The sequence below is a fragment of the Hoplias malabaricus genome, chromosome 2 (genome assembly GCF_029633855.1).
Source record: "Hoplias malabaricus isolate fHopMal1 chromosome 2, fHopMal1.hap1, whole genome shotgun sequence".
NCBI classification, from domain to species: Eukaryota; Metazoa; Chordata; class Actinopteri; order Characiformes; family Erythrinidae; genus Hoplias; species Hoplias malabaricus.
Genome location: NC_089801.1, coordinates 56,858,703 through 57,143,843, shown reverse-complemented (window position 1 = coordinate 57,143,843; position 285,141 = coordinate 56,858,703). Strand labels below are relative to the sequence as shown.

The 285,141-nt window shown below is 40.6% G+C and overlaps 19 protein-coding genes and 1 long non-coding RNA gene across 34 annotated transcripts; 5 read left to right on the top strand and 15 right to left on the bottom strand.

The window, feature by feature from the left end:
• Positions 1 to 4,042: 4,042 nt before the first annotated feature.
• Positions 4,043 to 10,887, bottom strand: LOC136686713 (microfibril-associated glycoprotein 4-like). 2 transcript variants are annotated; one of them, XM_066660642.1, is made up of 6 exons: positions 10,784 to 10,887; positions 9,443 to 9,468; positions 8,261 to 8,476; positions 5,428 to 5,524; positions 5,112 to 5,279; positions 4,043 to 4,516 (listed from the first exon to the last, which is right to left on the bottom strand). In XM_066660642.1, the coding sequence occupies exons 2-6, from the start codon at positions 9,443 to 9,445 to the stop codon at positions 4,245 to 4,247; spliced, it is 756 nt and encodes a 251-aa protein (XP_066516739.1). In that variant the 5' UTR covers positions 9,446 to 9,468; positions 10,784 to 10,887; the 3' UTR covers positions 4,043 to 4,244. The 2 variants fall into 2 exon arrangements, with proteins under 2 accessions (XP_066516739.1, XP_066516740.1); XM_066660643.1 differs by having other exon boundaries at positions 9,443 to 9,465; positions 10,784 to 10,830.
• Positions 10,888 to 33,055: 22,168 nt separating this feature from the next.
• On the bottom strand, positions 33,056 to 39,364 carry LOC136687682 (uncharacterized). Its single transcript, XR_010800502.1, has 3 exons — positions 39,244 to 39,364; positions 36,382 to 36,494; positions 33,056 to 33,849 (listed from the first exon to the last, which is right to left on the bottom strand). It is a non-coding gene; the product is annotated as an uncharacterized lncRNA (long non-coding RNA).
• A 3,628-nt stretch (positions 39,365 to 42,992) lies between these two features.
• On the top strand, positions 42,993 to 56,435 carry LOC136686873 (microfibril-associated glycoprotein 4-like). 2 transcript variants are annotated; one of them, XM_066660923.1, is made up of 7 exons: positions 42,993 to 43,057; positions 48,731 to 48,776; positions 49,432 to 49,454; positions 51,575 to 51,775; positions 53,410 to 53,506; positions 53,671 to 53,838; positions 55,288 to 56,435. In XM_066660923.1, exons 3-7 carry the CDS (start codon positions 49,452 to 49,454, stop codon positions 55,548 to 55,550), a joined length of 732 nt encoding a protein of 243 aa, XP_066517020.1. In that variant the 5' UTR covers positions 42,993 to 43,057; positions 48,731 to 48,776; positions 49,432 to 49,451; the 3' UTR covers positions 55,551 to 56,435. The 2 variants fall into 2 exon arrangements, with proteins under 2 accessions (XP_066517020.1, XP_066517021.1); XM_066660924.1 differs by lacking the exon at positions 42,993 to 43,057 and adding an exon at positions 46,708 to 46,745.
• A 4,772-nt stretch (positions 56,436 to 61,207) lies between these two features.
• Positions 61,208 to 74,609, top strand: LOC136686564 (protein GPR108). Its single transcript, XM_066660437.1, has 18 exons — positions 61,208 to 61,663; positions 63,403 to 63,516; positions 64,149 to 64,199; positions 64,668 to 64,753; positions 64,873 to 64,940; positions 65,157 to 65,335; positions 65,412 to 65,477; positions 65,587 to 65,688; positions 67,093 to 67,226; positions 67,532 to 67,607; positions 68,155 to 68,228; positions 68,364 to 68,481; positions 68,556 to 68,686; positions 69,790 to 69,833; positions 70,034 to 70,083; positions 70,232 to 70,315; positions 70,638 to 70,759; positions 71,078 to 74,609. The coding sequence occupies exons 1-18, from the start codon at positions 61,373 to 61,375 to the stop codon at positions 71,157 to 71,159; spliced, it is 1,872 nt and encodes a 623-aa protein (XP_066516534.1). The 5' UTR covers positions 61,208 to 61,372; the 3' UTR covers positions 71,160 to 74,609.
• Positions 74,610 to 75,940: 1,331 nt separating this feature from the next.
• Positions 75,941 to 84,345, top strand: soul5l (heme-binding protein soul5, like). 2 transcript variants are annotated; one of them, XM_066660439.1, is made up of 7 exons: positions 75,941 to 75,986; positions 77,048 to 77,110; positions 77,201 to 77,285; positions 77,428 to 77,548; positions 81,476 to 81,615; positions 81,820 to 81,983; positions 83,157 to 84,345. In XM_066660439.1, coding segments are annotated over exons 1-7 (1,023 nt in total). In that variant the 5' UTR covers positions 75,941 to 75,984; the 3' UTR covers positions 83,605 to 84,345. The 2 variants fall into 2 exon arrangements, with proteins under 2 accessions (XP_066516536.1, XP_066516535.1); XM_066660438.1 differs by lacking the exon at positions 75,941 to 75,986 and having other exon boundaries at positions 76,966 to 77,110.
• A 231-nt stretch (positions 84,346 to 84,576) lies between these two features.
• On the bottom strand, positions 84,577 to 90,112 carry LOC136677158 (keratin, type I cytoskeletal 13-like). Its single transcript, XM_066654599.1, has 9 exons — positions 90,034 to 90,112; positions 89,308 to 89,579; positions 88,300 to 88,382; positions 88,002 to 88,158; positions 87,606 to 87,774; positions 86,307 to 86,425; positions 85,387 to 85,705; positions 84,678 to 84,761; positions 84,577 to 84,596 (listed from the first exon to the last, which is right to left on the bottom strand). The coding sequence occupies exons 1-9, from the start codon at positions 90,110 to 90,112 to the stop codon at positions 84,577 to 84,579; spliced, it is 1,302 nt and encodes a 433-aa protein (XP_066510696.1).
• Positions 90,113 to 95,023: 4,911 nt separating this feature from the next.
• On the bottom strand, positions 95,024 to 100,569 carry LOC136677150 (keratin, type I cytoskeletal 19-like). Its single transcript, XM_066654587.1, has 7 exons — positions 100,434 to 100,569; positions 99,735 to 100,072; positions 98,707 to 98,789; positions 98,409 to 98,565; positions 98,013 to 98,181; positions 96,712 to 96,830; positions 95,024 to 95,419 (listed from the first exon to the last, which is right to left on the bottom strand). Exons 1-7 carry the CDS (start codon positions 100,567 to 100,569, stop codon positions 95,024 to 95,026), a joined length of 1,398 nt encoding a protein of 465 aa, XP_066510684.1.
• A 3,178-nt stretch (positions 100,570 to 103,747) lies between these two features.
• Positions 103,748 to 112,161, bottom strand: LOC136677142 (keratin, type I cytoskeletal 13-like). The gene is made up of 8 exons (XM_066654575.1): positions 111,616 to 112,161; positions 109,574 to 109,656; positions 109,289 to 109,445; positions 107,439 to 107,600; positions 107,216 to 107,341; positions 105,863 to 106,178; positions 104,145 to 104,247; positions 103,748 to 103,881 (listed from the first exon to the last, which is right to left on the bottom strand). The coding sequence occupies exons 1-7, from the start codon at positions 112,159 to 112,161 to the stop codon at positions 104,171 to 104,173; spliced, it is 1,467 nt and encodes a 488-aa protein (XP_066510672.1). The 3' UTR covers positions 103,748 to 103,881; positions 104,145 to 104,170.
• A 1,790-nt stretch (positions 112,162 to 113,951) lies between these two features.
• Positions 113,952 to 138,415, bottom strand: LOC136686562 (calmodulin-regulated spectrin-associated protein 3). Its single transcript, XM_066660434.1, has 20 exons — positions 138,289 to 138,415; positions 132,276 to 132,538; positions 131,169 to 131,309; positions 130,319 to 130,405; positions 130,186 to 130,218; positions 128,965 to 129,012; positions 126,867 to 127,005; positions 126,261 to 126,400; positions 125,307 to 125,400; positions 123,684 to 123,729; positions 123,502 to 123,575; positions 123,354 to 123,384; positions 121,603 to 123,248; positions 120,693 to 120,895; positions 120,493 to 120,602; positions 120,077 to 120,363; positions 119,881 to 119,941; positions 119,126 to 119,244; positions 118,861 to 118,979; positions 113,952 to 118,688 (listed from the first exon to the last, which is right to left on the bottom strand). Exons 1-20 carry the CDS (start codon positions 138,314 to 138,316, stop codon positions 118,383 to 118,385), a joined length of 3,975 nt encoding a protein of 1,324 aa, XP_066516531.1. The 5' UTR covers positions 138,317 to 138,415; the 3' UTR covers positions 113,952 to 118,382.
• A 3,220-nt stretch (positions 138,416 to 141,635) lies between these two features.
• On the top strand, positions 141,636 to 155,249 carry LOC136686558 (NACHT, LRR and PYD domains-containing protein 12-like). 4 transcript variants are annotated; one of them, XM_066660426.1, is made up of 11 exons: positions 141,636 to 141,758; positions 144,334 to 144,579; positions 146,347 to 146,385; positions 146,495 to 148,484; positions 150,274 to 150,534; positions 150,899 to 151,072; positions 151,156 to 151,323; positions 151,944 to 152,114; positions 152,193 to 152,366; positions 153,886 to 153,932; positions 154,397 to 155,249. In XM_066660426.1, exons 2-11 carry the CDS (start codon positions 144,411 to 144,413, stop codon positions 155,113 to 155,115), a joined length of 3,912 nt encoding a protein of 1,303 aa, XP_066516523.1. In that variant the 5' UTR covers positions 141,636 to 141,758; positions 144,334 to 144,410; the 3' UTR covers positions 155,116 to 155,249. The 4 variants fall into 4 exon arrangements, with proteins under 4 accessions (XP_066516523.1, XP_066516520.1, XP_066516522.1 ...); XM_066660423.1 differs by having other exon boundaries at positions 151,944 to 152,366; XM_066660425.1 differs by lacking the exon at positions 141,636 to 141,758 and adding an exon at positions 142,525 to 142,578 and having other exon boundaries at positions 143,977 to 144,579; positions 151,944 to 152,366.
• Positions 155,250 to 155,358: 109 nt separating this feature from the next.
• LOC136686561 (lysophosphatidic acid receptor 1-A-like) lies at positions 155,359 to 163,832 on the bottom strand. 3 transcript variants are annotated; one of them, XM_066660431.1, is made up of 4 exons: positions 163,595 to 163,832; positions 160,658 to 162,104; positions 158,828 to 159,242; positions 155,359 to 157,552 (listed from the first exon to the last, which is right to left on the bottom strand). In XM_066660431.1, exons 2-4 carry the CDS (start codon positions 160,982 to 160,984, stop codon positions 157,326 to 157,328), a joined length of 969 nt encoding a protein of 322 aa, XP_066516528.1. In that variant the 5' UTR covers positions 160,985 to 162,104; positions 163,595 to 163,832; the 3' UTR covers positions 155,359 to 157,325. The 3 variants fall into 3 exon arrangements, with proteins under 3 accessions (XP_066516528.1, XP_066516527.1, XP_066516529.1); XM_066660430.1 differs by having other exon boundaries at positions 160,658 to 160,992; XM_066660432.1 differs by lacking the exon at positions 163,595 to 163,832 and adding an exon at positions 163,428 to 163,469.
• A 2,556-nt stretch (positions 163,833 to 166,388) lies between these two features.
• On the bottom strand, positions 166,389 to 197,597 carry LOC136686559 (lysophosphatidic acid receptor 1-A-like). Of its 3 annotated transcripts, none has more exons than XM_066660429.1 (5): positions 197,484 to 197,597; positions 184,614 to 185,166; positions 181,573 to 181,987; positions 177,273 to 177,529; positions 166,389 to 167,090 (listed from the first exon to the last, which is right to left on the bottom strand). In XM_066660429.1, the coding sequence occupies exons 2-5, from the start codon at positions 184,947 to 184,949 to the stop codon at positions 167,034 to 167,036; spliced, it is 1,065 nt and encodes a 354-aa protein (XP_066516526.1). In that variant the 5' UTR covers positions 184,950 to 185,166; positions 197,484 to 197,597; the 3' UTR covers positions 166,389 to 167,033. The 3 variants fall into 3 exon arrangements, with proteins under 3 accessions (XP_066516526.1, XP_066516524.1, XP_066516525.1); XM_066660427.1 differs by lacking the exon at positions 166,389 to 167,090 and adding an exon at positions 167,734 to 169,142; XM_066660428.1 differs by lacking the exon at positions 166,389 to 167,090 and adding an exon at positions 174,755 to 175,318.
• Positions 197,598 to 199,531: 1,934 nt separating this feature from the next.
• On the top strand, positions 199,532 to 203,965 carry LOC136677134 (putative uncharacterized protein DDB_G0282133). Its single transcript, XM_066654562.1, has 3 exons — positions 199,532 to 200,100; positions 200,224 to 202,089; positions 202,213 to 203,965. The coding sequence occupies exons 1-3, from the start codon at positions 199,532 to 199,534 to the stop codon at positions 203,963 to 203,965; spliced, it is 4,188 nt and encodes a 1,395-aa protein (XP_066510659.1).
• A 2,976-nt stretch (positions 203,966 to 206,941) lies between these two features.
• Positions 206,942 to 233,765, bottom strand: LOC136686514 (bromodomain-containing protein 3-like). Its single transcript, XM_066660340.1, has 20 exons — positions 233,626 to 233,765; positions 232,070 to 232,359; positions 231,757 to 231,894; positions 221,302 to 221,431; positions 220,959 to 221,164; positions 220,040 to 220,372; positions 219,806 to 219,934; positions 219,305 to 219,511; positions 218,594 to 218,841; positions 217,171 to 217,565; positions 216,627 to 216,719; positions 216,241 to 216,543; positions 214,867 to 215,291; positions 214,491 to 214,641; positions 213,552 to 213,640; positions 212,941 to 213,010; positions 212,736 to 212,845; positions 211,984 to 212,204; positions 211,480 to 211,651; positions 206,942 to 210,029 (listed from the first exon to the last, which is right to left on the bottom strand). The coding sequence occupies exons 2-20, from the start codon at positions 232,259 to 232,261 to the stop codon at positions 209,961 to 209,963; spliced, it is 3,681 nt and encodes a 1,226-aa protein (XP_066516437.1). The 5' UTR covers positions 232,262 to 232,359; positions 233,626 to 233,765; the 3' UTR covers positions 206,942 to 209,960.
• An 810-nt stretch (positions 233,766 to 234,575) lies between these two features.
• akap8l (A kinase (PRKA) anchor protein 8-like) lies at positions 234,576 to 248,493 on the bottom strand. The gene is made up of 13 exons (XM_066660362.1): positions 248,416 to 248,493; positions 246,467 to 246,508; positions 245,119 to 245,353; positions 242,593 to 243,094; positions 240,864 to 240,984; positions 240,584 to 240,633; positions 239,969 to 240,002; positions 239,179 to 239,284; positions 238,308 to 238,449; positions 237,373 to 237,478; positions 236,967 to 237,097; positions 236,441 to 236,536; positions 234,576 to 236,186 (listed from the first exon to the last, which is right to left on the bottom strand). The coding sequence occupies exons 1-13, from the start codon at positions 248,438 to 248,440 to the stop codon at positions 235,749 to 235,751; spliced, it is 2,028 nt and encodes a 675-aa protein (XP_066516459.1). The 5' UTR covers positions 248,441 to 248,493; the 3' UTR covers positions 234,576 to 235,748.
• A 3,150-nt stretch (positions 248,494 to 251,643) lies between these two features.
• mvb12a (multivesicular body subunit 12A) lies at positions 251,644 to 260,217 on the bottom strand. Its single transcript, XM_066660417.1, has 10 exons — positions 260,079 to 260,217; positions 258,809 to 258,895; positions 258,101 to 258,184; positions 257,642 to 257,741; positions 257,091 to 257,220; positions 256,053 to 256,193; positions 255,310 to 255,416; positions 254,781 to 254,839; positions 254,471 to 254,530; positions 251,644 to 253,901 (listed from the first exon to the last, which is right to left on the bottom strand). Exons 2-10 carry the CDS (start codon positions 258,893 to 258,895, stop codon positions 253,833 to 253,835), a joined length of 837 nt encoding a protein of 278 aa, XP_066516514.1. The 5' UTR covers positions 260,079 to 260,217; the 3' UTR covers positions 251,644 to 253,832.
• A 1,411-nt stretch (positions 260,218 to 261,628) lies between these two features.
• On the bottom strand, positions 261,629 to 265,692 carry LOC136686540 (gastrula zinc finger protein XlCGF57.1-like). 3 transcript variants are annotated; one of them, XM_066660399.1, is made up of 3 exons: positions 265,583 to 265,692; positions 263,593 to 263,679; positions 261,629 to 263,342 (listed from the first exon to the last, which is right to left on the bottom strand). In XM_066660399.1, the coding sequence occupies exons 1-3, from the start codon at positions 265,665 to 265,667 to the stop codon at positions 262,315 to 262,317; spliced, it is 1,200 nt and encodes a 399-aa protein (XP_066516496.1). In that variant the 5' UTR covers positions 265,668 to 265,692; the 3' UTR covers positions 261,629 to 262,314. The 3 variants fall into 3 exon arrangements, with proteins under 3 accessions (XP_066516496.1, XP_066516497.1, XP_066516498.1); XM_066660400.1 differs by lacking the exon at positions 265,583 to 265,692 and adding an exon at positions 264,859 to 265,108; XM_066660401.1 differs by lacking the exon at positions 265,583 to 265,692 and adding an exon at positions 263,986 to 264,303.
• Positions 265,693 to 266,935: 1,243 nt separating this feature from the next.
• Positions 266,936 to 270,558, bottom strand: LOC136686521 (zinc finger protein 160-like). Of its 2 annotated transcripts, none has more exons than XM_066660359.1 (2): positions 270,447 to 270,558; positions 266,936 to 269,612 (listed from the first exon to the last, which is right to left on the bottom strand). In XM_066660359.1, exons 1-2 carry the CDS (start codon positions 270,538 to 270,540, stop codon positions 267,664 to 267,666), a joined length of 2,043 nt encoding a protein of 680 aa, XP_066516456.1. In that variant the 5' UTR covers positions 270,541 to 270,558; the 3' UTR covers positions 266,936 to 267,663. The 2 variants fall into 2 exon arrangements, with proteins under 2 accessions (XP_066516456.1, XP_066516457.1); XM_066660360.1 differs by lacking the exon at positions 270,447 to 270,558 and adding an exon at positions 269,722 to 269,790.
• A 2,170-nt stretch (positions 270,559 to 272,728) lies between these two features.
• Positions 272,729 to 279,411, bottom strand: LOC136686518 (oocyte zinc finger protein XlCOF6-like). Of its 2 annotated transcripts, none has more exons than XM_066660346.1 (4): positions 279,105 to 279,411; positions 276,884 to 277,053; positions 276,059 to 276,239; positions 272,729 to 275,032 (listed from the first exon to the last, which is right to left on the bottom strand). In XM_066660346.1, the coding sequence occupies exons 1-4, from the start codon at positions 279,409 to 279,411 to the stop codon at positions 273,537 to 273,539; spliced, it is 2,154 nt and encodes a 717-aa protein (XP_066516443.1). In that variant the 3' UTR covers positions 272,729 to 273,536. The 2 variants fall into 2 exon arrangements, with proteins under 2 accessions (XP_066516443.1, XP_066516444.1); XM_066660347.1 differs by having other exon boundaries at positions 272,730 to 275,032; positions 279,134 to 279,269.
• Positions 279,412 to 280,858: 1,447 nt separating this feature from the next.
• LOC136677126 (gastrula zinc finger protein XlCGF57.1-like) lies at positions 280,859 to 282,855 on the bottom strand. The gene is made up of 3 exons (XM_066654549.1): positions 282,762 to 282,855; positions 281,532 to 282,212; positions 280,859 to 281,363 (listed from the first exon to the last, which is right to left on the bottom strand). The coding sequence occupies exons 1-3, from the start codon at positions 282,853 to 282,855 to the stop codon at positions 280,891 to 280,893; spliced, it is 1,248 nt and encodes a 415-aa protein (XP_066510646.1). The 3' UTR covers positions 280,859 to 280,890.
• Between the last annotated feature and the right edge of the window lie 2,286 nt (positions 282,856 to 285,141).

The following is a 285,141-nucleotide window of genomic DNA, read 5'->3' as shown; positions in this document are numbered from 1 at the left end:
ATATTTTATCTATTTTTTTAAATTATAATTATTTATTGTACTTTTATTGCCTGTACTCTTTACACAAACATGAGGATTACTAATGAACGGTTTGAGGGAAATATGGTCTCGTTTTGAAGGCGACAAACTAAGGTAAGCGCTGGTATACTTTTGTGTTAGTCACTTCTGAGTTCTTCAGGCTTCGAGATGCAACGGTTTTGGGGTTTATTTGAGAATGAGACAGCTGACGTTTGGAATAATGATTTCTTTCAGATTTTACCTTTTAGACATCGCATTAGAATATAATCCTCATAATCATGCGAGTCTGCCCATTTGACGGATGTATGTACACATTAATGCAAATGTGGCTCCATGAAAATGTTGAATATCTATACTGTAGCTAGTTAGCTAGTAATAGCGAATAGCTAACTATATTTGTTCATTACAACTGTCCTGGCAAGGTAGCTATCCCTCGAACAAACATACTTATTTATCGAATGGAATTACATATTAGCAAAATCAATGAAAATCAGAGACTTGACGGTTAAATTTGGTACACTGACCGTCGATTTTGGATCTGTAGCTAATACATGAGATATACCTGCGGATATAACTAGTGCGTTTTTTCTTTTTTTATTTATTTATATTTTTAAAATATTTTTAATTATATTTTATTTTTTTGCTATGTGTCTTGTTAGCTAAATGGCAGTGCCACATATAAAATAATTTTTTACCTCATGACTAATACAGAGTTAGCTAGCGAGATAGCTAATGTAAGCTAATGGTAAATAGCCATTAACTAATGTTAGTTAAACACAGCTCCAGGGGCAGGGAGGTTGTGGGTTTGATTCCCGCTCCGGGTGACTGTCTGTGAGGAGTTGGTGTGTTCTGGTGTGGATTGGCGACTCAAAAAAAGTGTCCGTAGGTGTGTGTGTGTGTGTGAGTGAATGTGTGTGTGTGTCTGTGTTGCCCTGTGAAGGACTGGCGCCCCCTCCAGGGTGTATTCCCGTCTTGCGCCCAATGACTCCAGGTAGGCTCTGGACCCACCGCAACCCTGAATTGGATAAGCGGTTACAGATAATGAATGAATGAATGAATAATGTTAGTTAACTAATTTATAACCTCTTAACTAATTTATAACTAATGTTAACTAATTTATAACCTCAAAAAATCTCATAAGATAGGTAATAACCTCAAAAACATTATTTTATTCCTCACTTCTTACCTTGCAATTAGCGGGTCCTCTCTAGAATGAACCGTACGAACTGTATCCATCCAGATAAAACTGTTTCCTCTAACTGCCAAATCTCTGTAACCTTGGTAACAATATGCAAAATGGGCTGCACGGTGGAAAATGTGTTATTTCTCCTAACAGCACTTTTTATTACATTTCAGTTAGGAAAATTTAGGATAAAGTAAAACATAAAAAGTAATAGATTATCTTAAATATATTATTGAATTAAATATAAGACCAAAAATGTAGCTATTTAGTTGAACACAATCACTGGATCCACATTTTCAATGTCTAACTTATCTCAAACATTGATGTAAAACAGGTGACTCTTTCCAAATATGTCTGAAGAATACCATATTGCACCATATACCATTTATATAAAAATGTTTATAGAATGTTCATGTAATGTTCACATGGGACGTTTCAGATTAACGCTGGGAGAACTTTTATCAAGGTCTAATAACATTTATGAAACGTTTCATTGATGTTATTGTAAGAACGTTTGGTCCTAACATTAAGAGAACCTTTAAATAACATTAGCCAAAGTGTTGGGAACATTCCCTGTTAGGTGGGCCTAAGCTGACTGTTCAAAGAGCTCTGTGTCCAAGCACATTAATAGAGAGGTGAATGAAAGGAAAAGATGTGGTAGAAAAAAGTGTACAAGCAATAGGAATAACCGCACCCTGGAGAGGACTGTGAAAGAAAACCCATTTAAAAATGTGGGGTAGATTCACAAAACTGGACTGCAGCTGGAGTCAGTGCTTCAAGGACCACCACGCACAGACGTATGCAAGACATGGGTTTCAGCTGTCACATTCCTTGTGTCAAGCCACTTTTGAACAAGAGACAGCAAATTTGATGAAATTTAATTTTGAAAGAGGCACAGAATCCACGTTGTTTGAGGTCCAGTGTAAAGTTTCCACAGTCAGTGATGGTTTGGGGTGCCATGTTATGTCACACTGCTAGTGTTGGTCTACTGTGTTTTCTGAGGTCCAAGATCAACATAGCTGTCTACCAGGAAATATTAGAGCACTTCATGCTTCCTGCTGTTGACCAACTTTATGGAGATACAGATGTCATTTTTCAACAGGACTTGGCACCTGCACACAGTGCCAAAGCTACCAGTACCTGGTTTAAGGACCATGGTATTCCTGTTCTTAATTGGCCAGCAAACTCGCCTGACCAATTAAGCAAATCTTGGGGGTATTGTTAAGAGGCAGAAGCAATATGCCAGAACCAACAATGAAGAAGAGCTGAAGGCCGCTATCAGAGCAACCTGGGCTATCATAACAACTGAGCAGTGCCACAGACTGATCGACTCCATGCCACACCGCATTTTTGCAAAAAGGAGCCCCAGCTAATTATTGAATGCTGTACTTTTCATGTTCAAATTTTTCAGTTGGCCAGCATTTATAAAAATCATTTTTTGTATTGGTCTCAAGTAATATTCTAATTTTCTGAGATATTGAATTTGGGGTTTTAATTAGTTGTCAGTTATAATCATCAAATTAAAAGAAATAAACACTTGGAATATATCAGTCTGTGTGTAATGGATGAGTGTAATATACAAGTTTCACTTTTTGAATGGAATTACTGAAATCAATTTTTTCATGATATTCTAATTTTATGACCAGCACCTGTATAAAAAAAACTTCAAAATGACTTATTTTCAAAGCAATTCCAAGATTATTCAGCAAGATAATGCCAGGCCTCAATTTGCATATGTACCTTTTATACACACAGAGTGAGTAAGCTTAATTTCATTATGGTCCTGAAAAGTGTATGGTCCAGAAATGATGAAGGTTGTGGTCAAGTTTGTCAGAGCTACTTGAGTTGCCCTGTGGTAAAGCTGATGATGATGATGATGAGAACTGCAGTGATTAGGCTCCTCAGTTCCGAAACTTTTAAAGTGTCATTTAAAGACAACAGATTGCAGCAGGAAACTTGCCTTTGTCCAAAATATTTATACTGTGTGTTGCAGGTGGCAGGTTCTAAAATGTGCTTATATCTACCAAACACAAAGCAACTGCATTAATTAAAGGAGCACTCAGTCTTTCCTTGGATGCATATGCATCCTGACACCTAGTGGCCTGCATTTGTCAGAAATTCTACTAAAGCCAGCACTTTTGCAGTGGACTCGCTCCATGGAACATGAACTGGTTCAATTCTGCTTATAAGTCTCACTTTTGAGAACCGATGTTAATCAGTTCAGTAATAGATTTTGGAGCTAAAACTTCACTTATGTTTAGGGACAGTAAGTAACAAGAGGCCCATTTCCCAAACTCACTGCTATAATAATAAACAGAATAAATATTGTGGGTTATCACACTACAAAACAGAAATCATCTCCACTGAAGTAACTCCCAATCAGGTCAATTCAGTTCATTTTTATTATTTTATTAGCATTGTATCAATATCATGCCCCTGTTAAAAAAAATGTTTTTATTTCTTTGTTTTTACTTCTGTGAAGTGATTTGAACAGATTCTCTGTAGCTGCATTGTGATAACATCAGTTGTAAAAGTGCTATACAAATACATTTAATTGGATTTGTCAAGAGAAATGTAAGATATTTTCTCTATATACTGAGATTATACTGAGATTGTTAACTCGATCCAGTTTGAAATAATGAATATTTTTAATGTTAATGATATGTCTAATTACATTGAGCGGATTGGAACAGAATCTGCAGTTAAGATTGTTTTGGGAGAATGGAACAGTGTTTTAAACTCTTTCATGTGCATTATGAGCTGTAAAAATGTCACAAACAATTTTAGTATATTTTAAACTTTATACTTATTTAATTATCAAAATCAAAACAGATACACTCAGTCATCTGAGTGGAAAAAAATGGATGTTAAGAAACATATACAGCCAATTAAAATTACTGATTATACAAATTATATTCTCTCTCTCTCTCTCTCATTTCAATTTCAGTAGTAGCATGAATATATTATGCAAAATTTTGCTGATTGTCTGGAAAAGGAATATAGTTTGGCTGCAGATTTCAGGGCAGTAACTTCACAGATAGAACTACACCTGAAGTTCGTCCACTGAAACCTGGCGGATCTTCATCACTATGCTCTTCAGAGCAATTTGGCTTCCTTTCCAGGTCTGCCAGTACATCCCTGTGCTTGAGTACACTGGGACCCCAAACTTGTAGAGGCCAGTAGGATTGCAAGACTGCCAATACCAGTAATACCACCAGGAGCATGTGTACCAGAATCCTCCGTAAAATGTGTCTCCACAGGTATAATTATCAAAAGTTGTAAAACCCAGCCCGTTCAAGTTAGACATGGCATCACCTGGAAAACACAATCACGTGTGTCTCTGTGAATATATAATCATCCTGAGTTAATGGTAAAATGGCTAAATAAATATGGGTCTAGAATACATGCAAATTATTGCATTCAGTTTTTTTTTACATTCATGCACATTTTATAGTTTTCTTTTTTATTTACTTTTTAAAATGGAGTTTGTAAAATAAAATGTAGCACAGGATGAGAGTTTCTCCACTTTTCTGCTTGTCACATGCTATTGGTCTGAAGTTTTCTCTCCACATCCAGGGGTCCACCAGCCTGCTCCATTACGCTACATTTCTCATCTTACACTAATTGATTATTTACTATTATAAAAATAAAAGAAGCAAATATTCATGAACCTTATTATGTGCATTTTAAAATCGAAGTTTTCTGTTTAAATATAGTCTTTTACAATCTCAACTCTAACTTGTGCAACCCAAGTAATTTCTAGCCTCACAATTAAAATAACTCTGATCTAAACCTCGTCATTCATGTTTCTCCACGTTTAAACACGGACTTAAGTCACAGTGCTTCTTCAAGATTCATAAAGATATGCACTGTAAACTATTAGAATAAAGAGTGTTGAGTGCATTCCCACCTGCTCCTCCGTTGATGTAGCTGCCGGTGTGGAGCGCGTAACGATTGGCCTCTGAATCCACAGTGAAGTAGGTGTACTTTGCATAGGCAGTACTGCTATCAAAATCCTCCAGGTCCACCCTCAGCTCGTATTTTTCAAGATTAGTTATGATGTAGAGGTTCTGCAGACCTGCAAATACAACAGGCTTCATGTTGATGCTGTCTACACTGCAATAGTCATGTCTTACTGAGCAAGAAGTGTAAGGAAGTGGACCATAGATCTTAGTGTTATCCATTACTCTAACCAGCCTCATTTACACATCTGTACAATGACTCACCCAGCCAGTATTCTCCACTCAGGTTCCCAAAGCCATTCTGGTACTCCTGCCATGTTCTGTAGAAGTTCACACTGCCGTCTATTCTCTTCAGAATCACCTGGTGGAATCAAAAAACATGTTTTTAATTAAACAGCATCTCTATGTTGACCTGCAGAGATTTTGTTCACGACAAAGAAATATATTGCCACATCCAGAAAAATCCTCTCAAATCTACCTAATACCTTTCACATTTATCCTTCTGAGATTGCTTTATGTATATTATTTAGATTTTTCCTATTAGTTCTCAATCTGTAACAGCTTCATTCTAATCATGCAGTCAGTTTTCTGTGTGGTTTCTATTTCAGAAAACATGGGATAAATAAAGACGTTCTGAGTCTGCTCAAGTTCTTACGTCTAGGACAGTGATTATAGAATTGCCGTGACCCCTCATCTGTCTAATCACAGTACTGGACACAACAGACAATGAGCATGGAGAAATAAGAGCACTAAGCAAAAACGAATGAAACAAGAATGGAGAAGAAAGAACAGAGCAAAAACGACTAAAAAACAGAGCTTCTGCTCCTCGCTCCTCACTGCTGTGTGCTCAGGGTCAGGATGAACAGCAAGAGGCTCATTATCATTTAAAGGAACAGGTGCTGAAAGCGGGCGTTCTGAACAGGGCTGTTTAGACAGGGGGAGAATGATGATGCGGGGCTCGTGGGGTTTGGACCAAAGCAGTTCACAGACATTTCATTAACTATTAATGAATATTAACTATGTAGTGGAGTATGGACCAGATAACGAGATGAAAAAATCAAATGAAGAAATAAAGAAATGAAAAGTTTTGAATTAAAACTTTTTCACTCTGACCAGGACCTTCTGTCTGCGACCGAATTAACATTCCACAAACCGCGGGGGGGCAAAGACCCTGCAGCCCCCCACACACACGCACGCACATAAGATCTAACATCAAAAGACGGATCAGGACACCTGGCCCCCGACACCCCTTCCTCCCTTCGGAAATTTAAAGATAACAAACTTTATGATGCTCTTAAGGAAAAGGACATCAAACAGAGAGGGGAGTTATACTGCCTCCTCTTTACAACAGGGGCGCCTAAGGGTCTCGTCATTATCGCTTGCAGGGACCAACAAATGGTTAACAGGAGTGACCTCAGTTTGAACTCCCGTTGACTCATCCACACCGAACCACCGGCATGGACCAACAGCGACCCCAGGTGGACGTTTGCGAAATCACGTCTCGCCTAAGGCCGTCTAAATACATGATGGACTTAATGAAATTTTAATACGTATGTCTATGCAATATGTATAAATGTCACTCTCTGTGTCCTCAGATCATCATTCTAATGAAATGATGTGTATTTCTGTTTCTACCATGAAAGGAAGTTTCTGTCTCTGATTAGAAAAACGAATTAATACCTTCTAAAAACAATGTTGTAAATGGAACGTAAACACAACGTACCCAAGATGAAATCTTATGTAAATGTTTGATATTAATAATCCAGGACGCTCATTGTTGTATATTACTAACATGTATAAGAAATTTCGATACGTGAAATTTCTACTCCTTCTGTGTGAATCTCTGATTCAAACCTTCCCCCTCTTCTCTCTTTTGGGAGAGTCACGTGAGCCTTGGACTCAACCCAATCGAAGAAAGGACACCTCCCAATAGGGCGTGACCACGCTGGCTTTGAAAAGAAGTTCAGCTCGGCACATCAGAGTGCAGCTCAGCAGTTCGCTCGCCCGTGCAGTGCAGCTCAAGAAGATCGGAAGCTCAACTCAGCTCAACTCGCTCTTTCTCTCTGACTCTTAACTTCGTTTCCGCTCTGAACGCCTGCACGCGGTCTCTTTGTTTTATTTCTTCAAGCTCCAACCTCTCCAAGCGAGAAGTTTTCTCCTCTTCACGACGACGAACCAAAGACTTTTGAAGAAATTTCACCAAGCTCCCAGGAGACGTCTTGAGTTAGCTAGTGTGAGAAAGCTACTCTGAAGAAGCCACTCCACTCCGGGGAAAAACCAGCCACGCCTGCAGTTCTCCGAAAAGGGGAACTCTCGATCGACGCCGCCCCGCCTGAGGCCGAGAGTGCCTGACTCAACCGGGAGGGAATCTCCTTCACAAGCGGGCCTGTCTTTCACGACGCGGGAACGACGAGAAACAACCCCCAGAGCACGGAGGTTAAAACAGCAGGACGCGACGGCTCGTGAAACAGCAAACGAGTAAGCCAGCTAAACTCTCACATTCTCCAGAAGCTGATGCCTAATTAAGTCCCTTTATAAATTTATACGTAATCTAACCTCAATTAGCAACATTTTATTCACAAGTCACAGTGCCTAGCTTATTTTTAAAGTTGAATCGGTTTCCCCTGCGTTGATGCCGTGAGATTACAAGATTATGCTATGTTAATTAAATATCTTCTTTTCTTTTATTAATAAAACTCTCATTATTTGAAATCACAGTGTATACAGTTTGTTCATTAAAATCTCTGAACATCCTGAAGAACTCACTTAGCTTGACTATTATTCATTCTCAAACTAATTAGTAACGTTTTAATTGTTTAAGCCATTTATAGACTTTAATTGCTATCATTAGTCGAATAATCAATAATTATAAGAGTCTGAATAAGGTCAACGCTATAAAAACAATATATAAATATATATATTAAATATATATTTACATAGGTATCACGGTGTATGATCAAAAAAAAAACTTACACTACAACTACATTGACTACTAGACTGAAGAGGATTTAACTTGATGTTAGTCATATAATTACACAATTTTCAGCTGCATGTAAATGTAGTTGGTGGTTAAGGAGTGTTTAAGGTTGTTGCTCACAGTCCATATCTCTGTGTCTTCTTTGTTGTTGTCATCACAGCTTTTCTCACAGTAAACCTGGACTGGCTGGTCAGTGCCTGCTGGGTAAATGGTGTACACTCCGCTCTGGAGGGATTCATTAGTGAACACATTGCCACAGTCCACAGGAAATAATGGATCACGGACCGTTTTGGACTCTGCCAGCAGGGGGAGAACTGTTAGCATCAGCAGCTGCAGCTAAAAATAAAAGAGAGTAGATAGCCACCAGTCATTTTGAGATATACGGAATTATATACTGAGCTATACTTACTGAGTTATCTTGAATCATGTACAGTCACTGAGTTATACCAAATCTGAAAATGGGTTGTATTCAGTTGTACAGAGAAAAACTCAATCACATTGTTTTATATTAACTTATACATAGTTATACTGTGTCATACTGAGTAAAGATGAATTAAATCAGGCATCCGCAGTATGTTCTAATTCAACCAAAATCAAACCACCTTTAGAGCCACAAAATTGTCCATTTTGTTGATATAACATTTATGGATATGGATGCAGTTCCAACGTGTTCAGTGTTGTTTTGGTTTATTCAGTTTCTTCATCTAGCCTGTAGGAGTGCAAATTTATTTTAAAGCCAGATTGTTAGCTTTCAGTGTTGAGATGTCTGCAAAAATCATCTGCAAAGGTAAGCTGACCCCAAAATGGAAAGTACTCCTAATGTATTGCGTGTCATATTACAGTATCTGTTTGAAGAAGAAACTTACACCACAATGTTAAGATTTGGTTAAAAATTAAAAGATGAGGTGGTCTGAAAAATATATATTTTCCTGTGCTAAATTTGAGCCAAATCAGATGGACCAAACACAGCCCAAATTTCAGTGTTTGATTTGGGCTAAATCCAATGACATGGACATCAACACCCAAATGATTTCTAGAATTGATAAGCCAGCGATACTTTAATGTTTAGATATAGACGTATGGATCTTATTGATGTTGGAGTGTCTCCAACATCAATAAGGACCATCCTCATAAGCCTCTCCAGAGGTGAATATTTGTAAGATTTTCTGATAAAACTGTAATGAAATCAGCATAGGCAAAAATATGTTTCCTAATTAAAGGTACAGATTATGTACTATTGAGGGTACTACAAAAGTGACAGTTTTTCTGGCATTGTACATTATCATTAAAAATAACACTTACCATGTCTGCAAGGATTCTTCCTTCTGCTGGATAAAAACAGACAATCAACTTCTTAATAAACAGTATTTTCCCCAGGGGTGTCTACATTCATAGTAATCATAGCTTTAATTTATGCTCTGTCTTTATGTTTATGTTTTTGTATGGTTATACAATGATCATAAAGTATATCACTTCTACAGTTATATCTACACCTCAACCTGGATAAAGTTACACACCACACTACAAAACACTTTCCATTCCACACAGGAGGACTGGAGCACAGCCCAGTGACTCCAGATCCATCTTCATCTGAGTTTTAAAAAAGAGCATAGAGGAGGTATTCTGAACAGACTGAGATATAGTTATAAACACAAGCATGTGGGTTACTGCAATGTTGTGGACATGAAAGAATGACATCTTAAAGAATGACCTGATGTGTGAGCAATCACAGATAACTCAGAGATAATGTAAGTGTTAGATTTTTAGTGCTGATTAGAAAGCGCTATATTTTACTAAAATTGTTTTTAAATATCTTCACGCATTCATGACCTGATATAGTGGATGCCATTGATAAAGACGTAGGTGGAGTGCCGAATGTTTACAGAGACATGTATGTCATCTGCATAGAGATGAATATTTAAACTGTTCCAGAGAATTGAGACTAGTTTGCTGTCCCAAATCTGAGGTCTTCAGCACTTGACACTTTAGAGTTTATATTATGTTACATAAAAACATAAAGTGCATTTTATAAATTGTCTTTTAACAAATTAATTCACCCTTAATTTTTTCTGTGGCATTTGCTTAATTTATTTTTAATTTTATTTTATTTATTGTTACACTTATATAGCACCATTCCAGATACCCAAGGATAATCTACAAACACTGCTCAGAACACCATTCGATTCAACACTCAATCCACACACACACTGGTGAGAAGCGGCAGACAAATGCACACAGTGACTCTCGACCAGGAACAGGACCAGGAACTGTCCACCTGAAGGACTACATCAGGCACTGGGGTTTCACCCAGTATAGAGAGCCAATCCATATCTGGACACACACACATTCACTCCCACACATACACACTCATTCACTCACACCAGGACAGTTATTAGAGAAACCAATTCAAAATAATCATAGCATAATGCTAATGTTTTACAAACTCAAATTCTTTACCAGTTGGAAAAATTATAAATACAATATTATTAAAGAAATATTACATAAAGAAATGTAACAGTAGAGGTCTTCTGGATTATAATAAAAAGAAAATATGAATATGTATGTTTATATGATTGAATATAATTTTACGTTTGCATTTAAATTCCACTGCATCAATAAAACGAATGGAGAAAGATTCCTCACCTGTGTTTGGAGTAGACTAGAGATCTGCACTCGATTGGCTACTAAAATGAGCAGTGCAAATGAACGATGTCCACACTCCTTTTTATAGTTCAGTAAGTCTGGCCAAGTGCCAGGGTTTTTGAAATGGACAAAAAATAGTCAGGTGATTTCAGAGAAAACTGTGAAAAGTGGATGGACAGCATATTTCAGCCTTATACCATTAGTTATGTAAAACTGGGAAAGAGGACGTTTAAATGATAATAAGCACAAACACAAATTTATTAAAGATTTATTACATCTCATAGATCTGCTTCAGTTCAAATAAACAAACATCACTCCATAACTCTCTACTAGTTCTTCTCAAAATATATTCAAAAATATGCATTTACTTTTTATCAGTATAATTTATCATCATACATATCATATACGTATCATACACACACAAACACATATATATATATATCTGTTAAAACTGTGTAAATACTGTGAGTCTCTCACTCTAGCTCAATTTGAGACACTGGATTTCAGGTTTTTAAGGGCTGTAAACTGTATTGAATAAATAAAAAACAAAACAAACAAACAGAAAACAAACACTTGAAATATATATATATAAAAATATAACAGCTACATATTTTAAGTTAAATTATGAAAATGCATTAACATTCTCCACATACTTTAATTGTCTTAGATAACTAATAAAGGTGTCATTAACACACATCAAAGAAAAAAACACAGCTCATCTCTGCCCTGTAAAAGCATCATTAACAAAAATGAATTAAATAAAAACAATAGACAATAGCATATGATTTTGAGAACTGTCTGTATCAGATTCTGTACTAAACCCACATTAAATCAGGACTGCACAGTGGTGTCATGTATTGTCCTGACGAGTCAAGCTCTTTTTGGACAGTGTGGATGTTGTGTTCCAAAAGCTGAAGAAGATAATACCATCCATCCATCCATCCATTATCCACCGCTTATCCGGGTCCGGGTCGCGGGGGAAGCAGTCGGAGCAAAGAAACCCAGACCTCCCTCTCCCCAGCCACCGACTCTAGCTCCTCCGGGGGTATACCGAGGCGTTCCCAGGCCAGTCGAGACATATAGTCTCTCCAGCGTGTTCTTGGTCTGCCCCGGGGCCTCCTCCCCGTTGGACATGCCCGGAACACCTCTCCAGGAAGGCGTCCAGGAGGCATCCGAACCAGATGCCCGAACCATCTCAGCTGGCTCCTCTCGACGTGGAGGAGCAGCGGCTCCACTCCGAGTCTCTCCCGGATGTCCGAGCTCCTAACCCTGTCTCTAAGGGAGAGTCCAGACATCCTGCGGAGAAAACTCATTTCAGCCGCTTGTACCCGCGATCTCGTTCTTTCGGTCACTACCCAAAGCTCGTGACCATAGGTGAGGGTTGGGACGTAGATTGAACGGTAAATCGAGAGCTTTGCTTTTCTGCTCAGCTCTCTCTTCACCACAACGGACCGGTACAGAGCCCGCATTACTGCTGACGCTGCACCGATTCGCCTGTCAATCTCACGCTCCATCTTTCCCTCACTCGTGAACAAGACCCCGAGGTATTTAAACTCCTCCACTTGAGGCAGGATCTCACTTCCAACCTGGAGAGAGCACTCCACCCTTTTCCGGCTGAGTACCATGGACTCGGACTTGGAGGTGCTGATCCTCATCCCTACCGCTTCACACTCGGCTGCAAACTGGTCCAGCAAGAGCCGGAGGTCCCGGCTCGATGAAGCCAACAAGACCACATCATCTGCAAAAAGCAGACATGGAATCCTGAGACCACCAAACCGGACACCCTCCGCCACTTGGCTACGCCGAGAAATTCTGTCCATAAAAATTATGAACAGAACCGGTGACAACGGGCAGCCCTGACGGAGTCCAACTCTGACTGGAAACCAGTCAGATTTACTGCCAGCCATACGAACCAGACTCCTGCTCTGTTTGTACAGGGACTGGATAGCTCGTAACAAAGAGCCCAGTACCCCATACTCCCTGAGCACCCCCCACAGAATACCCCGAGGGACACGGTCGAATGCCTTCTCCAGATCCACAAAACACATGTAGACTGGTTGAGCAAACTCCCATGCACCCTCCAGGATCCTAGCGAGGGTAAAGAGCTGGTCCTGTGTTCCACGACCGGGGCGGAATCCGCATTGTTCCTCCTGGATCCGAGGTTCAACTATCAGTCGGACTCTCTTCTCCAGTACCCCCGCATAGACCTTACCGGGGAGGCTGAGGAGTGTGATCCCCCTATAGTTGGAACACACCCTCCGATCCCCCTTTTTGAAAAGGGGAACCACCACCCCAGTCTGCCAGTCTAGAGGCACTGCCCCCGATGTCCACGCGATGTTGCAAAGACGTGTCAACCAGGACAGCCCCACAACATCCAGAGCCTTGAGGAACCCGGGGTGAACCTCATCCACCCCCGGGGCCCTACCGCCAAGGAGTTTCCCTACCACCTTGGCCACTTCAGCCCCAGTGATAGACGAGCCCCCCCCGGGGTCCCCAAGCTCTGCTTCCTCTGCGGAAGACGTGCTGGTGGGATTGAGAAGATCCTCGAAGTACTCCTTCCACCGTCTGATGACGTCCCCAGTCGAGGTCAACAGTTCCCCACCCCCACCATATACAGTGTTGGTGGAAAACTGCTTTCCCCTCCTGAGTCGCCTGACGGTTTGCCAGAAACTTCTTGGAGCCGACCGAAAGTCGTTTTCCATGTTCTCACCGAGCTCCTCCCACACCCGAGTTTTTGCCTCAGCGACTGCCGAGGCCGCAAGCCGCTTGGCTCCCCGGTACCTGTCGGCTGCCTCCGGAGTCCCCTGAGCCAACCAGGCTTGATAGGACTCTTTCTTCAGCTTGATAGCCCCCCTCACCCGGGGTGTCCACCACCGAGTGCGGGGGTTGCCACCCCGACAGGCACCGACAACCTTGCAGCCACAGCTCCGTTCAGCCGCCTCAACAATGGAGGTCCGGAACATGGCCCACTCGGACTCAATGTCACCAGCCTCCCCCGGGATGCAGTCGAAGCTCTGCCGGATGTGGGAGTTGAAGATCTTTCTGACAGGTTCCTCTGCCAAACGTTCCCAGCAAACCCTCAGCACACGTTTGGGCCTGCCAGGTCTGTCCGGCATCCTCCCCCGCCATCTGATCCAACTCACCACAAGGTGGTGATCAGTTGACAGCTCAGCGCCTCTCTTCACCCGAGTGTCCAGAACATATGGCCGCAGGTCAGATGATACGACTATAAAGTCGATCATCGAAATGCGGCCTAGGGTGTCCTGATGCCAGGTGTACTTGTGGACACCCTTATGTTCGAACATGGTGTTCGTAATGGACAAACTGTGACGAGCACAGAAATCCAATAACTGAACACCACTCGGGTTCAGATCAGCTGGGCCGTTCCTCCCAATCACGCCCCTCCAGGTCTCACTGTCATTACCCACGTGAGCGTTGAAGTCCCCCAGCAGAACAATGGAGTCCCCAGAATGAGTGTTCTCCAGCACTCCCTCTAGGGTCCCCAAGAAGGCATGGTACTCTGAACTGCTGTTCGGTGCATAAGCACAAACAACAGTCAGAGCCCTTTCCCCAACCCGAAGGCGCAGGGAAATTACCCTCTCGTCCACTGGGGTAAACCCCAACGTACAGGCGCTAAGCTGGGGGGCTATGAGTAAGCCCACACCTGCCTTACGCCTCTCACCCTGGGCAACTCCAGAGTGAAAGAGCATCCAGCCCCTCTCAAGGAGATTGGTTCCAGAGCCCATACTGTGTGTCGAGGTGAGCCCAACTATATCTAGCTGGTACCTCTCAACCTCGCGCACCAGCTCAGGCTCTTTTCCCACCAGAGAGGTTACGTTCCATGTTCCAAAAGCCAGTTTCAGTAACCGAGGATCAGAACGCCAGGGCCCCCGACCCCGACCGCCACCCGATCCACAATGCACCAGACCCGGATTACTACCTCTCCCACAGGTGGTGGGCCCATGGGAGAGTGGACCCATGTATTTCCTTCGGGCTAAGCCCGGCCGGACCCCATAGGTGAAAGTCCGGCCACCAGGCGCTCGCCAAGGAGCCCCTCCCCCAGGCCTGGCTCCAGGGTGAGGCCCCGGTAACCCTGCTCCGGGCAAGGGAGGCTGTGTCCTCGTTGTTATCTTTTTCATCCTTGTCTTTATGGATCACTCTTTGTCTGGCCCATCACCTAGGACCAATTTGCCTTGGGAGACCCTACCAGGGGCTATTGCCCCCGACAACATAGCTCCTAGGCTCACACAGGCACGCAAACCCCTCCACCACGTTAAGGTGGTGATCCAAGGAGGAGGAAGATAATACCTTTTATTAAAATATAAAAAAGACAGAGTAGGTCATGATGTGGCGTGTGTTAGTGCCTATGGTCTGAAATACTCTGAGGATCTCCACATTGTTGAGCAACACATTGTGTGTGTTATGAGGTCTATATTTGGTCAGCCATTGGGGCAGCCATGGACTAATGTTTAAAGAAATGATTGCTGGTTCAATCTCCTGGTAAATGGTGTAACATTCCATATCAGATTTGATTCAAGGCACATGTGATGTATGTGCAGCTCTCTGACACTTATTGGAAAGTGTTTCAGAAAAGCGTGGAAAGAAAAACATGTTGTAAATCATAAACGGCTGTATTTTTTGTACAATTTCCACTCATTGTATTACAAAAATTGTGTCGCACAAATTTAAAATGATTGTTTTTAGCATTACACAACGCGGGAAATCCAGGAGTTTACTGCTGTGATGTTGCTTTATTAATGCATCTTTATGGTCAAACCTGTCAGGTTACATATTTACAATTGCTATGCTGGTTGCATACACTTAATTGTTTCTCTGCATCAACAAAAAAAAAAAACACAATTGGGAGATGATAATATCTTCACACCTAATGACAATATGCTGCATTCTTTCCTCTGAGTGAAGAGTGACGACTGTTTTGAGATTCACTCCAAGATAAATCCACTTATCTACATTTTGTTTCACTTTCATATGTGACTGAAGTTTTTTTACTTATGTATGTCCTGTAACATGTCTTAACATGAGTGAAAGTTATCTGATATTAAATAAATAAATGAAAAACACACAATGAAATAATTTTAAAATTTGCATCTACCTTAAAAAAAATGAAATCTAACTGTATAACACAAATAAAGTGGCACTAAACTAATAGAAGAAAAACAAAATGTATGTTAAAACGTGACGCTAAAAAATGACTTAATCCAAAACTGCTTTATCTTATATATGTATATATAAAACTTTGTAATGTTATTATCGTAATTTTAAAATCATACCAACATTACAAAAAATTAATAAATCGCCTAATTTGATACAATGAAAAATGACATAGAATTAATGCTGTAGCTCTGGGTCCTGTCAGGACTCCACTGAGATTAATCAGGTCTGGATACGAATATCCAGTAATCAAACTAGATACAGTTGCAGAATACAAGGGGAGTATATTAAGGGAACACAATAAAGTGAATCAATGGAGTATGTGAGAAAGTAAATTAGGGACGAGGTTCTGCAGTAATGTGAATGTGGTCAGTAGCAGGAGCAGGTGAAGACTCTGCAGGAAGGGGGTGATATAGTCTGTTCTCTGGTGTGAGTGAGGACCCTAGCAGCTTCGTTCTGTACACACTGACTGAGGGATCTGATCAGGAGGCTGAACAGAAGAAGTAAAGTAGTGTAACCATGAATACTACAAACACATGTATGAGTGTTTCTGCAGCTACGGTCAAGAGTTGACTGGTGACATGCCACTTTGCGGAGATGGAAGAATGACACCTGAACTGATGATCTGATGTGTTTGGAACAATGAGGTTGGAATTCAAGATAAAACTGAGATATTCTAGAACTTAAGACCTTTAATTCTGAGTAAAAATAGATCTGTTTTATGAGATCTGAGTTTTGAAACATTACTAATCATCTGTGACCTGATATCATGGACGTAATCAGGTAAACATGGTGGTGGAGTGGTTAGATGAGGGTTATTGGTTACAGGGTTCTGTGCATCATCTATGTAGGGATGGACATGCAGAAAAAAAGTCAGCCATGATTGCAGACTATTTTTTGCCAAATATGTCTCACTTTTGTCAATTATGCCACTGACAGTTGTTGCGTGTGTTGGATATGGGCTAAGAGTCAGGAACTGGGCTTTATTAGGTGACTGTAGGTGTTGTTTGAGTCTGAACTGAGGTCGCCAGACTCATTCTGGGAATAATTTTGAGGGAAATTCGGATATAATTAATGGTTGCCTTTGTTTGAGGAAAAAAGTGGAATTGGAAATTGAGGTGTAATTGAAAATTTCACATTAAATATGTAATTTTAATGTTAATTGTAGTAATTTCTTTTAACAAATGAAACTCACACTATCTGACTTCACTTTAAAAATGCCATAGGATAATTAAAAAAGAAATCATGTTAAACAAGTATAACTATCTTGAAAAACTTCAAAAATGATAACTGATTAATTTAATTCTTCATTCATTTTCTGTAACTCTTGTCCAGTTCAGATTGGTGGTGAGTCCAAAGCTTCCCCGGAATCACAGAGCACAAGGCAGGAACACACCCTGGAGGGGGCGCACACTCACACACACACACACACATTTACACAGAGGGAGGAAACTAGAGCACCCGGAGGAAACCCACACGGACACGGGGAAAACACACCAAACTCCTCTCAGACACCCTCACCATCCAGGACCCTAGGGCTGTGACAGAGACACTATCTGCTGCACCACTGTACCGCCCTAAACAATAATAAACCAACAATAAAAATGTCATATGAAAGCAATAATACAACAAACATTTTTAAAATTTGGTATAATTTGGACTAAAATATAAAACATTGTCTGTAAATAAATATTAATTTTTACATAAAAATGAGCTTGAGTTGACTAAAACTTCTGAAATGAACAGGAAAATTAATCAGCATGCCTATGATGAGAAAGAGCATTGCAAGCACCTACAGAAGGCTTAGCTTACTTTACGCAAAGCTGTATGTGTGTTAGAAGAGTTTGAATCAGTGTTTTTACATAAATTTATTCATTGTCTGTGACCAGTTCAACCAATAACTTGACCTGGGTCAGAGGGGGCTGAAATAGGTTTTCTGATCAGAACTCCTCTCTTTGGCCTTTGAGTGAGACTCTGTAGCTCTGCTCATGTCAGGTTTCCACTGATTTTAATCAGATCTGAAAATGTTAAATCTGATTGTGTTTTCTTGTCCATCAAAGAGACAAACCTAAGCACTCAGGGCATGAGGAAACTCAAGTTTGTTCCAGTAAAGGAATTATCTAATGGTGGAGATTTCTTAGAGTCAGCCCCCTGTTTTTACAAAGTCATTGTGCGTTCTGGGTCTGATGAGGTGTGTTAACATCATCTTGCTGAAGTGTGACTTATTCAGAGTTGGCTCAAGATGGCTCTAATGATTAGGTCCCTGTGACATTTTCTTCTGGTTTTTGTCTTTTTTTTAAGCCTCTGTTTAATTAGGTTTATTAATGTGTTGTTCATTGTTTAATAAAGTAAAATACACTAAAAGTGTTATTCACCATTTATTACGTTTTACTCCTGGTGACCAACATTCATTTAAATGTGGAGATCTGTTTTGTGGAAATCAATAATTATTTACACAGTCAATCATTCAATCCATTTACGTTTAAAGAGATTTTCACAAAAATGTCAAATAAAACTGCATTAATAATTTACATAACATTTGGGAGCACTTTGAATGCATATTATTGACCTTTACATTTAATGTATTATAAGAGACTTATATCCTAAATGTTTTGTGTTTAGTCAGAGTTTGTATCCTCATCGGTACAATTAGTCGAGTCTAAACTGCTCTTGTGTAAACTGCTCAGAGCAGGCCAAGGCTGATACCTGTTCGTACCTGTGTTCCCTCCTACAAAAAATATATATGTTTTCACAGAGAGGAATTAAGCCTAGACCTGGACTAAACCACATTGTATATTATGATATTTTATTGAAAGACAGATATAGTGCAGGACTAAACTTAATCCCTGTCTAGGAATCTAAACCAAAGGTTTAGAAAGAACATGATTTATTGCTTAAATTTAAACGTTAGGAAATATTTGTTAGAATTTGAGAGGTTTCAGAATGATCCACAGCCCATATTTTACATGGTTTTACGTGTTACATGTTTGAGGTTGTGGTACTAACTACAAAAGTTCAGCAGAAATAACTGCACCACCCCAGTGCAGGTATCAAAATACTTGGCTTACGGCCATAGATTTGATCAGTTCTTAACTTACTGTAAAAATTCAGAGCATGTGGAAACTGTCAGTTCCCACAAACCTCAGAATAGCTGTCAAATCGATGTCTGCTTCAGATTTTTTCTTTAAAAAAAGTGCTTCTCAACTGGTTTGACCAGGTCCTGAATACCCACTCATCGGAATGGTGCAGATAAATGAATAACAAACTTTTCAAAAGAATGGAAAGTTTTTAAATTATACTGTACATAATTTTAACAGTAAAAATGAAACACACACACACACACACACACACAAACACACAAAATAATGCTGTTCATGAGCATAAGTTCACTCTACCCAGTGATTAGCAGGGAATACAACCCGTAACATGAGGCTGTACAACGGTGTAGAACTGTGTACTCTGGAGGAACTGAGCTCCTTCCAACACTGCTGGGGTTCACTGGGTTAATGTCACTCTGAATATGCCTTCAGATAATTTCACACTCACCCAGTCATTCAAACATTAACGACTGACAACAGCGTCACACACTCACCAGGTCACTCACACACCTGTGGACATTTTAAACAAACAAACTCTCTCTCACACACACAAACACACACCTGTGGACAAATTCACACACTCCCCCTGTCACTCACACACTCATCCTGTCACTCAAACACTCCCACTGGTTGACAGTTCCACACAAACCCACACATTGCCCACTGTAAAACGTTTAATGAATTCGTATCAATAATCAAATATCCAGTCTGAAATTTGTTCCACTAAAACATAATTAATATTTTGAAAAGAGATGTTTATTGATGTTGTACTTCTCATGAGACAAGGAATCATATCAACCCCTGTTTATAATATGTTGTGTATTTATCCACCACTAAGTTCAGGACTGTTTAAGCAGACAACTGGAAGAACACAACTGCAGAATTTAGAAGTAAACCCAGCACAGAAATTTATTGAAGATTTTCGCCAAGGCATGAGCCATCCACTTTCATGGGTGCAGTTCCCGCGAACTCCTCAAAAGCCCACCCCAAAAGACCCCACCACAGATCAACACCAAAGTAAAAGTCTCCTAGCATTTAAACTCTTCCAAATGAATACAATCATTTATCTCTGTGTTTTGGAACACCACAGTTCCTCCCCTATAATTTATAACCTCATTCTTAAAAAACCTTTCAAACCCATAACAAGGGACCTTAGTTCTTGAATTAATAACATACATGCCTTTTTTTAATCCTATTACACAACAATTTTATGTTTCATATAACTTCCTTTGCATTTACAAATTCAGTCTGTCAGGGGGACGTCTGATTCTTACAGAATGGCTATTGCGTTCCACAACCAGCGGTGTTGTTGGTACTCCAGATTGTTCTGCCACAGTCATTGGCACAGACTGTTCCAAATCATTGTCTGCATTGAGCTCCTCAAAATCCAATCCTGTTTCTGCAGAAGAGGCCACATGTTTCAACTGAGCAGGATTTGCCTTGGTACTTGTGATGGGAAAATGCAGATTAACACTAATGAGTAATGGTTAATAATAACTAATGACATAATATATTCAGGGAGTAATGGTTTGATTAATCTTGATTAATTCTTACTAAATTATGTAGCCATAGTGCTTGAAGGGACTTATTGCATTGTGTGGTTACGGTGACCTGTGGGAGGAAGGTGCTGAGCAGATTAGAAGGAAGGCAGTCAACAACTGAAAGACATCTCTCACCATTTTTCCTGGCAGCTATAAAGTTGGAGATAATGAGGCACCAATAAGGGAATGTTTGGGTTGATGGAACGTAATGTAATAATGATGTACGTGACTGGGGTCCTGTATATGGCTTGGATTTGTTCAATAAACTCGAGAGATAAGAGATAATCTTTGACTGTGTGTCTTATTCCTCTCTTCTCCCCAAAGAATTCTTTGAGCATCGATTTCTCCCCTCCCCTGTAATTCTTTAAAACCTCTTGACCCGTAGTAAAAAACTTAACCCGAGGAAGGTTTGGTTCAGTCACATTTTGCATTCTCTGAGAAAACTCAGATTTGTTCAGTGACAATCTGGTTAGTATCTGTCTTCTCAAAAACAGCTCAGCTGGGGTTTTACCAGCTGTAGTGTGTGGTGCGTTTCTGTATCCGAAAAGAAAATTTGCTACACAGTGTTCAAGTGTTATGTCACCAATTGTTCTATTCTTTGCAGTGATTTCTTAAGGTTCTGCACTAATCTTTCTGCTAACCCATTGCTTGCAGGATGAACTACTTTCATGACAGGATCTTTATCTGTCGCTTTGGCAATTTCTCTCACTGTGATAGGCAAATCTTCAAGATAGGCAACTCTGTACACTGGATTTGACACCATATCCCCTCTAGGCTTCACAGGTAATCTCGATAAAGCATCAGCATTGCTATGCTGTTCTGACCTCTTGTATTGGATTTCATATGTATATGCTGCTAAAATTAGAGCTCATCTTTGCATTCTTGCTGCAGCTAGTGTTGGCACCCCAGTTTTAGGCCCTAAGATTTTCAACAATGGCTTATGATCAGTCAATAGCAGAAATTTCCTACAATATAGGTAGTCATGGAATTTCATAACACCAAAAAACAGACCGAGAGCCTCTTTCTCAATTGGTGAATAATTTCTCTCTGCTTTTGTCAGTGTCCTTGAAGCAAATGCAATCGGCCTGCAATCATTTTATGACTAATTACAGCACCAACACCATACGGAGAGGTGTCACAGGCTAAAATGAGAGGTAAATCAGTGTCATAATGTACTAGCAATTCGTCAGACTGTAAAGTTTGCTTTGCATTTTCAAATGCACCTTGACATTTCTCTGACCATTCCCAATCGACATCTTTGTGAAGTAGTGCTGTCATGGGCTGAATCAAGGTAGACAGATTAGGGATAAACTTCCCATAATAGTTTAACAGTGCTAGAAATGACCTGAGTTCAGTCACATTTTTCGAAACTGCAGCTTTCTGGATAGCAACTGTCTTTTCCTTCATTGGGTGAAAATCCACATTATCTATAACATGTCCCAAGTATGACACGCTGCTCTTCATGAATTCACAATTCTCTCATTTTACCCTGAGATTTGAAGCTTCTAGCCTCCTAAGAACTTCTTCCAAGTTAGCTAGGTGACTGTCTGTATCATTTCCAGTTAATATCATCTAAATAGCAGATGACACCATCCATTCCTTGAAGTACTTGATCCATTATTTTTTTTAAATTGCAGGGGCACTGGTGACAACATATGGTAGTCTATTTTAATGTTATAAGCCCTTGTGCATGTTGATAATTAGATAACGTCTTCAGTTTTCCTCTAACTGCACTTGCTGATAAGCTTGTGATAAGTCTAGCTTGGTAAATTGCTGACCCCCAGCTAATTTAGCAAATAGATCCTGTGTTCGGGGTAGTGGATACTGTTCCACATTCAACCAAGGATTTATGGTGACCTTGTAGTCCCCACATATTCGTACACTGTCATCCTTTTAGGTACACAAACTATGGGAGCTACCCATTCACTGTAGTTAGTTGGTGAAGTTACCCCTTCAGCTTCTAACTTTGCTAGTTCTCTCTCTGCAGCTTCTCGAAGTGCATAAGGCACATTTTTAGGCTTACAGAACTTGGGCACAGCATTTGCAGTTATCTGCAACGTTGCTTCAATGGCATGGAACTTTTTAACACAGGTTTGAATACTGACGCATGTCTATCACACACAGTATCCTCTGTGTCAGGAGACTCTCTGTTGACTCTGGACCAGTCTAGTTTCAACTGCTGAATCCAGTCTCGACCCATCAGTGCAGGACCTTTTCCTTTAACTACAAGAAGTTTTAGCTTTTGAGTGACCTCCTTGCATTTCACCTTTACTGTGAATTTACCTACAAGTTGCAATGACTCTTGACTGTACGTTTTCAGGACACAGTTAGCTGGGCTAAGTTTCACTGATTTAAACCTATGCTGGTACAGACCTTCAGATTTCACTGACACAGCTGCGCCAGTATCAACCATTTTTTACTTGGAACCATTTATACTGACATTCACATAATATGGTTTCACAACGTCACCTTTACTTGAGTCCACTGCAAAAAGATAGCCCCATCCACTGTCAAACGGGGCATCAGCCATGCACCCGGATGGCACACAACTGACTTCTTGGTCATCAGAGACCTGCAGCTGTTTAAAACCCACAAGCTGTCTGTAGCGGGTGATCATTTCTGCGCTGGCGAGCGTTGAAATCAGGGTCTCTCTCGCGCTGGGAAGCTTTGCCACTGTAGCCTGCCTGCATGAGAGCGTTGCAATGCATCTTGTTCTCCAAATATGCGGCACTTTTATTGCCTCCCGACTTGCGTGAACAGCAGTCTTTTGCGATGTGTCCTTTTTTTTACACTCGCGACAATCCACGTCCTTGAATCTACACTCATCTGGCCTGTGTCCCTTACTACAGCAACGAAAGCAATGCTTTCCGTTAGCTGTAGGCTTTCCCGTAGCCTCACTCTCTTCATTTTAGCTTTCTTATCAAACACATTAGCTTTGTAGGTTTTCTGTGAAAACTGCTGCACAGTCTTTTGTTACTTCAAATGCATGCACCATTTCGACTGCAAACAGCAACGTTAAGTCTTTAGCGTGAGCTGCACTGAGCAAACGATCTCTCAGTTCAGAGCTCTTAACACCACACACGAACCGATCACGCAGTGCTTCGTCTAAGAATGTCCCAAATTTGCATGTAGCAGCTAACTTTCTCAAACTAGCAATGTACTCACTTATTGTTTCGTTTTCCTTCTGGTTTCTTTCTTGAAACTTGCATCTTTCAGCGATGAAATTGTTTTTCGGAACGTAATGCTTTTGTAGCAGTTCCACCAAATCTTCATAACTTTTCTCAGAAGGCTTTCTGGCGCGCACAAATTCATTAGCAAGCTATGCGCCCTTTTCCCTACCACCGTAAGAAAAACTGCCTTGGTTCAGCTTTCCTTGGTATCCAGGCCTCATTAGCTGCAAAATACTGCTCTAGCCTCTGACTATAACTATCTTCACTTTCCTCGAAGTGAAAATCTTCAGGATTCCCAAATCCCATTTTCTGTTCAACAGTCCTTTCACTCACCGAACGTCTCTCCAACTCTTCTGGATTTTCAAATGCCTCGGAGTTGCTTGACATACTAACACAGTGTCTTCCAACATAAACATCCCATCCTCGTTGCCAAAACTGTCATGTATTTATCCACCACTAAGTTCAGGACTGTTTAAGCAGACAACTGGAAGAACACAACTGCAGAATTTAGAAGTAAACCCCGCACAGAACTTTATTGAACATTTTCGCCAAGGCATGAGCCATCCACTTTCATGGGTGCAGTTCCCGCGAGCTCCTCAAAAGCCCACCCCAAAAGACCCCACCACAGATCAACACCAAAATAAAAGTCTCCTAGCATTTAAACTCTTCCAAATGAATACAATCATTTATCTCTGTGTTTTGGACACCACATAATACATTTAACACATGGTCTCTAAAATATCCAAGCCATTGTTCCTATTTTATTGACCTCTTTGAGAAACATTAGCTGAGTCTCACTGAGATATTGTGTCACACTAAGCTTAATTATGAGGTTCTTCACTCCTCATAACATCTCCTCCACTACATGGTCATACAGGTATAAAGCTGAAGTACATGGGGTCAGATATATCTCACTGATTTGCTGGTGGTTTGAAGCCCTTGCACAGCTGAGGCTTCCTACAAACCCCTAGGATCATTTACAGTTGGTGTAAGTTTATTTTCTTGTATGTGTTCTAAACTCTGCAGCAGCATTTTAGAGACTTTTATAACTGAGATCAATTTAAAGATGTTTGTTTAGGCTATCACATACTGGGACAGAGAACTCTGGCTCATCTTCTACTTTAGTTTGTGATTATTAGTTTCTTTCACAATCTCTCCTTTAGAAGAGTTTGAATCCGTGTTTTTACATTAATTTATTCATTGTCTGTGACCAATTCGACCAATAACCTGACCTGGGTCAGAGGGGGCTGAAATAGGGTTTCTGATCAGAACTCCTCTCTTTGGCCTTTGAGTGAGCCTCTGTAGCTCTGCTCATGTCAGGTTTCCACTGAGTTTAATCAGGTCTGAAAATGTTAAATCTGATTGTGTTTTCTTGTCCATCAAAGAGACAAACCTAAGCACTCAGGGCATGAGGAAACTCAAGTCTGTTCCAGTAAAGGAATTATCTAATGGTGGAGATTTCTTAGAGTCAGCCCCCTGTTTTTACAAAGTCATTGTGCGTTCTGGGTCTGATGAGGTGTGTTAACATCATCTTTCTGAAGTGTGACTTATTCAGAGTTGGCTCAAGATGGCTCTAATGATTAGGTCCCTGTGACATTTTCTTCTGGTTTTTATCTTTTTTTAAGCCTCTGTTTAATTAGGTTTATTAATGTGTTGTTCATTGTTTAATAAAGTAAAATACACTAAAAGTGTTATTCACCATTTATTACGTTTTACTCCTGGTGACCAACATTCATTTAAATGTGGAGATCTGTTTTGTGGAAATCAATAATTATTTACACAGTCAATCATTCAATCCATTTTCGTTTAAAGAGATTTTCACAAAAATGTAAAATAAAACTGCATTAATAATTTACATAACATTTGGGAGCACTTTAAATGCATATTATTGACCTTTTTTTATTATAAGAGACTTATATCCTGAATGTTTTGTGTTTAGTCAGAGTTTGTATCCTCATCGGTACAATTAGTCGAGTCTAAACTGCTCTTGTGTTTAAACACTTCCAGAGCAGGCCAAGGCTGATACCTGTTCGTACCTGTGTTGGCACCTACAAAAAGATTTGTGGCGGATGCTGGTCTTTCAAGGAGGGAAAGCTCAATTTTGGCCTACATCATAAAATGTGTCAGTTTATTTATACATAAATTTTACCCTCCGTTCCTTTTTAAGAAAATTATCTGTGACCCTGTCGTACCAACAAGGCATCTTTTCCAGGGACTTGACTAGTGTCCTCTCAATGGCCAGCAGAGCTAGGCTGCTTAATGTGAAGTGTGTCTGCCTGTGAGTGCTTTGTGACAGTGGAGGGGCTCAGCAGCACCCACTGGACAGAAACTGCGAAAGAAGTCAGAAAGAGTGATAGAAGTCAGTCTCCAAACACAAGCAGCTACAAAAAAACCCACCAGAAATAGAAGCTCGATTTGTTGCTAGTCGTTTTTTACAAAGAGGATTGCAGCACCCGCTGGACAGAAACTGTACCTGTGTCCGTACCTGTGTTCCCTCCTACAAAAAAAAATATATGTTTTCACAGAGAGGAATTAAGCCTAGACCTGGACTAATCCACATTGTGAATTATGAAATTTTATTGAAAGACGGATATAGTGCAGGACTAAACTTAATCCCTGTCTAGGAATATAAACCAAAGATTTAGAAAGAACATGATTTATTGCTTAAATTTAAACATGTTAGGAAATGTTTGTTAGAATTTGATTGAAAGGTAGGCGGCACGGTGGTGCAGCAGGTAGTGTCGCAGTCACACAGCTCCAGGGGCCTGGAGGTTGTGGGTTTGATTCCCACTCCGAGTGACTGTCTGTGAGGAGTTGGTGTGTTCTCCCCATGTCCGCGTGGGTTTCCTCCGGTTTGCCCCGGTTTCCTCCCACAGTCCAAAAACACATGTTGCAGGTGGATTGTCGGCTCAAAAGTGTCCGTAGGTGTGAGTGAATGTGTGTGTGTTGCCCTGTGAAGGACTGGCGCCCCCTCCAGGGTGTATTCCCGCCTTGTGCCCAATGATTCCAGGTAGGCTCTGGACCCACCGTGACCATGAATTGGATAAGCGGATAAGCTTATCCTAAGCGGTTACAGATAATGAATGAATGAATGTTTGAGGTTGTAGTACTAAGTTCAGCAGAAATAACTACACAACCCCAATGCAGATACATGGCCAGATATATGGCTTACAGCCATAGATTTGATCAGTTCTTAACTTACTGTAAAAATTCAGAGCATGTGGAAACTGTCAGTTCCCACAAACCTCAGAATAGCTGTCAAATCAATGACTGCATCAGAATTTTTCTTTAAAAAAAAAGTGCTATTCAACCGGTTTGACTAGGTCCTGAATACCCACTCATCAGAATGGTGCAGATAAATGAATAACAAACTTTTGAAAAGAATGGAAAGATAAGTTTTTTAAATACTATACATATTGTACATCATTTTAACAGTAAAAATGAAACACACACACAAACACACAAAATAATGCTGTTCATGAGCATAAGTTCACTCTACCCAGTGATTAGCGGGGAATACAACCCCTAACATGAGGCTGTACAACGGTGTAGAACTGTGTACTCTGGAGGAACTGAGCTCCTTCCAACACTGCTGGGATTCACTGGCATCCAAACATCCTCCAAACTGTGTCACTTATAAACCCACACCTTCAGATAATTTCACACTCACCCAGTCATTCAAACATAACACCTGACAACAGTGTAACACACTCATCCTGTCACTCAAACACTCCCACTGGTTGACAGTTCCACACAAACCCACACATTGCCCACTGTAAAACGTTTAATGAATTTGTATCAATAATCAAATATCCAGTCTGAAATTTGTTCCACTAAAACATAATTAATATTTTGAAAAGAGATGTTTATTTATTTTGTACTTCTCATGAGACAAGGAATCATATCAACCCCTGTTTATAATACATTTAACACATTGTCTCTAATGTATCCAAGCCATTTTTCTTATTTAATTGAGGTCTTCTGAGAAACATTAGCTGTGTCTCACTGAAGTTGAACTGAGAAATTTTGTCGCACTAAGCTTAATTACAAGGTTTTGACACTTCTTCACTTCTCATAACATCTCCTCCACTACATGGTCATACAAGTATAAAGCTGAAGTACATGGGGTCAGATATATCTCATTGATTTGCTGGTGGTTTGAAGCCCTTGCACAGCTGAGGCTTCCTCCAAACCCCTAGGATCATTTACAGTTGGTGTAAGTTTAATGTATTTTACGTGTTCTAAACTCTGCAGCAGCATTTTAGAGACTTTTATATTCAATTTAAACATGTTTTTGTTTGGGATGCTGGGACAGAGAACTCTGGCTCATCTTCTACTTTAGTTTGTGATTATTAGTTTCTTTCAGATTCTCTATACTTCAAACTGTCATGAAAACCTTCAAGGAGTCTGAGGAAATCTCTATTGCTGAATGTCAAGCAGGAAAATACATAGAAGAAAATTTTGTTGTGAAGCTACGACTTTTTTACTGGAAGAGTCACCCTCGGTAATCAAATGTCTTAGTGCAGTGATTCTCAGACTGTGGTACGTGTAACACTAGTGGTATTAAAGCAGCAAGGAGTGGTATGCCAAATTACCTCAAAAATTGACTACTTTATTAAGGAATTTACTCGTAACTAATAATCTAAAGTGTTCATGTGTAAATTACATAACATTTCACAGTTTTCATAATAATGCCCCAATGAAATTCATTTCTGTAAGGGAACCCAGAGAGTAAACAAATGCTGTGTTGTTTCTAACTTTTGCTTCCTGCTGTAAGAATCTCGATTGGTGCTGGTACGAATAAAGTGTCAAAGGCTGTAGCTATGAACCAGCTTATGTCTAGAAATGATTTTTCACAGGATTTTTAAGAATTCTACCCAATTTTCTTCACAGGGAAAAGTGACAGATCTTTTTAAACTGTTTTTACAACCAAAGTGTAACAATTGTTTTGAATGAGAATAATTGTACTTTTGTCATAACTTTAACATAAAGTGCATTAATGCACTTTAATGTCTCTGATACACCAACCACAGCAGTGTCTACATGTACAAGACAAACAACTTGCTAGCACATCTTGATGACAGCATTGTTTATTCCCTAGTTTTTTAAGACATTTCAACCACTGTGATTTAAAATAATGATCTACTTTTAAAGATTGTTAAAATTGCTGTAAACCCCTAAAAAGAAAAGATTAAATTGATGTGTAATGAGTCTTAGTGGAGGTAAATAAACAAAGAAGTGTGAGGACCATAAAATAGAGCCTAGTGGGACACCATACTGCAGTTCAGAAAACATCATGCAATTGAAAGGCAATATTGTGTTTAAAGCTAATGTGTCCCCTAAAGGAGGTACAGAACACAATTGATCCTAAAGAGAAGAACATTATTGGCCCTAAAATGGAGCCATGTGAAGCACCATTTCCAAACAGAATATATACGTTTTTGACACTGTCAACCAACACCAAAATATATAAGACCAAATATATAAGGTTCACAGGGATTTGCCATCAGAGAATATTAACCATGTGTATGTGTATAATTTTTGCATTTATTTTTCTGAGAAAAATATATTTTCTCACTGTCAAATACACAAATATTATGGGCGTGTAACAGGTAAACAAGGACAGGAGATCTCCCAGCATGATTAGCGGTTCTCACATTTCAGTGTTTTTCATTGTGTTTTGATTGTGTTGTGGGATTATACATGTATTTTTGTGTGGTAGTGAAGTTGGCGTGTAACTAAATTCAAAGTTCATCATCAGCCTGAGTTGAGCACTAAAGTGTGGCACCCCCTAGATCACAAGCCAAAATGTCCTGCTCTTTCTGTCACATCCTGGCCCAGCTAAGTCCACGGAGGCAGGGGGCCCTGCAGCAACCTCTACAGAGGCAGGGGCTTGGGCTGGTCTCAGCGCACGTGCTGTTCGAGGAGCAGGTGCTGGAGCTGTTGAGGGTTTGGGAGGTTCAAGGGGAGCACTCATGAGGGAATCCCCAGGAGGTGTGCACCTGTTAACCTCACCTCTGTCCATAGGTTTGAGACTAACCGCACCAACCCTCAATATGTTGTTTCAAAATTTCATGGTGTCAACAAATCCCAAAAAGGTTGGGACATGGCCATTTTTTACCACCGTGTGGCATCCCCCCTTCTTCTTACAACACTCAACAGACGTCTGGGGACAGAGGAGACCAGTTTCTCAAGTTTAGAAATAGGAATGCACTCCCATTCATGTCTAATACAGGCCTCTAACTGTTTAATCGTCTTGGGCCTTCTTTGTCGTACCTTCCTCTTTATGATGCGCCAAATGTTCTCTATAGGTGAAAGATCTGGACTGCAGGCTGGCCATTTCAGTACCCGGATCCTTCCCCTACGTAGCCCTCACGTTGTGATTGCTGCAGAATGTGGTCTGGCATTATCTTGTTGAAAAATGCAGGGTCTTCCCTGAAAGAGATGACGTCTAGATAGGAGCATATGTTGTTCTAGAACCTGAACATAGTTCACTGCTTTAATGGTGCCTTTCGAGACATGCAAGCTGCCCATGCCACAAGCACTCATGCAACCCCATACCATCAGTGATGCAGGCTTCTGAACGGAGGGTTGATAACAACTTGGGTTATCCTTGTTATCCCAGTGTTCCATAAAAAACTTCAAATCGTGACTCATCTGACCACAGAACCGTCTTCCATTTTGCCACGCTCCATTTTAAAAGACCCCTGGCCCAGTCCAAACGTCTGAGCTTGTGGAGCTTGCTTAGAAATGGCTTCCTATTTGCACTGTAGAGTTTCAGTTGGCAATGGTGGATTGTGTTCACTGACAATGCTTTTTGGAAGTATTCCTGAGCCCATTCTGTTATTTCCTTGACAGTGGCATTCCTGTTTGAGGTGCAGTGACATTTAAGGGCCCGGAGATCACGAGCATCCAGTAGAGTTTTACGGCCTTGACCATTGCACACAGCAATTGTTCCAGATTCTCTGAATCTTTTGATGATGTTAAGCACGGTTGATGATGATAACTTAAAAGTCTTTGCTATTTTACGCTGGGTAACACCATTCTAGTATTGCTGCACCATCTGTCTGTGCAACAGTGATGGAATTGGTGATCCTCTTTCCATCTTGGCTTCAGAGAGACACTGACACTCTGAGAAGCTCTTTTTATACCCAATCATGTTGTCACTTGACTTAATTGGTGTTAATTGGTCTTCCAGCTGTTCGTTATATGCTCAATTTCCTTTTTCCAGCCACTTATTGCTACTTGTCCCAACTTTTTTGGGATTTGTTGACACTGTGAAATTTTGAATCAACATATTTTTCCTTTAAAACATTACATTTACTCAGATTAAACTTTTGATCTGTCATCTATGTTCTATTACAAATAAAATATTGACATTTGCCATCTCCACATCATTGCATTCAGTTTTTATTCACAATTTGTTTAGTGTCCCAACTTTTTTGGAATCCGGTTTGTATAAAGAGATCGGTCATATATGTGATGAATGTTGTAGAACTGTGAAACTGTCCATATGTGAGAGTCTGGGTGTACATGTGAATCTATCCATGGGTGTGAGAGTGATGGGGTGAGGATGTAAAATTGTCCACAGTTATGAGTGAACAGAATTATGTGTTTACAGAAGAGGAATAAATAACTGAGAGAAGGAATGGGTGTTTTAAAATGTGGAAACTTAAGAAGATTTAAGTTCAGCCAAATTTGTATCTACATAATTCCATCGTACTTCTGTGACATTGGTAGCATTTCTTGAAACTGAAGCATTTGTTGTTATTTACAATAAAAGTTGAAACATTTTTGTCAGGATTTAATGACAGAAACATAAAAATCTTTCAGGAGAAGTGCTGATGTTGAATGATAAGTCTAGATCTGGTTTATCGTAAATGTTTGGATGGAGTGTGATCCCTCCAGAGAACACAGTTCTATTGCTCCACAGCCATTTCTCGCTCACACATAGCATTGAGCATGGTGGTCTTAGGCTTATGAGCAGCTGCTCCAGAGTGTCTCTCTTGTGTTTCTTGTTTTACTGTGAGATTATTCACACAATGTGAAGAATTTAAAAACTTTCTATATCTTCTCTTTTGTTCCAGAAATGCATGATATTTATCTGCACCTTTTGGAAGGGTGTGCAGACGGTGGCTTGTCAAACTAGTTATGAAAACACCTTTTCAGATGACTCTGAAACAAAAAGATCATTTGATAGCAGGTCTGAGGTTTAGTCAGTTTCCTCGTGGTCTACCTTATTACAGTATTCATTCATTATCTGTAACCACTTATCCAATTCAGGGTCACGGTGGGTCCAAAGCCTACCTGGAATCATTGGGCGCGAGGCAGGAATACACCCTGGAGGGGGCGCCAGTCCTTCACTGGGCAACACAGACACACAGATACATTCACTCACACCTACGGACACTTTTTGAGTTGCCAATCCACCTGCAACATGTGTTTTTGGACTGTGGGAGGAAACCCACGCGGACACGGGGAGAACACCCCAACTCCTCACAGACAGTCACCCAGAGCAGGAATCGAACCCACAACCTCCAGGTCCCTGGACCTGTGTGACTGCGACACTACCTGCTGCGCCACCATGCCACCCATATATATATATATATATGTGTGTGTGTGTGTGTGTGTGTGTGTGTGTGTGTGTGTGTGTGTGTGTGTGTGTGTGTGTGTGTGTTGGTATTTCCCCCTCTGTGAGGACCACATATTGACATCCCACCTTTCTTGTGAGGACATTTTTGGTTGTGAGGACCTTTTGCCCGGTCCTCACAAAAAATAGCTTCTATAATGTAATTATCTGTGCATAAATGTCACTCTGAGTGAATTTCACTAATTTCTATTTGAGTCCTCACATGAATGTCCGTTACCCATGCAGCAGTGTGTGTGTGTTTTCTCTGAGATTCTGTGCTGTCCTGAAGCTCCTGTACACACCACCCTCTGGTCTCTGCAGGGAATTTTCTGATTGGACGATTCAAATTTTGGAGGGAACCTTGGCTCAAAATCAGAACTTGGATTTAAAAGCAAGAAAAACAAGTACTGAAACATTACACAGGTCCAACACAGGCTAAAAATACAGTTTCTCATGGAATATTAATTTTGGAGGGAAAATAAATTTGTGAAAAAAGGAGTTTAAAATCGGCTGCTGCTGTTATTATTTTAAACAGACGTTTTATTTAGAGGCTTGTGAGACATGTAATTCTTCTTAATATTTATGAAAGTTAATATAAAGTTTTAAATACACTTCAGGATTGAACAGTTGTATTAAATACTCTCTCTGTATCAGGGTCTTGTCTTTGGCTTGATATTAGAAGACACTCAGGCACAATATTAAAATACGGTAGGAGCCGTCCAATCAGCTCTGACTCACCCATCCCCCACAGCTCACTGACTCTCTCTGGGTCTGTTTCTGTAAATTCACTCTCACACCCAACACAGACCTGTGTGACAAAATACTGAGGACATATTAATTGATTTATTTTTCTTTAATTAAATGAGACTTATGACTGTTCTCCTCTATAAACAGGAAAGACAACCTACGATATAAATTACAAATATAACACAAAGTGCACAGTTCTTTTATATAAACTGGGGTCAAATTGACTCGAAGATTATGTTAAATATAAAATATTTTGTTTATAACTCAATCGTGAGTAAGAGGGAAAAAGTTAAGATGCCGACAAAACCGCCCAAACCCTAGATGACTACATGTGCATTTTTAGATTGTGTCTCCTGTTCATTTGGACACAGTTATATTTTCACTAAGACATTGTGCTGCATGACTCCAGTTTACTCCGAATCTGTACTGTGCACTTAGAGTTGGATTCTTACTAAGACAGTGTGCAGTACTTCTATAAAAACTCATGCTACACCATGTCTTAGTGAAAATATAACACAAAGTGCGCAGTACTTTCAAATAAACTGGAGACACAATATAAAAAAGCACATGTAGTCAGCTAGGGTTAGTGCAGTTTTGTTATAAACAACGTTTTTTCAGCTTTAAGACCATGATTCCCATTCTTTTTTGGCTGGTGTCCTTCCAAGTGGAGTCCATGGCCTCTTCATCTGAGACTGATCGGAGATTTACTCTGTGGAGATAATACATATCACTGAGTAGTCATATGACAGTATTCTGGAAATTTAAACAGGATCAAGGTGATCAATATTGTCAGACATTTGGCATGAAACACTGATATCGTCACTGTCCAATTAAAAACACGTATCTTTTTAATAATTATTGTGATTAATTATAGCCACTGCTCTAATATTTCACGTGAGTAAACGTGAGATCAGTCGTTAACTTTAGCACGGACTCTCAGACAGCACCAGGAGAATGGGGGAGGGGGGGAAATGCATGGTTTTGATGGACAGGTCTAGCAGCCAATGAGATACTTGTTAAAGAAACTTTATATTTTGATATTATAATCATACAGGAGATGTAAAATATCCTATACCAATCCATTAGAATTTCACACAGGGCCCAACCCACTCTCTTCTTACCGGCAGCCACATAATTTCTATTGTTCCAATCCTACAGTTATGGCTCTAATCGACTCAACTCTACACGGCTCGGCATGCTTAAAGCTGGGTGCTTTTCCACTGGCAGGGCTCCCCCGTGAAATGGACCCAGTGACGTTGCAAAACCCCCGTCTCTAACAGGAATCACTGGCTTTTCAAAATCCACAACACCTGCAGCAGAAAAGTTAGGCGCTGTTAACTCATCATGTATTTGCGTGTTGTTGTGTGGACTGAACACGGCTCCGCCCCCAGTTCTCACAGATCAGTTTTACTTGTTGCACGTTCGGCTTTATTTGTACATTTTCATCAGCCACCGACCCAAGGAGCATATAAACCTCTTCAAACCTCTGCTGTAATTTAAGAGATTTTACAAGCAGTGTGTTTGTTCTATATTTAAATGAGCTCTGCATTTCGTGGTGATTGACATGGCACTGGTGAATCGGCGCTCTGCAGGGTTTACACGTCACCATTAGTACCTACTCGGCATGACTGGAACCCCAAGGGAGCTGGGACTGAAAACCTATCTAGTTCCAGTAACCAGGTACCTTTTATGATCTGATTAGCAACCAGCTAACATCTACGATTAATCATCAATCCCATCACGAGTACCCAAAACACCCACAGCATCACTAGCTCTTCACAGTGGTCATCAGGTAGGCACCTCCCCCTCATCAATGTTTTGCATAATTAAGCCCACAAAACCTCCACACTGGCCTCCCTGGTGACTAAGGCTGTACCTAGCCCCACTGGCACCGTTAATGCATGCTCAGGGCCACCAGTTCCATGTGATCTTTATGTGCTACATCACCAACCACCACAACAGCATCTGTACAGTCTATGTTCTCCTTATCCACAACCACTGACTAGAACTTTAAGGTGTTTCTGATAACTCCTTCACAACTGCCCTTAATAATAATGTGGCCGACTTGGCTAAAAATCCCCTAACACCCATCTGGAGCGGTGTAAAATGTGACTGCCACCTATGTTCCCTCACCTCAGCCGCCAGGTCTGTGTACTTCAGCTTCTTTCTTTCAAATGCTTCATCTACTGCATCCTCAAATGGAACTGTTAACTCTATGAAATGAACTATCCGTTTACTCTCAGAGCACAGCACTCTATTTGGCCTCAGTGTAGTTAACGCAATGCAAACTTGTGCTTCACCCCATCTACCAATATTTGATAGCCTGTGCACGCTCTCGAATATGTTTACCCTCACACATAAACCCAATAGCTTCATTACTACAGCCACTCGTTAATGCATTTACCTCTAAGTGCTTGCTGTTCACAATTCTTGCCAAGTGACCTTCTGCTTTTCTAGATTCTTCCAGCAAAGCCACTGGCCTTGTTTTGCCTGTGACACTGCTGTTGTACACCATGCCTCCTCTTTCTGATTGCAAATAAGTCTAGTCATCATTTGCTTTCTCTTTGGTGATGTGGCCTTACTAAACGCTTTCCACGACCGAAGGCCCGCTCCTCCGCATTGCACATCCCTTAGCTCTGCTGAGCTCCTGGCTACCTGCACAGTCACTTTTGGATTTCACTTCCTTCCTGCTGTTTTGACTGGCACTGCTGCTTTTACCACTGCATCTTTCAATCCTGACAAAATGATCTCACGACTCACCTTTGCACATTTTAAAATCCTCAACTAAACTTGAGTGGTAACTCTAGTACCCATCTGCCGTACCATGCCACACTACTTAAACACTGTGGCACTAGCCACTTCATTATAGCATATACCATATTGGTAGATATTTGGGACGCCAGACTTCACTGTTGAGCCTTCTGGAGGTGTTGTGGGTTTAATTCAGTGAAACACTGACGAGAGGAGGTGCCTACCTGATAACCCCTGTGAAGAGCTAGTGATGCAGTGGGTGGTTTGGCACTATGTGAAGCTCTAATGGATTGTCATAGGATATTTTAAATCTTATCATGTGTATGATTATTATATATGGCCATACAGTCAACATGTGAAACAACATTTTCTGTCATAACACATATTATAACTGGTCTGTAATATTAAGATGGCTATATTAAACCAAATATGACTAAATACAAAAAAATATTTGTTTAAAACATACACAGTTTCTCTTCTGAGAACTCACTTGTTATCCTTTGATCACTGTCACAGTCATCATTGGACGGGCAATATTCAGAAGCACTTATCTTCTGATGAGTCCTGACTGCTTGCAAACCATTCTTCAGGAGCATTCAAGTCCTACAACATAAAATATTTTAGTAAATCAAGTAAGACAAGCTGCATTTAAGCATGGCTAACACAAACTTTTATTTCTTTTATTGACATGTTAATAATGCACTTTAACAGCATAATTTCTGAAAATTGATTCTGCTAATAAGCAACTCTATTGTGGTTATTAGTTTCGGCCCCTAGTATGACTAGTATTATTCTTTGGTGTATCACTAGTGCTACATATTTCGAAGGCTTTGTATAAGACCTGTGTGCATGAATCCGTTGCTTGAATGTCCTACAACAAATGTTTAGCAACCACTGGTTTAGCTGGCTGACTAAACTGACCAGCAAAAAGCAGATGTATGCCTTGTCCAGTTAACGATTAGCTTTTCCAAAAACTGACTGTCAAAGATCAGCTTAGACTACTTTAGCTATACTTTTAAGTAAAGCAAGAGTGGAAAAGGAAGAAAAAAATCCCTTACAATTCCAATAAGAAAATAAATGAGTTCTTCCTTTACTTTACATACGACACCAACAAAGTATTGAAAAAAGTCTGCATACATTACTTATAAACTTGATTTGCCAAGTACAAAATTACAAATGACGTCAACACTGCAGTTGAAAAACGTGGTATGCATGGCTTGGCTACGTTCACACAGCAGGTAAAAGTGGCCCAAATCCGATCTGTTTCGTCATGTGTGATACAGATGTGTTGTTTTTGTGGCTGTGTGAACAGCAACAAATCGCACTGAATCTGACTATTCAAAATCAGCTTTGGGCCACTTTCATATGTGATATTGAGATCCAATTCATATTGGATCTGTGGCAATGCGACTCTGTCTGAACGGCCAGATCGGAATTCATGTGAAATTACGTCACTCTGGCCATTGAGAATGATCTCGGACTACGGTCCAAAGCACTTTCGTCTTAATTTGAGGTGTTTAGGACATGGACAGGGACTGGTCAGAGCATTTTCATTTTGTAAAATATATTGGCAAATGAAAAATGTCTGAAACTCCTTAATCTAGGCTCCTGTCTCTTATTAATGATAATTTAAAACACATGGACAAAGGGTTTTTTATAAAACAAACAAGAGAATAGCTTCTTTTAGTCATTCTATATCACTTTTACATTGTTCATGTTGTTATGAAGCTCTATAAATAAGGATCATGGACATATTAAACTCATGTCGGCTTTGTATGTAACAGATTAACATTTCCTTTTGGTCAGCGCCTGAAGCCTCGTACTTTGTGGTGCGGGTCAGTTCAGCAGTGTGATCTGTTCAGACTGACGTCAGATATGGGTCACATTATACAGACTGTGTGAACAGCAAAACAAAAAAAAATCAGATTTGGACTTTTACCTGCTGTGTGAACGTAGCCAAAAAGACAAAAAAAATGGTTACTAAATGTTACGCATTTGACCTGCTCCGTGTATATCTCCACTCATATTCCTTAGTGCCCACCTCAGAGAAATAAACAGACTCCCTGTCAGAATCTGTCTCTCCGTCACGTGCACCAGGCAGCAGTGTGGACACGGCTTATGCTTGAGATTTGTGTGATTTCTCTTTATAAATAAAAATACTGAATTTTCCTCCAAAGAAAATAATACAACTTTGCATCAAAAACAACACTCAATAATGATTCTGTCACAACCACTAAAGGCATCTCTTTTCTGACTCCAAATCCTTTAAAAAGAAGTCATTAAACAATACATCAAATATGTTCATGTTCTCTGTAAATAGCTGTAAAATGCACAATACAAAATGCTGGGTTCAAAATAAAAAATACTGATTTTTTTCTGTCAAAAAGGACAGAGTATATGCTTTAGGTTCAGTGGGTAAATGGCGTGGTTAACTGGTCAAATGTCTTTGGATTAAATCCTTAATGAACACTTCCACCACCACAGAAATAGAGCAATGATAAACTTGCAGAAATAAGTTCTTTGTATTCTGAACACTGCTAAACCACACCAGCAAAAACCTACATGCAGCAGGCTTCCCGAGCGAGCACAGAACTCACCAAGGGGCTTGAGGATTTAATCTGAAGACTTCTGACCAGTTAAACCACTGACCCCTGACCCTAAAACACACGTCCTTTCCTTTTACCAGATTCTCGCTTTGTTACTGGTCTGTTACTGCTCAGGTTGTCACCATTATAATGTGTAAATAGCCCAGCTCTGAGAGCAGTGATCTGTATAAGTCTTAAAAAGGTCTGAAAATGTCTAACAATGATGAGAGATGTCAATGTGTTTAAGACAGAATCAAGGCTGAGTGTGTCATGTTTAAAACACGCTCTGATTATACAGCTTTAATCTATTAAATAGACTACAGTCAGTGACTGGTGCGATGTGGCAGTTTTCTGAGGACGAACACTGAAGATAATGTGTTATTTATAAAGATAAATCACAGGAATCCTAAGTCTAACCTGTTGGGCCCAGACTGCTCCCGGAAGCGCGTGCACGCGAAGTATTTTCGGCTCGTTAGCATACACGAGCTATTTTGCTAATACCGCCTTTACAGAGTTAACGGTGCTGTTGGCCCTGCTTACAAACTGCTAAAATCTTATTACAACACTGAAATCCCCGACTGCAGCGGCTTCGTTGTTTTAAAATCTTGAACTTTAATACCACGGACGTTTTGGAGCAGTGCAGCTAGTCACATTTAGCTCGTGCTAACTTCTGCTGCCGAGGCAAATACACGACATTATTTCAGAATCTGAATCACTAACTTGGTACTAACACGAGCCACGGAACGACACGTTAAAATAAACAATACCTCCACGTCCGCGTCCGCGTCTGTCCGTGTTAGTGAAGAGTGTCTCTGAGCAGCTCCTGCCTCGCGCCTGACTCCGGCTCCAAACCTAACGCTCGCGCCCTTGCGCACTTTCACTAATCACTTACTGCTCCGTTTGAATCCTTCACTACGACATTAAAACGAGCTAAAATCAACAATAAAACGAGCTAAAAACAACAATAAAACGAGCTAAAAACAACAATAAAACGACGTTTCTGTCCTCACTGAATGAATATGAAGTAATAAATCGTGTTATTTTTATCCAAATGTCGTGTGTAAGTGAGAAATATCGTGACATAAGTTAATAAATTAATCACTTACCCACAATAGCTTTTTCTTGCTCTTCTTTGTTCATTTTGTTGATATATTCACAGTGTCTTCTTTCAAACTGTCGGTGACGTTGCTTTAGGAACTGCAGCCGCCTTTGTATGTGACTTATTATAAAAACAACAATTATAGTGAACAACCACATGCACTGTACTTTGACCATAGCCCCACTTCTAGAATTAGATAAAAATATATGAAATGATGGGTAAATCTATAGTTCAATCTATAGTTTGATCAGAGGAGGATGGGTCCCCTTTGTGAGTCTTGGTTCCTCCCAAGGTTTCTTCCTCCAGCCTCGAGGGAGTTTTTCCTTGCCACTGTCGCCTTCGGCTGCTCACATTGGGCTTTGATTTAAATGTTCTGTTCTGAAACTGTGAAGCTGCTTTGTGACAACGTCAGTTGTAAAAGGCGCTATACCAATAAATTTGATTTGATGATTTGATGGGTAAACACACTGCAGGACAAGTTTTTCAGTAGGCCCCAAGTTGTACAGTACCATACAAAACATTAAACCTAAAATAAAGCAGTACACACTGCAATTCTAGAGCTAGAGTGATCATAACCCTGACATTCCCCCCAAAAACAGTATGATTATCTTGAATCTGAGCATTGCTCAAATGCTGCTGTGCTAAAGTGGATCAAAACCATAAGACATTCGCTTTGGATCTTTACCACAGGAGCAGTGCTGTGTTAAAGTGGACACAGGAGCAGTTCTGTGTTAAAATGGACACAGGAGCAGTTCTGTGTTAAAATGGACACAGGAGCAGTGCTGTGTTAAAATGGACACAGGAGCAGTTCTGTGTTAAAATGGACACAGGAGCAGTTCTGTGTTAAAATGGACACAGGAGCAGTTCTGTGTTAAAATGGACACAGGAGCAGTTCTGTGTTAAAATGGACACAGGAGCAGTGCTGTGTTAAAATGGACACAGGAGCAGTGTTGTGTTAAAATGGACACAGGAGCAGTGCTGTGTTAAAATGGACACAGGAGCAGTTCTGTGTTAAAATGGACACAGGAGCAGTGCTGTGTTAAAGTGGACACAGGAGCAGTGTTGTGTTAAAATGGACACAGGAGCAGTGCTGTGTTAAAGTGGACACAGGAGCAGTGTTGTGTTAAAATGGACACAGGAGCAGTGCTGTGTTAAAATGGACACAGGAGCAGTTCTGTGTTAAAATGGACACAGGAGCAGTGCTGTGTTAAAATGGACACAGGAGCAGTGTTGTGTTAAAGTGGACACAGGAGCAGTGTTGTGTTAAAATGGACACAGGAGCAGTGCTGTGTTAAAATGGACACAGGAGCAGTGTTGTGTTAAAGTGGACACAGGAGCAGTGTTGTGTTAAAGTGGACACAGGAGCAGTGCTGTGTTAAAGTGGACACAGGAGCAGTGTTGTGTTAAAATGGACACAGGAGCAGTGCTGTGTTAAAGTGGACACAGGAGCAGTGTTGTGTTAAAATGGACACAGGAGCAGTGCTGTGTTAAAATGGACACAGGAGCAGTTCTGTGTTAAAATGGACACAGGAGCAGTGCTGTGTTAAAATGGACACAGGAGCAGTGTTGTGTTAAAGTGGACACAGGAGCAGTGTTGTGTTAAAATGGACACAGGAGCAGTGCTGTGTTAAAATGGACACAGGAGCAGTGTTGTGTTAAAGTGGACACAGGAGCAGTGCTGTGTTAAAGTGGACACAGGAGCAGTGCTGTGTTAAAATGGACACAGGAGCAGTGTTGTGTTAAAGTGGACACAGGAGCAGTGTTGTGTTAAAGTGGACACAGGAGCAGTGCTGTGTTAAAGTGGACACAGGAGCAGTGCTGTGTTAAAATGGACACAGGAGCAGTGCTGTGTTAAAATGGACACAGGAGCAGTGCTGTGTTAAAGTGGACACAGGAGCAGTGTTGTGTTAAAATGGACACAGGAGCAGTGCTGTGTTAAAGTGGACACAGGAGCAGTGTTGTGTTAAAATGGACACAGGAGCAGTGCTGTGTTAAAATGGACACAGGAGCAGTGTTGTGTTAAAATGGACACAGGAGCAGTGCTGTGTTAAAATGGACACAGGAGCAGTGTTGTGTTAAAATGGACACAGGAGCAGTGCTGTGTTAAAGTGGACACAGGAGCAGTGCTGTGTTAAAGTGGACACAGGAGCAGTGCTGTGTTAAAATGGACACAGGAGCAGTGTTGTGTTAAAATGGACACAGGAGCAGTTCTGTGTTAAAGTGGACACAGGAGCAGTGTTGTGTTAAAATGGACACAGGAGCAGTGCTGTGTTAAAATGGACACAGGAGCAGTTCTGTGTTAAAATGGACACAGGAGCAGTGCTGTGTTAAAATGGACACAGGAGCAGTGTTGTGTTAAAGTGGACACAGGAGCAGTGCTGTGTTAAAATGGACACAGGAGCAGTGCTGTGTTAAAATGGACACAGGAGCAGTGTTGTGTTAAAGTGGACACAGGAGCAGTGCTGTGTTAAAGTGGACACAGGAGCAGTGCTGTGTTAAAATGGACACAGGAGCAGTGTTGTGTTAAAGTGGACACAGGAGCAGTGCTGTGTTAAAGTGGACACAGGAGCAGTGTTGTGTTAAAATGGACACAGGAGCAGTGCTGTGTTAAAATGGACACAGGAGCAGTGCTGTGTTAAAGTGGACACAGGAGCAGTGTTGTGTTAAAATGGACACAGGAGCAGTGCTGTGTTAAAGTGGACACAGGAGCAGTGTTGTGTTAAAGTGGACACAGGAGCAGTGTTGTGTTAAAGTGGACACAGGAGCAGTGCTGTGTTAAAGTGGACACAGGAGCAGTGCTGTGTTAAAGTGGACACAGGAGCAGTGCTGTGTTAAAATGGACACAGGAGCAGTGTTGTGTTAAAGTGGACACAGGAGCAGTGCTGTGTTAAAGTGGACACAGGAGCAGTGCTGTGTTAAAGTGGACACAGGAGCAGTGCTGTGTTAAAATGGACACAGGAGCAGTGTTGTGTTAAAATGGACACAGGAGCAGTGCTGTGTTAAAGTGGACACAGGAGCAGTGTTGTGTTAAAATGGACACAGGAGCAGTGCTGTGTTAAAGTGGACACAGGAGCAGTGTTGTGTTAAAATGGACACAGGAGCAGTGCTGTGTTAAAGTGGACACAGGAGCAGTGCTGTGTTAAAGTGGACACAGGAGCAGTGCTGTGTTAAAATGGACACAGGAGCAGTGTTGTGTTAAAATGGACACAGGAGCAGTGCTGTGTTAAAATGGACACAGGAGCAGTGTTGTGTTAAAATGGACACAGGAGCAGTGCTGTGTTAAAATGGACACAGGAGCAGTGTTGTGTTAAAATGGACACAGGAGCAGTGCTGTGTTAAAGTGGACACAGGAGCAGTGCTGTGTTAAAATGGACACAGGAGCAGTGTTGTGTTAAAATGGACACAGGAGCAGTGTTGTGTTAAAATGGACACAGGAGCAGTACTGTAACTCAGGTCAAGGTTCAGGTCACTACAGTCTTAAGGTAAGTCACTGTAACACTACAACATAGTATTAACACGAGGCATATTGTTTCTGGAATGGATTTTATTATCTTCAGATGTCTGTGTTAAGGTGGACTTGCAGTTAGCTTTTAGCTTTAAACATAATATAGGAAAGTGACTGCATATGAGGAGTTAATGGTAGCTAAATTAGCACTAACATCATTGCATCCCTGTCGTATTGATGTTTCTAGTTCATTTACATTGTTGCTTTCTTTTCATCGTGCTTAAATATGTTATGAGATAGCATGGTGTTAAGCTAGCTGGTAAAATTTTTTTATAAAAAATAATATATATATATATAATTTAAAATAATTCGTGTGGTTTTACTGATTTTTTGGGATTCAGTATAGTACTGATATCTTGAAAATGCAGAAAAAAATTTGAATCAAAGTAGAAAATAAATTTATTTATTTATTTTTCATGTATTTATGTGTTTGTTTGTTTGTTTAAAACAAATAATGTTAGTCTTGGACATTGCTTTGTGTTCCTCCGTTTTTTAAATAACATATAAGCGGCCACTGTCAGTAAACTATATCATGTAAGTGCACGGGCGCTGTGTTCGAATTGAATTCAGGAGGGAAGTGAACGATTTTGTACACTACCTCTAAGTAGTGCACTTTTAAACGCGTAGGGCACATCGTCGTACTCTTAAACAGCACTGAACATAACTAAGGCTTCTGACGTAACGAGAGGCGGGGCTGTATTTTGGCGCGACTGTACTGTAGTTTAGCGGGGCTCTGTAACTCCGCCCTCCGACGGTTAAAATCTACCCAGCAACCGATGGTCCTCACAACTGCTTGATCTAATTGGCGAGTTTATTCAGTTCTAAAGTGAGATTAGTGACAGTGGGGACACCTAGTGTCGGATTGTAGTGTTAGTTTTCCTTTAAACCTCCGGGAAAGGGTGGTCCTCACAAGGCTGTCCGATATCATGGTCCTCACATTGGTACCAAAACGTGTGTGTGTGTGTGTGTGTGTGTGTGTGTGTGTGTGTGTGTGTGTGTGTGTGTGTGTGTGTGTGTGTAACATTATCATCCAACATTAGAAAAAAACCAGAGTGGACAGTGAGTAGGCATAATATTTAAAAGCTCCACCAGCATTGATGTGTCATTTACACTCATGAGTGCAACACAACACACCACCACATCAGTGTTGCAATGAGTATGGATAATGAATAAACAAACCAGAAAATGGTCTTCATGATATAATATATTAAATTATATTACTAAAAAGAGCCTACTAAGTTCTAGCCTACCTGGAATCATTGGGCAAAAGGCAGGAATACACCTTGGAGGGGGCGCCAGTCCTTCACAGGGGACCACACACACTCACAAATTCACTCACACCTATGGACACTTTTAAGTCACCAACCAAACCAGAGCACCCGGAGGAAACCCACACAGACATGGGGAGAACACACCAACTCCTCACAGACAGTCACCCAGAGCAAGAATTGAACCCACAACCTCTAGGTCTCTGGAGCTGCGTGACTGCAACACTACCTGCTGCGCCACCGTGCAGCCCGGCTTGAAAGCTAAAAATGTTTGAAAGCTAAAAATTACTCCAGTACAAATGTTTCTGGCTTCACAGTTTTTTTTTTGTTTGTTTTTGTCTTTTTTTTTTTGGAGCTTAACATTATTGTCTGGCATCAGATTCAGGTAGCAAAGAAATCAGATAAGGCTCAACATTTGTTTTATTCTAAATTGTCTTAATGTGTTTAGCTAGATGACCAGACTGATCAAAGCTTATTTTAAATAAAATTAGGGGTTCAAACATACAGTATGTAGATTTTTTTTCTCCTATAGAACTGAATGTGTAATAAGATTATTCAAATTAAATACAAGTTCAGATTGTTGTTCATGACATTATTCTGGGGTAGCATGTCACCTATAGTGGACACTTTCTAGTCAGCTGTTTCTCAGCATTCACAAGAGAGATCAAGCTGAAATATTGCATTCCACTTTTGTGGGAAAGGCTATAAAAGAAAAAATTAAGAACAGCATAAGCAATATTGTAAATATAATTAGTTTTCAGAAGGTATTTTACAGGCTTAACATTGACCTGTAATCATGAAACCTGAATGGTATTTCCAAGGTGGCACTTCCTAAGTACCTACTATATTTCCTATCAAATTCCACTACAGGGTAAAAATTAATGTTTTCCAAACTAAATATATCTAAGTTCAATTTTTAAGACATACGTAGGTCATTACTGTGTAGTGTGGTCTAAAAATGTTCTCATAAAAGATTTGACTTTTGGGACTGTGATCTTCAGAAATTTACCCTGGTCACTATCAGAGATCTTCTTGGTCACTCCTTTCCCCTGAGCGAAGATAGAGATTTCAGATAGCACTCCTAATGTACAGAGGGGACACTTTATGCTTGTTTAAGACAAGGCCTGCTCCTTTAACGGAATTTAGAAAGACAAAGTAATGATCAAAATTGATATCTTCTGACACAGTTTACTCAAAGAGTCTTAAACTGCAATGTGAACCGCTGTGCAATAAAGAGTGCTTTGGTTCAGTTACTCAAAGGATCCAGCAGTTGGGTCAAGGTAATGGAAATCGCCATTTTATGAACAAATAAAAGTTTTATTTCTATATTTGTGTTTATATTGGCAAGTTAGGAAGCTGTAGTTTGTTCCAGCAACACACAATGTCATGCCCTGTGCATGAAAGAAACCTCTGACCTCTGAGCCCAGGAAGTTGTGGAATAAGAGCTTGAGGCCCCACCCTGCAGCCCAGGACAGATGTGCCCATGGTTTGCCAAAGGAGTGTATTTCTGGGATAAACTATAGCTTCCTCTTAGAACTTAGGCTCATTATCATAAAGAAATTCCCTCATTTTCAGGGCCAAGAACCCTTCAGCATATCAATCGTAACAAAATAATTAATAATTTATTATAACTTATCCTGCTAAAACTGTGCAGATCTTAGATTAAAATCCAGATTCTAGTTGTTACGCTGATTTGTGCTTGAACCCTTGGATTGCTCCTTATGCTTATGTTTAGTATTGTTTTAGTATTGGAGAATTTGATATATTCCACAAGCAATTGGAAATGTGTACAATGACATAAATTAGGGCTATAATTGGGTCACAAATGGGGATAGGTAGGACTGCAGGATAGTTCCCAACTTCCTCAAATGAGGGCAAAAATGGACAACACAACATGATATGTACCATGTACTTGCTCGTTGCTTTAGAAGATGCTGCAAAATAATAATCCTAAGTGGGCCATGTTAAAGGTCAAGCATAGCACGTTGAGAAGTTTTTCAGTTGTTATAGGATAGCTTGTAATGATTTTATGGAAGGAGAACTAATACCTTCTATACTCGAAAAATCAGTAAAGAGTTTAGATTTAGTGCGTTGTAGTGTGGTAGTAGTATAGTGCAGTGCCAAATGAAAAAGATTTATTGAACTAAAGACTGAAATTTTTGGAAAGCTATTAATAGCATAGATACATTTTGTTTGCCAGGAAAACAAAGCATTCCACTGCAAGTTGTAGTGTATATAACTATGTATGTGAAAAAATAAACTTTGATTTAGATTTTTTTATTTGAAAAATGAAATTGTGCTGTCTCCAGTTTGGCATGCTGGCTCTTATGACCACTGATGGTTTCTGAGGTCCCAATTACAGAAGCTGTGAAGTTGAAGAGGATAATGTACAAGGCCGTAAGTATGTGGCTAGGGGTGCCATGTGGTTTATGTACTGTGGCATGCTATAGGAGAGGGGTGGATCTTACGAGCTTGGTGGTGATAAGCTGCATGGTGGCAGTGCAGCGTTGTGTGCTATCGTCATAGTGCATAAAGAACATATGAAACTGATGAGTCGTGCATTAATGGTGCTAGCGGTGGATCAGTGATGACCCCTGAGCAGGGCTTGTTATGTTGTGGTTGCTGGTACGAAGAGTGTGCTGGGCCCTATGTGAAATTTTTATGGACTTTAATATATTTTACCTTATCCTTACCTGTAATCCTATCTTTCTAGCAAAATATATGCCAAACATCATGAGAGATGTGTAAAATAGTTAAAAAGAATGTAGATAAAAACATTTTAAATAGTCAGTAAATCACTAAACTCAATAGTGATCATTCAATTGTTTTAAAATTAGTTTCATTTTATTATTTTATGTAATTTTGTTATAGTTTTAAGATGTTTTAAGTGATTTATTTCATGTTATATATTTATTTTATTTATTTATTTGCAGATACGTTTTTTAATGTTAAGACCTATTTGGTGCTAGTCACAAATGAAAATAAAACAAAGTAGATAATGCATTTTATCTTGAAGAGAATCTCAACAAAGACAAAATCTTCATTCAGGTGAATGCATGCAGAAGATTTTCTCAGAACCGTGAGATGTGAGGATTTTATCACAGTACCATCTTAAGTTTTTGTTTTGATGCATTCTTTAAAATAACACCCAGTGATCTACCTGCTGCTCAGGTTTCACCAAAAAAAAAATATTTTTTCTGAATTTTTAAAATCTCATAAATGTCAGTAAACACAGGGATTTCCTGCTGTGTTTTCAATGGTAATAGAAAATTGTGTGATATAAACAGAAAGCAGTGATTTGAAATCACATACACAAATCGCAACATTTGATGATTTAACTCCTGTACCTGATCTTTTATTATTTGATCCTTTTTTAACTCCATCCTATGTTTGTAATACAGTCCATATGCATTTGGATTTGATGCATGTGTTAATGACACCTTTATAGGGCAGCTGTGAGGAATATTGGTCTAATTGATGGTGGTTAAATGTGTACTTTGTTTATTTACTAGATTTTTGTCCTGTTGTATTTTATGTTTGGTTTCTGAATCCTTTAGTCGGTTGTGTTGATCAATGTTTATGTTTGATGTTTGTTGTTGATGCGTTTTGAACGACAGCGGTGAGTGATGCTTATTAATTACATTCATTCATTATCTGTAACCACTTATCCAGTTCAGGGTCACGGTGGGTCCAGAGCCTACCTGGAATCATTTGGCGTAAGGCGGGAATACACCCTGGAGGGGGTGCCAGTCCTTCACAGGGCGACACAGACACACACATTCACATCCACTCACACCTACGGACACTTTGGAGTCGCCACGGGACACGGGGAGAACACACAAACTCCTCACAGACAGTCACCCGGAGGGGGAATTGAACCCACAACCTCCAGGCCCCTGGAGCTGTGTAAATGCGACATTACCTGCTGCGCCACCATGTCACCCTTATTAATTACATGTTAATTGTGAATGCATATAGAGTGGGGCTCAGCGAAGTTTGCTAATTTGATGTTTGTTAGTGATGTAATTAGAGGGAAGTGGTAAGTATTGTTGTTTACTTGCTGTTGGTTAATAGATGACTGTTGTTTGTTTTTTGTTTTTTGTTTTTTTGACTTGAAGCTCTTTAAGGTGATGCTAATCATATTGATTTCTTTAGTTATGCCACTATTTGATTTAACTTTAATATATTGTTTTATAATCAATATCAATATAAACAAATCTGTAATTAATCATTTTTACAATGTGGTATGTTTCAGAAAAATGCAGTTAGTCCACTTCTCTCAGCTCTCCCTGTGAACACCTGACCATTTTTTTTACATACCCTGGACATTTGCCAGAAGTTCTGGATCACATAAATGACAATGATTTCTTGTGCATTCTCAGCTGAGGTGTAAACAAGTGCAGGACCTGTAGACTACACTACACACAGGTAAGTGCTCTACACACATTGGTTTACTTTAAAAATTTAGAAGTTTTTAATCTGTATATTTAAGTTTCATTTTAAATTTTCTTCAGAATGTAGCACAAATATTTCATGATTTATTTTAATATTTAGAACTAATTTGGTGTTAATTTGTCTATAATATAATATATAAAGTTTTCAAATATTTATGCCTTTTTGTCAAATTTTTTAACCACAATTTTCATTTTAACCACAACATTTCATTTTGTGAGGAGATGTATAGTAATATTTAAAAATGAGATCTGGTAAAACGGAGAAGGTTCTGTTAAAATCTAGTTTATCTCAGACTATCTCAGACATATGTGATTCATGCTTTTTATTTTGAGAAGCACAATGTTATTCTTCTATCTCTGCAAATCTGTATTTGTCATCCTGTCATCACTTGAATGTAGAAGCAGTAACCCTCATTTGATATAACCCTCATATGTAACAGAGTAACCTTCAGTAATATTTACTTCTCCACCCTGATCAGATTTCTCAGTCAGTTAGTTTGTACACAACGCAACTGATATGCAACCGATAGGATCATCATTTACAAAAGAAAACTGATCATATCAGCTTCATCATGCAGTTTTTCTAATTTCTTGTAAAACTTTAGAGATTAACTGATTTTCCCCAACAGAAAGAAGAATCCTCAGAGACATGGTGAGTTGGTATCCTTTCATTTTTTTAGAAATCTCATATCAACAATTTCAATGATAATGTATCTAAACAAAAATATATTTAAAAGTTTTATTGTTTAGTGCAAGTGTACTTGAGCTACAGGAGAAGTGTATATGTCAGATTTAATTTGGACACAATTAAAGCATAAACAGAGAATTTAATGAACAGATAATGTTAATAAAGACATTCATCAAGCAAAGTAGATACTGTAGAATTAAGTATCCATGATGAAATGGCTGAATCTTTGCTTAATTCAATTACAATACTAGTACTAGTGCAAATTCAGCCTTAAATTTGGCCTCAGATACATACTACAATTTCATCATAATTCCAGTCAGTTGTAAGTCAGTTTTATCCCTCTATAAATCAAGATAATACAACATAACTCAATATGACACAGTATATCTCAAAATACAATAAAAATAACTCAGTTTATTCCAGTAAATGCATCCATATCTCTCTCTGTTGTCTCCTGACACAGTATAACTCATTATGAATCAACATGAGTCAGCATAACCCTATATGACTCGATAAATCTCAGCATAACTCAGATTCACACAATAAAAACTTCCATATTGATTTCCTGTTTTCTTCTAATGAAAATATAACTGAATACAGTTAATTATCAACCAATATTGCTCAATAATAAATTAACTTTGCATTACTCTGTATAACCCGGTATGACTCAATATAAGTCAATATGATTCTAAATGACTCAGTATTATTCAATATGACTCGGTATAACTCAGTATGTCTCACTAGTATAACTTAGTATGACTCAGTATGGATCTTTATGAATCTATATTATTCAATATGAATTATTCAGTATGACTTGTTGTATTTCAATAAGAATATGACTCAGTATGCAACAGTACAACTCATTATGGCTCTATATGGTCTGTCTCAAGGTGACTGCTTATTTTGAATCAATGTGAAATTATATGACTCCGTATGACTCTATATAAATCATTATCATGTAATATAATGCAGTGTGACATTTTATGACTCAACATAACTCAAAATGACTCAGCACTATAACTCCTTTTGACACAATGTGGTCAAGAAGTTGAGTAAAACTCAGTATGATTCAATATGTATTTGTTTGAGTCAATATCACTAAATATGACTCAGTATGACTCATTATAATTCAGTATGGCTCAGTATGACTCAATTTGGCTCAGTAAAATTTAATATGACTCAGTATGACTCATTACAATTCAATATGACTCAGCATGACTCAGTTTGGCGCCGTAAAACTTGATATGACTGAGTATGACTCATTATAATTCAATATAACTAAGTATGACTCAGTTTGCCTCAATAAAACTTAATATGACTCAGTATGACTCATTTTAATTAAATAAGACTCAGTATGACTCAATATGACTCATTTTAGCTCAAGGTGAAACACTGAGGTGGTTTCCCAGACAGGGATTAAGCCTAGTCCTGGACTATGCAACACTTTGAATTGTGATTTTACATTAAAAGGAGCATATAGTCTAAAGCCTGGCTTAATCATTGTGTGGAAAACCACCCAAGTTTGACTAAGTAGAACCCACTCCCAGAGTCAATATAACTCAATATGATTCAGTACTATAGCTATGACTCACTTATGACTATCTTAAATGACTCAATATGACTCACTGTAACTTAATATGCATTTCATGCATGCATGGAAACATTAAATATTCCAGACAATACCTGAAGGAGCCATATGTGTGAAAGAAAATGTCTAAATTGTATATACTGGACATTTCCTTTAACTTCATGCTGCCCATCCCCTAGTACAAAGCCAGGCTAAAATCAGAGACAGATCATGTGTGAAAAGTGCAGGTAATGTTCCAGAAAATTCGGAATGATATTTTGCCTCCTGACCACCTAATGTCCCACTGAACAGTTCCTGTGGTGAGAACACATCTGGAAAATCTCAGACTGTGTGCTGCATGTCTGAAAAGGCATCTAACCCTAGAAGAGAAACATGTCCAGACATTTTCTGGAATTTATATTAAAACAACCTATGAATCAGTGTATTTCATACTGTACCATGCTGTAGAAGAGTGTCAAAAGTTACTAATGTGGCTATCTGTTGTCTCCTGTTTTAGCTGCTGTTTGTGGTAGTAGTGCTCCCCCTGCTGGTAGAGTCTCGTCCTGTCTCTAAAGATTTTTTTCCGGTGGACTGTGGAGAAGTGTTCACTAATGAATCCCTCCACAGCGGAGTGCGTACCATTTACCCATCAGGTCCTAAACAGCCACTTCAGGTTTACTGTGAGAAAAGCTGTGAAGGCAACAACGAGATATGGACCGTGAGCAACAACTTTAAACTTTCAGCTACATTTACACACAGACTGATCTGACTAACTAAGAGAAATCCTCTAAAATTTAGTCAGTATAGCAAATAGTTATTAATGTGAGATTTGCAGTAAGAATATCAAACAGCCATCAGTATATTAACAGACAATTGGGAGGAAAGTTATTTAATATAGTGAAGTTTGATTGAATGGTGAAGTGGGCATTTCAAAATAATGATTGGGACACATATTCATTACACTTAAAAGACATTTTATGGAATCACATTCTAAATCCATAGGCATTAATATGGAAGTCGTCCTCACTTTGCAGCTAAACTAGCTACAACTCTTCGGGAAAGGATTTCTACAAGATTTGAAGTGTGTTTCTGTGAAGTTTTGCCCATTAATCCAGAGAAGCATTTGCGAGGTTAGACACTGATGGATGAACAGACCTGGCTCACATTCGCCATTCTATTTCATCCCAAAGGTGTTTGACGGAGTCATGGTCAGAGTGCTGTGTGGAACCAGTCAAGTTCTTCCAAACCAGATTCACCCAGCTATGCTTTTATGACTTAGTCTTTATCTTACTTTGTGCAGTGGGGCACAGTCCTGCTGGAAGAGAAAAGGGCATTCCCCAAACTGTTTCCACAAAGTTGGAAGCATGCAATTCTTTATAGTCTCTTCATATTCTGAAGCATTAAGGCAACATTGGAACTAAGCAGCCTATGCCAGCCCCTGAAAAACAACCCCATAGCATTATCTCTATTTACAATTGGCAGAATGCAGTCAGGCAGGTGAAGTTTTCCCAGCATTTGCCAAATCCAGATTTGTCCTTAGACTACCTGACAAGTGTAATTTGTCACTCCCCCCAGAGTCCAGTGGAAGTGTGTTTTACACAACTCCATCTGACATTTTGCATTGTGCATTGTGATGTAAGGCTTGCATCTGGTCAGCCATACAAAACTATGCTATGAAGCCTCTGGCACAGTGTTTGTGTTGAGGTTTGGAATGTACTGTGCAACCCCAGCGCTCAACGATTCTGCACTGTAATTGTATGTAGTCTGCTACTTTGTGGCTGAATTGCTGTGGTTCCTAAATGCTTCCACTTTTTAATAACATCATTCAGAGCTGATAGTGGGACATTTAGGAGGGAAGAAAATTTCATGAACTGTTTCAATAGTGGTATCCGATTCCCGTACCAAACTCTATTTCAGAGAGCTTTTTAGAATGACACATTCTTTCACAAATGTTTGTTGCACACAGCCGGGTTAGGTGTTACACCTGTGACAATAGAACAAAACTTCTTGGGTCTTTGAGGAGTGTTCTCCCTGTGTCTATGTTGGTGAATGGAGTGGATGTGTGTCATTGTCCACTGGTGAGATTGTGTGAACAAGTGGGAGAGTGTGTGAAATTGTGCATGGTTCAGAGTGTGTTCCTGCCTTTTATCCAATGTTTCCACCAATGTTTAGAAAAACATAAATAATATTCTTACATCAATCTCACTAGGGCACATGTTAGCGATATTTACTAGATTTCAGAGGATTTCATGGCATACCACAAAAAAAATATTTGTCATTAACAAAATCCTTGTCTGTCAACATAGAGATGCTTCTTCAACTGACAATAAGACAGTTCTCTGATTTCACCAGGTGATCCAGAAGAGAATAGACGGCAGTGTGAGTTTCTACAGAACATGGCAGGAGTACCAGAATGGCTTTGGGAACTTGAGTGGAGAATACTGGCTGGGTGAGACATTCTACAGATGTGTAAATAAGGCTGGTTAGAGTAGTGGATAACACTACAGTCTCCCATGCAGAAGATCTATGGTGCTGTTCCTTACACTTCTTGCTCAGTAAGACATGATTATTACAGTGTAGACGCCAACAACATGAACCCTGTTGTATTTGCAGGTTTACAGAACCTCTACATCATGACTAACCTTGAAAAATACGAGCTGAGGGTGGACTTGGAGGATTTTGATGGCAGCACTGCCTTTGCAAAATACACCTACTTCACTGTGGATTCAAATGACAAAAATTACGCACTCCGCATTGGTGGCTACATCAATGGAGGAGCAGGTGGGAAAGCACTCAACACTCTTTATTCCAGTTGATTACACTTTGCATTTGCATGGGTGCATTTCCTTATGAAACTCTGGGAAGTACTATATCCTTAGCGCACTTGAGTAGGCTCACAGAAGTCAACACGACTGAAGCAGGAAAGCTTTCTCAGAGCATGAGGAAACACTGAGAAAATAACAAGACAAACAAAGAGTGGTGTTTAAACATAGAGCAACATAAATGAAGAATTATAGAGTTATAATGAGTGTACAGTGGTATAAAAAATATTATCAATTATAATTTCATTTACAATTTGGAGATATGTAATATCAAAATGTTGGGAATAGGACCAAACTTCCCCCCTCAGACCTATATAGAAATAGGAGCAGTGTTTTGCTGCTACCGCACTCTTACATATTTAGCCTCGTGCCTGGTTCCCCTACCCTCCTCTTTCTCACTTTTTCTTCACATGTTACTATGGCATCTTTCTAATGACATACATTTCAACTGATGAATGTCTTGCAAATGACTCCAGTGAGCCAAATGGGTCGCATTTGTGCAACACCCAGTTGCATCATCATCCTCCATACCAATAACGCTTCCATCATCAAAATAATTAATAAAGGATGTTTAATGCTGTTACTCCATCACCTGATGTGGTGCTCAGCCATGCACCAGGTTATTAATACACCAGTTTATTCTTGGACTCACTGACCCCTTTCCGCTCACCTACTCAGGATTCAGGACACCTCAACCCATTTTAAGGTGGCACGGTGGCGCAGCAGGTAATGTCACACAGTTCCAGGGACCTGGAGGTTGTGGGTTCAATTCCCGCTCCGGGTGACTGTCTGTGAGGAGTTGGTTTGTTCTCCCCGTGTCCGTGTGGTTTTCCTCCGGGTGCTCCAGTTTCCTCCCACAGTCCAAAAACACACGTTATGTGGATTGGTGACTCAAAAGTGACCATAGGGGTGAGTGTGTGTGTTGCCCTGTGAAGGACTGGCGCCCCCTGCAGGGTGTATTCTTGCCTTGCGCCCAATGATTCCAGGTAGGCTCTGGACCCACCGTGACCCTGAATTGGATAAGTGGTTACAGATGATGGATGGATAATTATATTTTATTTTGTAACCAGGGACTGATACACAATAAAAGTGCTGGAATTTTGATTATAAATTATTTTCTTTAAATATATACACTGCAGTAGTTTACATAATGACAAGTTCAATTAAGGTGAGCAGTTCTCAAAATACTGGCAAAGGGGTCTCCAGAGGAATCAGTTTAAATGCCTCTGATTTAGATATGAATGGTCTTATATCAACAACTGTGTTGACAGGACGAGCTGGTAAAACTGGTGTGACATTAAGTTGAAGCTGATGGGGATCTCATGGTGAATTATTATGGATTATTATGAACATTAATAAGGAAGATTATATATATATTCAAAGGGACACATGTGGTTGTGTTTTCCAGGAGATGCCATGTCCAGTTTGAACGAGCGGAATTTTTTTACTTTTGATAAGGGCTGTGGAAACGCGTACTTTGCAGGATTCTGGTACTCCTGCTATTGGAATAACTACTGGCAGTCTACTAATCCTAACGGCCTCTACATGTCTGGGGTCCAAGTTAACTCATACATTGGGATGTACTGGCAGCCATGGAAAGGGAACTACAACGCTCTGAAGAGCATAGTGATGAAGATCCGCAGAGTTTCTGTGGATGAACTCAAGGTGTAGTTCTCTATGTGCAGTCACTACTCTGAAATCTACCATCTGCCGCTGAACTATTTTCTTTTTCAGACAATCTACAAGCAAAAATGATTAATCTATATTCATGATACTTTCATGATTGAACCAGCCTATACTCCATAATGTGGGTGCCCTGCATGGGGTGTTTAACAGGGGTTTATAAATAGGGGTTGGTACAGAATCTCTGAAACCTGCAGACCATTAGGTGTCAGTATAACAGCTTTTTAATACCATGAAGAAGGTTCACTGGGAAAAAACAACTAACGGCACCTTTCTAAACAAACACAATGTGGCATTCACAAGAACTGGGTGTAGTAGGAGTAGTATTTCCATATACACAGGTGAGAATGGTAAAAGGGATTTTACATCTCTGCATAAATATGACTTCCAAATTGAACAAATACCTGGATTTTAAGCCTGGAGTGAACTCATGGTTGGTCAGTGTAGCTGATAACTCCACTGGCCTCCACATAGTAAACTAGCATTCAATCACCAGTGTGGGCAGGATTTGTCCATATAGTCATATAATTCTATAATAATAAGTCATAATAATTCTATAAAAATAATAGGAATAAGGGTCCTTGAGCTCTTAACTATGACTCTTAACTATGACACTGTGTTATTGCTGTAGCATACATATGCTATCAGCGCAGCTAGAGGTTGCCACACACTGGACAATCTCATACCACCCCACCCCCGCATGTAATCTGTATAATCAATCATTCTGATTTGCTTTTTTGTTTTAATCTATGTTGATTTCTTTGTTTCAACCAAGTGAGAGTTTCTCAGATGTTTATTTGATCACTTGTGAAAATGATTTAAATATCTTTCATTATCTGGTTGTGAGTAATTCTGTTATGATTTTGAGAATTAAACTGCTAATGAAATAAATTTAAAAAGTGTTCAGACAAAATATGTTTTTTAATTATTTATTTACAAACTCACAATGGTCATAAAAGGAAGGTCACATTCACTGCTGATTCTGTTCATGAGCTCAACACACCTAGAGGAGAACACTAACTGCTGATTCTGTTCATGAGCTCAACACACCTAGAGGAGAACACTAACTGCTGATTCTGTTCATGAGCTCAACACACCTAGAGGAGAACACTAACTGCTGATTCTGTTCATGAGCTCAACACACTCAGAGGAAAACACAAACTGCTGATTCTGTTCATGAGCTCAACACACTCAGAGGAGAACACTAACTGCTGATTCTGTTCATCAGCTCAACACACTCGGAGGAGAACACTAACTGTTGATTCTGTACATCAGCTCAACACACTCAGAGGAAAACACAAACTGCTGATTCTGTTCATCAGCTCAACGCACTCAGAGGAGAACACTAACTGCTGATTCTGTTCATCAGCTCAACACACTCAGAGGAGAACACTAACTGCTGATTCTGTTCATGAGCTCAACACACTCAGAGGAGAACACTAACTGCTGATTCTGTTCATCAGCTCAACACACTCAGAGGAAAACACAAACTGCTGATTCTGTTCATCAGCTCAACGCACTCAGAGGAGAACACTAACTGCTGATTCTGTTCATCAGCTCAACACACTCGGAGGAGAACACTAACTGTTGATTCTGTACATCAGCTCAACACACTCAGAGGAAAACACAAACTGCTGATTCTGTTCATCAGCTCAACGCACTCAGAGGAGAACACTAACTGCTGATTCTGTTCATCAGCTCAACACACTCAGAGGAGAACACTAACTGCTGATTCTGTTCATGAGCTCAACACACTCAGAGGAGAACACTAACTGCTGATTCTGTTCATCAGCTCAACACACTCAGAGGAGAACACAAACTGCTGATTCTGTTCATCAGCTCAACAAACTCAGAGGAGAACACAAACTGCTGATTCTGTTCATCAGCTCAACACACTCAGAGGAGAACACAAACTGCTGATTCTGTTCATCAGCTCAACACACTCAGAGGAGAACACTAACTGCTGATTCTGTTCATCAGCTCAACACACTCAGAGCAGAACACAAACTGCTGATTCTGTTCATCAGCTCAACACACTCAGAGGAGAACACAAACTGCTGATTCTGTTCATGAGCTCAACACACTCAGAGGAGAACACAAACTGCTGATTCTGTTCATCAGCTCAACACACTCAGAGGAGAACACAAACTGCTGATTCTGTTCATGAGCTCAACACACTCAGAGGAGAACACAAACTGCTGATTCTGTTCATCAGCTCAACACACTCAGAGGAGAACACAAACTGCTGATTCTGTTCATGAGCTCAACACACTCAGAGGAGAACACAAACTGCTGATTCTGCTCATCAGCTCAACAAACTCAGAGGAGAACACAAACTGCTGATTCTGTTCATGAGCTCAACACACTCAGAGCAGAACACTAACTGCTGATTCTGTTCAACAGCTCAACACACTCGGAGGAGAACACAAATTGCTGATTCTGTTCATCAGCTCAACACACTCAGAGCAGAACACAAACTGCTGATTCTGTTCATCAGCTCAACACACTCAGAGGAGAACACAAACTGCTGATTCTGTTCATGAGCTCAACACACTCAGAGGAGAACACAAACTGCTGATTCTGTTCATCAGCTCAACACACTCAGAGGAGAACACAAACTGCTGATTCTGTTCATGAGCTCAACACACTCAGAGGAGAACACAAACTGCTGATTCTGTTCATGAGCTCAACACACTCAGAGCAGAACACTAACTGCTGATTCTGTTCAACAGCTCAACACACTCGGAGGAGAACACAAACTGCTGATTCTGTTCATCAGCTCAACACACTCAGAGGAGAACACTAACTGCTGATTCTGTTCATCAGCTCAACACACTCAGAGGAGAACACAAACTGCTGATTCTGTTCATCAGCTCAACACACTCAGATGAGAACACTAACTGCTGATTCTGTTCATGAGCTCAACACACTCAGAGGAGAACACAAACTGCTGATTCTGTTCATCAGCTCAACAAACTCAGAGGAGAACACAAACTGCTGATTCTGTTCATCAGCTCAACACACTCAGAGGAGAACACTAACTGTTAATTCTGTTCATCAGCTCAACACACCTAGAGGAGAACACAAACTGCTGATTCTGTTCATGAGCTCAACACACTCAGAGGAGAACACAAACTGCTCATTCTGCTCATCAGCTCAACAAACTCAGAGGAGAACACAAACTGCTGATTCTGTTCATGAGCTCAACACACTCAGAGCAGAACACTAACTGCTGATTCTGTTCAACAGCTCAACACACTCGGAGGAGAACACAAACTGCTGATTCTGTTCATCAGCTCAACACACTCAGAGGAGAACACTAACTGCTGATTCTGTTCATCAGCTCAACACACTCAGAGGAGAACACAAACTGCTGATTCTGTTCATCAGCTCAACACACTCAGATGAGAACACTAACTGCTGATTCTGTTCATGAGCTCAACACACTCAGAGGAGAACACAAACTGCTGATTCTGTTCATCAGCTCAACAAACTCAGAGGAGAACACAAACTGCTGATTCTGTTCATCAGCTCAACACACTCAGAGGAGAACACAAACTGCTGATTCTGTTCATCAGCTCAACACACTCAGAGGAGAACACTAACTGTTAATTCTGTTCATCAGCTCAACACACCTAGAGGAGAACACAAACTGCTGATTCTGTTCATGAGCTCAACACACTCAGAGGAGAACACAAACTGCTGATTCTGTTCATGAGCTCAACACACTCAGAGCAGAACACTAACTGCTGATTCTGTTCAACAGCTCAACAAACTCAGATGAGAACACAAACTGCTGATTCTGTTCATCAGCTCAACGCACTCAGAGGAGAACACTAACTGCTGATTCTGTTCAACAGCTCAACACACTCAGAGGAGAACACAAACTGCTGATTCTGTTCATCAGCTCAACACACTCAGAGGAGAACACTAACTGCTGATTCTGTTCAACAGCTCAACACACTCAGAGCAGAACACAAACTGCTGATTCTGTTCATCAGCTCAACACACTCAGATGAGAACACAAACTGCTGATTCTGTTCATCAGCTCAACGCACTCAGAGGAGAACACTAACTGCTGATTCTGTTCATCAGCTCAACACACTCAGATGAGAACACAAACTGCTGATTCTGTTCATCAGCTCAACACACTCAGAGGAGAACACAAACTGCTGATTCTGTTCATCAGCTCAACACACTCTGACTATTTGAACACATGGCCAGCTTTGGGCTTATAAAAAATGGACTACTGAGAAGAGTCTAGACAGAAACAGAGGGCTCTTTGACTTTTTCACATAAGCCCCAGCTACATAAACTCACTCCATCTAGATCACAGTATTTTCAGAGATGCTCAAGTGTGTTTAGAGGGAGATAAACCCCACCCCCTACCATCCTTTATCTATGTGTGTGTGTGTGTGTGTGTGTGTGTGTGTGTGTGTGTAAAATAAACAAACTATCAAAACTGTCCTTTCAGTCTTTAAGCTGTTAAAATGCAATAAACCAATCAAACTAGTTCTCCAAAATACAACACATTTCTCCAAATACCAAAAATAAAGCCTCTTTAGTGACTCAACCTTCCGAACAGAATCCCCCAGAAGACCACACATTTGCAAACCAAGTGGCAGAGCAAGGAATTCTTTAGTTGCTCCAGGTTTGTGTGAGATAAAATGATATACCTGGACTGGTTAGGGGTTTATTGACTGTGACATTTGATTGCATTTTAGAAATATGGCTTTGTCAAGAAAGTGGTTCAGAAAGTTCAGAGAAGAGATCATTGGCTTTCACAAGCAAGAAAGACGATACAAACAGAGAGCAAAGGCACTGAATGTTCCTAGAGATTCAGCTGGAAGCATAGTTTGCAAGTTTCATATTGAAAGGATGACTGGCTGCACTTCCTGGGCGTGACAGAAAGAGGTCGCTACCTGAGGAGGCACAACCCTCGAGTGACAGCAAGGCCAGAATATATGAGCATGACTATTACAATAGTTGAAGTTATGTCTATTCAACATCATGTTCGTATTAAAGGGATATTTATTTCTGCTGTTTTGAAGTGGGTATGTATGAGGTACTTATGTCTAGTCAGTGTATTACCTACAGCAGACATCGTTCAACTTTCTTGAAGTCGAAGTGGTCCCTTGGGGTATATTTTCTTCCAGAGCAACTCAGAATTGGACGGGGTTTCTCACTCAGCAGGATCTGCACCGGTGAAGGACTTGTCCATCTCCGCATTTATTGTGATTTTAGCGCTAGCTCTCCAGCCCACCATTTTTTTTTTCTTTTTCTTACATTTTATTTACATTTTTACTCAGTAACGGATGCAATTTAAAATGTAGTGAAGTACAATAATTCAAGCAAAATTTACTTAATTAAAAGTAAAGTTACAGATTTTAAAAAATATACTTTAAAACAAACAAGTACACAAAAAACTACTCAATTACAGTAACGCAAATAAATGTAAGTCATTCAATTAAAATACAAATGTAAAATTCAATTACACTAGGTGCTACATCACACAGGACTGTGACTAAACATAGTCACCAGCTTTTACCACCAGTGTCCTGTGGGTGGCGTGTGACCACTGATCAAGGACTGTCTCTGACTTTACATCTACAAGGTGGACCAACAAGGGAGGAGTGGACACAGGGTTTAAAAACTCCTGCAGCACTGCTGTGTCTGATCCACCCGCACCAGCACAACACACACTAACACACCACCACCACCACCAGCAGCAGCAGCACTGAGAATGATTTCAGTGGGGTTTTGACCATTTCTGAACAGAGGAAGTTGGGGATAAGAAAGTATGCAAGGCAATGGATGAACGGCTGTGGCGGATCCTCCGGCCGCTGGGGGCGGTAGAGGGTGTTCGGGCTGCGGTGACGTGTAAACACTGCACAGTGGATCAGGAAGGTGGTTTAGAAACACCATCAGTCGGCCTGCGGAGTGAAACAGCCGGCGATAAAGTTCAGATCAACAGTTTTACCCCGGGATCTTTCCCAGCGGCGGTGACCAAGAATATGACCGTGTCCTCCGGGCTGGCGGTGCTGCTACTGCCGCTCTTAGTCGCGGTCTCCGAGGCCAGAATACACCGCCTCTTCCTGAAGGTACACTCCCTGTAAACCATCTAAAACCCGTTAATATCACTAAGAACCCCGTTAAAGTCTACTTCTTTCAATTTATGAGCGTCTAAACAAACTTTAAATTACTCCCCCGTCGCCTTGCTCAGCTTCAGAGCAGGTTCAAGGGTCAATATGGTTGAAAACTTAGTTTTTTTTTCCGCGTTCTTTTCAGAGTTTCGCTTTATACAATTTTATACCTCTTCAAAATATTTTTGGACATATTTAAAATGTAGTATATGAAATATTTGTTCAGCTGAAGCTTTAAAATTCGCCTGAACCTTATGCTAATCTGTTAAAACGCCAATAACCTCATTTTAAATTCTTTAAATGCATTTCAAATTACATGACTGACAATTTTATTTCTATTTTAAAGTTACTTTTCGTTTGACTTCCCTACGTTTCTTATGAGTTTAAATATTACATTAAAAAAATACATTAAAACATATTTTTAACGTTTTTTATAACGTGTTTTCATATTCTGAACATTTATGAAAAAACTGTGGAAAAAGTGTGGAAATAAAGCTCTAAAATGTGTCAATAAAAGCTATGTTCAATAATTGCAAAAGTAAACTAAATTTAAATCAAAATGACATTAATAACATGGTAAATATAACTGCAATGTGATATATCCTGCCCCTTCTGGGATGAGTTGGGAGTGGTGAGTGTGATCCAGAACTATTCACCAACACCATGGCCCTCACCGATGTGTATACTGTCAAATACTCACAGCAATGTTCCAGCATCCAATGTAAAACCTCACCAGAAAGTCAGAGACTAATACTGCAGTGAAAAGAAGGGGGACACACTGGTGTCAGGACACAGGACAACTTTGGGACAGTTGTAAAATGGTGCTTGTCCACTGCATGGTCCTGTCTCTACTGGACTCTACTGGTCTCTACTACACTTTTCTGATCTCTACTGGACTCTACTCTGATTAGTCCCTTGTTGGTTTTCCACTCCCACAGCTCCGCCCTGAAATGTATCGGTGCCGTCTGTAACCCCCTTCTCTAAGGGGAACAGCGGGCTTTGGAAACCACAACAATGGTGGCAGTAACGTTCAGCGGTGTTTACTCATTGTGTTGTTGTTTGGGACTGAACACAGCTCCGTCATCAGTTCAGACAGATCAGTAGAGTTCGTTCCTTCCTTGTTGCAGCGTCCAGCTCTCAATGGATTCATTCATCAGCCACAGATCCAAGGAGCGTTTGAACCTCTTCAGAAGACCACGGCGTGATTTTACGAGCTTCTGTCGTAAGTCGGATAAAAACAAATGTGATCTCTGCTGCAGCTGGAGATTTTACAGATGGAGAGTTGGTGCTGGTCATCTGCGTTGCGTGGTGTAGAGTGATGACTCTCTCTGGACAATCAGCGTTCTGCAAGGTTTACACGCCACGTTTTAGTCCCTACTCTGCTCGCTCTGAACCACAAGAGAACAGCGACTAAACAAGAACCCACTTCCAGAACCAGGTCCTAATTTACCTGGTGGAGGAGCAGAACAGATGAATCGAGTCGAGTAGAGTCCCTGCAGTGGGGAAGTACTAATAGTCTGTGGTTTGTGAGTGGACAGTGAACTAATGTCATTTTAATGGAAACTGCTGGGATGAATTATTTAAACAATCTCTCTCTCTCTCCCTTTCTACATTTTACTCATGTTTTTCCTCTCAATTTCTAAACTCCATCCATCTCTCTCTCTCTCTCTCTCTCTCTCTCTCTCTCTCTCTCTCAGAACGAGACCCGTTTTGTGGTTCATCTGAACACGTTTGGATATTTTGAGAAGGGGACTCTGGAGGTGAACCTGACATCTCTGCATATGCCGCAGATAAACAACAACTCTCCTGTGGTGAGTTACAGCCTCCCGCTCTTCCCCCGTTTCCAGCGTGTGGAGGCGTGGTTTCCTCCCCTCACTGGGACAGGTGTGAGGAAGTGTGTAGGGTGTGTGAAACTGGCGCTGTGCAGGTCTCAGTGACCACCCTATCATCGTCTGTGTTGGTAAAAGTGAGAATCAGAAAACACTTCCTCCACAGCTCCCGAGGCTGAAGTGTCGGTGTGTCCTTTATTGAGTGTGAGGAGGTGGACGCTGGTCTTCAGAAGAGGGCGCTATTTTAAAGGCAGTGTGGGAGCAGTAGGCTCTGAGCAGGTTTATATTCAGTTTTATTTTTGGTGTCTGTGCTCATTTGTTACATAGGAATTCTGTTTGACTCTGTGAACAGGTGTTAAATGTGTTCAATGATGTTTTGAGCTAGAAATTAAAAGGTGGTCTCTGACATTTACCCAGTATTTTAGACTTGAAAACCCCAGCGTGATCTTCTCAGGGAGAATCAACAAATAAGATCAATCCAGAATCGCTCCAACAACTCCAGTGCCATGACAAGTTTCAGCTCATATTTTTATATTTTAGTAGGTTTTGTTGAAAGAGTAATGATAGCTGTGATGTGTGTGTGTGTGTGTGTGTGTGTGCGCTTGCTCATGCAGGTGGGCTTCAGTCTGGGTCGGTCTCGTGTGAATGGAGTTTTCTCTTACACGGTGAGTAAGAATCTGGTTGTGTTTATTTATCTGCTGGTCTTAAAGGGATAAAATCATCACATCAAATTCACTGAAGAAATGCGGCTCACTCACTCAGATATTCACCCATTCACTCAATCACATACTCTCTTACTCACTCACTTAAAAATAATACATTACATTTATAAATATTTTGTATATTGGTGGTAAAAATGACTTTCTTGTGATGATAATAATAATAATAATAATCAAGATTAAGATTTAATGTGTAAACACTTGGAAGTTGGAAGTTAAATGCTGTTTTTACCATCTACTGTTTTAAGTTGGATCAGTGATTTTCTCTGAGCCCCTTTTTGTAATGGTCAGTGTTTTCTTCATGGTCATTGTTCCTGGTTTTGGCAGGGTGTGTCCAGGCCATGTCTGGGTGGGGTGTGTCGTGGTGTATGATTGGGTTGTGGTCAGGGATTTCACTGCATTGTTTGTTTTTAGGCTGAAGACAAACAGTCATGCCCTCTGAATAAGAATAGAAGTGATGATACACTCATTCTCTTCATCATCAACACTGCCTCACTCAGGTCTGTGTGCGTGTGTCTTAGGCCAGTAATTTATGGACAGTATATTGGAAATGTTTTTGTCTTTTACACTGAAACAGTATCAGCTCAGTGTGTAAAATGTCTTTTTTGTCTGTCTCCAGTGTCGAGGTGAAATCCTTCCATGAGGAGGATAGCATCCTAACACCTGACCAGAAAAAAGAAGAAAAGGGTGAGGTCACTTCATCCCCAGATTTACTCTTTACATTCAGTTCACTTTCACACTCGTCCCAGAGCCAGGTTCACTTTCACACTCGTCCCAGAGCCAGGTTCACTTTCACGCTCGTCCCAGAGCCAGATTCACTTTCACTACAGCTGTATATTCAGATTCACTTTCACCTTCATGACAGATCCAATTTCACTGTCATAGTAGCTTTTTTCCTTTCAGAATCTCGTAAGAGAAGAGAAAAACCTCCCAAACTTGACCCGGCTCAGAATAAAGGAAAAAAGGACCAAATTGCAGAGAATGAAATCATCATGGATCCGAAGAAGGATAAAGAACAAGTGCTGGAAAAGAAAGAACAGGAAGAGAAGAAGACGGAGAGCAGGACGACTGAACCTGTCATTGTAAGTGTGTGTGTGTGTGTCTGTGTGTGTGTGTGTGTGTGAGCAGTTTTATGTTAACAGTGCTCCTGTTTTTTAGGGGGAGAAGATGAATGGACTGAAGTTGGCTCTGACCAAGTTTAAAGACAAATTCTACAAATTCACAGTGAGTCTCTGAACTACAGCAGCTTTAACAGAGGGAGGACAACACAACAACTGTTTATACATCTCTCTCTCTCTCTCTCTCTCTCTCTCTCTCTCTCTCTCTCTCTCAGTTCCGTATGACTATAGGAGCTAAAGACCAGGGTCTGTATACTCTGAATTTCTACAACTGCCTCAACCTGAGGCCAATCAGAGCCACTCCCTACTCCCTCAACGTGAGTACAGTAGCGTGTAAAGGACATGACTGACACACAAATATCCTGTAAACAGCTTGTAAACAAAGGTGACACTGAGGATTACACTAATGATTATGACTGTGATGGGGATAATTAAGCTATAATAAAGTGACAAAGTCACGTTGGGGCTTTGTCTGTGAACTTCGGAGTGTGAAAACTCATTCCATCTAATGGGTGAATTTTGACCTGTGACGTACACAACTTCCAGATGAGTCACCTTCACCTGCAAAGCTTTGCTTCAAGTTAAACTTTGGTGAATTTTCACATGTGAATTCACGTCTCCAACCAATGGCACCACTGCATTGTGTGTCCTCTGACGCACTCAGTACTGTCTCTGCTCTTTCTGAGCCACGCAAAACTGGAGACAGTACACAACCCTTTCATGAGGATTATAAATACAACACAAGCGAGAGCCTCTGTAAAATAGAGCTTACAAAACTCTTCTGAGAACTGGGGTGTAATGTTGGTGATGACGAGAGTGAAGGCTATGATAATTATTGACTTTGGTGGTGGTGAAAACTTGATGGTGATTGTGTTGACGAGAGTGAAGATAGAAATTAACACAGTGATAATCAGTGATGCATGATATATTGACAGCTGATATGTTATTTGTCGATATGTGGATTTTTTTAGTTATTGTTATTGGTCCAAAATTGGAATTTTAGCCGTTATTACACTGACAGATGTAAATACACAATGATGTCTGCTGTGTAGACGTTTTTCATGGTTTCTGCAGAGAACAGTCTCTGGGATTAAATTACCGTGGTGGAAACTAATTTGGTATATGAGCGACGTTCAGTACACACACACACAAACAGCATTGTAAGTGACAGAAGGATACTCCCAATCACCACGGTCCCAGAGCTCTTCTTATATAAAACATTAGCATCTGAATTTATTACCTAAACAGTTGATAAATGATTACAAACACTCGATCAAACACTCTCTGTCCCTCGCTCGCTTAGAGCCACTTTATGCCACTCTCTCCTTCGCTCCAAACAAGTACTGCGATAATTTGCGCAGTCTGTAAACCATTTATGTGGAACAGCGGTAAATCTATGATAAAAATATAAATAAACAACTAAAAACGTAAAAGATAAAATTAAAAAGTAAAGAAATGTGCAAATACTGGAGAAAAGCCTTGTCCTATGACAATAAGAATTAGTTTTGCTTTAATCCAGTGTGAGTTTGCTTCAATTACAAAAAGATCAAATTATCGGTTATTATCAGTGTTGGCTCCTCCAAGGTTATTATCGTTTAACGTATCAACCCAAAAAAATTTAAATCGGTGCATCCCTAGTTATAATGATGATGGTACTGAAATTTATTCTGATGACCCTAAGCCTAACAGTGATGGTGGCATTAATAATGGTGTGTGTGTAGGTGGAGATTACAGAAAGGAATCCAGATGGTTATCTCTCGGCAACTGAGATTCCTCTCCCTCGGCTCTATGTCTCTATGGCCGTCATGTTTTTGGCTGCAGCCATAGTGTGGACTTACACACTGCTTAAACACAGGTACACACAAAACAAAAGACTTAAATAACCCTGAAGTAAGCTTGAGTTCTCATTACCACAACAGGTTTAATCTCATGTTGTTTATGTTGATGCTGTCAGAGCATTGTTTGTTGTGTTCATTTATAAAAACACAGAAGACCTGCTTTTTGTGTTGTGTGAGATTCTTCTAACTCCTGATTCGGTAAAACGGCTGTAGAACTACACACAGTTAAACAGGCACTAATGCTTATGACTGTGGTTTCTCTTCTCTTCTGAGATATGCGATAACTAATTAGCTGAACTCTTTTGGTGTATGTGTGTTGTAGGTACAGTGTGTTTAAAATCCACTGGTTGATGGCGGCGCTGGTGTACACTAAAGCAATGTCTCTGGTCTTCCACAGTGTGAGTATTAGAGTTTACATTGTACACACACACACACACACACATTTTGGAAGACACCTATTGTTGACCACCTAAGGATGTGTTGTTTACGTTGCCATGGTGATACCACTGGCCATCATTAATTTTTACAGTGTGTGGACACTATTAACCAGTTTACTGTAGAAATATATACTGAATATTCCACAGAAGTCAGCACTGAGTCTGTGGTGTAGATGTTTACTGTATTCACATTGAGGTGGTGGTGTCTTTAAACTTGGGCTGAATTTACAGAGTCTGTGTGGTTTTAAACAACGATACATCTGTGTCTGTTCGGTTTTAACTCTTAGTATTTCTTGTTTGAGCTTGTGAAGGCTTGAACATAAACACTTTCATTTTCAGATGTTTTCGGGAATGTTTAGGCCTACAACGAGAACCAGAAAAACTTTCAGGACTGAAGAGGGACAATATTTATTGTTGCGTTATTATTAGTAGTAGTAGTAGTAGTAGTAGTAGTAGTAATACAAGTATACGTTGTTTATTTATTTTGTTGTCTCTCTCTGTGCTCTAGATTAACTATCACTTCATCAACATGGAGGGTCATCCTATCGAAGGCTGGGCTGTGATGTACTACATTACTCACCTGTAAGTGTACACAGATGTGTTTTTGTAGCTCAAACACAATCTTTATAAATCCATTATTCAAGAGCCAGGTTTATATCCTAATTTAGATTTCCCATTCATTTGTTAAAATGTCTGTGTGTGTGTTTGTGCTCGCAGACTGAAGGGGGCGCTGCTATTCATCACTCTGGCTCTGATTGGAACAGGATTTGCATTTGTGAAATACATTCTCTCAGACAAAGAGAAGAAGATCTTCATGATTGTCATCCCTCTACAGGTGTGTGTGTGTGTGGTGGGCCGGGATTAATGGATTAATAAGTTGAATCATTTATTTCATCGTTTTTAACACAGGTTCTAGCTAACGTGGCATATATAATCATCGAGGAGACGGAGGAGGCGTCCAGTGAGTACGCTCTGTGGAGACAGGTTCTGTTTCTGGTTGATCTGATCTGCTGTGGAGCCATCCTGTTTCCTGTGGTCTGGTGAGCGTCTTGTTTACATTCTCGCAGCATGGGGACATCTTGTCCTCGTGGGGTCAGCAGACTGTGTGCTAAAGTTTTCTAAAGCCACTCCCCCAAACACTCACCCTGAGTCTGAGAGAGAGTGGGAAAGCAGTGAGGAGCAAGCTGCCAAAGGTGTAGTTTTTTAAAACTATCCATTTTCTCTAATGTCGCTGAGAGCTTGTTCCTCTCTTGTTTTCTGAGCACTGTTTATATTTGGTGTGTGATTATGCTTTGGCCAGTTTTTTTGTTCAGTGTCGTCTTAATTATAGTCAAAACACAACACGTCCAAACACATATTTTTCTTTGGTATGAGCTGCTTGAGCCACTCGGTCGGCCTCAGCGTTTAGGTTCTCCTCCATGTGGCAGATAGTGGGCAGAATCATGTGACTACAGTGTGGTAGCGTGGTTTTAAAGAGACAGTACATGAAAGTGGGGACACAACAGAATAAAAAAAAGTTACATTTACATAATTGATGTAAACCTGATTGTGTGGATTAGAAGTTCTGAATTTTGATTTTGATTACTTTTCCGATTATTGGCACATCCCTAGTTGGAAGCCTTTTCTACCTCCATCTTTCTTTCCTTAACTTGTTCGTCAATTCCAGAGGTTGTACCTGTTCTCCATTGTTCTTCCAGCCTTTAGCGCAGCATGTGTGTCTGAGCCGAGCAAATGAATAAATATGCAGCTCATGCATCTTTTCGTCTGAGCATTTCATTTATTGACTGTTATTGGAATGTAAAGGTAATTTAAGAAATATATTAAAAAATAATCTTTGTTAAACAAATCACCTACTCCAGTTTTATTTACTGAGCATATGGCACTGTGAATAAAGTATGGCCTGATGATTTAGATGATTTACTTACAGACTTTATTTTACTTTTCTTTTTTTTTTTTTTTAATTCATTGGCAGAAGTATTGCATAATTTATTTTTTTTAATATATAATGTATTGAAATTATTACTGATTTTGTTGATGTTGTCATCCACTGAAATTTTTTGATATAAATTTCTGATCATACCAATATCAGCCCAGCGTCTCAAAGCAATAGTCACTTACATCTTACTTTTTTAATTTATTGCAGGTCTATTCGACACCTGCAGGAGGCCTCCACTACAGATGGAAAAGGTGTGTGTGTGTGTGTGTGTGTGTGTGTGTGTGTGTGTGTGTGTGTGTGTGTGTGTGTGTGTGTGTGTGTGTGTGTGTGTGTGTGTGTGTGTGTGTGTGTGTGTGTGTGTGTGTGTGTGTGTGTGTGTGTAAAACACCAGTTACCATTGAAGTCTGTGTTCTGATGTGTGTTTAAAACCTGTTTTGTGTGTGTGTTGCAGCTGCAATGAATCTGGAGAAGCTGAAGCTGTTCAGGCATTACTATGTGATGGTAAGGAAAATAAATTCTATTCACATTTATTTTTTAAATAAATCAAAAGCTCTGAGAAGTTTTTATTTGTGATTTCAACATAAGTTTTAATGTTATAAATTATCATATTTATGCTACTTAGTGCTTTTCTCATTTTGTGTGTGTGTAGATTGTGTGTTATATCTACTTTACGAGGATTATCTCCATCCTGCTGAAGGTCCCTGTTCCTTTCCAGTGGCAGTGGTGTCAGGAGGTCAGACTCTTTTTCCCATATCGTTTTTACAAAAAAACAGTGTCCATAGTTGCATATTACTTGTTTCCATGGTTACATTGTGTATATTTTCTTGGCAACCGTTCACTTGTCTCCATTGTGCATATTTCTTAGTTAATTAATTAATTAACAGTTAATTTGTCTCCAATGATATATTGTGCCCATTTCACTGGTAAACAATTAACTTGTTTCCATGGTTAAATTGGGTGTTTGTTTTATTGTGGCAGGGGTTTCGGGGCTAACATAGCCCTTGTTTCCATAGCTATGTTTACACTTGCCCTCTCTGTCTCTGGCTTTCTCTCAGTTTCTGATAGAGGTGTCCACTCTGGTGTTTTTTGTTTTGACGGGTTTTAAGTTCCGTCCAGCCTCGAACAACCCGTACCTTCAGCTCCCTCAGGACGAGGAAGACCTGGAGATGGATGAAGTGTAAGATGAATACAGAAATATAATTTTTTCTATAAAGCCTTTGAAGTGCTACTGCTTTACCTCCTGCACAAAGCTGGACAAATACGTAACAGATCTGGGCAGTTAGCGTTCTCCTCTACACATGCTCTTTGACAATGTGTTTACGGCTGTTCAAAAAGATGTGGTTGGTTCATGTGTCTCAGAGGAGACCTGTGTTCAAAACAGTCATTTATAATAAATAATAGTAGTGATAAAGTGGTAATAAAATAATATAATATTCAAATAAAAATAATTTTACTAAATAATAATATTAATTAATCCTTCTGTCCTACTCTCCAGTGTGACAGAGTCCGGGGCTCTACAGGGCATCTCAAAGGTGAAGAAGATCTCAAATGGCAGAGAGAGAGAGCCCACCTTGTGATTGTGACATCATAGAGGGGTGGGGCCTTGACTGTTGAGCTCCACCCTCTCCCCAAGCCATTCCTCATGTGGTTGCCTAAGTACATAGCAGCCATGGCCTGAGCTATGCAAAACACAGAGATACAGAAAAGTGTGTGTGTGTGGATGGACTATTTCTCTGTACAGATTGTGAAAGCTTCTCTCTCTCTGTCTCTCTCTCTGTCTGTCTGTCATTACCTGAGGGCTGTGGATATCCAAAGAGAGACTTTACTTAATGAAAGGTTTTAGTTTTTAAGTACCTACGTCTGTTCCTTTAATGGGTTGTAGGGCGTGTCTTTTGTTTGTCGTCTTTTGTTTCAGTTTTTGTTTGACGCTTGATGAGGCCGATGCCACCTCTCACAATGGAAGGATTTTCCACATTTTAGGAGTTTGGTTACTGTGTTTTTCCTTACTTACACCCCACCCCCGAGCTGTGACCCACCCGGGCCCCCTAAACCAAAGAGCCCTGGATCAGGCCCTGCTTCACTGCCACATCCACCAATCACAAACAAGATGGTATGTCTGACAGCTGTTAGTCCTGCCCCTCACATCTCTACACTGATTTGATTGGCTGGAAAAATGCTGGACTGCCTTTCCATAGAGAACCTATTTTTGTTAAATGTTTGTTTCTCAGTTTGGAGATCCCCCACATTAAAATAAGCTCAAGAACCTTTAAATCATCTTTACATGATGTTAAAGTTCTACAGGGTTCTTCAGAGGTTCTGCTCAGTTCCCAGATCCTTTCCACAGAGAACCATTCTCATAACCGGCCTGTTGACCATCTATGCAATGGAGAGGTTCTAGAAGGAACCCTAAAATTGGCTTCAAATGAGAAGATGTGAACAGTTGAGAAGTTTCCTTAAATATCTTCAGATCTCTCTATCATTCCCTGAAGAACGTTTTCCACGGAGAATCATTCTCATTAATAGACATCCTTGGAACTTATAAAATGCTATGTGAAGGTTCTGGTTAGAATGATTAAATTGATCCCTGAAGAACCTTTCAGAAATATTTTTGCTAAATCTTTAAATAGAAGTTCTGAAAAGAAACTGTAAACAAGTTTAGCACAATGCTCTTTAAAGCTCCACAGTTCCCTGAGGAATCTTTCCATTGAGAACCATTTGTGTATGTTACCTATTTTTAACATTATATAAGATGGATGTCCTTTAAAAGTTCTGGAAAGAGCCCTTACATTGACTTTAAGATTTGAATGTTCTTCTAGAGCATTTCTTCATAATCAAATAGGATTTTTTCTTTAGGGAACCAATAGTGGTACTTCTCTGGGTGTGAATATAGAGTCCTTCTTTTTTTCTGAGAGTGGACACCATAGAGGAACCATTTTGTTTCCTTGAATAACCTTTAAGGGGAGGTTTCTTTTAGGCTCTTTATGTCCTTAAGGAGCTGGATCTGGTCTATGTTCTGATACCGGCGTCGAAGACTGCTGAGAGTAAATGAAGCGTGTACTGAGCAGGGTTTTGGATGTGTTTCTGAATATATTTTTTCTGAATTAAATTATTTTGGGGATTTGATTTTGGGAAGAGTTTCATTCTAAGGATTGAACGTCAGGGACGCTGAGTGTTCTGTGATTTGCCAAAAGAAAGTGTCCTAAAGGTACCTTAAAGAACCACTCTTAAGTAAAAAATAAAGCACAGCATTCTCCGTCTGATGCTTTAGAGGGTCCACTCTTGGTTTTCCATAGAGAAACATGTTTGCCTTTTTTTAAAAAAAAAAAAAAAAAAAAAAAAGACCCTTCACAAAACATTATGGTTCTAGATAGTGCACTTAAATCGATTTTACATGGTTTGAGGATACTTTAAAGGAGCTTTAAAATGTTCCTTTGAGGGATGTAAAAGTTCTATAAGCTTTGAAACAGTTCTTTAGGTCCTTTAAACAGTTCAGATGATGGTTCTCTGGAGAACAATAGAGATATTTGGAAAATAAGTGAAGAACCCTTTACAAGTTTAAAGAACCACCAGATAAGCTTAAGGCTCTTTATGCTCTCACATTCTGTCAAGCGTGGTTCTTTAAAAAACCAAAAGTGGTTCTTGTAAGGCATCACTCAATAACACTTTGTGGCCACCTTTTTAAGGTGGTATATAGGGCCCTTTAGATAATTACATATGCTTTAAACAGGTTCTTTAGAGCAGGCTATAGAAGAACCACTGATAGTTCCATGAAGAACCATGCAGTGAATGATACTCTAGAGAACCAAAAGTTGAAAAGAACCTACATAATGTGAATGTTTTAGAAAGAACCCATATAATCACTTTTTTATTATTAAATGTTCTTTAAAGTGTTAAAGGTTATATTTACTTTGCATCTCTTAAGTATGGTTCTTCATAGAACCAAAAGCTGTTCTTCAATGCCTTTGTCTCAGAACCAAAGGAAGGACCCTTATATTGTCTTTACAGGATGCGAAGTTCTTTTAAACATCCTGAAAATTCTTCAAAGTTCTCTAAAGGACCTTTCCACAGAGAACCATATTTGTATCCATAATGTAAATGTTCTAGAAGAATCAGTATTTATTCTTTAAGGGGATGGTTATTTGGAGAACCAAAACTGAGTGTTAGAAGAACACTATATTAAGAATAACCTTTAAAGCACCTTTACATGAAGGTTCTTTTTAAACCTGGAGCAATTCTTCTGATTTTCAGACATTGTTCTTTATAGAACCAAAATTGGCTCTCATGTGATACCACTAAAAGAACCCTTTTTACTAAGCATGTACACACTCCCGATAGGGTTCTTTAGAGTGGTTCCATAGAAGGGCCCATATTCTGCTCCTTAAAGAACCTTTAATTGGCCAGAGAGAAGGTGTGTTCTAAAAAACAGAGCAGATGTTACGTGGTTAAAGAATTTTTTTTTAAATGCAGGTACGTTAAGAGCCTCTTAGAAGTTTAGAGAACCTCCACTAATTATGGGTTTGTGTTAGAACCATGTGTCTGACCTAGAACCCTTTATTTATGATCACATTTAGAACCTTATTTATGTTTATGAACATGTGTGTGATTGGAGGAGAACTGGCCAATCACAACAAGGTTCATGAATGTTTCAGCAGGCCATCTTACTGCAATGAAGTGTGTGTAGCCGTACGGTGGCCCAGAGAGTCTAATCACAATTAGAAAGATAAGACTAAACAACAACACCACCACCACAAAAACACTCCTTAAATGTGCAGTCTGTGGTTTCTACCACATAAAGCAAACAGTATTCACTAAACCAGTTTATGCCCCATAGAGTGGGTCCCCCACAAGAGAGTGCTTGTTAAAAATGGGTTTTGTACAGTGTCTCTGACACCTCCAGGCCACTAGGTGTCAGTTTAATAAAGAATCACAAACGCCTGATTGCTAAATGTTGTTGTGCTTGGCCTCTCTGAGCCACCATAGGTTTTGTTGTGAAACTGAGCAGTCTGATTTGATTCTTCAATAACGTCTCTGGCTTTTCAGAGTCGCTGAAATAAAAAAAATATTTAAATGATTCAGTTTTAATTGTTGTATTTTAAACAATTATATTTCCATTAGCTTATATTAATTAACTTAATTACTATTAAGTATTTATATGAAATGTGTCAAGTTTGTGAAAACCCTCTTTTTTCATGACACTTGTTAGCCTTATGGTAAACAAAGATAGCATGGCATAACAGATCTGAGTGTTTAGCATTCTCCTCCAAAAGTGTTAAGCTGCAGTGACTTTATGTTTGCAGAAATTCTTTCACCAGCAGTCACAAAGGAAACACAGGCTCTCCTCAACCCGGTCCAGCACCAACTCTCCATCTGTAAAATGTCCAGCTGCAGCAGGGATCACATTTGTTTTTATCTGAGTCATGATGGCAGCTCATTAAATTATGCTGTGGTCTTTTGAGGAGGTTCAAACGCTCCTTGGATCAGTGGCAGATGACAGAATCCAGCGAGAGCTGGATGCTGCAACAAGGAAGGAACAAACTCTACTAATCTGTCTGAACTGATGACGGAGCTGTGTTCAGTCCCAAACAACAACACCATAAGTAAACACCACTTAATGTTACTGCTGCCGTTGTTGTGGTTACCAAAACCCACTGTTCCCCTTAGAGACCAGTTAAGAGATGACACCCGATACATTTCAGGGGGGAGCTGTGGGAGTGGAAAACCAACCAGGGACCAAGACTGAAAAGCCCATTGAGCCGTGCAGAGTAGGCACCATGCAATGAAAAAGTGCCGTTGGAGAGGTCACTTCAGGTATGAGAGGGAAAACTCAAGACTCCTGATGAAAGCGTAGAGCCATGTAAACATCTGTGTAAGGAATCACGGGTAAGTGAAGCATATAAGCTAGAGGCCTTTATTTTTGTTATTGTTTATGCACAAAGTTATGACAGCTTTTTTGGGTCACTGTTTTGGAAAATATGTTCTTTCTTTTTTTTCTAATGTCAATATTTTTTAGAATAAACTCGTATATATTTTGCTTCAAGTATAAAGGTCAGACACAAACATCTGTAGTGAAAATGGGGGACATCGTAGAGGGTTCATGATGAAACAGTTCTGGCACATCAGGACCTGACTTCAAACAGTGTTTCTTGAAATAATTTTTCTTATTTATTTTCCTCAAGTTTTAGACCTAATTGTCTACTTTTATTATTGTTGTTGTTGTTGTTTCTTCCAATGCAGTGGCCCTAATATTTAGTGGTAGAAGGCTAACCAAAGAGCTAAAAGGTAGAAATATACTGACCAATTGAAACAGAATGGGTGGGGCTTGTTGTGGGGGTGGCCCCGCCCCCTGCCCCCCTCTCCAGCCTCTGCAGTGGATGGTGCAGAGCCACCCCTGGGTCTGCAGACATGTGAGTACAGAGGTTTTAAGCTCGTTTAAAGTGTGTGTTTAACATAAGAGCTGCTGTTTGTGTGTGTGTGTGTGTGAAAGAAAGAGAGAGGTGTGTTAAGTTCTGCAGGTGTGGTCATTGTGCACTGCCCTGCAGAAGGACACTGGGTGGTGTAGCTTCTCTCAGAGTACTGTAGTGTACTGTAAAGAGTCAGCAGTGTTGGAAAGGCTCTAGTAGATGTTGTTTGTTATGTGTTGATGTGTGAGTCAAATTCTAGTGAAGGAATCATTCTGTTTTGCTGATTCTTTTGAATGAATCGGAATTTAATCTGATTTCTGGAGCTTAATGTGCTATAGGGACTTTGTCAAATAAGGCAAGGACAGTATGGCTCTGGAACTCAAGGCTTTTTATTTAACACACACACACTACTACTGAACACTGAACTAGAAATGTCTAGTACATTCTCTCTTAAAGCAACACTACGTAAGATTTGGTATTTTAGCTCCTGGGCTCCCCCTACATTTACAAAGAGTAATTTGCTTTTACAGCAATGTCTTGAAATTAAGGGTTGGGTTGGAGACTGCCCTAAAAGCTTGTGTGTTTTGCTCTCTGTTTCAAAGAGAGTACTCCAGTCTGGAGACTTTGGTTTACACCTCCTTTGGAAGATTCCTCTGTGTGCTGTGAATTGTGGGTATGTGAAAAACACAAAAGATAAAAAAGGCTGCCTTTCCCAGCTGTAGATTCAGAATCAGATGAATCTAAATCAAACTTTCTGCAGCTGGTGTGACTCTGCAGTCCTGTGTCTGAAAATGTGCCCTATTAACTATTCATTGCACTATTTTGGGGGCTCTGCAGTAGTGAAATGGTAGGGAGCTGTTTCAGACATAGCTAAGTGAATTGTTTAATTCAGTGAATCGAAGAGTTCATAAGAACCGATTCATGAAAATGATTCAAATATTCATTCGGTCATGTGTGCTGCTTGCATTAGTTTAAGGTTTCCCTGCACTGCAGCGGGACAGCTGTGGGTGTGACAGCAGGTGAAGTGTGTTGTTAAGGAGCTAGCTTCTCTGAATGTTCTGTAGGTTCCTCCGTCCTTTCTGGTTTGCGCTGGTGCTGGGGATCTCGCTGGCTGATAGAGGAGTGGGGTAAGATCTGACAGAAGGGTCTCTATTTTTAATATTATATGTTAATGTTTGCAGTTTGTGTTAATTTGTGTGTGTGTGTGTTTCTAAAAGTTGGAGTAACTCCAGCAGTAGTTTCTGTACCGAATCCAGAGAGTGTCTTCAGTTTGAGCTGATCTGCAGAACAGACGAGTATGAGGTCAGCTCTCTCTCTCTCTCTCTCTCTCTCTCTCTCTCTCTCTCTTCTCTGAATTGTAAATGATAATGAAATGTCTAAACTACGCCCATATACCCCAAGTGTGTGTGTGTGTGTGTGTGTGTGTGTGTGTGTGTGTGTATAGGTGCGTCACTACTCTCCGACCCGCTGGGTGTCCACGGATGCTGAAGCCTACTTTATGGGCGTTGGAGCAGCCATGGCCTTTAGACGCCTCTACCAGTACATCACCGGAGCGAACGAAGGAGGTGTGTGTGTGTGTGAGAGAGAGAGAGAGAGAGAGAGAGGGAGAGAGGGAGAGAGAGAGAGAGTCTCAGTCAGAGTCTTTGGAATCAGGCTCCTGATAAAAACCAATCCCTGAAAAGCAATGTTTACGATTTTAATCTAAAAATCCTGTGTATAAAGCTCTTGAGTGTGTCTCCTCTCCAACTGGAGTCAAGCTATCCGCACTTTGGAAACTGACGGTCAAGCCATCCGCGCTTCAAATCCGAATGCACGTATAGGCGCATCATTACGGTTTTTCATTGCGGAGAACACCACATCCGCTCTGGGACAGATAGAGAGTCTGAAACCCGCGTTTGAGCAGCGATGTCTCTGTTACTAAATAAATGCACGCAATGCTAAAATGGACTAAAATTAACAAGCCATTAGGAATATATTTCGTTTTAAATCACTTTAAAGAGGCAAAACACGCTTTGATTATTTTATATATTTACGTATTTTTTTTTACTTTTCTATAAACAGGCTTTGAATAGTAATCCTGGTGGACATGTAGAAATACAGATTACATTTTACTGTCATTAAACAGAGGGAGCTCACTGTATAATATTCTCATGAATTTATACTGAATACCTTCCAGAATGGATTTCTCAAAAACTACCCATAATCCCTAAACCATTCCACTGTCATTAAACAGAAGGGCCTCTTGGCTATCAACTGTATGATTTTGGCAAATTTTCACTGTATAATTTTCTCATAACATCATACTGAATACCTTCCAGAATGGATTTCTCAAAAACTACCCATAATGCCTAAACCATTCCACTTTCATTAAACAGAGGGACCTCTTGGCTATCAACTGTATGATTTTGACAGAATTTCACTGTATACATTTCTCATAAAATCGTACTGAATACTTTCCAATATGGATTTCTCAAAAATTACCCATAATGCTTAAACCATTCCACTGTCATTAAACAGAGGGGCATTTTGGCTGTCAACTGTATGATTTTGGTAAGATTTCACTGTATACTTTTCTCATAAAGTCATACTGAATATTTACCGATATGTATTTCTAAGAATTACCCATAATGCCTCAACCATTCTACTCTTATTTAACAGAGGGACCTCTTGGCTATCAACTGTATGATTTTGACAGAATTTCACTGTATATGCTTTGCATAGATAAGAAAGATATTTTCTGAAGCCCATGGGAAAGGACCTTGTGCATTTTCATATCATATGGCAAAAGCATTTGAGTTACAGTTGTTTTTCTGCGATGTTTGGAAGGCAGACTGCACAGCTGTTTTTAAACAGAATCTGGAAATACACCTTCAAGTTGTTAAGATGTTAGAGTTGGGGGGGCGGGAGGGGGGGGGGGGGGGGGTTAGAGGTGGTTCGGTATAGGTTGGAAACTAACCCTAGCTGTCTATGTTTTTGAACATAACCTACATGACAACCAATCAAATGGGAGCATCCGTCCACTACAGAGCAACCCAGAGCACAGCATGCCATGCTTATGTAACTGCAGGGAAGAGACCACTGATGCAACAGCAGAATATATAGTGCCTTGCGAAAGTATTTGGCCCTCTTGAACTTTTCAAACTTTTGCCACATTTCAGGATTCAAACATAAATATATGAAAATAATTTTTTTTATGAAGAATCAACAAGTGGGACACAATCGTGAATAAAATAAAATATTAAATAAAAAACTGAAAAGTGGGGCATGCAATATTATTAACGCAAGGGGGCCGAATAATATTGCTCGCCCCACTTTTCAGTTTTTTATTTGTTAAAAAAGTTTGACACATCCAATAAATTTCATTCCACTTCACGATTGTGTGCCACTTGTTGTTGATTCTTCACAAAAACTTAAAATTTCATATATTTATGTTTGAATCCTGAAATGTGGCAAAAGTTTGAAAAGTTCAAGGGGGCCAAATACTTTCGCAAGGCACTATATATTCTGCTGTTGCATCAGTGGTCTCTTCCCTGCAGTTACATAAGCATGGCATGCTGTACTCTGGGTTGCTCTGTAGCGGATGGATGCTCTCATTTGATTGGTTGTCATGTAGGTTATGTTCAAAAACATAGACAGCTAGGGTTAGTTTCCAACCTATACCGAACCACCTCTAACCCCCCGCCCCGCCGCCCCCCCCCCCAACTCTAACATCTTAACAACTTGAAGGTGTATTTCCAGATTCTGTTTAAAAACAGCTGTGCAGTCTGCCTTCCAAGCATCGCAGAAAAACAACTGTAACTCAAATGCTTTTGCCATACGATATGAAAATGCACAAGGTCCTTTCCCATGGGCTTCAGAAAATATCTTTCTTATCTATGCAAAGCATATACAGTGAAATTCTGTCAAAATCATACAGTTGATAGCCAAGAGGTCCCTCTGTTAAATAAGAGTAGAATGGTTGAGGCATTATGGGTATTTTTTAGAAATACATATCGGTAAATATTCAGTATGACTTTATGAGAAAAGTATACAGTGAAATTCTACCAAAATCATACAGCTGATAGCCAAGAGGTCCCTCTGTTTAATGACAGTCGAATGGTTTAGGCATTATGGGTAATTTTTGAGAAATCCATATTGGAAAGTATTCAGTATGATTTTATGAGAAAAGTATACAGTGAAATTTTGCCAAAATCATACAGTTGATAGCCAAGAGGTCCCTCTGTTTAATGACAGTAAAATGTAATCTGTATTTCTACATGTCCACCAGGATTACTATTCAAACCAGTTAAGTGTTTATAGAAAAGTAAAAAAATACGTAAATGTATGAAATAATCAAAGCGTGTTTTGCCTCTTTAAAGTGATTTAAAACGATATATTCCTAATGGCTTGTTAATTTTAGTCCATTTTAGCATTGTGTGCATTTATTTAGTAACAGAGACATCGCTGCTCAAACGTGGGTTTCAGACTCTCTATCTGTCCCAGAGCGGATGTGGTGTTCTCTGCAATGAAAAACCGTAATGACGCGCCTATACGTGCATTCGGATTTGAAGCGCGGATGGCTTGATGGTCAATTTCCAAAGTGCGAATAGCTTGACTCCAGTCCTCTCCATGTGCTGCTCTGAAGACGGTTTGCTCTGGAAACCGCTCTAATGTGTTTATGAAGCCCCAGTGTCTGTAAATGGCTTAAAAAAAAAAAAACAAAGTGTCTGGTTCTGGTATGCTAGGCTTTCTCTCTCTGTGCTCACGGCAGAGAAACGCCATCTGGAGGTTTTTAGACAACGGAGAGACTCCAAACGCTGAAAAGCATCAACCGATATTTTGCTCTATTCCTGCTCCATTAGGGGGTAACACTGACTTATTTTTGCTGTTACAGTTACATTACTTAAGGTGGAACTGACTCTAAATTCAGGAGAGCGCTAACTGCATGAAAGTAAACACAGAGCTTAAGTGCTACAAAACTAAACAGCTCGAGTTACACATGAGTTACTGTGGGAATTCAAACAGTGAATAAACACTTACAGACAATTTACACTTCAGACACGTACACATTACTGTGGCTTTCCTCTCAAACACACCTTTCCACCTTAAAATACAATGAGTTTAGAACTGTATTTCCCCACAATCACAGTTTAAAAAGCTTAATTTGAATAGATCTGGCAACAGTGCCACACTCCCCCACACTTTTTTTCCCTTCAACTGACGTCCTCAGTTTCCATTTTAACAACAACATTAAATTTATGACTTTTAGAACTCTGAGTGTGATGTTCTGGTGTGTTTTATTGATCTGGTAGTTGTAATGTGTTGTAATCCGTCCAGACCACCGCTCTCAGCAGAGGACCGCTGCAGACCGCTCAGATCACTTCCAGCTCAGTTACTGGACACTCATTGTCTAATACAACGGTTCATCTCTGAAAAAGCACCAAAATAAGCGTCAGGACTCTGAGTACGACCACTCCAAATCCAGTGTGTGTGTGTGTGTGTGTGTTTGGCAGGTGTTGAGATAGAGATGACCGCTCCAGTTCTGGTTAAAGTTCCACAGGAGATGCACATGTGGGAACCAGCTCTTTACACTCTCAGCTTCCTTCTGCCTTCAGCTTTCCAACATCATTCACCAACTCCTAGCAATGATAAGGTTTTACACACACATTATTTCTCTCTCTCTCACACACTCTCTCTCACACACACACAAACCTACAAACATACACATATATTCAGACATTTATGTTTACGGACTTTAAAACACACTAAAAGCAAAGGCATTAGCATTTTTAATTCTGCATTGTTTTTTTTTTTTTTGTTTGCTTTGTTTTTATTTTGTGTTGTTGTTGTTGTGTAGCTGTATTTCATAGATATGCCGGAGATGGATGTGTATGTGAGGAGTTATGGGGGCTGGATGCTGTCAAAATCCTCCAGACTATATGCCCAACTGTTAATCACAGAGCTTAACAGGATTAATGCTAACTACAACCACACACACCACTACGCTGTGGGCTATGACAGGTAAACACACACACACAAACACACACTGTCATGTCAAAGGTAAATTACACCACAGTACACGTCTTTGAGGACACAGTGGATGTGGTCAGTACTGAAAGAGCACTACCACCCCCAGTGTCACAGAGAGAGAATTTGTGATTCTTTAGAACTGAATTTACAGAAAAGTGCCATGTCCTGTTTACCTGGATTTAACTCACAGGAACCCAGACTCAGTTCACTATAAAGCCAAATTATGAGAACTACAAACAAAGAAACAACATGGAACACAAATATCTTTGGGTTAAATTTCCAATGTAACATAAACATCACAACAATTTTGGACAGTGGTCAGAGCGGGTTGTATGTAACACAGAGCAGGTTTCTAAAGCATCTGAGTTGTTAAAAAGTTTGGAACACACCGTTTCGAGAGTAAATATACTTTAAAATAAGCATTCCTATGTTTTGCGTGTCCTCACAGAGCACACCGTCATTCTTAAAGCTGTGTAGGGAACTTTCCAGACCTTAGTAAGGGTTTGTGACACACCTGTCTCCATGGGCTTTTATGGGGTAAAGCAGAATTATTCCTGTTTATCTGGATTTACAGCACAATATGTGTTGTTTTGTTCCTTTGCTCTCATTTTAAAGCAAAATTCTGTTTCATTTAACAACACTGAGAAAAATTCTGTTTCTCCTGAATGGAGCATTTTACACCAAATCACTCTCCAGAAGGCGGAAAGTGTTGCTCCAAAATGTAAATAAATATTCCAGACTTAACATTAACTTCATAAATGCACAACTTACCCATGCCACTTCCACAATGTGATTTTATTCTGGTAAGAATCTGGCTGGTCCTTCTCTACTTTGGGCTGGAGAATGCAGTGCAGCGACAAAATGTGGATATTGAACACGGCTTGTGAAAGTATTCCCAACACCATGTGACAATATTCATCAAAGAGTGTGTTTTTAATTCAGTGGTGTCTGGGGGTTAGAAGGTCACAGATGTTCAGGCGAGGTTTTCAGGTTTGATATTTATGAAACCATTCCTTGTTTAATCCGTTTGATAATGTGATGCTCTGTAATTAAACAATCTGAATCCTTGCAGTTCTGAAACAGTGAGGTTATTAGAAGATAAATGAAAATGTAATGAAATGTAAATGTGTGTGTGTGTGTGTGTGTGTGTGTGTGTGTGTTTAGTCCTCTAAAACTGTTGAACAGACATAATGAGGTGTGGTACGTTGCTGAGGGTGAGCCTGTGTGCAACAAAACTGAGAAATCCACTGCTACTGAGAAAACTACTGATACTGAAACAACTACCAAAACTGCTACTGAGAAAACTGCTACTGAGAAAACTGCTACTACTGAAACAACTACTGAAACTGCTACTGAAAAAACTACTGGTCCTGAGGAATATAATGCTACAGTCAAACTTCTCGCCAATGAAAAACCTACTGATACTAGAACTGAGAAGTCTCCTGATACTAAAATAACTACTGGTTCTGAGAATACAACTACTACTACTGAGGAAACTACTGACACCTACAGTAAGAAACATACTTACACTGACAAAGTTACTGATACTGAAAAAACTACTGATTTATCTACTGCTCCCAGTAACAGTACAACACCTGTGGCTACTGTTTAACCAGGTAACACTCCTGAAGACAGAGTAGTGTAGTTATAACGTGAGAAAACCAATTGTGTCAGCAATCGCTTCCAGTCATGGACTGAATGCATCCTCACAGCTCTGTTTATCAGCCACCTCAGTCAATGATGTTTAATCCTTATTAATCTTGTTGCTGATTTTCTGTGTTCATTGTGGGTCCGTTTGCCCCTGATTAACTTTCAGGTCATCTTACAGCTACCAGAAAGTGCCATTAATATGTTAATTTCTAGCAATAACAATTACATTATCTATCTTAACTAAATAAAAATACACCTCAGGTGTGTGAGGGCTTTCTGCTGTTAGCACCCCCTTCTGGTGACTCAACTTCTGAGTGTTAACACATCAGCCAAGACCCAAAGTTAATGACTGATATTCCAGGTAAAATATGATTTTCGCAAAATAAAACCTATTTAGCCTTTTTCTTTTCTCACATTCTTTGCTTTAAACTGGTCTGAACATGTTTTCACCTCTCTAGAGCGGCATCTCTGTGTACAGAACGTCACTTATCATGTGACTATGCTAACATTTGTATTATTTACCTCACGGACTCTGCTAGTATAAGGGGTATAATCCTTCATAGCCAAGTAATGTTAGTGTGACTGAGTTAATGATTTTTGGCGCTGTTTTGTTTGATGGACCTCTGTAAGTTCAGATGAATTTCAACTTTAATTGTCAATCTGCAGATGACCATGTTGCACTCACTAATAAATCTGTAAAGTATGATGCATTTCTGTTTGTTAATTACAGGGTAGAATGTCATTTTTAATCAAACAAGAGACTGTTAACTTTGCATTTCAATTTTATTGCATTCACGGTTAATCGAAGCTAACCGGGTTCAGCTCATCTAATACAGTTCCAGAAGCAGTGACATCACTTCCTGTTCAACAGTGATTGGTAGAGATGCTGTTCAGGGTCTAGTGACATCACAGCAGAAAGATGCTCACGTAATGTTTAAGTGCTCACAGCTGTTTCTGAAAGGTAAGAGAAATGACAGGTTAATTTTTGTGTATGACTCTGTTAAAATGGACAGATTGAATATTATCATGACTCACCTTTTTTCGTGTCATCACTTCCTGATGAAACAGTTATACCGCCTGAAGAAACATCAGTCGAAGCGCCACCTGCACTAGCACCACCTGTTGATGACACCACATTAGTTCAATCTTATCCTCACTCCAGTTACATTATTGTAAAGTTTAAGACCTAATATTTCATCTTGGGAGGTGAAAGTTATGTATCTGTGGTAGAGAGGTGTGTAATATGCAGAGTACAGGGTGTTTGTTCTGTCACTGAAGAGGTGGGGTCAGGGCAGCCTTTTTTAAAATATGAGGGACCCACTCAGACCATGTTTAGCTAAAGGCTCTGTCTAAAACGTCCTAAATACTGTCTACTGAGGCAGTACTCTGATGAAGGATAGCACAGATTCTTGTCAGCATTGACCATTTGTATACAATGCTGCCTGTGTTTTGCTCTGATATCTCCAAGGCTAGTTTATTGGCATTTTGGCTAGCAAACTTTAGCATGTTCTTGTACTAACTGTTTTGATGTAATACTGCCTTTGACTGGTGTCTCAAAATCACTTCTATTACAGGTTCCTTAAGGTAGAAATACTGCTTTCTAAGGCACTGACTCATAATACAAAGCAGGCAGCAAAGCGTCGAGTTTGCTAATTACTGTTTTAAACCTACTTTCCTAGATGTGTGTCTCCCTTCACTTGTACACCTGATTCAGCTTGAGAGGACCAGAATTTAGACTCCATACCTTCTCCAGAGATGCTGCCAGACAAAGAGACCTTAGTGAATGCAGATTTTCCAACCAGTGATTGGCTCAGAGATGATGAAACACCAGGGAACTTCGTGAGATCTTCACTGAACTCCAGCAGTGATTTGTAGCTGGTGATCTCTTTCTCCAGCTGCACTTTGGTGCTGAGCAGGAGCTGGTAATCATGAGCCTGCTGCAGAGCATTTTCTCGCACTGAGGCCAGCTCCCCCTCCAGATTAGCAGCAAGCCGACTTAAGGTGAGCAACTGGGTCTGTTTCTGCCCCTGAACCTCCACCAGACGCTGCTCCAGCTGGCTCTTCTGCATAGACACAGAACAAAGGGTTTTTTTTTCCTCTTGATTTTGTATTTTTGGGACTTATTATTGTCTGTTGTAATTATTCTTGTGAGTGCAGCAGCATGGGTGTTTGGCTCATGTTAAATAATATTTTTTAATATACATTTTATTAGTTTAGTGTGAAATTAAAGTCTATATGTGTTTTAGTAAAATAATTTCACATAGGGTGGGAGATTGGGATTTTTATTTTAATGCAAACTCGTAGATATCCCTGTGAAAAAACAAAAACATGACCCTCATATATTAAAAGAAATGAGACAAATTTAATAAATGAACAGCGGTGATATTTTATGGAATTCGCATTTGTTTACAAACATAATACATACACAGAGCCCCTGACAGTTTGAGCCGCTGACAGTTTTACCCTCACTTCCCAATCAAAACAATAGACCGTTGGTTTTGGAGAAACGAGAAAACAAGACCATAGACTGAATTCTCGTTTCTCTCTTCGTAAGTTCAAATGAAAAACGAATGAACGACTCGTTTATTTTTTCATTTCTCTCATTCTACATTCAGTCTAAGAATCAAACTAATAAAATGTACACGGACCATGAATCGGTGTTACCTGAAGCAGCAGAGCGTCCAGATCAGTCTGGAGAGTCAGGATCTCACTTCGGCTTGAGGTAATCTCTGCGCTCCCAGACACAGTGACTTCTGTGATCTCCGCAGTCTCCTTTACCCTTGCTTCCAGCTGCAACAAAAAAAGGGAGTGTTTACAGAATGATTTTCCCTCTGCTCTTAGACAGTTAGGGTTTCTGTAGCTGTGTGGTTCAGTACAGTGGGCTGATGTCTGAGGGGATAGGCTTGATTTATACATTTATATTTATGGATTTGGAAAGAAAACTAGAGTGTGGGGTAATTGAATTGTGTCAGAGTTAAAAATTTAAAAAAAATAATTTTGAGTGAATTCTGAGGTCAGCTTGTAGAAGTTAATGGAGACTCATTAATTATGAATTTATGTTTACAATAGTTTTTCCTTTTTTTAAGACAACATATGGTAGTATAGGTAATCAAAATAACTTCACACCTTTGGTTCTTAGAAGATATAGTTTGGGATAATAACAGACCACTCTGCAGAGAATCATTAAAAGTTATTCTGAAGTTTGTGCAAACCCCAGATTGATTTGAGTTTCTGAGGGTCTGAATACATGAGCTGTGGAGAGCTAGAGCATTTAGGGGCAGGTAGGCAACATTGATTCAAGGTGGTGGAGGAGGTCCTGACAATATTAGTCACATGCTGAACATGACCAAGTGTGGAGTGCAACCAGCTAGTGTGTTTTAGGCCTTAGGTCCTGTTCCTCCTCCTCCAGGGCCATATACAGAAAGCCACATGGACCACAGGACTCCAGGTTAGCTCAGTGAGGAGAAGCCAAGGAGCAACAGGCAGGAGCTCACTGCTCCTCGATCTCTGCCCCCTTTGTGCAACTGGAGCCAGGGTCCAAGGGTCTCACTGCATTTGAATTTCTTTCCCCTTCAGAAGAGCTCTCTCATCCTCCTAAAGAGAAATCTCCTACACGGTTAACATCAGGCCTAAATTAGTCACATTTGAATGGAAAAGCACAGCCTAGGCTTGACAAAGCAGTAGTGAATACAGTTACTATGTTGACAAGAGTTTGGGTGTACTTTCAGAATCACTACACAGGGTTTTCAGGGTCTTGGAGAGAAGAAAGCAGCATCTGAGCCATCAACACATATTTATTAATGTCCTACAGTTTCTATAATAAAAACGTACTTATTAATATTGTTCAGGTTTTATTCACTCTATTATAACCTTATTATAATTTGTGGGGTAAGTACATATGGAGTTACTTGTATCTCTGAGTAATAAAGGTTAATAGTAGGCACATGTTTAATGGATCAGAACTTCTTACACTTGAACTGTACCAGGCCTCGATCTCTCCATGGTTTTTCGCCACAATGTTTTCATACTCAGAGCGAAGTTCACTCAGTCTTCGAGAGAGATCCACACTGTTCTCCGCTTGAACATCCACCGTCAGCGTTCCCGCCATTTGACCACGAAGAGTCTGCACCTCCTACAGACAAGGGGTAAGTACTTACTGTTAGCTTTGCAGGTCTCAGATCAACAACATGTGGAAAGCATTGTTTGACATTTCTGTCTGAATGATCTTCAGGACATAGGCGTTTTGGGTGGAGTCTGAGTGTAAATTTATGAAAATAACTGAGTGGAGCTGGCAGTAAGGAGTAGAATAGTGCTCATCAGTTGTGTTCAACAACAAGGCTCTCTCTGTCTCTGTCTCACCTGTTTGTGTGTGGTCTGGAGAACATCTCTGTCTTTCTGCAGTATTTCATATTCCTGGGTTAGAGTAGCAGTGGTCAGTTCATGATCTCTCTTCAGAGCTTTCAGAGCAGCAATTTCTGCCTCCACCGTCTGCCTCACAGTAGCTTCGTTCTCAAACCTACACACGCACATTCATACACTTCTTAAAAATGATCTTGAGTCTGGTGGAAAATGTCAATTTTTGTGTGACTTTCCCAAACATTTCCTGTCTCAGAACAACACCTTAGTTTATGGGAAGGTCGCAGCCTTCTGCACTTACTTGACCCTGTAGTCATCAGCAGCCAGTCCAGCGTTATCAATGGACAGAGTGAGACGTGAGATCTCCTTCAGAAAATCAGCAATCTGTGGAGAGTGGAACCTCACATAAGTAACAAATTAGACATGTTCCAGCAGATCAGAGGTAAACTTTTCAGAATACAGCGAGAGTTGTAATAAAATGTACAGATACTAAAGTGGGGGGATAGTGTGTGTGTAACAAAATCGTAATTAAAAATTCAAACTGTCTCCTACTCCTTTGTAATTTTATGGTAACTATTGTGAAGAATTAAAAATGTTGATTGTCATATTATTCAACAAAAAAGAACCAAAACATGTTGCTCCAAAACAATTTGCTCCATCAGGAAAAAGCTTCAGAAGACTGTGATGGGTTTGTTCTGTTCTTTGGGATAATACTGTTTCCAAAAGTCTGTTATTTTGTGTTTTAATACTTAATTTTATTCAATTATTTTTGTTTGTTTGTTTTAGAATAAAATTACAATTATTATTTTCAACAATACACAACTGTTTCAAACACTTAATACTTGTTTGTACACAGTTATTGTACATAGTACCACTTCTCCCTGGACCCCATGGATCTTTGAAACACTAAAACTCAGGATACCCCTGGTGATGAAAACTCCAGACAGGAGGACTTGCTCTTAAGCGATGGAGTGCCTTGGACCCTGTGGGACTGGAACACACAATCTCAAGAGACAGCCATCTGCTCACCAGAGGGTTATGTGAACCACTTCTGCCCAGTCGGCAGAGAACGTAGTCCGATACGGACTAGAAATGTTTCACCTCCAACCTCTGGTTGAGCTGACGTTTGTCTCTTGAGGTTATGCATTTACCTTCTGCAGAGTGTGAGGTGCTCCCTCTCTTAAGGGCAAGGCTTCCCTCTTCATCCAGGTTGGAGTGTCATGAGGGTACCACACCAGTACCTGTGTTTTTTTTATTATTTATTTATTTATTTATTTTTTTTCCTCTCCTTGAAAGTGTGGGAACCCACCTGGTCTCTCAGAGGTTGAAGTTGACACTGGAAGGCCTGGAAGTCGTAAGTGACTTGCACCTTGTTGGCCGTGAACCCCCGAAGCTTCTCCTCCAGCTCATGGTTGGCGAGCTCCAGTTTCTTCACCTTGTCCAGGTAGGCAGCCAGACGGTCGTTGAGGGTCTGCAGCTCCAGTTTTTCATTGGGAGCGAATGGCTGGAAACCACCATCAGCAAGAGAGCTTGCTGCAGTCCGGAAACCAGCACCACCTCCTCCAGCCCCACCAGCACCACCTGCATAAGGAAATCCACCACCAAAACTAGCAACAACAACACCTCCTCGAGTTCCACCAGCCCCAACTGCATAAGGAAATCTACCACCAAAACTAGAAGCAACAACACCTCCTCGAGCTCCACCAGCCCCAACTGCAGAAGCAAAGCCACCACCAAAACTAGCACATCCAGAACCAAATCCAGTCCGAGCTTTCCTTTGAAAAGCACCACTAACCATACCCAGAGAGCTTCCCTTTTGGGAGCTAGCAAAACTTGACATAGATCCAACTACCCCAGTATTGTGGACTCTCCGGAGCAGTGTCTGTGGCTCAGATATGTTCGAAGCCATGGTCTTAAGGAGCTAGAGCAGGCTAGTTTCTGCTGCAAGTGAAGAGAAATGTACGAAAGCCGTCATTTTATATCCAACCCAACACATTTGCATGACCCTTGAGGGCCTGTACTGACTGTACTGTACTGTACATGATGTTCCCTTCCTCGCCCTCTTTGTACTTCTTCACTGTAGGCCCTTTGGAAAGGATAGATGATCTATCCATCTCTCCAATTAATACTGCTTTTCATGAAGAGGTGATGCCTAAGGGACATATACAGACTCAACTCATAATCCCTGCAATTAAGGGAAAGATGCAAAACATTTATGAGCAGTTACTACATACAAGTTTGAATAGAAAATAATAACGACTTTATTATAACGTACCTTCTTATCATAATCACTGAGTAACCAAGGGAGATTTTTACATATGAAAAAAATGTGTAGTTCAGTTCAGGTCAAATGTTTCTAAAATGCTTCATTTTCAATATTTTGCACAATTTACTGACATTGTATCAATATTTTGAAATGGTGTGATGAGTAGATGAAGTACCAATTTAATGCAAGTTATGTTTATTTCTATTATATTTCATAGGGCTTGTTTAATTTTATTGTTGCCTTTATCTAACCAAATTCCCCTTGTACTGTGCTCAGAATTCAGGTTTCACTTCAATAGAGTATTTCACAAATCTCTCAAAAATGTAAATATATATCTTTCCGACTTAACATTCATTCATTCATTGTCCAGTTCAGGGTCTTGGTGTGTCCGGAGCCTACCAAGAATCACTGGGTGCAAGGCGGGATCATACCTTGTAGGGTGCACCAGTCCTTCACAGAGCAACACACACTCTCACATTCACTAACACACAACTACTCACATACACCTACGGACACATTTGAGTCTTCAATCCACCTACCAACATGTGTGTTGGAGGAAAACGGAGCATCTGGAGGAAATCAACACAGACACAGGGAGGACACACCACACTCCTCAAAGACAGTCACTTGGAGCGGGACTAGAACCCACAACCTCCAGGTCCCTGGAGCTGTGTGACAGAGACACTACCTACTGTGCCTGTGTGTGTGAGTGAATGTGTGAGTACGTGTTGCCTGTGAAGGATTGGCACCCCCTCCAGGGTGTATTCCTGCTGTTCCTGTGATTCCAGGTAGGCTCCAGACCACCGCCCTGAATTTATTATGGATTACAGAAAAGAGATGTAGCCCTTATCAAGTGAAAGGAGTCATTGGTTACTCATTAGAGCTGTTTCGGTGCTGTGATTTGATCAAAATCAAACCGAAAACTTTAAGAATGTCATTGTTTTGTAAGTAAGAGCACAACTGCCATGAAACAACATTTTCCAGAAATTTTAGTAATTAAAGGTTTCATATTAGTCTGTACTTTGCAAGGTCTTAGGCCTTTTTTTTTTTTTTTTTTTGATTACTGCTAATGTCAGAGATTTAGCTACATATCCAATACAGAGGGATGAGTTTATTATTGCAATTATTGATGTGAATCAATACTGAACTATCGATATCTTTATGCTCTAAAATCAAAATATCAATACATTTAATACTTGAGTCATTTGAGGTAATGCATATCATTAACAGGAACACAGTGGAAAGTAACTAAACTATTGATGTCTTGTCTAAATTATACAAAGTTGATGGGAACGATTTTTTCTTCTGCCTGGGTAAGTGCATAATGCATAAGTGCAGCGGTGTGCTGCTCAGTCAGACGGTCTGTAGACAGACTTGGTGTTGCAATTAGGCACTATCCAGGTACAGAGGGAGAAAATTTGGAGCTTAAAGCAGGGCTACACATTATTACTGTTGTTGTTTACATTAATAAATATGGTTATTAAATAAGTAGTGAAAATAAATAAATATATAAAAGTTATAATCTCACATGGGCAAAAAAAAGCCTAGATTTATTCAGGTAAGGTTTCCTAAAGAATTGATCATTTCCGAGTTTAAAATAAACATATAAATACATTTTACACAGTCTCAGATCAGAAAGGAAATCGGTATTGAACATCACTCATTCCACTGGTCTAATAACTTGAGGTAAGATTTGTTTAAATAACTGTTTTTTGTTGAAGTTGATTTAGATGATCTAATTAAACTAATCGAGTACTTTTCATTGACAGGGTTGAAGTAGTCACAGTGCACCTCAGGAGTAGGGAGTTCATCTATGAGAGCCAATGTGACTGTGAATTTTATCATTGGACAATGTCATGAAATCAGAGCATGCAATGGAGTTGATATTTTGTTGTTGCTGCCCATTAATTTTGACCAAGATTTAAAAAGGTATCTAGTTATTTTTGTTTTTTTCTATAAACAACAAAAGAGAGCAATCACTGTACCATGGAGCTAACTTTTTCTCTCTTGATTGTTTGGTCTTGACTGAGCTGTTATGAGCTCCTGATCATTAGGGTGAGCTGGAAAAGAGAAGATGGTAAAATCTGGAAGGTTATCAATAAAAACAATAACGCTTAAAGTTGGTCGCTATAGTGTGCTTTCTAAAAAAGTGTGGCTGTGGACAGATACCATTATTTAGAGTAACTTCATATGATTAGATGGTAATCAGAGATGATCTCATGTAGCGAGAGATGCCCCACTAGGTCCAATGTGTTTGCCTCGATGAGTGTGCCCAGTAAAATTGAGTGAACCCTAGCGCACTCAACATGGATTCAAATGCAATTTTAAACTAATTATGATCCTTTCGATATTCATGATCAGCCTTTGAATTCATTTCATGCTCCCTGAACATTGTAATCATTTATTCATTCATTCATTATCTGTAACCGCTTATCCAGTTCAGGGTCGCGGTGGGGCCAGAGCCTAACTGGAATCATTGGGCGCAAGGCGGGAATACACCCTGGAGGGGGCGCCAGTCCTTCACAGGGCAACACAGACACTCACACCTACGGACAATTTTGACTTGCCAATCCACCTACCAACGTGTGTTTTTGGACTGTGGGAGTAACCGGAGCACCCAGAGGAAACCCACGCGGACACGGGGAGAACACACCAACTCCTCACAGACAGTCACCCGGAGCGGGAATCAAACCCACAACCTCCAGGCCCCTGGAGCTGTGTGACTGCGACACTAACCTGCTGCGCCACCGTGCCGCCCACATTGTAATCACCAACATTTAAATAAACAATAAATAAGCTTGAGAAAATATCAGCAAATTTACCAAGAAAATCTTTATAGGGACTGGGAGGAAGATAGATTGTGATGAGCGTAAAAGTGTGTTGCCTATTCAATGCAGTAACTTTGTGTGTGTGTGTGTGTGTGTGTGTGTGTGTGTGTGTGTGTGTTCCCTTGAACTGTTAAACAGGCATAATGATGTGTTACATGGCTGAGTGCCACATACGTGGCCTGTGTGCAGCAAAGCAACTGACAAAACTATCGACTACTGATACAGAGAAGACCACTGGTACAGAAACTGCTGTTGAGAAAACTACTGGTACTAGGAATACAGAGTAGTGTAGTTATAATGTGAGAAAACCCAGTGTCAGCAATCGATTCCAGTCATGGGCCGAATGCATCCTCACAGCTCTGTTTATCAACCATCTCAGTGAATGATGTTTAATTCTTATTAATCTTGTTGCTGTTTTTCTGTATTTGCTGTGGATCTGTTTACCTCTGATTAATATTCTGAACTCCTGTGTGAGGGCTTTCTGCTGATAGCACCCCCTTCTGGGGTCTCCAATTCACGGTTAAATCTTCAGTCAAGAGCCAAACTTAATCAATGCTGGATATTCCAGGTGAAAGAGGGGATAAGTGGATGGTTTTAGCAAATTAAAATATGTTTAGCCATTTTCTTTTCATGTATTTTTACTTTTGTATTATCTTAGTACGTTCTCACTTTTTTAGAGCTGCCTCTCTGTGAACAGATGATCCTGTATTATACATACATATAAGCAATTTTCCTAACTGGAAATAAATATGTTAAAATTTGATTTTATTTGCCTCAGATGCTTTATAGCAATCCTTCATTCACAATCCTTTGTAGCCAAGTCATGTCAGTGTTACTGCCTTTAGGTGTTGGCCCTGTTGTGTTTGTTGGAGCTCTATAAGTTCACATGTATTTCAGCTTTAATGGTAACACTGCAGATGATGTGTTTCTGTTTATTAATTACAGGGTAGAATGTCATTTTTAATCAAAAAAGAGACCTGTTAACTTTGCATTTCAGTTTTATTGCATTCACAGTTAATCGAAGCTAACCGGGCTCAGCTCATCAAATACAGTTCCAGAAGCAGTGACATCACTTCCTGTTTAACAGTGATTGGTGGAGATGCTGTTCAGGGTCTAGTGACATCACAGCACAAAGATGCTCACTTAATGTTTAAGTGCTCACAGCTGTTTCTGAAAAGTAAGAGAAATGACAGGTTCATTTTTGTGTATGACTCTACATTAAAATGAACAGATCAAATATAATCATGACCCACCTTTATTAGTGGCATCACTTTCTGATGAAACGCTGGCACCTAAAGAAAACTCCAGTAAATCGCCACCTGCAGAAGCGCCACCTGCACTAGCACCACCTGTTGATGACACCACATTAGTTCAATCTCATCCTCACTCCAGTTACATTATTGTAAAGTTTAAGACCTAATATTTCATCTTGGGAGGTGAAAGTTATGTATCTGTGGTAGAGAGGTGTGTAATATGCAGAGTACAGGGTGTTTGTTCTGTCACTGAAGAGGTGGGGTCAGGGCAGCCTTTTTTAAAATATGAGGGACCCACTCAGACCATGTTTTGCTAAAGGCTCTGTCTAAAACATCCTAAATACTGTCTACTGAGGCAGTACTCTGATGAAGGATAGCACAGATTCTTGTCAGCATTGACCATTTGTATACAATGCTGCCTGTGTTTTGCTCTGATATCTCCAAGGCTAGTTTATTAGCATTTTGGCTAGCAAACTTTAGCATGTTCTTGTACTAACTGTTTTGATGTAATACTGCCTTTGACTGGTGTCTCAAAATCACTTCTATTACAGGTTCCTTAAGGTAAAAATACTGCTTTCTAAGGCACTGACTCATAATACAAAGCAGGCAGCAAAGCGTCGAGTTTGCTAATTACTGTTTCAAACCTAGATAATCTATTCTAAATCTTGAACTATAAACCTACTTTCCTAGATGTGTGTCTCCCTTCACTTGTACACCTAATTCAGCTTGAGAGGACCAGAATTTAGACTCCATACCTTCTCCAGAGATGCTGCCAGACAAAGAGACCTTAGTGAATGCAGATTTTCCAACCAGTGATGGGCTCAGAGATGATGAAACACCAGGGAACTTCGAGAGATCTTCACTGAACTCCAGCAGTGATTTGTAGCTGGTGATCTCTTTCTCCAGCTGTACTTTGGTGCTGAGCAGGAGCTGGTAATCATGAGCCTGCTGCAGAGCATTTTCTCGCACTGAGGCCAGCTCCCCCTCCAGATTAGCAGCAAGCCGACTTAAGGTGAGCAACTGGGTCTGTTTCTGCCCCTGAACCTCCACCAGACGCTGCTCCAGCTGGCTCTTCTGCATAGACACAGAGCAAAGGCAACTCAGGTGTGGCAAATGTGACAGGGGTGAGCTAGAGGAATTTGGGTTGTTGATAAATTGACATACCAGTGAGATTCGACTGTGGGTCAAGTGCGACTTCACATAGGTGTAGGTCAGAATGCTCTTAGACCACAGACTGAATGGGTTCAGGTGTTGATCAGGTGATGTCAGGTGTAAATGTAATGTCACTAATAAGTGGATCTGCTGGCATTCTAGTGGGATTTATGTTTTGGTAAACTGAGACTGAAATCAGCATCGATTTACACACACTCTTCACAGACAGTCACCCAGAGCAGGACTCGTACCCACAACCTCCAGGACCCCGGAGCTGTGACAGAGACACTACCTGCTGCTCCACCATGCCGCCCTCAACAGGTTCATTACTTTCATTGGGAAGTGTGGGTGGGTTTAATGTACTACTTTCACTTCACTGGTCCATCTGAGTGATGAGCTGTTCTTTAGGTACTGCAGTTAAATGTCCCAAACACTCAGTCGTCACTGGGTGCTGACTTAGGGGTCAGGGGCTCTGAGCGCAGGCACACATTTATTATGTTTGTAAACATGCAGATTTCATAAAATATTGATTCTAATTATTTAATTTTTTTGTCTTATTGCTTTTTCTTATATGCTTTTTAAATTGAAATCTATTAGAGGGTTTTTTCCTCTTGATTTTGTATTTTTGGGACTTATATTAATGTCTGTTGTAATTATGCTTGTGAGTGCAGCAGCATGGGTGTTTGGCTTATGCTAAATCATATTTTAATGTATTTATATACATAAATAATATATACATTATTTAATATACATTTTATTAGTTTAGTGTGAAATTAAAGTTTATATGTGTTTTAGTAAAATAATTTCACATAGGGTGGGAGATTGGGATTTTTATTTTAATGCAAACTCGTAGATATCACTGTGAAAAAAACAAAAACATGACCCTCATATATTAAAAGAAATGAGACAAATTTAATAAATGAACAGCGGTGATATTTTATGGAATTCGCATTTGTTTACAAACATAATACATACACAGAGCCCCTGACAGTTTGAGCCGCTGACAGTTTTACCCTCACTTCCCAATCAAAACAATAGACCGTTGGTTTTGGAGAAACGAGAAAACAAGACCATAGACTGAATTCTCGTTTCTCTCTTCGTAAGTTCAAATGAAAAACGAATGAACGACTCGTTTATTTTTTCATTTCTCTCATTCTACATTCAGTCTAAGAATCAAACTAATAAAATGTACACGGACCATGAATCGGTGTTACCTGAAGCAGCAGAGCGTCCAGATCAGTCTGGAGAGTCAGGATCTCACTTCGGCTTGAGGTAATCTCTGCGCTCCCAGACACAGTGACTTCTGTGATCTCCGCAGTCTCCTTTACCCTTGCTTCCAGCTGCAACAAAAAAAGGGAGTGTTTACAGAATGATTTTCCCTCTGCTCTTAGACAGTTAGGGTTTCTGTAGCTGTGTGGTTCAGTACAGTGGGCTGATGTCTGAGGGGATAGGCTTGATTTATACATTTATATTTATGGATTTGGAAAGAAAACTAGAGTGTGGGGTAATTGAATTGTGTCAGAGTTAAAAATTAAAAAAAAAAATAATTTTGAGTGAATTCTGAGGTCAGCTTGTAGAAGTTAATGGAGACTCGTTAATTATGAATTTATGTTTACAATAGTTTTTCCTTTTTTTAAGACAACATATGGTAGTATAGGTAATCAAAATAACTTCACACATTTGGTTCTTAGAAGATATAGTTTGGGATAATAACAGACCACTCTGCAGAGAATCATTAAAAGTTATTCTGAAGTTTGTGTAAACCCCAGATTGATTTGAGTTTCTGAGGGTCTGAATACATGAGCTGTGGAGAGCTAGAGCATTTAGGGGCAGGTAGGCAACATTGATTCAAGGTGGTGGAGGAGGTCCTGACAATATTAGTCACATGCTGAACATGACCAAGTGTGGAGTGCAACCAGCTAGTGTGTTTTAGGCCTTAGGTCCTGTTCCTCCTCCTCCAGGGCCATATACAGAAAGCCACATGGACCACAGGACTCCAGGTTAGCTCAGTGAGGAGAAGCCAAGGAGCAACAGGCAGGAGCTCACTGCTCCTCGATCTCTGCCCCCTTTGTGCAACTGGAGCCAGGGTCCAAGGGTCTCACTGCATTTGAATTTCTTCCCCCTTCAGAAGAGCTCTCTCATCCTCCTAAAGAGAAATCTCCTACACGGTTAACATCAGGCCTAAATTAGTCACATTTGAATGGAAAAGCACAGCCTAGGCTTGACAAAGCAGTAGTGAATACAGTTACTATGTTGACAAGAGTTTGGGTGTACTTTCAGAATCACTACACAGGGTTTTCAGGGTCTTGGAGAGAAGAAAGCAGCATCTGAGCCATCAACACATATTTATTAACGTCCTACAGTTTCTATAATAAAAACGTACTTATTAATATTGTTCAGGTTTTATTCACTCTATTATAACCTTCTTATAGCTTGTGGAGTAAGTACATATGGAGTTACTTGTATCTCTGAGTAATAAAGGTTAATATTAGGCACATGTTTAATGGATCAGAACTTCTTACACTTGAACTGTACCAGGCCTCGATCTCTCCACGGTTTTTCGCCACAATGTTTTCATACTCAGAGCGAAGTTCACTCAGTCTTCGAGAGAGATCCACACTGTTCTCCGCTTGAACATCCACCGTCAGCGTTCCCGCCATTTGACCACGAAGAGTCTGCACCTCCTACAGACAAGGGGTAAGTACTTACTGTTAGCTTTGCAGGTCTCAGATCAACAACATGTGGAAAGCATTGTTTGACATTTCTGTCTGAATGATCTTCAGGACATAGGCGTTTTGGGTGGAGTCTGAGTGTAAATTTATGAAAATAACTGAGTGGAGCTGGCAGTAAGGAGTAGAATAGTGCTCATCAGTTGTGTTCAACAACAAGGCTCTCTCTGTCTCTATCTCACCTGTTTGTGTGTGGTCTGGAGAACATCTCTGTCTTTCTGCAGTATTTCATATTCCTGGGTTAGAGTAGCAGTGGTCAGTTCATGATCTCTCTTCAGAGCTTTCAGAGCAGCAATTTCTGCCTCCACCGTCTGCCTCACAGTAGCTTCGTTCTCAAACCTACACACGCACATTCATACACTTCTTAAAAATGATCTTTAGTCTGGTGGAAAATGTCAATTTTTGTGTGACTTTCCCAAACATTTCCTGTCTCAGAACAACACCTTAGTTTATGGGAAGGTCGCAGCCTTCTGCACTTACTTGACCCTGTAGTCATCAGCAGCCAGTCCAGCGTTATCAATGGACAGAGTGAGACGTGAGATCTCCTTCAGAAAATCAGCAATCTGTGGAGAGTGGAACCTCACATAAGTAACAAATTAGACATGTTCCAGCAGATCAGAGGTAAACTTTTCAGAATACAGCGAGAGTTGTAATAAAATGTACAGATACTAAAGTGGGGGGACAGTGTGTGTGTAACAAAATCGTAATTAAAAATTCAAACTGTCTCCTACTCCTTTGTAATTTTATGGTAACTATTGTGAAGAATTAAAAATGTTGATTGTCATATTATTCAACAAAAAATAACCAAAACATGTGAAGTACTGTGAAAAAATTTGCTCCATCAGGAAAAAGCTTCAGAAGACTGTGATGGGTTTGTTCTGTTTTTTTAGGATAATACTGTTTCCAAAAGTCTGTTATTTTGTGTTTTAATACTTAATTTTAGTCAATTATTTTTGTTTGCTTGTTTTAGAATAAAATTACAATTATTATTTTCAACAATACACAACTGTTTCAAATATTCAAGGAGAATATTTGAAACACTTAATACTTGTTTGTACACAGTTATTGTACATAGTACCACTTCTCCCTGGACCCCATGGATCTTTGAAACACTAAAACTCAGGATACCCCTGGTGATGAAAACTCCAGACAGGAGGACTTGCTCTTAAGCGATGGAGTGCCTTGGACCCTGTGGGACTGGAACACACAATCTCAAGAGACAGCCATCTGCTCACCAGAGGGTTATGTGAACCACTTCTGCCCAGTCGGCAGAGAACGTAGTCCGATACGGACTAGAAATGTTTCACCTCCAACCTCTGGTTGAGCTGACGTTTGTCTCTTGAGGTTATGCATTTACCTTCTGCAGAGTGTGAGGTGCTCCCTCTCTTAAGGGCAAGGCTTCCCTCTTCATCCAGGTTGGAGTGTCATGAGGGTACCACACCAGTACCTGTGTTTTTTTTATTATTTATTTTATTTTATTTTTTTTTTCCTCTCCTGTGGGAACCCACCTGGTCTCTCAGAGGTTGAAGTTGACACTGGAAGGCCTGGAAGTCGTAAGTGACTTGCACCTTGTTGGCCGTGAACCCCCGAAGCTTCTCCTCCAGCTCATGGTTGGCGAGCTCCAGTTTCTTCACCTTGTCCAGGTAGGCAGCCAGACGGTCGTTGAGGGTCTGCAGCTCCAGTTTTTCATTGGGAGCAAATGACTGGAAACCACCATCAGCAAGAGAGCTTGCTGCAGTCCGGAAACCAGCACCACCTCCTCCAGCCCCACCAGCACCACCTGCAGAAGAAAAGCCACCACCAAAACTAGCAGCAACAACACCTCCTCGAGTTCCACCAGCCCCAACTGCATAAGGAAATCCACCACCAAAACTAGGAGCAACAAAACCTCCTCGAGCTCCACCAGCCCCAACTGCAGAAGCAAAGCCACCACCAAAACTAGCAGCAACAGCACCAATACGTCCAGAACCTAATCCCATCCGAGCTTTGCCTTGAAAATCACCACCACCAGCACCACTAACCATACCCCGAGGGACTCCATGACTGGAGCTAGAAAACATAGGTTTAACTACCCTGAAATTATAGACTCTCCGGGGCAGTGTCTGTGGGTTAGGTCTGTTTGAAGCCATGGTCTTGTCTTAAAGAGTGAGAGCAGGCTAGTTTCTGCTGCAAGTGAAGAGAAATGTATGCAAGGAGTCATTTTATACCCAACTCAACACATTTGCCTTGAACCTTGAGGGCCTGTACTATGAGGTAAATAATTCTCACGCTGTTCTCTTTCTCACTCTCCTCTTGCTTCTGCACTGTAGTTTCTTTCTTGGAAAGGGTTAATGAGCGGTCCATCTCTGCTCCAATTAATGCTGGTTTTAGTGAAGAGGCAACGCCTAAGGGATTTTTGCAGACTCTTGGCTCATAATCCATGTAATTATGGGGAAGATCCAAATGCAAAATCTGTATAAATGCAAATCTTATAATGTTTTAACTGGTTACAGTAGTGAAGTTTGAATAGCAAACATCTAAGACTACCTAGTACCCAAGGGACCTGATCATAATCACTTAGAAATCAAAGGAATTTTTTTACAAACTGAGAAAGGTTTTAAGTGCCTCTGTTGCACAGCTTCAGGGTCCTGGAGGTTGTGGTTTGAGTCACACTCCGTGTGACTGTGAGGAGTGTGGTGTGTTCTCCCCATGTCCCCATGGGTTTTTTTCCGGGTGCTCCGGTTTCCTCCCACTGTCTAAAACCATGTTGGTAGGTGGATTTGTACAATAATTTTACGAAGACCTTAACTCAGCTTTACTCCAAAACTTGACATGAGGGGACATAGTGTACTCAGGTATCACCATCTGAAGTCTCATGGTGGTAGTCTGAAAATTGACCAAGTTAGAGCAGTTTAAATTTTGGCACAATGCATTGTTATGGGAACAATTCCCAGTTTTGAAACTCAAATTCCAGTTGGATCACTCCAAAAAGCACATGCTACTACAGGTGGCTCTGTAGGGCAGGTTGCAGGTAATGCTTTAGGCCTGTTTTACAATTGCACTCAGGTTTTGAATTTTTGCTTGTGATTTGAATTCTTTTTGTGGTTTGCTGTAGTTTCATGTAACACCACTAATATGAAACAAGCTATAGATTTCCCTTAGTTTTCCCTAAACATTTGCCATAATTCTAAAATGTAACCCTTGATATCCTAATAATGTTTTAGCTTTTTCTTTTTAAGATCTCTGAGAGAAGTTAAGAAGTTGAAGGCAATTCTATAGTGCCTTAGAAGCGAGTTGGTATTCTCTATAAGAGGCTTTAGGAGGAATGCGTCCAGGCGCTGGTGTGCGTAATTAGTTTGTGTAAACCTGTACTATTTATCACAAAATTATCTTGTATTTTTACAGATACATCTATGTCCAGTCTTCCTTCGTATTCTAATATTATCTGTGAGACTTGGAAATCTGTGATGTCAACAATTACATTTGTTTTAGGGCATGCTTCATCCGAACCCTCCCACAAATGGAAGAAGGAAAATACCAAAGGGAAGAAACATAAGAAGCAGAATATAATGTTGTTTAATTGTATTTATGGTTTGTGTGTGTGTGTTTTCTGGTGAGCTAAATATAGAAAAAAGCAGAAAAATCTTTGATTACAGTTATTGTGCAGAGATTGTTTGTGTTAATACGCTGGATACAGAGCCTTTGTTAACCATTTATTCTGTTAAAAGTGTTTAAAAAAATGTTTAAAAAAAGTTATCATTTGTTTCAGTATTAATTTTTTTTATGATAGCTGTATGTTCAGGGGATGTATATGAAATGCTTAAACCAAGTTGTGTGTGTTTAGTACGTATATTACTTAGTTAATATACACTTTATTTTTAGCATATATTAGCTTGTATTTACAGAGTGGGTGCTGAGTTAAATTCAGGTTCCTATAGCTCTATTTTACATTATGCAGGGCACTAAGCTGTACTTACTCCATACTTAGTAGTTAATTAGAGAAAATTACAGTGTACCAAACTTCACTTTAGATTACAGCCCACACTGAGGATACTTAAGAGTAAGTACAGGGTACTAATCAATACTTATACTATACTAAGGGGTTACTTACATTCTTCGCTAACTGTGTTAAGGTCTGCAGAGCACACATTTACTTAATTTCCTGTGTTAAATGCATCTAAAATAAATCAAAGGAATGGTAGGCCTATGACCTATTGTGATAAGATGATCACCCAAGTGTAAAGCTGATGAGCTGAGGAAGCAGGGAGAAGGGATAGCAAAGCAGATGCATATTCCTTATTGTAAAGAGAACCGTTCATTTTGTCATAGCAAAGTATGTATGATTGATACACAGGCTAAAGTCTGTGAAAAGAACTGCATAAATATATTACCATACACTTTACTTGCCCTTTACGTATTCTTTCTTATGCCCAATTTAACTGGCACTTACTCTGTAAATACTCTGTAATTTATTTGTGAAATACCCAGTAAGAAACATGTACATATACAGTCACCCCCTTTACTTACACTGTACATATCTTTTCTTACACCTTATTTAACAAATACTTACTCTGTAAATAGCAAACTGCAATTTAAAGTGTTACCTAGTGACAATTTATATAATAAAACAAATATGTCTCATTCTGAGTGTGGAGGCTGTGTCTAAGCTTGTTTATTTTGATGTATCTTTGAAATACCAGTGACAGGGAACAGTAACTAACGGCTGTTGGACAAATGACCTTATTTTCATCAATGTGACTTACAGATGTCACGGTATGCACTCGGAGAGGCAGAGGTAAACGCAAAGAGGATACAATATATGTGAAAAAGACAGATATTATAATGAAAAAGACAGAAAGGAAACAAAAGAATACTACAACTAGAAACAAGTAATCAACAGACAGAAAAACATAAAGACAAAACACTAAACATTAACCTGAACAGACCTACACAGAAAGACCCAGAAAGCTAAGGCTAAACCTATTCACAGTGCTCATGCTAAACTGACATACTTAAGAGACCTAGACACATAGGGATACATTGAATGCAAATGGACGACAAACACTGAGACTCAAGACAGTGCTTATAACATAGAGGACAATAAAAAACACCTGGGAACAATAATCACAAGAATCGGAGACACTGATGAGGGGTGGAGCTAAGGCGGGAATAGGGCGGAGAAATGTGCTAAGTAAGCACATGGTGGGAAAAAGACAGGACAGTGCCAAGATGGACACAGAATAAAAAAGAGAATAATTTAATTACTAATAAGTTAATAGTTTTAAGATATTGGTCAATTTGTTTTTGTTTTTCTCATTATTTAAAATGTAAAGATACAAGGTTTTATTCCAGTAATTATGAATTAATGAATAAGGAACACATTTGATTTATAAATCTCTGTAAAAATATAAAGATGTGTTAATGTGACAGATCTGAAAAATCATTCGGAAAATGATGATGGGACACTGATTTATTAGAGATTAGTTTTGTTTTTTTTGTTCATGGTTAATGATGTTATAAACCAGGTTTATTTTAAACTACTGGTTTTATTAAGACAGATTAACACTCATTTCACATCTCGGTCTTGAACGATTGATTAAAACTGTTCCTGATGTTTACTGATGTCATGTTGATCCAAAACTCTCAGTTCTGCGGTGATCTCTGGAAAAGAGATATCTGGAAAAATATATGGAAAAAGAAAACATTAAATAGTTGTTATATTTACTCATTCCCATACCACAGGTTTGCCATTGCACATTATTTATTTCCAAAGTTCAAAGTTGGGGAAGACTTTGTTCAGGTTTCTTTTTTAAACAGGTAGTAAATCAGGGTCAAAATCCATTTAATATTTGAAAGTTGAATTCTTCAAATATTAAATGGATTTTGACCCTGATTTACTACCTGTTTAAAAAAGAAACCTGAACATGATGTTCTTGTACCTGTGATGGAGGAGCTCTGGAGAGAATTAATCCAGAAAAGCCTCGTAAGGAGAATGAATGGCCCTCCGCCTCACAGCCTCCACTCCATCCTCCACTATGCCCCCTGCTGAGAACACAGCTGGATTAACACTAACATCACACATCACTTCATCTAGTCAAACTCTTCACTTTCTCAACAGGTCTAGAAATAAGAACCTCCTTTAGAGCAAGAGGAAAATACACTGAGAGGAACCAAGCTTTAAAATTTGAACATCCCTCAGACAGAGATGGAGAACCTCTGAGAAGAACCGAGACTCAAAGGAGACCCTCCCTCCAAGAGAGATGAAGAACCACTGACAAGAACAGAGACTCAAAAAGAGACTTTACTTCAGAGAACCTCTGAGAAGAACCCAGACTCCAAAAGAAACATTCCCTCAGAGAGATGGAGAACCTCTGAGAAGAACCCAGACTCCAAAAGAGAGACTCCCTGAGAGAGATGGAGAACCTCTGAGAAGAACCAAGACTCCAATTGAGACACACCCTCAGAGAGATGGAGAACCTCTGAGAAGAACCGAGACTCCAAAAGAAACATTCCCTCAGAGAGATGGAGAACCTCTGAGAAGAACCCAGGCTCCAAAAGAGACACTCCCTCGGAGAGAGATGGAGAACCTCTGAGAAGAACACAAACTCCAAAAGAGAGTCTTGGTTCCTCTCAGTTATTCATTCATATGCAAATGGTCAATAAAGAACCACAGAGAGAAAGAACCACTCAAAAGTTAATACCTCCTACGAGAGAGAACCACAGAGAGGAACTAAAAACTAAACAAAAGCCTGGAATCATCCAGAGGGAAATGCAGGAGAACGTCTGAGAGGAGAACGTTCTGGAGGAGAACCTGTGTGTGGGACATTAGTCTTGATGCTGACCATCTCCTGCAGTATCACATGGTGGGAAATAACAGATCAGGACCTTGTACCTTCCACTGTGCCACTCCCTGTGGATGAAAGGTAGGGGTCTGCTGAATCTCCAGAGTCTGAAAGTCTTGCAGCGCCACCTGCTGACAAAAAGAATACACCGCAGCCTCAACACTACTTCATCACAACCTCAGATCATCTCTCCAAAGGAGCTCAGAGGGTCAAGCTTGACATACTCACACCATCACCAGTCAAACAGTTTCTACAGCTTAGAATCCTCAACTAACTGTATTGCTGTAGGGTGGAGTAATCATTCATTCATCTTCTGGAAACACTTCATCCTGGTCAGGGTCATGGTTGACCAGTGTCTTACACTTTCTCAGAAAACAGGTATTGTACAGGTGAGTTATTCCCACGAAAGGTACAGCAGTGGTGTTCAAGTCCAGGAATAGCTGGGTACAGTACACAATCACCCTGTCACTCACACCCACACTTACACCTGTGAACAGATACACACACTCACCCTGTCACACACACTCACCTGTGAACAGTTTCACACACACACCTGAACAGTTTCACACACTCACACCTATGGACACTTTCACACACTCACCTAGTCACTCACACATACATGTAGACAAGGCTAAATACCACTCACACACACACGCTACATGTAAAAACTTTATCATACTCAAATGTGAACAAGACTTAACACTTATTTTTCCACTGGAGGGGGCTCTAATTTATTTTCAGTTTTTTTATTTCCAATCTCTCCATTTTCCAAAGTGTCCACAGCTGCACATTTACACCCACCGGTGATGACTTACCCCCTGCGGAGACCTCTGGGGCAGTGCTAACTCTCTCTGACATTTTGGAGGTTTTCACACTCAGTGAAGGTGGCTTGAGGCTGGTGACTATGCTGATCTCTCCAGCGCCCTCTAGCAGGGATTTGTAGCCGGTGATCTCTTTCTCCAGCTGCATTTTGGTGCTGAGCAAGAGCTGATATTCCTGAGCCTGCTGCAGAGCACTTTCTCGCAGTGAGGCCAGCTCCCCCTCCAGACTCGCGGCCAGGCGACTCAAGTTCAAAAGCTGACCCTGCTTCTGTCCCTTAACGTCCCCCAGCCGCTGCTCCTGGTAGGACTTCTGCAGAGAGACGGTACAACAATGGACAAGCATGTGAGGACATCAGGGTAGAGGCTTAGAGAAGTAAATCAGATGAACCTTGGCCAAGCTACATGTGGTGCCTGCACACGATTGGTTGCCAAGATGGATCATGTAGAAAAATACCATACACAGTATGAGTCTGCTGGAAGTCAGGTTTGGGTCAGGTGGTACCCAGATGAGATCTAATGTGATTTAATCTTTACTGTGCAATTATTTGTCATTGTACAACCTACAACGAAATGTGTCTTCCACATTTAACCCATCTTTGGCAGTGAACACACACCCAGAACGGCAGGCAGCCATCCCCAGTGCCCGGGGTGCTGTTGTGGGTTCAGTGCCTTGCTCAAGGGCATTTTAGCCATGGATGTTCCTATTGGTCCAGACGCTCAAACTGGCAACCTTCCTGTCCCAAGCCTGGTCTCTGACCATTAGGCCAAGGCTGCTAATTTACTGTGGGTCAAGGGTAAATATGGTGAGACACAATCCGGATTCAGGAAAAGATCAGGTAGATTCAACTGGGAAATCACGTGGATTTAGATCTAGATGGGGTCAGATTGCCATGTTTGGAAACCACAACAACGGTGGCGGTAACGTTAAGCTAAGTTCACTCATGGTGTATTGGCATGTTGTTGTTGTTGTTGTTTGGGACTGAACACAGTTCCGTCATCAGTTCAGACAGATCAGTAGAGTTTGTTCCTTCTCTCTCACCGGATTCCGTAATTACCGTAATTTTACGAGCTGCCGTCATGAGTCGAATAAAAACTAATGTGATCTCTGCTGCAGTTGGAGATTTTACAGATGGAGAGTTGGTGCTGAACATCTGCGTTGCATGGCATAGCGTGATGACCCTCTCTGGACAATCGGCGCTCTGCAAGGTTTACACGCCACGTTTTAGTCCCTATTCGGCTCACTCTGAACCACAAGAGAACAGCGACTAAACACGAAGCAGGAGAACAGTCGAGTCGAGTAGAGACCCTGCAGTGGGGAAGTGGTGTTAGTGAGGTGAGGTGTGTTACCCGCAGCAGCAGCGCGTCCAGGTCAGTCTTTAGACTCAGGATCTGACTCCGACTCTCTGCAATTTCTGTGCTTCCACTCACCGTCACATCTGTGACTTGGACGATCTCTTTGTCCTTTAGAGTCAACTGGCAACAGAAACATACTTCAGTTGTGTGTGTCAGATGTCCACTCTGTTCTTTATTGGCTGTGTGTGTTTGTGTGTGTCTGTGTGTTTGTGTATACCTTATCAGTGAACCAGTTCTCTATGTCGTTGCGATTTTTCTGCACAATGTGTTCGTACTCAGCTCGGAGGTCACTGAGTGTTTTAGAGAGGTCCGCTGTGTTTTCTGCTTGGACGTCTACGGTCAGAGTTCCTGACACCACGTCCCGCAGAGACAACACCTCCTACAACACGGGGGACAAACATCAAGGGTCTGTTGTTGTAGTAGTGCTTGAAAATGGCAAGTTTGGACTTGGTTATGAATAGTTTTTAACCCCATATTTATAAATGCTCATTGTACAGGCTGAAAACAATAGATGTGAGCAGGGGCTTCTGAACCTGGGTTTATCTTAGAACAGATACGGTGGGTAGGTTGAATAAAGACTGGTAATAGGTACCTGTTTTAAAAGGGGCCTATCTCTTTGGGGCATGGTCCATGTGGTTGAACATGGGTTTCTTCTGACTCAGCTATGCCCCAAATTGTATAGAGCAGTGGTTCTCAAACTTTTTAGACCAAGTACCACTCGCTGTCAACCTAAACCTCAAAGTACCACCTGTGATTTTTACACTTCTTCTTCTTCTGTGCCGGGGGCATACGGCAAAATCCTGCTTGAGTTTTGTATGTTTTTGTTGCTTTTTATTTACTTGAACTTTGCTTAACACAAAATACTCTAAAATACTTACTAAAAATTATAGAGAGAATAGAAATAACTATAGGTCTAAACTTTATACATTTATGAGTATATATATAATTTATGGACAATTAGTGTTCTGAAAGAAATAAAAATGAGAAGAGGTCAGTGTAATATCAGTAATGTGCTTTAACAGGCTACCGGTGAAAACAGCGCGGCACTGGGAGCAGGTCACAGTGGCTCTCGCCGCTTATAGCAGTAGGTGAAGGAGGAGCGGCCCTGTGTTACACAGTGTTTTAGGGCTGTAATAATCCAACGAACGACCATGTTTTCCTTCAGCAGAGTGTTTTCTTCTATGTTGTCTTCATGTGTACAGAATTCTCTCTTAGTTTCTCTCTATTTTTGCCTCTGGATGTAGTCTCTCTGGGCTCCGGAGTATTTCTCGAGCTTGGCCTCGGCTTGTTTTTCTCATTTTTCCTCTGCTCTTTTTATGAAAAATATCAAAATGCTTATGTCACATCTGTCTCTAGCCTTTTCTTACATTCAATAAACAACTGAAACTGGGCTTTCTTTACACAGATTTCTCCAAAACTGGGGGATTGTGTTCCCTCCCTTGAAATAAACACTGCTCCAACCTACCGTTCCCGTAATGAACCATGGTGTATGTGCAGCACATTGTATTTTTCTACAACACAAATCAATTTCATTGAGGCATAATTATGAAAACATTATGTAGTTTACACATGAACACTTTAGATTTTCAGTTATGAATAAATTCCTTAATAAAGTAGTCAATTTTTCAAGGTCATTTGGTTTACCACCTCTTGCTGCTTCGGTCTCAGAACCACTGGGGTATAGGGTTCTGACTGGGCAGTGACTATATTTCATTGTGGCACAAATTTCATACGCCTTCCTGATTAAATATATGCACAGACCTGGAGCAGTGGGTAGCCGACCCTTAGTAATGGGTGTTGGACTCCTCAGCTGTGGATGCTAAGAGAGAAAGAAGTGCTGTTCTTATGATCTCTCTCACACACACACACACCTTTTTTCTTACTGGTCAAGGGGATCAAACCAGCTCCCTTCCAAAAGCTGCTTCTCTGACACGTAAGCCTCGGCTGCTGGCCATCTCTACATGTCTTACGAGGGGTGTTATTCACTACTATTTGACCTTGTTCTTTCATTTCATCTTTCTCTCTGTTTCCCCTCTCTTCCCATGAGACCCTCGCTCCCTCACTCACCTGTTGGTGCGTGGTCTGGAGAGTGTCTCGCTCTTTCTGCAATATTTCATAGTCCTGGGTTAGAGAAGCAATGGTCACTTCATAATCTTTCTTCAGAGCTTTCAGAGTAGCTATATCTCCCTCCACACTCTGCCTCACAGCAGCTTCATTCTCAAACCTACACACACACACACACACAGACAGACAGACACACACACTGTCTTAATATGAAGATAAATATTTGGAGTAAATGACTCTCCTTTAAAAGCACCTTGATCCAGAAATTGCCCATCACTATGCCCTTACTTGACTCTGAAATTGTTGACGGCCAGTGTGGCATTGTCGATGGACGTAGTGAGGTGTGTGCACTCCTTCACAACATCTGCCAGCTGTGGAGAGAGGAGGAAGGCGATTATAGTATCATTAATGTTATAATTTGGGACTTGTCTTACAGAGATGTTAGCTTAGCTCCATTTAAATAAGCCTTATCTGGATTACAAAATATCACAATATTATAAAATATGAAGAGGAGAAAATACAATTAAAACAACACAAATAGACACTCAACATTATTTACAGATAATATAATATTTTTAAAACACTTCTAATTTTTAGTTTATATTTTAAAACCGGTGCCTCTTTAAAATGAGACTGCACTTAAAAAGGTTTATAAAAGCTTTAAAAACAAGTTTATAACAGGTTAATTAATTAGATGGTAACAATCCTTTGTAAAACAGAGACAGAAAGGGCCACAGTGACCTCTGTTGTGTCTAATGCTGAAAGTGTCAGAACTCACTGAAAAGGTGGAGGTAAAGAATGAGCGCAGAGCGGAGGAGGTCAGTTTAGTCATTTCACAGGTTAAAGTCCACACCACATTATCACTGATGTCTAAAAGACACTCTGTCAGTTTATTCATTATATTATTAACAAATCTGTACCTGAGCTGACAAGGTTAATGTCGACAGACAGAGGATACACAGTAAGGTCAATATTTGGTGAGATCTGATGTTTAACTGTAGATGGATGTGGGTTCCTTATTTGGCAAACACCAGGTCACTGTTACCCCTTTTGTCTGTGTCATAACTGATTTTTTAATGTAATAATAACACAATTATTAGCTATTAATAAACAGATTATAAACCCTTCATAAACCATTATCAGTGTAGTCCTATGCTAAAGTGGTACCATAAAATCAAACCAGTACCTGGATTTTGAAAATCAGTTGTCAGACAGTTTCTGATTAGGGTTCATAATGAAGCAAATATGTACATAATCACTTGTTTAGTTTTTTGTTGTTGCTTTCTGCTGAATTTTTACCCAGTCATTTGTCACCTACACTTCCCCTGTGAGCTGTTTGCTAATCTACCTCTATCACACAGTGCTGGGAGGGTGAGGACAAGCCCCTGTGTCCTCTGAGACACACGGTGTACAACACTGCTTTCTGTCGGTGCTGCCGAAATGTCCCGACAGCTGTAGATTTGTGTGTCACTGACTGACTAATTCTAACCACATACTAGAAGACTTTGAGAAGACTGAAGTGTGACACCCTCTCACATCTAAAGATAATGTCACAAACTATGATTTTTGCAAAGACTGAGACTCTTGCAGTGTCACTAATTACAAAACTGCAGCTAGATTCCTCAGTCACTGGAATATATTTAGTACTTCGGGAACATTAGTGTACCATGTTGAATATTAACTGTAGATTTTAAACACTCTTCATCTCCAGGGCTTTTAATTTATTATTTTGTTTTGCACATACTCTAATGAAACCTTACAGATATTGGGGTCTAACTTTAGTGACAATAATGTACCTCTACAATACCGTTTTTTCTAACACGGGTTGGATCTCTGCGCCGAGAGATGGCTGAACCACTTCCTCCACTTATTCGTGACCACTGCTTCACCATCAGTTTTATTAGTGACCCCCACTTCCATATTCTCACTGACACTTGTCAACTACAGCGGCTTGGTCAGGAGCCTCCTGCGTCAGGAATCGACGCAGTGGGGCCACGTGGGTAGATTGTGCCTTTTTTTAATAATCAGCCTCACATGAACATAATTAACTCCAAATAGAAGTGGTTTTCGTGCATTAAATACAGTACTTTGCAGCGTTTATTGGTTATTTACAATGTGCACGAGCAAAGACTAAAGACTCGTGATCATTTTAAACACAGTTGATGTTATCAGAGCCTCAAGATGAGAGAAAGACCGAGATAAAACAGATCTAATGAGCCCCTCGCACCAAACGATCGAGACGACAGGAGCACGATACAAACCCAAGACTCATTTGATTATGAATCGCTTGAAAATTAGTTTGTTGTAAGGTCGGCATAAGATGCACCCACCTGTTCTCTCAGAGGTTGTAGTTTACTCTGGAAGGCCTCGAAGTCGTAAGTGATCTGCACCTTGTTGGCCGTGAACCCCCGAATTTTCTCCTCCAGCTCATGGTTAGCAAGCTCCAGCTTCCTCACCTTGTCCAGGTAGGCAGCCAAACGGTCATTGAGGGTCTGCAGCTCCAGTTTCTCATTGGGAGCAAATGGAGTGAAACCACCACCTAGAGAGGAGCTTCCTCCAGCCCAGAACCCAGCACCAGAACCACCACCTCCACCAGCTCCAGAGGAGAGACCCAACCTTAATCCACCACCATAACTTCCAAAAGCCATGCTAGAACCTCTACCACTTCCAAGTGTAACAGCTGACCCAAGCCTGCCGGCACCACCAGCTAAACCTGAACCAAGGGCAGAGTAGAGCTGAGTACCTTCACCCACCCCCATCCCCAGTGAATGCGCACCACTGGATCTAATACCACCAACTCCACCAGAATAAAATCCCCGAGGCCCAAATGACCCAAAATTGAAGGAGTTTAGGAGTCTAGATTGATTCAAACTCATGGCTTTGTTTTAAGGAGCAAAAGCAAGAGTCAGAATCCTGAGCCTCCTTCAGTTAGAGCCTCCTCCTCGCTGCCAGGTAGAGCTGAAAGAAAAGACTGTTTTATACTCACGCGGCTTTCTCACTGATATGACTTGGCGCAGTCTCCTTCTGCCCAAGGGATGCCTTCATGCCACATGGCTGAACACAATGTTCTCACATTTTCCTGTTTTGTTTTTTTCTTTGGCTCAGTCGTGGAATTCATGTGTCTGCTCCAGTTATCAGTCAACACCCTGATGGAGATAGATCAGCTTATAAATTAAAGAACTGTTGTTGTATATGTGGAATACATCAAGAGTTTTTCTTTACTTTTTTGCCAAATTTGCCCCCAGTTTTTGTCATTTGTCTCCAGTTTCATGTCAGTGAGTGTCCTCAGATGACACAGAGCCTCAGGGGAGTGGGGTTGACACACCTTCCTTCACAGGCTTCTTTCAAGGCACATGAGACTAGACCACTGCTTCCTTTTAAACGGCTGCTGTTGCAAAACCACTGAGCAGCTTGATGTGCCGGAGGAGAAAGTAAACTGCCCAGATCTGTCCTACGAGCTGATAGATAGATCTGACACTTAATGATCATGTCTGAAGTAGGAAAATTCAACCTGCTGTGGATCTTAATTAACAGAAATAATCACAATTTAAATCTCTGTGTTAGTTATTTTATCCCAAAATCTTTCAACCTCCAAGGCATTAGGGCTTATTTTGCCATAACTGCTTTACATTTACTACTACTTAGTATGGGCACTATTAATACTATGAAACTGATAAAACATTGGTAAAAATAAGATATTTAAGAAGCGTATTAACGTTTACATACAGAACCCTGGGCAACAAAGGGTTAAAAAAAACATTAACAACTTCAAAGCTAGCTTTTGGGAGGTAGAGAGAGACTGTAATTTGCTAAAAGCAAATCTGAAACATTTGATCTAAATGAATTTGTGTGAGAACCTTGGAAATGCAAAACCTGTGGCTCAACAAATGTAAAAAAATACAGGGAGCAAACATCACTGGTCCATAGCCACAATTCACAATACACATTCATCAGAAAAACTTCACTCACTCACTCACTCACTTATACACATACTCATCCACAAGCTGGTGCCCATAGAGGAGTGTTATTCAGCGCTCCAAATCCACTAAGACAAAAACAGATGCTGAAATTTCTCAGAGATGTAAACAGTTGGTTGGAGAATCTATCACCTCCAAATATGAAGTAGAAGACTTTATGAATAAAAAGATCCACAGAAGCAATGCAACTTTAGTAATGTTCCCTAATTTGATGTTCATTAATTACACACAGGTCGGCATGGTGGAGCAGCAGGTAGTGTTTTTGTCACAGCTCCAAGGTCCTGTCTGTGACTGTCTGTAAGTAGTGTGGTGTTTTCTCTGTGTCCGTGTGGGTTTCCTCCCACCCTCCAAAAACACACGTTGGTAGGTGGATTGGAGACTCAAAAGTGTCCGTAGGTGTGAGTGAATGTCGCCCTGTGAAGGACTGGCGCCCCCTCCAGGGTGTGTTCCTGCCTTGAACCCAGTGATTCTGGGTAGACTCCGGACCCACCACGACCCTGAACTGGATAAGGGCTACAGACAATGAATGAATTAATGGATGATAATTACACCTTTGAAGGCAGCAAATAGTGATGTTTATTAATGTTGCCTTTACGAGGCAGCGGTGAGCAATGTTTGTTTATTTTAGCTTTTAAGATGGAAATACCCTGGTGATGAAAGCATGATTCAGAAAGACATAACTGTGTTGTGGAAAATGGTTTTATTGATCCTTTTATTGACCAGCAAAAAACCTCAGGAACATTCATTCTCTGATTTTAATTTCATTCATGCAGAGATACAAACACACACACTCCCTCACACACACACAAGACAGAGAGAGAGAAGGCGTAAAATGTCACACTTGGAGAGAGGAGGGGTGTAAAGTCCAGTAAATGCAGGTACAGAAAGTTAAGGTGTTTTCCATCAGTAACCCTCATATTCCTCAAATCTAATATTCCTATCATTAGCAGCAAGTCCAGGACTTCTCTTGGTTAAGCTAAGTGCTATTGTCTATGCCTACCTGCTTCCCTTCGTGGAAAAATGTGCTAACATATAGAAATGTATCTAGCATTTCCTGACAGTAGTATGACCTGCTAACATTCATTCGTAGATCGCTATTTATGCAATTTGAACTCACTTAATGCATTACCACAGTTTGGTGCCATTTTACACTGCAGCTCTCCACATGTTACATATTAAACTTTACATGTGGGACAAAAATTATTAGCAAAAAAAAGTGCTAATTGGTCCCCTGGGTTTAGCTACTGTAAGCTGAATTAGCATTGTCATGATTAAATATTACAGTAATCTAAACTTCATAAGAAAAACACAATAGTAGGGAATTACACCTTTAAATTAGTGTAAGAGGCTAAACTACCTTTCTTCACATGGTGTAGATTCAGAGAGCCTTTAAGATGTGAAAAGTGGTTGAAAGGCTGTGTGCTAATGTATTAGCAGACAGGGGGCACTGTGAGTTAACAGAACTTACAGGTCACACTTTATATACATTTAGCATTTCCAGGACATCAGGTTTAAAGATTAAAACAGGCTTTTCAGTGTGGGTCACAGTTCTTTAGCTAAGGGGGGTTAGAAAGGACAAGGGGAGGATATGATGTTTTACCAGGGTTTTTTTATCCTAGTCGCAAGAAACCGAACATAAAAGACCTCTGACATCACCCCGTAGTCAGCACTGTGCCCAAATAAGGAATTCCAGGTCTAAGCTGATTTGTTCTGTAGGACAAATGAACTGGTTTTAAAAACCCTCAGTTGTGTAAACCACATAGAAGTTGGTATTTTTGCTCCTGGGCTCCCCTTACATTTGCAGAGTGTAATTCACTTTTACAGCACTGTCTTGAAATCGAGGCTGAGTGAAGGCAGAGTTTTCCCACTGTCCTCCAGAAATTACATGGCATGGTTTCTGCAGTGCTGAGCTCGGAGTGACAATGACACTGGCTCTGTTCTCCCTGTTACAGCTCAGTGGAGCATCACAATGATTTTTAAGCTGAAATTCTAAGGTAAAAACCCTACCTAGTGTTCCTTTAAAATCCTTTCCATTTCTGTTCTGTGATCTTTTCTCCACTGAATGCTATGTTCTGTTGCCAGCTCATTAAGGTATTAATAATGCTACAGGCTACAAACTATAGCTAACACTAGTGCGCACTGAAATTAAATCTCAGTTTTACCTTGTTAGCATGTAGCACAACTCCATTATCGACTCCATAATGTGCTCGTCATACAGAGAGTGTCCGTATGTGGGCACAGGGCTAACCACAGGGTCATGACACATCTCAGAGGTCTGCTGGTAAACAGTTTGAAACATACAAGCATTATCTCACACACGCACACACACTCACACCTACAAACAGCTTAGTTTCTTAAGTTCTGCATAAGCATTAAAACAGAATAAACTACACAGTTTCAAACAATAAGGATCTGTCCTTAAGACATTCTAACAGTGTCCTTTTCCTTGTTCTACATCTAGAACAGTGCCATTTCTTAAAATTACTAAATACCTAACTTGGCATGTTACGAATGTTATGTCTGAATGTATAAAGGTTCCAACAAATCCACAGGAGGAGAAATTAAAGGTCCAGTTCTTCAGTACATTTCAGAGTTTAAACTCTTCAGTTTAACTCCAGGAGCTAAAAAAGTGCAATCAAACCATAATAAATAATAAGAAAAAAAGTATTTTTTCAAGAAACATGAAACACCCACCATCCAGGGCTGGAGTTCACAAAGCATTTCAAAACAAAAGTGCTGACTTCAGATCAGGTTGTTTGACTAAAGGAGATTCTCCACTGCACAAACCTAAACACGGAACCAAAGTTTCTATTCCTAGTCCTTCACCGCCTGCTTTTGGTCATTTGATCCATTTTTAAGCATCTGAATTGGCTAAATAGCTAGCTTACATGCTAAGTAGCTTAAATAATTTGCCCTAGCTTTACAGAAATATGGATTTAACCAGACCTTTTATCTTTCTCTGCTGAGAAAATGAGAACATGAGCAAACACTTAGCAAATACACTTAGCATAAACAGAAACAGCACTGATGTTAGCTTCCTGACTAGCTCCTTTCAGTTTAGGAAATTCTTTGCACAATATAAATTGGAAAAGAAAATGTAAATACCTTCTTTATTACTTATAGACCATGTTCACACCTGCCATTATCACATGTCCTGGGTGAGTGGAACATAAGTGGTCAGCAGGAAAAGTACACGTTTGAACAGGGGACAGTGCATCTCATTAATGTTGTAATCCAGTCTCTCAGACCACATTCAGAGGAGGTCTGGGACTCATCAGACCACATCACACCTCATCTTGATACATCCTCAGCAGTGACAGATGTAGTTCTCCGGTGTCTCTTCAAGACAAACCCCAAATAGCAAAGAAATTCTCTACCCGTTTCCTCCGGGTGACTGTCTGTGAGGAGTGTGGTGTGTTCTCCCTGTGCCTGCGTGAGTTTCCTCCAGGTGCTCCGGTTTCCTCCCATGCTCCAAAAACACACGTTGGTAGGTGGATTGGTGACTCAAAAGTGTCCATAGGTGTGAGTGAATGTGTGAGTGCGTGTCGCCCTGTGAAGGACTGGCTCCTCCAGGGTGTGTTCCTGCCTTGCGCCCAGTGATTCTGGGTAGGTTCCGGACCCACCTGAACTGGATAAGGGCTACAGACAATTAATTTATGTATTTAATTAGATACCAACAAAAATCTGCAACATTTGGCCAACCTCTGGCCGACACAACAATGACCAGTGCCAGAACTGAACCAAAAGTGACACAGATTTGGGCCAAATGTGTCTGCTTTCTGGGACCTTAATGCCACACTCTAAAAATAGAGGTACAGTGTTGACTGAGCGATGCCACTTTAAAATTGGTAGAGACTTTATATCAAGAGCAGCTTCTTTAAACATTTTAAAGGTTCTTTAAGGAACCAAAAGAGGCCCGTCTATGGCACTGCTCTAAAAGCTCTTTTTAGCCCCTTTATTTTTAAGACTGCAGGTGTGAACGAGGCTTAAACTATCCTTAACCTAGAACAGTAATCTCACCTGGAATTCACTTAAAACGTTAATATCTTTCTTTTTGACTCCCATTGTAAGCGTGTGCCAAACAATAAATGTAGATCCTTTGGTACTAGATATTGGTCCCGAAGGCTCTGAGACTGTGCAATGGAGAAACACTTAAATTTACCACAAACAACCAATTAATCTTATTCTAAGTTCTTATGATTCAGTCCGATTTCTGCATGCTTTGCCCAATCAGCAGGTGTCAATTGATGTTACCAATTAGAACCTAGAGCTTTAAACATTCAACCAATCAGCAACTTGATCTCAAAAGCCCCTGGCCAATCACCAGCTGGATTAAGGCCAAAGGTGAGTGTCATGAGAAGCAGCAGAGATTTTGGTGAGCGGGGTTTCAGGGAAAGGCCTATCCCTGGAGTGAAGATGCTTGTGTTTGAGAGAGATGTTTGACTGTTTTCCAGTGACACGTCCCATAAAGATAACTAGTACTTTCATTAACACATTTACATGCAGTTACCATAGAAACAGCTGATCCGTTTGGGTGCTGGGGGTTTAGGAGTTTGTCACAGTTTGGTTTAAGTTTGTCTGATGGTTGTGCAGTGCTCTGGGATCACCTCAAACCTGGGACACAGTTGGAAGCATTCATAGCCAGATTAGCATTGTGTGATGAAGCAGACCAGGCACGGGCAAACCTCGAGGTTCCAGAAAGTACTGGGATTATCTTGGGCCCTAGGACACAAAGTCCTCCGTTCCTTTTCTGTGTGTGAGCACACCGGGAGGGTTGAGCTGATTCTTCGGGGTGGGGGGGGGTGATATTTTGGGAAATGTTTTCAGTTCTACATGTGCTTTAACATTTTGGGGAGTAGTCTATTCTCTACAAGGCATAGGGGTGTGGTCTGTTCTATTTGGGTGTGACTGGCTTTGCAGGTGTGGTCTGTTTGTTTAAAGCGTGTCTGACTTTGGGGGTGTGGTCTGTTTGATTTGGGCATGTCCAACTCTGGGGGCGTGGTCTGTTTGATTTGGGTGTGTCAGACTTAAGGGGTGTGGTCAGTTCTATTTTGGCATATCTGTTTGTGGGTGTGGTCTGTTTGATTTGGGCATGACTGCCTTTGGGGGAGTGGTCTGTTCTACTTGGGCGTAGCTGCCTTTTTGGGCGTGGACTGTTTCTTGCCATGCCACAGGTTGGCGGGGATGGTGAAGGCGTCGACGCTCATGCTGACGGTGCGGGACGGCAGGGCACTGAACTGCTTCCTGTCGGAGCTGTATTTGTAGATGGCCTCTATGGCAGCACAGGGGATGACCCGCGGACCCACGCCACAGAGACGCTGCAGCTCGTCAGACTGGACGCTGTCCAGGGTGTAGACTGCTCTGAACTGACAGCTAGAGTCTCGCAGCAGGATCAGAAAATGGTTGGACGAGCTCTTCTCCATCTCCTGAGAAAACAGAGTGGGGAACACAAGCTGTGAGAGTCGCGGAGGGCAGATTTTTTTTTACTGTGTTTGAGTTTGTTTGGTGGTATGTATGATTACTATGTGTTCTTGTTCCTCTTTGTCTGTGTGTGTGTGTGTGTGTGTGTGTGTGTGTGTGTGTGTGTGTGTGTATAACCTCTATAATCTTTTTCTTCTGACTCTCGTTGACTTTCCCCGCGAGGCAGCAGCGTGAGAGTGCATTGTGGATGATGAACTTGTTGGATTTAAAACTCGGCTCCTTGAACAGTTTGGGCCCTACACTCACACACCGCACAAGACACAAGTATAAATTATTTTTTTTGACCAGTGTAATAATACGAGCACAAACACTGGAAGTTTAAACAGATGCTAGCATACAAAATCAGGTAGTAAGGAGTGTTAGCACTAGAAGGTGACTCTACCGGTGTATTCCTGGACTGATGCCGGAGAGGAGGCGTTAGAGCCATTTTCCCAGTCCTTATCTCCATTCTGATTGGATGGGCGCCCTGGTGACATCAGCTTGGACGGCGAATCAGAGGAGCTGAAAGAAAAAGGAAAGGAGAGAAACTATGTTTGTAAATGAGTAAAACTCAGAGCTCCACGGACACCGCTCTGAACCATGGGCCTCACTCCCTCTGTGCTTTCTGTGGTTTCTACTGGGTCCCTAGTGACAACAAGGCACAGTCTGGGACCTTCTTTTTTTTTTACTTCCTCGATGTTAATCCAGCTGTTTCTTCTAACTGTACAATGGCATGGGTAACCTGCTGTGGTCGTGTCTGTTGCACACACCTAACCCCTGTTTATGTGGGTGTACAGACGGAAGCCAACAAGTATGTGACAATAAAGATCCTATCCTAACATGCTCTGTTACTATGGCAACACAGCAGGTAACACTAGCACAGACCTGTAAAAATGGCCTTGGGTCATAAACACAGATTTAAATCCAGTCCTAAATATAGGATAAACCTAGTCCTAAACCCAATCCTAAACTCAGCCCTAAACTCAGCCCTAAACCCAGTCCTATGCCCAGACTTAAACACAGAGACAGAGAGAACAGAGGGGGAGAGCAAGAATGTGAACAGAGAGAGAGTGAGAGAACAGAGAGAGTGAGAACCAGGAGAGAGAGAGAGAGAGAACATAGAGAGTGAGAGTGAGGGAAGAAGGGAAGCAGTGTAACCTGTGTGTTCTGTCCAGGAGCAGGGGTCCGTTACTCTGGGGGGTGATGGTGGTCTGTTCAACTTCATTGAAGAGAGAAAGAAAAACACTCAGGATCATAGAGATTAACCTTTTTGTTTCCAAACTAAACACACTGTGTGTGTGTGTGTGTGTGTGTGTGTGTGTGAGAGAGAGAGAGAGAGAGAGAGACAGATTACCCAGTTTCTCTTTCCGTGGAGAGTGTGTGTTGCTTTTGTTTGTGGAGTGTTGTTTTTTGTTTTTCTGTTTAAGCACTTTCTCAAGGTCGGACATGATCCTCAGCTGCTGTCGTCTCTCGTACTCAGCTCTGGTGAAGGTTCCTCGCCTGAGGGGTGTGCCTGGGGGCGTGGCTTGTGGCTGATGGGGTGCAGCTTGCTGTGGAGGGGGTGTGACACGTGTGTTGGGCAGAGACTGGGAGAGGGGCGGAGTCTCAGAGGGGAACAGGTCATCTGTGGAGCACGGACGACTGGGGGAGGGAAAGAGAAATTTATTAAGCTTCAGCTTGTCCAGGCTCCGCCCACACTGGGGGGTTGGGGGTGGAGTATATTTATGAACCACCCCCACAAAGGTTCACTCTGTAAATCCCTGCTCTGACCTGTTCTCCTGCTCCTGTCTTCGTCTCTTTATCTCTTCGGCTCGTCTCTGCTGTCGCTCCAGAAGAAGAGCTTTCTTTAACGCCATTTGTTCCTCAGAGAGACACCCCTCCTACACTCCCACACACACAGACACACAGACGTTAGCCTCTTGTCCAATTGTCAGGGCCAATCGGTTCTGACTATTCTAGTTCTTTCTGACCTTAACGTAGAACCCGACCCCGTTCCGGCTCTCGGTCTCGGCGTGGTCACTCATGGAGTCGGAGGAGAAGATGTCCAGCTGCTCAGGATCCGTCTCTGCCTCATCTGGCCTCAGGGAGGCGCTCAGGAGGACATCGCTTTCAAACGAGCACTCGGACGGGGGTCCTGAACTACTTCCCCCACACACACTCGTCCGACACACCACTGAGAAGAGACAGAGGGTCAATAACTGCTAAAAGAATAAGTAAAAAAATTTAAAAAATGAGAAAGACTTGAAATATAATTTTTTACTAACAGGGGCCAGCTATTAGGGGAAATATTTGTTTAAATATTTAATAACGGGGTGGTTTGGGTGGCCTCCCCTCTGGATGTGTTCAAAACCTAAGTTGAGACATCCATGGACCCCGGTTATCCGAATTTCATGCCCGAGGAGTGACGCCCTCTGGGCTAAGAGTGGTGGTAAGACCGGCCCCACTCTCTGGAGGTCTAAAATGACTTCCATGGACCCCGGTGATTCAAATTTAAAGCCGTAAATAGTTACAATTATTTTTTAAATATTTACCAGAAGGAGGCTGCATTTAAGGATAATTCAGTAAACATTTACCAACAAGGCAGTAATTAGCAACAATAGTTAAATAGGTAAATATTTATCAACAGGCGGCAGAAATGGGTGTCAATAATTATGTAAGTGTTTACTATCAGGGGGCTGTAATTAGCAATAATAATTGTGTAAATATAAACATATTGGTGCCAATATAATCAACAATATTTACCAGCAGGGGGCAATAATTAATGAAAATAATTATATAATTACTTACAGGTGGCAGTAATTATCTGCTTTAATTACAAAACCAAAACTCTCCAGCAGGGGGCAATATTTACATCTCGTACAGAGTAAGAACAGCAGTTACCAGAAGGGGGCGGTGCAGGGGTAGCGTCCAGCTCTAAGGTGAAGAGGGGCGTGTTGTCAGCGCTGGAGCCCGACTCTGAGCTGCTCCCCTGGGGCAGGGCCAGAGCTGGAGCGGGCTCTGCTTCCGTCATTGGTTCTGGTTGTAGTTCTTTTGTTGCTTGAGGTTCTAGTTCCGTTTCTGGTTCCTGTGGGGTCCGGGGTCCTCCGAGCCTGAGAGAGGATTGGGTCTGGACCTGGCACTGACTGGGAGAGACCTTGCGCAGGTGAGGCAGCGTGTCCACGTTTTGGGGCGGCGTTAGGACCCGGGTCAGCGGCGCGAAGCTCAGGTCACACGGCCGAGGGGGCTGCTGACGTCTGGGGCTTTTGGGGGTGGAGTTATGGGGCTTGCGAAGTGTGGTGGAGGTGGGTGTTTTTTGAGGGGATTTGGGAGATTTGGGGGATTTGAGGTCAGCGGTTTTAGAGGGTGATCCTCCAGGAGACAGATCCCTACCGGACTGAGGTTTCCGGACCTGGGTCAGACTTTTCATCCCTGCCGGAATGACCCAGGCTTTACTGGGAGATGGGGCCTTTGTAGAAGACTTTGTAGTTTTGACTGGAGATGGTGCAGTTCCTTTCTTTCCCATGAGCCTTTGCTGCTGCTCCGTGAGCTTCTGCATGTCCCTCTGTAAGGATTGCAAGGCGGAGCTTAGCTTGGACACAGCTTCATTGTACTCGACCAAAGGCTGCTCCTTTTCCGGAAACTTTTTCGGTTCCACCGAGAACGTGACCTGTTTCTCCAGTTTGGGTGGAGATGACTCTTTTTTCTTCTCTTTTTCCTTCTCCTCCTCATTTTTCTCTCGCTCCTCCTCTTCCTTCAGCTGCTCCTCCATGCGAGTCAGCCTCTCATCCAGGCTGAGAGGCTCTGCCTCTTCTTTGGCTCCGCCCCCTTGGTCCTTCTGTAGCTGGAGGAAGGCACTCTTGCCAAGGCGCTGCCGATGCTTGGCGAAGATCACCTCAATCCGTCTTTTCTGTTCTTCGATGGACCTTCGTTTTTCTTCCAGACGAGCCCCGAGTTCTTGAGCCTCTGCGGCCCCAGCAGGGCTCGTCATCTTCAGATTGGAGGGGTCCTCCAGCCCCAGGAACCTGGAGGATACTGGAGACTCTGGCAGCTTTTTCCGTTGTATAGCAAAGCTGGTCATCTTGGGTCCATTCAAGGGCGTTCCAGGGTTTGACTTTGTGGAGAAATGTTCTGAATCAATGCTTCCATCTCGGAGTGGCGAATCATCTTCTCTGACTCCACCCCCTCGCCTAGTGCCACCTTTGATTGGCCGATACATCATCCCTGACCTGCAGGGAGCAGAGCTGCTGAGCCTGACCTGGTCCTCTTGCTCGTGGCCATGAAGGAAGAAACCCGCCGGTGCCCCCTCTGGTTCGTTACGAACACTGCGGCCCGTGTGGTACACCTGAAACGCCTCCTCGATGGTGGGCAACTCCTCCCCTAGAGCAGCATGGCCAATCAGCTTGCTCAGATCCTCGGGGGGCGTGTATGGAGCCGGGTTTGTCAGGCTGTCGCTGCTGGCCGAGCGGAAGAGTGGGTTACCCATCACAACGTCCACATCACTGTCCAGAGGGAAAGGGATGCTGAAGGTCACCGCTGAGAGTGGACGACTGATATTAAAAGAAATTACATTAAATTAATCAGGATTTATCTTTACATTTTACATCTTTTATTTGCACTAAATTTTAATTCTATAAAAAATTTTAAAAATGTACCCAATCTGTTTCTTACTCCAGGCAGGGCCGTCTGAAAAGAGCAACCAAAAAACACAAAGAATTACTCCAATTCCAAACAACACACTAACTACAAACAGCACTTGTTATTTCTCAGGACTCCAGTTCCCAGCATGCCTTGCTTCCTCACCTGTTTTCCCCCCAGGAGACGAAGGGGAAGTGATGGGTAGGAACGGCTGCTTAAACAGGAATGATGGCGAACTGCTGTAGCAAACCAAAAACAAGTATAAATCCCACAATACAGCTCATCAGTATGACTGTAACTCCTACTGAGGGATGCTGGGTAATGTAGTTTATCCTGAGTGGTGTTACCTGGTGCCGCTAATGGGGCTCGTGCAGTCCTCCATTCCAGAGGCATCTGAAGAAGTGACAGAGCAGAGTCTGTAAGTTCTGGCACTTTGGGATACATGTGTCAGAGGCTACTATGAGAGAAGTATATTATTCCTCGGCTTCTATTTTGACTTTTCCGTTCCACCTTAAATGGTGCTTAGAGGCAACAGTGTAACAGCTGATTTATTTAAGGTGTAGCAGAAAAAATGGAATAAGATGCTGGCCAATAAAACTGAGCTAAAGACTGCAATACAGCCACTGGATTAAAAAAAAACCCTCTAAGGATCTCTTAGCTTGCGCTAACATTACATTAGTTACACTACGACAACAAACCTCACAGTCCTTGACTTGAGAGAACAAAACAGAAAACAACAACCTTGATGTCTTGTGTTTTGACATGAAGGGACCTGTAACCTCACTGAGTTTGAGACATGATTCAAAGGCAGCAGTTACACCGGGATCAGACTACACAAATTTAGACTGATTTTGGCCAGATTTTGTTGTATCAGATACATTTCCAGTGTCTGAACTGAATATGAGCGTCAGGGGCCAGTAACGGTCATGTAGTGCGACATAATCAAAGATCAGCAATGTAAGTCTGAGACGCCCCACGACTCCCCGACCAAAAGTCGAGTGTGTTAAAATTGTTTGGATCTTTTGTCCCAGTCTGACGTTTCCTACACCATGTTCCCGACGATGACCAAAAGAAGGACACACATCTGTAAACACCGAGGAGAGAGAGGGAGGCTCTGCTGCAGCTGTCAGTGGAACAACCAAACTAAGGAAATTTGTGAAAATTTGTTGTGGAAGACAAGAATATCCTGTAGGGACAGACATATGCTCAGAAACATCTCTGCACTACCCTCCCTCAGAGTAGTAGCTTCAGGAGACTAAACACATTTAGGACGTTTCAGACACAGCCTTCATTTCATCGTTTCTAAACAAAGCATGCATCTCCATATGTATGGAGGTGTAGTTACTACATTATTTGAACACTGTCCTTCACACTGTGTGAAAATGTCATGAGGAACGGACCAATAGAAATGCTCACAGACAACTAAAAGATGAATAATATATTTTTACATGTTACGACATATGTCACGACATATTTAAAAATTTCAGTCAAAATTATATAAGTCTGATATCAATGTAAACAACATAAAATCCACTAAAAAAACTGCACAGAACAAACAAGAAACATAATGTCACTGTCAAATATAAACCTACTGGCTTTGTCAATATTAATATTTTTAAACTAAATTTAAAATAAAGTGCTGAACTGATGACAGTGCGCTCTAATGACTAGTCAGTGACAGACGCTGTAAATAATGTGTACTGAAATATTGAAAATGTGTTCATATTGTTATTGAAACGTCTTATATTGTGATGTTGATATTGATATTGAATTATCGTTCAGCCCTACTGTAAAGTTACTATTTTGGAGATACATGTTTTTTTGGACAGTGATGATTTAAGGATAGAGTACGGTGGCCCAGAGAGCCAAAAGACAACAACATTTAAGAATCAAACTAATTACCTCCCCCCCGGATATGTGTCCTCTAGGACACCATTTGAGAGCTACTGCGTGTGTGTGTGTGTGTGTACCTGTAAGGTCCAGTGTGTTTTGTGGTTTGACAAAATCCGGTTTCTGCACCTCAAACACGGCTAGTAGCTCAGAGAGGAAGCACATGAAGTTCACCTAAACATCAACAAACAAATCAGAGAGAACCACTGTACCATGTTTTTATTTCAGCTGATCTGGCTTTCACAATGCAAAGAATCATTTAATCATGTGAAGTGTTCAGGTTTCCCTAAAGAATCATTTTCTTTACTAAAGGACCCTTGAAGAACCATCATTTTAAGAGTGTACACTTAAAATAAGGCACCTGAGGCATTGACAACTTTCTCACAATAGTACAGTATAAGGTGTACTCAGTCTTTAAAGGGGACACCTATGATTGTAGGGAAACGCAATTATCTCTGGTTTGTTTACGTTCAGTATCTTTTAAGGTTGAGTGGTGTGTGTGAGTAAGAAGCGACTGTATCTTTTAATGTGGAGTGGTAAATTGTAAAGTGTGAATTGTCTGTAAGTATTTATTCACCGTTTGAATTCCCACAGAAACTCATGTGTAACTTGAGCTGTTTAGTTTTGTAGCACTTTCGCTGTGTTTACTTTCATGCAGTTAGCCCTCTCCTGAATTTAGAGTCAGTTCCACCTTAAGTAATGTAACTGTAACAGCAAAAATAAGTCAGTGTTACCCCCCTATGGAGCAGGAACAGAGCAACATCCTCATCACGGTTGGAGTCTCTCTGTTGTCTAAAAACCTCCAGATGGCATTCCTCTGCCGTGAGCAGAGAGAGAAAGCCTTGCATACCGGACCCAGACACTTTGTTTTTTTACCCATTTACAGACACTGGGGCTTCGTAAACACATTAGAGTGGTTACTAGAGCAAACCGACTGCAGAGTAGCACATGGAGAGGAGACATACTCATAGCTTTATACACAGGGATTTTGATAAGGTCGCCTTTAAATGGTGCAGAGGTCCTACAGTTCTCACCCGTAACACTTGTGGGGCATAGAGCAGGTCCTCCAGCTGCAGGGGGCAGCAGTCTCTCAGATGACTGGTACAGAACTCTCTGATTAACTGCAGGTTATGGAGACTGTCTGCCACTGACATAGTGTCCTTTAAACACACTTCTGTAAACAGAGAGAGACGCACAGTGTATCAGTGTTAGCGTCTATGTAGCATGTGTAGACAACAATAGGCTTTACACTGGTTGTTGTTAGTGCTTTTATTCATGCTAATGTATTTTTTGTCCATGTTTATATATCAGTGTGTGTGTCACAGTGGCAGGGACAATGTAATAAATATCTTAGAAACTACATCATTTGCTTAGAACTGTGATGATCTGGAAATACAGTTAGCATAATGCTAGTTGATTTCATTAACACTGTAGCTCTAGTTTTAAAACTAAGCAAACAAAGCCTTTTTTAAATATGTCTTGGTTTTGTGCATTCGTGCTAATATATGCTAACAGCATGAATTGCTAATGCCATTAATTTTTCCTGTAGACAAATCCAGTGCACATGGATTTTTTTTATATAGGTATGGCCTACGAGTGTGTGTTTAACTAGCACTGTGTATGTGTGTGTGTTCTCTTACCCCCCAAGGGCAGCAGCTGGGGGCAGTAGAAGTGAATGGCTGCAGCAATGGCACAACCATTGGACAGATCTTTGACTCCGGACACAACTGAAAAGGTGGGAGTCTGTTTAGAGCACACTTTATCTTTCCTGTAACGAATCTGAGAGGAGGGGGAAGAGGGGGGCAGATTATATCAGTGCAGATTCAGAGTCATGTCAGTGAATCAGATTCGTTTTCAGTTTGGTTGAATTTGATTCACTGAATCAGTTCCAAGAGTCGCTCACGGTAATGAGCGACTCCTGTGTTTGGGTTCGTTTTGAGAAGGTCATGGATGTCCAATAGGAATCCAGTGAGATCCAATAAGTGTCCAATAGGATGCAATAGGAATTACTCCTACGACAGATCACTGTTGTAGCAGGTTTACAGTTTTCAGTTATGAAACACATACATACAGTAATATATTAATAATTCACTCACGGATTCACATCACACACTGAAGCAAAACAAGTTCAGAAGCCAGCCAATAGGAGTGTGTTTTCATAGGTTTGTGCACAGGTGAACTCGCAAAAAAAAAAAAGCAAAACACACACACACACACACACTACGCAAATTCATCAACAGCAGCAAGACAGGGCCACAGAGTGTGGGGGAGAGTGAGTGAGGGATGATAAAATGGAGGAAAAGAAAAGCTGGGCAGGCGTGGAAGTGATACTGTGAAGCACAGGCTCAGACAAGGTTGCCATCTGCTGCGCAACACAGGCAGTGGACATGGGTTATGTGAAACGATAAAGCGAACCTAAAACTATAAAGTGATAAATTTACAAAAACTGTAGATTCTCAATTATTACGAACAAAACTAGGGCCAGGACAACAGGTGTTCGCTTGCTTCTAATTGGTCGAAATCATCTGCAGGTACAGAATATAGAGTTTCACAAATTCTTCAGATTTAAATTTTTTTAAACTTCATTTTTGATGAAGGTGTCTGACCAAACAACTGCAGCTCTTGTGACATGACAATCAGACTGTTCCAGATTTCAATATTGAAAATGATAAAGCGTTTAGTCCTAGTGGGGCACAATTTAGAGTTCATTTTACAGCATGTATTCCTTTCTGTTTTATGATTAAAATTGTTCACATCAAGAGTTCCAGTTGGTGAAATGACCTTTTACAGGGGATTAAACTTAAAGAGGATTATTCATAAATGTTCACATTGTTAACGTAGTGTTTTGTTCAGTATTTCACAAAAAACAAGCTTGATATTTTCACTTAATTTCTGATGAAACTCCCAAATGAAACAGGTGAAAAGAATTCCCCAGGGTTTAAAGGCTCTAGTTGTTCTTCTGTGCTGTTGATTAGTCTTTTAAACTCTAAACTTTTGTTTTGAGATGGCCTTGGGCTTTGTCGCCCCCTCTGGTGGAAATGAGATTAAATTCTCAAACTGCTTGTTGCCCTCTTCCCTAACACAAGAAAAATGTGACACAAACTTAACCACAATCAAAGACCTTTCCCATCAGAAAACTGCTAAAAACAAAGAAAAAAAAATTTGCTGAATTAAATTAAAAAAAGTGCTGGAAACCGAACATCAACAAACTGAAATAAATGTGAGGACGCTGTGTTTAATGCACAACACACACAACAGCAGATAAACTGAAATCACACAGGGAGAAAGAGACAATAGAGAAAGAAATTAAAACTATGAAGGAGAAACAAAAAAGAGAAAGAGCAAGAGAAAGGCAGAAAAGGTGGTGAAGAAAAGAACGGCTAAAAGAAATGAGACAAGGAGAATGAAGAGGAAAAAAAGACAGAAAAACAAAGCAAAGACAGAAATGAGAAGAAAGAAAGACTTTCTTTCAAAAGGAATGAAAGAAAAAAGAAAGTAGAATTAAGAAAGAAGAATTAAGAAAGAAAGTAAGGAAAAATGAAAAAAAAGAAAGAATGAAAGGAAGAAAGTTATTGAACAGTGTGAGTCCTTCATCCAGCCGCGAGGTTGGATTGGTGCTGTGGTGTTATTGGGGGTTGTGAGTTGTGTTTGTTTTTGTTTATTTGAGTGTGTTTGTGTGTGTGTGTGTGTGTGTGTGTGTTGGTTGTCATGGAGACAGCAGGCTGGCGGATACATTACCACAGGAGGTTTTTTCCCCGACTCCTTCAAACAAAAAGCGATGGCATGCTGGTGCGGGATGAGGCAGAGAGAGGAGGACAGGCGTAAATGCCATGGCAACAATCGCCACGGCAACCAGAATCTCTCTCTTTCACACACACATACACACATACACACCGTGTCACACACCGGGAAAAACAAAACAGGAAGGAGCGGAGAGACCTTAGGAGAGATTCCGCATGCTGAATTTTACACCGCAGAATTTTTGATAATAAATAGGTGGGGCTACAGCAAAATCCCTTTATTTCATTGGCTGATTGTAAAGAAGTTGATTTCTGATTGGTCGAAGGAGGATTTTTGGTTTTACAGGCTATGAGAAAAGTTTAAAAGAGGTCAGTCATTTTCTAGTGATTCTTAATTTTATAAAAGACGTTATACTGACACCTAGTGGTGATTCACTACTAAACCCTTTTCTTAATATGGCCACATCCATGTGGGGGACCCACTCTATGGAACATAAACTGGTTCATTCAGGGATGACAGAGCAATTTGATTCTTCATGTCATGTGAGTTAGACTTTATAGAGATACTAGTTACTATTAGGCGGTAAAAATGACTGAATGCTCCTTTAAAAACGGACATTAAAAAAATAACAACACCAACAGTGACAAATGTAAACTAGCACTGCTTGCTTTACATGTCCATCAAAAACCCAATTACCAATCAGAAAAGTTGTAATAAGGCACATGTGTGAGGCTCCGCCCTGTTCTGGACAAACAAACGTTAACAAAATTGTTGTTGTTACTATCGATATCAGGGTCAAATACATAAATAAACAAGCAAAGATTTTAAGTACAGTTGCAGCAATGTACAGCATGATTAATGTAGATTATTGTAAAATTACACTGAACAATTAAGGACAAATAGAACATACAGAGAAAGAGAGAAAGAAAAAAGAGAATGCAGTAGAAAGACATGTAAGCATTTGTTGGGTGTTAGTAGGTTTCTAGTGAGTTATTTTTGCCTTGTTTATTTATTTGTTTGTTTGTGCTGGTGTGTGAAGGTCTGTTAGTGTGTGTTGTGCTGGTGAAAGTGGATCAGACACAGCAGTGTTGCTGGAGTTTTAAACCCCTCAGTGTCACTGCTGTTGAACGATTGAGCTCATTATCCTGTATTCAGCATAAAGTCTCTCTTTAATATCTACATCCCAGTGTGTGTGTGTGTGTGTATTTGAGTACTCACTGGGACCAGCTTCCAGTACCAGCGTGTTGGACACTGTTCCACAGAGAGAAGGAAAAGGAGGGTGTTAGTGACGGTGGTGGAAGGAGTTAGTGAAGCAATGTGTGTGTGTGTGTGTGTGTGTGTGTGTACTCACTGATGGTTGGACTGGTTGTAGGTCGGTACAGGGCTGTGATTTCTGGGCAGCATCTGCCTCTGTGCTGTCCCTCAGCTTCAGATTCAACTGTGAAACAGATATTAAACAGATGTTGGGCAGATGGAGACCCTTGTGCAGACTGAAGGAGAAATGATTTCATGTGAAAACAACCGCTGGAACTGGACCTTGTTTGGGTTCAGACAGTTCTGAATTTACACTCATTTCAGTCTGAAATCCTGGTAAAATTCTTGAAATGGAATTTGTCCAATCGGGACTTTGTTCATCAGCTGTGGCCTCAAGTTAATCAAGCCGGAGAAAGGAGTAAAGAAACAGCACTGTCTCCTCCCTCAACATCCACAGCTGAACTGCCTCAGAGACACACGTCTGACCTACAGATGATCCCCTGGGAATTTACATAAGCTATAGAAGAATCAATTCTGGTTCCATAGAGAACCGTGTTTGCTAATAACTTTTACAGGGGGCACATCGAGGGGTGGGCAGTAGAGTACAGTAGAGTCCAGCAGTGTTTAGTAAAGTTGTGTAGCTCCACTTCAGGATAAAACAACAGCAAATAAACAACAACAACCACACTCACAATCAGTGGTATTTTTATTTGTCTGATTCCCTTAGTGAAAGACTATTTTTTACTACGTTATTGTTATTAGGATTAAAGGCCAGAGTTGTGGCGTGCACTGGTATGAAGTTATTACTAACATGCCACTAGAAAGCCCATAGGAGCGCTAGCAGATACGACACAGTTTATTAAATGTTTTAGGATTTGTGACACAGCCTGAAGGCCTAGCTCCTGCAGACACAGTCTACCGCTGCCCTTCAGCCTCTAGAGTTCAACCTTATTGATCCAGAAGAGGAGGGAGTTCTCCCAGCTCGCTCCATCCCCAAACTGTTCCGCCTCCTTCGCCATCTTGACCACACGCACGGTCTCCATGGCAGCCAGCGTCATCAGGGAATCAATCACCGACAAATGGGCATCCTGCAGGCAATGAGAAGAGAGAGAGAGAGACAGAAGGACGGAATGTTACACCATTTCATACACTCCTCCCAAAATTACATAGTGCAATTTCTGCAGTCCAGAGTAGAAACAACAAAGGCTACGTTCTCCCTGTTACAGCTTAGTGAAGCATCACAATGATTTTGAAGCTGTAATTTTAAAGTATTAATGTTACCTTGTGTTGCTTTAATACAGAGTTCAGTACAGAGTCTCTAATACATCCAGCCCACAAGGCATCAGTATAAGAAAATCAATGGAGAAAATGTATTATTATGTTTTAATTAAATAATGAACAAATTTCTAAGAGAAAATTAAATAATGATCTAGAAACTGGAGATAAGAGGATTAGTCCAGAGTTGTAAAGACCTCCATATATATATATATATATATATATATATATATATATATATATATATATATATATATATATATATATATATACATACACACACACACCCTTATCCAAATACTCACACACACTTATCTTCACTCCTCCACACCCACACACGCAAACTCATCCTCATACACACTCATTATTAATCCCAGTCACATTCACAGAGAGCCTGGTGGTGTGATCTGAATAGACAGAGCAGAACAGAGGAGGGAGGGAGGGAGGAAAGCTGAAAGGATGGTGGTCCAGGGGTGTATGAGCAGAGGAAATACAATAAAAGAAGAAAATGAAGGAGAATGTGATAGAACTGAAATCAGAGGGAATAAGTAAATAAAAAACAGATTACTGAAGATCTAGGAGGTGCTATCGCTCAGCTAACATTAGCTAACCAATCTGGAGAGAGTGCTGTTGATACAGGGCATGCTGTTAGCATGCTAATCAGGAGGATCAGTATGATGTAGAGGTTAGGATACCACAAGCTAGCTGGTTTTCTTGGTTAGGAATAGTAGCAATAATTTGTCCAAGTAGTATTAGCCAATCCACACACACACACTCACAGTGTTGATGGGTCGGCTGGTGAGCTGTGTGTGTGTAACTGGTTTGTTTGAACATGTTGGCGCCAAGCCACGGCACTGGAGGAGCTGCAGTACACCAGCATGGTCTTCGGGGGCCACCAGTGAGCTGGAGTGTGTTTGTAAGAGAGAGGTGAGAGCGCAGCAGTACAGCTCACTGGACACCAGGAGGCGCTCCACTGCAGGACTGAATCCATCTACGGGATGATTCTCTGACAGAGCCTCAGAGAGATCTGCTGGGATGTTTTCTGGAGAGAGAGAGAGAGAGAGAGAGAGAGAGAGAGAGAGAGAGAGAGAGTGAGTGTATCACATGGCCTAAACATACAGAGGACATAACTCATGCATTAATTCAATTGATAGCTCATCATCTGTATGGCTTCGTCCTGGTCTGAGTCACAGTAGATCTGGAGCCTACACAGAATCACTGGGTGTGAGTCAGGAATGTAAACATGTTCCTACAGTTTCACAGAAGAAACCAGCACTGCGAATCAAGACATTACAATAAGAGCGAGCAGCTAGCAGGGAACGTTCCCACAATTTTGGCTAACGTTACTCACAATTTCCAATAAAGCTTTAAAGAAAGCATTTTAATCTAATGTTCAAAGAATGATTTATATAAAATTACAAAAAATATTACAATCTTTGCTGAATATTAGACTAAAACATTTTCTTTAGAATATGGACAGAAAATGTATTAGAACAGTTGGGTAAAATTAGTCAAAATTGTCGGGATGTTCCCTGCTAGCTGTAAAATGTCCAGCAATGCCTCTTTCACACATGAGCTCTGGAGAATCTCGAGAGAAACTCTGGAGTGTCGGTTCTGGAGGTGTCCCAGAGTGGTCGTTCACACATGCAATGCAGAGGTTGAGACACGCGCTTGCAGCAGGAAATGAAACGTGTATTAGGCATGGGGGCAGAGCCTGTACATTGCGCAGGAGAAACTCAGGAACATTTCCCACGCCATTCTGACATGCGCTGACTCTGACCTCACCTGGAGTCTTTACCAGTGTCCGTGATGGTGTGGGCGGCATTAGAGGACTGTTATATCTGTGAAGGCACTGTTAATGCTGAAGGATATATACAGGGTTTGTAGCGACACGCCACCATCCAGACGTCTTTTCCAGGGAAGGCCTTGTTTATTTCAGTGAGACGAGGCCAGTCCACATTCTGCGTGGACTACAACAGCATGGCTCCTTAGTAAAAGAGGTCTGGAGCTAAACTCGTCCAGACCTGTTCTCCATTGAGAACACCGGGGGCTTTATGAAACACAAACACTGTAACGGAGCCCCAAGCCGCAGCTGAAATTCTGTAACGAGCAAGAATCAGACAACAGTTCACTTTCAGAACGACAGCTACTGGTCTCCTCAGTTCCCAAACTTCAGTCATTTTGGAGTGTTTCAATTGGTTCATTCATCACAAAATTTACACACATTTACACATTTACACATTGCCTAGGTACTAGATCATTTTGCCAAGATGATTTTAGTGGGGCACAGTAACATTGTACTGGGGCACGTGGCCCAGAAAATAGGGTCTAATGAGACCCCTGGCTAGACCACCGACCATGATCCGAGTGTAAACACGTACTCATTTGTTTGAGGGGGATCTCTCTTTGTGATCTGTAAACTTGTCTTATCTCTGAGAACAAATGGAGCAGCAGAGGCCATAGCTTTTCTCTGAGGTTGGTTTAACTGGAGTTGGATTTGAGGTCAGATCTCATTGCTCAGACCCCACCAGTGTGTGTGAGACGGGGGGAGACAGGGGCGAGAGAGTGTGAGTAAACCCAGGCCTCAGGAGCGAGAGTTTGTCTGATGAAGATGGAAATGTAAAGTGATGGCTCTCCTTCAAGGAAATGGAACTGGGCACTAGCACACTAACGCTAGAGCTAGCATCGCGGAGAGGGATTCCCACACTGACCCACATTTAGAGAAGCAGCAGCAGGGAATGTGGGGAAAGAAAAACCTCCTCCTTCACGGCTTACATAAGCACTTAGGACAGAGAGAGGGTCTTTATGAGCGGGTAATGTGGAACGGGGGACTCTCTGTCGCACACGAACATACAGTCACTGTTCCCAATGCCAGGAGTCAGCCAGAGGGGTATAAAGACCTCCAGCATTGGGGTGTGGAGCAGATGAACTGTGTTCTCTGGGGCGAGTGGGGATCCAGAACTCTGCACCACATCAGTGAGATTTATGTAGGTTTGTGCCATCAAACCCTCACAGCAATGTCCTAACAACTAGTGTAAAATCTAAACACCAGTGTATGCATTGTGTAGGAAACACACCATTGTGTGTGTGTGTGTCCAGATAAGTAAATTAAATATAACACAATAAACAAAGCTTTAGTAAACAGATGGTTTAAACACAACAATGTCAATACACTATACTACAAATACACACACAAACACACTCTCCCATACACACACTCATATATACACCCACACACACATACACGTACACACACACTCCTGATCGATTAATGAGTTCTTTGTGGAAAAATCAATTCTTCTTTCTCCTTTTCTCATGCTGCTATCTCTGTGTGTGTGTGTGTGTGTGTGTGTGTGTGTGTGTGTGTGTGTGTGTGTGAATCATGTAATCAGGAGTGTTCCTTGAACAATTTCCAAATGAAACACACACACTTTAAACCACTATTTACTCTACAGACCTGGCCTTCAACAAATAGGTTCACACACACAACCATTGTCACACATGTCCATTGTCCATCTGTGGCTCTGCATACTTTGTTACCCCCCTTTCCCCCTGTTCTTCAGCGCTCAGGACCCCCACAGAGCAGGTGTGATGTGATGGTGGATCATTCTCAGCGCTGCAGTGACACTGATGTGGTGGTGGTGTGTTAGTGTGTGTTGTGCTGGTGCGAGTGGATCAGACACAGCAGTGCTGCTGGAGTTTTTAAACCCCTCAGTGTCACTGCTGGACTGAGAATAGTCCACTGACCAAAAACGTCCAGCCAACAGCGTCCTGTGTCACTGATGAAGGACTAGTGGACGACCAACACACACTGTGCAGCGACAGATGAGCTACTGTCTATGACTTTACATCTACAAGGTGGACCAACGAGGGAGGAGTGTCTCACAGATTGGACAGTGAGTGGAAACGGGGTTTAAAAACTCCAGCAGCACTGCTGTGGAACCATGAATGTAAATGGTGACACAAAAAGCTTTTATATTTTTAATTAAAAGATTTATGACATTCGACTGAAAATTCAAAGTCAGTCCCAAAACCATATCAGTACTTCAACCCAGTCAATGAAAAAGACTTATGGTACTCTTCCAATTGCAGGTTCCCTACTTCGCTGGATATTTCTGCTGCTCCATCAGGTAAATTTGGTTCTGGTTGTGATTTATGCCGTGGTCTTCTGAAGAGGTTCAAACTCTCCATGGATCGGTAGCCAATGAAAGAATCCAGTGAGAGGTGGACACTACAACAAGGAAGGAACAAACTCTACTGATCTGTAGTCCAGTAGATATCAGTAGAGTCCAGTAGAGACCAGTATAGTTCAGTACTGTCCAGTAGACACCAGTATAGTTCAGCAGTGTCTAGTAGAGACCAGTTCAGCAGTGTCCAGTAGAGACCAGTATAGTTCAGTACTGTCCAGTAGAGACCAGTATAGTTCAGTAGTGTCTAGTAGAGACCAGTTCAGCAGTGTCCAGTAGAGACCAGTATAGTTCAGTACTGTCCAGTAGAGACCAGTATAGTTCAGCAGTGCTCAGTAGAGTCCAGTATAGTTCAGCAGTGTTCAGTAGAGACCAGTATAGTTCAGCAGTGTCCAGTAGTGACCGGTATAGTTCAGCAGTGTCCAGTAGAGACCGGTATAGTTCAGCAGTGTCCAGTAGAGATGAGTATAGTTCAGTAGTGCCCAGTAGAGACTGTTATAGCTCAGTAGTGTCTAGTAGAGGCCCGTAGAGATCAGCAGTGTCCAGTAGTGTCCCGTAGAGACAAGTATAGTTCAGTAGTGTCTAGTAGAGACCAGTTCAGCAGTGTCCAGTAGAGACCAGTATAGTTCAGTACTGTCCAGTAGAGACCAGTATAGTTCAGCAGTGTCTAGTAGAGACCAGTTCAGCAGTGTCCAGTAGAGACCAGTATAGTTCAGTACTGTCCAGTAGAGACCAGTATAGTTCAGTAGTGTCTAGTAGAGACCAGTTCAGCAGTGTCCAGTAGAGACCAGTATAGTTCAGTACTGTCCAGTAGAGACCAGTATAGTTCAGCAGTGCTCAGTAGAGACCAGAATAGTTCAGCAGTGTCCAGTAGTTATCGGGATAGTTCAGCAGTGTCCAGTAGTGACCGGTATAGTTCAGCAGTGTCCAGTAGAGACCGGTATAGTTCAGCAGTGTCCAGTAGAGACGAGTATAGTTCAGTAGTGCCCAGTAGAGACTGTTATAGTTCAGTAGTGTCTAGTAGAGGCCTGTAGAGATCAGCAGTGTCCCGTAGAGACAAGTATAGTTCAGTAGTGTCCAGTAGAATCCAGTAGGGTTGGATTGATGTTGGATTCTGGACCCAAGCTCACCCCAAAGTACTGGACAGAGATTCATCACACCAGAACAGTGCAGAGCTGGGAGTCTTCATCCCCTCTGTGTCAGCTTTAGATGCATCTTAAAGGCACTGTCTATGATTCTGGGGAACTGCTGTTCTCTCATTTTTTTACATTTAGTAGATCTGCATTTTTCAATGTGGAGCGGTGTGTGTGAGTACGAAGCGACTGTATCTTTTAAGGTGGAATGGTGTGTGTGAGTAAGAAGCAACTGTATCTTTTAATGTGGAGCGGTGTGTGTGAGTAAGAAACGACTGTATCTTGTTGGTGTCTGAAGTGTAAATTGTCTGTGTTTATTCACTGTTTGAATTCCCACAGAAACTCACGTGTAACTCGAGCTGTTTAGTTTTGTAGTACTTTCATTCTGTGTTTACTTTCATGCAGTTAGCACTCTCCTGACTTAAAGTCAGTTACACCTTAACTAATGTAACTGCACCAGCAAAAATAAGTCAGTGTTACCCCCCTATGGAGCAGGAATAGAACAACATCCTCATCTCGGTTGGTGCTTTTCAGTGTTTGAGGTCTCTCCAGATGATGTTTCGCTGCTGTGAGCAAAGAGAGAGAAAGCCTAGCATACCCATTTTTTACCCATTTACAGACAGTGGGGCTTGGTAAACACATTAGAGCGGTTTCCAGAGCAAACCGACTGCAGAGCAGCACATGGAGAGGAGACACATTCATAAAATCACTTTTAACGTAGCTGAATACACTCTTTATAAATGGTTTCTACAAACGTTAGGTCATATTGTACCACAGTTAGACTTCCACTACCACTTAAGCAGGGTAATGTCAAAGAGAGAGTGTGTGTGTGTGTGTATTTCTGGGTTAATTCATTCCAGACCTGACCTAAACAAATGCATACTAAAAGTCGTTTAATGTTCTGGCTCGCTCTCTCTCTCTCTCTCTCTCTCTCTCTCTCTCTATATATATATATATATATATATATATATATATATATACAGTGTGTATTTGTTGTCACTTTGGCACAGTAACTCGGATGACGTCACATGTACACGTAACACCCCCCACCCACCACCACCACCACACACACGTCTGCGCTTCGTTATTAATCTGCGACAAAAAAAAAATCACAAAGACACACACACACCACCATAGCCATGTATTCGGGGGTGCGTCCCTCAATGCCGCACCGGTTTAACACCCTGCACGCGCTGCTCTCGAGCCTCATCTGTGATTTTGCACGTTCATCTCTGTTAACACACACACACGCACACGCACACACACACACTGTGAGGCTGAGGCTGCTCTAAAGGCGTGTCTGTCTCGAGGAGGCTCAGCGTGAGGGGACCGGAGCCTGCATCACACACACACACACAAAAGCATAATGCCTCGCGCTCGTTCTCCACCGGAGAGGACACAGGCACCGGGCCCAGACCCTCACGGCCCTCTCAGCGCATCGCGCGCCTTTTGTGTGAGCTCGAGCTCGTTACCTGAGCGCAGGTGCGCCGTCCTAACCATCCAGCGGCTCGCGGCGCGCGTCCTCGCGGCGCGGGGGTCGTACCGGTCCAGCGCCGTGATTTCCGGTACCGGGACCGAGACACAGTCCTGATCCGCCGTGTCCACCATCTCCAGAACCGCGCGCGCGCACACACACACTCACAGCGCAGCTCTGTCCCCCACCGAGCAGCCGCATCTAGCTCAGGCCACGCCCCCTGCGAACTCTGATTTGCCAGCGGCGCGCAATCTCAGACACTCTCTCTCTCTCTCTCTGTAAAAGACTATCACTGACACATAATCACTCACTCAGTCACTCACTTAGTCCATCACTCACACATTATCACTCACTCACTCTGTCCATCATACTCACATAATCACTCACTCACTCTGTCCATCACACTCATATTATCGCTCACTCACCCAGTCCATCACCCTCACATAATCACTCACTCACTCAGTCCATCACCCTCACATAATCACTCACTCACTCTGTCCATCATACTCACATAATCACTTACTCACTCAGTCCATCACCCTCACATAATCGCTCACTCACCCAGTCCATCACCCTCACATAATCACTCACTCACTCAGTCCATCACCCTCACATAATCACTCACTCACTCTGTCCATCATACTCACATAATCACTCACTCACTCTGTCCATCACACTCATATTATCACTCACTCACCCAGTCCATCACCCTCACATAATCACTTACTCACTCAGTCCATCACCCTCACATAATCGCTCACTCACCCAGTCCATCACCCTCACATAATCACTTACTCACTCAGTCCATCACCCTCACATAATCACTCACTCACTCAGTCCATCACACTAACATAATCGCTCACTCACCCAGTCCATCATCCTCACATAATCACTTACTCCCATCACCCTCACATAATCGCTCACTCACCCAGTCCATCACCCTCACATAATCACTTACTCCCATCACCCTCACTTAATCACTCACTCACTCAGTCCATCACCCTCACATAATCACTCACTCACTCAGTCCATCACACTCACATAATCACTCACTCACTCTGTCCATCACTCAATTACTCAGTGCATCACACTCACATAATCACTCACTCACACACAATCACTCACTCTGTCCATCACCCTCACATAATCACTCACTCACTCTGTCCATCACTCACACATAATCACTCACTCACTCAGTCCATCACCCTCACATAATCACTCACTCACTCTGTCCATCACACTCACATAATTACTCACTCAATCTGTCCATCACACTCACATAATCACTCACTCACTCAGTCCATCACACTCACATAATCACTCACTCACTCTGTTCATCACTCACTTACTCAGTGCATCACACTCACATAATCACTCACTCACTCTGTCCATCACACTCACATAATCACCCACTCACTCTGTCCATCACACTCACATAATTACTCACTCACTCTGTCCATCACACTCACATAATCACTCACTCACACACAATCACTCACTAAGTCCATCACCCTCACATAATCACTCACTCACTCTGTCCATCACTCACACATAATCACTCACTCACTCAGTCCATCACACTCACATAATCACTCACTCACTCTGTCCATCACACTCACATAATCACTCACTCACTCTGTCCATCACACTCACATAATCACTCACTCACTCTGTCCATCACACTCACATAATCACTCACTCACTCTGTCCATTACACTCACATAATCACTCACTCACTCTGTCCATCACACTCACATAATCACTCTCACTCTGTCCATCACACTCACATAATCACTCACTCACTCTGTCCATCACACTCACATAATCACTCACTCACTCTGTCCATCACACTCACATAATCACTCACTCACTCTGTCCATCACACTCACATAATCACTCACTCTCTCTGTCCATCACACTCACATAATCACTCACTCACTCTGTCCACCACACTCACGTAATCACTCACTCTCTCTGTCCATCACACTCACATAATCACTCACTCACTCAGTCCATCACACTCACGTAATCACTCACTCTCTCTGTCCATCACACTCACATAATCACTCTCACTCTGTCCATCACACTCACATAATCACTCACTCACTCTGTCCATCACACTCACATAATCACTCACTCTCTCTGTCCATCACACTCACATAATCACTCTCACTCTGTCCATCACACTCACGTAATCACTCACTCACTCTGTCCATCACACTCACGTAATAACTCACTCACTCTGTCCATCACACTCACGTAATCACTCACTCTCTCTGTCCATCACACTCACATAATCACTCACTCACTCTGTCCATCACACTCACGTAATCACTCACTCACTCTGTCCATCACACTCACGTAATCACTCACTCTCTCTGTCCATCACACTCACATAATCACTCACTCACTCTGTCCATCACACTCACGTAATCACTCACTCTCTCTGTCCATCACACTCACATAATCACTCACTCACTCTGTCCATCACACTCACGTAATCACTAACTCACTCAGTCCATCACACTCACATAATCACTCATTCACACACTGTATAAAACCATTACTCTCTATACCCCTTCCTTCAAATATTCACTACCTCATTCAAACATTAATTTATTCTCTTGTTCACATACTCACTCCCTCAGTCATTCACTCTCAGATTCAGTTCATTCAGTTTATTTATTGCTCATTCAATAAATCAATCCATCACTCTCTTATATGCCCATACAGTCTATCACTCACTGACTCTCAATCTCTCACTAAATCAATCAATCACTGTATTACTTACTCACTCATTCACTCACTGAATCCTTCAGTCTGTTTTTCACTTTCTCACTGCCTTTAGAGTCACCCCCTGCACTGTTCACCCTGCCTACAGCTGTCTCCTGCCTAAAAGGGTGGTACAGAATGATCTGGCACTGATGGACCGCAATGGACCTAAAAAGCCGGATGGTTCATATTAACGTGTTCATGTGTCCATGAGTCCACCAACCCACACACAGTGAAACAAGACCACCCAATCAGTTTTCTCTGTGGGAAAACATGGGATAAAATGAGCCATTCTTTGTCTGCTCTGCTTCTGACTTCAAGTGCAGAGACTTCAGAATTGCCTCAGCGAAGGTAACTATGAACAATGAACGACTAATTATCTTTTAAAGGAACAGGCGCTGAAAGTGGGAGAACGCTGCTGTATTTGGAGAAAATGAGGAACATGTCCCCTTTAGAGACAAGGCCAAATCCTTTAATTCATTTTCCCTGGTTTCTGTCTGAGAGAGTTTGTAATGATCCAATTGAATAAAATTGAATCAGATTCGCTTGATTCACAGAGGAGAATCGGTTCAAAATTAACGTTTCGTTCAGGATTCAATACCTCGGTGTACTCGGTGGCAGACACAGCACAGCATCAGAAAAAGACACGATACCCCTTTCATGAAAGACTGTCCCTGTGTGCTTCCAGTGGAGTGGGTATGTATCCTGGTGGGTGAGTGCTTTGACATTAGTCAACAGCTAAAAAACATCTTAAAACAACTGAAAACCAAAGGCTGACTCCCTACTTCCTTAAGAGTGAGCTATAAGAAACTCTCGATACTTTTCTGAACTAAAATCTTGCCATGAATGTTCTCTGGGGATATTTGCAGATTAAAATTGAATATAAACACTATTGTTTTTATACAATGCAGTAATATTATATATTTCGTGATATACACAGTGAGGGGGAAATGAGAAGTCAAAGTGAAACTGAAAAGCTGTTTAGAGAAAAACGAAACTCAAAATAGACCAGAATAGTTAACGTTTTCTTATCAAGTCCCCATAAATCACACCGCGTCCTTATAATGCACAGCCGAAAAGGTCCGTTTGGAACGTTAAACCATGCGTGTGTTCATTTTCTATCGGAAAATATTCGGCCAAAATGTTTTCCTGTTTATTTGCAGAATGGCCTATGTCATTTGTTTTCAGTAAACTATATAATATTTACAGGAGAAATGCCATTTTAATGTTCTTTAATTGGATTTGAGAATAAGCTTTATAAGATGAAGCTTCATGTGTATTTAGTGTGTTATCTGCTATGTATCTGTTAATGTATATGTTTAGCGCAGTTCAAACCGAGAACACTTGATCTGTATAACAAATGATGAGCTTTGAGGGTGAAAATGAGTTACAGATCAGCGGATCGCGCGCCAGAAATTGATCAAATCAAACTCAGGGACATCGCTTTCGAAAAACCGTTAAAGGCGTCGTCTACAATTGTGGGGAACTGTTCTCTGTTTCACTTTTAAGGTGGAATGTAGGTTTGAGGAGGATAATTGCTGTTATACGTGGCTGAAGTTGAACTTGTCTGTAAGATTGAAGTTTGAATTACCACAGAAACTTGTAACTAGAGTTGTTTAGTTTTTTGCTCAGGGATTAGTTCTCTCCTGAAAAAAGTGCCAGCACCATCGACAGCAAAAATAGATCAATATTGCCCACCTTCCCTGATAGCAAGGTGGTCCACAGCAAAGTTAAAGGTCCACTGGCGTTGCGCTCAGTGTTTTCTGGGTGGGTTGTGAGTAAAAAGAATTTTACACATAATACCATTATAAAACATATTTTTTCATTCATAGTCCTATTTACTAAAGTTTACTTCATAATATTATTTTGTTATTCTTTATAAATTAGATTAGTAAATCATTTTAATCCAGCACATTGTCAGCATTTTCAGCATAATCATATGAGGCTTATACTCACTATTATATCTCTCATATTTTTGGTAATATTTGTATTAGTTTATTTTCCAGAATAAAAGTCTCTGTGAATTTAAGAGTGATCCAATGGTGGACCAGCTGTGGTCTACAGTCAGTGGTTTGCCAACATTTTATATATATGCTCGCTGTCTGGGTATAGAGCAGAATAGAGCAACATCACCATTGTTTAAAATCCTCAAAATGTTTTTTTAGAAATAGATTTACACACTGGAGCTTTGTAAGCCCATTATAAACTCAGAATATTATGAAAAAAAATTCCTAAAAATTGTAAACAGTACATTTAAATTCAGCTTTAAACTGCAGTTTTCATAGGTAGTTTTACAAAATAAAAGCATTCCAATACCTTTTTGATTTACATTTAAGTAATTACAATTACTAGTGACCTGTCATTAAAGATGAGTGAATTGACAGTGAGTGTCAGGAGTTGATAATAATGTTATGGGTGATAGGTGAAGATTAAGAAATTCTAATTTTTCTTGCTGAAACATTATGAAAAACATTTATGAAACATGGGTTTTATGCACCTGATTAGCACATTCAAACTCGTCTACCAACTCTAACCAAATTTAGACCACTTGGACCAGCTCAAAATCTAAACTGTTTTAAGCTGTTTTTTTTCCAGTAAATATATACTGTTGCAAATCTCTCAAGTATTAATGAATTAAACTTCTTCCATATGCAAATATATACTATAATTCCAAATATTCCTGGAAATGTGTTAATCCTAAAAGCCTTCTGAAATGAACGCTATCAAGAGGGAGTTTCTTGCCGTTCTGATGCTTCTACCCTTCTGTAAAAGTTTTCATTATATAATATGTACAGTGTGACATAATTTCTGTGTTCAGTGGTATTAGCTCACTTGTAACATTATTGTTTATATTTCCAGTTCTTAATACCCATATAATATTCATTCATTATCTGTAACCGCTTATCCAATTCAGGGTCGCAGTGGGTCCAGAGCCTACCTGGAATCATTGGGCGCAAGGCAGGAATACACCCTGGAGGGGGCGCCAGTTCTTCACAGGGCAACACAGACACACACGTTCACTCACACACTCACACCTACGGACACTTTTGAGTCGCCAATCCACCTACCAACGTGTGTTTTTGGACTGTGGGAGGAAACCAGAGCACCCGGAGGAAACCCACGCGGACACTGGGAGAACACACCAACTCCTCACAGACAGTCAGCCAGCCTGCTGGCCTGCTGCGCCACCGTGCCACCCCCATATAATATTAAAAAGAAAATTATTTATCATTGAAAAAGTTTGACAATCTTTCCAATTTTTCTTTTCCAGTGTGGATTTTACAAAAATGACTCTACATTAGACTTTTGAGCCTACTCTTTTATTTCACATTACTTTTTGGATCTATCATGGAGAATCAAGAAAAATCTGCCAGTCTACCCAAATCTTCAACATCTGATTTTTCTAAGTGTTCTACCATTACGGCTCAGAACTCTGGTATAGCCGTCGTGCCCCAGGTGTCTGACTGTCAAATCGGTTCTCTCAACATCACTTTTGAACAACATATCCCATCAGCAGGTATAAAATGTTCCTTATTATTCGTTATTCATCAGCTGTTTCCAACAGTTTCCAACATTTGTTTCCAAGTTTTCTTACAATCAATAAAAGAATCTGATCAATCTTTCTTATACAGTGCCTTGCAAACGTATTCGCCCCCCTTGAACTTTTCAACCTTTTGCCACATTTCAGGCTTCAAACATAAAGATAAAATTTTAATTTTTTGTGAAGAATCAACAACAAGTGGGACACAATCGTGAAGTGGAATGAAATTTATTGGATGTGTCAAACATTAACAAATAAAAAACTGAAAAGTGGGGCATGCAATATTATTTGGCCCCTTGCATTAATACTTTGTAGTGCCACCTTTTGCTGCAATTACAGCTGCAAGTCGCTTGGGGTATGTCTCTATCAGTTTTGCACATCGAGACACTGAAATTCTTCCTTTCCTTTCTTCCTTGCAAAACAGCTCAAGCTCAGTGAGGTTGGATGGAGAGCGTTTGTGAACAGCAGTCTTCAGCTCTTTCCACAGATTCTCAATTGGATTCAGGTCTGGACTTTGACTTGGCCATTCCAACACCTGGATACATTTATTTGTGAACCATTCCATTGTAGATTTGGCTTTATGTGTTGGATCATTGTCTTGTTGGAAGATAAATCTCCGTCCCAGTCTCAGGTCTCTTGCAGACTCCAACAGGTTTTCTTCCAGAATGGTCCTGTATTTGGCCCCATCCATCTTCCCATCAATTTTGACCATCTTCCCTGTCCCTGCTGACGAAAAGCAGGCCCAAACCATGATGCTGCCACCACCATGTTTGACAGTGGGGATGGTGTGTTCAGGGTGATGAGCTGTGTTGCTTTTATGCCAAACATATCGTTTTGCATTGTGGCCAAAGAGTTCGATTTTGGTTTCATCTGACCAGAGCACCTTCTTCCACATGTTTGGTGTGTCTCCCAGGTGGCTTGTGGCAAACTTTAAATGAGACTTTTTATGGATATCTTTGAGAAATGGCTTTCTTCTTGCCACTTTTCCATAAAGGCCAGATTTGTGCAGTGTACGACTGATTGTTGTCCTATGGACAGACTCTCCCACCTCAGCTGTAGATCTCTGCAGTTCACCCAGAGTGATCATAGGCCTCTTGGCTGCATCTCTGATCAGTCTTCTCGTTGTTCGAGATGAAGGTTTAGAGGGACGGCCGGGTCTTGGTAGATTTGCAGTGGTCTGATACTCCTTCCATTTCTATATGATTGCTTGCACAGTGCTCCTTGGGATGTTTAAAGCTTGGGAAATTTTTTTATCCAAATCCGGCTTTAAACTTCTCCACCACAGTATCTCGGACCTGCCTGGTGTGTTCCTTGGTCTTCATGATGCTCTCTACAAAACCCCGAGACTATCACAGAGCAGGTGCATTAATACAGAGACTTGATTACACACAGGTGGATTCTATTTATCATCATCAGTCATTTCGGACAACATTGGATCATTCAGAGATCCTCAATGAACTTCTGGAGTGAGTTTGCTGCACTAAAGGGGCGTAATAAAATTGCAGGCCCCACTTTTCAGTTTTTTTATTTGTTGAAAAAGTTTGACACATCCAATAAATTTCATTCCACTTCACAAAAAATAAAAAATGTATATCTTTATGTTTGAAGCCTGAAATGTGGCAAAAGGTTGAAAAGTTCAAGGGGGCCGAATACTTTCGCAAGGCACTGTAAATAAGCTGAAGATAATGGAGTAGATATAAATACATTTATATATACATTTACATTTATTTTTTTTTCTACCAGCAAATGCTCAACAGACTAAAAATGGAGCCTCAAATATTGGTAATTTTTAAAAATTTTATCATTCAACAATGCAATTATCACAAAAACACTAATTTCTTTATTTTCACAATATCTTTTTCACACTAATAGTCATCTTTTTATTTTTCAGCCTGCAATATTTCACACAGGGTCACTGAAAAACTTAAATATAACTTGAAAAGGAAATTTGAGATAATCTTTGAGGGAATGGCTAAGAGAGGAAATCCAACTTTACTTAAAGAGATCTACACAGAGCTCTACATCACTGAGGGAGAGAGAGAGGGATTGAATAAAGAGCATGAAGTTTGGCAGATTGACACAATGTTCAAGGTGCCTCATGAACAAGAAATCACAATCAGCTGCAATGACATCTTCAAACCTTTAAGATGCAGAGGTCTTGAAAATAGAGCAAAAGAAAAGGGAAAGACCAAAGACTTAAACCATGAACAGTCTGAGAAAGCTGCAGAGGTACAACCCAGAACTGTTTTGACAAAAGGGATTGCTGGTATTGGTAAAACAGTGTCTGTACAGAAGTTCATTCTTGACTGGGCTGAAGGAAAAGCTAATCAAGACATTGATTTTTTGTTTGTGCTGCCTTTCCGTGAGTTGAACTCTTTCAAAGACGAAAAACAGAGTCTTCATGAACTTCTGCTTAATTTTTATTCAGACCTGGAAGAATTTGAGAATACAAAATATTACCAAGCCTGTAAAATTATGTTTATCTTTGATGGTCTGGATGAAAGCCAACTTTCATTACATTTTGGAATGAGAAGTGTTTCTGTAGTGTCAAAACAGGCCTCACTGGATGAACTGATGGCTAACCTCATTGATGGGACTCTGCTTCCCTCTGCTTTGGTGTGGATAACTTCTCGTCCAGCTGCAATAGACAAGATCCCACCAAATCTGATTCATCGTATGACAGAGGTTCAAGGATTTACAAACTTGCAGAAGGAGGAGTACTTCAGGAAGAGAATCAGAGACCAAAATTTGGCTAATAAAATAATGTCACATGTGAAGAAAACAAGGAGCCTTGAAATCATGTGTCATATACCAGTCTTCTGTTGGATTACAGCTACCGTCCTGGAACAAATGTTGAGGAGAAGCCAGGAGAACTTCCCTTCATCTCTGACTGAATTGTACACGCGATTTTTGCTTACTCAAACAAATGAAAAAAAGAAGAAATATCACAAGATGAATTCAAGTGATCCCCTGAAATTGTCTGACGAAGATGTTCAACTTATTCTTAAACTCGGGAAACTGGCCTTTGACAATCTGCAGAAGAGCAACATTGTGTTTTCAGAAGAAGATTTGATAAAATATGGAATTGATGTCACAGAGGCCTCAGTAAGATCAGGAGTTTTTACTGAGATTCTCAAAGAGGAGGATCCAATGTTTTCAGTGAAGAAGTACAGCTTTGTGCACCTGAGTTTTCAGGAATATCTTGCAGCTTTCTTTGTGTTCCACACTTACGCTGACAAAAGTGTGAATGCAATGCAGTCCAGCCAAAACAAACATGCCAAAAAATTCAGTGCTGACAGTTACTATTATGACGATGACAATGATGATGACTTTTACTATAACTTCAGTGACAGTGATGATGGGCATTTTGGCGTTCCACAAACAGATCCTCAACAACAAGTTACTTTGTATGATTTGCAGAAATGTGCTGTAGACAAAGCCTTGAAGAGTAACAGTGGACATTTGGATCTTTTCCTTCGCTTCCTTCTTGGCCTTTCTGTGGAGTCCAGTCAGAAGCTACTTATTTCAATCCCAATGCATGTAGTGAGGAGTCAGGAGAACATTCAGCAGACTCTCCAGTACCTAAAGAGTAAGCTTAGAGAAGAAGATGAAAGAAAGACTCCCTGCTCAGAAAGATGCATTAATCTTTTTCTTTGTCTTCTGGAGCTTGGTGATCACTCGATGGTTGAGGAGATCCGCAAGTTCTTGACCTCAGACAGACACGGTAATCACAAATTAACAGCAGCACAGTGCTCTGCCCTGGCCTATATCGTTTTGATGTCTGGAGACATCCTAGAAGATTTAGATGTGAGGAACTACAACATATCTGAGGAGGCTTTTAGAAGATTGATCCCAGCTGTGAGGAACTGCAAAAGGGCAATGTAAGTGTATTATGGTGATTCACCCTTGGTGTAACCAAATAAATAATTCTGTGCTTGGGCATCTAAATGTTTTATTCATATGTCTATATGTCTGACTTCCCATTTGCTTATGTGTTGAAGGGCAACAATATTCAGATACATTTATATTTGTCATTTAAAGTCAGTCCAGTGCATCCATTTCAGGTTTTTTCCTACTAAATACATTGCTACGCTCTATTTGAAACTCCACTGCTAAAAATAAGCAAGAGTTAAATACCATAATTTTGTACTTGATCGTAACTAAAATAAATCAGTGTATCATGTTAGGAGAAAGAATTATTGTGCATATATTCCCAAAAGTAATCTTAGTCAAGTGTATAAGTCAAAGTATGATATGGGGCTACTTTTGTAAATGGTACTCAGGCATTACATGCAAAGGTCTTAATCAGTGTATAGTTTCAAGGAGAGTTTGATCTCATTGTTTATAAAACTGCATCTGGGTAGATGAATGTTTCACCATGTCAGCGAACCCAAACATAAAATACAAAATATTAGTTCCTGAAAAACACAGTGAAGGTATGTATATGGCCTTGCTTTTATGCAGGATTTTCAAATTACGATTCCACTTGAGGGACCCTGGTAACCTCGGGAACTGAATTTACTGAGAGATATCAGCCAAACATTAGCAACAACTCATTAATTCTTACTGTTGGCTCAAAATCATAACTGCCAGACAAACATCTTGTGACAAATGTACTTACTGACGAATTATTTATTTATTATATATTTTTTGTGTCTGAATAAATTTTCACTGTTAGGTTTTTTTAAATCTTTCAATCATTTAAATCAAAAACTGAAAGTATATTACTATGTAGAACAAAAAAACATTACTACTATATCACTTATAACTGCTCCCAAAGTTTTTTCTTCTGGTACAGACAAGATCACGCTGTTACTGATGTTTGTCAAGCGCTTATTTATCTTCCATTCCACTTCAAACACCGTGAAAAACTGAAATAAAATAAATATTGCGCTTTATAATAATAAACACGTTACTCATTTTTTCTTACAGTGAAATCCCCTTAATAACTATGACTACTCAATTAGCCACATAGCCTTTTCATTACAACAAGTTATCCATGACCTATTAAACCCCATTAAACAATGAGTCACACGAAGGCATAAGGAATAACAGTCACATACCGTATGAACCTTCTGACCAGAAATTTTGGAGTTGTTACAGTCCTTTAACACTGAATTGTATCTCTTCAGGAACAACGCTTCAGTCCTCATGTAGCTCCTGCCGGTAGCCATAACACAATTTTCTTCCAACCCAACTGATAACATGACCACAGTAAATCTTCCATTCAATGTTAAGTTATTGGTTTGAACAGCAGAGGTCATTATCATTCAAAACAATGCAAATCAAATATCAAAACTGCAAAACATTATTTCAATATAATCACTCAGCACCACTCATCACAAACACTTCTGTGCAAAGGAGTTCTGACTTATTTGAAAAATCACACATTTATCTGCAACAGCTACAATAAGATTATGTTTACTGGTTTATTTAATGGATTTGTTTCGTGTTTAACCCAAGAACCCCTTTAAGTCATTTTTTGCTGTCACTGTAAGTAAAGCAGAAAATCCTTGAAGCATCTTATTTACATTGTTTATTGTAACACAAATTTACAATGTCATTGATGCAAACACAACTGTCACTATGTCACTAATAAAATGATTAAGAGAATTCCGTTGAAGAGATTCACAGCATTGCAGGAAACTGAAACTTTCTGTTATGCGGCAGATTGGTGGATTGTGGACTGACAAAGACATGTGTTGGAAACATAGCCTCTGCCCTTCAGAATCCTGAAGCATATCTAACAGAGCTGGACCTCAGCAAGAATGTCTTGCGTGAGGATGCTTTAACATATCTTCAGACCGGCCTGAAAAGTCCATATTGCAGGCTGGAGACTCTGAACCTTAGCCAAAACAACCTGGAGAAAACAGGAGCAAGTCTCTTGGAAGCAATCCTGATGGGGCCTCATATTCAACCTCATACACTGAAGTGAGCAAGTCTGTTGATATTTATAATGTATATTTGAAATCAAACTGTTGAACTGTTGACCCATGGTCAAATTATTAGGTTTTAATTAGAAAATTACTAGCATATCTTCTACTGAAAACACCATGTTTTTTCAACATATTGGAATAAAAACAAAATGTGTAAATAAAGTTCAACTTTCAATCAGTAGAAATTATGCAGTAAATTGTTATATTCATGTTTGCTCACTGTAATTGTACCTACTATTTCTTAGAAAACCAATGAAACATGTATTTTTACCAAGGTTGGAGTTTCTAATTTTAAGGCATTTGTTTTTTATATACACATGTAGCTGTCAATATAACCCTTGCTAACATTATAATTTCAGGGTCTTTTCATGCGGTCTTAAAGATGACTGTGCTGAAATTTTCCGTTCAGCCCTTTGGTCATCAGATTGTCGGCTGAGAGAGCTGGATCTTGGCTACAATAATCTGAGTTCTAATGGAGTAAAAACTGTCCTTCAGGGTCTTCTGACACCCAACTGTGATTTAGAGATATTAAGGTGAGCTTTGTTTAGCATTTGTTGAAGATAATTATTCGTTTATTAATTTTTTTCACATTTTTTTGTTTTGTCATTTTATTCAGACTTTCAGGCAATTTATTGAATGCTGATTGCTGCAGTTATCTGGCCTCAATTATCAAGCATTCATTTTTGAGAGAGCTGAATCTGGACAGCAGTAACATTGGAGATTTGGGAGCAAAACGACTTTTCAGTGGACTGATGAGTCCACACTGCCAGTTACAGAAGCTGGGGTATGTGATAAGTTATTTTTCATGGACTTATTTTGTTGTGATGCTTCAAATAATAACTGCAGCCCCCCACCCTCCCATTTTTGGCACACCAGTGGTATTTAAATCTAAAGGCACAAATGTTTTTCTCATGGTATATATCTGTGGAGAGTGAAATCCTGGCACAAGGATGTTTCTGCTGAACTGAGTGTAATATATCTCAGAAGAATCTGAGCTTTCTGTGCGTTCCATGTCTCATATCACTGTAGTAATGCTGCAAAATATTTTCTGTAAAGTTGCAGATGCTGTGGTTTTTCTAAGTGAGTGCAAGGGCTTGTTCAGAGCTGAGATTCATCATCTCAGTCAGATATGATCTCTGTTGTGTTAAATCAGAGGAATGATAAACATGATTGATATGCTATTTATATGTGTTCAGTTGTTCCATATTAATGTTTCTTTTGCAACACAATAAACGTCTAGGAGTGTCTGGTTTATTTAGTTTAAGTCAATACAGGTCAAACACACAATATCATTCACAGATCATGCTGGTAACGGAGGACAGTGTGTGAAATGTTTGCCACTCCGGCCACTGCTCTGAGAGGTCTTCACTTCATTTTTTAACTTTTTGTTCTGTTTTATCACAGATTGAGGGACTGTAAACTTTCAAAGACAACGTGCTTCTATCTGACTGTGGCACTGAGCTCTTACTCCGTGATAAGAGTGCTAAACTTGGGAGACAATGACCTACAGGATTTAGGAGTTAAGCGTCTCTCTGCTGGGCTGAAAAATCCAAACTGTGTTCTCCAGAAGTTGGGGTTAGTGAAAGTGTTTACTGATGTATTTATTTGTTTTTGGAGTCCTACATTAACTTTCATATTTTTGTCTCTGGGAAGATTGTCTGGTTGTATGCTCACAGAGGAAGGCTGTTCTTCTCTGGCTTCAGCTCTGAAATCAAACCCCTCTCAACTGAGAGAGCTGGATTTGAGCTATAATCACCCAGGAGAGTCAGGAGAGAGGATGCTCTCTGCTAGACTGAAGGATCCAAACTGCAAGCTGCTAAGGCTCAAGTACACAAAATTATTTTTTCTGTATAGTTGTGATATAATGCACATTTAAAACCACTGTTCACATGTTTTAAAATATAGAAAAATGTCTTATGTGTTAATCTTAGAGTTATTTCACTACTGTTGAGTATAGAAGGTAGACTATGTTTAGCTTGTGCTAAAATATGTATCTCACTCTGACTCTCAATCCCCTTTCTCTCTCTCTCTCTCTCTCTCATATTCACTTACTTTCACACACAGCTCTTCTTAGTCCCTCTATAACTGAGCCATGAGCTACGCTGTAACATTAACTTTCTCCATTAAAGCTTCTGTGTCTGATGCCAAACCTCTCCTTGAAAATCTTTCTTATCACATTAAGAGACTGTAATTTTTTTTAAAAATCACATAAAAAATGAATGGTTTCCTCTTGCTAGTTGGTCATGAATTTGACACTACACATTTATCCCAAACCAAACATACAAGCAGCAGGTAATGTCTCTGTCACAGCTACAGTGACCTGGAGGTTGTGGGTTAGAGTCCCACTCTGGGTGACTGTGACTGAGGGGTGTGGTGTGTTCTCCCCGCTCCAAAAACACACGTTGGTTGGTGGATTGGAGACTCAGAAGTGTCCGTAGGTGTGAATGTGTGAGTGTGTGTCGCCCTGTTAAGAACTGGCGCTCCCTGCAGGGTGTGTTCCCGCCTTTTGCCCAGTGATTCCGGGTAGGCTCCGGACCCACTATTTATTATTAAAAGCTTCAGTCTTAAGAAGGTGCGACTAATCATGAATAATTTCAGAAAATGCAAATAATTACAATTTTTAAATGTATTAGATAGCAATATTATTAATAAAATAAATTTAGCAAAAGAAAATATGCTGTATCATTCAGATCATTTTCATCATTAAACAGAGACAAAAAGGAAGATAAGTGGACAGTGGATGTAAGAAATATCATGTACTCTTATAGATGCAATAGTGTCGCATAACTCTTATCAGTCATGATAAGACATGTCAAATTTTGATATCAGCAGAAAAATGTAGAGCTACAGTGATTTTTATGACTTTTTGATATGCAAAATAGTTTGCTATATCATTATACATTTTCACTTCATTCTGCACTCTATACTTTGCCAGAGGCTGTATAGAGCATGTGTCAGTTTCTCATGTTTAGTCTAGTGAAAAACGCCCCTGCCCTTTGGACCAGCTGATAGTACAGAGGTCAGAACAGCAATATTGCCAGTTAAATATTGAGGTGAAATATGACCTGACTAGGCTAGTAGCTTCAGTTAAGGTAACTAAAGACTATTCCTAGTTTTCAGTATATTTTAAACACTTTTTTAAACAGACAAGGAAGGGGTTGTACTTGAATATCTTATCAATTAAATAATGATTGAAATGCCCATCTGTAATTTCTTTAATGTTCCAGCCTAAGATTTTCAAATTTGATATTTTGTTGGTGTTTTCTGGGGCCAGTTTAAATCAAGGAGTGTTGAAATAAACAAGGGGACAACACAGTAATTGGTTGCTTTCTGCTTTCTTTTGTAGACTGGACCATGGAGGGCCCTCACAGTTAACAGCTGGTCTTTGGAAATGTGAGTATTTTGAGTAATTTTCCTGAAGAGGGAAAATGTAAGGGGACTAGGTTTAACCACTGCCCAAGGACTAGACATCTTAACTTATTCCAATTCATTGTGAACTGTTTCTGTTTACCCATAACTAATGGCATTTGTAAATGGCATGTGTAAAAGACAAATGGTGTACTGTTTTATAATAAGGGCGGCACTGTGGTGCAGCAGGTAGTGTCTCTGTCACAGCTCCAGGGTCCTGGAGGTTGTGGGTTTGAGACCCACTCCGGGTGACTGTCTGTGAAGAGTGTGGTGTGTTCTCCCCGTGTCCACATGGGTTTCCTCCGGACCCACCGCGGCCCTGAACTGGATAAGGGTTACAGACAATGAATGAATGAATTAATTGATGTTTTATAATTATGTGAAATACTGTATTAGAGGAAATATAAGCTGCTGTTTGTGTGTCTCTGTTTGTGTGTATTTTCTTCTAGATCACCAAGAACTCCACATTGGTCATACACATGGCAGTCTTGAATGTTCAAAAGACAGGAAAGGGGTCATTAGGCTTCCGGTTCATGATGTTCATGGCTATAACAGCGATGAGGAGAAAAAAGAACCGGATAAATGGGCAAATGCGCGCTCCAGGGAACAGCTCAATGGAGGTCGCTTTTACTGGGAAGTGGAGTGGACTGGAACGGTCAGTGTTGGTGTTTCTGACCTGGGACCTTTTAAGGGCCACTCTTTGACAATCTTTCTTCACCAGTACCATCAACAGTACCAGCAACCATACTATGTCTTACACAATGAGAAGTACCACACCAAATCTATGTTGGCTGTGAAAGTGGGCCCAGTCCCTCCGCAGAGAATTGGAATGCTTCTGGATTGGCTGGCAGGCACCTTGTCTTTTTACAGCATCTCTCCTCAGGAAGTTTGTCGTCTCTACACTTTTCATACCACGTTCACAAAGCCCATGTATGCAATTTTTGAGCTTACACTCCCAAGCATGTGGGACACAGTACCATGTATTGTCATTGCAAACAAAAAGTCCTGCGATTCCACCCTCCATACGAAAGAAGAGCTACTTGAACACGTCAGGGAATATATACACTACAGTCAAAGACTGAGATGTGGAATGAACTTTTTTTTTTTTGAGACCTCAATTTTGAAAACAATGCTCCAAAAGTTCTCGTACGCTTTGGGTCTGTCTTAAATTCTAGTGAACTCTCCATTAAATGAATGCTCCTGACAGAGTGGCTGCTTTAATGCTTACACCCTTAGAGCTGCTGCCTACTGAGAGCCATATTCTGACAACACAGCTGCATGAGCACAAGCTCAAAATACCCCAAGCCAAGCATGGGCTAGAGGAATGGGCTGTGAAATAATGGGACTGAGTTCTCTGGAGTGATGGGATCAACCTTTCAGACAAGTTGGGATCAACATTTTTTTCCACCTGTTGTTTTTTTTTTTTTTTTTTGTTCTCTGGGTTTTTTTGGGCATTATTTTAACCTTTGTTTACATTTCATTTCTATTGTTTTTCTCTACCGATTGCATTTCTATCCAGTTCGTTAATGTTAGTTTGCGCTGATGTCGGTCTTTTGCAAACTGTGGTGCCATGTTTTGCAGTGAGGAAATATTTGTGAACCAAAATGTTTCGGCTCACAGTGCAGGTGATAAGAATCAAACAGGTGTTAACGATGAAAAACATAATGATGTGCATTGTGAATGTTACCTGGGGCCTGTTAATTTTAATGCTGTTGCACATTATCCTTTGGCGGGTAGAAGAATGGCATTTTATAATCAAGACCTTTGTACGTCCACAGATCAGAACTTAGAAATAACTCTGGAATCTTGACATCATGGTTTGTTTACATTAGCAGCTCACCCTCAGGTTTTACAGTGTTTAAGACTCAGATCCAAGGTATTTCTTCTCTGGTTGTTTATGACACAGTGAAGCAGTTACAACTGGATTTGTTCTGTTCAGTGTTTGGAGAATTTTGTTTTTGGAAATATACCTGAAAATATGCATTGTTTCCAATCATCTTATTTCAGAAAAAAAAGAGTAATTGTTATAATGTTAAATGTCTTTATTAAAAATTAGTTTAAATATTGTGAGGAAAATTATTTATGAACAGAATCATGAATTGAATCATGAGCATATTGAAAGCACGCAGAGCATCCTAAGGTTTACACTAATTTCAATATGAGTACCTGGAGACCTGGAGGTTCGATTCCCGCTCCAGGTGACTGTCTGTGAGGAGTTGGCGTGTTCTCTCCGTGTCTGCATGGGTTTCCTCCAGGTGCTCCAGTTTCCTCCCACAGTCCAAAAACACACGTTTTTAGGTGGATTGGCGACTCAAAAGCGTCCACAGGTGTGAGTGTGAGTGAGTGAATGTGTGAGTGTGTGTGTTGCCCTGTGAAGGACTGGCGTCCCCTCCAGGGTGTATTCCTGCCTTGTGCCCAATGATTCCAGATAGGCTTTGGACCCACCGCGACCCTGAACTGGATAAGTGGTTACAGATAATGAATTAATGAATGAATAAACATTTAAGTGGTGTATAAATTAATTAACCCAATTTTTAATGTAGTTAATACATTTATCTGTTTTCACTTTTTGAGCATAACATATTTCCAAGAACTTCAGCATGGTTTCTATGTAAATAAGCCGTTGCACCGTAAATGGTAAGGCAGTGTCTGCTTTGTGACTGCAGTAGGAAACAAGGTGGAATTGCAAATTCAGAAGAGAAGCCAACTTCAGTTGTAACCTCAGGCCAAAGCCCAAATACAAATGCTCTGTAACACTCTTTCAAATACAACTTTTAAACAAAGAGCTAAAGTCTTCTCATTGTAGTTGATTCCCAGATAGCAGTGAATGTTAATCTTAAATGTGGCACATCTGCAGTTGGCCACATTTGGCCTTGAATAACTGCGTTGACTACGGGTGAGTCTGACTGCCTCAACTCAGCCACAGCACCACCTATGGGCCAGATGTCAGGGGTGTTGTGGACCAAGTCTGGGACAAATCGAGTATTGTCCCATGTCCGACTCATACATAACTGAGCTCTAAGTGCCAACAGTGGCCCAAACTTCTTTGCTATCTGGGCTGTCAGGAACCTTTTGTTTATGGAAACTAATGGAAGGACTTTCCCTTCATGGTTATGAGTTGACGAATGACAAGCCATTGACTTTCTCACTGCAGAATGGGAGAATATTTTTTACAATTTTATAGAAAAGTTTTAGTATTAGAATCACTTTATTGGCCACTGTGTTAACACAGTAAAGTAATTGACTGGGCCTTGAGACAAGACGTTTCTTAATATTTTATCCAATGATAAAATATTTAGCCTTTTCATGGTAGCAGGTTTGATCAGGCCTGAGCCAGGGAGTTCCTATGCCACAGAAGTAAACAGACACACAGCTGTTTCATTTAGCAGCACGCCCTAGTGCCGCACATGGGCAGCAGAAAATGTGTTTAAAGGTGCTGCGAACGTCCTTGTCGCGGTAAGTGTAGATGATGGGATTTAACAAAGAGTTGGAAGCCACCAGAGTTAAGAAGAAGGATTCGACCACCAGTAGTTGCTGAGGAAAATGACAGACACCATCCAGCAACAGCAAAACCAGGGCTGGAGTCCAGCACAAAACAAAACATCCTGAGGGAAAGAGAGGACAGTGAGTGTCAGAGTACCCTGTAAAAATAATAGAGATTTTAAGGAACGGTATATGTACACTGTTAAATAAAAAGGTGCTGTGGACCAGAGCCTTAAAAAGAATCAGTATTTGTTGATTAAACTAATGAATGAAATAGCTCCACCTACGCAGTGTTTTCAAGGCTCCCAAAGGGTTTTACATTCTTTGGGACATTTGGCAGTCGCCTATATGCTTCGGCTATGTGCAGAATCCACATGAATTATGCTCCAGCAGCTAATCTGTGCCAGTGGACTCACCATACATCAACTATTAGTCAGAAAGGAGATGTGAGGGAGTGACTGGGCCAATTTATTGAAAATGGGGATGGTCAGGAGGCCAGAGAGAGTGACCAAAGGGGCACATTTTAGGTCTGTCCCAAAACCTAGTGAGCTGTCTAAGTAGGCACTGACTGTAGGAAGCTGTCGTCTGTGCTCATTAGGCATATTATTGAGACGCTGTAGTTAGAGTGCGATTGCGTCATGGCTTTTTCCCACTCACTGCATGCAACCGGTGTTTACTTCCCTCAGTGGCTAGCATCGCCTCAGAGTTACAGCGCAATTGATTCTGCTCTTCCCATTTTTATCTTAATTTTAATTATTTTTGCTCTGGGAGAAGAATGAAACCAATGGGAGTTATGTGTTCATTGCATCATGGGATTGCCTTCGTGGCTTAGGAAGGGTTCGATGAAGCCTTAAAATTTGGCTAAATGTAGGTACATTAGTAGCCAGCATGTTCAAGATATCAAAGAATTGGGACAGCCTAAGTGTTGGGAGTGCACACCATGACGTAACATGCTCTCTATGTCGACAGCTCACTAGGTTTTGGGACAAACTCTTAGACAGACGTTGGGGTCTGATCCCAGGGTCTTTAATGACCTCAGAGAGTCAGGATCTCATTGGTACGACAGTGCCCTTCATTCAGTACAGTGTCCCTGTCAATGCACTTGAGCATTGAGATTCACACATAACCACAGGAAGAGAGCCCCTTGTTGGCCACCTACACCACTTCAGAGTTTACATGTTCTGTGGCTGCTGGGGGACATTTTTCTGGTTACTTAAAATGTAACCTAACTGAAACACTCTTTAGGGAGTCTGAAAATATGTAGAATTGCAGTGCAAGCCAATGGAATTTAAGTTAGAATAAATACAATAGAATAAAATAACTTCAGCCTCATCTGGAACAATTCAGCACCTTCAGTTTTGAGGAGTATATTAATCTCTCATCTTCTGACCTCTTACCTATAATCAGTAACACCATTTTCATCAGGTTGATGATGGTCTCTTTTTGCTGGCCCTGAGGGGTGTGTTCTCTCATTCTTCTGCTTTTGTTCCACACATAAATAAAGATGCATACGTACAGTATGACCACCCCGATCATTATCAGCAGACTGAGGATCGAGATGCTCAGCACATAGCTGCGTCTGAACAGGGGCAGCGTGTCCGAACACGAGCTCAGGTCACACAGGCAGTTCCAACCCATAAAAGGCGACAGGCCAACGAGCAAGGCCACGAACCACACGGTGGCAATGAGGAAACTAACGCGGCATTTGGTCATTTTACTGTGCAGCTGCATGGTAAAGATGGTCTGCTGTCGTTCCAGAGCAATCGCCATCAGGTTCAAAAGAGACGCCATCAAACTGATGTCAATCAAACCCTGAGAGAAACAGAGAATTCTCTGAATATTTTACTCAAAACTGTTATTTTGTGATTACTGTAAGAATATTATAAAATTGTCCAATTATCCAGTGATTTTTTCATACATCATTAGTGTTATTCAAAAGACATTTTAAAAAACTATTACCTGCTAAAAATACAGTCAAATGCCAATGGAGTATGTCATTTCAACTAGATAAAATAACTTAAAGAGGATATACTCTTCCTCATCTCCACAGTGGAACACAGTTCTGTTTCTTAATGAAACGTATGTGACCTGCTTTGGTCCCAACCCCACGAACCCTACAGCAGTGATCTCCCCCTGTCTAAACAGCCCTGTTCAGAATGCCTGGAAGACCAGGGATATTTACTTTGTTAATCCCCAAAGGGAGGGAAGACAAGTAGTTGTCATCATTCCCCTCAGTGAGGGAAGACTGGTATTTGATAAGAGTTTAGTGTTACCCCTCAGTGAGGGAACAGTATCTCTGTACTTTCCTTTCACTCTTCCTGTAAAGCACTTCAGAGTGCCATTGTGTACTAAACATGCTCTATGAATAAACTCGTCTTGCCTTAAAAGCAGGTAAAACAGAATATCTGAGACTATCCCTACACACAGAATGACATTTAAGTTGTTTTCACTTAATACATTTTAATGCAGTATCTAAAGTAAATAGTCTTCACTGCCATTCCAGCCATATACATTTACACAGTGAAATAAGACAACGTTCCTTCAGGACCAGGGTGGAACACAGCACGAGTGTAGACAACACAATGAGGGCAGAAAAGACAGTGCAGTGCCTTTAAGGATGAACAGTAAATACTGGGTCAATCCACAGAGGACAGACAGTGTGGCTTAGTGCCCAGTGCTGAGAAATGGGGAGTGAAGTAGTGTGTAGAAACGTGTAAGATGCTGTAACTTCGTCAACACGTATTACAAGGGTACAGTCACAGGTATCAGGACAGCAACAGAATGCAAAGTAGTTTAATACAGTTCTCTAGCAGCAGGTAATGTACACTCTCTGAAAAAGATGGCACTGTACATGTACATTACTGTCAAACAGTGTAGTGTATCTTTAAAGGCACTGCAGTGGTATTAAAGTCCAGTTGTGTTCCCTAAAGGTTCATTACATTCTCTTCTCCAGAAGGAGAGGGGGATCTCTGTAATCTTTCATTAGCTGTTGACAATAAAAGAACACATTAAAAGTCCTGGAGATGAAAAATGACATCAACACAACTTTAACATCTACAGTTAATATAGAATAAGTCACAGTTATGATCCCTAATTAAAGGTACTGTAAATGTTCCAGTGAGGGCACCACCACAGTGAGAGTTTTTTTCTGAGAGTGCATCTATTTGTGCAAAAATGCTAGAAGCACAAAGAGACGGAAGTCAAAAGAAAGCAGAAGAGTCCGCTACCTGTCTGAAGAGCCACTCTCCAGCCGTGACAGCTGACGTCCAAACACCGGACTGGCAGGTGATGACGAGGTAGGAGACCCCGACACACAGGTCTGTCACGGCCAAGTTGCCCAGAAGGACGTAGAAGGGGAAATGCAGACGGCGATTTATGATGATGGCGGTGAGCACCAGGCCGTTGAAGAAGATGATGGAGACCCCAGTAAGCAGAACCCCGATGAAGAACCCCACAGAGCTGTAGTGTTCCTCCTCAGTCACTAAGTCCCGCCCACTCAGGTTATAGAAGAACATCGCTGATTGGTTGTAATAACACACAGAAGAATTGGCCATTCTGGGATCTATGTAGAGGTCGGTAAAGCTAGGGGTCAGGGATTAACAGTTTTTATGGAAGTGATTTGATATTTCACACTAATTAAACTAACTAAACCTTGTTTTAAACTCGACCACTGCCTTGTGGGGGACCCACTCTATGGAGCATAAGCTGGTTCAATTAGGCAGTATGTTTCTTTATGTCAGGTGAGCTACATTTCAGGTCATTTATTTAACATATATTGTGACTGGATATTTTGCGAAGCCTTATATTTTAACACCCGCTAAATGTAAACATATGAAGACAAATGTAATTAGTTCAATTTCAGAATCCTCTCCAAAAAATGGAACTGACAGATTATTGAGACTGAAATCTGAATGTTTAAGACAAGGCTGCCATTGTAAATAAGAACTTGTTCTTAACAACCAGCCTGGGCCAATTAAAGGCTAAATAACATAAATAAAAATTACTATGCACTATTTTTAGGAAACCTTTTTAAGCCCAGTTTAAAGATCAAAATATGGCATAAATCTATCTATCAACAAAATATGAGAAAACCATCCTGTAATTTCCCGAATAAACTGGTTTGGAATTAAGACAAATGCTGCTTTTCTAGAAGTTGAGATATTTCATTTATTTTTAATTAATTAGTCTATATATTTGGCTCTGAATTTCTACAAAAGGCTAATTTTGAGAAAGGTGTTTAAGAAGTATTTTGAAGTACATTAGTGGGTGAGATCTAGGGTTATTTCTAGGAAATAGATGTTGATTCTATATCTTTTTACACTCTGCGGTAAATAAGCTTTTCTCTGAGATGTGGGGGTTGTAAGCGCCAGGTGTGGGCTAGAGCTAAAAACTTATGTTTTGTTAAGTGTGAGAATGCAGTGGATGGAGATCAATTAAAAGGAAGATTTAAACTATTATCATAAACATCTGACAAATTAACAAATATATTTGAGATAAATCATGCTATAGGTGAAATTTTAGCAAAAATCAAAACATTTGTTGACAGCCATAGGGTGTAATTTGTGTCTGATGTGTTCAGCCTCGCGCTGGAGGATTAAGTGGTTCAGTGGTCCATTTTAAAGGACAGTGTAATGTTTTGGTGGATATCCTCTGAGAACTTCAAAACTCTGTGACCTGTGAAAACAAAAATAATGCTTTGTTTTCTGTTTGTTTTCGTGACATTCAAGACGCTCATGACTATGACCTCCTCTTCTCAACACGATGACTCTGAAGACCACATTCTCACTCAAAGTTTATGGTTTCTTGAGACACCTTAATTTTAGAAATGTTTTAAGAAATCCAAAGAAACAGTGACAGGGGAGTATGTTAAAATACAATTTAAATTTTCATTAAAACGCTTTTCTCTGTAATTAGTCCCTCCACTGGTCCATGACCACAAGCCACAGCTGAACTGAAGATTTGAATTTGGTACAACTTTAGAGTAAGACTACATTTATAAAGGTAAAATCTATTTATTTATAGCTATTAATTGTATTGATAATCGATAGTATTGTATTGATAGTCATTAATGATCCATTATAACACACAGACAGAAAGGGCAACAGTGATCTGTTGTTTGCCAAATAGTGAACCCACATCCATCCACAGTTAACCCTCAGATCTCTCGGAATACTGCCCTCACTGTATCTCCTCCATCAGTCGACATTAACAGACTGAGAGCAGAGATTTGTTAATGACTTTAACCCTTTCATGAACTACCCACCGACAGAGTGTGTTTTAGACATCAGAGGTAAATATATTCAGTGATTTCTGACTCTTTCAGCATTAGACACACTGTCACGTCCTATCTGTGAGTAACAAATGATTAATAATGACCCTTAAAGTGTTCACAACCTAATTAATAACCATGTAATTTACAGGCTTTTAAACCATTTGTAAACCTTTATGAGGGTGTCTTACTTTAAAGTGGTACCTTCAATATTTATTACGTGTTTAAGTTAAAAACTGTATAAATCATAAATCCCTGGCACTTTTACATGGTTTTGATTATTTTCCAAACACAAGTGAACACAAGCTTTTACACTGAGAAATATCAGGAGGTACAGCAAATGTACAGTTTGTTTTGTACAGCTCTGTCTCTTCCAAAGTTTTGAGTAAAATGGAGCATTTATAGAGACATATATATATAATATTATTATTAACTATAAATATGATAATAATACACTCATAATAACTGATTAAGAACACAATTAATTATAATTAATGCTATTTGTATCATTATAAACATAGAATATTTTAAATAACACATTTAAAAGTTATTTGAAGCAAATAAGTTCAGAAAAATGAGTGATTAAAAGCAGATTTACCAATAAATATTAATAAAATGTACATAAATTTGATGCATGAGCCGCATCAAATGTAAAATGTAGATTAAATAAATAAAAAAATATTATAGAAGTTTCAAAATACAAATGAATTTAATTGGATTTCAAATACCTTCATGTATTTATGCAGCTTTACGTAGTTTATCTTACGTATTTTAATCTTAACAGGTCCAGATCAGAGCACGAGTAACCGCAGACATAAACAGGTTACAAACACTCCCAAAGAAAGTCTAATTAACGCATTATAGTCATCACTAACTCTCTCCCATCACCGCTCACCTCTGCTATGTCGCTCCCGGAGGGGCCCTGTGGAAGAAGACGATCCACTGAAAAGCAAAGTTTTCTTCAGAGGGAAAACACACTTTAAAAAATCCCCAGGAAACATTCCTCAGGCTGGTGTCATCTTTCTGAACGTGCTGAGTCCTGTTCAGTCTGGTTTTCCAACGTATCACACTCTTCACACAATCCAACATAACACACCCTTCACACAAATATCAGCTCCAACGCACACACAGCTTAAACACCACGACATACGACTGTCCCACAGTGTCACTGTGCCGAGCAGCTGATACACACCAGCCTCCATTCCATTACCCTTCAGGGTGCAGCAGCTAAGACCAACTGTGATTAAAACTGTGGAAGTGGTGCTGAGATGAACACCAGCTTAAACATTCCCAGAGGAAAAAAGTATGGCTCATATGTTGCTCTGTAATGGCTCAGGAGAGATAATTGTGATTCTCTTAAAATCCCTTAGGAGAAAAAGAATGAGACCAAAAGGAAACGAGACATGAGATAGAGATAAAAGAGATAAAAGAGGTAAAGGCGAGAGCAGTGTCTGGGTCCACTATACTATGCTTTCTCTCTCTCTGCTCACAGCAGAGAAAGACATCTGGAGTTTTTTTAACAATTCACACACTCACGCAGTCACTCATACTCACCCAGTCACTCACACACTCAGACCTGTAGACAGCTTCACACACTCACCCAGTCACTTACACACTCACATGTTCATCCCAGAGTCCATTCTTTTCAGGAGAGACATTCTGTCTCATTCAGTGATGTTGAGCTCTGGGGTGGTCAGTTAGTTGCTAGGCTTTGTCTATTTTTTATTATTTTTTTTTATTTTATTATTATTTATTTTATTATTATTTTAACAGTGCAATATTGGGCAGGGTGTATGTGTTTTTTATATGTGTACATTGTGTTTTCATTTTTATATTTTACTTCGGATATTTTGTGTTTTACTACTACTACTTTACTTTTATTGTGTTTTTACTGCCATTAAACATGTTACACTTGGGTTGAGGTGATATGACAACAAACCTGACTTAAATTTTATTTGAAATGTGACTTGCACAACAAAACCCAATTTATGCTGCATAGAACAGGACCACCACATGGGATCAGCCTTGTTTAAAATAGGTTTTAGTACAGATCTACAGCCTCCAATGAGCCCTTACCATCATTAAGGACACATCCCACCCCAATCACCATCTGTTCAGACTGTTACAGGCACCCCCTCCAGGGTGTGTTCCTGCAATGTGCCCAGTGATTCCGGGTAGGCTCCGGATCCACCGCCGCCCTGAACTGGATAAGGGCTACAGACAATAAATGAAAGAATGAATGGAAGACTGCACCTAACTTAAATTTTACATGTTACAGTGACAATAAAGAAAATCTGTTCTATTCTGTCACTGACTGCTAGCACAGAGGCTAGCATGCTAGCTATGTTACAGGCAGGGGCACTCCGATTACACACTGTGGGAGGAATGTAGAGGAACTAGCTCAGGGCCGGTTTTTTGAGAGTTTTGGCCCAGTCTTGTGTTTAGACCGAGACTTATTTCCAGAAAAACACAAATCAGATCTCATTACTGTGTCTCTCCCTCAGGTTTCCTCCTGAAGGGTCACTTCCATTAAACCTAGGATTACAACTAATCAACTTCCTATGGGAAACCTCAGCCAACACTGCTGCGCTGCCACCACATCACACCTGCTCTGTGGAGCCCTGAGCGCTGAAGAACAGGGGGAAATGGGGGTTATAAAGTATGCAGAGCCACAGACGGACTACAGTCTGTAAGTGGAGAACTGCAGAGTGCCCGGAGCAGTCAATGGAGATGAGAGAGTGGACAGAGACATTTTAGATCATTAGTAGACAGATTATATTTAAACGGAGGGATCATGTCGCAGCTGGACCTCATCTTGACACTAACAAGGAAATCTAAACAATAAGTTAAAATAAAAATAAAAAAGCAGCAAATACAGATGGAAATATTAGACCACATAGTCAGAACCCATCTGCAGAGCTGGTGTGTGTGTGTGATGTAATTAGTTGTGAAACTTGTTTTTGATCCAGTTCGGTTTTATCTGATTTTCACAACAGAAAGAGGTATAAATTGAGACATTCTCCTGAGAACATACTTCACACAAACACACACACACACACACACTCCAGAGAACAACACACACCTCAGGTAAATATATTTTTATTTACTCTAATTTAACTTTGTCAACAGTTTGTTTGTTTGTTTGAGAGAGAGAGAGAGAGAGAGACAGACAGAGAGACAGAAAGAGAGAGAGTATGGATTTCTTAAGATAATAGCGTTTCTAAATCAATAATTCTGAAAGTAATGGACCTGTATTCAATTGATTATTCAGGATGTACCTTTTTCGGTGTCAGTTCTTCAGTCCCTTCACACTGCTGTCTGACGATTCACTTCATAAACGAATATAAAAATCATAATAACTATTACAAACTAATACAATAACTATTATAAATGAATATAACAATTATTATAAACTGATATAATAACTATTATAAACTAATATAATAACTATCATACACTAATATAACTATTATAAACTAATATAATAACTATCATACACTAATATAACTATTATAAACTAATATAATAACTAACGATAAACACTAAAGTGTACACACAGCTGAGTATGATACACTGAGAAACTAGTGGTTATTGATCTGTGTGTGTGTGTGTGTGTGTTTAAAACTATGCAGATCTGTTGTTTATATAATGTGTGTATAATTCACCTGTATGTGTGTGTTGCAGTAGAATGGGTGTGTCAGGCTCTAAGGAGGAAAGATCTAGAACAGAGTCAGTGCCGTCCTTTACTGACCTGAAGGGGGCGCTGTTCTCCAAGAAAACAAAGAAAAAGAAGAAACCTCTGCACTCTCTGAGGAAACACTTTCCAGGCAACAAGAAGAAAGAAGATACGTTTCTAAGGAAGCTGTCACTAGGCAACAACAAGAAAGAAGATCAGTTTCTAAGGAAACTGTCACTAGGAAACAACAAGAAAGAAGATAATTTTCTACAGAATCTGTTGCAAAGTAGCAAGAAAGATGATCTGTTTCTAAGGAAACTGTCATCAGGAAACAAGAAGAAAGAAGCTCCATCGCTAAGGAAACTGTCGCTAGGCATCAACAAAAAAGAAGCTGCACCACAAAAGAAACCGTCGTTAGGCAACACCAGCACTGTCCTACAGGCACTGAACTTCTCCATCAAATAAGAGACTGTTAAAGCACTGGATTAGAGTTGGAGTTGGAGTTTCTCTTTCCTCTTCTGTGTATCGTCGCTCTCCAAAGACAAACATGTCTCCCAAAACAGTAACTTCACACAAGAAGGAAACACCTTCCTAGATTTCACTGGATGTCAGTGTAAGATGTTATTCAGAGTCTGTCTGGAGCGTTTCTACTGGTCATTCACCGCGAGATTTTCACAGTGTGAAGGACAGCTGCTGTGTTCAGATGATCTAGTAACTACACACACACACACACACACACACACAGAGAGAGAGAGAGATACAGGGTTTTAATTGGACAGTGATGATACGTGAAGTGAATATCAACAGTTTTGGGAAAAGGGAGGGGTGTCGAATTATTCATTATATGAATTACTTACTACCTACTATAGATTATTCAGTATCTACTGTGAACTTTACACTTCTATGTATTATAGTTATTCAGTATCTATTATGAAATATAATATATATAATATTTTAATTTTAATTGCACTATTACAGTTTATTTAAATCTATTATGAGATTTTCAGTATCTATTATGAACTTTTGCCTGAACTGAAACCTGTAATCTCCTGGTGATGTGGATGGTGCAACCCCCAGACCTTCTTCTCCCTTCCGCAATGGATTAATTTATGTCTAATCTCCTCAGAACAGACATTTGGACTGGAAGTGTACAACGTGTACAACAGCATGAATAGGAGAGGATTAAAGGGCAGATAAAGGATTTTATTTTTGCTGCCCGTTCATAGCTAGTTTAAAGTGTTAACAGAAATATGAAGGGAATTATTATTAATAACAAGAGACAGAAATGTATGTGTTATCATTAAAGTATTAATTAATAAAGTCCACATCATCCAACGTTGTCTTTTATTATTGACTTCTTTATTGGAAAAAAATATTAAAAATAACTTTACAGTTTAATGTCAGTGGTTTTTCAGGTCATTCAAGTTACTTAGATTTAAAGCATCTAAATATAACAACAGATACTTCATATCGTTACATCAGTGGCCCCTCTGATTACATAGTGAGTCCATGGTAAATCTATACCTAATGTGACTATAACTGCACTAATGTGACCAATGTTGGTCGGACAGTTCTCACTGCCGTAACTTCATTCATTTAACTTCATTAAAGGCTCAGTAATTACCCGTATAAGTACATTTCAGACAGGAATATAATAAAAATAAACAAACATATGGGGGAAATGTCACAAAAAATTGAAGCCTGTTTTAGCTGTGGGACATTTTTGTCTTAAAGAAAAGGAAAAAGTGAAAAAACAAAGTAGAAGAAGAAGAAAAGGGAAAAATATTATCTTTAAAATGAGCAATCAATCATTTCTTCCACAGATTATTATTCACGCTATGAAACCACTGTTACAGTGACACCTAGAGGCCCGGAAGTGTCCGAGATTCTGTCCTAAACCTATTGTTAAACGTGGTAGACCCCAAGAAGGAGAGAGCAGTTTGATTCTTCATCTGTGAGCTGCACTTTTCAGGAAATATTAAAAAACAATAATAATCATCTCAATAAACACTTTGCTACAGTTTTGTGGTAAAAAATGAATCGTTGCACCTTTAAACCCGTGAATGCGGTATTATTTAGTCAGTAGTATACACATCTAAAGAGTTCAGAGTGTGAGCTGGACGCCACTGAAAGCCACCGCTTTGAATTACCAGCTCATTAAGGAGTTTTCAATAATGCTACATGCTAATGCTAACAATTGTGCAGAATGTAATGACATCACACTGAATGTAAACTGCATCAGAATGATAAACTGGAGCTTCAACCTCAGCTTCAAACTGAACAAAATGAGCTGCAGAGGTTTCCTGTGTTAGTGGTTAGTTAACTTTTAGCTTGTTAGCATGTGACAAAGTTAAGTTTGTGAGTCCTTAATGACCTCGTAATTCAAAGTTTTCCGTGATATTTGGTGAAGAAATCCAGCCTGGATCAAGATCTGCTTACACAAGCACGATGTCTAAGACTAAGTCAGCTTTATAATAAAATACAACGAAATATATATGTCCATAGTCTTTATGTTTCTCTGTCTGTTTGAACTTCTCCAAACACATTCCAGACAAACAGGTCCGTGAACACGGAGCACAAGGTTTATCCACGTTTTCTTCAGCAGAATCATCCAATTTACCACAATCCGATTTTCCTTCATCTGCACCGGTCCTGTAGGTTTTACTCTGTTCGTCTCTCAGGTTTCGCTGCTGTTCTGCAGGTTCTCCACGTCTCTCAGAACCAGCTCGGTTCTGTTCGGCTGACCCATCAGATTATTCCTGCAGCCCTTCACACACAGAAACCAGAAACGGAATCAGGAAAGCTGTACATCTTAAAGAGTGAGGTCATCTTACACCTGGTCACTACTATTCCTCATTCTGAGACTGCTGTGAGAATATTATAAGAGTACAGTTACTCCTCCACATCACGACTTTCCCCGTCACAGTTCTGATATAAAGCGTGAATTGCGTCAGAAAATAAAATGGGAATATTTGGGGAGTTTTCTGAAGCTGCAGACGACACAGAACAAGCTTAGAATCTCAGAAATGCATAGAATATATATTGTCACATAATATCAAAATGTTTTATCTTTTAAAACCTTCAACATACACAAAATCATGTTATGTTTGCTAAAATAACAAAATATTTAGTAATTCATAAAGGCATAAAATATATGCACTGTTATATATTTTACCTTTACTTTTATTATGCATTTTTCCTCAGATACAGGGGGCGCCACATAGGAAGGATAACTATATACATTTTACTTGTTTTAAAGGTGCAGTTGGCAGTTTCAACCAGAGTCTCTGTCTATAATTGTAGTACACCTACTTAACCACCAGATGTCATGCATCCTGAATCCTGACCAATGCATTAGTGTATTATTCAAGGTGCCCTCCACTGGCCATGCAGCTTAACAGTGTGAAATGAATTAAAGTATACATATTCTCCCTGTTCTCCAAAGCGAAACACGGTCTGGGACTTTTAGCCACCGTTCCTTTAAATGATAATGAACCACTCGCTGTTCACCCTGACCCCGAGTGCACAGCAGTGGGGAGTGAGGAGCAGAAGTTCTGGTTTTAGTTGTTTTTGCTCGGTTCTCTTTCTTCTCCGTTGTGTCCGTTTTGCTGTGTTTAACCTCGTCTTAGCATTCTCACATAAATGCGGGTCCTGCGCTGTGATTGGACAGACTCAGATGAGGGGGCAGGGCAATTCTAAAGTCTCTGCAGTTGACGTCACAATCGGAGCAGGATCAGAACGACTCGTTTTTGCCTGTGGTTTCAGACTCAGGCAAAGGGTAGAGGAAAAAAAAAATTAAAAAATTAAAAATCTGACTGGACTCCAGATCCTCACAGTAATGTGAAAACACACTGAAGAGGGTTACTTTATAACTTGTTCTTTGTAAATTAAATGTCACCAAAAGGGTTCTGTGGAGCAGTGCATATGTAGATGTTCTGGTCCTAAAATTTGTAGTCTGTAGTTTGTAATTAATGGAGATATCAGGGTAATAAATTGGTCACGCAGTGTTTCATGAGAGTTTCAGGAGCGACAGCAGGGCCTTGTTTATGAAATATACTTGAGTCTCATCAAATGTTTGTTTTTAAAACATAAACCATCATTTACACAGAACCAGAAACTCAGTGCTGCTGAAGAGTGTGTGGTGTGTTACACACTGCAGCTCTTGCTCGTTCAGACAGGTAAATTGCAGCAGATTCACATTTTATACATCACTACATGCACAGAACCTTCCCCTACACTCCTTTTAAGATCGACTCGTTGTATGTGAATATTTTATCAGTGAAATTCCTGGATGTGAAGAGCTCTGCGTGTGAAGAACTTTTAAAAATATAAATATATATATATTCTTATATTCTTCTTATAGTATGTGACACATTCTGTATCAAACTGAATTGTGTTATAGATCAGTGAATAAAACTATGGTTTCATCACCAGAATATTTTTTTATTTACTTACCTATTTCTTTTTGACTAATATTTATAGTATTTCCTGTTTGCAAACCACTATAAAGTGGTATTATGTTTGTTGTAAATGAGATGCAGATGTTTATATGCATATCTGAGATACCACTTTAAAGTATTAGAAACGTTCACAATGGGATGTAGCACATTTCAGACCACTGCTGCATCCTCTAAACATATCTAGATCAAACCACACCACTGCCCCAGCATCACACATAAAAACATGGCCCAAGGCAGCGCTGCGTTTGTGTTCACAGTAAAACAAGTTAAAGAGTGTGCTGTTCCACATTTTGGAGCTACAGCAGTGCAGAGTGAGAAACGTAGCTGTTTTCTCTCTAGCAAAGCAAACAGGAGTGAGATAACTAATTGACTACAGCGCCACCCCATTACTGACTGGTGCTGCTGGTTAATTCAGGAAAATAAAAGTTTGGGCTTTGGTTATCTTCATAACTGAGACGGCCCTCGCCGTGGAACACCAGCCCAGAACTGTTACATTAACAACAGCACAGAGACACACTGCTGTGGGGGAGGAAGGAGGGCCATCCCACACCCAGAGAGGTTTCTTACAGCCAGCTTACAGATGGCTGTGGCATCCACAGAGGTCATGAACCGAGTGAAAAAGCAGCTGTTGGACATAAAAGTTTTGTTTGGACAATGACAGTAAAAAGCACGGTAACACTTGTCAAAAAGGGTACGTTAATTAATGGCACTTAAGGCAGTAATAAGTAACAATGATTAATTATTCAAACAAGAATTTGCATTTGATAAAAATCTAATGCTAATTGAAGCTAGTTCTTGTCTTTTTGTTTTTTTTAAGCAGTAATTAATGATGGTGACATTACATATTTTTTAAGGTTTATTACTGCCAAGTGTCATGGATTATTATAACCTTATTGTAAATTGCTATTGAAAGCAAATTTTTTGGGATAACCCAATTTGCGCTACAAAGCACAGCAATGTGTTTGAGCAACAAAGATTCAATAAAATCGTCATTATATTCTTGAAATGTCTTCAATAGACTTCCCACTCACTGTGTTGTGACAACCCTTTAGGGTAATTTTAGCATTAGCATTAACAGAAACTGCCCTTGTATGCTAACAAGCTGTGGGTTTAGCTGTGTTTCTGTGATCAGAGATTAATAAATTTGTGACTAATATTAGTTTGTGAAATTTTGTTAATGTGGTTAGAAGAAAAATGTTTAGCATAAAAGGGCTAAAATCAGCATATAAATCTACTGAGTGAGCCTGGGTCAGGCATAACCAATCAATAGTTCCTTTCTCAGGATCAGCTCAGGTTAAAGCAACTGTTCTGTATACATTTGATTTTCTTTTTACTTCAAAAGTAGTCAATCTTGTTAAAATAATTTTGAAGCACAGCTTTGTGCATTTTAACACATCAGCCACATTAGCTTCTTAGCTACAAAGCTAAAGCATGTGCGTGATGCTGAACATTTTGGCAATGGGTAAAAATTTTGTAAGTTTAAATTTTTCAAAGAACTGCTTTAAAGGAGCAGTCAGTCATTTCAAATAGTGTGACATCTAATACATTAAAGATACAACCAGTCATTTATATCATAAGAAATTAGCAAATAATATTTATGAATGTTTCTTCTTATTTTTTTCGCATTAACTAACCATTAACTTAAAATAGTATAATATTAATTTTATAACAAATAATCTGTGAAGAAAATTGATAATGACTGATTGAAGCTTTAATTAAGCATTTACAAGCATTCAGCCACAGAAAGAGACAAGGCGAAGCTGCTTTTTACAAGCGTGTTTATTTTGGATAAAAAAATAATCTAAAGATCCATTTTGTGTATGAAAATAATAAAAACATAAAACTCAAATACATTGCCAATAAACAAAACAAACGGACAAAAAGAACAGAGTTAGCTGGGAGTGTTGAGGCATGGGAAAAAGCTGATGCTAATGGCTAAAACAATCACTAGCCAGAAAATGAATGCTCGCAGTCAAGTTTTCACACAAGCACAGTTTCACAGATGATTCAAACACACAACCACAGTCATAATGAATCACACATGTTCCCACCCCATACCCAACTCTGTCAGTGAGGAGGAACTCACCAATGAGAATTTAGCAGTTACTGAAAGACCATAGCTCTGCAGAGACATAGACCACGGACCTCATGTCACCACGTCCGTGTGAAGACACCTGTGTCTGAGCTGGATCTCTCTCTGAGAAAACTGTTGACTTCTGAATATTGCTACGTACTAAGAAGCTAACCCTGCAGTGAAGACTTGAAATGTCCCCAAGTAATCCCCCTTCACCCCTACACACACTTAATTTTTCCACTGTTGCCAACATCTAACTCTGTGGTACACAACATGTAAATAAGCTAACACTGCTGCAACACCATGTGACTAAATACCCCCACCGTCCCCCCGACACACTCCAGTGCACTGTGTCCAGTTTGGAGTCAAGAGTCAATGTTGGGCTGCAGTTTGAGGAGAAAAACTTTAAGTGAGATCGTTTCAGTGCACAGGAGTGTTAGCTTTAGCTTGTAGCATGTAGCATTATTGGTATGAGACTTCTTAATGAGCTGGTGATTCAGGGTAGTGTTAGCCTGTAGCATGTAGCATTATTGATACTAAACTCTAATGAGCTGATAATCTAGAGCAGTGTTAGCTTGTTGAATGTAGCATTATCGATATTGAACTCTGAGCTGAAAATTTAGAGCAGTTTTAGGTTGTAGCATTACTGACAAGTCCTACTGATTTTTGTCACAAAGAAATCCAGCTTAAGAGTCGTAATTTATCATACAGTTGTAGTAGCCTGAGCAGTAACATCCAATCCAAACTGATGTCACCCGAGTAACACACTTTCCACGGTTTTCTGAGCACACACACAATTCAGACATGTATCAGTGCATTCCTTTGTGTGGACACACATGTGGGGGACAAATAAAACAACAGGGAGATTGTGAGTAAATGATTAGTTGTAACGTAAATACCCCCCCCCCCCCCCCTCACTTACAACGCTGAAATGTTTCTGTCCACAAGCTGCTGTCTCTCTCTAAGGGCGAACGGATGTGTAAATATTTAAGCAATTGCTGTACACACACACACACACATATATACGCTCATAAATGACTCACACAGTGACTATAGCATGGCAATCATGACCCAGTCCCGCAGCTGTACATCTGCAGAGACAGCAAAGACAGAGACAGGGCACTGGTGGAAAACTTGGAATGATAAACAAGGGGTCTTTTCCACAAGGGAAAAATCCCACCCTTTAATGGAGACAGTCAATCAGCTCACAGGAAATCAGCTTTTATATCTCTTTATGGAGTTAAGGCCATAAAGAGCTCAAAAATATTTTTGTTTTTCATAAATCAAGCCAAACTTTACTAAATATTTTACCAATGATTTCAAATTTGCTGTGGGCTTTTATTTTGAAGTTTAAAATCCTGCTGTATTCAACGTGATGCAAGTCTAGTCTTGTACGAGTGGAAATAGCATTAGAGCAAAATATCCACAATGTAAACACCATACGCAAGGTAAACGCAACACAAGAAACCCTGAGAAAATCCCATGCTGAGATGCATCATAACGCTAGTGCTGCATTAGCAAGCTAATCCCTCTCACTCTTGACTGAACACTAAGAAACTTGGCTTCGCTAGAATAGTTGCTAAAGTTATGATGTTTTCCGTAGACAAAAGTTGTGGTACTCTTGGTTCAATTTTAGAGTTTTAAGTGAAAATAAGTGAAAAAATATATTTCTACTCATTTGCTGTGTGTATAAATCATTAGGGGAAAAAAATTAATTTATATATTATAATATTATATAAAAAAAAAAAAAAAAAAAAAAAAAAACCACACACACACACACTAATATATATATATATATATATATATATAATTATAATTTTTGCAATGAACTTTACATTTAGCCAGTAAAAAATAAAATGTGATTTAAAAGAAAATAAAGTGTTCCCTCTATAATCAACAAATTTTTCAGCCAAGTTTAAATATATTAATTTCAGCCAAATTACACTAACTTCTTTTTTTTTTCCATTTTAAATGTGTACTTGTATTTGTCACTTAGAAAATCCACAAAAAAAATCTCTAAGTAATCTGACCCATGGGTGCCACAACATTAGCACACACTCCGATACTAATCTCTGTTCCAAAGTGGGTGTATGCTACATAAGGAACAAAATTAAAAAAAAACAACAACACAATATTACAACCACACTATCGGCTCACAGTGAACTGTAGAAGGTGTAAGAGTGTGTAGGAGTGCTTGTGTGTTAATAAAACAACACTAAAGTGAATGGAAAAAATAGAAAACAAAAATTTTCATCAATAAATCACAGGTTACAAGGGTTTAGCTGACTTGTTGCCAAGGAGGGGGACTGATACCATTTTTGGAGTTTGTTAATTTTCATCCAATCATGAGGATGAAGAGCAAGTTAATTTACAAGCTACCCATGAGTCCTCCAACTCTCGTCTCCTCCTCTGGATAGCAAAACCACAACATAAAGATAAAATAAAAAAAATAAAAAAAAAAACAAGAGAAAGAAGAAGACATTAAAAATACAATACACTTGACACTGAAGTCATTTATAGCACTTTCAGGATCAAGTCATTATTGAAACACTAAACTTAAATACATACACACTACACCTCCAAAAGTGCAGAGGGCACCAGCCAGGAGAGTGCTCCTAACTGCAGCAACAGTCTGAGAACAGGTGCTGATGGTGGATGTTTAGTTCTGGATCAGAAACACCATCCAACTCACACCAAAATAATAGGATGGAGCAGTGACATGGGGCTTTGACTGTTGGGTCATGCGCAGCTGTTCCAAATTGTCAAATATAATTTCAAGATTTCTATGGATTTTATAATATTCCCAAAATAAATGCAGCTGAATTCCCTCAGCTTTTAGAAATGTAGTGTATATTCCTGCTTCCTGGCTGAACTAAATATTTCTACCTCACCCAAATCTGGGGATTTCACCATTTTATTTTCAGAGATATGTGTATATATGCAGTGAAACCTTGACTTATAACTAAAAATTCTAAAGGAAGGAAAAAAAAAAAAAGGTAAAATAAAAATATGGCTATTTTTGATATTTAGATTCATTTTTAGAGATCTGAAATGAAACCTAAAACAAAAATGTAAAAACTTGGAAATTTGAACTGAGTTTAAGTCCAGTTACTAAAAACTCTATTTAACTAAAATTTGCAATAAATAAACTATAACCACACAATTTTAAGTGTACGTTTTTACTATTTACAAATTAAACAGTTCTAAAATTACATATAAAGTTTAATATTCTTGCAATTTAGCCTTATAAACTGCTACAAAGTTATTGTAAAAATATAAAAATTTCCTAAATATAAAATTATGAATTATTACAATCAACTTGGTTTTAGGTTTCTGCTCCCAGGTGTAACAAACAAAGCTGAAATAAACCTTTATAAAAAAGAAAAACAAAAAATCTAAAAATTTAATCTCAAGTTGATTGTCTCCACTTCCCTATTCGGTTTATTAGCTTCTAGATTCTGATCTGGAAGCACTAAGATGCTAATCAGAAACAACCAGGCAGCTACACGAGTCGACATCTACTGACGGAGTTAGCACGATCTTTAATGCTAACAATTACCTTGCATTTATTAAAGTCAACATCGTGAATAACAATAATCTAAGTATATATACCAATTCCACTACACACAACAAAAATTGTGTTTTTCCCCAAAGCTGTAAGACTTTTCCCAGTATGATTTTAAATAACAATAAAAAAATTAAGTGCTAGCTAGCTAACTAGCAAAGGCCAAATATGTTTTCATTTTTGTAAAACCGTACTGTTACTCTTTTTAACTGTTCTTCCCAATGGCTGCAAATCTCTCTGTGCTGAAAATATTAATGTAGAAAACTAAGTGATTAGCTAGTCAATATTAAATCTGTTCCCAATCTGAATGGTGCTCACTCCATTTTGACCTGCTTATACCAACTGCTGCAAATTTGTCTCAGGTCTAAGGCTAGTGTTGTATGTAGCTAGCTGTCTGTGACAGGGACTAACGCTCGCGTTGGCTGTAGCTAGCTGTCTGAGATGTGCACTAATGTACGCTCTTTATGTAGATGTCTGTGGTGGAGGCTAAGCCTAGTTTGTCTCAGTGCTGGTGGAGGTGGAGACTAACACTAGCTCTATCTGAGGTGGGTTCAAGGCTTAGCTGTGTCTGTAGCTAGCAATCTGAGTCTGGGATGGCTCAGTGGTGAGGTGCTAGTAGGTGATCTGCAGCTCTTTTCTGATGGTATTAATGACATAAGGAGACACTAGCTGCTCAAGCGTTTTGTAGCTGTGTAGCTAGCTGACGGAGGGTGTTAGCATTAGTGTGTCTCAGTGCCGCACGGTGGAGCGGCCGTGGGGCTGGTGGGTGATCTGCGTCCCGTTGCTGTCGGAGTGTACCTCTTGTTCGAGTGTGTTGAACGTGACGCCAGAGTGCTGTCCTCTCTGTCTCACGCAAGGGCACAGGCAGCACAAGATCTTCTTAAATGTCCGGCGCATGTCCTCGTCCCGGTAAGAGTAGATGACCGCGTTCATCAAGGAGTTAAACTCTGCCACCACCAGGAAATACTTCTCAAACTTCAGCACCATTATCCCAAAGTTCACACCATCTAGTAGCAGCAGCACCAGCCCCGGAGTCCAGCAGATCACAAAACAGCCTGAGAGAAGGAGAGAAAGTAATATTATATTTTAACCCTGTCTAGGGGAATAAGGGTGAATCCTACCCCCCCCCTTTCCCCACTCCCCTGCCCCTCCCCCTCTAATCCCCCTAGGGCTGGGGGTCTCAGTTCTAGTTAAGATACAGGGATGGGGTGAAGAGTGAGGGCGACATGGCTCTTCAAACTGACATTTTTCAGATACACACTCCAAATGGCATCAGCAGCGAGCTGTGCAGTGCCAAAAGTAACCCACAGTATTTTCTCCTTTAAACTCTTTGATCCCCACTGTATTATCTGATTTTAATGTAGTTTCAGTGGATTATGGCCTTTAATTCAGAACGAGCAGAAATCAGCATGTGGAACAACTGCGGTATTGGGAGTTAGCTGTAAATGTACAATTCCACCTTTAAAAAAAATAAAATAAAAAATCAAGCAATTACATTCTAGTTCCTGTGACTACCGTAAGTACTCTATATTTATGGTGGAACTGTAAGTGTGAACAGAAATCCAGCAGACTTTAGCAAAACTAAAGTCCAGCAGCTCCGCTGATATCACTGCAGACTGGTGCAGAGCTGCTACAGAGCAGCGCTAGTCGCCTGGGAATGAAGCGCTGCTCTGTTTTATTTGTGTTCTGATGACATATCAGGGTCTTGAAGGGTCGTCCCATTTCATAGGGGGAGATTTAACCACGGCACCCTGAAATTTAGAAAGTAAGAAGTGGGATTCAAACTAAGTGTCATAACAAGAAACTGTGTGTTTTAAATGGTTAACCAACTGTATGCAACAGGAAGACTAAGACTGTCCCGTCATACAGCTAGTGCCTGTCTTCAAGGTAGCGATGTGTAACCACTTAAAACTTTTTTCTTTCTTTTTTATTACTGTTACCACTGTATTTCTTTTTTATTTTTAGTAATGCTACATGTATTTTTTTACTAATTTGAGAGTTTTGTAAACATATATCAGTGCAAAAAGGGTGACTTTCGGAGTGGGCTGGAACGCATTAATTGCTTTTCCATTATTTTAATTGGGGAAAAGTGACTCGAGAAACAAACATTTCCACTTACGAACCAGGTCACGGAATGGATGAAGTTCGTAGGTAGAGGTTCCACTGTATTTTTTAAATAGGCAGCAGCCAGTATCCAACTAGCATCCATCCCGATCTTTTCAAAGCCAGCAGGGTCTGAGCGGCGGGAGTGTTGGATGCAACACTGAGCTCTGTAGAGTATTCTGGCACTCCTGTTCAGTAGTGTAAGAGTAAATGTAAATTTCTCTAAAAATATGTAACGGCCACATTAACTCCAGCACTATTCTGGCTGTATACGGCATGGCACATAACCACACCATGTAAACAAAGGAGACAATACCACACACTCTGACAGTGACACTCTTGACATTAAGAACCAAACTCTGTTTATCCTGTCTACACAACAACACTGAAATCTAACCTCACCCTTTTCTCTCGCTAACAATACACGTGAAAAGACAACAAAAAGAAAAACAGCAGCCATTTTTCAACAAACCAGGTACAAGCCAAAGCCAAATACACACAACAGTGTCTAATGGGAGAAGGCTACATTTATACAACACTATAAACAGCCGAGGTCAAACACAGAGCTAGTTAACAAAGAACAGAACCCAGTAATATATATATTCTCTCTCTCATACATGTGCTACATCACATTCTACAATAACAGTGCCACTCATTTTCTGATGTCACATAAATCTCTAAGCTACATTTATACAACACTATAAACAAGTTAAGAAACTTTATTCTCGAACCATTTCTCCATTTGCCCTCTCACTCTTTCAGAGTAATGACCGTATTCCACCTTTTATTCTTAAAGATTCTGCAGATCTGAGACTCCTTTTAGACCCAGTGTTGTTACTGACCTTGTGCCAATTAACCTAATTACCTCTGAGATGTACTACCAGGTGTGTTTTGACATGGCACAACTTTACTCAACACGTGCACCCCTTGAGCAACTTTGTTGATACATGTTCCTGGCATTACATTCAAATTAATTATTTGCACATCTTTGAGTTTTGTTTTTATTTACATTTTGCACAGCTTCCCATTTTTGAAAACATGTTGTACGTCTGATTTACCACTTTTCTTTGTAAGAGCCTGAGTAATAAAAGTAGAATTTCACAAGGATTCAGATATTTACCCGTGTGTGTGTTTTTCTATGCATGAGTGTGAGGCAAGTCGCTCTGTTAGGACATGCATCAAGACACACACACACACAGAGAAAGAGAGAGAGGGAGAGAATGCAGAACGAGGGAGTGTTAAGGACAAGGAATTTAATCAGTAGTGAAATGTAACTCAAGTGAGATAGAGAGAGTGAGTGAGAGAGAGAAAGAGAATGCAGAGAAAAAAAGACGAGGAAAAAAGGGGCAGATGGAAGAATATTTAGTGGCGAGAGAAGGAATGTAGTGAGTAAAAACACAAGAGAATTGCAGAGAAAGTAACAATATGAAAGGTAGAAAATGCAGTACACAGAAAAGACATGTAGCGAGTGAAGAGAAATAAAAGAAATAAGAGAAAGAGAAAGAAAGAGAAGCATCATAGAAAAGAAAGGACGGGGTGAGAGATAGAGCAGAAAAGGAGAAAGGCTGGATAAACAAGTCTGAACACATCTGAGACAGAACAGAATCTAAACCCTCCTCTCTCTCTCTCTCTCTGTGTGTCTGAGCAGGTGAATGAGCAGAACAGAGGGGGGAGTGACCTGAAGACAGATGGAAAGCGGGGAAGAGAAGACTCAAGTGAGTAAGGAGAGAGAGAGAGAGAGAGAGAGAGAGAGAGAGAGAGAGAAAGAATGTGTGCAGGGAGAAGCAGAACTGTGGTCAGTATCACAAGGGAGTCGCCCTGAAACATGAAGAGCATTGGGAAACTGCTCAGTAACGCATAGAAAAACCCCACATCACCGACAGGCCTAGAGGAGAACAGTCTGTCAGGAGACACAGTCCTGACAGAAATAAAATCACATAGCAGTTACTGTAAAAGAAATAATCACCCCAGGACTCAATGGTTACATAATCCCACCCCAGTAGAGCTTAAACTGTGCTGTGTCAGGAAACGCTGTCACTACGGAAATATCTATATCCAGAAATAATCTATACATCAAAAAGAGTTAAGAGATTTCACTGTCCAATAAATAATAATAAATAAATAACCAATAAACACTGCAAAGTACTGTATTTATACACTTATATTTTGGAGTTAGTTATATTGATGTGGCTCCTGACCAAGCCGCTGTAGTTCATAAGTGTCAGTGAGAATATGGAAGTGGGGGTCACTAATAAAACTGACGGTGAAACAGTGGTCACTAATAAGTGGAGGAAGTGGTTCAGCCGTCTCTCAGCGCAGAGATCCAACCCGTGATAGGGGGGAGAGAAGAAAAACAATAAAAATAAAAAATAAAATAAAAACAGTACTGTAGCGGTACATTACTGTCACTAAAGTTAGACCCACTTCAGGAGACATGAATGTCTGTAAGATTTCATTAGAGTATGTGCAAAATAAAATAATAAATTAAAAGTCCTGGAGATTAATGGAGTGTTTAAATTCTACAATTAACCTATAACATGGTACAGTAATGTTCCCGAAGTACTGAATATGTTCCAGTGGCTGAGGAGTCTAGCTGCAGTTTTGTAAATAGTAACACTGCAAGAGTCTCAGTCTTTGTAAAAATCATAGCTTGCAACATTATCTTTAGATGTGAGAGGGTGTCACAGTCTTTCAAATGCCCAATCCTGTTCTTGGATCTACCACCCTGCATTTGGGTCCAGCTCTAATCAAACCTACCTGATCCAGGTAAACAAGGCCTTCAGGGGCATTTGAATATTAGAGCGCGTTTTGTTGGATCTGAAATCTCCAGGGTGTTAGATCCCTAGGACCAGCCCTGATCAAGTGTGTGGTTAGAATAAGGCTGCATGCTGCTTTTAGTCACCCACTGTTGCTGCTTCTACAAGATTCACAAATGAGAGTTTTCTTTTCTAACATCAACACAATCTCAGTGTGTGTTTTAGTGAACGCCTCTTACCGAGAATGACGAAGACGGTCCTCATGAGGCTCTCGACAGTCTCTTTGTGCTTTGTCTGGGTGGTGTGCTGACTCATGCGCTGGCTCTTGTGGCGGACGTAGATGAAAATGCGGGTGTACACCACCACCATGATGGTGAAGCTCACCAGGTTCAGAACGGCCCAGAACACCAGGTAATCGCGGCTGTACAGTGGCGCCATCCTGGAACACTTCTGCAAGTTGCACATGCAGTTCCAGCCCATTGTAGGAATCAGGCCCATCAGGATGGCCACCAGCCAGATGCCCAAGATCAGCAGGGACACGCGCCGTGTCGTCATCTTACTGTGGAGCTGCATGGTGAAGATAGTCTGATGCCTCTCCACAGCAATGGCCATCAGGTTGACCACAGACGCTGTGAGACTGGTGTCGATCAAACCCTGAGGCAAACAAATAGCCAAAGAGTAAATCAGAGAACATACACTGTAAATTTGAAAGACCCACTTCCAGCTTATAGTTAGGGTTTCTCTTGCCAGCTGCCAGTATTCCCAGATGTTTGCTGGGGTAAGAATGGTCAATAAGGGCTTACAGGGATTTAAAACAACATTTTTGTCATGGCACTTGGACTTTTTGTTTGGTCCCTGGTTGATTTTCCACTCCCACAGCTCCTCCCTGAAATGTATTGGTGTCATCTCTAAACCCCATAACTAAAGGGGAACAGCGGGCTTTGGAAACCACAACAATGATGGCGATAACACTAAGCTGTGTTTACTCATGGTGTATTGGTGTGTTGTTGTTGTTGTTTGGGACTGAACACAGCTCCGTCATCAATTCAGGCAGATCAGTCGAGTTTGAGTCGACCATGGCGTAGAGTGACGACTCTCTCTGGACAATCAATGCTCTGCAAGGTTTACACGCCACTGTTTAGTCCCTACTCAGCTCGCTCTGAACCACGAGAGAACAGCGACTAAACAAAACAAGAACCCTGACGGAGAAGCAAAACAGTCCAGTAGAGTAGAGAGAATGTTGTGGAAAAGTGCTGAAACACCACAGAACTGTGTTCCATTGTGGAACAGGGAGAGAATATGTTGTGTTTAATTTCCTACAGAGATAACATAACTCTTTGTAATCTAATGCAACAATGAAGCACAAGGATAAAAAAACATCCAAGCCAACAACCGTTGTGTAAGACATATTAGAGAGAGAGATAGAATGTAATCTGTTGATACAATATTACAAGCAATATCAAAGAGACCATTATGTTTCTTAGGGTGAGGTATGCTATGTACGATCAAAATAAAAAGGTCAACAAAACCCCTTGTGGACATAATGTCGTGTGTGTGTGTGGTGTGTGTCAGGGCTGGACGTAATTTAAGTCACAAATATATTATATCTTTAAATCATAGGTACCAGATCAGAGCCACATCCTCTACACAGCCATGGGACCTTAATGAGAACTGACAGGACAGAACCGGTGTGAGTTCTCCCCCCTACACTCGAAAGCTGCAAGCATCTTTACATGAACCGAAAGTCCAACATCAGCACCTGACCTCAGTTAATCAAACAATCAATCATACTGTGTTTATTTAGTGCATTTCACAACAGAATATTACAAAGCAGATTTATAGAGACCCAGGTCCCAGCCTCCTATAAGCAAGTCAAGGGTAGACTCACTACGGAGTCATTTATCGTGGCTAACTGCAGGAAAAGAAATCTGAATGACCTGCAAAAGGACCAAACGCAAGTCTGCTATTGTAGCATGACGTTTAGGAGGAGGCGATTCATGTCGGACCAATACCAGAGCCCATACAAAAACGATACACGGAAGTGTGTATACACCTGGTTAGTGCCATAAGGCCAAGTTAGTGCACTGAAGTATCAGACTCTCCGTCAGCTTGTGGGTGGAGCGTCTGTGGCTGACGCCAAGTCAAAGTTGACAGTGGCTGACTGCAAACAAAGCCTCAGAGCAATGTTCCAATATCTTTCAAATCAGATGTGTATGTGATATCTGACAGACATATGTTAAACAGTCAGGATGGACAGATTAGATCTGAGCCGAAAACCAGTTTTGAGCAACAAACACTGAAAAAACTGCCATGAATAAATGTTGTGTGTGTGTGTACTAGAAATATATCACATTGTGGGAACTTTTCTTCCTAGAAGGCACGTCAGCTGGTCCCCAAAATGTAATCATTACATTTTAAGGTGAAGACATGTTCTAAGGTAGAATTAGCGTATTGGTTCCCTAACTTTTTAACTGTGCCCCTTATCCCTTTTTGAGATAGAATATATTCAAGCCTCTGACTCTGATGTGCACGTCTGTTTCCAATCTCCCCTGGAATTCATTTTAAATGTAATTCATGCAAAACTAATTACTGATCAAAACAAAAATAAAGGGATAAACAAATCACCTTTAGTGTGGAATTATTGCAAATGACATTGACTATATGTATGAATTAGCTCCTGTGCTCCACCTAGGAGGTGTGCCTCCCGGAGCAGAGGAACCGCTCTAATGTGTTTACGAAGCCCCACTGTCTGTAAATGGGTTTAAAAAAATATATAAAAAATTTCTTGGTCCGGTATGCTAGGCTTTCTCTCTCTCTGCTCACGGCAGAGAAACACCATCTGGAGGTTTTTAGACAAAGGAGAGACTCCAAACGCTGAAAAGAATCAACCGAGATGAGGATGTTGCTCTATTCCTGCTCCATTAAGGGGTAACACTGACTTATTTTTGCTGATACAGTTACATTACTTAAGGTGGAACTGACTATAAATTCAGGAGAAACAGTTCGAGTTACACATGAGTTTCTGTGGGAATTCAAACAGTGATAAACACTTACAGACAATTTACACTTCAACCGCGTACAAAAAATCATTCCACCTTAAAAAGACAAAACAAAGCTTCAGAATATAAATTAACCTGATAGAACAGGGCTTCGCCACAATTGTAGACACTGATTTTAAGTTGGAGGAGGTTAGTTAATAGTAAGTCTTGACAAATTAAATAGGTGTATGTACAGTCCTCACAATTCACATATACAAGTGTGTGTGTGTGTGTGTTTTTACCTGTCGAAGGAACCACTGGTAAATGGTGAGTTTGGCAGTCCAGGGTCCCGTGTGGAACATCAGGTGCATGTACGCGATCCCGGCGAACAGATCCGCCGCCGCCAAGTTCCCCAGCAGGTAATAGATGGGGTAGTGGAACCTGCGGTTCAAGAAAATGGCCGCCATCACCAGGATGTTGGCAAGGATGATGAAGACACAAACCGTGAGCCCAAGACCCACCACGAGGTAGTCCTGTGTGCGCCAGGTCTCTGAGATGTTCTTCCCAGTCATTTCGTAGAAGAACTGCACAGAGTAGTTGTCGTAGCACATTGTCTTGACAGAAGCTGGTGCGGCCATCTTGGAAAAAGCTGAGGAATCAGAGCTCGATCAGAGACGAAAGTGACACAGACTGTTCCGAGGTTCTGAGCTCAGTTTGTTTTAACCCACACTAGGGAGGGGATTCTGGGACAGATTAGGAGAAGGTATAGCTCGCCAACTGGCTAGCACTAGGCACTGAGGTGCAGGTCATGAGTGTCTAGTCCAAGAATGAGGGTCCAAACAAGAGTCTTCTGACCTAGAAGAGAAGTAGATATCTCAGTTAGAACAAAGTAAATACTTCATACAACACTCATCATATGTCTACTGCACTTAACTTTCAAATGCTCAGCCAAAGCCATTGCTGAGGTTTCCCAGGTGGTTGTTAAGCTGTTCTCAATGTGGTTACTAAGATTTTGATTTCTGTAGTATCTCAGATGACTGCTGACGTCTTGTTAGGCTATTTCTATGCTATCCCAGGACATTGCTGAGGTGCTAAGCCATAGCTATATTATCTCAAGTGACTGCTAAAGTCTTGCTACACTATTTCTTTGTTATTCAAATTGCTTGCTAAGCCATTAGGCATTTGCTAAGCTATAACAACTGGGTGCTAAGGTAGTAAAAGGGAGTGTCTGTCAGGAAGCACAGGAGCAGTCTATTCTAGATTTCTGGATCAGCAGATTGTGTTCAGATCCAGCAACACGTTTATTATTCTATTACTTATTAGCAAAAGTAGTCTATTAGCACCAGTGTAAAACAAAAACTTTTGCGATACAAGTGGAAAAACGGGAGAAATTGACTTTTATTTTCACAGAAATTTTAGAGTACAACAATTAACAACAATAAAAACAACAACAAACTGTTGTTGATATTCTAATTTGATCAACCATTTCAAACTGCTTTAAAGTAAACTGTAAAATGTTGAAATGATTTTTGGGATCAGTGTGAATTACAGGTTCATGCTCAGCACATGCTGCAATGAACTCCGGCCTGAAACGATAAACCACAGAAAAACACTGCTATCTTTCACATATTCTCTCTCCCTCTCTCTGCGTTTGTGTGTGTGTGTTGAGATAATGTTACAGTTCCACTCTGAATGATTGTGTTGGAGAGGAAAAGAAGAGAAAGAAAGAGAGAGAGAGAGAGAGAGAGAGAGAGAGAGAGACACAATAGATATATATGGACTGAACTGAAACTATAATTCAGATGTTGATGATTAAGAACCACAAAAAAGTGGGACCCAGACCAACCGCCCAAGACTTGACCCCTTTCACCATAACCACCATCCCTCCCTCTCCCCACACACACACTCCTCCTACAGTATCCATCTCTGAGAGAGAGGATACCATTTTGCTCCACTCTGAGTGAGTGCACTTCAAATCTGAACACATCCGCGTATGTGTCCATTCTTCCACTGGGAGAAAACACAGCTCAATTCTGTGAGTCTGAAAGGACGTGGAGTGGGAGAGAATAAGCATTTGTGCTGAGGAAAGGAAACACAACTGCAACTTGTGTATGACCTTACAGTCTTTTAATGTCTGTATACACACACACACACAAACACGTGTGTGTGTGTGTGTGTGTGTAGATACGAGGGGGCAAGTTTGTGATATGTGTGTGTGGTGTGTGTAACAGAGCTGGGCAGGGCTGAACTTTAAACATCAGTTACCAGTTTCAGCCTGTTATTACAGAAACCAGCTCATTCTCCACCCTCCACACTCGTGTCTCTCTCCCTCTCTCTCATTCATGAAATCTTCACTCCTAATCCTCACACTCAATTCACTTCCATGCTTCAGGCTGTAACCTTTAATCATGGACGAGTGTCCAGCAGTGAAAATACATTCATAAATAAACCTCTGAAAGTTGAGAGAGAGTGAGAAGAGACACACACACGAAACAGTGTCCTACATTTCTACAGTGTCATTTTCTCTTTCTGTAATATTCTCTGTGCTCCAGAGTCTCTCTGTAATACTGTATTCTCTGTGCTCCAGAGTCTCTCTGTAATATTGTATTCTCTGCGCTCCAGAGTCTCCCTGTAATATTCTCTGCGCTCTAGAGTCTCCCTGTAATATTCTCTGCGCTCTAGAGTCTCCCTGTAATATTCTCTGCGCTCTAGAGTCTCCCTGTAATATTCTCTGCACTCCAGAGTCTCCCTGTAATATTCTCTGCGCTCCAGAGTCTCCCTGTAATATTCTCTGCGCTCCAGAGTCTCCCTGTAATATTCTCTGCGCTCTAGAGTCTCCCTGTAATATTCTCCGCACTCCAGAGTCTCCCTGTAATATTCTCTGCGCTCTAGTCTCCCTGTAATATTCTCTGCGCTCTAGAGTCTCCCTGTAATATTCTCTGCGCTCTAGAGTCTCCCTGTAATATTCTCTGCGCTCCAGAGTCTCCCTGTAATATTCTCCGCGCTCCAGAGTCTCCCTGTAATATTCTCCGCGCTCCAGAGTCTCCCTGTAATATTCTCCGCGCTCCAGAGTCTCCCTGTAATATTCTCTGCGCTCTAGAGTCTCCCTGTAATATTCTCTGCGCTCCAGAGTCTCCCTGTAATATTCTCTGCGCTCCAGAGTCTCCCTGTAATATTCTCCGCGCTCCAGAGTCTCCCTGTAATATTCTCCGCGCTCCAGTCTCCCTGTAATATTCTCTGCGCTCCAGTCTCCCTGTAATATTCTCTGCGCTCCAGAGTCTCCCTGTAATATTCTCTGCGCTCCAGAGTCTCCCTGTAATATTCTCTGCGCTCCAGAGTCTCCCTGTAATATTCTCTGCGCTCCAGAGTCTCCCTGTAATATTCTGTCAATTTTTTTTCTCTTAACATCATTTAATTCTTGATGCTGTGCAGTGAGAAATGTGCTTTGTTTCTCTGCACTCTTGACAGAGATGTGAATATGAAAATATCTGAAGGAAAGTCAGGAGTTCCGAGCATGTTCCAGGTTCACAGTTGGATTTGTTTTGTTTAGACTGAACTCTGTTAACCTGAGGGGAAACCAAATCCAAAAGAGTTGCACCCAGAGCAAAGGAGGAAGACCTGAGAATTTGATTAATTGAGCAGATAAAAAAATAAAACCAGCTCTCATCACTCAGTAAACAGTGCTCCACTTTGCATGCTGTCACCGTGGGAACAAAACCCTGTATCTCCAACACTGTGACCATACAGTGTTTAAGACCTGCTTAAAATTATTTTAAATTCCAAACACAGTCCAACATCATATTTTTTTGTTACTTTACCTTTAAGACTGTTATATGTAAATTCACTCTATTTTGATTGGCTGTGCCTGTTTTAGAAAGCTGCCCACACTAAAATACTCCTTACTTCAACAGGCATAAACACAGCTAAACTGCTGAAGATTTAATAGATGATATACAGTATTTACAGATATTCAGGATTGTGACATCACAAAACCAACTTCAAATTTGAACAACTTTCCTTCTTACTTTCCTTTCACGGTCTGTTTTGATGAAGCACTAAATGCTACAGTATGAGACATTTGTAAATAACGTTCACTACTTCAGACGCTTGCTTTAAGAGGAGAGGAAGCTGATGGGAAAATGCTCGGATTCACTTAGGGCCTGAAAGAACAGGGCAATCACAGACCATTGTTTTAAATTCTATACATTCATGCAACCGCAAGTCTCCCTCAGTTCTCCCCAAACAACAAACTGAAACAAAACTTGAACAAATGCCAGGTGTCTGGGTTTTTATGAGGAAATAACGCTGTGGGTGAGTCCGCCTTCGTGTCTGGGGACAATGTCCCTGTAGAGACCTGCCACATAAAAATAAATACTCCTCCTTTTCCACTCGAATTGATGAGATAACTCCTGTTAAAGGAGACACTCAAACTTCTGGTACGTATTTAAACATTATAAAATGAGACTCATTCATTGTTTTGATGAGATTCATTGTTTTTTGATAATTAAATGATACATGTATTAATTATATAGAAGGTATTTTGCAATCCATGGGAACAGCCTTAATATTCATTCATTGCCTGTAAGCTACCACGACCCTGAAATGTATAAGCGGAAAGATGATGATGATGATGATGCCTGTAAACACATCATCCTGTTCAGAGTTCACTGCTGGACTATGTGAGCCTTACGTCTTTGAGAATAAAGTTGAGTGAAAGGTTTTCGGCACTGTGCAGTTCAGCTCAGCATAGCCTAACTTTGAGAGACCAACTTTCAGCAACTATTTCTGGAGGAACAGAAAATTTTGAAATGTGAAATAAGACCGTTCTAGATGGTTTATTCATTCCTTCATAGTCTGTAACCTCTTATCCACTTCAGGGTCACCAGGAGTCACTGGCTGCAAGGCGGGAACACACCCTGGAGGGGGTGCCAGTCCTTCACAGGACGACAAACACTCACACTCATAGACACATGCTTTTGGAACATGGGAGGAAACCCATGGGGACACGGGGAGAACACACCACACTAAATCACAGACAGTCACCCGGAGCAGAACTCGAACCCACAATCCCAGGACCCACCACGACCCTGAACTGGATAAGGGTTACAGACAATGAATGAATGAATGAATAAATAAATAAATAAATTCATTGAACTAAATTACGTTCAGTTTCTTGGAAAATACTTTAAATGAGTCACAACCTCCTAAAATCCACATTTGGGTGATCATTGAGCAACATGATTTAGTTAAAAAATTAACCACAACTGTTCAGTGAATCAGATTCAAGAATCATCAAAAAGAGAACGATCCTCATTTAACAGCTAACCTCACACACAGAGTGATTCACTCAGACTGAGCTCCGGAGGAAATGATTCAGTGATTCAGTGGGACGTCTGTAATCAGTTCAGACAAAGAATTATTCTGGTGCACCTTGGAAAAGTCTGTGGAATGGAACTGTTTGCGAGGTCACTGAATAAAGAAATTGACTGAGAGTTTCAGACGAACAGCCACATCAGAGATGTTTCCCCTTTTTCAGAAACACTACCCAGACTCTCACACATCAGCAGAAATTTGAGGTTTTACACATAACTCTGGCTTAAAGTTTCAAATACAGTCTGATAAACCTGAAAAAACACTTCAGGGAACTGTTTATTTTAAAAACAGGACATCAAACAATATCCATTTCACAATCAATGTCTCGTATATGAACGCATGGATGAATCAAAGATCACAACATTCTAGACCCAGAGAACCCCCCGTGTCTTTGGGACATTACGGAGTCGCCTCAGACTGTCGTCTAACTGTTGCACTGCATACTTTGTTGAGTCCCACAGAGCAGGTGTGATGTGGATCATCCTCAGTGCTGCAGTGACACTGATGTGGTGGTGGTGTGTTAGTGTGTGTTGTGCTGGTGCGAGTGGATCAGACACAGCAGTGCTGCTGGAGTTTTTAAACTGCTAAATGTCACTGTTGGACTGAGAATATTTCACCGACCAAAAACATCCAGCAAACCCCACCTTCTCTGTGGGGTCCTGACCACTGAAAAACAGGAGGTGGAGCATCAGACTGGGCTTCAGTCTGTAAGTGTGGAACAACAAAGGGCTCGCATACTGTCAATTGACGTTGAGAGTGGATACAAGGAGGGGGAAGTAATGATAAGGCTGATGCACACGCACGCACACACCAATGCCATGAGGAAAGCACAGTATGAGTCACAGTTACTGTAGAGAGAATAGTGAATGAGGAAAATGCTCTCAGTGTAACTGACACGGTTAGGTCACGTCAGGTCAGAGGTATGTTTAATAGGAATAAAAATAATAATTATTTATTTATTTCAAACCTAAACGCAGAGGCTGACAGAGCAACTCAAGCTGCAAGTACAAAAAACGCACATCCCACATTGACAACGCTGAACAGAAAGAGGTCAAATGTAAACTCTGAGAAAAAATTTTTTTAGCCAAAGCACAATCACATGCCAAATATAAACAGTGCTCAGAAAAAAAGAGAGGAACAAGCTCCCAGCGACATTAGAGAAAATATCCCAGCTTTAACACTGGAGCATATTTACAGCACAAGCCTTATCACTCAACTATGAGGGTCATAAACACAAAATAACTCTTCGTTAACCATAATCATGGTAAATTGTGCAATTAATAGTGATACTGATTTGTGCTCATATCACCCAGCACTAGTTCCAATCAAAACAACAAAATATTCATTTTTAGATTGGGATAAAATTAATATTATTACTCATCTTAATTTTTTTATAATTAACTCATTTATTGAGAAGGCACATGGTATTACAATTTAAAGTTTTACCTGAAAAAAACAAACAAAAAAAAAAAAAACATTGGAACATGGGTGGCGCACAATTCATAGAGCAGCCAGCTTTATATAAAATCAGAGCTAACTGGCTTGACATATTCCATCCATTTGGACTATATTTTGTAGAAGGTATCTCTCTGTACTTTTAGAGAGAAAGACAGTCAAAGAAAAAAAGGCTTTCTATTGTGCAGTTCTCTTGCACAACATTTATCCAGTCTTCAGTTGTTGGTGATTCAGGTTTGAGCCATCTCCTCGTGAGCGTCTTTTTACTTGCTGCCAGTAGGATGTACAACGGGTTTGTTTAATCATTCAAATTCAGTTTATCCCCCATACGTTACCAAAAAAGCATGTTTTCAAAGGTTAAAGGAAAGACAAATGAAAAGATATTCTGTATATGATCATGAATTTGAGACCAATACTGGTGAATGGCTTGACAGTCCCAAAAAATATGGAAATAGATGGCCCCACCTCCCCCACATCTCCAATAAGTATCCCCCATTCCCAGGTATCAACCTTTTCTGAACAGGGGTAATAAAATACCTGATCCTGATCCTGTTTGAACCCCACTGGTGTGTCGTCCCAACCTTCCTCTGTAATTATAAGGTTTCCTTCTTTTTCCCCCACTTCCTTTTAACATAGATAGTGTTGTTGTTTTTATAATATCTACAGGTCAGAAATTATTTTAATCAAGACCTAAAAGTGAATTTAAAGGACCTAGGATGCGTAGAAACAAAATCTGGAGTGCACAATAAAATCATTTCCAGATTGTACAACAGAATATTAGTAAATGTAGCTGTAGATATGCTAAATCTGGCTTGATATTATTATATCAGAGGTAGATATAATAATAATAATAATAATAATAATAATAGTAGTAGTAAAGTTTACAATAAATAATTGCATAATCAAATATGAATGTTATTGTTTTGATTTGAATAAAAAATGTTATTATAAATATTATTATCATCACTCCAGAGAAGAGTTCCAGATTTATACCCCTCTGCTGAACTCTTGGTCTTGATCATTATAGGCTGATGTGCAGCTGCTCTAAAGGGTATTATTTCATGTCAGTACTTTATTAATGAAGATTATGCACCCTGTGTTTGTGCAAAAGGGGTTTCTACAAACATTCACTACACAACTTTTGTGAACAGTGCATGTTTAAAGGAAAAAGGAAGGCGTCTGCTCTTCTGGATTACTGAACGTGCTCTGATTTGTTTACTACATTAACAGAGCTGCAATTATGTAACTGTGACACAATATCAGAAACCCCCAGACAGCAGGAGCCGGTGTTTCTACAAATCAGTTGCAGAGCAGTAACACCTGCCAGACCCGTCCGATAGCTTCTGGAAACTGCTTACGTAACCCCACATGACCAATCTGACTCGAGATAGGTGCAGCGACCTACAAACCAGATTCACAACTGCACAGGGACGGCAGGTGAAGACTGCAGTGATCGGTTTATCTGTTCAGACCCGGATTTATACCAAAACAAGGGATGGGTATATTTACTCATTCTCACTGACCATATCTAACATTTTAGAAAAACAATCAGAACTAAATATATACAGAGGGCTCTGTATATATCTTTGACAGAGACTCAAAATGGTTTGGCAAAGCATATATACTCTCTGGCTAGCGCTATTAATTTGGTTAGCGCAGCTAACATTAGAGTTTGTGGCCTTTTCAGCTTTAGGGCTCACGCTCAAGCAGCTGTGTTCTCGCCTCGACCCGGAGCATGTTGGGATAACAGAGATATGGAGTGATGGAGCTTATGCAGACTTCTAAAATTATACTAAAATGTTAACTACACCACACAGAAAACAATGCAGCTAGGCTACATTAGCACAGCATTTTTGCATTGTTTATGGCACCATCCCGTTTTAAACTGTAATTAGTAAAAAGAGATTAAAAAACACAAAGGAAGAAGAGAACTGGGTTGCTGTAATATATATAATAAATAAATATAAATAAATGCTAAATAGAAAACAATGCTAAAGAAAAATAAATGTTATTTAGTTGAGGGGGTTACAGGCTATTTGTCAATAATCATGTGAATAATTCAGTGAAATACTGAACATTAGTCATTGTAAGGTGTCAACATCTAAAAACAGTCTCCGTCTGAAACTGATACCTGTAACAATTTCCAAAATGTTGAGAGAGTCTGCTAATCATTTGAATGCTAATCTGCTAATCAAACACAGGGGGGCACATTGGGGCTCACTCCAGAATGTGTTTGTTAACGTTTGGAAAGATAGGTAAGAATTCAGTCAAGTAGCAAAAGCAGTTGCTTTTGTCCTGGACAGAAGCAGAGAGGACACAGCAGCCGGACAGTGTAGCAAGTAACAATATAGAGAACTAGAGTTAGATTCTCAGCTCAGGCAAGTCCTGGAACAAGTGTCCTAACACAACATCAGCTACCACATCTGTCCTAAAAAAACAGCTGCCAATTGTCAGAAACGTAAATAAACATCAGTGGAAACAAAATAAAAAAAACCTGAAAATAGTTCAGCACTGTGCACTAGGGGTCGGGGTGAACAGCAAGCAGCTCATTATCATTTAAAGGAACAGGTGCTGAAAGTGGGCGTTCTGAACAGGGCTGCTTAGACAGGGGGAGAAAACTGCTGTGGAGCTTTGACCAAAGCAGGTCACGGATGTTTCATTAAGAAACAGAACTGTGGTCCACTGTTGTGAGGAGGGGAATATGAACTTTAAAGGTCTCTCATGTGTAGATCATTTTGCTCATCTGAATATTACTGCAAACACCTACAATCTCTTCCAGATCTGTTGGTGGAAGGTTGTTTTCTTCTAGAGCTTTTTATTTCTCAGAAAAAAAGATACTGTAACTAAAAATGTTAAAATATATGTATTAAAGACGAGGTCTCAGATTGTGGGGAAATGCTGTTTCCTGGTTTGTTTTCATTCAGAAACTCTGCATCTTTTAAAGGTGGAACGGTGTCTTTAATGTGGAACCAACTGGAGAGCAGCACATGGAGAAGAAACATTCTGAGAGTTTTATACAAAATGTACTTTGAATAAAATCATTAATCAAATGTCTCCTTTAACTGTGAAAATAGCAATAATCCAGACTTTATTAACCCCCAAATGGGACTGCAGTGTTACAGGTCAAAGTCAATCTCATAAGAAACAGACAGAAAGAGGGAGAGAGAGAGAGAGAGATACTAGGAAACAAAGACAGAGAACAGGAGAGAATAAACACTTTACAAAAAACACATGAATAATTAAACAGGGAAACGTCAGTGTATTTGGAGATAATAAGACTTTCACTGAGCCGAGAGAAAGTTGTGTTACTTCCCTCAGCATGACACATCAGGAGAGAGATGTTCTCTCTAAACTAATACCCCAGGCACTGTTCAAACATGTCAGGAACCTGAGGCACGCGCCCAGTCCCAGTGTTCGTTAACCACTCAGGTGTGTGCTAACATGAGCCATAGGTGAATAGTATTTACTTTTGCCAAGTTTTCATCCCAAGTTAGTCATTAACAATGCCACCCATTAGCTAGGACTCCTCCACCAAGTTAGGAACCTCACTCCAGAACACACAGTAATGATTCTGTTCATCAGGTCAGCATGCTGAGAGGAGAACACTAACCTCTGTTCATCAGGTCAACATGCTGAGAGGAGAACACTAACCTCTGTTCATCAGACTCAACACGCTCTGAGGAGAACACTAACCTCTGTTCATCAGACTCAACACGCTCGGAGGAGAACACTAACCTCTGTTCATCAGACTCAACACGCTCAGAGGAGAACACTAACCTCTGTTCATCAGACTCAACACGCTCGGAGGAGAACACTAACCTCTGTTCATCAGACTCAACACGCTCGGAGGAGAACACTAGCCTCTGTTCATCAGACTCAACACGCTCGGAGGAGAACACTAACCTCTGTTCATCAGACTCAACACGCTCGGAGGAGAACACTAACCTCTGTTCATCAGACTCAACACGCTCGGAGGAGAACACTAACCTCTGTTCATCAGACTCAACACGCTCAGAGGAGAACACTAACCTCTGTTCATCAGACTCAACACACTCAGAGGAGAACACTAGCCTCTGTTCATCAGACTCAACACGCTCGGAGGAGAACACTAACCTCTGTTCATCAGACTCAACACGCTCAGAGGAGAACACTAACCTCTGTTCATCAGACTCAACACACTCAGAGGAGAACACTAGCCTCTGTTCATCAGACTCAACACGCTCGGAGGAGAACACTAACCTCTGTTCATCAGACTCAACACGCTCGGAGGAGAACACTAACCTCTGTTCATCAGACTCAACACGCTCGGAGGAGAACACTAACCTCTGTTCATCAGGTCAATCCGCTCAGAGGAGAACACTAACTGGAATTTCACACTTGTTATCTTTGAGAAAAACAGCTACAAACACACACTCACTCCCTCCTTTACGTCATACACCACCACCACAAACAAACGATAACACATACATACCACACAGGAAACTCAGTTACGCACTGGAGCAAAATGTTCATAATCTAAACTCACCTTTAATCTGATCATAAACCAGTACTAATCTGACTGTACTCGCTACATAATTCCTAATTTAATCATTTCACACCCGGCTTTAATCTGCACATCATCCAGACTTTCATCACTTTAGTCTCTTCATGTACAGTTTTTACACTATTCTTAATCCTGATTTTATTTTTTATACACCAGCGTTAGTTTCTGTATTAATCTCTTTATAAACCAGTTTCAGTCCCCACTTCATCATTTTCCTACTCTCAGATCCCCAGTTCTCTCCCTCTTCATAATCTCTACTCAGGTAAGATTTTGATTAAATCCCTGTTTGGTGAGGTTTATAATCTATGTTTTAGTACCATCCCTCACAAAATCATAATCATAAATCATGCTTCTTTATGTTGATAATCTGAGTTTATTCCACCATCAACTCTCCTCAGAATCCACTCTTAATCCAGTTTATAATCCAGGTGTCAATTTGAACATGAATGTCTTCATAATCTGTGCAGACACACAGATCAATCAACCAATCAGAGCTTATTTATATATCGAATTTTACAGCTGATGTTCTTACAAAGCAGCTTTACAGAGTTAGTATCAGAACAATCACAGACAGGATCCTAATCCCTGTTTCATAATCTATATAAATAAATCCTGAGCAGTCAGATGAGGTTATGATCAGATCCTGCTGCGATAATCAAACGCTTCTGCCCCATTGCCATAAACGGCGATGAAATACCACAGCAGATAAAGAACAAAACACACCTGGGTTTACAGCTGGGTGTAAGGGCAGGTACAGGCAAAACACACTCGTCATCACACAGACTTCAACACACACAGACAGTGTTGTATTTTCTTTCTCAGAGCCACTTCAGCTGTGGATGTTGATCGAGAACACAGTGCTGTTCCTTCCCTCCTCCACACAACCCCAATTTTCTTGAGGGTGTAGGGGTCTTAACCAGCGACCCTCAGGTCCCAAGCCCTCCTCTCTAACCTTTAGTCCACGGCTGTGTGTAGATACATACAAAGACAAATACATCTGCATGCCTGTGGTTAAACGAACATGTGTTTACTGGCTTTCTAAATAAGAACACAGGGAACACACTCCTGCACACGCAGTACACATTCACTGTTTATTTACAGGGTTTAACTCCAGGTGAGGAGGGTACAAATGTACTGGCACCTTTAAATTTTATCTAAATGTATTATTTTTATCCGTACTTTAAGCAAAATATTATAAAATATGCAGGAAAATGTGTTATTTACATTCATTAATAATTTACCTGTGGTCAAAAACCAAGAAAAATATAATCTTACGCAAATTCTGATCTTGCATAGCATGTACCTGCACAGATAAGCTTCAACCTCATCATAAATATACTTTAAATCACAATCTGAGATTTGTGACGTCACTAGCTAGATTTTTCAACGCACTGATGTGGAATTCGAGATCAGGAGGGAGATCCACAAAGCTGGATTAACGTACCTTACTCGGTTTAGCCGGGTAACCTAATTCCAAACCCAAGCCGAGCTGACCTGGGACTTTCCAACTGGACAAGTCCTCAAATTTAGGCTTAAATTATCCGGCTAAAAAGAAATCTTGCCTTGTAGAACACCCCCAGATGCACGCTCACGGTCTTTAAGAGAGAGTGAACACCACTCAGCTCAAGTACTGAAGGAGCCAAGCCATTTAGACCTCCATCAACCCCCAGAGCTCCACCACCCGCAGACACACACAGCAGGGCTCCACCAAGGTGAACGCAGTCACCTCAAACCGAGCTTAAACCTCGAGTCTAAATGCGCGTTTTAAAAAGAGAGGAGCGCGGGGTTTTCCTTCTCTTACCTCTGTTTTTCTTCGTCTCTGTTTAGTCCATGTCTCCGTGGCTCCGAGCTCGCTATGTTTCACTGTAAATCGTCCCTTTCTCCTCTCACTCCGCCGTGGATTCTTACCTGAGATCGAGGAAGTTTTGAGCCTCGCTCTGGGCGCGGCTGTTATTTTTGTTCCCGCCCGTTTTCAGACAGGCCCCGCCCTACTGCGCCCTGATTGGTCGTCTCAACAAAACAACAACTGTGTCTCTAATTATTAATATTTTATGTTTGTATGATAATTCTTTTACGTGGCTAGTCAAAACACTGCCATTTATATTCATATTCTCTTACCCGGGGGTAATAATAATATGGACATTCACAAAATAAAAACCCACACTCATCATTGTATCAGCTCCACTGACCACACAGAGCAGCCTGTAGTTCTACAGTTACCGACTGTAGTCCATCTGTTGCTCTGCATACTTCGTTACCTCCCTTTCCCCCCACAGAGCAGGTGTGATGTGGTGATGGATCATTCTCATTAATATATATATATATATATATAATTCAGTTATATTAAGTAGTATATAAAACATGTGTCATATATTTCTGTTCCCAGGAGTAGTAATCTCCTGCACACTAGCCTCCAAATATAAAAATTCTCAGCCAATCACAGTGCAGCAGGCAAAATTTATTAGCCTATCAGAGCACAGGAAGGCGGGGCTTGTCGTAATTTGGGTGGATTAAATTTTTTTTAAGGTTCGATGTTTATTGCTTTGCTCTCAGTTCAACCTGAGTGGACTGAGGCCACACCTGCAGCCACACCTAATTGGTAGGTTAATGTGACTAACAGCTGGGGTGTGTTCTATGTTTACTTACTGATTTAAATAAGTTTGAATGATTTTGAATGTGTGTGTGTGTGTGTGTGTGTGTGTGTGTGTGTGTGTGTGTGGGTGGGTGGGTGGGTGAGTGTGAGAGAGAGAGAGAGAGAGAGAGAAAAGAATTGAAAAAGAAAAGAGGAAATAGAAAGAGAGAAATTGAGAAGAAAATATAGGGAAGAGAAAGTGAATAAAAAAAGAAAGAAAATGGCAAGATACAAGGGTTTAACTGTAAGAGAAATAACATGTTATCTTGCAATACCACACACACACACACACACACACACACACACTGATTTGACAAAAAATGCAAAAGAGATGGAAAAACAGGAAAACTACAGGACAATATCAACAATGAGAATAAAATCATGTCAAAACGCATTCACAACAATAACAAAATTAACGACAATAACACAAGAACAAACCAAAATGAGTAGAAACAATAGCACCAATGACAACTCTAATATCAGGAATAACACCAATGACAACTTTAATATCAGGAATGACAACATCAATCACAACTCAGGAATAATGACATCAATCACAACTCAGGTAGAACACAGATCACAACTCTAATATCAGGAATGACAATATCAATCACAAATCTAATATCAGGAATAACACCAATCACAACTCTAATATTAGGAATAACACAGATCACAACTCTAATATCAGGAATGACAACATCAATCACAACTCTAATATCAGGAATAACACAGATCACAACTCTAATATCAGGAATAACACAGATCACAACTCTAATATCAGGAATGACAACATCAATCACAACTCTAATATCAGGAAGGACAACATCAATCACAACTCTAATATCAGGAAAAACAACATCAATCACAACTCTAGTATCAGGAATAACACCAATCACAACTTTAATATCAGGAATGACAACATCAATCACAACTCTAATATCAGGAATAATGACATCAATCACAACTATAATGTCAGGAATAACGCCAATCACAACTCTAATATCAGGAAGAACACCGATCACAACTCTAATATCAGGAATAACAATATCAATCATAAATCTAATATCAGGAATAACACCAATCACAACTATAATATCAGGAATAACACTGATCACAACTCTAATATCAGGTAGAACACAGATCACAATTCTAATATCAGGAATGACAATATCAATCACAAATCTAATATCAGGAATAAAACCAATCACAACTCTAATATGAGGAATAACACTGATCACAACTCTAATATCAGGAATGACAACATCAATCCGAACTCTAATATCAGGAATAACAACACCAATCACAACTTTAATATCAGGAACAACAACAATCGCAACTCTAATATCAGGAACAACAACAATCACAATTCTAATATCAGGAATAACACAGATCACAACTCTAATATCAGGAATAACACAGATCACAACTCTAATATCAGGAATGACAACATCAATCACAACTCTAATATCAGGAAGGACAACATCAATCACAACTCTAATATCAGGAAAAACAACATCAATCACAACTCTAGTATCAGGAATAACACCAATCACAACTTTAATATCAGGAATGACAACATCAATCACAACTCTAATATCAGGAATAATGACATCAATCACAACTATAATGTCAGGAATAACGCCAATCACAACTCTAATATCAGGAAGAACACCGATCACAACTCTAATATCAGGAATGACAATATCAATCATAAATCTAATATCAGGAATAACACCAATCACAACTATAATATCAGGAATAACACTGATCACAACTCTAATATCAGGTAGAACACAGATCACAATTCTAATATCAGGAATGACAATATCAATCACAAATCTAATATCAGGAATAAAACCAATCACAATTCTAATATCAGGAATAACACTGATCACAACTCTAATATCAGGAATGACAACATCAATCCGAACTCTAATATCAGGAATAACAACACCAATCACAACTGTAATATCAGGAACAACAACAATCGCAACTCTAATATAAGGAACAACAACAATCACAATTCTAATATCAGGAATAACACAGATCACAACTCTAATATCAGGAACAACAACAATCACAACTCTAATATCAGGAATAACACAGATCACAACTCTAATATCAGGAATAATGACATCAATCACAACTATAATATCAGGAATAACACAGATCACAAGTCTACTATCAGGAATAACACTGATCACAACTCTAATATCAGGAAGAACACCGGTCACAACTCTAATATCAGGAATGACAACATCAATCACAACTCTAATATCAGGAACAACACCAATCGCAACTCTAATATCAGGAATAACAACACCAATCACAACTCTAATATCAGGAACAACACCAATCGCAACTCTAATATCAGGAATAACACAAATCACAACTCTAATATCAGGAATGACAACATCAATCACAATTCTAATATCAGGAACAACACCAATCGCAACTCTAATATCAGGAATAACACAGATCACAACTCTAATATCAGGAATGACAACATCAATCACAATTCTAATATCAGGAACAACACCAATCGCAACTCTAATATCAGGAATAACACAGATCACAACTCTAATATCAGGAATGACAACATCAATCACAATTCTAATATCAGGAACAACACCAATCGCAACTCTAATATCAGGAATAACAACACCAATCACAACTCTAATATCAGGAACAACACCAATCGCAAGTCTAATATCAGGAATAACACAGATCACAACTCTAATATCAGGAATAACACAGATCACATCTCTAATATCAGGAACAACACCAATCGCAACTCTAATATCAGGAATAACACCGGTCACAACTCTAATATCAGGAATGACAACATCAATCACAACTCTAATATCAGGAACAACACCAATCGCAACTGTAATATCAGGAATAACAACACCAATCACAACTCTAATATCAGGAACAACACCAATCGCAACTCTAATATCAGGAATAACACAGATCACAACTCTAATATCAGGAATAACAACACCAATCACAACTCTAATATCAGGAACAACAACAATCATAACTCTAATATCAGGAATAACACAGATCACAATTCTAATATCAGGAATAAAACAGATCACAATTCTAATATCAGGAATAATACAGATCACAAATCTAATATCAGGAATAGCACTGATCACAACTCTAATATCAGGAATAACACCAATGACAACTCTAGTATCAGGAAGGACAACATCAATCACAACTCTAATATCAGGAAAAACAACATCAATCACAACTCTAGTATCAGGAACAACACCAATCGCAACTCTAATATCAGGAATAACACCGGTCACAACTCTAATATCAGGAATGACAACATCAATCACAACTCTAATATCAGGAACAACACCAATCGCAACTCTAATATCAGGAATAACAACACCAATCACAACTCTAATATCAGGAATGACAACATCAATCACAACTCTAATATCAGGAAGGACAACATCAATCACAACTCTAATATCAGGAAAAACAACATCAATCACAACTCTAGTATCAGGAATAACACCAATCACAACTTTAATATCAGGAATGACAACATCAATCACAACTCTAATATCAGGAATAATGACATCAATCACAACTATAATGTCAGGAATAACGCCAATCACAACTCTAATATCAGGAAGAACACCGATCACAACTCTAATATCAGGAATGACAATATCAATCATAAATCTAATATCAGGAATAACACCAATCACAACTATAATATCAGGAATAACACTGATCACAACTCTAATATCAGGTAGAACACAGATCACAATTCTAATATCAGGAATGACAATATCAATCACAAATCTAATATCAGGAATAAAACCAATCACAATTCTAATATCAGGAATAACACTGATCACAACTCTAATATCAGGAATGACAACATCAATCCGAACTCTAATATCAGGAATAACAACACCAATCACAACTGTAATATCAGGAACAACAACAATCGCAACTCTAATATAAGGAACAACAACAATCACAATTCTAATATCAGGAATAACACAGATCACAACTCTAATATCAGGAACAACAACAATCACAACTCTAATATCAGGAATAACACAGATCACAACTCTAATATCAGGAATAATGACATCAATCACAACTATAATATCAGGAATAACACAGATCACAAGTCTACTATCAGGAATAACACTGATCACAACTCTAATATCAGGAAGAACACCGGTCACAACTCTAATATCAGGAATGACAACATCAATCACAACTCTAATATCAGGAACAACACCAATCGCAACTCTAATATCAGGAATAACAACACCAATCACAACTCTAATATCAGGAACAACACCAATCGCAACTCTAATATCAGGAATAACACAAATCACAACTCTAATATCAGGAATGACAACATCAATCACAATTCTAATATCAGGAACAACACCAATCGCAACTCTAATATCAGGAATAACACAGATCACAACTCTAATATCAGGAATGACAACATCAATCACAATTCTAATATCAGGAACAACACCAATCGCAACTCTAATATCAGGAATAACACAGATCACAACTCTAATATCAGGAATGACAACATCAATCACAATTCTAATATCAGGAACAACACCAATCGCAACTCTAATATCAGGAATAACAACACCAATCACAACTCTAATATCAGGAACAACACCAATCGCAAGTCTAATATCAGGAATAACACAGATCACAACTCTAATATCAGGAATAACACAGATCACATCTCTAATATCAGGAATAACACAGATCACATCTCTAATATCAGGAACAACACCAATCGCAACTCTAATATCAGGAATAACACCGGTCACAACTCTAATATCAGGAATGACAACATCAATCACAACTCTAATATCAGGAACAACACCAATCGCAACTGTAATATCAGGAATAACAACACCAATCACAACTCTAATATCAGGAACAACACCAATCGCAACTCTAATATCAGGAATAACACAGATCACAACTCTAATATCAGGAATAACAACACCAATCACAACTCTAATATCAGGAACAACAACAATCATAACTCTAATATCAGGAATAACACAGATCACAATTCTAATATCAGGAATAAAACAGATCACAATTCTAATATCAGGAATAATACAGATCACAAATCTAATATCAGGAATAGCACTGATCACAACTCTAATATCAGGAATAACACCAATGACAACTCTAGTATCAGGAAGGACAACATCAATCACAACTCTAATATCAGGAAAAACAACATCAATCACAACTCTAGTATCAGGAACAACACCAATCGCAACTCTAATATCAGGAATAACACCGGTCACAACTCTAATATCAGGAATGACAACATCAATCACAACTCTAATATCAGGAACAACACCAATCGCAACTCTAATATCAGGAATAACAACACCAATCACAACTCTAATATCAGGAATGACAACATCAATCACAACTCTAATATCAGGAACAACACCAATCGCAACTCTAATATCAGGAATAACAACACCAATCACAACTCTAATATCAGGAATAACCCAGATCACAATTCTAATATCAGGAATAACACAGATCACAATTCTAATATCAGGAATAACAACACCAATCACAACAAAATCAGTCACACCAAGAATAAATAAAAATCATGGGGGGAAAAATAAAACAGAACAACAGCAGTGTCTGTAAGAATCACAAAAAAACCCACAACATTACCTTCAGCATAAATATATGCATCAATTAGGTTAACCACAGCAACACACTGATAACACAACAACATAACTCTGTTTCTCTGTGTGTCTTTGTTTCTCCTTGTGTCTCTGTGTTTTTCTGTGTCTCTGTGTTTCACTATGTATCTCTTTGTGTCTGTCAATCAATCAATTAATCAATCAAATTTTATTTATACACAACTTTTCACAAGAGAAAGTTGTCACAAAACAGCTTTAAAGAGCTGGGGTATTTATTGATCCAGAAAGAGCAGAACAGGGTGTGACACACTTCAGCTCCTTTCCTCAGACATTTTGAACGTTCTGAGAGGTTCTACTGACCATGGCTCTGGACTGAGTCTGCATGAAGGACAAAGAGAAGCAACAGGCTTTAATAATCTCTTTGTTTGACAGTCTTATGTAAATCATCCATTTCTGGTTTGCTTGGTTTGTGGTTTTTCATTTTCAGATCTCGCAGCTGAACAGGAAATCTGCAGAGGAAAGCAGAATCTTTACTTTAACTCTGCAATGAAAGTTATCTCCAATGCCATGTGTTTAATGGAGGAGTATGAAGCCCCCCAGCATTGATCTTTGGACAACACTCCCTCTGGTGATGAGTCTAATGTCACCATGCACTAAACCTCCAACAGCAGTAACTGACCTCGCCAATGTTTAAGCAGCTGAACTCCATCCTGATGACACCCTTCAGGAGTAAGTTCTGAGGAAATGGGTGAGTTTCTTGTTTGTAAACAGAGACAGATGTTCAGTTTTTAAATGGAAGTTCAATAACACAGACACCGGGACTCTATGAACAGGGATTTAGTGTACAGTAAAGAGCTCAGTTCATTTATTCAGTTTCCAACTCCTTTAACACACTGGATCTACAAGGCTAAGATAGTTAACAAGTACCTGAAGCTAATCAGCAATTACTATGATGCTAACTGCAGAGACTTTATAAAGGAGGAAGAGACATGTCACTGCTGTACAAATTTTTGGGGAAGCGCTTCTTTAAATGCAATGTTCACGATTGTAATCTAAATATCCTGTGTATAAAGCTCTGAGTGTGTCTCATCTCCATGTGCTGCTCTACAGTCGGTTTGAGCTGGAAACCGCTCTAATGTGTTTACAAAGCCCCAGTTTCTGTAAATGAGTGAAAAAACAAAGTGTCTGTGTGTGGTATGCTAGGCTTTCTCTCTATCTCTGCTCACAGCAGAGAAACGCCATCTGGAGGTTTTTAGACGATGGAGAGACTCCAAACACTGAAACGCACCAACCGAGATGAGGATGTTGTTCTATTCCTGCTCAATAGGGGGGTAACACTGACTTATTTTTTGCTGTTACATTTACATCACTTAAGGTGGATGTGTCTCCAAACTCGGGAGACGGCTAATTGCATTAGTGACAGTGCTACAAATCTAAACAACTTGAGTTATATATGAGTTTCTGTGGGAATTCAGTGAATAAACACAATTTACACTTCAGCTGCGTAAAAAACAAACACATTGTTCCACCTTAAAAGATGCAGAGCTTCTGAAACTAAACAAACCAGAGATACTTCCCTTTTAAAGGGGAAACTCACACTTTACAATGGACAGGGCCAATCAGCTTGCAAGAAAATCCTTTGTTCAAACACTAGACGTCATATGGACTTTCTGACCACATCATACTTCAGCCCAATTCATATGTAAAACAGCATCATTTTATATCTCTCGCTAATATTGTTTAGTCTTTGTAGTTTGTGTTCATCTTTTCAACAAGTCGTTGTTATCTGCGTCACAGCCACTGAGGATAAATGTTGTAGATGTTAGAAATGTGTTTCTAGTTTCTAAACCCTGCTTATGGCTCATTGGTCAGACTCTGTCTGAAATGTGTCTGAACTGGGTTGTGTTTACAGGTCTGTCCTCTTTCAGAACCACACCAGCCTGGTCTTGTATCAGTGGGATCCACTGCCCGAGGCTGAGCCGAAATGGCCACTAAACAGGCAGTTTCCTACATAGATTTGACATCACACTCGTCTTAAACTGTTTCAGTCTCTAGCTAACTTCACTGTGTGGTTTCTGGGTTATGTACTCTCATCAAAAAAACAAAGAGTAAAGCATGTTAGCATAAAGCTGCACAGCCAAGTGTTCTCATACTGAGTGTCTTCATTCAGTGTCTCATCAATAAATCTAAAGATGTTTCATTGAGATTGTCGTAAGAATGTTAAAATTTATTTTATAATCTAAGTAATGTTGATATTTTTATCATTTTGTCCAACAAATGATGCTTGAAACCAGTAATATATTCTGGAAATAAGTGAAACAATATGGAAATATGAGAAATACTGACTAGATTTAAAAGGATTTCACTAAAAAAGGGATAGTTCTATTTCTGTCTCAAAACCTGCAGCAGCCTTTAGTCTGTGTTTATACAAGGTCAAAAACACTACATTAATTTTACTTAAATGTTTACATATTAAACAAAAGAAAAACCTGGAACTTTAGGTTTTAAAATACTTTTAATGACCTTTTTTCTTAGAAAACAAGAAGATTATTTTAGAATCTGAAACTGAAACTGTCAACTTCACTCAACAAGAAGGAAAAAAAAAAGGAGAAATTCCAATTTCGGCTCAAAAATGGAAGGCAAAAGAATCAAACAACCAAAATAACAAACAACATATCAAGGAGAAACGTTAACACAAATACAAATGTGACCAAAAACTTCTCAATGGCGATGATGGCACAAATCCAACAGCAAATTAAAATTAAAAATCAATATTAAAACCAGCGATGTCTTTCCATCAGCAGTACAAATCATAGACGCGTTTATTGTGTAACAGTTAATACAGCACAGGTTTGAGATTAAAATACCCCCCCCCCCCCCCCCCCCCCCCAAAAAAAACAACAAAAAAAAAAAAAAACCTAAATAATTCTAATTAAATCTAAAAACCCAGTAACAAAATTACAAAAGCACAGCCCACAACAAAAACCTGAAAGCATCAAATAATAAAAAATTAAAAAAAGAAACGTACCGAAAACTACAGCTGAACAAAATAGCACAAATATAAACAGAAATAAAACAAAGATAGATATTATGCTTTAAACATAAAAGAGATAAAGTCAAACACAGTCGAGTGAACACTGCTGCAGTTGGATAAGGATCAAAAACACAAAACACTTCTTTACTGTGAGTTTTACAAGAAAAACAAAGAACAAAATAAAATCTTTAAAATCTAAATCTGCCCAAGGCTTTAGCATCTATTCAGAGTCAAAACCATACAATTCAATTGTTAAACAAAAAAAGGAGGAAAAGAAACAGGGAAATAATGTTGTTGTGCACTGGAGCCGCATTTGTTCAGAATTATACGTTTTTACAAAATTAAATAAATAAAAAGAAATGAGAGAGAGAAGTCCAAGAATGGTTTTGTCTTTTCAATTTGATGAAAAAAGAAATATATTTTTAAATGAATAAAGGAATACAAATAAAGGAACAGATCTCACCACAGTGTGATGAAGATTATGAGAAAAATCTTGATTATAAAACGGAAATAACATTTTGCTCTTGCTTCGTTCTAACATTTGTTCAGTGTCACAAAAAATTATAAAAACAGAAATGAAACTGGAGAAATCTCAAACTAGTCTGTTCAGAACTACATAATAATAATAATAATAATAATAATAAAGTCATTAAAATATATGCCACTGCTTTTAGCATCACAAACAACACAATAAAACTATAACACAAAATAAATGAAGGGAAGCGTTCTGTGCTTTAATCTCGCTGCAAAGACGACGGTAAAGAAGCATTTAATATAATAACAGTATTCTTAGCTCTATAAAAACGGTCTTTATTCCACAATAAATGTCTGAACAGATTCTTTAGCTTTGCTTTCACTGTTGAGTTATAAATAAAACACGGAGAGTTTAGAGCTACGTTTCTACGTTTCTATCAGCGATGGGTGTGCATGAAGAGACTATTAAGGCAAAGGATCCTGAGGAAGTTAAACAATAAGTCTCAAATGTTAGGAACACGCACACACACACACACACACACACACACACACTCACAATACCTTCACACACCAATAAGTGCTTCCATTGTAATAAAGTCTTTATACAAATAAAAACAAACAAATCATCCATCACACACTTCAGTATTCTTTACTTACACATTGCTGCATCTCCTTTACACACACACACACACACACACAGTTGTGCAAAATCAGAGACAAAACTTCGTTTCATTTCCAGCCTTTATGTTGTAAAAGTTAAAATGTATATGGAAATTAAGCAAGGCTATAAACGTGGGACCCTTAACAGCTGTGCAAGGACACACACACACACACACACACACACACACACACACACACACACTTGGATAAACAATTCTTTTATATATGTGGAGCTCAGAGCTGTAACATTGTCCCGGACATTCCCCGGAGTTTATCCTGCCCCCGGTACACAGTCCAGGTAATGTCAGAGCGACCCCTGTGTGAACAGAGCCGGGAATGTTCTGGAGAATCGAGCAGTATCTCCTGCACGTGTCAGAACCACACTTAACATCTCCAGCCATGAGAACACGTCTGAGTCTGAAAACCTCCAGCCGTGGATGCGTGTGAAAGGGCAACTCCAGGAAATATCCGAACTGGATTCTCTTGACTTTTCTGGAGTTCATATGTTTAAAAAAAAAAAAAAAACAACCAGTTCATCTCTCACTCTGACTTTGTATCCATCTTTCCTCTGGTAGAAGAACAGTCCAGCACTCTGGGTCTGATGGGATGTGGAGCTGGAGAGGAGGAGACATAAAAGCAGAACAGGAGGAGAGGCCTCAGAGCCCAGACTCACTGAGTGGGTTTGGGACGAACGCCTGATCCCAAGCTGTGTGGGTGTGGCCTCAGGGCTGAGTCGGGGGCTGAAGACGAGGGTCCTGAAGAAAATGGACACTGTGATAAAGCAGAAGGTGGTCCCTGTAAAAACAGAGACTCTGGATGTATATTCAGCTGCTGAAGACTGTGCCATTTTCTCTTGAACATTTTTTTTTCTGAGGCGAACTTCACGGGTGTGAAATGAAACAAATGAAGGTGGTCTCTGACTTTCACACATTTCACAGCTGGATTTCTCTCAAACGCAGACTAAAATGACCACAAACAAGCAAAGAAAATATATATAAGTGTGCATATTTACAGGTACGGAAGCCCTAGAAGGCCATTGTTTAGTGTTTTCTCACTGTTTTATTGTGATTATGAAAACGATGTTTTTAATATTAGTTGTAATATTAATTTTGAAACTTTAATTGCCAAAAAGGCCAAGGATGTGGGCTTCTTTGTGGCTGAGCTGCCCCTCTACCCTTCCTGCCACTGTTGCCCCTGCTGTGACTCAGGAATTCCAGCAGCCCACAGTAGACCAAATAACAGACGTCCTGACCAAGCCATGCCCTGAGGACCCTGTCCTCGTGTGACACTGTAGTGTCCAAGTCTGTGTTACCGTTAGCTGACGACCGGAAACAACACACACGCAATCCTCATTAGTCGCCACACACCACTCACATCAACAGTCACAGGATATAGTTGGGGGTGTGTTTAGTTTTCTTGATAATATCTGTAAAACAACGTTTCCAAATCACCTCATGCTCTTGATAAAAACAGAGGAAAATAATTCATGCAAAACCATGGCCTGCTGAGGCTTCTGTGCACAGGCAAAGAACAGTCGAAAGCCCCTCCCTCTCTCTCTCTCTCTCTCACTATCTATTTATTTATATATATATATATTTCCACCTCTCCCTCGGTGGAGACAGGCCATTTCACTTCTCTTTCTCTCTGAAGGAAAGAGTGGAAATGAGAGAGAGACAGAAGGAGAGAGAGAGAGAGAGAGAGAGAGAGAGAGAGAGAGAGAGAGAGAGAGAAGACAGGAAGAGATAAAGAGAGGAATGGAGTTTCTGTCACTCTCCTCTTCTTCTAGAACAGGTTCTCCTCGAATATAGCCATCAGGTCACTCTGGAAGTTCATGTCGATGGTTGCTGCCATCTAAAAAACATGAAACAGAAATTACCATCTGCAATAAAATTAGCTTTCAAACATAGCAATGTAAATCAGGGGTGGGGGTGCCTGGACATAAAAGGGTCCAGGGTATGAATGAATCGTGATTAAAAATATTTTAAAAAGAGGACTTCCGTGTGGTGCAAGCCTGCATTCACATTACATGCCTCATTAATCAACTCAGATTATTTTTGCTCAGATTTGATTTGGCGGATCTTGATGGTTCACATTCATAAATGTAAATATCCTGTACCTATCTTTAATGAGAACAAATCTGCCTCAAACGGCGGCATGTGCACACAGATACGTTTATATACATTTCCTGCATCCCCAACAGCATCATGTTTGTGAAACGATTGGTTGTAGAAAAACTGGAAAAATGGATGCATTAGAAGCTTGTGTGTGCAGCAAACAGCAAACACCTCACAGATGACACGATTAGACAAGAAGGAAGAGGAAAAGCCAGCCAGCCTTAAAGGGAATGTCTACGATTGTGGGCAATTGAGATTTTCTGTGGTTGTTTACATTCAAAAGCTAAGCGTCTTTTAAGGTGGAACTGTGTGGAGAAAACGACTTGCCTGTAACTTGTTAGTTTTTATTCACTGTTTGAATTCCCACAGAAACTCATGCGTAATTCTAACTGTTTAGTTTTGTAGCACTGTCGCTAATGCAGTTAGCCGTCTACTGAGTTTGGAGATCTGATAGTGATCTGAAACAGCAAAAAATAAGTCAGTGTTACCCCCCTACGGAACAGGAATAGAGCAACATCCTCATCTTGGTTGGTGCTTTTCACTGTTCTCTCCGTTGTGTAAAAACCGTGAGAAGAGACAGAGAAAGCCTAGCATACTAGACCCAGACACTTTTACAGATACTGGGGCTTCGTAAACACATTAGAGCAGTTACCAGAGCAAACCGACTGCAGAGCAGCACATGGTTGCGCTGCAGTTTCTGTGGGTGACAGCACTAAAAACATGCGTACAGGCAAAAAAGACATGAAATCCGATTGGACTGTTTCACATTCATGAGGCAAGCCCACAAATCGGGTATGTATCAGATGCAGGAGCACACATGAATATGACTCAAATGTGACATGTCCACACAGCCCTGACAAAAATCAGATCTCAGTCACATTAACGTAAAAAAATCTGAATTGGTTCTCCTCAGCCTGGTAATGAGAATGTAGCCTAATGTGGACCCTATCAGCTGGAAGACGCTGGTCCTAGAGAGACGGCCCCCTCCCGCCCCTCATTAAACACCATGGCACTGGCCCCCACATTCAGCACAAAACAGAATAGAATATATGGATGTAAATTAATCGTAAGGAAACAAAGAACTGAACTGGATCAATAACAACAGGAACTATACACTGACCTGTCAATAAGTGTGTGTGTGCGCGTGTGTGTGTGTGTGTGTCTGTGTGTGTGTCTCTCTCTCTCACCGCCTCTCGCCTCCTCCTCTCTTGCTCGCGGCGGCGTAGCAGCTCCCTCTGGTGGTCAGTGGCGTGTGTGTGGGACGGGGGCTGAGGTTGTGTGTGTCGTTGTGAGTTCTGTGTCGGACTTGGACTGTGAGACTCACTTGGAAATTTACCACCATCCTCAAACACCTCCTCTCTGAGAGAGAGAGAGAGAGAGAGAGAGAGAGAGAGAGAGAGAGAGAGAGAACAGGGAGAGAAGAGAGAGAGCATAAAGAGAACAGAGAATAGAAAGAGAGAACAGAGAGAATAAAGTGAGAACAGACAGAAAGAGAGAAAAAGAGTGAACATATATATATATATATAAAGCATGAGACAATACAGGTAGAGAAAATAACGAGAGGTTAAGGGAGAAAAAGAATACTTTGAGAATAACAGCACAGCACCATGGGTCTGAAAGGATGTGGAGCTGGAGAGAAGCCCACACTGGGAACAAAGCAGAGCCGGATCTGAGTTTAAAACCTGTCTCACCGCACTCTCTCTTTCTGTCTCTCGGCCTGTGTCACTCGCTCTCTCTCGCGCTCTGCCTGCAGCGCTCTCTCTCTCTCGCGCTCCTCTTTCTCTCGCGCCACGCGCCGGAACTGCTCAAAACTGTCACTGGAGGAACGAACCAATAAGGAGCCAGAAGAGCCGGAGGAGGCAGGCCTCTGGGCCAAACTCGCCCAAGAGCCCATACTCTTCGTCTTCATCTCCTACAGAGAGAGAGAGAGAGAGAGAGAGAGAGAGAGAGAGAGAGAGAGAGAGAGAGAAAGAAAGAAGACATTGAGCCACAACAGAGGGAGAAAGGAACAGAGAATGAACAGAGAGAAAAAAAGAGGGACATGGAATAAACAAGAGTTAGAAATAAAGCGAGAGCAAAGCGAGGGGGAAGAGAGAGAGGGAAAGGGATAAAAAGAGAGAGAAAGATAAGAACAGAATGAAACAACAGAGGGAGAGAGGAACAGACAGAATTGAATAGGAACAGAGATAGAATAGAGAGGGAGAGAGAGAGAGAGAGAGAGAGAGAGAGAGAGAGAGAGAGAGAGAGAGAGAGAGAGAGAGACAGACAGACAGACAGAGAGAGAATGTATAAAGAGAAAAAGAGTGAAAGATAGGGAGAGTTACAGATGTATCTTCACACACTGACACACAGCGGTGGCCCTCTGGAGGGTGTGAGTGTCAGTGCTGTGGACATTAATGAGTTAAAAAACAACATATTCTCACACACACACACACACCCACACCTTTTTGGGAACAATGGGGGTCTTCGCCTCATGTTTGATTTTGTCCTGCATGGAAGGGGGTGGAGTCTGAACTCTTGATGGGCGGAGCTTCAATCCTTGTAGGTCTGCTCCTGATTGGTTACAGAGGAAAAAGCGTCAAGAATGAAACAGAGCAGTGACTAGCTGGAGAATACAACACCGTCCAGGGGGAGGACAGAGGACTCACCGCTGAGACGGGGTTTAGTCTCCGAGGAACAGATTGGAGACGAGCACAGTCTCTCCTGCTTCACCAGAGCCTGCACACACCAGCACCGTTATCTTAGCACTGAATTAGCATAGCACAGAATTAGCAGACAATGATATAAACCAGTACAATTGGGGGGAGTCATAGGTGGATCTATTAAAAAATAAATACATAATTCCAACTCAAACGATGTGCAGTCCTCCCATTGGGGATGGAGGTTTATAATTAAAGCACACCCCCGGTCAGTCATCATCCCTCACTGAACTCACTCTCCAGCAGGGGGACACAGAACTCACAGTGGAGCTAAACTGTAGGGGGTGCTGCTGCATGCGCTCTGTACTCCATTAACACATTAGGATTTGTGTGGATCAATCTGTATTGGTTATAGTTTAGAAACCGCTGGCCATTATGGGAGGAGTCAGTGAGCAGTTCCTAAACCAGGAGCTTGTGTCTGATTGGCTGTAGATGTTTCTGTTGCAGATTCTCTCCTGACCACAGGGCTCTGAGACTGTATTCCTAGATTCTCCTCAGGGTCATAAAACAGTTGTCCCCACAAAAAGCATGAAGAAAGACAGGTGTTTTCAGACACTCACGTGTTTCTTCTGCTGAGGGACGACAGGTGACTGATGCATCATGGGATGAAAGTCTGACATCAGAGGGGATGAGCTTCCCTTTAATCGACCTGTCCGATACATACACATAATTCGACATTATCATTATTACATGTCTTACAGATAGTGTAAACTCTGATATATACACATCTGTACCCTTAAACAGGCAGGACTGAACACTAGTCATTTGACCACAGAAGTACAAAATAAAAACAAAAAAATTAATTTGCACTGCATCAAGCACCAGAACACCTTCTTTCCCAGGATTTTCATCTTTATAAATTAGAATTTCTAAATTCTTGAAAGCATTTATTTAAAATTTTGTTTATAGATTTAGTTCATAGGTTTAGTAAATAGATTTGACTCCTGTGTGATTTTTCCTGCATTTCGAAGATGTAATTCTCTTTCATTTTCAGTTAAAACTCTCCATTAAGGTTTTATTCACACACCCAACACACAGTACCTAATCAACCATCAGCAGAACAACATAACTGAGCAGGGAATATCTGCTATGATGGAAATCCATCATAGCAAAGGAGAAATTTAATCTCTGACAATTTGTCCCATGGGTATTGGAATGAGCCCCATCACTCTCGAAAACAAAGCTCTCAGCCTGGGCTGTGGGCTTAATACACCTCTCATCTGCACCAGAACATCCCATTCCCAGTGCTTTCCTATGAAAATAAGACACAATGCATGCACTATAGGAATCCTGTGGTTGTGAACAATAGAAACAGAGGATCTGTGAATAAATGGGGAACAGCAACATGAAGCCTTTTGGGATGCCACACTGCACTCGTCTATTGCCTGAAAACCTTACATTTTTATTCCCATGTCGAACCAGATGTGTGTGTAATTCTGAAATGTTTATCCAGTCGGGGTCAGACTAAGTTAGTTCAGGCACTGGATCCAAGTTCTTACCCAGAGGAGAAGACAGCTGAGAGGTTTCAGAAACTGAGCTTGGCTGCAGGAGACCCTCTGAGGGTGTGAGGGGATGTGTGTGTGGTCCACTGGTGTGTGTCTGAGATGTCATCTGGATACCACCCTGAAGTGACTGAAAATCCAAATTCACCTGTGCAAACAATAAAAAAAAAAACAAGGTCTCCCCCAATCATTCAATGCCTCCAATCCAGCCACCGTTTCTTTTTAAACTGCTTCTAGCACATTATTTTGGAAGGCTAAACACACATGGAGGAGAACACCAACTGTCCAGACTAGGTACACCAGCTAATAGATTCCTGTGTACTGTCTGAGTCAAAAAACATGGCATAAAGCAAGCCATTCTAACTGCGTTTACCTGGCTGAGTGATAGAGGCGTCTCTTCTCCTTCATCTTCCTCATCCTCCAGCAGGGCCTGAGGGGGCTGGGCAGAGACCTGCCCCAAAATAGAGGGACCCAATGGGGCTAAGGATCGCAGAGTAGGTCCAGGAGGAAGAGAGAGAGGGAGAGGGGAGGCTTTAGGAGGAAGAGAAAGAGAAAGAGGAGAGGATTTTGGGGGAAGAGGAAGAGGAGGAGAAGAAGGTTTCTGGGGAAGAGAGATGGGGACAGGGGAAGGTTTTAGAGGAAGAGAAACTGGAAGAAGGGAGGATTTTGGAGGAAGAGACAGTGGGTGATTGGAAGTTTTCTGAGGGAGAGAAAGAGGTAAAGAGGAAGCTTTTGCAAGAAGAGGAGTGGCGTGTCTTGTCGGCCGAGAAGGAAGCTGAGGCAGGGCTGTGTGGAGAGCTAGAGAGAAAGGGTGATAGAGAGAGAGAGGTAAAGAAGAAGGGAGACATTAAAAGAGATGGAGAGGTAAAAAAATAAACAGAAAGAGCAAAAAATTTATTATTATCATTATTCCAGTTCAAATGTTTTGTCAGTAGGGGAAGCAAACTCTGCCTACAAGCTCAGCCATTGGCTCCTGAGTCTCTGAAATAGTGAGAGTTTTCCCTTAAAGTTGCCCTTAAACCTCATTAACGTTTGGTGTGTTGCAGAAACACCAGGTCCCTGTTTGGTTTTCCACTGCATAGTTCCACCTCTATTGTTCTCTACTGGACTCTACTCTCTGATTGGTCCCTTGTTGGTTTTCCTTTCCCACAGCTCCCCCCTGAAATGTTTCGGTGTTGTCTCTCAACTCTGTGTCTAAGGAGAACAGTAGGCTTTGGAAACCACAACAACGGCGGCAGTAACGTTAAGCGGTGTTACTCATGGTGTATTGGCGTGTTGTTGTTGTTTGGGACTGAACACAGCTCCGTCATCAGTTCAGACAGATCAGTAAAGTTTGTTCCTTCCTTGTTGCAGCGTCCAGCTCTCGCTGGATTCTTTCTTCGGCCACCACTCCAAAGAGCGTTTGAACCACCGCGTAATTTTACGAGCTGCCGCCGTGAGTCGAATAAAAACTAATGTGATCTCTGCTGCAGCTGGAGATTTTACAGAAGCAGAGGTGGTGCTAGACGTCTCCGTTGCGTGGCGTAGAGTGATGACTCTCTCTGGACAATCAGCGCTCTGAGAGGTTTACACGCCACGGTTTAGTCCCTACTCGGCTGGCTCAGAACCACGAGAGAACAGTAACTAAACAAGAACTAGAGTAGAGACCCTGCAATGGAAAAGCGCTTTAAAATGCGGTGTAGTGCATTTGGTGTATTGTGGTGTAGTTTATTGTAGTGTAGTATATTGTAGTGTGGTGGGCTCGTACCCGGGGAAGGAGGTGGTGCCGGGCTGTGGTTGAGGAAGGAGTGTGTCTCGGCCGGTACGTTTGTGTGAGAGTGTGTGTCAGTGTGTGTGTGTGTGTTGAGAGTGTGTGAGGGTGCTAGTGGAGGGCCGAACTGAGAGTCGAAGCTGTTTGCCAAGAGATGGGACGGTTCCAGCGTCTGAGCGGAGGAGGGGATGGCAGTGGGCTGAACCAATGAGGCCTGCGTGGAGGGGTGGGGCTCTTTGACCTTTGATCTTCTGACCTGTTTCACCTCTCGGGTCTTTCTTCTCTGCTTAGGGACCGGCCCTGTCCAGGTGAGAAGCAGTGGCCAATGAGACGGAGGAGAACAGTAAAACTGTGTATATATTAAAATATGTATGTGTGTTTACCTGCTGAAGACTCCTCAGGGTCTGAGGTGGTGGTCTCAGTGCTTCCTGATGAAGAGCCCATCTTTATTTTCATCACACTCGACTGTTCACCTACTGCAGAAAGAACACACGCACACACACAGCACTTATGTGAGATTTGGTATTGTTCCATCTGGGCTCCCCCTACAGTTGTGTGTAATTCACTTTTACATCACTGTCCTGAAATCAAGGGCGAGGGGTTTATGAGCCAAGGAGGTGGTTTCCTACCCTCCTCCAATAGTAATGTAGTGCAGTTTCTGCAGTGCTGAGCCAAGAGTAGCAACAACAGAGGCCCTATTCTCCCTGTCACAGCTCAGTGGAGCATCACGATGAATTTGAAGCTGGAATTAAGGTATAAACACACTACCTAGTGTTGCTTTAAACACAAAACCCCCACTATTTACTAAAGGGACTTGAGCATTCATAGGGCCTGATATCTGTGGGGGTCCTGAAACAACCCCCCTCCCCCCTCCCCCTCCGACTCTACAGTGTAGGTTTAAAAAATCAAAAGCACCCTGATTCTGACCTGCGGCCCTCCTCCTCTTGAGGCAAGTGGAGACGTACTTCCCGAGCTCTCTGAGCGTGGTGGGCTTCAACTTCTCAAAGTCGATCTCAATCTCGTCCGGGTTAGAGTTCTTCAGCGCCGGCTCGCGTGTCTGTATAATGTGGACAACGCGGCCCAGTTTACTGCTCGGCAGACGGTTAATGTCGAGACTCAGCTGCCTCTTCTCCTCCAGAGTCATGGGCCTATCAGATGGCTCCGGGGGCACAGACTCCACCCCTAACCCCACAGACTCCACCTTCAGCCCCACTGACTCTGCCTCCAACTCCATGGATGGGACCAGAGATGAAACTGGAGGGGGCGTGACCAACAGTGGAGCGGTAAATGGTGGAGCGGTCAATGAACGAACATCTTTTTTTCTGAGAGATTTAGAGAGATCCAGAGTGATGGGGGTAGGACAGAGATAAGATGAGAGAGAGAGGGAGTGAGTGAAAACAAAGAGAGCAAACAAAAGAGTGAAATAATGATAGAGATAGCAAAAGAGTCTTCAGCAATAAGAGCCAATGAGATTGCTGTTAACAGATAAAGTCCCACCCTCCAGTAATAAGAGCCAATCAGATCGCTGATAATGAAAAAGCAGTAAACCACAACTTCAAAATTTATTAGAGACTTTATTTAAATATGCATTTTTTTTTCAAAATCATGGTTTTATTTGTAAATTTTACTTGAAATAAGAAAAAGGCAATTTATTTAGAGTTTTTGTTATTATTCTATTAGCTATTCTATTCTATTGTTATTTAAAACATGTATACATTTTGTTGAAGTATGTTGAAAAGTAGTGTAAGTGTAATTTATTTGACATTCCAATGTTAACGACATAAAATTATGCCATAACTATGAGGCTACTTTAATGTACAGGACGTGGCACCTATCATATGCAAGTTATACACTATGTTCCAGACCTTGGCTTGAGAACATTTTCTCTACTTGGATCTTAATGAATTTTAATTAATTACCCCTGGTCTACAGTTGGGCGGCACGGTGGTGCAGCAGGTAGTGTCGCAGTCACACAGCTCCAGGGACCTGGAGGTTGTGGGTTCGATTCCCGCTCTGGGTGACTGTCTGTGAGGAGTTGGTGTGTTCTCCCCGTGTCTGCGTGGGTTTCCTCCCACAGTCCAAAAACACACGTTGGTAGGTGGATTGGCGACTCAAAAGTGTCCGTAGGTGTGAGTATGTGAGTGAATGTGTGTGTGTGTCTGTGTTGCCCTGTGAAGGACTGGCGCCCCCTCCAGGGTGTATTCCCGCCTTGTGCCCAATGATTCCAGGTAAGCTCTGGACCCACCGCGACCCTGACTTGGATAAGCGGTTACAGATAATGAATGAATGAATGGTCTACAGTTACCTCTCATGTATTGAAGCTATGCATTATGGGAGATGTAGTTCTTACTCTGATTTCTTGGTCTTTGTTGGGAGGGTCGTCTCCAAGCTGATCTTGCTCTTCCTGATTGGTTGAAATTGTGTGGGCGTGGTCTCTTTGTGAAGCTCCTCCCCCAGCTGAGTGGGCGGTCCACTGTTTTTGGCTCTGTGCTTCTCTTTCCTTTTCTCTTTCCTCTCTTTCTTCTCCTTCTCTTTTTTCCGTGGTCTGCAGCTCTGAGGCTGAGAGAGTGCTGCCAGCTGCTCGTGGACTGCCTTCAGCTGCAGGGGGTGAGAGAGAGCACAAAACCATACCACGGTAACAGACCAATCAGGCATTTTCTCCACCCACCCTTCATCTAATCATGAAACAACTGATACGCTGACACCTAGTGGTCTGGATGTAGTAGAGAGACTATACTAAACATGTTTAAAAACATGACCCACCCCATGTGGTGAATCCCCTCTATAGAGAATAAACTGGTTCATTCAAGAACAAAAGAACAGCTTAAGTCTTCATCTCTTGTCATTTTCTTATAGAAAGAAACAAACAAACTTTTTAACAATATAACTTTTATAAATAATGTGTACTCATTTTTTTCTGGTTAAAAAATAACTGATTGCAACTTCAAGGCAGAGTTATCAGCAGTGGAGGAAACCCCATTGGTTTACACAAGACTAGAATCTCTCTCTAGCCCTTTCTCTCTCTCTCTCCCTCCCCTTTCTGTCTGTCTCTCTCTCTCACCTGCTCCTGAAGCTCGGCCAGTCTTTGAGCTCGTTCCTGATCTGAGCTGTCGTCTGATTCTGATTCGTCAGAGGAGGAGCTGGTGGGTGGGGCCTGTGTGGGCTGCTGTTTGATCGGCTGATGGTGGACAGCCGGGGAGGGGGAGGGCATAGGGGGTGTGTCCTCTGGTTCATCAGGCATCTTCGCAAATCGCATCTCAAAAACGTCCTAAATTCAAAAAATTTTAAATAAACAAGAAAGCGATTTAAAGTTAAATAAGACGTTGTATCACCCCCTGCTCTTACTGTAACGTATTATGCTCTGTCACAGAGGTCACAGATTAAAGGAACATTAAATATAGCTTTATATTGTCTCCTGCAGTTTCTGTGGTGCACTACACATTACAAAAATCCCTGTAGAGGTATAACATGAAAACTAAACTCGATAATTCTTCCAGGAAGTGTCCATCGTACTTGAGTACAGTTATATAACATCCTCCCACACACCTGTGTTCCTCCTCACCTGTAGTTGTCGAGCCATAGCCACTACTTCACAATCAGGAGGGTTGTATTTGTAACAGTTGGAGAACATCAGCCGCACATCTGCAGCAAACGCCTGAGGGTTTGGATACTGACCCCTGTTTAGTTTGGCCTGTTTGACACAAAATGACCTATTAACATTACTATCAGGATATCAGACTCTACAATGTGTGTGTGTTTGTGTGTGTCTCTGTGTGTGTGTGCGCCGCCGCCTCACCTTGATGGTGCTGAGGTCCATGGGATGTTTAATGATGTCGTTGTAGTCACTGAGACCGAGTGCCTTGGCATCCACTGGTCTGTAGAAGGGCCAGGCGTAAGCTGTGTGTTTCTTGTCCAACATTTCCTTCAGCAGATCAGCGCAGTACTGCAGCTGGAGCCCAGGGGGCACCACTGAGCCCCCCGTCAACCTCCCCCCTGAGCCCCTGGAGCCTGGGACAAGCTGACTTGAGCGAGAGCTCTCCCTCCTGGTCGCCACAGGGGGTGACTCGCTCAGCTGGTCGCTTGCATTCGGAGTCGTGGTATCTGCCTTCCTCTTCTGACTTTTCCTCTGCTGCGGAATCAGAACCAGAACCAAAACCAGTTCAGATTTAGATTCAGCTCAGAATTCAAATAAGAAATCTAGAATACGAACTGCTAAAGAGCGCCTTCACAATCAGCGTCGGTTAGATCTGGAAATGGAAACCAGATTTTACATTAAGAACCAGGCAAAAAAAATTAAATAAATAAAACAGCTCTCTTTCAAAAATAGAACTAGTCCAAGATCACGATCCAGTCAGAATCAGAACCAGTTCATAATAATGATACGATTTATTTATGTAGTGCTTTTCAAGAACACAGAGCTTTTACAATGATAGTACACAGAACAAAGAACATCAAAAGACAAACAAAAACAACACAAAATATAAAATATTTAAATGAGGGTCCTTAAATGCCAGGGAGCTGAACCGAGCCACAGGGTTTAAATGGGTCCCAGGATCAACTGTCATTTAAACAGTAGCAGTTAATATTCACAACCAGTCCATAAAAATTTCCCATTCAGAATCAGAACCAACCAAATTACAGGCCCCAGTCAGAATCAGTTCCTATTCAGAATCAGAACCAGTCCAGAATCAGAGACAGGTCACCAGGAGGCTCACCTTGGTGATGGGTGTGGCACTCGGGAGCACAGACCTGCTGGGCATCGCCGTGACAACAGAGGGGGTGGTGGTTGCCATGGAGCTGGAGAGAGAGTTGATGGAGTAGGGGCGGTCAAGGGCGGAGGGGCCGACTTCGGTAAGAGACGAAACGGAAGAAATGACAGAAGATTCGGGAGCGGATGAATCTGCAGAAAGAGAGGGAGGAGCTGAGAGAGAGAGAGAAAGAGAGGAAGAGAGCACAACAAATAAAATATTAAACCTGTATAGTCCGTGACATCTGTGGCTTGTCATTAAAGGGTGAAAGAGTGAGTGAAGCTACTGTAAAATGAAGGAGTGAACGGACCTGTTTCCCGTTTGGCCCTGCGGCCCCGTGGAGCCGACTGGATCAGGATCTCCTCCTTGGGCATCTCCGAGATCATCTGCAGGAACAGCTTCTCCAGAGCCTCCGCCATCATCACTATATCATCTCCAGGCTACAGAGAGAGGGGCATATAGAGTTAGCGTCCTCCTCTGAGCGTGTTTGTAATGTTAGCGTCCTCCTCAGAGCGTGTTTATGTTAGCGTCCTCCTCTGAACGCGTTTGTGTTAGCGTCCTCCTCTGAGCATGTTTATAATGCTAGCGTCCTCCTCTGAGCGTGTTTACAATCTTAGCGTCCTCCTCAGGACTCGTATATAATGTTAGCGTTCTCCTCTGAGCTCGGTTATAATGTTAGCGCTCTCCTCTGAGCGCGTTTACAATGTTAGTGTTCTCCTCTGAGTGCATTTATAATGTTAGCGTTCTTCTCTGAGATCGTTTAAAATGTTAGCGCTCTCCTCTGAGCTCGTTTTTAAAGTTAATGTTCTCCTCTGAGTGAGTTTATAGTGTTAGCGTTCTCCTCTGTGCTTGTTTATAACGGTAGCGCTCTCCTCTGAGCTCGTTTATAATGTAAACATTCTCTTCTGAGCGTGTTTATAATGTTAGTGTTCTCCTCTGAGTGCGTTTATAATGTTAGCGCTCTCCTCTGACCTCGTTTATAATGTAAGCGTTCTCCTCTGAGCGCGTTTATAATGTTAGCGTTCTCCTCTGAGCTCGTTTATAATGTTAGCGTTCTCCTCTGATATCGTTTATAATGTTAGCGTTCTCCTCTGAGCGCATTTATAATGTTAGCGTCCTCCTCTGATATCGTTTATAATGTTAGCGTTCTCCTCTGAGCTCGTTTATAATGTTAGCGTTCTCCTCTGAGATTGTTTATAATGTTAGCGTTCTCCTCTGAGATCGTTTATTATGTTAGCATTCTCCTCTGAGCGAGTTTATAATGTTAGCGTTCTCCTCTGAGCACGTTTATAATGTTACCATTCTCCTCTAAGCTCGTTTATAATGTGAGCGCTCTCCTCTGACCTCGTTTATAATGTAAGCATTCTCCTCTGAGCGCGTTTATAATGTTAGCGTTCTCCTCTGAGCTCGTTTATAATGTTAGCGTTCTCCTCTGAGCGCATTTATAATGTTAGCGTCCTCCTCTGATATCGTTTATAATGTTAGCGTTCTCCTCTGAGCTCGTTTATAATGTTAGCGTTCTCCTCTGAGCTCGTTTATAATGTTAGCGTTCTCCTCTGAGATCGTTTATAATGTTAGCATTCTCCTCTGAGCGCGTTTATAATGTTAGCGTTCTCCTCTGAGCGTGTTTATAATGTGAGCGCTCTCCTCTGAGCTCGTTTATAATGTTAGCGTTCTCCTCTGGGTGCATTTATAATGTTAGTGTTCTCCTCTGAGCTCGTTTATAATGTTAGTGTTCTCCTCTGAGCGCGTTTATAATGTTAGCGTTCTTCTCTGAGCGCGTTTATAATGTTACCATTCTTCTCTAAGCTCGTTTATAATGTTAGCGTTCTCCTCTGATATCGTTTATAATGTTAGCGTTCTCCTCTGAGCGCATTTATAATGTTAGCGTTCTCCTCTAAGCTCGTTTATAATGTTAGCGTTCTCCTCTGAGCGTGTTTATAATGTGAGCGCTCTCCTCTGAGCTCGTTTATAATGTAAGCATTCTCCTCTGAGCGCGTTTAAAATGTGAGCGCTCTCCTCTGAGTGCGTTTATAATGTTAGCGTTCTCCTCTGAGCTCGTTTATAATGTTAGCGTTCTCCTCTGAGCGTGTTTATAATGTGAGCGCTCTCCTCTGAGTGCGTTTATAATGTTAGCGTTCTCCTCTGAGCTCGTTTATAATGTTAGCGTTCTCCTCTGAGCGTGTTTATAATGTGAGCGCTCTCCTCTAAGCTCGTTTATAATGTTAGCGTTCTCCTCTGAGCTCGTTTATAATGTTAGCGTTCTCCTCTGAGCGTGTTTATAATGTTAGCGTTCTCCTCTGAGCTCGTTTATAATGTTAGCGTTCTCCTCTGAGCGCGTTTAAAATGTGAGCGCTCTCCTCTGAGTGCGTTTATAATGTTAGCGCTCTCCTCTAAGCTCGTTTATAATGTTAGCGCTCTCCTCTAAGCTCGTTTATAATGTTAGCGTTCTCCTCTGAGTGCGTTTATAATGTTAGCGTTCTCCTCTAAGCTCGTTTATAATGTTAGCGTTCTCCTCTAAGCTCGTTTATAATGTTAGCGTTGTCCTCTGAGCGTGTTTATAATGTGAGCGCTCTCCTCTAAGCTCGTTTATAATGTTAGCGTTCTCCTCTAAGCTCGTTTATAATGTTAGCGTTCTCCTCTAAGCTCGTTTATAATGTTAGCGCTCTCCTCTAAGCTCGTTTATAATGTTAGCGTTCTCCTCTAAGCTCGTTTATAATGTTAGCGTTCTCCTCTAAGCTCGTTTATAATGTTAGCGTTCTCCTCTGAGCGTGTTTATAATGTTAGCGTTCTCCTCTGAGCGCGTTTATAATGTTAGCGTTCTCCTCTAAGCTCGTTTATAATGTTAGCGCTCTCCTCTAAGCTCGTTTATAATGTTAGCGTTCTCCTCTGAGCGCGTTTATAATGTTAGTGTTCTCCTCTGAGCTCGTTTATAATGTTTGCGTTCTCCTCTGAGCGCGTTTATAATGTTAGCGTTCTCCTCTGAGCGCGTTTATAATGTTAGCGTTCTCCTCTGAGCGTGTTTATAATGTGAGCGCTCTCCTCTGAGTGCATTTATAATGTTAGCGCTCTCCTCTAAGCTCGTTTATAATGTAAGCATTCTCCTCTGAGCGCGTTTATAATGTGAGCGCTCTCCTCTGAGCGCGTTTAAAATGTGAGCGCTCTCCTCTGAGCTCGTTTATCATGTAAGCATTCTCCTCTGAGCACGTTTATAATGTTAGTGTTCTCCTCTGAGTGGGTTTATAATGTTAGCGTTCTTCTCTGAGCGCGTTTATAATGTTACCATTCTCCTCTAAGCTCGTTTATAATGTTAGCGTTCTCCTCTGATATCGTTTATAATGTTAGCGTTCTCCTCTGAGCGCATTTATAATGTTAGCGTTCTCCTCTAAGCTCGTTTATAATGTTAGCGTTCTCCTCTGAGCGTGTTTATAATGTGAGCGCTCTCCTCTGAGCTCGTTTATAATGTTAGCGTTCTCCTCTGAGCGTGTTTATAATGTTAGCGTTCTCCTCTGAGCGTGTTTATAATGTGAGCGCTCTCCTCTAAGCTCGTTTATAATGTTAGCGTTCTCCTCTGAGCGTGTTTATAATGTTAGCGTTCTCCTCTGAGCGCGTTTAAAATGTGAGCGCTCTCCTCTGAGTGCGTTTATAATGTTAGCGTTCTCCTCTGAGCTCGTTTATAATGTTAGCGTTCTCCTCTGAGCGTGTTTATAATGTTAGCGTTCTCCTCTAAGCTCGTTTATAATGTTAGCGTTCTCCTCTGAGCGTGTTTAAAATGTGAGCGCTCTCCTCTGAGTGCGTTTATAATGTTAGCGCTCTCCTCTAAGCTCGTTTATAATGTTAGCGCTCTCCTCTAAGCTCGTTTATAATGTTAGCGTTCTCCTCTGAGCTCATTTATAATGTTAGCGTTCTCCTCTGAGCGTGTTTATAATGTGAGCGCTCTCCTCTAAGCTCGTTTATAATGTTAGCGTTCTCCTCTGAGCGTGTTTATAATGTGAGCGCTCTCCTCTGAGCGCGTTTAAAACCTGAGCGCTCTCCTCTGAGTGCGTTTATAATGTTAGCGCTCTCCTCTAAGCTCGTTTATAATGTGAGCGCTCTCCTCTGAGCTTGTTTATAATGTTAGCGTTCTCCTCTGAGTGCGTTTATAATGTTAGCGCTCTCCTCTAAGCTCGTTTATAATGTTAGCATTCTCCTCTGAGCGCGTTTATAATGTTAGTGTTCTCCTCTGAGAGTGTTTATAATGTGAGCGCTCACCTCTGAGCTCGTTTATAATATTAGCATTCTCCTCTGAGTGCGTTTATAATGTGAGCGCTCTCCTCTGAGCTCGTTTATAATGTTAGCATTCTCCTCTGAGCGCGTTTATAATGTTAGCATTCTCCTCTGAGTGCGTTTGTAATGTTAGCGTTCTCCTCTGAGCGGGTTTATAATGTGAGCGCTCTCCTCTGAGCACGTTTATAATGTGAGCGCTCTCCTCTGAGGCGTTTATAATGTTAGCGTTCTCCTCTGAGCGCGTTTATAATGTGAGCGCTCTCCTCAGAGCACGTTTATAATGTTACCATTCTCCTCTAAGCGTTCTCCTCTGAGTGCATTTATAATGTTAGCGCTCTCCTCTGAGCACATTTAAAATGTGAGCGCTCTCCTCTGAGGCGTTTATAATGTTAGCGTTCTCCTCTGAGCGCGTTTATAATGTGAGCGCTCTCCTCAGAGCACATTTATAATGTTACCATTCTCCTCTAAGCTCGTTTATAATGTGAGCGCTCTCCTCTGACCTCTTTTATAATGTAAGCATTCTCCTCTGAGCGCATTTATAATGTTAGCGTTCTCCTCTGAGCGCGTTTATAATGTTAGCGTTCTCCTCTGAGCTCGTTTATAATGTTAGCGTTCTCCTCTGAGATCGTTTATAATGTTAGCGTTCTCCTCTGAGCGCATTTATAATGTTAGCGTCCTCCTCTGATATCGTTTATAATGTTAGCGTTCTCCTCTGAGCTCGTTTATAATGTTAGCGTTCTCCTCTGAGCTCGTTTATTATGTTAGCGTTCTCCTCTGAGATCGTTTATAATGTAAGCATTCTCCTCTGAGCGCGTTTATAATGTTAGCGTTCTCCTCTGAGCGTGTTTATAATGTGAGCGCTCTCCTCTGAGCTCGTTTATAATGTTAGCGTTCTCCTCTGGGTGCATTTATAATGTTAGTGTTCTCCTCTGAGCTCGTTTATAATGTTAGTGTTCTCCTCTGAGCGCGTTTATAATGTTACCATTCTTCTCTAAGCTCGTTTATAATGTTAGCGTTCTCCTCTGATATCGTTTATAATGTTAGCGTTCTCCTCTGAGCGCATTTATAATGTTAGCGTTCTCCTCTAAACTCGTTTATAATGTTAGCGTTCTCCTCTGAGCGTGTTTATAATGTGAGCGCTCTCCTCTGAGCTCGTTTATAATGTAAGCATTCTCCTCTGAGCGCGTTTAAAATGTGAGCGCTCTCCTCTGAGTGCGTTTATAATGTTAGCGCTCTCCTCTAAGCTCGTTTATAATGTTGGCGTTCTCCTCTGAGCTCGTTTATAATGTTAGCGTTCTCCTCTGAGCGTGTTTATAATGTGAGCGCTCTCCTCTGAGTGCGTTTATAATGTTAGCGCTCTCCTCTAAGCTCGTTTATAATGTTAGCGTTCTCCTCTGAGCTCGTTTATAATGTTAGCGTTCTCCTCTGAGCGTGTTTATAATGTTAGCGTTCTCCTCTGAGCTCGTTTATAATGTTAGCGTTCTCCTCTGAGCGCGTTTAAAATGTGAGCGCTCTCCTCTGAGTGCGTTTATAATGTTAGCGCTCTCCTCTAAGCTCGTTTATAATGTTAGCGCTCTCCTCTAAGCTCGTTTATAATGTTAGCGTTCTCCTCTGAGTGCGTTTATAATGTTAGCGTTCTCCTCTAAGCTCGTTTATAATGTTAGCGTTCTCCTCTAAGCTCGTTTATAATGTTAGCGTTGTCCTCTGAGCGTGTTTATAATGTGAGCGCTCTCCTCTAAGCTCGTTTATAATGTTAGCGTTCTCCTCTAAGCTCGTTTATAATGTTAGCGTTCTCCTCTAAGCTCGTTTATAATGTTAGCGCTCTCCTCTAAGCTCGTTTATAATGTTAGCGTTCTCCTCTAAGCTCGTTTATAATGTTAGCGTTCTCCTCTAAGCTCGTTTATAATGTTAGCGTTCTCCTCTGAGCGTGTTTATAATGTGAGCGCTCTCCTCTAAGCTCGTTTATAATGTTAGCGTTCTCCTCTGAGCGCGTTTATAATGTTAGTGTTCTCCTCTGAGCTCGTTTATAATGTTTGCGTTCTCCTCTGAGCGCGTTTATAATGTTAGCGTTCTCCTCTGAGCGCGTTTATAATGTTAGCGTTCTCCTCTAAGCTCGTTTATAATGTTAGTGTTCTCCTCTGAGCTCGTTTATAATGTTTGCGTTCTCCTCTGAGCGTGTTTATAATGTGAGCGCTCTCCTCTGAGTGCATTTATAATGTTAGCGCTCTCCTCTAAGCTCGTTTATAATGTAAGCATTCTCCTCTGAGCGCGTTTATAATGTTAGTGTTCTCCTCTGAGCTCGTTTATAATGTTTGCGTTCTCCTCTGAGCGTGTTTATAATGTTAGCGTTCTCCTCTGAGCGCGTTTATAATGTTAGTGTTCTCCTCTGAGCTCGTTTATAATGTTTGCGTTCTCCTCTGAGCGTGTTTATAATGTGAGCGCTCTCCTCTGAGTGCATTTATAATGTTAGCGCTCTCCTCTAAGCTCGTTTATAATGTAAGCATTCTCCTCTGAGCGCGTTTATAATGTGAGCGCTCTCCTCTGAGCGCGTTTAAAATGTGAGCGCTCTCCTCTGAGCTCGTTTATCATGTAAGCATTCTCCTCTGAGCACGTTTATAATGTTAGTGTTCTCCTCTGAGCACGTTTATAATGTTCGTGTTCTCCTCTGAGCGGGTTTATAATGTTAGCGTTCTTCTCTGAGCGCGTTTATAATGTTACCATTCTCCTCTAAGCTCGTTTATAATGTTAGCGTTCTCCTCTGATATCGTTTATAATGTTAGCGTTCTCCTCTGAGCGCATTTATAATGTTAGCGTTCTCCTCTAAGCTCGTTTATAATGTTAGCGTTCTCCTCTGAGCGTGTTTATAATGTGAGCGCTCTCCTCTGAGCTCGTTTATAATGTAAGCATTCTCCTCTGAGCGCGTTTAAAATGTGAGCGCTCTCCTCTGAGTGCGTTTATAATGTTAGCGTTCTCCTCTGAGCTCGTTTATAATGTTAGCGTTCTCCTCTGAGCATGTTTATAATGTTAGCGTTCTCCTCTGAGCGTGTTTATAATGTGAGCGCTCTCCTCTAAGCTCGTTTATAATGTTAGCGTTCTCCTCTGAGCGTGTTTATAATGTTAGCGTTCTCCTCTGAGCTCGTTTATAATGTTAGCGTTCTCCTCTGAGCGTGTTTAAAATGTGAGCGCTCTCCTCTGAGTGCGTTTATAATGTTAGCGCTCTCCTCTAAGCTCGTTTATAATGTTAGCGCTCTCCTCTAAGCTCGTTTATAATGTTAGCGTTCTCCTCTGAGCTCGTTTATAATGTTAGCGTTCTCCTCTGAGCGTGTTTATAATGTGAGCGCTCTCCTCTAAGCTCGTTTATAATGTTAGCGTTCTCCTCTGAGCGTGTTTATAATGTGAGCGCTCTCCTCTGAGCGCGTTTAAAACCTGAGCGCTCTCCTCTGAGTGCGTTTATAATGTTAGCGCTCTCCTCTAAGCTCGTTTATAATGTGAGCGCTCTCCTCTGAGCGCGTTTATAATGTTAGTGTTCTCCTCTGAGAGTGTTTATAATGTGAGCGCTCTCCTCTGAGCTCGTTTATAATATTAGCATTCTCCTCTGAGCGCGTTTATAATGTGAGCGCTCTCCTCTGAGCTCGTTTATAATGTTAGCATTCTCCTCTGAGCGCGTTTATAATGTTAGCATTCTCCTCTGAGTGCGTTTATAATGTTAGCGTTCTCCTCTGAGCGCGTTTATAATGTGAGCGCTCTCCTCTGAGCACGTTTATAATGTGAGCGCTCTCCTCTGAGGCGTTTAAAATGTTAGCGTTCTCCTCTGAGCGCGTTTATAATGTGAGCGCTCTCCTCAGAGCACGTTTATAATGTTACCATTCTCCTCTAAGCGTTCTCCTCTGAGTGCATTTCTAATGTTAGCGCTCTCCTCTGAGCACATTTAAAATGTGAGCGCTCTCCTCTGAGGCGTTTATAATGTTAGCGTTCTCCTCTGAGCGCGTTTATAATGTGAGCGCTCTCCTCAGAGCACGTTTATAATGTTACCATTCTCCTCTAAGCTCGTTTATAATGTGAGCGCTCTCCTCTGACCTCTTTTATAATGTAAGCATTCTCCTCTGAGCGCATTTATAATGTTAGCGTTCTCCTCTGAGCGCGTTTATAATGTTACCATTCTCCTCTAAGCTCGTTTATAATGTTAGCGTTCTCCTCTGATATCGTTTATAATGTTAGCGTTCTCCTCTGAGCGCATTTATAATGTTAGCGTTCTCCTCTAAGCTCGTTTATAATGTTAGCGTTCTCCTCTGAGCGTGTTTATAATGTGAGCGCTCTCCTCTGAGCTCGTTTATAATATAAGCATTCTCCTCTGAGCGCGTTTATAATGTGAGCGCTCTCCTCTGAGCGCGTTTAAAATGTGAGCGCTCTCCTCTGAGTGCGTTTATAATGTTAGCGCTCTCCTCTAAGCTCGTTTATAATGTTAGCGTTCTCCTCTGAGCGCGTTTATAATGTTAGCGTTCTCCTCTGAGCGTGTTTATAATGTGAGCGCTCTCCTCTGACCTCGTTTATAATGTAAGCATTCTCCTCTGAGCTCGTTTATAATGTGAGCGCTCTCCTCTGAGCGCGTTTAAAATGTGAGCGCTCCCCTCTGAGTGCGTTTATAATGTTAGCGCTCTCCTCTAAGCTCGTTTATAATGTGAGCGCTCTCCTCTGAGCTCGTTTATAATGTTAGTGTTCGCCTCTGAGTGCGTTTATAATGTTAGCGCTCTCCTCTGAGCACGTTTATAATGTGAGCGCTCTCCTCTGAGCACGTTTATAATGTTAGCATTCTCCTCTGAGCGCGTTTATAATGTTAGCATTCTCCTCTGAGAGTGTTTATAATGTGAGCGCTCTCCTCTGAGCTCGTTTATAATGTTAGCATTCTCCTCTAAGCTCGTTTATAATGTTAGCGTTCTCCTCTGAGATCGTTTATAATGTTAGCGTTCTCCTCTAAGCTCGTTTATAATGTTAGCGTTCTCCTCTGATCTCATTTATAATGTGAGCGCTCTCCTCTAAGCTCGTTTATAATGTTAGCGTTCTCCTCTGAGCTTGTTTATAATGTTAGCGTTCTCCTCTGAGCTTGTTTATAATGTGAGCGCTCTCCTCTGAGCGCGTTTATAATGTGAGCGCTCTCCTCTGAGCTCGTTTATAATGTGAGCGCTCTCCTCTGAGATCGTTTATTATGTTAGCATTCTCCTCTAAGCTCGTTTATAATGTTAGCGTTCTCCTCTGAGCTCGTTTATAATGTTAGCATTATCCTCTAAGCTCGTTTATAATGTTAGCGTTCTCCTCTGAGCTTGTTTATAATGTTAGCGTTCTCCTCTGAGTGTGTTTATAATGTGAGCGCTCTCCTCTGAGCTCGTTTATAATGTTAGCATTCTCCTCTAAGCTCGTTTATAATGTTAGCATTCTCCTCTGAGCGCGTTTATAATGTTAACGTTCTCCTCTGAGCGCATTTATAATGTTAGCGTTCTCCTCTGAGCTCGTTTATAATGTGAGCGCTCTCCTCTGAGCTCGTTTATAATGTGAGCGCTCTCCTCTGAGCTCGTTTATAATGTTAGCATTCTCCTCTAAGCTCGTTTATAATGTTAGCATTCTCCTCTGAGCGCGTTTATAATGTTAGCGTTCTCCTCTGAGCGTGTTTATAATGTTAGCATTCTCCCCTGAGGTTGTTTATAATGTTAGCATTCTCCTCTGAGCTCGTTTATAATGTTAACATTCTCCTCTGAGCGCGTTTATAATGTTAGCATTCACCTCTGAGCGCGTTTTTAATGTTAGCATTCTCATCTGAGATCGTTTATAATGTTAGCATTCTCCTCTGAGCTCGTTTATAATGTTAGCGTCCTCCTCCCCAGACAGCGAGCATATATCGGTACACCACTAACTGTAGACCACTGCTGGTCCACCATCGGACCACTCAGATGACTGTCCTGTACAGGACATAACTAATTATTAATCTCCTCAAATAGATTTTAAATTCACAGAGACCTTTATTGTGGAAAAAACAAACTAATACAACTATTACCAACAACTATGAGAGATATAATAATGAGAATAAATCTGATATAAAATGATTATGCTAAAAATGTTGACACTGTGCTGGATTAAAATTATTTACTGATCTTATTTATAAAGAATAACAAAAGAACCTAATGAAAGAAAAAAAATGTAAATTGAACTGTGAATGGAAAAGTGCTAAATTGTGGCATTTTGACTAAAAATCTGTTTAATTATCAGCGGTCCGCCCAGAAAACGCTGTGCAAAACACTAGTCGATCTCCAACTTTGCCCTCAGTGGGCCAACAGTGGTCCGCCGTCTCCTTGCTATCAGGGTCTGAGTGCGTTTATGTTAGCGTCCACCTCTGAACACGTTTATGTTAGCGTCCACCTCTGAACACGTTTATAATGTTAGCGTCCTCCTAGCGCGTTTATAATGTTAGCGTCCTCCTCTGAGTGTGTGTGTGTGTGTGTGTGTATACCTTGTTGTAGATATAACAGTTGGTGAACATGGTGTTAAAATCCTGGATACACTCCTGAGCATTCTTGTAGAATCCACTCTGCAGCCTCTTCTTTATTGTCCCCATGTCCATCGGAGTCTTTATGATTTTATGATAGTCCTAAGAGAGAGAGAGAAAGAGAGAGAGAGTGAGCAAGGGGGGAAATTAGAAGGTATAAAAGTAAGATGAGGGACAGAGCAAGGTAAATGAAAAAGAGAGGGAGAGACTGAAGTGATACTCAGAGAACAGAGAGAGAACAGAGAGAGATGGAGAGAGATGTATACAAGAAGCTCACAGGTAGGCAGAGTTTAACGGCATCTACGGGAGCCTGGAAGGGCCATGACAAACGATGCTTCCACAGCGTCTTCAGGACCACCATCCGCAGGAACTGCAACTGATTGGTCCGTCTGTGACGGTGGGTGGGGTTTGTGGCCTCAGGGGGTAGCGGGTTAGAGATGAGGGGCGTAGCATTCACCCCGTCTCCCATTCTGATTGGAAAGGGTCTGGATCTGAAGACACCCAATCAGATTTCAGAGTAGAGTGAAGTGGGTGGAGCCAGGACGGTGACGGCCATTACTGACATCACTAAAAAGTACGATTATAACAAAAAAATTATTTAAATTAAAAATAATACTAGTTTTACATGTAATAACCATGTATTATTATTAAATATAGTAATATTTTAATAGTAATACTACAATTATAGTCATTTTAAGTCACTGCAGCAAGGGGGCTAAGAAGACAAGGACAACATAGCACTTTTATGCTTAATGCTATTTACTGGACATTCAACATCAAAGGCAATAAAAATATTCCACAAAACACACACACAGCTAGACAAAACTCTAGAAAACAACAAAATAAAAAACAACAAATTGTCCACAACATCAAAGAAGCTCAGAGCTTTGTGTTCTATTTTAAAAAGGCGGGGCTTGGCAGTCTGTCCAATAGGAGCTCAGAACTTTCGGTTCTATTTTAAAGAGGCGGGTCTGGAGAGTCCATGCAGTACGAACTCAATGGAAGTTTCGTAGCCTTTACGCAAGTTTACTAACCCTCAATTTGCCGCTATATAGTTGCCGCTCGCTACGCGACGGAGCGGCGTTTCAGGAATCTTCAGTTCAGCTACGGTATTCACAAAAGCGTTTTACGTCAAAGCGCAGGTGCAACCGCAGAGCACTGTGCTATGAACAGAACGTAACCGATGTCACGAATACGGCCTTCAACAAACAGGTCAATATTCGGAAAAAGAGGGCGAGAAAATGCGGATTAAGATCCGGATTAGTTTGAACAGAGTATTTAATGTCAATCTGAATAACGACATTCTGTAAAAAGATTAATGTGGCGCCTTATTCGCCCGCTTCGTCATCTAATACTCCGTTCCACCTTAAAACATGCCTGAAACCGCTAAGACATTTAAGGTGGAATTGATCATTGCAGAATTCGTAGGAAAGACAGGCGAGTAAACATCTAGATTCACGTCAACGAACATAGGTTTAATTAAGCTAACAAATAACATAAACAATTAAGCATACGAAAACGTTTATATGTTGCAACAAATAATCATTATACTTTTAAATTTACTAGGTCTATGTATGGGAACTTTCCGCTCCGCCTTAAACGGGACAACTCTGCCGTAATAACTGCTTCTGTATTTAAGGTAGAACGGAGAATCAGAATAAGAGGTTGGAGAATTAAGGGGCCAATGACACATTTCATCTCTAAACCAAATATCTTCGACACACAGCCTTAATCACACACCCTCCACCTCCAGCGCCTTCGAAACACCAGCCCCACGCACCGGTAAACACCGATAAAAATCGCTTATTGACTCTTTATTGTTTATTTATTTACCTTTGGTCCGGAGCTGTCAGCGCGCCACACACCGACGAACAGAGCCGGGAGCCGAACACAAAGGAACCGACTCCTCAATTCCATCCGTTCGTGAATCAAGAAACGAGGGTCAACTCCAAAGCCTAGGAGTCGAATCCATGTTATGAGATTTAGTGTTAATACACAAATCAGAACACACATACACGCACACCAGGGCTAATCAAACAAGTGTAGAACTCCACATCATGACTTTTAGCTTTGAGATTTTTGTAGAATCGACTTAGATTGGATTCACATATTTCAGAATCGACTCTAACGATATTGGAATCGAACAGCGTCGTCGACAGAAAAAAAAAAAAAACACGATGACGCAAGACGCACAGCCACGCCCCTATACGAAGCAGCTTAACCCATTAAAGCAAGAACATGTCAGAAAATAAAGCCGTGGTAGGTCATTTATTTCAGAATCGTGGTTCTGTTTGAGATACTCTTTAAACTCTGAGTGATCAATAAATCACACATTCTGATCATAGATCACAGGACATTATTCATCTAAACTTTCCTCCCTCAAGCAATCACTCTCTTTGGCATTTCTCCCTCCAGATTTATCATCCTTTTGGCTCCTCCAGTTGTAGTCTGGCATTCCTCCCTTTGTACTCATGTTAACCAGATAAATTAAGCCTAAATTCAAACGTGTTCCACAGGACAGGACTTAAGGCACATTCTTATAACACAATTCAGAATTGTATGAATCTGTTCACGTCTAAAAATCCTCCTTTCTGAAAATCAGAATCAAAAACTTTGGGTTAGTTTCCTGGCTCAGAGAAGAGTTCTGATCTACAATTAGCAGAGCAGGACATTCCTACTTGGGGTCAAATTATCCAGGTATCCCAAAAATAAATAAATAAACATATATTTAATAAAAAAGCCCACAGGAAAATCACTGGATTTTACAAATCTTTATTTTCCAGCCAAAGTCAACTCTCAGTGGAAGCAGTTTGTAAAACACATTTTAACACTTCTAACATACACAAACTTAAAAGATCAAATCAGAACGCAATCCCGGTTTAGGAGACCGTTTGACTTGTCCACACCAGTTTCAGAAACACTGAGAAGTTACGTATACACACACACACAGTGCCTTCACAGAGGGGAAAATAATAATAATAATAAAAAAAATAACTGATCTGGAAGTGTAGCTCTCATTCAGTAGAAGTATTCTGCTCATTGTAGAAGTTCCAGGGCTGAGCAGGACACCCATATAATAGAGTTGTGGGCATGGCTGGATTTTTCTCTGAAATTAATGTATTTGAAAATATCTGCAATCATCAGCTTGTAGCATTATTGAAATAAAACTCCTTAATTAACTCAGACCCACAACTACCTTATAACAGCCATCATTTATGATGACTACAGAATGAGCAGAGGATTTCAGAAGTCTATAGAAGACAGGATGTAAATTGTCTGGTTCAGAGTAAAGAAAATGGACTGGGTCGGTACTGCTACTCCACAGTTCTGTTCCAGGATCAGCCTCACTGCAGACCTGGATCTGAGAAGTTGCTGTGGCCTGATTAATTAGGACAATAGGATACAAAGGGTGGGTCTGTCCACAATGCAATAGAGCAGCTCTCTCTGACCTCAGATCAGCGAGACACAAACAGAACTACAGTACTTCTCTTGGCGCAGGAAGAACACTGTACTCGGTGTAAGGGTTTTAACACAATTTTAATAAAAGATGTAATAAAAGTGACCAAAAACAAGAAAAAGGATGTAGAAACAGTTTGTAATCTTTCATACAGAGTGGACCAATCCCTTTCAAACTGAGACCAGAGAAGAATGCAGGGTGGACAAATGTAACGGCAGAGAATTAAAGTGATGTTACTTTAAACTAGAAAACAAAGTCTCTAAAGTCAAAGTAAAATGTATAGCTGGACAAATTCATCCACAAAATATTCAGACGTTCACCTTGAATTCAGCTGCAAATAAGGGGAAAAGATTAAAAACCTCAGAGTTTTTCAGACAGCTACGTTTTCAGACGCTTGGACTCATCTGGAGGTGACCACTGACGTTTTCCTGGAACAGACCTGAGTGACGGTGTCCATGGAGGAAAAGGGGGTCATTTCTATTTGTATGCGTTTGTTATTTTATTCAGTTTCCCCTGCTGCCCCCTGCTGGCCATCAGCGTTAGCTTCACCGTCATCCGTCCCCTCCAACTCCTCCTCTCCCACCTCCACCCCTTCCACTCCCTCTTCCTCTTCCTCTTCTCCCTCCATCTCCACCTCTGCCTTCTCATGTCCTTCCCCATTGCCCACTGCCTCTGAAGCAGGCCCCACCTCTTCAGCTGCAGGCTCTGCCCCCTCTTCACTGGGCCCCGCCTCCTCAGTTGCCGGCTCTGCCCCCTCTTCACCAGGCCCTGCCTCCTCAGTTGCAGGCTCTGCCCCATCTTCAGCAGGCTCTGCCTCCTCTCCTTCAGTCCCCGCCTCTTCACCCTTAACCTCATCCTTCAGGCTCTCATTGGCCAAGTCTCCCTCCATGTCCTCGGGGTCCTGGTCGTCAGGGTTACCAGTGAATGGGTTTTCGCCCTGTCCACGGAAACAGAGAGGAAAAAATACGTTTAACAAATTTGTTATATGTTTATTCCATAAACTACATTTTTATACATTTGTCACGTTTTGATGATATTTGAAAATAAGGAGCATAGATAACTGCTCTATCAAATACAAACAATTACATCCAATAAACAGTAATGTTTCATAAAAACAGTACTCCAACATTTCCCTAAAATAACAATAAATCCTTTGTCTTCCAACTTCTGAATTAAACATAAACCACAGACCTTCAGGTAGCACTCCAGCTTCTTCCCGATGCACTTGTGGTTCAGGATACTCCGAACCACAGAGACACAGGATCTCTTCGACTGCTCCATCATCCCCTTCAGGAAAAATAACCACAACAGAGGAGTTAAAAAAAAATGGAGAAAGCCCAAAGCAGACCAGATTACTCTACTTACTGTTGCAGAAAGTGTGTGTGTGCGTAAATCACTGCTGTCCAGTGACAAACAAGCACCTTCAAATGATCTTTACACAAGAAGGAAATAACCTTCAATGGAAGTCAATATAAAAATATTTAATTCAGAGTAATTTCTTATTGTTTCTATTGATTCATTCACAGTGAGATTTACACAGTGTGAAGGACAGGTGCTGTGTTCCAGTGATGTAGTAACTAATCTACAAACACGGACATACTTTGGACAGCGACATTATGCTGTACATACTGCTGTGCATGTATATAACCTGTTGTGTTAAGGAGTGTATGTATGTATAACCTGCTGTGCTGTAAGAAGGTATAATTGGTGTGTGTACCTTGCGGTTGAAGTTGTGATCAGGTGATCTCAAGTGTTTCTGGATGAGCAAATACTGCATGGGGATGTAGAGATCACACGCAGCACAATGAGCTGCCTCAACTTTCTTCATGAAGTGCTCCAAACCGATGTCTAACACACACAGACACACACAAAACACACAGGGATGGGTCCACAATCAAAACACTGATGAAGTTAAGATGTTGATAATGCTGGCCATCATTAAAAGTCATACTCAATCATGCTACAATTTCACTGTAAACACTCTTCATCTTTCAGCAATAAACAACAATAATCTGAGGAATGATACATGATGTAACAGAATAAAATGCAGTAAAATAATGTGATATTTAAAAGTCTAAACATCAAAATACTGGTTAAAGGAAAAGAGAAGAGTTAAAGCCCACCTCTGGTCAGGTCCTGCTCTTTATAAACCTGACAGATCGCAGCAAAGTGATTATCCATCTGAGCGATCCTCTGCTCTGTCTTCTTAAACCGATTATTCAGATATTCCTATCAAACACAGACACACATTTAGTGCTTGCTGGTGTCTCCACAAGCTTTTCATGATATGAATGGGTGGGTATGTACTAATCCGGTGAGAATTGGTGGAGATTATTCTAGAAGAAGCTTGAGGCTGGCGAGCAGTGTAAATGAGCTCAAATCTATGTGGTCTAAAGAAAAACCATGCACCTCTAACATAACTTTATAGGAGAAGGAAAACCCTCTTAATTTTCAAAAGAAGCCAGTGTAAAAAGGTTTAATTCAGAGTAATCTGGGAGTGTGTCTATTGGTCATTCGTCATGAAATGTCCACACGGTGTGAAGGACAGCTGCCGTGATCAAATGACACACTAAAGTAAACATCCACACACACACACAGAGATATGTGTTTTTAACTTGGACAGTGATGATATTTTTTTGAAGATATTGAAAAAGGACTGGAAATCAAAAAATAAATTCAAATGAAATGTGTGAAATTCAGAGTCTGAACACTAAACAGCTCAGTCTACTTCAGGTGGAATAGTAAATTAAAAAGTAGCAGTGGTTTACCGCAGTGGTTCTTAACCCTGGTCCTGGGGGCCATGGCCCTGCAAATTTCCTCCACACTCCTTCACCCGCCCACTTCAACTTCGGAAGGGTTTTAATTACATCAGTTTTGTTGGGAGCAGAGGGAACTAAACTCTGCCAGGACCAGGCCAGAGAACCACAGGCTTACAGCAGTGGAGACTAACTGCAATTTGAGGCAGGGACTGTAGCCTTCTAGCTGTTTTTAATTCTGTAGGGTGACACTCTGGGTGTTTTTCCTGACGTAACCGAACAGAGGGAAGATGTGGTGGTACCTGCAGGAAGTCCGTGGTGGGCTTGGACAGCTGGTTGGACAGGAACCTGATGTGATCTTTGTGGAACTTGCTCTCCAGATGGATGGCCATGTCTTCGCGATAGTATGAGCGGAACTTACAGATGGAGCAAGCGAATGTCAACCTGAGGACCATGGAACACAGAGGACAATCAGAAAAAACTTTTAGCTCTTTTCAGGTCAGAGAAGGGACACAGGGGAGACCCTGAACACCCTGCTATTTTATTGACGTAGTTTGTAATCTAGCAGACCATCTGCCCTGGTGTCTTCTACTACAAACACCCCTTTTAACTACAGCATTCAGGTGTGAAATCAATAACTATTTAAACACCCATAGACTGTAGAACAGAGCTGCACTTAGGAGCTCACTGTATTTCAACATGACACTGATAATCTTATCAAAACCCTGCCCTGCTGGAGCTGCCCCAGAAAACCGTAAGTAAAAAAATACTGAAGTGCTTCTGCTTGTTTATGTAACCTCTCAATGACCTGTATTGTGCTTGTAATTAGGGCTGGACGATGTGGCCAAGATTTATATCAAGATACATTTCTTAATTTCAGTCGATACAATACAATTCCAATGTGGATATTAACAATAAAAAGCCACAGGATAACTGCCAAAAAACACATCAACATGAGACAACATTAAAACCGAGTGCTGAACTGACAGCAGCGACCCCTAATGATCACCAGTCAGTGACAGATGCTGTAAACAATGCATATTGAAATGGTGAGGAAAAAAAAAAATTTTCTAACAGTGAATTTTTTTTTATGTATAAAAAGCCCTACTTGCAATCACATTATCTCAATCCAGACCAAAGCAGAAATCTGGTTTAAGTGACGGAGAATCAGACCTTTCAAAGATGCCCCGCCTCTTCCGGACTTTGCCAGCAGGAGTCGGGATCTGTCTCTCCTGTTGTTTTTTCTTTGGCTGAGGGGTCTCCCCTTTGACAGGTGTGTCTGGAAAAAATTAATAAGCATAATAAATGAATAAAATAGACTGAAATAAACATGCGAGCAGATTATTTCTAAACATATTCCACTGGATCCCAAGTTGTTTTTATTAGGTATATACTGAAAAATAAGCAAAGTTTTTCAATTAAACAAGGGACCTATTATGACTAATACACAAAGTTTAGACATTACAGACACTCCACAGGAAGAAAATAATTGTTTTTTGTAAACCATACAGATTCTTTTTTAATAAACCAGTCATCATGGCTGAGAACGTAAAAGAAAATGGGAGTAATATTTTAAAACAAAATGCTCTGTCTGTTTGTAAATTTGTAAAATGGAGACTACTTCTAAGATGAAGTTTACAGTTTTATAAGAGCTAGTCCCCCCCCTCCCCTCTTTATTTAGTATTGATAATATCTTTCTTTAAAACTTATGTTAAATTTATATTTGCTAGAGTAATGTTTAGGAATCTACAGCCATTTTGTAACTGATTTTTTTTATTCATACAGAAGGAAAAAATGGACAAGTGCTGTAAATTACGAACACTAAACACAGTGCATCTGGCTCTATTGTATAGCTGTGTGTTGCAGTTCCACTGTAGTTGTATTGTCTAAGTTAAATAAATAATGAGGTTGGCGGACCAAGCCTGGGGACAGAGCTTGAACAATGACGCTAATAAACACTTACCACCACTCTCTCCTTCAGCAGCTGGTTCAGATTTCTGCAGATCAGAAAAACAGTCTCAGTCTGATATACTGGTTATATCATCAATAACGTTCAGTGTTTTAACACAGTCCTGTGTTAGCAGAGGAGTGGGGCAGAGTAGAAAATGCCCCAAAAATGTGTTTCTCTGCATTAGTTTTTATTTATTTATTTATTTTAAACTAAAGGCTTCGTTGTGTTCCCTGGGCAGATCGAGAACAACGTCCTTTTGCTCTAACCGTCCTTCCGATTGTGTTCTTTAGTATTGGAACGTAACTTCGGTAGTGGAGGATGACATCAAGCAAAAACATGAGAACATAAAAAGACACACCGCTCTAGTCTCCCTTGTGGTGATATTATTAACAAAAAGTTCTTTGTCCACATCCCCACACCTCTGAGCTGCACCCTCTAGTGGATTCACTGCTTAACATCATCGTTAACAAAGGATGCAAGGAGCTGTGGGGAAGTGATGCCCACATTTAAAACAGATGCATTCATTTTGGTACAACTGAAAGAATAATAGTTACATCCCCGTTTGGCTGAAACTCTCATTTATAACAAACACATCAGTTCATTTCAAATAAAAACGTAAATACTCACAGTTGGAGTTCCAGGTTCTTTATCGCCCTCTTTCTGACCGACTGCTTCAGCTGGAAAACAACAGACCGCGAACAGATACTTTATGAACTTTTTTTTTTTAAAGTAGCTGTTACAAGCTGGTACCTGTTAGAGTAACATTTCTCTCCCTTTAAAGAAATTTTCCCAGAAAAAACTTGAGAATTTCTCCACTGGAATTGAAGCTAAGGCCTACATAAATACCGACTGGAGCGGAAGAGCACAGCAGATTTAAGATCAGTCAGTGAAGCCCTGGCAGATGTACCATTATCAGTCTTGTCCTCCTCCGTGTCCTCCATCTTCCCCATTTTAGGCTCCGGTTCATCAGAAGGAGCCTGAGACTGCTTCCTCTTCTTCTGTCCTTCATGCTGGGGTTTCATCGGTTGCTACAGCAACACATCCACAGGAAAATGTTAACACTCGAGTTGGGCAACACTCTCAGATCAACAACCGACCACAAACACACTCAGTAACTTCATACATACGCTATCAGATGATTGGTCTTTGCCAGGGCAGGTAAAACTGCAGCGAACCAGTTTGGAGGTGTTCTGTACTCTAACTGAGCATTTTATCTTCCTTTGCTTCCTTTTACTGGTGAAATGGTGTGACGATGGGCAAAAGACTGCAGTAAAAAGCCTCATGATGGATACGGCAAAAAAAAGTTAAAGCAACTCTAGGTAAGAATTGATATTGTTGGCTCCTTATTTTTGCTCCCCTACAGTTGCAGAGTCTAACTCACACTTACAGTACTGTCCTGAAATCAAGGAGGAGGAAGACGAAGGGGGTCATTTCATACCCTCCTCCATGGGATACACAGTGCAATTTCTGCAGTGCTGAGCCCAGAGCAGCAATAGCAGAGGCCCTTTTCTCCCCGTTACAGCTCAGTGGAGTACCACAATGATTTCGAAGCTTTGACTTTGAGATAGAAATACTATCTAGTTCATTAAATTTATTACAGCACATTTCTTTCGCTGTTAGGATGCAGTCGACGTTCTTCAACTCATGTAAACAGACCACGCACCTAGTCGTTGAGGAAATAAATGCCCATGGGCCTCAGGATATTTTTTTTTTAAGTTTGGGAGCAGTTCACACACAGCCTATACTATGAAGAGGATTGTGGTAGTATCTGACAATGAAGCTGAAGGCAACAATGTGGGGTCAGAATGTTTGGCAGTCAGGTGACATGGACCAGTGTCGGTAAGAGAGGACATATCTTCCCATTTGTTTAGTGCTGTCACTGATGCCAAAGTGTAAAAATAACAAATGGTTCTTTACTGAACCTCGATGTAACCACACCTCCAAAACAAATTGGTGATAAACACACGTCACCTGACAAAGACCAATACATAAGGGCTGCTGACAATTACAGGGGCCATGCCACAAGACATCTGCATGAACAACAATCAAAGCTATGGCAAACATGGCTCCACCACACTTTCACAACATTCAGAAGTGAAAAACTTCACATGCACTTACCTCTGAAAGCAAGCCTTCAACTCTGAGGTCTAACACTGAACTGACTGTTCTCCAAAAGGTTCAGAATAAACTAGTCTACACCAGATATACAAAGCTGGGATTGTTTATGAACAGGGCCTTGCAGACTTTGTACCAACTCTGAAGAGTGGTAGGAAGCGGAGCTCTGGTGTGTGAGAATGCCTTACATTGGGATAATGATCATTTTAACTGGGGTATTTAAAGAAAAATAGAGATCAAAGAAAAATATAAATCAATCTGAGGCTGCCAATGAAGACAATAGTCTGCTCTTTGGATCAATGAGAGAGTGGGTCATGTTGGTCTACCTGGGGTACAGTGTGGTGGGGGTCAATTTCTGCAGATTATAAGAGTTACAGGGACACTACATCAGACATTATATGAGTGACTGATGAAAATCATTTTCACACGTGTCTCCACACCTCAGGCTTTGCAGGCTGGAGTAGGAGGGTATTTGGTGGGATTTAATGGGTTAAATCCAGTGCTTTGCTGGAGGTACTTACTCGGTTGAGGGGTCTCTTGCGGGTGCGTTGACGGTTGACCCTTGGGCCCCCTCCAAAGTGCCGGACAGGAAAGTCCTGGGAGCCGCGCTGAGGCTGGAAGACCCCGCTGTCGGGGTACATTCGGGGGGCCAGGAGCGACGGCAGCTTGCCTCGTCCTGAGGGGGAGTGGCCTTGCCCTCCGCTCCGCCCACCTCCACCTCCCATAGAGGCTTGATCTTGCCTGCGGCCAAAGCCACGCCCATCAGGAGCGCCGCCCCTTCTCGGGGACCTCTGTCCCGCCCCCCAGCCGGAGCCTGAGAAGGCGTCTCGTGCCTGCCGCATTTTGGCGGATCCGTAGGCGGCGGAGCTGTCAAAGCCGCCGCCCCCTCCTCCTGCCCCGCCCATCGCCCCGAAGCCCACCATGTTGCCCCGGGATTCACCGTAACCATAGTTACCGGATCTGTAGAGATCTCTGGGGCCAAGGGCGGAGGAGCGCGAGTCGAAAGACTCGAACTGGTCAAACCTGCAGGGGAGGGAGGCGCAGAGCAAGCAAGAGATGAAGCAGCGACACCTCGCATTTCCTTCTTTAATTCTCTTTATTTCACTGTCTCTCGTTTCAACCTCCTCCTTTCACTCACTCACTCTCTCCCTTGATGTCTCTCCACCAAGAGAAGGTCATGGTTACATGATGGTGACTGTACTCTGGATGACAAAGACACTTAACCAAGCTATTCCCAACATGGATGTCTAAACTCAGCAGCACTTTACACGGCCAGAGAAGGTGCAGCGTGGGAAGGTAAGTTTGAGTAACCAAGTACCTTGCAATCCCATGCGCGCCCTTGCCAATTTGGGATAGAGCTGTGCCAGGTTTGCTGGGAAGAGACAAATAAATGTGACACAAAGAAAGAGGGAAATAACTTCAGCCAAGGGGATTTTGTTTGTCATGACATTAACAAAAAAAAATCAAGCCCCAGGGCATCTATGTCAATAAATGGGAATGCATCGGATTGTCAAATCAGCCATGGGTCTCCCTTTGCCCTTGGACTTCAACAGCATCTTAGGAGAGAGATTGAGTCAGAGGTTCTTGGAAACAGAGAGGTCAGGCAGCATTTCCTGAGACTTCTTTGGCAGACAGTGGGTGTACTTTGCAAACCACAGCCAAAGACTTAGGGAATTCAAAGTGAGAAGGAATGTGAAGCTGTACTGGCTGAATTGGCAAAGCAGTACAATGCAACAGATGATAACTCACATCACACTCCTATCTAGAACGCTGTTCTCCAAGTTGACCACACCTGTCTGCCAGCACTGACAGTGGCCCACTCTTCAGGGGCATGCAAATTATTTCAGCTACAAAAAACTGGGATCAGACTATTCTTTTCTGAACCCTTCCATCTGTGGCTGTTTCCAAGAGTAGTTAACATTTTTACCCAATAGATCATCAAACTAATCCTTTTGTTTTGTTTGGAATTAATCTAAATCCGTAAGTGTTTACTTTGGGTGTTCAACAAGGTTGCACTGTCGGACGACTATATTTTTACAGTTACATGCTAAATCTAAGAGTTGTGATGAGAAATTGCAAGCTACATTTTCACAGCTTCAAAGTTCATTTCTTGGGAAAAATCACTTTTGTGTCAGTTTAATCGAAACCAAACCAAGAGACTAATGCTACAACAAACCATGATCTGTGAGTAATGAAGCCTTACTGCACCTAATGTAACATCTGAAGTAAAATCCTGGATACGTAACATTACTGCATTAACTCTGGCTAAAAATTTGTCATATCAAAAGCCAAACTGATTTGGGTGTGGGGGGTGAATGAAACGCTTATTTCATGGGAAAAAGGAAAGCGGTACTAGATCTGCAAGTATCTGCTTTCTACAAAGTTACATATTGGTAGGTTATAATACTTAAATACTGGCGAGTAGAGAACATTGATCTGAAATGGCAGTAAGCACACCCATAAAATCTGACTCATGTCAGGCTTGTGTATGTTACCTGTGGCCTAAAAAATGTATTTTTAGAATTTGTAAATAAAAGACACAGTGTGCTGTAAAGAACTTGGCTTCCAACAGGCCTCTTCAATTATGTTAAATGTGGGGGGGGGGGGGGTAAAAAAATAAAAAAATAAAAAATTGGAAAGGTGTAAATCAAATATTCAAACCCATAAAAGTGACACTCAAGCACTGAGATTCAGGAATAACCCAGATTAAAATAAACTAGACCAGCAGAAACAAGGCCCAGATTGGCAAGAAAAACAGAAATAAAAAGGGGAAAACATTAAGGTTTCAAGGACCAAATATTCTCCAGAGTCTCTCTGTAATATTCTGTGCGCTCCAGAGTCTCTCTGTAATATTCTCTGTAACATCTTTCTATCGTGATCTATTTAACAGCCGTGTCTACTAACATTAAAAGCTAAATGCTATGCCATGTTGGGCTGCATGTACGTGTTATGTGTATGCTACTTGGAGGGGGACGGAGGCAGTTCAGAGCATATACAGAGGAATGGTATCTGAGTATCAGTCATGTGAAAGATGTGCATGTCTTTACCTGTCACTGCGACCCCCTCCTTTCATGCTTCCCTCCAGTTGCGTGAGCATGTCGAGTCGCTGGTTGATTTTGGCAATTACAGCGTCTGCATTGGTTCCAGTGGAAGACAGAAGAGACGCTCCAGAGAGACCCCTCTTCATCTGGTCTGGCCTGCCCCCATATCCTCCTCCTCCTCCTCCAAAACCTCCTCCACTGGACATGTCATTATAACTGTACATGTCATAGCTGCCTGATCCTGGGGAGCAGAAACGTGGGTAAATAACGCTTCAGAACTTCACTGCACTCAAACAGTAATATAATTCATTTATCCTGCGAAGCTGTCAGTCTTAGTCTTGTCTTACTTTAAATCACACGAAAAAAAATAAAGACCTAGGTCACAGAAACAAAATAAATTAATAGATAATAATAATAAACACTACACAATACACATTTTTTTCTGATCTTGTTTTTAATTTACTTGCTCTTAATGGATTTTTATTGCTTCTGATTATCCTGAGATTTCCTTGAAATGTAAAGTGCATTACAAATAAAATGTAAAAAAAAAAAAAAAAAAAAAAAGGACGTCTAACATCCAGGAGATAAGAGCCTAATCAAAAAAGCCACTTGGATTTGATTGGTCAGCAATGATGAGTACTTAAGACATTTTAATTTTATTACCAGTTTTACTTCATTTTCTCCCTTGTCCTCTCCAATTCCACCCTTTCACCAAGGCTCCCCCAATCCCCAGGAGGGTGCAGGGTGACAGTGCACTTCCTCCAAGACCAACCCACCAAACTGCTCTCAGAACATTCATTCATCTGTAACTCCTTATCCAGTTCAGGGTCGAGGTGGGTCCAGAGCCTACCTGGAATCATTGGGCACAAGGCGGGAATACACCCCGGAGGGGACGCCAGTCCTTCACAGGGCAACACAGACACACACACACCTACGGACAATTTTGAGTCGCCGATCTACCTCCGACTGTGGGAGGAAACCGGAGCACCCGGAGGAAACCCACACGGACACGGGGAGAACACACCAACTCCTCACAGACAATCACCCGGAGCAGGAATCGAACCCACAACCTCCAGGTCCCTAGAGCTGTGTGACTGTGACACTACCTGCCACTGTCAGAACAACCTCTGTTTATTATGGGTAAAGTTTGGAACAGCTCAGGCACTGTTTCCAAGAGTTATAGATTTGATATTTTAATAATCCTATCGGATTAACCCTTGATTCCATGCTTAGATAGGAACACCATGTGTAAATGGGATAAACTCCTAATGGTAAATCAGCCTAACCTCTGTGTCATGATCGATATGGGGAGAGTGTCTGTCAAATGCCATTGTGTATATTATGAGTTTCTTACCTCTGCTGGAAGATGCTCCTCCACCACCCCAGTTAGAGAAACCTGTTCGACAAGACCACACAAGAGATAACAGCTCTTTATACACACACACACATCATAAATACAAAATACCAGTCAAATCTCTAGAGACATGGTATTAAAGGATCTCCTGCACGGTTTATCCTTGTTAGCATATGCGAGGGGTGTCGTTAACCTGTGGGTGTGCTATTATCACCAAAATACACTGAATTATCTTGATATTATTTTAGTGCCATAATCATCCACCCCTAATGGGCATTGAGGGAAAACCGATGAATCTCACCAACAAAGACAGCCTATTTGATTAAAGACAGCATTCAGAGTTTCTCAGGGTGTCATTTGCACCCTCTGGTTGTGGTGGGAGGGCTCCTTTAATAAACTCTAGCTTTACCCAAGCTCTTTAGATCAGCTCTAGGTTATAAGAAGAGCCATACAGCCTTGAAGGCCACAGCTCGAACACCCACACTGTGCTGCCAGGTGTCTAAGCTCTTCAAACAGGGAAAAGAAAGTCGCCATTCGCCATACTCCACCCCAACCTTTTTCATCACTATGAATATAGTCCTGATATTTATTCAAATTAAGCTCTTCATATTTTAAACTGTGCATTCTGGTGAAGTATTTAAGCACTTGTAATCTCTTTGCTCAGCACAGCTTCCCTTTAAAGGGTCATGTACCCAACTAGACACTTCACCTTTAAATTTACTAACATTGGGAAAGAATTAGCACTGTGTAGTTCCTCTGGGTCATGGGTTTAAAGAGAAGTTGTAACCACAGTGAACACAGAGGCGGAGACTGAGTATTCACAGATCCGCTCACAATGAAAGTGCAGTTAAATCAAACTATTACACCAGTAAGAGTGTTTTTTTTTTATATATCTTCTAAAGCTGTAATTCTGAACACAGATGGGTTTTAAAGTTTAGGCGAATGATTGTAATTATTAAATTATTACTCAGCTGGACATCTAGTGTTTTAAAATAAACAACATGCAATAATAAACATGCATTTAATGCTTGTATAACTGAAAACACACAGTAGGTCACTAGGGGGCAGTTAAAAAAAAAAAAAAGGGGGGGGGGGGGGGGGTTTAGGTGTCTTGCCTTCTTCAGCCATGGATGTTGAGGAAGAAGACAGTTCTGTTCCATCACTCCCCCACCCCCAATTCTGTGCCAGATGAGTGGATTAACCCGCCTACCATCCACCAAAATTTACATAGTGCAGTTTCTGCCATACTGTGCCCAGAGTAGCAGGGCCTGAGGCTCTATTCTCCTGTCACAGCTCAGTGGATTTTGAACACAATGATTCTGAAACTGTAACATTAAGGTAGAAATATTACCTAAAGTTGCTTTATAAAGGGACAAAGCGCCAAGCCTGTGTAGCATGTTTGGAGCCCTGGCGCCATTTTAGTGTCATCTGATTGAACATGACCCATATATGTCCTTACATCCACCACTGCCCTGCAGTCCACAGAGGATGGAGAGGCTCTTTAACCCTGAGAGCATGTTTATTAGGGCCGTACAGAGAGAACAGCGGGCCGGGGACACAGTCAGGCCCTGGAGCCCAGGCTCGCCAGGTCTGCAGCATGTTGTCTTTGTTAGGCCGAAATAAATAATAAATATATGATTAAATCAACCAAAGTGTTCAAAAACAACACACAACCCGAAATACGACTAAAAATAGCCCATTATTCGCACAAAATCCAGTTCGCATTTTCCGATCCACCTTAAATGCTATACACTTTACATGTAACCACCGCACGGTTTAAGGCAGAACGGAAAATTCAACAAAAGGACCGGTGAATAAAATGGCACCGGGTCTAATCAGCTCGCTTAAATCAAGCTAACGAGTTACACAATGAGGTAAAGAAAAGCCCGATCCACCTTAAGAATATGGTTGTAGTTTTATTTACGACCAATTTTTAAATAAAGCCGTACCTGATCCGTATCCGCGTCCGTCCATCTTCTGATCCTCTGCTAGAAATCACTCAGCCGAGCAGATACAGCGGCCAAGCAGGAGAGAGAAGCGTCGCTATTGGTCAGTGCCTCTGATTGACAGGCGAGGCATCCAATCGCACAGTAATATTTATTTGCATAACGTGCCACGGACGCCAATCGACAATGGATAGGTTGCATGTTGCGTTGTGATAGGTGCTTCTGTTGGAATGACAACATCTTGGTCCAATGGGAGATGCTGCTAGTTTGCATTTTGCATTGGGTGGGACATATTTTTTCTTAGGGTTGGACTGGTTGGCGGTTTTGCTGAGGGAACGACTTACAGTAGGGCGCACGTATTAATTCATTCTTAAATAATCAATTTAATTTACACAAATACCAACCAGTTGGATTAATGTATGGAAGGTTATTTGTGACAATATTATATTATTAAATGAATAAAGCAATAATTCATTAAAAGGAGAATCCATTAATTAAATGTTTCATTTAATTATTACAATAAATGCTTACTTTTTTTTATTTATTTAATCGTTATCTAAATTCATTCATTCCCTTTCTAAAACCGCTTATCCAATTCAGAGTCACGGTGGGTCTGGGGCCTAGTTGGAATCACTGGGCGCAAAGCAGGAACACACCCTGGAGGGGGCGCCAGTCCTTCACAGGGCAACACACACACACACACACACACTCGCACCTTCACTCACACCTATGAACACGTTTTTTGAGTCACCAATCCACCTACCAATATGTGTTTTAGGACTGTGGGAGGAAACTGGAGCACCTGGAGGAAACCCACGCGGACACGGGGAGAACACACCAACTCCTCATAGACAGTCACCCGGAGCGGGACTTGAACCCACAACTTCCAGGACCCTGGAGCTGTGTGACACTACCTGCTGCGCCACTGTGCCGCCCCGTTATCTAAATGTTAACTGTAAATATTTTATTAATTGTATTATTTAAATTATTTAATTATTTAACTATTTATATATTTATTTAAAGCTCCTTACAGCTTGTACTATGAAATAATACAATTTGTCAACATCATCCATCATATACATTCAATTCATATTTTTGTCTACTGATGATAGTTTTAAGGGGCATACATTTCGAAAAGTTGCCCTGAACTCTTAACAGAGGCTGCAAATTTAATTAAAGAGGGATTAAGAAACACCCCTGCTGCTCTGTTATATTCCACTCAATCATGTTCCATCAGCTATGTAGAAAAAGATCCTAGCGTTAGCCAGCCACAAACTATCGACATTGCACTCATGCAAACTAAGTTTATATGTGTATAAAACCTCACCATTCTGACTTGATGGCAGACCAAATCAATCAATCTGCCTGGATCAGAGTTAAGCTCCGCCCACTGATGGATGATTGATGATGTAGACAGATTTAATTATTTAATAGGGTAGGCTGCAAGGCACAAATATATAAATAGTTACCTAATTAATTACATTATTTAAATAATACTATTAATAAAATGTTAAAATTGCATTTAAATACCAATTTAAAATATTACATACAATCATTTAAGCTATCATTTCAAAAGGTAATTATTAAATGAAACATTTAATTAATACTCCAGGACATTAATAGTCAACAAACCTGAGTGATCGCGTGAAGCGGTGGGACGACAGCACCAGCGTCTCAGTTTACTATAATTCCCTGTGTCCATGGACCCCCCAGATCTGCCGCCTTTATCTATGGGGGAGCATTAGCTACCAAAAGATAAACTAAACAAATGTGTTTTTAGCCTAGATTTGAAGATTGTGTCTGAGTCCCGAACATTTTCTGGAAGATCATTCCAGAGTCTGGGGGCTTTATAAGAAAAGGCTCTTCCCCCAGCTGAGGCCTTCTGAATTCTGGGAACAATTAAAAATCCAGTATTCTGTGATCTGAGTGAACGTGGAGGCTCATAATAGGAAATGGTATCTTGAAGATATTCAGGAGCAAGCCCATGTAGAGCTTTATATGTTAATAACAAAATTTTGTAGTCAATGCGGAATTTAACAGGCAGCCAATGAAGTGATGATAAAACTGGGCTGATATGTTCAAATTTTCTATATAAAATAAAATACACATGACTGTGTACCTGCCTATGGTTCAAACACCATAGTGAAATTCGCAGATGACACCACGGTTTCATCTAGGCTTGATTACAGACAATAATGGAACTGCCTACCGGGATAAAGTACAGCATCTGTCTATATGGTGCCATAACAATAACCTGGTACTAAACACGCTCAAAACAAAGGAGATCATCATGGACTTCAGACTGACTAGGAACCAAGCTCACGCCCCCATTCACATCAACAGAACTGCAGTGGATCAGGTGTCCAGTTTCAAGTTCCTTGGTCTCCAGATTTCCAATGATCTCACCTGATCCTTGAACTCCTCCGTCCTCATCAAAAAGGCGCAGCAGCGCCTCTATTTTCTTCGGAGTCTGAAGAAAGCTCACTTGTCTCCCAGGACACTAGTGAACTTTTACCGCTGTACCATCGAGAGCATACTTACCAACTGCATCTCTGTATGGTACGGCAGTTGCTGTGCTGCAGACCGCAAAGCTCTCCAGCGGGTGGTAAAAACAGCGCAGCGCATCATAGGCACCGAGTTACCTACCATCGAGGACATCTACCACAAACGCTGCCTGGGCAGGGCAAGAAACATCGTCAAGGACGTCACCCACCCAGATCATGGACTTTTCAGCTTTTTACCATCTGGCAGACGTTACAGGAGCCTCCGTTCCCACACTAAAAGGCTTTGTAAAAGTTTTTTTCCTGAGGCTGTTATCCTGATGAACACTATTCAGGCACTTTAAACAAACATTGCACAATCATTTCATTGCACCTTCTGTAAAGTTGTATTTAATTTATCCTTCAGTACTTAATGCATCACCTACACAATGTTACTTTGTTTACATGTTTTATATTTCAATATGTATATATAGTTACTTAACTTCCATAATCACAATGTCATATCACAACTGCACTTTATGTAAATAATGTTATATATTGCACTTCTGGTTAGATGCTAACTACATTTCATTGGCCCTGTACTTGTACTCTGCACAATCACTATAAAGTTGAATCTAATCTAATCTAAAAATATAATGAGTGTGGCTGAGGTGCGTACATGGTTTTCTGCAGTGTGACCTCTTAGATCTCTAACCTGTTAAATGTGTGTGTCAACCAGCACAAACAATCACCCGACACCTTCGGTCCTACTCATATATCTTTGTTTTAATTTTCAAGAATGATATTAAGATGTATGAAAGTACAAAACACCCAGGAAACACCAAGGGATCTGAGAGTAGCCCTCTTTGGGGGACAACGACGACTCCTATCTTCAATTTACAGAAAAAAATCCTTCTAGTATAAAGTTAGTGTTCAGATACAAAATTCTGCTCAGAGTATATGAGAAAGAGAGATGAGAGAAATGAGAGAGAGAGCAGGAGAGAAAGAGAGAAAGATCAAAGTATTTGGTCCCAGAATAAACACAGAGATAAATACAGAACAACATTTAAATTATTACAAAATTAACCACAAACCAGAGTGAAACAATATCATTAAAACCACCTCTGTGGGTTTATAAAGCATCAGTTTATAAAAATTCACCCTTCATTTACTGTAAAACAGCTTCCCAAACCTTCCTGGAATATCAGTATAACAGGATACATGGAGTCCTTTACTTCATGGTAACAGACCCTGGGTTACACAGGACTCAGTGATCAGACCCCTTCCATATACATCTACCAATTCGAATATAAACCCACAAGCAAAAACAACAGTATGTCCAAAAGTGTTCAGACAGGGGGCGCTCTGGGGCCAGGAGCCTAGCATCCTTCAATACCTTTGGGTTGAATTAGGACCAGCACTAGTTCGCCAACAAAAGTATCTGCCCTGGCTAATGTCCGTGTGGCTGAATGCTATCAAATCCACTCTGCAAATGTGTCCAACAAATACATACATAGCCTTCCAAGAGGAATAGAGACTGTCCACATATAGTCCAATGTCCAGTGTATTTCAGGTTAGTGTTGTTTAGTCAGGATTTCCTGGTTTAAATGGATACTAAAACCAAGCCCTGGTTTTGGAAAACTGATCTGAATCTATTGTTTTTTTGATGTCACAAAACCTTGCGATTGTACATCTCTCTGCCTCTCTATCCTACATCAGTTTAGCCCCGCCCAATACACTATTCACTTCTTGTAAGGAGTGTGTCGGCGTGGAGTGGCTCATGAATGAGGCAAGGTAAATCCCGATTTATACTTCTGCATCAACCCCACGCAAACCCTATGCCACAGCCCGACGCGCACCTCTCCAGAAATGTAACTACGCATCGCAGTGATGCAGACCGTAGACTGATTGGTCAGCAGTCAGAGGGACATTGTTGAAGTTGAACAGAAGTAGTACAGGAACATGAACTCCTCTCCCTCTCACACAGAGACGCAGACAGCAGCACACTCACAGCCAGAGATTTCCTCAGACACGGTGTGGGCTTCAGCGATGAATAAAAAGGTTGAACAAAGGGAAAACACGGAGGACTCTCCTGGTGCCTCATATTAAATCTGCTCTGTCTCAAACAACACCCTCCTACAGAGTGCACTTTAAAGATTTATATATCTATTACTACTACACCACTACGTTGTGTACTACAGAGTGTAGAGAGAGATGTGTGAGATTCAGTGGTGTGGAGGTGTAACTGCAAAGCAACGCAGACACCAACGCAGAGGAATAAACGCTCACAACGGTGTAGGGCTGTTAAGAGAAGAGTAGGCTCTGCGTCGAGTCAGTGCAGAAGTATAAATCGGCCTTAAGAGGGCGGTCAGTCAGAACACAGCTCATTAACATATATTGATTTTAAAGATAGAGTAACAAACCCAGCCCGAATGATTCTGTGGATTAAAGTGGGGTCTGAAAAAGGAAGAATGAATATTTAAATGTATTTAAAATTGGACATGAGGATACGGTATCTTTAAATTTAAAGTGCCTTAGAACCCCACCAGAATCCTCTAGTGAAGACACAGTGATGGACAGTGTCTCAGTTGGACTCAGAGAATGGAGGTGAATGGATCCAGACGTCCTCCTCTAAAAGCCCCTCACAGAAAGTGAGGACAGTGGACAGCGAAGGAGAATGAAACCAGACGTCCTCCTCGTGAGGACAGTAAAAATGTGGGACACACGGCTGATGTGAATAAAATGCTGGGTGTGTGTGCTGGAGACGCCTGGTTCCATTCACCAACACTGAAGAGAAGTCTCTACCGTCCACCACTGCCCACCAGGACACTGTACATCATTGTGCTTACAATTCACACAAAGGATTATGGGGGAAGTTTAGAAAAACAGATAGAATTCTTGTGAAATAAAGGGGCAGAGTCAAATGACAGGGGGAGGGGATTAGGGCTGTGAAAAAATTGGACGGGAACGTTTGGCAGCCAACTCCTCCACGGCAAATGTGTAGTGATACTGTAGAGAGAGAAACAATAATATTATTATCATCATCACTATTATTGTTATTATCATCATCATCATCATCATCATTATTATTGTTATTATCATCATTACTATCTCTGTTCTGTTTTTACTGCGTCTGGTTTTCAGTGTTATCTTAATGTTAAGATCATTATAAGAGAGAGAGACAGACACACAGAGAGAGAGAGAGAGAGAGAGAGAGAGAGAGAGAAAGAGAGAACAGAGAGACAGAGAGAGAGAGCAAGAGAGAGAGAAAGAGAGAACAAAGAGAGAGAGAGAGAGAGAGAGATTAGTGTGATCCTCACTCTACCACTTCAGATTCGTCTTTGTTCTAAGATGTGTTAGCCCAGCTAGAGCCCTATTTAGTGTTTTATAATTTTATTAAAAAGGAGAGTCTGGGTGTTGTTTTGAAGCAGATTTATAGTTTAATGTAAAAACACAAAAACCCACAAAATGAAATGAACACAAGGAACCAAATGTTCTGCAATGATACTAAGAGCATCACACCCACACCCACACGCACACACACTCACACAGCAGACACACGCACAAAACAAACAAACCTCGTTTTCTATGTCATGGATGGATTTGATACGGATGTCATCCAGCATTGGAACAGTTGCCTGAGAGAGACCGAGAGAGAGAGAGAGAGACATTGTTAAGGGAGGAAAATCAACACAAAAAAGAAGATAAAAAAATAGAGAGATGGAGAGATGGAGGCTAGAACAAAGGCTAAAAAAATAATGAGGATAAAAATAGAAAGCGAAAGAGAAAAGGAAAGAAAAACAAACAAACAAAAAAAAAAAGAATGAAACAAAGGCTGTTTTTTAATTAAATATTTGTTTTTGTGATTTGCTTTAGTTTTGTTTTTACCTTTTCATTCGTCTGAGTCTCGTACTTCGGGTGCAGCGCAAATGGGACTCCATCCATTGCTGAGGAGGGAGTGGAAGAGGAAGGGGGGGGGGGGGGGGGGGGGATTAACCCTGATGTGATATGACACATACATCAGATTGTTACTAATGACTAGGAAAGTAAAAACAGGTGCATCTCAGTGAATTATAATATCATCAAAAAGCTAATTTATTTCAATTCTAGTTTAATTCAGTTCAAAAAGCAAAACTCGTATAGATTAATTACACACAGAATGATCTATTTCAAGATCTGTTTATTTCTTGTAATGTTGATGATCATGGCCCACAGCCAATGAAAACCAATTTAATTACTGAAAGGCATTGTTGATAATATTCTAATTTAGTGAGATGCACCTGTAAGTCCTTGGCTCAATGTTCAAAAATCCAACTGCCTCAAGGAAACTGTATGTACAGCCAGCACAGGTTCATTTGCCTGTCTCTCACCTGTAATTTGTCTGTTTGTTACCTGTGTCTCAGGTGTATTTTTTTACCTGTGATTCCGTAGATATTGCTGCTGTCGTACACCGTCTCGTTCAACTCATTCTTGTCCAAGGTTTTGCGGCGGCAGCTGAGTTTGGGCGGAACTTGAGGCTGATTACTGAAGACAGTCACAGGTTAAAGTTTATTTTCTAACATTGATCACGGGCGAGAACACCAGAGGCACCACACCTCACCTTTAGAAGTTGTACTTAAGCCAGAAACCTCGTTTATATGAATATATATTTCAAAGTTCTTATTTTAAAGCAAATATAAAGGCCACACCAAATTGTATAACTCTCGATATCTCAAAATCTGCAAGACTAAAATTGTGGGACCAGAATTTTAAAGTTTTACTTCAAAATCATTAAATCAATTAAAATGGAAAGAGTTGAACTTCTAAATCACAGGTTACACTCTCAACAACATCCTGTCATTCACAGTCAGATACAGCACTCTATTTTTATAAAAAACGCAGCTCATATGAGACAAACATGCTTTGTAGTCCTGGTATGAACTTGTTTATAATCCGACAAAACATAGATTTTGAAAGAGCTCTTTGTTTTTATGTGTTTTTCACACTGGATTACTCCCAGAGACTGCAATGAGAGCACTATGTTTAGAAACGGTAGGATTCTAACAAAATGAGGAGCACAGATACCTTCAGGCATTCATGAGTTATAAAGCTGAGAATACAAATTGTGCTGTGTACTCCGCAAACTGATTCGGGTCCAATGTGTTAAGGTGAAAGTCAGACCTGGGTCTGAGGGGAAGCTGGGTTTCGCTGGACTCCAGAGAAAGCTGCCGCAGGTCGAGGCTAATACGGCGGGGTTTGGCCTTAGGGGTAGGGGTGGAGAATGGACCCTTCATACACCACAGCACATAACCCAGAATATCCCTGTAACACATACACACACAGACACAGAGTCATACACTCAATATTTAATCTAGACAGAGGGACAGACCCCAAGCAGGTAGAGTGGGGACAGAAGACCAGAGAGAGACAGAGGGACAGAACCCAGGCAGGTAGAGTGGGGACAGAGAGACAGAACCCAGGCAGGTAGAGTGGGGACAGAGAGACAGAACCCAGGCAGGTAGAGTGGGGACAGAGAGACAGAACCCAGGCAGGTAGAGTGGGGACAGACAGACAGACCCCAGGCAGGTAGAGTGGGGACAGAGAGACAGACCCCAGGCAGGTAGAGTGGGGACAGAGGGACAGAACCCAGGCAGGTAGAGTGGGGACAGAGGGACAGAACCCAGGCAGGTAGAGTGGGGACAGAGGGACAGAACCCAGGCAGGTAGAGTGGGGACAGAGAGACAGACCCCAGGCAGGTAGAGTGGGGACAGAGAGACAGACCCCAGGCAGGTAGAGTGGGGACAGAGAGACAGACCCCAGGCAGGTAGAGTGGGGACAGACAGACAGACCCCAGGCAGGTAGAGTGGGGACAGAGAGACAGAGGGACAGAACCCAGGCAGGTAGAGTGTGGACATAGGGACAGACCCCAGGCAGGTAGAGTGGGGACAGAGAGACAGACCCCAGGCAGGTAGAGTGGGGACAGAGAGACAGACCCCAGGCAGGTAGAGTGGGGACAGACCCCAGGCAGGTAGAGTGGGGACAGAGAGACAGAGGAACAGAGAGACAAAACCCAGGCAGGTAGAGTGGGGACAGAGGAACAGAGAGACAGAGGGACAGACCCCAGGCAGGTAGAGTGGGGACAGAGGAACAGAGAGACAGAGGGACAGACCCCAGGCAGGTAGAGTGGGGACAGAGGAACAGAGAGACAGAGGGACAGACCCCAGGCAGGTATACTGCTGCAGCATCATTTTGCTCTTGGCCGTGACTCTGATGTCCAGGACGGCGTTGGTCACACTGTCTACAGGGACAATACGGACACACACTCGCTTCTTCTTCCACACCGATGCCTCTGAGAGAGAGACGCGCGCACACACACACACAAACACAAACACACACAAAGAGTTAAGATCATTCATATCAGTCTTACTCATCTGAAGCCACTGATGAGGATAAAGGGTGAGAGCAGAGGGTGTGAGGGTGAAGGGTGTGAGGATGTGAAGGCGGAGGGCGGAGGGTGTAAGGGTGGATGAGGTGTAAGGGTGTGAGGTGTTAGGGTGGAGGGGTGTAAGGTTGTGAGGGCGGAGAGTGTGAAGTGTGAGGGTAGATGGGGTGTAAGAGTGTGAGGGTGTTAGGGTGGAGGGGTGTAAGGGTGTGAGGGCAGATGAGGTGTAAGGTTGTGAGTGTGTGAGGGCAGAGGGTGGAGGGTGTGAGGGTGGATGAGGTGTAAGGGTGTGAGGTGTGAGGATGTTAGGGCAGAGGGCGAGTCTTACTTGGCTCCATGAACTCAGGTATGTAACAGTATCCATGGGGAATCGTGTCTTTATCAGAAATCACCTGCACATCAGACACCACCATCCCACCTGCCAGATCCTACACACAGAGAGAGAGAGAGAGAGAGAGAGAGAGAGAGAGAGAGAGAGAGAGAGAGAGAGAGAGAGAGCGCGAGCGAGCGAGCGAGAGAGAGAGTGTGTGTGTGAGAGAGAGAGAGAGAGAGAGAGAGAGAGAGAGAGAGAGAGAGAGAGAGAGAGAGAACAATTACAGTTACTCCTCTTTCCCTGTGTTCTTCAACACTATTCATAAACTGGTTCATTCAGAGAGGAGAGGGTCGTCTGGGCACTTCATATCAAAACTTAAATTATAAATAATCTGTTTTATAAACACAGTTTGAACCTGTTTGGGATTAAAAAAGACTGAGGGCACCTTTAAGGCATTATTGTGTGGTGAAATACCTTGCTGTAACAGAGATAGTATCCAGACTTCAGTCCAAAGCCTCTGGTGAAATTTGCCGCAGTTCCATCTTCAGTCGTCCCGATCTGACAACAAACAATAAACAAATATACAAACAAATAAACAACAACAGGGATCACAGCGCAGCAGAGACCTCTCAAATTGAGCAGCCGTCTGCTCTGTCATTATTGTCTGTACTGTCGGTACTGAATACGAGGGGCGTTTGGTCATTTCTGGGTGTGGGTACAATCTCCTAACTCTGCAGGTAATATTTTATTGAAAAGATATAACAAATGTATAGAAGTTAACGATTATTACATAATAAAACACACACACACACTTACACCAAGAACTTACTGAACACTTCTCGATATATATATATTTCACAATTATAACTCAACATCAATGCTAATCATAACAACATATATTAACAACTGTTATAATTCTAGTATAACTTTATTGTAGAGCAAACACCTAGTCTCCAAAATGGTGATTGTTCAAAAGCATGAGAATTAAAACCTCTGTAAATTTTAATGTAACTGTAAAATATGTTTAGTTCCATCCCAATCATCTTTAAACTTTCACACAGTAAAGGGCCATGGTAAGATATGAGGATTCGATGACTTTTATTCTGTATAATGTTTGCTTTATATGTGCATCCTAAAATAAGAGTCACTGAGGTGGAGGGATGTGGTTGTTGCCATGGTTACCAGGGTGTAATAGCTGGGGCAAGTGGTGCCGCTGGATGTCCAGGCCAAGGCCGTGATCGGCCTACTGTGGGCGCGCGACACTGACATCTAACAGAGAGAGAGAGAGAGAACAATTATATTGAGTTTACCCCGATGAGTATCTACATTTCTATGTCAAGAAATTCAATTTTGATTCCAACAAAATTTAATAAAACACTCCCACTCAAACACACACACACAACTGCTTATAATGCTGAAAAATGTGTTCACATTTTGTCTTAATCACAGCTCATTCGATATTCAGCTCCTGGGATCTCTCTCTATTTTCCCTCACCTGTCCATGGACATGAACAGATATGGCTGTGTAAAACAGTCACTATCAAACAAGATTCAGTTCAGTGGGACATTGCTTGTGTTTGTTCCCAAAGGAGCGTTGGTTCTGACTGAAAAACCCACTCCTTGTGGCCCCCTCACTAATGGGGAGCAGTTGTGGCTCAAGTGCCTTGCTAAAGAGTCCCCCAGCCCTGGATGTTGAGGGAGGAGACAGTACTGTCCCTTCACTCTCACCGACACCCATTCTCCTGCCGGTCCTGGGGATTTAACCCGAGACCTTCCAGTCCCAAACCCCCACAACCATTAGGCCACAGCTGCCCCACAACATCACGCTTCACAGACCGGGATTCGAACCCAGGCCGCAGCAGTGAGAGCACCAAATCCTAGCCACTAGACCACCAGGGAAATGTGTGCGGGCAAGTGAAAATCGGAATTGAAACAAAGAACATGTTTTAAACATGACCACCATCATGTGGGGGATGCACTCTGTGAAGAATAAACTACTTCATACCAGAATGACAAAAAAAATCTGATTCACCTTAAATGATTACACCTTTAAGGTTTATTTTGTTTTACGTTCTTGGTTTATTTATAGTATATAATTAATTCTAAAAGTGCATGTAAATATTACTATACTATATTATACTATACTGTTATTGAATACACACACACACATGTATATATACACACACAAACACACACACACACACACACACATATATATATATATATATATATATATATATATATATATAAAAATATATAAAATAAATAAATCTTTATATATTTATAAATTCATCGTTTATGTGTGTGTGTTTTATTTCTCCAGATTAATATTTTCAGCTTTTGTTCAAACACATCCCACACCTATAAACACCTTCTCATAAAAACACCATTTTCACTGTGAATGTAACACAAACACAACCGAAAACATGAAAACAGGACCCCAAACACTCACCTGGGTCCCGCAGGTAAAAGTTCAGCCGAGAAAAGCGCTCAGTTAAAGTAAAAAACCTTTAAAAACTTCAGCTGACGCTAAAACTTTCACCAACAACAAACAGGAAGTGAAGAGACGCTCCTTACTACAATTCCCAGCGTGCACCTCGGTCAGACCTACGCGGAAGACCCTGTTAAAGTGCTGTTAAAATAAAAGTATCGGGGGCTGTTTCACAAAGCAGTTCTCCGTTTAGGCATATTCGGTTTAATAAAGCGCTCTGCTATAAACATTGCTGAATTTATGAAAAATGTACACAATAATAATAATACTGAGGAAAACAATGTTTACTGCACCAATTGCCAGGACACAATTAAAAAAGAATGGTTTCAAATTTTCAAGATAATTAACATTTTTCTTTACAGTAAATATTAAAAATAAAACATGAGAAATATTTGTAGTATATTAATTGCTATTGTGAATTGATGTTATTGCCCCAGTGGGGAATCAGATAATATAAATCTAAATTAAATATAAAATATAAATATATATTTCTATACACAAAACATAATTTTGATGTTGTAAAATGGCACTAGAAGGACTGGCGCCCCTTCAGGTTGTGTTCCTGCCTTGCGCCCAATGATTCCAGGTAGGATTCGGACCCACCGCTGCCCTGAACTGGATAAGGGTTACAGACAATGAATGAATAAATTAATCATTTCTTCTGTGCCATTTATGAGGTACACTTTGAAGTAAATTTGTATAAACTACAAAGCCCAAGTTTTTTTTTATAATTTTATGTGAGCAAGCAAGTCAACATTTATGAAATGTTATTTTCCTATTGTATTTTTTATTTGTTGCCATTGTATACACTTTTTAATATCATGAATATTACAGCTGTGCTGTATGTTTTATATCTGCTCATCTACACATAAAGAGAGATAAATTGTTTTCAGGATAAAAGATTCAACACAATTTAACACAGACATGACATCTCACAGTCTAAACATATCTGAACTAATTTCCATTGAAAATGGAAGTGTAAAGGATTACTTTTTTTTTTATTAAAAAGCAAACTCTTTTTGAACTTGTAATGAATATTGCTTAATCTCTCATTGATCTTCATGGCCTTAGGTTGTCCAATTTCATGATCACAGAGGAAGGCTGTTCTTCTCTGGCTTTAGCTCTGAAATCAAACCCAACAGAGAGATACATCTGAACTATGATCAATCACACAGCAGAATCATAGTACGGAAACCTGGTTTATCATTGCAGCAGAATAATAGTTATTTGGGCACTTCTACTGACACCTAAAAGCCCTAATCTTATAACTAAATGAAATAATGAAATATATAATAATCCCTAAACATGGCCACCCCCATATTGATGGAGCTTTTCTATGAAGCATAAACTAGTTCATTCAGAATACAAAGAATTGCATTTTATTACAAACATGTTACAAAATAGCTTCCATAAATGTTCTAGCTAGATGTTTGTGAAGAAATGACACAGAAACCAAACATCATTTTAATACAGTACTCAAAATTACTGTGTAGAAAGAAGAATGTTGTCATCAGCTTGGTGGTTTTGTTTATTTAACATAGACACTACAGACTCGTTGTTACATTAATGGCCACAGAAATTAAATATATACATATTTCTATATTTTCAAACAATGTAAAATTTCCATTCAGTACCATTCAGTTCTGAGTCCAAGTATGGAATATAAGCTTCAGAATGTGCTGGTATTTAATTCTCAAAAACTAACACATTTCAGCATATATCTTAAGTGGTCCTCAGAACAAAAGTAAGAATAATACTTATGACTCATAAGTGTGTCTGATGATGGCAATGTCCTTATAAAGCACCAAATGCTGTTTTAGGGCTAGTGACTCCCCCTTTTGGAGCATCTTCCACCTGTAAAACGTGTGTGAGTTAGTTGCAAGTCAAAAGATCCCAAAAAATAGTTAAACTCAATCATTTCTAAAGTTATTTAAAATGATTATCTCATCTTAAAAAGCTAAACATATAAAACTGTATAGTTGACATTTTGAAAATATGAGTTTTGTTCAAACAGCTACCAATAACTTTAGCTAATAGCTTTCACACATAACTTTAGAAACATTGGAATTTAATTTGAAGAAACATCAGACATTTCATAATGGATTGTTTATGTTTTGATCTCTTTATAATGCAGTGCTTCCAGGTATAGTGTATATTGAGCCTCTAGCCGAAGCTCATTTGCAGTTCCTTTATTATTTCAGCTGGCAGTACAAGTCTTCAAGTGGCTTTCATAGTTCTTTTTCTGAAAAGTGTCTCCACACTCTGAACAGATTAAAGTGGTTTCCCCCAGATGAATGTTTTGATGAGATTTTAACTGAAAAAGATACAAGAAACTATCCCCACATTCCGAGCACCTGTGAGGTTTTGTTCCTGTGTGAAGGTTCGTGTGGGTTTTCAGAGCTCCTGCACTCGTGAAACTCTTGCTACAGTGAGAACAAACAAAAGGTCTTTCTCCGGTATGAGTTTGCATGTGTTTTTTACACAAGGTTGATGTTATGAACCCCTTTCCACACTCTGTGCAGGTGAACGGCCTTTCTCCGGTATGAACCCTCATGTGGATTTTACGCAGCCCTGACGTTGTGAAACCTTTTCCACACTCAGAGCATTTAAAAGGTCTTTCTCCGGTATGAATCATCATGTGCGTTTTGAGTCTAACCGAATTTGTGAACCGTTTTTCACAAGCTATGCAAGAATACGGCTTTTCTCCAGTATGAATCCTCATGTGGGCTTTATGGCGGCCAGAATCTGAAAAGCATTTGCCACACTCTGAGCAGGCGTATGGCTTTTCGCCGGTATGAGTTTTCTGGTGCCGTTTCAAATGTGAAGAACTTTTGAAACAGTTGCCACATTCTGAGCAACGATAAGGCTTCCTTCCTGCGTGCATGTCCATGTGACACTTCAGAGATTTCTTAGAGTTGAAAGTTTTCCCACATTCGTAGCAGAGGAGAGAGTTTCCTCCGGGGTGAGACTTTTCATGTTGTCTTAACTGGGGCATGCTTTTGAAACTCAGCTCACAGTGAGAGCACTGAAATGGTCTGCTCTCAGCATGGATGTCCAGATAATATTGATGATCTTTCAGGTGGGAGGCGATTGCGAGGCTTGTTTCAGGCACTGTGTTCTGGTCCAAATCCTGTGTACCATATTCGTCTTGAAAAAACCCCATGTCCATGTTTTGCTCCTCTCCGTCCATGCTGGGCTCCTCCACCTCTTCTTCTGGCAATGTGTCTAAAATTAAAGCAGGTACATTTAATTATTCACATACAATGTGCAAATCACGGATGTTAACATATCAGTAGTGCTGGCATGAATATACACATTCCATAATAGCTGACTATCGAACCTTAATTCAGAATAACTAACATTATTCGTACAAGTTAACAAGCTAAATTTATTGTCTGCCTAATTCTATGACTTCCATGTCTTTGGTTGTTTTCATTAAAGATTAATGAAATATTATTTTAAGAAAAACACTCACTGACAGAAGTGCACTCTGCCATCTTCCCACTGCTCCCAGACCCACACCACACACAGTGGTCGATGGGTAAAATGAACTGTCCACAAACTGTGAAGTCACAAAATATTAGTTAATCACTGCTCCCTTAAAACTGCATTCTCACATTCCCAATAGTTTGGTTCTATCTTAAGAAGGAGATTAAGAAGCCATTCACCTTCTAATAAGAACACAACCCTAACTCTCCTGTAACCAATCAAAACATTTTCCTGAAACAATGTTACTAACACATCAACAGCCAATCACAACACTCTCCTAAAACAACTGCAGCCAAATTTCCCCAAACTCAATTTTCTCCCTTTTTAATTTTTTTTTTTTCGCCATTCAGTTTTTTAGTTTTTTAACCTGTTTCCATACATTCATTCATTGTCTGTAATCCTTATCCAGTCCAGGACGGTGGTGGGTCCTGAGCATACCTGGTATCACTGGGCGCAAGGCTGGAATACACCCTGGAGGGGGCGCCAATCCTTCACAGGGCGAGACACACTCACTCACACCTACAGACACTTTTGACTCGACCATGGGAGGAAACCAGAGCCCCCGGAGGATACCCACATGGACACAGGGAGAACACACCACACTCCTCACAGACAGTCACCCAGAGCAGGACTTGAACCCACAACCTCCAGGACACTGGAGCTGTGACAGAGACTCTACCTGCTGTGCCACTGTGCATTTAAGGTGTGGTTTTTTTTTTGTTTTTTTTTTAGAAAATAACTACAATTAAACAACAGCTAAATGGCACATTTGTATTAACTGAAATTGCTACTATAATTTTACAGCAGCACAAAGACACAAACAATAATCTTTATTTGTGTAGCACTTTTCATTCATATGATTAACACAAATACTTTAAAACATATGAAATACTAAACAGTGTAACTGCAATTAAAGTCATGAAGGGGTGGAGTTAAACTTAAAATAACAATTAAAAAATTAAAGTTGTAAAAATTAATTCAGAAAAGATCAATGGGCATATTTTATAACTATAAAGACTTAACACTCGGCCGACTCTCTACTCGTCCCACAGTGGCCTCCCCTCAGATTGGAGGGCCAAGATGACGGTCGGTGAACATAAACAGAAGCGGGGGATTTGAGTCTCCGTGTGAGGCTAACGACGCTAAGTAGCTTACTTCCCACAAGTTGCTAGAGAACAAACTGAGACTCAGCAGAAGAAAAAATAGATATTAATTTGGTGCATTTTCATCTTTTTTCTATTTTATTCCTCACTTCGGTCCATGTTCTCCTCCTTTTAGAAATCACAGGGTCCTTGCAGTTTCAGGTTCTTAGAGGATCGGATAGGAACGGAGCAAACTGTCATTTTTACCAACAAAGTGCAACTAAGAATGTCCATGAAAATAACTATAATTGTATTTTTACTGTCCTATATCGAGCTGACAGATGACAAGTGTGTTGTACTGATGAATAACCAGTGGAGAAGCGGGCAGACTTATGTTTTAAACTATCTGAATACTCAGTGTAGTCAATTTACAAGGGATCTCTTGGCAGTTACTGTTAACCTGTCAGTTTCAAAACTACATTACGAATAATGCACTGCGGCATCAGGTGCGTCGTCTGAAATGGTCCCAATGGAAACTGAATCCCCATAGAAAAGTGACTAGCAAATGACGCATTTTAAAACAATTTTGCCATATTTTTATATATTATACGCCGTACATAAACATGCCTCGCATTAAAACGTCTTTTAACGATAGAAATAACGAATTAGCAATGAACATATTCTTATTCTTTAAAGCTAAAATCACAGCTCATTATTAAGCTGCTGGCCTTGGGTGTCTTCTGCTGTTTACAAAAAAATTATCTATTTTAAGGGCGATATTTCAGACTATATGGTAAACTTTACATTATATACTACACAGTTCTATGGTAAGTCATAGGAACCTGTTTGGTTTAACTGTATATCTTATAAACAAGCAGAAAAACAACAGCCCACCTCTGTTCCCGTAGTATCTCGCAGAGATAGAATGCTGATTCATGAAGGAATCGTTCTCTGGAGCCGATTCCATCCAGTGAATCATTCGAACCGATTTGAAAGTCCTACTGAATCACATTATTCTGGAGCATCTATTAAGCGTTAACATTTCTAGACACTTAAGGTAATAGACACAAAAGGTAAATGAACGACTGTGTTTTTTATTTTCGAGCTAAAAATGATTTAGCACATACAGAGCATATTTTATATGGGACTGTTATAGTTAATGATATATTCATTCATTCATTCATTCATTATCTGTAACTGCTTATCCAGTTCAGGGTCGCGGTGGGTCCAGAGCCTACATGGAATCATTGGGCGCAAGGTAGGAATACACCCTGGAGGGGGCGCCAGTCATTCACAGGGCAATACAGACACACACACATACGGACAATTTTGAGTTGCCAATCCACCTACAAACGTGTGTTTTTGGGAGTTGGGAGGGAACCCACGCGGACACAGGAAAAACACACCAACTCCTCACAGACAGTCACCCGGAGTAGGAATCGAACCAGGTCCCTGGAGCTGTGTGACTGCGACACTGCCTGCTGCGCCACCGTGCCACCCTTAATTATATATATTTTTAATATTATGTACACAGATATCACTTGTTTAATTTTCTTAGTAAATATAAACCTAGATAACTAAATATTTTCAGCACTTTTATTGGGCCTGCTGGCAATCTTTACCATGGAGACTGAGTGGGTGGAGCCTGCTGAAAACCTAACCTTAACAATGGACACTTTATTGGAGTTCTCTGCTCACAGTGGAAACTGTTGACATTTTTTTTTTACTTTGGAGACCTGGTGGGTCGAGCCTGCTGAAAACGGTTACCATGGAGACTTTTTGGGTTGCATCTGATGTTGGTTGTTACCATGGAGACTGGGTGGGCAGAGTCTGCTAGTGGATGTTACCAGGTTTTAGGGGGGCAGAGACTGCTCACATTTCTTCCCATACAGACCAGGTGGGTGGGTGGGGCATGCTGACATTTGTCACCATGGAAATGGAGTGGGTGGGGTCAACTATGAAAGATTTTCATTTGTTGGTCATTTTTGTCTGCTTGTTTAAGTTGTGGGCATTGGTGCAGCAGGTAGTGAGGTTGTGGGTTCAAGTCCCGCTTTGGGTGACTGTCTGTGAGGAGTGTGGTGTGTTCTCCCTGAGTCTGAGTGTGTTTCCTCCGGGTGCTCCGGTTTCCTCCCACGCTCCAAAAACACATGTTGGTAGGTGGATTGGAGACTCAAAAGTGTCTGTAGGTGTGAGTGAATGTGTGTGGCCCTGGGAAGGACTGGCGCCCCCTCCAGGGTGTGTTCCCAACTTGCGCTCAGTGATTCCGTGGACCCATCGCCACATTGAACTGGATAAGGTTTACAGAATTTGAAAGAATGTTTAAGTTGTCATGAAGAACTAATGCAGGTCAAAATGTAGCCTGTTTCTAAAATATAAATATTCTCCACACATCTTTTTGTTTGGTTTAAAAAAAATGGACATCATTTGCCCAAAATACAAAAATACATTCAATCATTTTTTTCCACAAATATCTGAATTAGATTAGTTCTGTATGTTAAATCTTTATCTAGCATTTTTTTTACAATTTGTAAACGCAAATAAAGAACAAACAATCTAAACCAATTTCATTTACACCATAAGAGACATTAAAGTTCACATTTCTCCCTCTTCTCCACAGTGGAACATAGTTCCGTTTCTTAATGAAACGTCTGTGACCTGCTTTGGTCCAAATCCCACGAGCCCCACAGCAGTGTTCTCCCCTTGTTTAAACAGCCCTTTCAGCACCTGTTCCTTTAAATAATAATGAGCCACTTTTTTCGCGTTGTCAGTCCGCTCTCACATAAACACAGGCCCAGCACTGTGATTGGACAGACTCAGATGAGGGGGTGGGGCCATTTCTTTTTATCCCATGTTTTATGACTTAGGCAGCTCATAGAAAACTGACTGGGGGGTCTTGTTTCACAGTGTGTGGTTGGTGGGCTCCAGATTCACACATTAATGTGGAAATGCACTAAACAAATTTTCAAATGTTCCCTTCAATGTACGGTTTCTTCTTCTGAGTGAGTCGTCATGTGGATATTAAAGTCAAACAATGTTGAAGAAATATTTCCACATTGAAAACAAATAAAAGGTTTTTCTCCAGTATGAATCAGCTGGTGTATTTTGTATTCTGAGAGATTTAAAAAGGTCTTCCTGCATTCAACACAATGGTAAATGGTACTACCTGTGTGAGTCGTCATGTGCCTTTTCAGAGTTTGAACATTGGTGAAACTCTTCCTGCACTGAGAGCAGGCAAAAGGTCGTTCTCCAGTATGAATCATCAAGTGGGTTTTAAGGTATCTTGCTTCTGAGAACTCTTTTCCACATGTGGGGCAGTTGACCCGCTTTTCTCCAGTGTGAGTCATCATGTGGTTTTTAAGGTAGCGCTCTGTTGAGAACCCTCGTCCGCACTCGGAGCATGTGAACAACTTTCCCTCTGCGTGAATCAACACATGTTTTTTAAGGTAGTTTGCGCCTAGAAACACTTTTCCGCACTCTGAGCAGGTATAAGGTTTTTCTCCAGTATGAATTTTCAAGTGAGCTTTGAGGACGCTTAACACTGAGAAATCTTTTCCACATTGAGTGCAGACGAAAGGCTTTTCTCCGGTATGAGTTCTTTTGTGGGATTTAAGGTAGCGTCTACTTGAAAAACGTTTTCCGCATTCAGAGCAGGTAAACGGCTTTTCTCTGGTATGAATTGCATTGTGGGACTTGAGATGCCTTGAACTTGAAAAAGCTTTTCCGCACTCAGAGCAAGTAAAACTCCTTTCACCAGTATGAATACTTTGGTGGACTTTTAACTGCCAGAGCTGTGTGAAACCTTTCCCACACTGAGAGCACTTGTGAGGTTTGTTTCCAGTATGAATGTACATGTGTTTTTTAAGCGTGTCAGCTGTAGTGAAACCCGTCCCACAACGAGTGCAGATAAAAGGCCTTTCTCCAGTATGAATCCTTATGTGGATTTTATACTGGCTTAGTGTTGTGAAACCCCTTCCGCACTCTGAACAGTTAAAAGGTCTTTCTCCTGTATGAATCATCATGTGGGTTTTAAGGTAGACCGCTCTTAAAAAACATTTTCCACACTCGGAGCAAGAGAACTGCTTTTCTCCAGTATGAATCATCATGTGAGTTTTAAGGTAGCCTGGGCTTGAGAAACTTTTTCCACAATTAGTGCATGTGAAATGTTTCTCACCAGAATGAAGCATCATGTGTATTTTAAGGTAGCTCGAACTTGAAAAACTTTTCCCACACTGAGAGCAGGTAAACTGCTTTTCTCCAGTATGAAGCTTCATATGGGTTTTAAGGTAGCTTTTAGTGGAAAAACTCTTTCCACACTGAGAGCAGCTGAAACATTTCTTGCCGGTATGAATCATTAAATGGGTTTTAAGGTAGCTCGAAGTTGAAAAACGTTTTCCACACTGAGAACACGTGAAGCGCTTTTTCCCAGTATGAATCGTCATGTGGGTTTTAAGGTAGCTTGGACTTGAGAAACTCTTACCACACTCAGAGCAGGTGAACTGCTTTTCTCCGGTATGAATCATTAAGTGGGTTTTAAGGTAGCTCGAACTTGAGAAACTCTTCCCACAGTGAGAGCAGCTGAAGCACTTTTCTCCGGTATGAATCTTCATGTGGGTTTTAAGGTAGCTTAAAGTTGAAAAACTCTTTGGACACAGGGAACACTTGTATTTCTTTTTTCTGGAGTGAGTTTTTTCAAGTTGCTTTAACTGTGATGAACTTCTGAAACCATTCCCACACTGAGAGAACAGATTTGTTACTTTTCTTTTAGAAATTTCAGAATAATCTTGTTCATTTTTCAAAATGGAGTAATCTGCATTGTTCATTTCTTCCTCAGTGTTTAGGGCCAATGTCTGCACAGGTCGCTCTTCCTGAAAGGACTTCACCTCTGCACTGGGCTCCACTTTCATATCCTCTTGAAATAATGTTTCTACAATAAAAAAGAGAAATGTTCATGTGTGCATACATATTAAACATAGGTCAACTAACTTAAATAAATAAATAAATAAATAAATAATCGGAATAATCAATCCAGTGACCTGTAATTTTTAAAATCCTGGTCAAGTGACCTGTTTTGTTGATTTTCTACATGTACATAAATGTTTTCTACAGGGAACAAATTTAGAAAAGACATTATTTTCACATTTGTATTAAAACATAAAGAAGTGTGTTGTTTCACTTATTTTGACACTATGAAATCAACTTAACAAAAATATGTCCATTTGACCATTGGTGCACAAAGAAATGAGGAACCTGGAACCTCTTTGGAGAAAGATTGATAGGAATCATTTTCATGTGTTTTTACCAGATTTTCTCTCTAATTTATTCACTGCCAATTGCTTTCAATAGCTCCAGACTGGGTTCTACAAAATCATGAGGGAGAAGGCAGTACTACAAACTGCCCATTATATTTTTTAAGTATTGGTTATCTGAATATTAATAAACCTGTGGTTTAAATTATGAAAATATGTAAATTAAACATTAGCTTCAGCCTGATTTATTGACTTCTCAATATTCCTTACAATTCTGACTCAAATACCTGACAAACTGTGCCCTATGTTTTAGTGTATCATCTAAATCCCCTCTCTCTGTAATGAAACTTATGGTTGTCATGCTCTTAAATCACTGTCCATATCCTACATTTAATCAGAGCTAGACGGAAACACTAGACAGAATCACTGCTGTTGCTAGATTTTTAGTGAAATCAGATTCAGTGTTTTCTCTACAGTGGACAAAACACACTGTACAAAAACCCCAGACTGACCTTCCTTCACCTCCTTTAATCCCTCGTACTCCATCTTCACCTGAAATCCCTCCATCACACTGATATCTTCCCTCTCCTCTTTCACACAGGACATCCTCCTTTCTCCTCTTCTCCCTGTGGGACACACAAGATGGAGCAAATTTATATGGACAAAACCTTCCAGGAGAGAAAATAAATAATGAGACTGTCGTCTGATCAGCTCTAACCAAGTGTTCTCAGCCTGAGGGGTGAAAATCAGAAGCCTGTTTGGTCCATTCTTATAGTATAGAGTAATTCATGAAGAATTCAACTCAATTATAGCATTGCTATATAACAGCTGATATATTTGATATAATAAACCAAGATATTACCAAAACTTATTTTGTATAATACAATGACAATTTCACAGCTGTAAGTTATGCCACAATAATGCCATAATCGTATTTCTCTAATTATAATACTTATAATACTTTCTCGTCATTTATAAGTCATAAAATATGAGGTAAGTCATTATATTTATGAGTCTGATATTATTATTAAGAGATAGATATTCGGATAGTAAGATAAGCAAAAATAAAATAAGATAATAGTTTGTTAAGAAATATTAAGCCGTTTCACATTCTCATTATTAATACTTAATAAATTAGTGGCTGAAACAATTCGTATTTTCCAATTCAAAAATACAGAAATTAGGACTAGATTTTGCATTAAAGTGTCCTTTATGCGCTGTCTCTGTGAAGCAATGTGTTCATATATTTTTATTTATGAAATAAAGAGTGTATTTTTTTCCAGTTTTGTCCTCACCCTTGACCTCCTGCCTGTCTCCAGTTTAACTGATAAAGACCTCTGGAGGTCGGAGTGGAGGATGGAGAGAGAAATAAACATCATTTTACAGCATTTTTAGGATTTTCAGTCTTACACAGCTCTGGCTAAGAGGACTAGCGTGCTAGCTGAGATTTAAGCTAACCTGTTAGCTCGCGCGTTGGTCTTATTTTCGTTATAGAAATAAATAACTCTATAAACCATATTTTAGCTTTGTTTTGGCATTAAATAAAAATAGAAAAAATGATAACGGAGGATTTGACCGTTCGCTGCCTCAGAAATGTCTGCTTCTTACTGTTTTATTTAATTTCAAATAAAACATCTCAGAGAGAGATAATGCGGATATAATTTATTAATAAATATGAAAATAATGGATATTTTAAATGGTTCCTGGTTACAGTAAACACCTTTCATTCCGTTTCAGAACCTACAAATGGGCTCAACGCAAACAGTGCTGGAATAATTAAATATACACACTACACGATATATCATCTTATATTAAACACCTCATTTAACACTATAAAGAGTGTCCTGTGATTAATATATTACACCTCTACAGAATAAAGACACAAACCTGTTCCCTTTCTCTGAGATGGAACGCTATCCGATTCATCAACGAGTAAATCATTTGAATCGACTCTATTGAGTGAATCGTTTAATTTGAAACTTAAAAATACATTTTCTCTGGAAGGCAAATGTGATATAGGCATAAATAAACAAGTGATCATATATATAATTTAATATATAAATTTGACTTTAGAGGTCATGAACATTCTTTATATTATAAAAAATATGATTAATATATATTTTGGTTTTTAAAAATTGGTCCCTTAGGGTGGCAGTATGGGTCAGATGGATACTAGCACTTTGAGGAAATCTGTGTTTGGGAAGGGTGGTTGAGGGTCATTTCAAGTAACTGGTAGCACCATGGAATTGTGCATGCAGTGAGGGTGTAAATACCTGACAAATGCATCCACTTTAACAAGGCAACTAACATGTAATCTTATTCCTTACAATTACTTTTGACACTCAAAAATAATTTCAACAAATAGAAATTAGCTCAGCTTTTAACATCCTTTACACCAAATTTACCTGCTGTTAGTCTCTCTGCTGCTGTGATAGTGATGAGATGCTTTGATTTATGTTTGCATGGAGGGCGCGTATGACAGACAAATGTTGGCATGCGAGTAGTTGGGACCTGAAGAGATATCAATGCCAAAACACTCACAAAGAATGGCAACTTCCTATACAAAAGCTGAACTCTGAATTTTTTTTTTGGTGATTTAGAAATCATGGCCAGATGCATTTTTCATAGGTCCCAAAATAAAAGAAGACATATTTTGGAAAACGAAGACATATGGTCAGCCTAAAACTCAATAAAATTGATTTTACACACACACTTTCTTTGACATATGGTAACAATGTACTTTTATTTATGGTAAAAATGGCATCTTTAGGGGAAATTTCCTTTAAAACACGAATATATTTTAGGAGTTTATTAATAAAGTTAAATAGGCACTAACAACGGGCGTTCTGAACAGGGCTATTTAGACAGGGGGAGAACACCGCTGTGGAGAAGAGAAAAATAATGTCACATTTAAATCAAGATTTCCTACAAAAAAGGCATGATGCCAAATAAAGTATGATGAATCATGAGATCTTGAACTATAGTGTGGGGGAAAACAGCAACTACAACAAAATCAATGACCATTTTTATTTTACAAATGCTTTTTATTTGAACTCTAGGCAACAACTCCGTTGTAGAATACATTTTAGGGCCATGGGGTTGGTGGGGGGGGGTTCAGAGATTAAAGTCAGAATTCTGAGAATATTCTCTGATTAATTCACTGCGTATAACTGCGTAAAATAACACTGACTTCCATTGAATGTTTGTTCATTATTTGGAGGTCCATGTTTTTTGGACAGTAACGATTCAAATTCTGAATCTGAATAAACTCTTCTGAAGTCAGAGCAGGTAAAATCATATTCTGAGGCATCAGGTGAGTTCTAACATGTGGATTTGTAAGACCGGTACCAAACACTTTCTACGTTCTGAGCACTTGTAGGCCTTGTGACTCCGGTATGAATTTCCATGCGATGTAATGGAGAGCGTGAGATGGTGAAACCAGCTACAAGGCTTTTTCCTTTGTCCAGGAGGGATCAGACTGTGTGTTTTAAAGTTTTTTATTAAAGGTCTTTCCACAGTACCCAGATTTTATTTTCCAGTATGAATTCCTTGGTGTGACATTCTCTTCTTACTTTGTGGTCAGTGTGTATGAGGACAATGATTCAGGTATGAGACTTTTTTCTGTTATGAAACTTTGCGTGGCATTTAAGGTGCTTTGAATTTGGGAAACCTTTGCCACACACAGAGCAGATAAACGGCTTTACACCCGTATGAACCATCATGTGAATTTTAATTTCAAACGAATTGGAAAAACACCTCCGACACACAGTGCAGGTGAAAGGGTTCTCTCCCGTATGAAACTTCATGTGACTTATAAACCGTTTGGATGTTGTAAAACTCTTTCCGCACTCAGTGCAGGGAAATGGCGTTTCTCCAGTATGAGTCATGGTGTGGCTTTTAAGCTGACTTGCTGTGAAAAATCTTTTATCGCACTCAGAGCAGCTCAAAGCCCATTTTCCAGTATGAGTCGTCATGTGGATTTTTAAGGCTGATGATATCGAAAAACCCTCACTGCACTCAGTGCACATGTAGCGTTTCTTTTTAGTATGAATTTGCATGTGAGCTGTAAGGCTGAGGAATGTTTTAAAACCCTTTCCGCACTCAGAGCACGGAAAGGGCCTTTCTCCGGTATGAATCACAGCATGGTTTTTAAGATGGATTTCTTTGAAAAATCCTTTTCCGCACTCATTGCAGTTAAAAGGGTGTTCTCCAGTGTGAATCATCATGTGGTTTTTAAACTGATTTGCTGTGGCAAAACCCTTGCCGCATCGAATGCAGGTGTAGGCCTTCTCTCCAGTATGAATCATCATGTGATTTCTAAGTTTGTTCATTGTTATAAAACATTGTTCACATTCAGTACACATGAACTGTTGTTCTCCTGTATGAGTAATTTCATGGGAATTAAGGCTGGATAAGCATTTAAAAGCCTTTCCACATGCAGAACATGGATATGGCTTTTCTCCCGTATGAATCTTCATGTGGGATTTAAGGTTGTTTCCAGAATTAAAACTCTTTCCACACTGAGAGCAGCTGAAACTGTTCTTTTCTGAATGAATCTTCATGTGGATATTAAGGTAGCCCGAAGTCGAAAAGCTTTTTCCACACTGAGAACACGTGAAGCTATTTTTCCCAGTATGAATCTCCATGTGGGTTTTAAGGCAGGTTGGACTTGAGAAACTCTTTCCACACTCAGAGCAGGTGAACTGCTTTTCTCTGGTATGAATCATTGAGTGGGTTTTAAGGTAGCTCGAACTTGAGAAACTCTTCCCACACTGAGAGCAGCTGAAGCACTTTTCTCCGGTATGAATCTTCATGTGGGTTTTAAGGTAGCTTAAAGTTGAAAAACTCTTTGGGCACAGGGAACACTTGTATTTCTTTTTTCTGGAGTGAGTTTTTCCGTGTTGTTTTAACTGTGATGAACTTCTGAAACTTTTCCCACACTGAGAGCATGGATTAGTTTTTCTTTTAGAAACGTCCAGGTGACGCTGTACACTTTTCAAACTGGAGTCACTGGCAATGCTTGTGTTTATTTCTTCCTCAGTGTTTAGGGCCACCTCTGCACTGGGCTCCTCTTTCATATCCTCTTGTAATAACATTTCTACAATAGAAAAAGAGAAAAGTACACATGTTCATATATATTAAAAAAGGTAAACAAACTAAATAAAATTAAACCCTTAAAAGACCATTAAGAGACTCAGTGACAAAATCTGCTTCATATATTGTAAGAAAATGTTTTATTCTGATTCATTCTGGTCAAATTACATATTTTGTTGATTTCTTAAGTGTAAATAAGGATTAACACATAACACTGTTCTTTTAAATGATAATGAGTCACTCGCTGTTCACCCCGACCCCACAGCAGTGAGGAGCGAGGAGCAGAAGACTTGGTTTTAGTCGTTTTTGCTCTGTTCTGTCTTCTCGGTTCTTGAAGGGAAGGGAAGAGGAGCGGTTTCTTACCTTCCACCAAAACTTACATAATGCACTTTCTGCAGTGCTGAGCCCAATGTAGCTCTATTCTCCCCATTACAGCTCATTGGACTATTACAATATTGAAGCTGTAATTTTAACATAAAGAGTCTACCTACTATTGCGTTAAATTCTGATATATTTATTTATTGATAAGTTTGGTCTAATTTATCGACTCTGACATTGTTTACTATCCTGTTTCAAACGTCTGTCAAACTACGGTGTATGCTTACAGTAAAAAGCAATCTCTTGCAAATAACTGTATAAAGCAATCTTTTCATCTACACAAACTCTATTTGTCTGTTTGCATTCTCCTCTGGCAGGTTAAAGTGTTCAGAGACACATCAGCAGCAATTTGAAATGATGTATATGTATGATATATATGATGAAAATGGGTGTGGTAGTGCTCTTAAATATCATCGTATTAGCCCCTTTAGTGTAAAGACTTTTAAAACTAAAAGTTAATCAATATTTACACTAAATAGTTTTAAGTTTAAGGCCTAGGAACTGCAGTTTTTATCAAACGGTGCACTAAGTAATTGGATGGAAACACTGCTGTTGTGAAATTGGAGTTATAGTAAAACCAAAGGTACAGGAATTTAGTTCATCGTTTTCACTACATTGAATGAAACAAACTGTATAATAACACCAGACTGACCTTTCTTCATCTCCTTTAATTCCTCGTCTTCCATCTTCAGCTGAAACGCCTCCAACACGCTGTCATCTATTATCAGCTGAATTGCCTCCTTCTCCTCATCTTCCGTCTTCACCTGAAACTCCTCCATCACACTGATATCTACACTCTCCTCTTTCACACAGGACATTTTCTCCTCTTCTTCCTGTGGGGGACACAGGACAAAGTGAATGTATGTGGAAAAAACCTTGCACCGCAAACCGACTGGAGAGCAGTAAATGGAGAGGAATTATCTGAATTTTTATTTCACAGTTGTGTACATCACCTATAAAATAAGTGTGCTAAACATTTAATCCCCTTTCACCTCCATTAACACAGTGAAAGAGTGAAGGTGAAACTAGTTAGATTTGAGCTATATGCACAACATATGTGATTCGTTCCTTCAAATTTACTTGCACGTTTGCTCATTTCCCGTATTAAAAACGTTACACAGAGAGAAATGTTGAGTTTACACTTTTCTCAATTAAAGACTTGTCCTTGAACCCACGTCAAGTGACTGTTCCTCAACATCAGTCTTCCAACATGAACCAATCTTTAACTGTGTAGACTTGTTTTACACCATGTTTTCTGACTTGTGCCTGGCACACGCCACAAGTCTTTAATAATCCAAATTGGTTTTGAAAGCATGAGATGCCCCACACATTACATTTTTCAGATTTTTCTAGGCTTGATTGTTGTTAGTCCACCAAGATTGCATTTCTCTCAGTTTTCCACCAACAGGAGATTTGTTTCTGCAAACCTGAGCACACACAAGTTACATTCAGTCTGTGTCCCCTCCTCAGTGTCTACCTGGCTGCATTCTCCAGCCTGGAATGTTCCCGTCTCAGCCAGATGCAGTGGGCTCCTCCTCAGCTGCTTCCATTTATTTTCTTTTACACAGCACCCAGTGTCGGTGTATCCCAGATGGAGGGATGGTGCCCAGTCCTGGTCGTTTTCCATCATCTCGTACGCAGGTTCACCTGAAATGACATGGAAATGTTTTTGTTATTGATGTGAAAACTTGACAATAAAAAGGAAGAACATCAAAAACGTTTTTGTTATATTTCTTGAGATATTCGATAACAACCTTGATATAAATATCAAGAATCATTTTATATAATGTCCAATGAATTTAGCCAAATGCACAATTTCCCCACACATTCTATCATGTTCAATGCTATGTTTATAGGGCAATTATATAAAAATTCCACAGAAAAATGTCTTCATCTTCTGGATATCAATAGTCTAGTTATATATAGTTATATTGTGTCTTTAGTGAGCCTTTTAGATTTTTGAGACACTTTGAAAATAAAGACATAATATCCACGGAAGAAAGCTAAACATGTAGTTTTTCCATGGTATGGACGTTGTGTTTGTTTTTTTGTAGTTTTAGTTAAAAGTTGATAGTTAATATTTAAATGATTTTAAATACCTGGCATTACTTCAAGGTACACTGGATAAAACTAAGCAGTATGTACATATATTCAGTGACGAGAAGCACATTACACTGGCATTTCCAATTCTTACACTGTGTACCCAGAGGTTGTAAAACGGAATACACAGTTGAAGGTAAAAATAGAAATCACTTAAAAATGTACAAACACACAAGATATATAAGACAGAGTGAACAGTAAATAAAAGGCAAAAGAGTAGCCTTTAAATACAGATTAACCTTAAGTTTACACACACACAAAAATATATATATATATATATATATATATATATATATATATATATATATATATATATATATATATAGAGAGAGAGAGAGAGAGAGAGAGAGAGAGAGAAATATTTTTCAACTCTCCTAAATAAATAATAATCATATAAAAAAGTGGACCAGGCCAGAAGGTGATTTAAAGTTCTTTGGAGGCGTTGTTTCATGGAAGAGTTTATTGTAGATGAATACAAGCAGCTAAACTTTTGTTATGTCATGAAATATTCTTAGAGTGATTTCACAAACTGTTTTACAGTGAATTAATAAAATTAAAAACATTAGAAAAAACTGAATGGAATATGTTTATTGTATGCAATAAAATAATTAAAATTTTTTTTTAAATAAAATAATATTTAAGGACTGTGCATTATCTAGCACAGATGCAGTAAATGCTCAATCTACCGGATCTGATCATATTTTCTCATCCATATCACAGCTCTCTTGTTTATGAGCTTTAAAAATACACAGTTCTAGGGATGTTTTTTGTTTTATAACAGTACTAAAATATTGTTCAAAACTGTAAACCATAAACACACTACAAATCAACTGTTGCCCTGTTCCACACATTCAGTGTTGTTTGCATGATAAGCCAATGCATAATACAATATAGACCAAATTAACTTAAATTAGATCATCTGCCTTAATGACAGCAGTTTTTGTTCCTATCTGAGTTTAAATTAAATTCAGGTGTATTTTGACCTTGTGGGGTTATTTGTTGCAAAGTAAATAATCTTCATTATTTAATAAGAAGAAAATGAACAAGTTTGATCTAAGCAAGGACTTGGAAGTACTTGATTTAAGATTTAGCCAACAATAACTTTATTGGTTGCTTTGAAATTATTTTACAACGTTATTTATGGGTCATGAATTATTGATGTTAACTAATTAAATTTAACTTAATCCCGCTGATGCAGTTGAGGTCACTGGTAAAACTGGCGAGAGATCATTAGTAAAACTGGCGAGAGGTCACTGGTAAAACTGGCGAGAGGTCACTGGTAAAAGTGGCGAGAGGTCACTGGTAAAACGGGTGTAAACAGTGGGCAAACAGGAATGTGTGCTGTACTCAGTGGGGCTTTTGCAAAAGTGGTTCTGGATGTAGGGGGTGGGACTTTGTTTTAATTTTACAAAATCACCCACTGCAACTGAGACAAAAAAAAAAGTGTCTCAGGGCGCAGTTGCTCATTAATAATACTACTGAGGCCCACAGAACGCCTGCTGGACAGATGAGGGTGAACCTTTTCTGCTAACCTGACATGCCTGCTCATCCAAAACAACACAAAGTCTTAATTTCAACCACAACGGTCCCTATCTTACCCTTGTAGAAATGTCTGGAGCAGACGTACATGCAGCCGGATATTTTGGAGAATGTGATGTTTTTCCGCCTGACCGCCGCGACCCAAGCCATCCGCCGCCTCCGGGAGATCTCCTCTACCTGCGGCCCGTAGCCCTTCTTCCAGGTGGGGAAGCTGAAGAACCTCGCGCCGGGGTTGATCCTGTTGCCCTTCCGATCGTGGGTCTTATTCGTGCAGCCGATCACGCAGCACGACCTGACCATCTCACTGACGAGGAACCCGAACCGAGGGACTACAGCGCGGCCTACTGCCACAACCAGACTGCACATGCGCACAACATTACGTGTGATTACGTAGGTTTCTACAGATATTAAATGTGTATTTACATTACAATTATTTAATTAACTTTAAACAGACACTGGCCTTATTTTATAACTCCATATCGCACACCTACACCTTTTATATATTGCTTATTAATAATATTAATTATAATAATAATAACAACACTCATTCAAATAGTTTTTCTCACAAAACGTAAAGATGACAGCGGGCTTGTCAGTAGTTTCTTTGAACTTTATTCAATTTTACGAATTTCTTAAAGAAACAGGATCGTTTCCTCTTTCTCTGCTCCTACGGGTGTGTAAAATTATTTTTATTTTACTCTGAAATTTTACCTCAACACATCTGCACGGTTATCATCAGCTGTAAAAGCACTCTGCAGTTACTTCAGCTTTTAAGAGTAAAAAAGTGACTTAACATAAGATTAGAGGAAGTGAACATAATAGAGATTATAAAAGGTTCCCAGTGACAGTAAACACCTTGCGTTTCTACATTGACTCAATGCCACTTGTGCAAGAAAAATTAAATAGCCTACACCATACTGTATCCAGTGTTTTGTACTGCTTTTCCACAGGATAAAAACACTAAATTAATTTTCTGTTCCCTTAATAATGAATTTAGCAAATTCTTTGCAAACCAGAAAAGTACATTCCCAGCTGAAGAAGGGTTGGTTTTTCAGGGCGAACCGTGACATGGACCATGGCCGTGTGGAGGGTCAGTCTAGGAAAGAACTCAGAGCCTCACACACAGTGTTATTCCCCAGTGGAGTTGAACACAGTCATTTACACTGCTTCATAAAAACAAATAATAGGAAATAAAGCAGGAACACACTCAATTTGTGTGTGTTTCTGGGGTTGTGTTTGGAGCAACACCGTGGGCATTGGTCAGAGCCGCAGCTCTGTGTTGGTTACGTTTCTCCGCTGTTCACAAGCTCAGCAGGACGCCTCTGAACTCAGCAACATTTACACAGTGTTATACCTCACTCTGATCTGACTCCACAGTAAACAGCATAAACAATGACCCTGTCACGACTCTGACAGTTTATCTGTGGCTCTGACGCTGTCTTCAGACACAGCAGCACCCCCGCTGATGAAATATCCTCGGTTCCCCTCTAAACGTGTAGAAACATGGTGTTTCACTGGAAAGAACCAAGCTTCCAAGAATCAGGAATGGAACTGTTTTTTTTTAAACTCTTTTTTAAGCTCTAATAAAGACAATCTAAATTCATTTACTAAATGCCAAATCATAATCGATTCATCAAGCTCATCCCTAGTCACCACAGCGGCCTACACGACCAAAGAGCCTGGAGCAGACCTGCCACTGGCTCCTCTTCCTGATGCAGCCCTCACATTTCCCCTGGGCTCGGGACTCAGGAGCGATGTGAGGCTCGAACCCAGATACCTAGGATCCCTAAGCCATGTGGCAGCACCACCTCTTCGTTCCTGTGTCATCCTGTGGGTGATGCTGATTCAGGTATTGCAGTTTTCTCGAGTGTGAATTCGCATGTGGGTTTTAAGGTGGTTTGATTTAGAAAAACCTCTGCCACACACAGAACACGTAAAAGGCTTTACTCTGGTATGAATCATCATATGGGTTTTATAGTCAAACGACCTGGAAAAGCTCTTCCCACACTGAGTGCAGGTGAAGGGCTTCTCTCCAGTATGAATCATCAGGTGAGTTCTAAGGTGGCTGGATGTTTTAAATCTTCTTCCGCACTCAGAGCAGGGAAATGGCCTTTCTCCGGTATGAATAACAGTGTGGTTTTTAAGATGGCTTGATTTGAAAAATCCTTTCCCGCACTCGGAGCAGGTAAAAGGGCGTTCTCCAGTGTGAATCATCATGTGTATTTTAAAGATGGACGATGTCAAAAAGCCCTTGCCACACTGAGTGCACGTGAAGGGCTTCTCACCAGTGTGAATCATCATGTGAGTTCTAAGGTTGCCTAATGTTGTAAAACATCGTCCGCATTCAGAGCATGTGAACAGCTTTTCTCCACTGTGAGTCAGTTTGTGGGTTTTGAGATGATTGGATTTTGAAAAACCTCGGCTGCACTCTGTGCACCTGAATGGCTTGTCACCATTATGGATCAGCATGTGAGTTTTAAGGTTGCCCAGTGTTATAAAACCTTTTCCGCACTTGGAACAGGTAAACGGCTTTTCTCCAGTATGAATCATGACATGGCGTTTAAGGTTACTCGATTTTGTGAAAGCTTTTCCGCAGTCAGAGCAGGTGAAAGGTTTTTCTCCGATATGAATAAACATGTGGGTTTTAAAGCAGGACGATGTCAGAAAACCCCTGCCACACTGAGCGCAGGAGAAGGGCTTCTCTCCAGTATGAATCTTCATGTGAGTTTTGAGGTTCCCCAAGGCTGTGAACCACTTTCCGCACACTGAGCAAGCTAACGGCTTTATGCCAGTGTGAGTCATTACATGGCATTTGAGGTCGCTTGATGAGGCGAATGTTTTTCCACAGTCAGAGCAGGGAAAGGGTTTTTCTGTAGCATGAAACATTAAGTGGTTTTTAAGGTGGTTCGATTTGGAAAAACCTTTCCCGCACTCGGAGCAGGTAAACACTGATTTTTTAGACTGAATCTTCTTGGAAGTTTGACAGCTGCTTGATCTTGAAAGTCCTTTACGGCCGGGAATCTGCTTCTCTCCAGCATGAGTTTTCAGGTGATGTTTAAGCAGGGATTCTTCGCTGAAGCTGTTTCCAGGCTCTGTGCTCTGGTTTTCTTCCTTAAATCGTTTCGCTTCTGGTTTGTGCTCCTCCTTGATGTCTATTTGTAATGTTTCTAGAAAAAAACAGGACAGTCATTGTGTTTAACTTGTTTTAAATATATACTAATACTTTAAGTTAGAGACATAATAACTACGTTTGAAGACACGGGGAGCTGCCACCATAAGCATATATTACCCTGAATTTATGAACATTTCAGTATAGTATTTTTATCTTATATTTCAGTATAGTCTTTTTCAGTGTATATAAGTCTTAACATGATTTAAAAATCATTGTCTATGCAAAGCTGCCATTAGTAATAAATACAGCTTGGAAAAATGAGCATGTAACATTGTGAATCCTCTAGACGTGCTAGCATTATGTAACTGTGTAATGATACAAATACATCAAAAGAAAAGTTGTATGAGAGAAAAATGCATCAAAAAAGAAATTAAATGTCTAATGATTGCACTCTTGATTCTAGAGTGCAGTAGGTAACTGAAAAGTGGCACTTGTTGCCGTTGGGAGTTTAAGTGTAAGTTTGTTGTGAACTACAGAAATGTAATTCAGAGAACAAACTGGACAACAGTGAACAAACCAAACTGCATAAAAACCCTAGACGGACCCTCCTTCATCTCCTTTAACTTCTCGTCTTCTGTCTTCAGCTCCACTCCCTCCATCACACTGAAGTCCTCACTCTCCTCTTTAACGCAGGACATTGTGGTGTATTCTGCAGAACACAGATACCTGCAGAAACCCTTCCAGGAACAATAAATCAAATAATGAGACTGTCTTGATCATGGGTGGCATGGTGGCGCAGCATGTCACAATCACACAGCTCCAGGGTTGTGTGATCTATGGGTTCGATTCCCGCTCTGGGTGACTGTCTGTGAGGAGTTGGTGTGTGCTGTCCGCGTGGGTTTCCTCCAGGTGCTCTGGTTTTCTCCCACAGACCAAAAACACACATTGGTAGGCGGATTGGCGACTCAAAAGTGTCCATAAGTGTTGAGTGTGTGTGTGTGTGTGTGTGTGTGTGTGTGTGTGTGTGTGTGTTGCCCTGTGAATGACTGGCGCCCCCTCCAGGGTGTATTCCTGCCTTGCACCCAATGATTCCAGATAAGCTCTGGACACACCGCGACCCTGAATTGGATAAGCGCTTACAGATAATGAATGTTCTGGTCATCTCAGTCACTAACATCTGGTCAACTGGAGGAGTAATTAAAATTTTTACACACACACCCAGTCACTCTCACCTGTGGCCACTTTTGCTCGGTCACACTATCTATTGGTGTGTGTGTTTGGACTGTGGGAGGAACCTGGAGGAAATCCAAACAGACACAGGGAGAACACAATAATCTGAGTGAGGCTTAAAACCACAAACCCAGGACAGTGGTGTGACAGCGCCATCATGATTTCTCTTAGGAAAATAATTATTCTATACATTACAAATAGGATGTATAATTACATTACTGCAGTATGTGTGGGAAAACGTTAACTTATAAATGACTTCACTCTCTACATTATCAAACTTTGTGATATCAGTTATTTAGTTATTCACCAATTATTATAGGTAATTAGCAGATAGAGTTATATATTTAAGGATAGTTGAGGTTTGATATAATTAGAATATTAATTTCATAATATTGAACCTTAGTAATTGTATATCAACATGCTAAAACATTTTATACACATCTACATATTTAAATACAGAATAAAAATATTAAGATTATTCAAATTAAGTTTAAAAGCCATTTTTAGGAAATTCCTCTAAAAAAATACACAGCTTTTATTAAATGTCACTCTGGGAATGAAGCAAATTAGCTTATAGCTAAGAAGTGGAATCATATTTTTGATGTCATTTACTAGCTGAATGAGTTTAAAGAGTATCATTATTAAATTAAAATAAATAATAAAAAAAAAGGTCCTGCTGCCGTTCACGCGTTAAAACTACATTAACCATAATGCTTTGCGGTGACCCCACAGAAACAGAACGTTATCAGAAATACAACTGTTAAATGCGGGTCTAAATATTAAAATGACACAATAAATATTAATATAGTAAACATTAGCAAATATTCATTTAATAACAAATACCTTTTAAAGCGTACCTTGTCTTTTCTGAACCAAAACAAAGCTTATCTTTTCGTCCCAAGGTATAATATATGCTAGATAATAGGCGATAGTTCAACAACACGCTAAATAAATGTTTTATTTTAAATAATAACATCAAAACGTGTATTAAAATGTTATATATAGCACAGGTGTATTTATTTACTGTACAGACACATACCTTGCCCTCACTGTCCTTTTCTTCTGAGTTGTAAGATGTAGAGGGGGATGCAATAGCGTCCTCTTCTGTTGGGATTATGGCTCTTTAAACCTAGAGACTAAACCTAGCTGTTACGCCCGTCACCTATTTTCAGTACGCAGCACGGATCTATGAATGTGAAATACCCATCTCTATCTCTACCCACCTCTCCCTCTCCAATAATCCCACACTGCGAGCTGAAGGGATTGGTTTCTCAGGTTTGTGACATATGAAACCCTGGCTGTCTGATAGCTTAGCCTCCACAACTTCTTTACCCTCTCCACACAGACAGATTTAATCTACATTCCTTATCCAGTTCAGGGCGGCGGTGGGTCCGGAGTCTACCTGGAATCACTGGACGCAAGGTGGGAACACACCCTGGAGGGGGCACCAATCCTTCACAGGATAATTAATCTAGAGTATATCCTAATATGTGTATTGGTTTTCATATATGTTATGTATTTTATATTGTTGTTATATAATTTTTAAAAATAGTTTCACCTACAGCTTTAGAGCCCTTTTAGGTTTTAAAACACAAAAGGCTACATTTTATTCTGTGTCACTGAAAATTTATATAAATTATTTAAGTTATAACTGTTTTCTATAAAGTTAAACTAATTTTAGATGAAGATTCAGTCAGATAGAAGGTAACCTGATACTCTAAGCTTCATTATACGTAGTATACATTCCTCACACC

Excerpts from the sequence above, each read along its gene's own strand:
- LOC136677126 (XM_066654549.1), bottom strand. The coding sequence starts at position 282,855 with ATGTCCTGCGTTAAAGAGGAGAGTGAGGACTTCAGTGTGATGGAGGGA. Across the intron at positions 282,213-282,761 it reads GTTAAAGGAGATGAAGGAGG|AAACATTACAAATAGACATC; the intron begins GTCCGTCTAGGG and ends GTTTTTTTCTAG. Across the intron at positions 281,364-281,531 it reads AAAAGGTTTTATAACACTGG|GCAACCTTAGAACTCACATG; the intron begins GCAACCTTAAAA and ends TTACAACATTAG.
- LOC136686564 (XM_066660437.1), top strand. The coding sequence starts at position 61,373 with ATGGATGAACGGCTGTGGCGGATCCTCCGGCCGCTGGGGGCGGTAGAG. Across the intron at positions 69,834-70,033 it reads CTCCACTACAGATGGAAAAG|CTGCAATGAATCTGGAGAAG; the intron begins GTGTGTGTGTGT and ends TGTGTGTTGCAG. Across the intron at positions 70,760-71,077 it reads GACCTGGAGATGGATGAAGT|TGTGACAGAGTCCGGGGCTC; the intron begins GTAAGATGAATA and ends CCTACTCTCCAG.
- LOC136677134 (XM_066654562.1), top strand. The coding sequence starts at position 199,532 with ATGAGGAATAACACTGATCACAACTCTAATATCAGGAATGACAACATC. Across the intron at positions 200,101-200,223 it reads GATCACAACTCTAATATCAG|GAATGACAACATCAATCCGA; the intron begins GTAGAACACAGA and ends CTCTAATATCAG. Across the intron at positions 202,090-202,212 it reads GATCACAACTCTAATATCAG|GAATGACAACATCAATCCGA; the intron begins GTAGAACACAGA and ends CTCTAATATCAG.
- LOC136686540 (XM_066660399.1), bottom strand. The coding sequence starts at position 265,667 with ATGATTCACTGGATGGAATCGGCTCCAGAGAACGATTCCTTCATGAAT. Across the intron at positions 263,680-265,582 it reads GAGATACTACGGGAACAGAG|TTTGTGGACAGTTCATTTTA; the intron begins GTGGGCTGTTGT and ends GTGACTTCACAG. Across the intron at positions 263,343-263,592 it reads GGCAGAGTGCACTTCTGTCA|ACACATTGCCAGAAGAAGAG; the intron begins GTGAGTGTTTTT and ends CTTTAATTTTAG.
- LOC136677142 (XM_066654575.1), bottom strand. The coding sequence starts at position 112,161 with ATGAGTTTGAATCAATCTAGACTCCTAAACTCCTTCAATTTTGGGTCA. Across the intron at positions 109,446-109,573 it reads GTCAACAATTTCAGAGTCAA|GTTTGAGAATGAAGCTGCTG; the intron begins GTAAGGGCATAG and ends GTGTGTGTGTAG. Across the intron at positions 104,248-105,862 it reads CCCAGAGGTCTCCGCAGGGG|GGGGCATAGTGGAGGATGGA; the intron begins GTAAGTCATCAC and ends TGTTCTCAGCAG.
- LOC136686713 (XM_066660642.1), bottom strand. Across the intron at positions 5,525-8,260 it reads AAGACACAGAGATATGGACT|GTGATTCTGAAGAGAATAGA; the intron begins GTGAGCAACAAC and ends TGATTCCACCAG. Across the intron at positions 4,517-5,111 it reads CTACATCAACGGAGGAGCAG|GTGATGCCATGTCTAACTTG; the intron begins GTGGGAATGCAC and ends TGTGTTTTCCAG.
- LOC136686873 (XM_066660923.1), top strand. Across the intron at positions 53,507-53,670 it reads GAGTGGAGAATACTGGCTGG|GTTTACAGAACCTCTACATC; the intron begins GTGAGACATTCT and ends TTGTATTTGCAG. Across the intron at positions 53,839-55,287 it reads CTACATCAATGGAGGAGCAG|GAGATGCCATGTCCAGTTTG; the intron begins GTGGGAAAGCAC and ends TGTGTTTTCCAG.
- LOC136686521 (XM_066660359.1), bottom strand. The coding sequence starts at position 270,540 with ATGTCCTGTGTGAAAGAGGAGAGGGAAGATATCAGTGTGATGGAGGGA. Across the intron at positions 269,613-270,446 it reads ATTAAAGGAGGTGAAGGAAG|AAACATTATTTCAAGAGGAT; the intron begins GTCAGTCTGGGG and ends TTTTTATTGTAG.
- LOC136677150 (XM_066654587.1), bottom strand. The coding sequence starts at position 100,569 with ATGGACCGCTCATTAACCCTTTCCAAGAAAGAAACTACAGTGCAGAAG. Across the intron at positions 100,073-100,433 it reads AGGCAAATGTGTTGAGTTGG|TTGGGGCTGGTGGAACTCGA; the intron begins GTATAAAATGAC and ends TTCCTTATGCAG. Across the intron at positions 96,831-98,012 it reads GTACAGTTCAAGTGTAAGAA|CAAGGGTAAAGGAGACTGCG; the intron begins GTTCTGATCCAT and ends TGCAGCTGGAAG.
- mvb12a (XM_066660417.1), bottom strand. The coding sequence starts at position 258,895 with ATGTCAGTGTCGCGCGCCCACAGTAGGCCGATCACGGCCTTGGCCTGG. Across the intron at positions 257,742-258,100 it reads ACTATCTCTGTTACAGCAAG|GATCTGGCAGGTGGGATGGT; the intron begins GTATTTCACCAC and ends CTCTGTGTGTAG. Across the intron at positions 254,531-254,780 it reads AGACTCAGACGAATGAAAAG|GCAACTGTTCCAATGCTGGA; the intron begins GTAAAAACAAAA and ends GGTCTCTCTCAG.
- akap8l (XM_066660362.1), bottom strand. The coding sequence starts at position 248,440 with ATGGACGGACGCGGATACGGATCAG. Across the intron at positions 246,509-248,415 it reads CGGACGCGGATACGGATCAG|GTTTCTCTAACTGGGGTGGT; the intron begins GTACGGCTTTAT and ends CTTGTCGAACAG. Across the intron at positions 236,187-236,440 it reads AGCTGGAGTGCTACCTGAAG|GGCGAAAACCCATTCACTGG; the intron begins GTCTGTGGTTTA and ends TTCCGTGGACAG.
- LOC136686559 (XM_066660427.1), bottom strand. The coding sequence starts at position 184,949 with ATGGCCGCACCAGCTTCTGTCAAGACAATGTGCTACGACAACTACTCT. Across the intron at positions 181,988-184,613 it reads ACCAGTGGTTCCTTCGACAG|GGTTTGATCGACACCAGTCT; the intron begins GTAAAAACACAC and ends TGTTTGCCTCAG. Across the intron at positions 169,143-177,272 it reads TCAACACACTCGAACAAGAG|GGCTGCAGGAATAATCTGAT; the intron begins GTACACTCCGAC and ends CTGTGTGTGAAG.
- LOC136686518 (XM_066660346.1), bottom strand. The coding sequence starts at position 279,411 with ATGTGCAGTCTGGTTGTGGCAGTAGGCCGCGCTGTAGTCCCTCGGTTC. Across the intron at positions 276,240-276,883 it reads AGGCTGGAGAATGCAGCCAG|GAAGAAGAGGAGAAAATGTC; the intron begins GTAGACACTGAG and ends TGTCCCCCACAG. Across the intron at positions 275,033-276,058 it reads ATTAAAGGAGATGAAGAAAG|AAATGTTATTACAAGAGGAT; the intron begins GTCAGTCTGGTG and ends TTTCTATTGTAG.
- soul5l (XM_066660438.1), top strand. The coding sequence starts at position 77,037 with ATGTTCTGTAGGTTCCTCCGTCCTTTCTGGTTTGCGCTGGTGCTGGGG. Across the intron at positions 77,111-77,200 it reads CTGGCTGATAGAGGAGTGGG|TTGGAGTAACTCCAGCAGTA; the intron begins GTAAGATCTGAC and ends TGTTTCTAAAAG. Across the intron at positions 77,286-77,427 it reads GCAGAACAGACGAGTATGAG|GTGCGTCACTACTCTCCGAC; the intron begins GTCAGCTCTCTC and ends GTGTGTGTATAG.
- LOC136686558 (XM_066660423.1), top strand. The coding sequence starts at position 144,411 with ATGGAGAATCAAGAAAAATCTGCCAGTCTACCCAAATCTTCAACATCT. Across the intron at positions 146,386-146,494 it reads AAATGGAGCCTCAAATATTG|CCTGCAATATTTCACACAGG; the intron begins GTAATTTTTAAA and ends TTTATTTTTCAG. Across the intron at positions 151,324-151,943 it reads TGCCAGTTACAGAAGCTGGG|ATTGAGGGACTGTAAACTTT; the intron begins GTATGTGATAAG and ends GTTTTATCACAG.
- LOC136686562 (XM_066660434.1), bottom strand. The coding sequence starts at position 138,316 with ATGGTTAGGACGGCGCACCTGCGCTCAG. Across the intron at positions 120,364-120,492 it reads AGACAGGAGCAGGAGAACAG|TCGTCCGTGCTCCACAGATG; the intron begins GTCAGAGCAGGG and ends TCCCTCCCCCAG. Across the intron at positions 118,980-119,125 it reads ATCAGTCCAGGAATACACCG|GGCCCAAACTGTTCAAGGAG; the intron begins GTAGAGTCACCT and ends GTGTGAGTGTAG.
- LOC136686561 (XM_066660430.1), bottom strand. The coding sequence starts at position 163,700 with ATGTTTCCTGGGGATTTTTTAAAGTGTGTTTTCCCTCTGAAGAAAACT. Across the intron at positions 159,243-160,657 it reads GAGAGTGGCTCTTCAGACAG|GGTTTGATTGACATCAGTTT; the intron begins GTAGCGGACTCT and ends TGTTTCTCTCAG. Across the intron at positions 157,553-158,827 it reads AATGGTGTTACTGATTATAG|GATGTTTTGTTTTGTGCTGG; the intron begins GTAAGAGGTCAG and ends TCTTTCCCTCAG.
- LOC136677158 (XM_066654599.1), bottom strand. The coding sequence starts at position 90,112 with ATGGATAGATCATCTATCCTTTCCAAAGGGCCTACAGTGAAGAAGTAC. Across the intron at positions 84,762-85,386 it reads TGGCAGCATCTCTGGAGAAG|GTGGTGCTAGTGCAGGTGGC; the intron begins GTATGGAGTCTA and ends TGTCATCAACAG. Across the intron at positions 84,597-84,677 it reads AAGTGATGACACGAAAAAAG|AAACAGCTGTGAGCACTTAA; the intron begins GTGAGTCATGAT and ends CTTACCTTTCAG.
- LOC136686514 (XM_066660340.1), bottom strand. The coding sequence starts at position 232,261 with ATGGGAGACGGGGTGAATGCTACGCCCCTCATCTCTAACCCGCTACCC. Across the intron at positions 215,292-216,240 it reads GGCACCACCTCCTTCCCCGG|CTCTCCACACAGCCCTGCCT; the intron begins GTACGAGCCCAC and ends CTTTCTCTCTAG. Across the intron at positions 210,030-211,479 it reads AGAGGAGGAGGCGAGAGGCG|ATGGCAGCAACCATCGACAT; the intron begins GTGAGAGAGAGA and ends CATGTTTTTTAG.